A 288,358-nucleotide genomic window follows, 5' to 3' on the forward strand; every position below is an offset into this window, starting at 1 on the left:
TTCTCTCTGCTTTTCCCTCTCTCTTCTACTCTCCCTAAAAACCAATGGAAAAATATTCTCAGGTAAGGATTAATAAAAACAAAATAAAATAAAAAAGTGGTGAAAGTGGACAACCTTGTCTTATTTCTAATATTTAAAAATATGATTTCTGGTTTTCCTGTTGAGTATGATGTTAGCTTAGGGTTTATTATATACTAGAGGCCTAGTGCATGAAATCATGCATGGGTGGGGTCTGGCTGGCCCACCCTGACCTGGGCTAATTGGGATGGGCTGGCCAAGGGGAGGGGATATAGGAGGTTGGTGGGCCAGCCCCACCCCAGATCGGGCTGGGGGGGGGGGCAATTGGGGGTGGGGCCAGCCAGTGGGAAGGGCTGTGGGCAGTTGGCCAGCCAGCTCAACCACCAATCAGGGTGGGGGGCCACTTGGGGGTGGGGACAGCCAAGGGAGGGGGCAGGAGAGGGGTCATGGGTGGTTAGCCATCTCAACCACGATTGGGGGGGCAGCCAGGGGGAGAGGCTGCCAGTCCTGCCTCTGGTCAAATTCCCAGTCAAACTCCTGGTTGAGGGGACAATTTGCATATTAGCCTTTTATTACATAGGATACCCTTTATTATGTTGAGATCTGTTCCCTCCATTCCCACTTTGCTATCAATTTTTCTCATAAATGGATGCTGGATATAGTTAAATGCTTTTTCTGCCTCTATTAATATAATCATATGAATTTTGTCCTTCATTTTGTTTATATAGTATATCACTGATTGATTTGTGGATAATAAACTAACCTTGCATCCCAGGAATAAATCCTACTTGATCATGGGGTATTATCTTTTTAATGTATTGCTGAATTTGGTTAACTAACATTTTCTTGAGGATTTTTGCATCTATGTTCATCAAGGTTATTGGTTTATAATTTTCTTTTATGTAATGTCTTTGGTTTTGGAATCAGGGTAATGGTGACTTTGGAAAATGAACTTGTGAGTCTTGTCTCCTCTTAAATTTTTTGGAATAGTTTAAAAAGGATATGTGTTAGTTATTTGAATGTTTTATGAAATTTACCTGTTTATTGGGAGGTTTTTTTTATTAGTGATTTAATTTAATGGGTAGTAATAGGTCTGTTCATTTTCCATTTCTTTTCAATTCAGTCTTGGAAGATTGTATGTTTCTAGGAATTTATCTATTTCTTCCAGTTTGTCTGACTTGTGGGCATATGTTTGTTCCTAGCATTTTCTTTTTTTAAAAAATGCATTTTTATTGCTTTTAGAGAGGAAGGGAGAGGGAGAGAGAGATAGAAACATCAATGATGAAAGAGAATCATTGATCGGCTGCCTCCTGCATACTCCACACTGGGGATTGAGCCCACAACCTGGGCTTGTGCCCTGACTGGGAATCGAACCATGACCTTCTGGTTGATAGGTCTATGCTCAACCACTGAGTCAGGTAGGCCAGACTCCTAGCATTTTCTTAAAATCCTTTGCATCTCTGTGGTGTCAGGTGTTACTTCTCCTCTTTCATTTCTGATTACATATATTTGAATTCTTTTTTCCCCTTTGATAAGCCTAGTTAAACATTTATCCATCTTGTTTACCTTTTCAAAGAACCAGCTCTTGGTTGTTTCAATGATCTTTTGTATTGTTGCTTTAGACTCTATTTCCTTTATTTTCACTTTGATCTTTATTATTTCCTACTTTCTACTCACTTTGGGCCTTGTATTTTGTTCTTTTTCTAGTTCTTGTAGGTTAATGTTAGATTGTTTGATTTTTCTTGTCTCTCCGGTAGGCCTACATTGCTATAAATTTCTCTCTTAAGAAGGCTTTTACTATGTCCTATAGATTTTGGGTTGTTGTGTTTTCATTTTCATTTGTTTCAAGCTATCTTTGTATTATTCCTTGATCTCATTTTTATCCCAGTCATTGTTTAGTAAAATGCATTTAGCCTCCATTTCTTTGTGTGTTTTTCAGTTCTTTTCTTGTACTCGTTTTCTAGTTTCATACTATTATGGTCAGAAAAGATGCTTGATGTTATTTCAATCTTTTTACATTTCTTGAGACTTATTTTGTTTTCTAATGTTGTTGATCCTAGAAAATGTTCTATGTGCACTTGAAAACAATGTGTACTTTGCTGCTTTGGGGTGAAATGCTCTAAAAATACTAATTAAATCCTTCTAGTCTAATGTGCCATTTAAGGCTGCTGTTTCCTTGTTGATTTGTTATCTGGAAGATCTATCCATTGATGTCAATAGGATGATAAAGTCCCTTATTATGGCTGTATTACTGTCAATCTCTCCCTTTATGTCCATAAATATTTGCTTTATGTATTTTTGTGTCCCATGATGGGTGCATAAATATTTAAACGAGTTATATCCTCTTGTTAGACTGATCTCTTTATCATTGTCTAATGTCCTTTTTTGTTTCTTATTATAGTCTTTGTTTTAAAGTCTATTTTGTCTGACATAAGTATTGCTATCCTAGCTATTTTTCATTCCATTTGCATGATATAAGCTTTTCTATCCCTCTACTTTCAGTCTTTGTATATCTTTCAATCTGAAGTGAGTCTCTTATAGACAACATATGTATGGGTCTTTTTTTTTTCTTATCCTTTCAGTTAGTCTTTGACTGGAGCATTTAATCCACTTACATGCAAAGTGATTATTAATAAGTATGTAGTTATTGCCATTTTATTATTCATATTTATGTTTTTTTGTCCTTCTCCATAAAGTCATCTCTTTGTTATTTCTTGTAATACTGGTTTGGTGATGATGAACTTCTTTAGCTTTTGGGGAGGGGGTCCGGGAAGCTCCTTATCTCTCTTGCAATTTTATTTTATTTTTTTTTCTCTTGCAATTTTAAACGATAACTTTTCTTTGTTCAGTAGTCTTGGTTGTAGACCCTTACCTTTCATCACTTTGAATATTTTGTGCCAATCCCTCTGGCCTGGAAATTTTCTGTTGAGAAATCAGCTGGAAGTCTTATGGGAGCTCTTTTGTAGGTAACTAACTGCTTTTCTCTTGCTGCTTTTAAGATTCTCTAGATAGAGAATCTTTCCTACTCATAGATAGTGAGCAGGCAGACAGCTATGATGTGGGGGTGGTGTTGGAGGAGGTGAAGGGATTGAGCAAAAAACATATGGACAACACTGTGGTGTTTGTGGGGGAGAGAAGGGTGGGTGGAGGTGGAAGAGGATATAGAGGGAATAAATGGTGATGGAAAAATTAAAATAAAATAAAGAAAAAAGATTATATGCTGTTACAAGAAACTTACTTTAAGTATAATGATATAGGAAGGTTGAAAGTACAAGAATGAAAAAGATATACCATGTATATATAATTAAAGAAAGAAGAAATAGGTAAATCCATAAAGACAGAAAGAAGATTAATGGTGGTTGCCAGAGTCTGAATGGAACAAGAAATGACTGCTACTGGTTTTTTTTTAGGGGGTGATAAAAATGTTTTAGAAATAGTAGTGATAGCCACACAACTTTGTGATATACTAAAAAACACTGAATTGTACACTCTATAAGGGTGAATTTTATGGTATGTGAATTATATCTTAAAAAAATAAAAATACGTCAATAAATTTGTGGTTTTTTTTTTTTAAGAACCTCAACAAAAAACAAAGATTCTTTCTTTGTATTTAACATTTTCCATTGAAATTATGATGTGTTTTAGTGTAAGCCTCTTTGGGTTCATGTCATTCATGACTCTCTTCACTTCCTGTACTTGTATGTCTATTTCCTTCATCAGGTTAAAGAAGTTTTTGGTCATTATTTCTTCAAATAGGTTCTCAATCCCTTCTTCTCTTCTCCTTCTGTTACCCCTATGTTGCAAATGTTGTTATGCTTGATGTGGTCCCAGAGGCCTTTTAAACTGTGCTAATTTTTTTCTATTCTTTTTTTTTCTGTTCTGATTGTAGTGTTTTCTGCTACCTTCTCTTATAAATCCCTGATTTGATTCTCTGCTAATCTAATCTACTCTTTATTGCTTCTAATATTTTCTTCACTTATGACTATTGTTTTTTAATGGTTTCTATGTCCTTTTTTTAATGCTTACTATATCTTTATTGAAGTTCTCACTAAGTTCCTTGAGCATCTTTATAACCAATTTTTTTTTTAACTCTGTACCTGGTAAATTGCTTTTATCCATTTCATTTAGTTATTTTTCTGGGGATTTTTTCCTGTTCTTTCATTTGAGAGATCTTTCTTTGTCTCCTCATTTTGGCTTCCTCTCTTGTGTTTGTTTCTATATATTAGGTAGAACTTCTACATCTCCTAGTCTTGCCAGGAAGGTTTTATGTAGTAGGTGTCCTGTGGGACCCATTGGCACAGTCTTTCTTGTCACCTGTTTCAAGTGCTCTAGGAGTATCTCTTGTGTGGGTTGTGTTTCCCCTCCTGTTTTAGTTTACAGCCTTGATTGCTGTTAGCACTTCACTGGGTGGGACTGACCCTCAGGCTGACTGGCTGTGAGGACTTGCCAGGACCAGAGAACTATGAGCTGCTGTATGGAGGATCACCCTGAGGAGAGCGATTCACCCCATCAGAGTTGGGTGCCTGCCAAGACTACTCTTTGTGTGTGCCACTTGTGGAGCTAATCAGGTGGAACTCTATTGTGTTCTGAAGCTGGACAATGGGTGTGATGGTTGAGATGGGCTCTGGTACAGGCCAATGTCAGATGCTGTCTGTGACCAGCCCAGGGAAACCTGTTAGGAGCTATAAAGCAAACCACAGTTGGTAACTGCCTCTGCTGGGCTTGGTTCCATGTGGCAGAGGCCATGCTGTGAACTGAGGCTGACTACCACCAATAATGGGCCTGGGGCAGGTCAGCATAAGGCACAAGGCACCTTGAGATCTGCTGCCACCTACCAGCTACCTGTAAGGCTCAGCTCCTAAAAGAGCCTCATGTTGTCTTTGAGTTGAGTGAGACAGTCACTCAGGGAATCACCAGGGTGGGGCATGTAGTGTTCACCAGGTTAATTCAGATTCAGATTTGTGCTAGTGCTGATCTTGAGGCTACTCAACAGAAGTCAAGGTACACCAAAACCAGCTGCCACCCATGTGGGGCCTGTAGACCAAGCAATATCAAACTCGCTGCCCGCAGGCCATGTGGGGCCCACAACAAATATGTTTGCAGCCCAGACAATATAACGGTATGTAAGAAATGTTTTAATAAAAATTTCATAACTTAATTTTTACAATATCTTGTTATACATCATTATTAATAACGAACTACAATGTTCGCTAATGACTGATTATTATAATCGTGTTGCATTCATTTTCCTTAAGCTCCTTATGTGCAGGCGCACCATTTCTCTCCACTAATAGTAGCAGTGAATATTGTAGCAGCCAATTGCCACATCAGTAGTCTCGGACTGACTTATTTGATGCGCTCAACAGGAAATATTTCGCTTTTGGAGAACAAGAAAAATAGGTTTATTTGCATTACGCTTATTAATTTGTGCACTTATTCAGTGTCTGGTAAGTTAATGTTCAAGAAAAAACATTAATTTTTATTAAAATGTTCTATTATTTTATGTTAACGATTACCCATTTATTTCAGCCCTTTGTATTCAGCATGTCTCTATCGAAATAAACCTACATTACTATGTAAATTAAATCTTTTGTTATTTAGAGGTCCACATAAACTTAAATCTTGTTTATTTGGCCCATGTTAGCCTTTAAGTTTGACATGCTTGCTGTAGAACTTTCCAATGGGGTGGAGCCTCTGGGTGTCATCAGGGTGGAGCTAGTGGAGTTTATCAGACTAACACAGATTCAGATTTGGCCATAAAGGGAGAAGGCTCAACACAAGGACAATGGTGGCCACCCTACCAGATTTCACCTTAAAGCCACACAACTCAGTTTCCTGTATGCCTGGTACCCTCTGAGGTTTACTGGCATTCATAAAAAGTGGTGTTTTGTTTTGTTTTGTCTTGTCTTGTTTTTTAAAAAAAGACTGCAAGGCAAGCCCAAGCTGGTTACCACCAAAATAGCTCAGTATGCTCTGCTCGGTGTGGTTCAGTTGGTTTTAGCGTCATCCCATACACGGAACAGTCGTGAGTTTAATTCCCAGTCAAGCACATGCCTAGATAGGGGGTTTGGTACCCAGTTGGGGCACCTGCAGGAGGCAACCGATCAATGATTCTCTCTCACATAGATCTTCTCTTTTTCTCCCTTCTTCTCTCTAAAATCAATAGACATGTCCTGCAGTGAGGATTTAAAAAAATAGTTTAGGGTGATGGGTGAGTTGAGTGGGGCAAGGTCTCAGGGAATTATCAGTTTGGAGTGAGTGGAGTGCATTAGTCTAATGCAGATTTAGATTTAGCTGTGCTGGGGTAAGAGGGGATAGAGGAGTGATCCACACAGGTAAGATGGCTTGTGGGACATGCAGGAAGAGGGCTCAACACAAGGACAATGGTAGTCTCTTTCCAGTACTCATCCTGAAGCCACACACCTCAGTTTCCCCCTTTATGTCTCTGGAACCTCCTGAGCCAATGTCCCTCAGCCTGAGCCCAGGGTGAATACCTTTGAGCAAGAGTTTTTGCATGGGCTTTTTAAGATGATGCCTGGGTTTCCAGCAGCCTTCTGTCACACCCTTATGGTTAGAATCCCCTCTGCTTTTCATAGCCAGATGTTATGTGATATCCTCCCCTGGCATTGGTGTTCTGGGCTGGGACACCCTGCATGTGGCTGAGACCCCTAACTCCTCCAGGAGACCTCTGCAGCTGAGATATCCTGCCAGATTCTCAATTGCCACATGTAAGAGTGGTACCAGCTGTTTTCACATCTCTCCCTTCCCACCAGTCTCTATGTGGCTTCTTCTTTATGTCCTTAGTTATAGAACTTCTATTCATCTAGTCTTCAGGTGCTATTCCCATTTATTGTTCTATTATTTAGTTGTATTTTTGTTGTTGTTGTTGTTAATCCTCATCTGAGGATGTTTCTCCATTGATCTCTTAGAGAGAGTGGAGAGAGTGGAAGAAAGAGGGAAAGACAGAGAGAAACATCAATGTGAGAGAAAAACATCAATTGTTTGCCTCTTGCACATACCTTGACCAGAGCCAAGGCCAGGGAGGAGACTGCAACCAAAGTAGTGCTCTGGACCGGAATCGAACCTGGGACCCTTTGGTCCACGGGCCAATGCTCTATCTACTGAACAAAACTAGCTAGGGCTAGTTGTAATTGTGATGTGGTCATGGAAGGGGTGACTATAATGTCCACATATTCTGCGATTTGGACCAGAACCACTTTTTAAAATTTTTATTTTTTTTCAATTAGAGTTGACATGCAATGTTACTTTATGTATACAGCATAGTGGGTAGACATTGATATAATTTAAGAAGTGATCCCTCCAGTTAACTCTATTAACCACCAGGCATCATACATAGTTATCAAAATATTATTGACTATTTTTCTGTATACTTTATTCTGAAATGACAAAATTATAGGCATGGGGAACACTTTAGCAGTTGCCAAGGAGTGAGAAGAGGGAGAGAAGAAATAGGTATATAAAAAAAATAAGCACTGTAAATCCTTAAGGTGATGGCACTGTTCAATACTTTGACTGTAGTGGTCACGTAAACCTACACATGTGATAAAATTTCATAGAGTGATACACAGAAGCAAATGAGTGTATGTAAAACTGGTGACATTGGAATAAGGTGGATAGATTATATCTTTGTCAGTTTCCTGTTTGTGATGTTTTACTATAGTTATGCATGATGTTACCATTGAGGATGAAGGATATTTGGGATTCTTCTTAATTTTTCTTAATGGCATGTAAATCCACAATTATCTTGAAATAAAAGCTTTTTAAATGAGTATGAACTATATGCTCTAATGCCCATTTAATAAATAAAATAAGGCATGGAGATAATCATAAGTTTAGTTTGAATAAGACCTAGTAGGAAGTCTAGCTTAAGACTCACCCAAATTGGAGTTTCCAGTTCAGAAACTAAGACTGGAACTAATACAAGGACCACCAGCATTTACACTAATGAAAAATGTTTCAGAGAATTCCAGCAGCACCCTTACACAATTGTCAAGTATATAAGAGATCTTAAGCAAAAACTGCCTGGTTGAAAAGAACCATTATTTGATCATAATAAGTAATTTTAAACTTTTAAGCCACTAGCTTTTGGGATGGTTTGCTATGCTATAATCAGAATACATACTACATTAAGCAAGGAAAGCGAGTGGTTGTAGCCAAATAGATGAGTCTACAGATTTCAAATAATAGGATCCATGTTTGTCCCAGGCTGGCTCCTGAAACCCATTTTCCTGAATACTCTCTAAGCAGGTCAGGAGTAGATGACAAGGGTTGGGGGATGCAAACAAAAAGGACATTGAACAACCAGTCCTTGCCCTTGAAGAACTCACAGTCCAGTGAGACAAAAAATCAGTGCATTAAATGGCATCTGAACAGTTATAAGGCAACAAATCAGCAAGCTCAAACTAATATACTACAGCACAAATTGAATGCATGTGGCAATGTATGGCTACCCAAGCAGCAGAATGAAGCTAGACATTTTCCGCCCTGAAGGCAACATTTCAGAAAGGGCCCCACTTTCTTTGTTAACAGTGAAATAAACATCTCCAGCAATGCAGGGGCTAGTTGGGTGATATTAACACTTTTGTAGAAAGGAAAAAGGAGGTTACTTCCTGGGACAATTATTCTTGCTTTAATTTTCCTTTGTTCTCTTTTCTTGATATGTGTATTTTTGGCAAGCCACAATTTCACTGAGCATCAATTTCCTTATCTATAGGTTAGAGATAAAAAACCAGAGAGCAATGGGTTGAATGTCAGGAAATATGTGTTGGAATCTCAAATTTATCATTTACTAGCTATATGACTTTGGATACATCACTTCCCTGTCACCCCCGCCCCCATAAATTTCCTCTACTGTGACATGAAAAGGTTAGGCTGAATGGTCCAGATGGTCCCCACCAACTCTAATATTTGAGGCCACAGGTAATTCATAGTTTGCTGTGAGAGTTTAAAAAGTAATGTGATCTATATGAAAGTACTCTGTAAGTCATAAAATGGTACACCAATGTTAGGGATATCAATATTATCCAGTTCCATGTCATGGGAAAAAGCCCTGCAGCTCTCCCCCAAGTTTAGGGACTTAAAATATAAATGGGTACTGTGAGGGCAGCACTTTCAGGACTTAGAAGTTTCTAATTCTTTATAAATATTGCTTGCAGAATAAACACAAATTTGGAATAGTCTGTCTCAAGGCATCAGCAGTGCTATTGTAATTTCAGGGTTGAGTTCTTGTCCAACTCAAAATCATAGGGACTACTAAAACAGTGGAGGCTATGGGCCACTCTAAGTTTGCCTCAAGACCCTTAATGTTTATAGTATTCCTTTCCTTGGGGGTTTGGGAGCTCTCTTTGTGGGAGAAAACAGATTTCTAAGTCCCCTCTTCCTCCACCTGCACCCCCATCTCCACTCTGCCTTTAACTACACCAAGCTTTATCACTTCATTAACTGCAATGGGGATTTGGGAAAGGCCTCCAAACGATAAGCAGCTTGCTAGGACATAATTCAGGGGGCCAACTCATCCTGTGCCTGGTGCAATGGCTCAGGACCAGACCAGGTGCATGCATCCAGAGAGGCTCTTATGCCAGAGGAGAGGGGTGCAGGCTTCCAGTCAGGAAAGTCGGAGGGTAGCTGGGGTCTTTGAGGTTGGTGCAAGAGGTAGTGAGCGCCTAAGTGCATCCTGCTCAGAGGGGAAGAAGGGGCCTGAGGAGATGTGCGGTCCCTTTAAGACCCCAAAGCTTGCTTAGCCAGACGAGGGGGGTGCAGTGGGGGCGCTGCGTGATGGGAAAGTCGCCGGCTGAGCCTCACATTTTCTCCCGATTTCCTAACTTTCCAGTGTGGGGAGCAGGAATAAAGCCATAGTGCGGAGTGGAGAAGGGGTGCCGGCTGGCAGAGGCTGCGCGCTTGCAGATTTCCCGCCTGCGCCTAGCGGCGGCCACGCACGCCAAGTGGGGAGCGGGAAGCGGGGAGCAGGGAGCAGGGAGCGGGCGGCGGGCGGCGGGCGGCAGGCGGCGGGCGGGCAGGTGGCCCCGAGCTGCTGGCGCCCGAGCCTTGGCTCAGCCCCCAGGAGTCCAGCGAACCGCTGCTCCCTCGTGGTGTGAGGGCGGTGATGTTTTTCCTCCCACCCACTTTTGGGTCCCCCCGCCCCCCTCGCGCGCACTCTAGCTCTCTCCACAACCTGCGAGCCACAGATCTCAGAGGAGCGCCAGGGAGAGCTTGGAGCGCGTGCACCGGTGGAAGAGAGAGGAAGCCAGTGAACAGGTCAGTGAGCAGTGCCTGGCTTCTGCTTCCCCTACCTTCCTTTCCAGCCTTTGCACAGGTGGAGTATCTTCTGCTGGCCGGAGCCACTCCTGAAAGTTCCCAGAGGGTGCCCCAAACTCTCTCGATCTGTCACCTCAACTCGATTTAGGTTCCAGCTGCCAGCGGCCAGGGTGGAGGTGGGGCCCAGGGTGCGTGACCAGAGGCAGGTTGGGGATTCTGAATTCGAACTCACCACTCTCCACTCCCTACTCAGCCTGCATATTTCCATGCTCTGGTGCTTCTGGAGGCCAAATGGGAAGCTACCTAACGGGTTCTGGAATCTCCTTAGTTATCCCATTTGTCCAGAGCCTTTTTTCTCACTTGCTGAAGTGCCCTGGACCAGTGGGAGATTAATATGTGCTAAAGTTAATGAAACAGGGGAAGAGAGAGAGAGAGAGAGAGAGAGAGAGAGAGAGAGAGAGAGAGAGAGAGAGAGAGAGAGATTCCTCTAGCCCTCTAGCCTCTGGACAGTTGCCTCATTTTCCAACCTAAACAACTGGGGTCAGAGTTTGAGATGCTAGGCTCAGGAAGCAATCCAGTATTGCCAGGGCCTGGAAAGCCTGCCTTGTAGTCCCTCTGGCCCTGCCACTACCTCTATGAAAATGGGCAATTGAGTTCTGTAGGCTCAAGGGAGCTTGAGATTATTGTTGGGAATAAAATGAAATTATAACAAGATGTTTTGCAAGCCATTGTTTGTCAATAGTAAGTAGCAATGAAGGCATTGACTCTGAAAAGTGTCACCTGGGCTAGAACTGCCATTTTTCAGTGAACTGAGCTTTTCTTTTTGGGAGGTAGAGTGGGGAGAGGATGTTAGCCATCACTGTCTGAGACTGCAGTGTCTTCCTATTGTCCTATTGTCCGAAAGAGAATTGCTAACCCGGGGGCTATCCCACAGATGATAGTGAATGTGAGATTACAAGGTCTGTCAAGCCTCTCAGTAAGGATTAGAGATGCTGTGGGACTGGACCTGAAGAACTGGCTGACATGTGCTCAGCCCTTTCTTCCTCTGAGAATGTCTCTTTGGTTCTGTTCTACCCAGGAGACCTCTTCTGAAAATGGACAGGCTCCTGTCAACTTGATGGCTCAGACTGCCTTGCAGTTATAGCTGGGCAAGGAGACCTTGGGCCCTTTGCTTGATGCAAATGAACAATGCAAATGCTTGTTTCATGGCATCTTAATCTACACATTTCTTTAGGTTCTAACATGTTTCTTTTTGTCTTATAAAGCTCAGTCTCCCTCTCCCCTCCCCAGTGTCAGTTGCAGAGTTTCATTTTCTTTGTTGTTTTCTTGCTGTGGCTTGGATCTCCCCAAAACATGTCAATGGCTACATTTTTAAGTAACCTGTAAAAGAACCAGTGCAAGTTCAATGGCATAGCCTGTGTGAAGCAGAGAGTTAATGCAGAAATAACTCCAGTTAACTGGGTCAAAGTATAATTTGAAAAATTAAGGACAGTTTGGCTCTTTGCAAGTGAAAGACTCGGCATGTTTGCTGAGCAATGCTTGCTTGTGTTTATTGCTACAGTCCCAACAAATGTCTTGCACCACCCTGCTCCCACAAAAGAAAAAATAAAATGGATAAGAGAAATTGAATGGTGAGGAGACCTGGAAGGGAACTCTGCTTAGTTTATATTTCTGCACAGAATACAAAGGCAGGACTCCAGGATCTTGTAAATCAAAAGTGAAGATTTATAAAGCGATTAGTTTTCTGATGTTCTACATCACAGCCTGGGAGGCCACAAAGATGACAGGAACAGCAAAAGAGATTAATTGCTCTCTCGTCACCAACTTTTCTATTTGCTCATAACATTAGTTGGGACCCAAGAAAAGCAAAAAAAATCTAAGAGCCGTTTTCTTGCCAGCATGAGTTATGAAGCAATGCTACTGTTCACTGAATCGCCCAACCATTGTACAAGAAAAACAACCCTGTTGGTTCTTGCATGGGGAGACCTGAAAACTGTGGTTTGAGAAATACTTCCTGAGATCCATATGTGATTGTGATAAATTGGATTTAAGTGGTTTAAAAAAATATTTCTCATTTGGAGATTTGGGGGGTATGCTTATTAAAGTAGACTCAGAAAGAACGTCCCAACTGTTCATGCAAATGATTCGCTTCAGGGGAACCTGGTAGTTCTTAGAAGACAGAGACATTATGAATGATTGAAGGTGGACCACAAACTCACCGAGGGACCAAGACATCAGAACCTATACCTTTGACAGGCTAGGAATATGTCTGAGGACAATTTAGTTCTTGTTTAAGGAGCAGGGAGGAGGTAAAGAAGGCAGAATGGTATGGAAAATTCTGGCTGATGACACAAATTATTCTCTATGATTAGTTATCCTTTGGTTATTATATGCATAAATGGATTTTCAAATATCTGGACAACTTCAGAGCATTTAAAGTAGGAGCTGTGGTATCCATATCACAGCCCAAAGACAATTTACTTCTCCAGAATGATCATCTTGTATTTCTTCCAGCTCTTTATACTAGGTATTTAGGTTGGATCCTCTGAAAAGTTCAATGAGCTGAGTTACCGTCCAGGGTTAAGCCCAGATTGAAATATGATGTTTCTCAAGTATTTAAATATTTTCAAATCACCAATTGGAAGAGTTTTGCAAACTCTAAAGCCTATGGAAATGACCTGTGACTGGATATGAGCTGTAGCAAACTTTCTCTGTTTGAAGGCTCAAAAGATTTAAGATTTCTACCCCTTAGACTGGAAATGTAAGTCTCACATTTTTAAGAGTTGTAGTTGCTTTATAATGTTCTTTTGCGTGGTGGTGTAATGTAACACATTAACTATTTAATTTTGCCTACATTTTCTGAAAAGTGACCCTTTTTACATTTCCATTTCACAATATGCCCTAGCCATTCAGGTATTTAATTGCATCCATTTGCTAATTACATCTATGTTTTCCAACATAAGTAAGCCAAACTGAAGAGCCTTATAGATCCAATGGAGGACATAGGAGAAACACTGAACTTTGTGCCGCATCCCTGAAGTATTAATAAAACAGAAGTCTTGAAGATAAGATTAGTTAACTTTCAGAAATTGTTTGGGTCTCATGCCTATCATTTTTATCTAGTTTGCCAAAGTAGCTGTTTTGCAAACCCCCGTTTCCCTTTTTACCCCAAAGAAAATCTCTTGAGAAATCAACTTTAATTCCCTTAGAAATGAGATTTTAAAATTTATTTTTATTTCCCTACGACTTGACTTAGCATTGGATAGAAATGCATGTTCATCGTCTTTGCAAGACAGGAGAGGCAGGTTCTATTTCTTACACAGGAAAACAATGCTTGCACTTATGTAAATTCTCCAAAGTTCTTTTTTCCCCCCAGCACATTAGAAACACTAAGCATCAGTGATCTCCGTCACTTTCAAAGGATCTTTCTAAAGTCTTTCTGTTTTCTTCCCAACAGCTTGACTACACCAGACCCTGGAAGTTTTGAGTTGCCTTTTGCAGTGGCCAAAATGAGAAATAAGTGGAAAATGGGAGGAATAAAATACATCTTTACCTTGTTGCTGTTCTTTCTTTTCCTAGAAGGAAGCAAAACAGAGCAAGTAAAACGTAAGTGTCTCAAGTTTTAAAAACAGGATGCTTTTTTTGTAATTTTTTTGAAAATGTGGTTATAATCTGTGTTGAATGTGATGTAGCCCAATTGTGGCCATGCCATTATTCTAAGAGAAGAAAGTGATTGTTACTGGTTTATGCATGAATTGATAAGAGAATAAGAGTTTTGAATCAGGCCAACTAAATTTGGGGCTGTTTTTCTGATTATCATATAGTTTTCATCTCATAGTACACATGACACATTAGCCTATTTTCCTTTTCCTGTTTTAAACTGTACGAATCTCATTCCATTTTACGTAACTCTAGAAATATCTGACAGTTGAGCTGGATTTTTCTCAAATTTCAGACTCTTCAGCAAAGGTTTTCAGTGTATGAAAAAGAATAACGGGAAAGAAAGAAAAACTAAAGTGGGCTTTGCCTATTCCCTTATGCAGAAAATAAAGAAGGAAAAAGCCTTCACATGAGCTGGATTCAGATGAAAAATCCTTTGAGGAAATTGAGATTCCAGGGACCGTGAGCAAATTGGATGCCATTTATCGAAAGGAATAATTCCCTGCAAAGCCAGGGAATATTTCTAGAAAATCAGCGATCCGTATGATGGGCTAACATGTTGGAGAGAACAGAGTGGCAGGAAGTGGAGCTAATTAACCCTCATTGCCGCCACATTTGGGAGATTTATGAGTAACCATTGACTTCTCTGCTCTTGTTAGGAGCTTTCTGCTGCCTTCACACAGTATGAGCCTCAGCTTCTTTGGGCCAATTGCAGCCACCTCTGAGCTGGACACTTGCTCCAAATTTTCAAGAAAAGCCATAGCTGTAGTTCCCTTTTTTGGCTGCATCAAAAGAAGCACAAAGTGGAACTGGTCCAAAAAGGGCATTCTCTGCTCCAATGAACTTATTCATAAGAGGGAACTGTGAAAATATCTTGGTAGGAGCTGAATTAGTATCCAAAGTCCATCATTTAAACATTTATCTCCTCTATTAGCATAAGTTACATATATTAGGCATGAGATTTGTTGAAAGGAGGAACAAACCTATTCCATTGTTTTGTGTGTTTCTGTACTGCTATGATTTTCAGAGTAAACTTAGCCTTTTTATTGGGAAAAATAATGATTTTATTAGGTTTTTAAATATGAATGATGTATAGTGATATCTAGTATGATTGGGCCATAGGAGCAAACTTAGCAGGGCACAACCTTAGCAAGGAAGCTTGGATCAACCTCTCCCCATGTATTCCTTAAACTCCTTCCTCTTCCACTTCGATATACTCCATCAGATCCCTCCTTTTCTAGAAGTTGTCCCCTTGATTTAAGGGGACTTGATAAAAAAAGTTTTCTATTCATTCTCAGCTCAGCTCAGCCCACAATCAGCTGGGCTTAAATTCCGTTCTCTCTTAGGAAGAAACTTCCCTTATAGCCTGTTACTGATGGCATCATGGGGAAAACAAGCAACTCTTCTGGGAAGCCTTCCATATTTATGAAAGATTGAAGAATATTGCCCATGTGATGTAGAGCTTAGTTGAAAAAACAAAGAAAAATGCAACTTAAAAACTATTTACAGACCAAAAACTGTAACTTTTTAATGTTTCCTACTGCCTATGAATTTGTCCCAAGCCCTTTTGATATTCAGTTGGTGTCAAAATGATTATGTAACACATGGCCTAGGGCACCAGTTTTGGTCTGGTGTTTCAGGCTTTTAATCAGAGGATGAAGGCAAGGTCATGGTCATTCCCTGAATGAGCCATTCAGCATCATTCTTTGTGGCCACACCAAGCTAACTATCTCAAAGACATATGCAAACTTCTCTCTACTAAAGGGGAAATCTCAAAGCATTTGCCCTATGTATGTTGCCCCCACTACACACACACACTGCATGCGCAGAGCTTTATACTGCAGCTCTAACAGTGGAAGTATAAATCCATTGGTGAATGGACATGTAATGTACTATCATGCAACCATTAAAATGTGCTTATTGAAAATTTGATAGCCATGGAAAATACTTATATTAACTTATTTTAACATTTTCATATTATAAAATTAATAATACTTACTTTACAAAACACTATGAAAGTATCTAGTATCTCAGATTTGTAGAGAATATGTATCCCATAACTCCCATCCCAAACCCCCAAGCTAGCCATTACTAACAGTTTGCGTGTGATGTGTTCTTCCAAACTCTTTTCTCTGTGTTATGAAAATACATTTATGTGTTCATAGACTGTTTTCTTTTACAAAAATGGGACATGTGTCTTTTTCTGTAACTTGTTTTTATTCAGCAATGTGTCTAGGACATCCTTCCATTGTCAGAACATTGCAATATAAAAGTACCATATTCATTCTAATGCCTTCAGTTTCCAGTTGTGTAAGTGTGCCATGGTTTATTTAACCAGTCCCTATTTGTAGATATTTAGGTTGTTTTCAGGTTTTGCTATTACAAATAAGGCATTAATGAACACCTTTAGGCAGTTAGGTAAGTACTTGTGAGGAATTGTTAGGTCAACGTTTATGTTCAGTTTTAATCTTCTAAGGACTGTCAAATTTTCCTCCACAACAGTTGTATTAATTTATACTCCCACTATCTTTGTATGAGTTCTCATTTCTAATTATTTTACCAAAAGTATTATTAATCTTGGATTTTAGGACAAGTTTAATAGGAAAAACCACATTTCAGTTTTGATGTGATATTTTCCTCTTACTGGAGCATCCTTTCAGTTATTTTTTAATCCAATTGTATTTCTTCAGTGAATTGCATATTTTTCAGTTGGGTTGCTTGTCTTATTGGTTTGTAAAAGTTTACTTATTACCATTTTGTTATTTCAAATTTTCTCATTCACTTTTTGCATTTCAAATATCATTTTCCCCATCTGCCATTGGCTTTAAACTTTAAGTTGTATTTTCTCACAAAGAATTTTAATTTTTTGTGTAGCCAGAGCTGTCATTCATTTCATGTGGCTTCTGGATTTCTTTTTATTTCTACGAGTGTCTTTTAAACTCCATATTCTTATATATTGTTCTACTGCTTATATAATTTGGGGTTTTACCATTGTTCTTTATTTCATATGAAATTTATAATCATGTATGGTGTGTAATAGGGAACCAATTTTCTTTTATCTCTGGTAGTAGGTTCATGAATATTATTTTTGTGCTTCTAGTTGTTCCAAAGTTTTCACAATTGGCAAGAATTACTTTTATGTAGAAGAAAAACCCTTTAAAAGAATATCTCATTCCACATGTATTCTATAGAAGGGTAGGTATGAGAGTGTAAGAAGGCAAAAGAGGGGCTTTTGTTTCTTTGTAACTTAGAAAAACTTCAGGAAACATGTGTGAGTGTAGCTCCTTGTTGCCAGATAACCATTTTACCCAAGAAAGACAAGGGTTTTTTTGTTTGTTTTGTTTTGTTTTGTTTTTTATCATTTACAGGATGGTTAGATTATAAGCTTCTAAATCAAAGAAGGTGCTCTGTAGCTTGTTTGCCTCCTATTTTGGATATAAAAGTGGAATGAAGGGGGCGGCACCATTATGGCTAAAGATACTCATTCAGTTGGTGTAAAATCTGAAGAGGTCTGCAAAAAATGCTATATTTGAGGAAAGCTGTTTTCACAAGGAAATGTTGAGGTGGGTGCTGCCACTTGCTAGCAGCTAAGTAGACATCATTACAGTTGTGCTCCTAGGAGGGAAGACAGGCTCAGGAACCCAGGAAATATTGATGGTGCATTTCAGTCGATGAATGAGCCATTTGTGCCTTATATAAAAGTTTGTTACTGTTCAGAATCAGCAAGGTTTGAAGTCTTTAACTGGGAAAATGTCTTTCTGTAGCTCCATTATGCTGTGTTGTTAAAGTTCTAGTAAAAGAGGCCAATAACTCTTTTGAAGTTCAAAGGAGTGTAACATTTAGTGCATAATATTCATGCAAATATGGGACAAATAGAATGAAGTGTTTGCTTCTTCCAGCAGTTGTAACTTAGGTAATGAACTATTGATCAAAGTGACTTGGAAGAACTGAGTTGTTAGGAATATTCAGTTATTTTGACTTGACCATCCTGTGCCACCTCTGGCACAGGATCTAGAGGGGGAGGAATTTCTCATTTACGTCACAGAGTCCATTTTTGTATATTCTTTATTGTTGAAAGTATTATATATGTACCTTTTCCACCTATTGTCCTCTCCCAGTCTGTCCCGCCCCCAGCCCCAGCCTTCACCCTCCCGCATTGTCTGTGTCCATTGACTATGGTTATATGCATACAAGTTCTTTGGTTGAACTCTCCTCCACCTCCCACCCTCCACAGCCTTCCTGAAGTTTGACGGTCTGTTCAATGACTGTCTCTGGATCTATTTTTGTTCATCAGTTTATGTTGTTCATTATATTCCACAAGTGAGCACAATCATGTGATACTTATCTATATCTGACTGACTTATTTTGCTTAGCATAATGCTCTCCAGTTCCATCCATGCTGTTGCAAATGGTAAGAGTTCTTGCTTTTTTACAGCAGTGCAGTATTCCATTGTGTAGATGTACCAGTTTTTTAATCTGCTCATCTGCTGATGAGCACTTAGGCTGTTTCCAAATCTTAGCTATGGTAAATTGTGCTGCTATGAACATAGGGATGCATATATTCTTTCTGAATGGTATTTCTGATTTCTTGGGATATATTCCTAGAAATGGGATTACTGGCTTAAATGGGAGTTCCATTTTTGATTTTTTGAGAAAAGTCCATACTGTTTTTCACAGAGGCTGCAGCAGTCTGCATTCCCACTACCAGTGTACTAGGGTTCCCTTTTCTCCACATCCTTGCCAGCACTTGTCATTTGTTGATTTCTTGATGACAGCCATTCTGACAGGTGTGAGATGGCACCTCATTCTCGTTTTGATTTGCATATCTCTGATGGTTAGTGACTTTGAGCATGTTTTCATATGTCTCTTGGCCTTTCTTATGTCTTCTTTTGAAAAGTATCCGTTTAGGTCCATTGCTCATTTTTTGATTGGGTTGTTTATCTTCCTTTTGTTAAGTTGTATGAGTTCCCTATAAATTTCGGAGATTAAACCCTTATCATATGTCACATTGGCAAATACGTTCCTCCATGCAGTGGGTTTTCTTATTGTTTTGTTGATGGTTCCTTTTTCTGTGCAGAAGCTTTTTATTTTGTTGTAGTCCCATTTGTTTATTTTTCTCCTTCATTTTCATTGTCCCAGGAGACATATTGCTATGAGCTATATCTGATATTTTGCTGCCAATGTATTCTTCTAAGATTTTTATGGTTTCCTGTCTTACATTTAAGTCTTTTATCCATTTTGAGCGTATTTTTGTGTATGGTGTATGTTGGTGGTCAAGTTTCATTTTTATGCAAGTATCTGTCCAATTTCCCCAACACCATTTATTGAAGATATTGTCTTAACTCCATTGTATGCTCTTGCATCCTTTGTCAAATGTTAATTAAACATAATGGTTTGGGTCGGTTTCAGGGTTCTGTGTTCTGTTCCATTGGTCTATGTGTCTGTTCTTGACCAGTACCATGGTGTTTTGTGTTTTGAGAACAGTGGCTTTGTAATATAGCTTGGAATCTGGTATTGTCATCTCTCCAACATTGTTCTTCTTTCTCAAGATTGCTGCAGCTATTCTGGGTCTTTTTTTAGTCCATATACATTTTTGGAGAGTTTGTTCTAGGTCTGTGAAATATGCCATTGGTATTTTAATGGAGATTGTGTTAAATCTATAGATTGCTTTGGGTAGTATGGACATTTTAATGACGTTGATTCTACCAATTCATGAACATGGTATATTCTTACATTAGTTTATATCTTCCTCTATCTCTTTTTTCCACATCCTGTAGTTTTCTGAGTACAGGTCTTTTACATACTTAGCTAAGTTTATTCCTAGGTATCTTAACTTGTTTTTCAATGGTAAATGGGATTGTTTTTTTAGTTTCTCTTTCTGTGAGTTCATTATGGGCGTATAGAAATCCCATAGATTTATGGGTGTTCATTTTGTATCCTGCTATGTTTCCAAATGCATTTATTAAATCAAGTAGTTTTTTGATGGAATCTTTAGGGTTTTCTATGTACAGTATCATTTCATCAGTGAATAATGAAACTTTTACTTCCTTTCCAGTTCTGATGTCTTTTATTCCTTCTTGTGTGATTGCTATGGCTAGCACTTCTAGTACTGAGTAGAATAGGAGTAGTGAAACTGGGCAGCCCTGTCTTGTTCCTGTTCTTAGGGGAAATGATTTTAGGTTTTGCCCATTGAGTATGATGTTGGCTGTAGGTTTGTCATATAAGGCTTTTATTATGTTGAGGTATGATCCCTCTATTTCCACTTTACTGAGAGTTTTTATCAAGAAAGGATGTTGGAGCCCTAGCCAGTTTGGCTTAGTGGATAGAGTGTCGCCCTGTGGACTGAAGGGTCCTGGGTTCTATTCTGGTCAAGGGCACATGCCTGGGTTGCAGGTTTGATACCCAGTGGGGAGCGTGCAGTAGGCAACTGATCAATGATTCTCTCTCATCATTGATGTTTATATCTCTCTCTCCCTCTCCCTCCCTGAAAGCAATAAAATATATATTTTTTTTAAAAAAAGAAAGGGTGTTGGAATTTGTTGAATGCTTTTTCTGCATTGATTTATATGATCATGTGATTTTTGTCTCTCAGTTTGTTTATGTGATGCATCACATTTATTGATTTGTGGATATTGTACCATCCTTGCATCCCCAGAATAAATCCCATTTGGTCATGGTGTATGATCTTTCTAATGTAATGCTGGATTTTAGCATCTATGTTCATCAGGGATATTGGCTTATAATTCTCTTTCTTTGTAGTGTCTTTATCTGGTTTCAGGAGTAGGGTAATGTTGGCTTCATAAAAAGGGCTTGGAAGTGTTCCTTCCTCTTGAATTTTTTGTAATAGTCTGAGGAAGGTAGGTTTTCATTCTCTGAATGTTTGGTAAAACACCCCTGTGAAGCCATCTGACCAGGGCTTTTGTTTCCTGAAATGTTTTGATTACTGCTTCAATTGCTTCCATAGTTATGAGCCTATTCAGATTCTTTTATTCTTCCTGATTGAATTTTGGAAGATTGTATTTTTCTAGGAATATTTCCATTTCATATAGTTTGTCCAGTTTGTTGGAAAACAGTTGTTTGTAGTATTTTTTTTTTTTTACAATCCTTTGTATGTCTGTGGTGTTGGTTGTTACTTCCCCTCTTTCATTTCTGATTTTGTTTACTTGGGTCCTCTCTCTTTGCTTTTTGATGAGCCTGGCTAGAGGCTCATCAATCTTGTTTATCCTTTCACAGAACCAGTTCTTGGTTCTATTTACCTTTTGTGATTTTTTTTGTGTTTGATTTTTTGTCTCTTTGTCATTTCCACTCCGACCTTTATTACTTCCTTCTTTCTGCTTATTCTGAACTTTTCTTGTTGCTCTCTTTCTAATTTTTTAAGTTGTAGGGATAGATGATTTATTACCAATTTTTCTTGTTTTTAGACATAGGCCTGTAGTGCTATGAACTTCCCTCTCAGGACTGTTTTCACTGTTTCCCATAGATTTTGGATTGTTGTGTTTTCATTGTCATTTGTTTCCAGGATTTTTTTTATTTCTTCTTTGATATCTTTGGTAACCCAATCATTGTTTAATATCATGCTATTTAGCCTCCATGTGTTTGATTTTTTTATGGTAGTTGATTTCTAATTTTATGCCATTTCATCTGAGAAGACGCTTGTTATGATTTCAATCTTCTTGAATTTGAAGAGACTTTGCCTATGTCATAATATGTGGTCTATCTTTGAAAAAGTCCCATGTGCACTTGAGAAGAATGTATATCCCATAGCTTCGGGATTTAATGTTCTGAAAATGTCAATTAGTTCCATCTGATCTAGTGAGTCTTTTAGGATTGCTGTTTTTTGTTGTTGTTGTTGTTGTTGTTGTTTTGGTCTGGAGGATTTATCCAGCGATGTCAATGGGGTATTAAAGTACCCTACTGTGATTGTATTGCTGTTGATCTCACCCTTGATATCTTCCAGAAGTTTGTTTGTTGTTTAATTTTATTTCTTTATTTTTTAAATGTAATTGGGTGCTCCTGTATTGGGTGCATATATGTTTACCAGAGTTATATCCTCTTGTTGTATCAATCCCTTTAGAATTATGAAGTGGCCTTCCTTTTCTCTTGTTATGGCCTTCACTTTGATGTCTATTTTGTCAGATATAAGTATTGCTACTCCTGCTTTTATTTCATTTCCATTTGCCTGACAATTTGTTTCCATCCCTTCATTTTCAGTCTGTATGAGTCCCTTGTCCTGAGGTGGGTCTCTTATAGGCAGCATATATATGGTTCATGTTTTCTTATTAATTCATCCACCCTATATCTTTTGATTGGAGCATATAATCCATTTACATTTAAAATTATCATTGATAATTACTTGCTTGTAGCCATTTTTATTCTTTATGCCTGTGTTCCTTCTTCTCTTTCTTTTCCTTCTGTTTACAACAGTTCCTGTAGCATTTATTGCATTTCTGGATTGGTGGTAATAAACTCCATTAGCCTTTTTTTGTCTGTGAAGTTCCTGATTTACCCCTCAATTTTGAATGATAACCTTGCTGGATAGATTATTCTTGGATTGATTCCCTTGCTTTGCATCACTTTGTATACCTCATCCCATTCCCTTATGGCCTGATGTGTTTATGTTGAGAAATCACTTGATAGTCTAATGGGAGATCCCTTGTAGGTAACACTCTCTGTCTCTCTCTTGCAGCCCTTAAGATTATATCTTTGTTGTTAATGTTTGCCATTGTTATTACGACGTGTCTTGGTGAGGGTCTTTTTTGGATTCATCTTTTTGGGACTCTCTGTGCTTGTGTGACATTTTTTTTCAACAAGTCAAGGAAGTTTCTGGCCATTATTTTTTCAAATAGGTTTTCTAATCCTTTCTCCTCCTCTTGTCCTTCTTGCACCCTTATTTGTGCTTGTTGCTTCATTTCATGTTGTCCCAAAGCTCCCTTAAACTCTCCTCCTGCTTTCTAGTTGTTGTTTTTTTTTTATCTTGCTGATTTGGTCCTCAGCTTCTTCTAGTCTACTTTTGAAACCTTCCATAGTGTTCTTTATTGCAGCTATATCATTCTCCATTCCCTCTTGATTTTTACCTATGTTGCTGAATTTCTCATCCAGAAGTGTTAGCATCTTGATGACCATTACTCTGAATTCTTTCTCTGAGATACTGGTTGCCTTCATTTCATTTAGTTCCTTTTCTGGTGATTCATCCTTTTCTTTCCTTTGGGCATTGTTTCTTTGGCTCATCATTTTTTTTTCTGTCTCTTTCTGGCCCAGGCCACCCTACTTGGGGTCTGAGAGATTGAAGCCATGGTCCAGGACTCGCTAGCCCAAAGTCTGTGTCTCTTTTGAGTTTCACACCTTTATTGTCTCTGCTCTGAGTTGTAACCCCTTCTTCCACAGCTCTGGTCTCTCAGTTGTCCATTTCAGATACTTGGGGTCGGCAGGGGCACATGCACAGTTCCTCTGGTGTGAGACTCCCTGTGAGGGCCCAGAACATGTAATTCACTGTGAAGCCCTGACACCCAAGGCAGGTTGGCACCGTACATCCCTCTGGCAGTGCACTTGAATCATTATCCTGTGATTTGTGGCTAGGCACACCGGGTTGCACCAGCAGCTCTGTCTTTGGGCCAAGGATGAAGTGTGTGCCAGGCAACAGCTCTGTTCTGGGGCTGGAGAGTGGGGTACACCCTGTCTTGCACTCACTATGTGGGGACCTGAAGTGTGGGACCCTGGGACACTGGGTCCAGGCTCTAGTGAGGAGGCACAGCTTAGGAGGTCTCTCTGGCAAGCACTCACTGCAAAAGTCTGGGAGCCCACAAGGTCCTGCACCCCCTCACTGCCAGAGCACTGTGGTGGTCCTACGTAAGTTATGGCTGGCAAGCAAATCCCTGCAAAGGTCCGGGGGTAGTGTCCAAGGTCAGTCTGGGTATTGGTGTGGCTGCACTCCTGGCCTCTGCTTCTCCCCTCTACAAGGTGGCGTGGGCTCCACATGTTGGCCTGGGAGTGTCTGCCACAGTAGCAGGGCTCCCTGTCTAGGAGAGCCCTATCTGCCAGTCCCCAGGACTCCTGTGATATCTAACTGTCCCTCACTCACCCTTACACACACCACACATGTCCACACATAAGCCTCTTACTCATTTACTCTGTCACACTCTCTCCCTCCCTGCTGTCCTGTTGGCTGCTATGTTGGTCTTCCCAGAGTCCATTCTTGATTTATTAGGTGAGTTAGCTGGATCTTCAAGGGACTAGATTCTCACTAATCTATCTCTTTGGGAGAAAAGCCTCCAACATCCACATTTGGCTGAAAATGAAAGGAGTTTTCAGGAAGGAAAAGCCACCAAAAGATGTAAGGGAAGGAAAAAGATACTTAGAAAATTTTCAGACATGTAAAGCATGGCCTTATGGAACCTACCAAAAGTTTCTCTGTCTATTGTTAATCCAACAAAACAGATTTGAGTTTTCTGTATCCAGATCCTAACTTTGACATTTGAGGTGATTATTGGATAATAGAATATTCATGTCTCAGAAATGTAAATAGGTGGAAATAGAAGAAAGGAACAATACCTTAAATTTATAAGCTTAATGCTTTTCAAAGTACTTTCTTAATTATTTTTGTGTGTGTGTGTTGGAGAGGCAGTGGGGTTGGATGTAGAGAGAGGCTCTGGAGTCCACTTAGGTCAAAAGCCCAACTCCATGGCTTTTTTGCTTTGTGAATGTCCCTTAATGTCTCCAGCTTTAGTTTTCTTATCAGTACAGTGGGATAAATAAAAGCATAATGACACTCAACATGGGCATTTGAACAATAAATGATATTGTGGACACCAACTGCCTTGCAACAGTGACTGACACATAGTTAGTTTTTAGTAAGTGGTATCTATTAGAGTAACTCTTTTTTTAAATATATTTTATTGATTCTTTACAGAGAGGAAGGGAGAGAGATAGAGAGCTAGAAACATCGATGAGAGAGAAACATCGATCAGCTGCCTCCTGCACATCTCCCACTGGGGATGTGCCCGCAACCCAGGCACATGCCCTTGACCGGAATCGAACCCGGGACCCTTCAGTCTGCAGGCTGATGCTCTATCCACTGAGGCAAACCGGTTTCGGCTAGAGTAACTCTTTTTAAAGCCAAGTTATATAATCCCATTATTTTTAGATGAGACACTTGAAAACCAATTAAGGCAGGTGACTTTGTACAAGGAAAGAAAACAAGTTCAAGCTTGGACCAGAACTAAAACTCAGGTCTCCAAATTCAGTGTTCTGTTGACTACACCAATTTTCCTCTAGCAATTATGTGAAGAAGCTGGTTTATTTGGTGAAATAGAAGCCTAGTCTGTTGCATATGGCTTAGATATCATAGGACTCCCAGTTAACACATAAGAGATGATCCAAATTAGTGAATAAAAAGCCTTGTAACCAGAATTCCCAAAAGGGACAATATACCATATGGGAATTAAAAGACAAAGACTACAACTAAAGTTATACATAAATCTAAATAAGGTAAGTCAAAGGAAATCTGTGAGGAAGGTTTAAAATATGTGCCTTTATGTCCATGCTTCTTATATTTCTCTGACTTCTCAGTAGAATTGGAATGTCCTCAGAGTTTAATGGAAAGAAGACTGTGCTTTAAGTCAGGAGACCTGGTTTTTGGTCAGTTCTGTTGCTTGCTGTGTGGTATTGGTTGAGTCATGTATGCTATCTGAACTAAAAATTCTCTACATATAAACAAAACGGAATTCTTACTTTCGGGACAGCAAACTAAAGGATGCCAGAATAGGAGATGGAGAGGTGAAACAAGGGAAGCCAAAGGCTCTGACTTTAGGTACTTACAGAACACCTGGACTTTGTCACAAGATCATTGCAAAGAGTATTCCATTCATTTAAGATTTATAACCTAGCCCACCCAGCATGGCTTAGTGGTTGAGCGCCAACCTATGAAACAGAAGGTCATGGTTCAATTCATGGTCAGGACACATGCCTGGATTGTGGGCTCGATCCCGTGTGGGGCGTGCAAGAGGCAGTCAATTGATAATTCTCTCTCATCACTGATGTTTCTGTCCCCCCTCCCTTCCTCTCTAAAAGAAATAAAAATATTAAAAACAGATTTATAACCTGTTTGCTTATACAAAATTTTAGATACAGGTTATATGTGAAATAATAATTGTAAGATAATGTTTTTGAAGATGAAACAAAATAGAGGCCATCTGAAGAAAATAGAAAGAGTAGATATCTTTAACACCTGATTTGGTACATTATAGTATTAGCACTCTAATTTGACTTGTGCTTCCTGGAAGGATAAAAAGAGAAACTTTGTTGGCAAGAGAAAATTACAGTTTCATCCACAGGGATCTATTTCCCATTGCCTACGTACTCAATCTGTATTGATCATGGAATGTTTGAATGAAGCACATTCTTGGTGTAAAAAGGCATTATCTGAAATCTTGTTTTCATAGAAGAAAAAATAATTTTAACTCAATAAAGGTCTTTCAACAAGTGCTAAGGAAATGTGGTCCAGGTACTTTACCTTTACATGGTCTAAGTTAATAGAAGGCTAGAACATGGAAAAACAACTGAGGTTTAATATGTCTAGTAGAATGGATTTTCAATTATCAGATGCCTTAAGCAAACTTTATATTAACATTTTTTTTCTGATTTTTAAAATAGATGTCCATTGTTAAACATTCAAAAGGTACATATCAGTATAAGGAAAATAAAATTTATTGGTAACCTCAACATGCAAGGATTTTGCACAAAATCCTTTGCCGTATGACATGTAAGAGATGATTTTAGCCAGAGACATATTCAAGTCAGGTTTTACGAACCAAGCAGCTTTTCTGTAAAAGGATTTCCCCATGGACTCATACTAAAGACTAATGAGAATACCATCAGCTCCCAGTTATCCATGCTAATGGAAATAGGACAGTACAATGAATTGCAATTTCATGGAAAATCTTTTTTTAAAATTTTGTTTTATTGCTTAAAGTATTACAAAGAGTATTACGTATGTCTCCTTCCCCCTCCCCTTGACATTCCCCCGGCCTCCCCTACCCCTCAGTGTCTTGTGTCCATTGGTTATGCTTATATGCATGCATATAAGTCCTTCGGTTGATCTCTTACCCCCCCCCAACCCTCCCTGGGCTTCCCGCTGTAGTTTGACAGTCTGTTCGATGCTGCTCTGCCTCTGTACCTATTTTTGTTCATCAGTTTATAATGGTCTTTATTATCCATAAATGAGTGAGATCATGTGGTATTTTTCCTTCATTGACTGGCTTATTTCACTTAGCATAATGCTCTCCAGTTCCATCCATGCTGTTGCAAATGGTAAGAATTCCTTCTTTTTTACAGCAGCATAGTATTCCATTGTGTAGATGTACCATAGTTTTCTAATCCATTCATCTGCTGATGGGCAATTAGGCTGTTTCCAAATCTTAGCTATGGTAAATTGTGCTGCTATGAACATAGGGATGCATATATCTTTTCTGATTGGTATTTCTGGTTTCTCGGGATATATTCCTAGAAGTGGGATCACAGGGTCAAATGGGAGTTCCATTTTTAACTTTTTGAGGAAACTCCATACTGTCTTCCACAGTGGCTGCACCAGTCTGCATTCCCACCAGCAGTGCACGAGTGTTCCCTTTTCTCTGCATCCTCTTCAACACTTGTCCTTTGTTGATTTGTTGATGATAACCACTCTGACAGGTGTGAGATGATACCTCATTTTTCTGATTTGCATCTTTCCGATGATTAGTGATTTTGAGCATGTTTTCATATATCTCTTGGCTTTCTGAATGTCCTCTTTTGAAAAGTGTCTATTTAGGTCCTTTGCCCATTTTTTGATTGAATTGTTTGTCTTCCTTTTGTTAAGTTGTAAGAGTTCCCTATAAATGTTGGAGATTAAACCCTTATCAGTGATAACATTGGCAAATATATTCTCCCATGCAGTGGGCTTTCTTGTTTTGTTGATGGTTTCTTTTGCTGTGCAGAAGCTTTTTATTTTGATGTAGTCCAATTTGTTTATTTTCTCTTTAGTTTTCAATGCCCTAGGAGCTGTATCAGTGAAGAAATTGCTTTGGCATATGTCTGAGGTTTTGTTGCCTTTGGATTCCTCTAGTATTTTTATGGTTTCCCATCTTACATTTAAGTCCTTTATCCATTTTGAGGTGTTTTTTTTTTATGGTGTAAGTTGGTGATCTAGTTTCATTTTTCTGCATGTATTTGTCCAATTTTCCCAACACCATTTATTGAAGAGACTGTCTTGACTCCATTGTATGTTCTTCCCTCCTTTGTCAAATATTAATTGAACATATTGGTTTGGGTCGATTTCTGGGCTCTCTGTTCTATTCCATTGATCTATATTTCTGTTCTTGTGCCAGTACCGGGCAGTTTTGAGAACAGTGGCTTTGTAATACAGCTTGATATTTGGTATTGAGATCCCACCTACTTTGTTCTTCTTTCTCAGGATTGCTGCAGCTATTCGGGGTCTTCTTTTATTCCAGATGAATTTTTTGGAGAGTTCCTTCTAGGTCTGTGAAATATGCCGTTGGTATTTTAATGGGAAGTGCATTGAATGTATAGATTGCTTTGGGTAGTATGGACATTTTAATGATGTTGATTCTACCAATCCATGAACATGGTATGTTCTTCCATCTGTTTATGTCTTCCTCTATCTCTTTTTTCAACTTCCTGTAGTTTTATGAGTAGAGGTCTTTTACCTCTTTAGTTAAATTTATTCCTAGGTATCTTAATATTTTTGGTGCGATGGTAAATGGGATTGCTTTTTTAGTCTCTCTTTCTGTAAGTTCACTATGGGTGTATAGAAATGCCATAGATTTCTTGGGGCGGATTTTGTGTCCTGGTACATTGCTGAATTCATTTATTAAGTCTAATAGTTTTTTGATGGAGTCTTTAGGGTTTTTTATGTAAAATATCATGTCATCTGTGAATAAGGACAGTTTTACTTCTTTTCCAATTTGGATGCCTTTTATTTCTTCTTCTTGTCTAATTGCAATGGCTAATACTTCCAGTACTATGTCGAACAGGAGTGGTGAGAGTGGGAATCCCTGTCTTGTTCCTGTTCTCAAGGGAAATGGTGTTAGTTTTTGTCCATTGAGTATGATGTTGGCTGTGGGTTTGTCATATATGGCTTTTATTATGTTGAGGTATGATCCTTCTATTCCCACCTTGCTGAGAGTTTTTATCAAAAATGGGTGTTGGATTTTGTCAAATGCTTTTTCTGCATCAAGTGATATGACCATGTGTTTTTTCTCTCTCAATTTGTTTATGTGATGTACCACGCTTATTGATTTGGGGATATTGTACCATCCTTGCATCCCTGGGATAAATCCTACTTGGTCATGGTGTATGATCTTTCTGATGTACTGCTGGATCTGATTTGCTAAGATTTTGTTGAGGATTTTGGCATCTGTGTTCATGAGGGATATTGGCCTGTAATTCTCTTTCATTGTGTTGTCTTTATCTGGTTTTGGTATTAGGGTGATGCTGGCTTCACAGAATGAGCTTGGAAGTGTTCCTTCCTCTTGAATTTTTAGGTATAGTCTGAGGAAGATAGGTTTTAATTCTTCCTTGAATGTTTGGTAAAATTCCTCTGTGAAGCCGTCTGGCCCTGGGCTTTTGTTTGATGGAAGCTTTTTTGACGACTGCCTCAATTTCTTCCATAGTAATTGGCCTATTGAGATTTTTAGATTCTTCCTGTTTGAACTTTGGAAAGTTGCATTTTTCTAGGAATATGTCCATTCCCTCCAGGTTGTCTAGTTTGTTAGAGTAGAGTTGTTCATAGTATATTTTTACAATCATTTGTATTTCTGTGAGGTCTGTTGTTATTTCTTCTCTTTCATTTCTGATTTTGTTTATTTGGGTCCTCTCTCTTTGTTTCTTGGTGAGCCCGGCTAGAGGTTCATATATCTTGTTTATCCTTTCAAAGAACCAGCTCTTGGTTTCATTGATTTTATGTGTTGGTTTTTTGGTTTCTATGTCATTTATTTCTGCTCTAATCATTTTTTTATTTTTATTTTTTTAATTAAACCTTTATTGTTCAGATTATTATAGTTGTTCCTCTTTTTTCCCTCATAGCTCCCCTCTACCCTATTCCCACCCCACCCTCCGCCCTCAACCCCCCCCATAATGTCCTCATCCATAGGTGCACGATTATTGTCCAGTCTCTTCCCGCATCCTCCACACCCCTTTCTCCCACAAGAATAGTCAATCCACTCCCTTTCTATGCCCCTGATACTATTATAATCACCTGTTTCTTCTGTTCATCAGATTATTTATTCACTTGATTTTTAGATTCATTTGTTGATAGATGTGTATTTGTTGTTCATAATTTGTATCTTTACCTTCTTCTTCTTCTTCCTCTTCTTAAAGGATACCTTTCAGCATTTCATATGATACTGGTTTGGTGGTGATGAACTCCTTTAGCTTTTCCTTATCTGTGAAGCTCTTTATCCGGCCTTCACTTCTGAATGATAGCTTTGCTGGATAAAGTAGTCTTGGTTGTAGGCTCTTGGCATTCATCACTTTGAATATTTCCTGCCACTCCCTTCTGGCCTGCAAAGTTTCTGTTGAGAAATCAGCTGACAGTCGTATGGATATTTCCTTGTAGGTAACTGACTGTCTTTCTCTTGCTGCTTGTAAGATTCTCTCTTTGTCTTTTGCTCTTGGCATTTTAATTATGATGTCTCTTGGTGTGGTCCTCTTTGGATTCCTTTTGTTTGGGGTTCTCTGCGCTTCCTGGACTTGTAAGTCTATTACTTTCACCAGGTAGGGGAAGTTTTCTGTCATTATTTCTTCAAATAGTTTTTCAATATCTTGCTCTCTCTCTTCTTCTGGCACCCCTATAATTCGGATGTTGGTACGCTTGAAGCTGTCCCAGAGGCTCCTTACACTGTCTTCGTATTTTTGGATTCTTTTTTCATTTTGTTTTTCTGGTTGGGTGTTTTTTGCTTTTTCGTATTTCAGATCTTTGACTTGATTCTTGCGATCCTCTAGTCTGCTATTGGGAGTCTGTATAATATTCTTTATTTCAGTCAGTGTATGCTTAATTTCTAGTTGGTCCTTTATCACAACCTCGAGGGTTTCACTCGATTTCTTGAGGGTCTCATTAAGTTTATTGGCAGTTTCTAGAAAATTCTTGAAAAACCTTAAAAGTGTGGTTTTGAACTCTATATCCAGTAGTTTGCTTTCCTCCATTTCTGTCATTTGTGTCCTGTTTCTTTGTCTCCACATTTTTTATGCTTCCCTGTGTTGGTAGAGTGGCTTTGTGTGCTAGGTTTTCTTATATGGCCCAGTGGCTCATCCTCCCCAATTACCTGAGGTGGACACTCTTGGTACACCCCTTTGTGGGCTTTGTGCAGAGTCTTGTTGTAGTTAAGCCTTGATTGTTGTAGGTATCACTGGGAGGAATTGACCTCCAGGACAATTGGCTGTGGAAATCAGCTGTGTCTACAGTGGGAGAACTTCTGTGCTGAAGACACCCTTATGGGGCAAGACTTGCTTCAGTGGGGCTTTGGTGCTCACTGAGTCTGCCCCCTGAGTGTGTCCCTTATGTATCTGAGGAGTTGTAATCTGGATGGTCCCACTCTGACCACTGGGCACACTGGATCTTGGATCTAAGGAGGTGCTAATTTAGCCTCTGTGTGAGGCTACCCAACAGGAGCTATGAAGAAATCTGCAAATTTCCCTTCCTTGTTTGGTGTTTGGAGGTGCCCAAATGAGGCCCAGCTGTGAAGCAATGCAAGCTGCTGTGGGGCCTTGGGCCTTCTCTTGGAAGTTCTTTCTGGCCCAGCTGCAGTTTGTTAGGTAATTTTAGATTGCAAAGGGCCAGGGCATTCATATGCAAAAGCCTCTGCTGCAGCTTTGGTGGGGCGGGGTCTCAGGGAATCAACAGGGCAGAGCAAGCAGCTATGGCTGATCCTCAGCCCTGCCCTAAGGGGCCCCGCGTCTCAGTGTCCTGGTAATTGCTGCAAGCACCTCCGAGAGAAAGCCGCCCTCGAGTTCCGAGTTCTGCCCACCGCCAGACCATCCAGTCTCTCCCTGCAGGAGTCCGTGTCCCCAGAGACTCACCTGGAACTGGGGTTCAGAGTAGTCGGGGGCTTGTGACTCCCTCCTGATTCAAAAAGACAGCCGCGGGATGTGAGGGCGATCTGGCTGCGACATCTGTCACCCCATTGATCGCCAGGGTTGATTCGGCTGATCTGGCTGGCTAGGCGGGTGTCCCCCTCCTCCCTCACCGATCCATGTGCGTCCGTCCCGAAGCTGCGCGCTCGGTCGAAGAGGACGACCTTCCCCCCCGAGGAGAGGACCGGTCTTCGGTCAAGGGTATACGAGTAGCTGCGCTCCCCTGCTAGAACCTCCAAACAAGCTCTCAAAAAGACAGCCGCGTCCTCAGTCACCAGCCCTTGCTGCGTGTGCCTCCGTACCTTTGCACTCCACTTCCGCAGCTCCTCTGAGTCTCAGTGTGCTTTTCTCTTTCCTTCTAGTTGTAGAATTTCCACTCAGCCAGCCTTCCTGTAGTTCTGGGTGATGTCTGTTTTGTCTTTTAGTTGTATTTTTGAATTTGTTGTGGGAGGCAGCAATTTCTGATGTTTACCTATGCCGCCATCTTGGTTTCTCTCAGATCTCTACTCTAATCTTTATTATCTCCTTCCTTCTGCTCACTCTGGGCTTTTCTTGTTGCTTTCTTTCTAATTCTTTGAGATCTAGAGTTAGATGATTTACTACCATTTCTTCTTGGATTTTTTTTTTTTTTTTTGTGATAGGCCTGTAGAGCTATAAACTTACCTCTCAGGACTGCTTTCATTGTATTCCATAAGTTTTGGATTGTTGTGTTTTCATTGTCATTAGTTTCCAGGATGTTTTTAATTTCTTCTTTGATCTCATTGGTAACCCAATCAATATTTAATAACATGCTATTCAGCTTCCAAGTGTTTGAGTGTTTTGGGTTGTTTTTATTGTAGTTTATTTCTAATAATATGCCATTGTGGTCTGAGAAGATGCTTGGTATGATTTCAATCTTCTTGAATTTGAAGAGTTTTGCTTGTGACCCAATATGTGACCTACTTTTGAAAATGTCCCATGTGCACTTGAGAAGAACATATATTCTGCGTCTTTGGGGTGAAATGTTCTGAAGATGTCAATTAAGTCCTTCTGATCTAGTGAGTCATTTAGGATTGCTGTTTCTATGCTGATTTTTTGTCTAGAGAATTTATCCAGTGATTTCAGTGGTGTATTAAAATACCCTACTATGATTGTATTGTTGTTGATCTCACCCTTGATATCTTCCAGGAGTTTTTTTTATGCATTTTGGTGCTCTTGCATTGGGTGCATATATGTTTATCAGAGTTATATCCTCTTGTTGTATTGATCCCTTTAGTATTATGAAGTGGGCTTCCTTATCTCTTGTTATGGCCTTCACTTTGATGTCTATTTTGTCTGATATAAGTATTGCTACAGCAGCTTTTTATTTCATTTCCATTTGCCTGAAAGATATTTTTTCATCCCTTTACTTTCAGTCTGTGTGATTCCCTTGTTCTGAGGTGGGTCTCTTGTAGACAGCATATATATGGGTCATGTTTTTTTATCCATTCAGCCACAGGATGTCTTTTGATTGGAGCATTTAGTCCATTTACGTTTAAAGTTATTATTGAAAGGTACTTGTTTGTAGCCTTTTTTTATGCCTGTGTTCCTTCTTACCTTTTTATTTCTTCTCTTTACAGCATTCCCTTTAGCATTTCTTGCTTTGCTGGCTTGGTAGTGATAAACTCCCTTAGCCTGTTTTTGTCTGCGAAGCTCCTGATTTCCCCTTCAGTTTTGATTGATAGTCTTGCTGGATAGAGTATTCTTGGATTCAGTCCCTTGCTTTGCATCACTTTGTATACCTCCTTCCATTCCCTTGTAGCTTGATGTGTTTCTGTTGAAAAATCATTTGATAATCTGATGGAGGATCCTTTGTAGGTAACTCTGTCTCTCTTTTGCAGCCTTTAAGATTCTCTCTTTGTCATTAACATTTGCCATTGTAATTATGGCATGTCTTGGTGTGGGTCTTTTGGGATTCACCTTGCTTGGGACTCTCTGTACTTGTGTAACTTTTTTCTTCTCCATATCAGGGAAGTTTTCTGTCATTATTTCTTTAAATAAATTTTCTAATCCTTGTTTCTCTTGTCCTTCTGGCAGCCCTATTATACGTATGTTATTTCGTTTTGCATTGTCCCAAAGCTCCCTTAGGCTCTACTCCTGCTTTTTAATTTTTTTTCTCTAGTTGTTTTCAGATTGAGCTTGTTTCTGTACTTTATCTTCTAACTTACTAATTCAGCCCTCTGCTTCTTCTAGTCTACTGTTGAAGCCTTCCATGGTGTTTTTGATTGTAGCTATATCATTTTTCATTTCTTCCTGATTCTTGCATAGGTTGTTGATTTTCTCGTCCATCTGGTGTATGAACTGTATGACCATTACTCTGAATTGTTTTTCTGTCATTTTGCATGCTTCCATTTCACTTATTTCCTTTCTTGGCGATTCCTCCTTTTCTTTCCTCTGGGGATTGTTTCATTCTCTCCCCATTCTGACTATCACCAGAAGGTTCAAATGTCAAGTTGCAGGGGCCTGAGCCATGTGCAGTGGGAGCTTTGCACCCCCCAAGTGTCACTGAAGAGCTCTGACACCAAGATGTGCAGTTGCTGTGGGTTGGTGGGAGCCACACTTGCCCCGGGTCAGTCTCAGACGCTTAGTGTGGCTTCATGTGTGCACCTAGAATCAGGGACCCTGCCTGCACCACGTTGCAACAGAGAACCTGCTGGGGTGTACCAAAAATCAAAGTCTCCTAGTGCATGTCAGGAGTCAGAGGCTCCCTGTGTCTGTGCCGAGAATCGAGTATCAGAGTCTCTGTTGCTTGGTGCTATCTTGCACTAAGAATCAGGGTCCCTATGTGCGCATGTGCCAAGAATTGGAGTCTCTGGCTCTTAGTGTGAATGTGCTGGGAATCAGGGATCCCAGGTGCATGCATTGAGAAACAGTCTAGTCCCTGGTGCTCATTGCTGCCTCTTGCGTGGAGATTCAGGGTCCCCGATCTGCTTGGGAGATCGGGTTGCACAATCACACTGTGTTGGCAGGAGGTCCACTCCTGCCCTTTGGAAAACAGCCTTCTGTGTGTGGTTGCCCTGAATCAAAGTCAGGTGGCACTGCCGCTCAGTGTGGGTGTGGGGTCTGGTCACAAGGGTGTGCACTGCAGGAAGCAGACTCCCTGTGTCCATGCACCCAAGATCAAACTCAGTGCTGCCCCCTTGCTTGGGCACGGGGTCTGGTCGTGGGGAACAAACTCCCCGGGTTCACAGGTTCAGGTTCAAATTCAGCACAGTCTCCCTGTTTGGGTGCTGGGTCTGGTCATGGGAAGCAGACTCACCAGGTTCATGCCCCAGGCTCAAATTCAGTGCTGTCTCCCCGCGTGGGTGCAGAACCTGGTCTCGAAAAACAATCTCCCCAAGGTTGCGCACCTAGGCTCAAATACAGCACACTCTCCCTGCCTGGGCGCAGAGCCTGGGGGAGGGCAACAAACTCCCCAGGTTTGCACGTCCAGGTTCAAATTCAGCGCAGCCTCTCTGCTAGGATGCAGGGTCTGGTTGTGGGAAACAAACTCCCCGGGTCTGCACGCCTAGGCCCAAATTCAGAGCTGTCTCCCAGCATGGGTACAGGACCCGGTCGCAGAAAACAGTCTCCCCAACAATGCGCACCCAGGCCCAAACTCAGCACAGTCTCCAGAAACAAATTCCCCGAGTTTGCACATCCAGACTCAAACTCAGCGCTGTCTCCCTGCCCTGCTTGGGCGCGGGATCTGGTCCCAGGAAACAGTCTCACCAAGGATGTGCACCCAGGCTCAAATGCAGCACAGTCTCCCCGCCCGCGGAGCCTGGTCCTGGGAAACAAACTTCCCCTGTCCGACACCAAGGCTCGAAGTCAGGCAAAGCTGCTGCTGCTGAGTGTGTGCAGACAGCCCTATTGTGCAGCAGGGGTCTGACAGTTACTATGTCGCTGCCCTGAGGGTGGCTGGGGAGGAGGATTGGCTTTGTGACTCACAGAAATCTGTGGCCGGGGTGCCTGGAGTCTTGGTGTCCCTGGGTCTGCAGCTGTGGTCGCAGGTCTTCTACCAGAGCAGCTGTGGGATTCCGGTTTGCTACTGAGACCAGACTGGGTGGTGGGGAGGCTAGGATCCTAGTCTCAAGCAGTTCTTTTCTTCAAGATGGCATGGTCTCTGCGCCATTGGTGTCCTCCCTGGAGTGTTTGCGGCAACAGCGGGGTTTTGCCGTCTAAGACTGCCCGGATTGGCAGCCCCTTGAAAGACCTGCAGGGTCTAACTGTCCCTATTTCACTCACACACACACCCACACACGTCCACACACTCCTCTATAGCTCCCTCACTCTCTCACACACTCTCCCTCCCTGCCTTCCTGCAGGTCGCCATCTTTTCAATCTCATGGAAAATCTTTAATTCTTATCTTTGCCAATGACATCGCCTTGCTTGACTGTCAAAGATCTTGGAAATATGCATCTTTTTTTCTCATTGAGTTTGCCCACCTGCTAGTAGAAAAGTGAAATAGCCACAAGGCAAGTAGTGGGATGGCCATGCTGTGCACATGCAACTCAATATATATTAAGTTGAATTAATTTTGGGCAAATGATCCAACATGTAGGAGTAAGAAATTTAACTCCTGGATAATGAGGAATAAGCTGTATGGAGATTTTGGCTTCTTCTTGGCTTTCCCCTTTTACTGGCTTCCACAGCCTGGAAATGAAGTCTTAAAGCCGGAGGAAATTTGACTTAAAAAATAATTATTTATTGCTGAAAGTATTACATATGTCCCCCTTTTCCCCCATTGACCACCTTCAGCCCGCCCCCTCCCTCCACTCCCCGCCCCAGGCCTTCAGCACCCTATTATCTGTGTCCATGGGTTATGCATTTAAGGCCTTTGGTTGATTACCTCCCACCCACCCTCCTTCACCTTGCCCCTGAGATTCCGCACTCTGCTCCATGCTTCCATGTCTTTGGGTCTATAACGTTTATCATTTTATTTTGTTAGATTCCACATATGAGTGCAATCATGTGATACTTATATTTCTTTGACTGACTTATTTCACTTAGTATGATACTCTCCAAGTCCCTCCATGCTGTCTCAAAGAATAAAAGTTTCTTCTTTTTTACTGCTGCATAGTATTCCATGGTATAAATGTACCACAGCTTTTTTGTCCACTCATCTACTGATGGGCACTTGGGCTGTTTCCAGATATTAGCTATTGTAAATCATGCTGCTATGGACATAAGGGTGCATACATTCTTTCTGATTGGTGCTTCAGGTTTCTTAGGATACACTCTTAGAAATGAGATCACTGGGTCAAAAGGCAGATCCATACTTAATTTTTTGAGGAAACAACATTCTGTTCTCCATAATGGTTTCACCAGTCTGCATTCCCACTAGCAGCGTCCTAGAGTTCCCTTTTCTCCACATCCTTGCCAGCACTTGTCATTTGTTGTTTTGTTGATGGTAGCCATTCTGACAGGTGTGAGATGGTACCTCATTGTCATTTTGATTTGCATCTCTCAGATGATTAGTGATTTTGAGCATTTTTTTAATGTCTCTTGGCCATCTATATGTCCTCTTTGGAGAAGTGTCTATTTAGGTCCTTGCCCATTTTTTAATTGGGTTGTTTGTCTTCATTTTATTAAGTTGTATGACTTCCTTATATTTTTTGGATATTAACCCTTTATCAGATGTATCATTCCCAAATATGTTCTCCCATAAAGTGAGCTCCCTTTTCATTTTATTGATGGTTTCTTTTGCTATGCAGAAGATTTTTATTTTGATGTAGTCTCATTTGTTTATTTTCTCCTTAGTTTCCTTTGCCTTAGGAGATGTATCTATAAACATATTTCTATGAGAGATGTCTGAGATTTTGCTGCCTATGGTTTCTTCCAGGATTTTTACGGTTTCATAACTTATATTTAAGTCTTGTATCCATTTTGAGTTTATTCTTGTGTATTGTCTAAGTTGGTGGTCTAGTTTTATTTTTTTGCATGTATCTGTCCAATTTTCCCAACAACTTTTATTGAAGAGACTATCTTGACTCCATTGTATGTTCTTGCATCCTTTGTCAAATATTAATTGAGCATAATGGCTTGGGTCAATTTCTGGGTTCTCTATTGTGTTCCATTGATCTATATGCCTGTTCTTATGCCAGTATCAAGCTGTTTTGATTATGGTTGCTTTGTATTATAACTTGAAATCTGATATTGTGATTCCTCCAACTTTCTTTTTATTCCTCAAATTTCTGCAGCTATTCAGGATTTTTTTTTATTCCATATAAATTTTTGGAGTATTTGTTCTAGCTCTGTGAAATATGCCATTGGTATTTTAATAGGTATTGCATTGAATCTGTAGATTGGCTTGCATAGTATGGACATTTTAATGATGTTGATTCTACCAATTCATGAACATGGTATGTTCTTCCACTTGTTTATATCTTCTATCTCTTTTTTTCAATGTTTTGTAGTTTTCTGAGTACAGGTTTTTTACCTCCTTAGCTAAGTTTATTCATATGTATCTTAATTTTTTTTTGCAATGGTAAATGGGATTGTTTTTTAAATTTCTCTTTCTGTAAGTTCATTATTTGTGTATAAAAAAACTCCATAGCCCTAATCGGTTTGGCTCAGTGGATAGAGCATTGGCCTGTGGACTGAAGGGTCCCAGGTTCGATTCCTGTCAAGGGCGTGTACCTTGGTTGCTGGCACATCGCCAGTGGGGAATGTGCAGGAGGCAGCTGATCGATGTTTCTCATCGATGTTTCTCTCTATCCCTCTCCCATCCTCTCTGTAAAAAAATCAATAAAATATATTAAACCCCATAGATTTCTGGGTGTTAATTTTGTATCCTGCTACATTGCCAAATTCACTTATTATATCTAGTAGATTTTTGGTGGGGTGTTTAGGGTTTTCTAAGTACAGTATCATGTTATCTGCGAATAATGAGTGTTTTACTTGCTCCTTTCCAATTTGAATGCCTTTTATTTCTTCTTCTTGTCTGATGGCTGTGGCTAGGACTTCCAGTACTATCAACACTAATAAAAGAGAAAAATGGTAATCGGCGTAAGACGCTACCCTTTTCATTGGCTAATCAGGGCTATATGCAAATTAACTGCCAACTAAGATTGGCAGTTAACTGCCAACAGGATGGCGGTTAATTTGCATATGTAGGCACAATGCAGGGAGGCAAAAGGGAAAGCAGGAAGAAGCCCCCTGCCACTGACAGTGATCAGAAACCCAGGGGGGAGCTAAGAGCTGGGGGGCAGGGCAAAGGCGGCCCTGGGGCCGCCTTTGCCCTGCCCCCCAGCCATGATCGGAGAATCAGGTGCCTTTTCCGCCCTGGCCAGTGATAGGAGGAAGTAGGGGTGGAGCCAGTGATGGGAGCTGGGCACGGTCGAAGCTGGCAGTCCCGGGAGCTAGGGGCCCCTTGCCTGGGCCTAAAGTGAAGCCCACGATCTCAGGGCCGCTGCAGCTGTGGGTCCCCGCTGCCCCGGCCAGATGCCTCAGCCAGAGGCATCCTGCAGGGGCAGGTGCGGAGCCCGTGCAATCACGGCGCCCCCCGCTGCCACTGCAGGTCCCTGCTGCCCGGGCCGGGCGCCTAGGCCAGAGGCGTCAGGCCTGGGCAAGGGGCCGATCCTGCGATTGGAGGGTAATAGGGGTCAACGCCTGAGGGCTCCCAGTATGTGAGAGGGGGCAGGCTGGGCTGAGGGACACTCCCCCCCCCACACACACACCCAGTGCACGAATTTCGTGCACCGGGCCCCTAGTGTTGAATAAGAGTGGTGAAAGCTGACATCCCTCTCTTATTCCTGTTCTTAGGGGAAATGCTTTTAGTTTTTGCCCATTGAGTATGATCTTGGCTGTAGGTTTGTCATCTATGTCCTTTATCACGTTGGCTGTAGGTTTGTCATATATGTCCTTTATTATGCCCTCTACTACTACCTTGCTGAGAATTTTTATCAAAAATGGGTGTTGGGTTTTGTTGAATGCTTTTTCTACATCTATTGATATGATCATCTGATTTTTGTCTCTCAATTTGTTTCTATGATGTATGATGTTTATTGATTTGCAAATATTGTACCAGCCTTGCATCCCTGGAATAAATTCCACTTGGTCATGGTGTATGATCTTTTTAATATATTGCTGGATGCGATTTGCTAATATTTTGTTGAGGATTTTAGCATCTATGTTCATCAGGATTATTGGCCTGTAATTCTCCTTCTTTATAGTGTCTTTATCTGGTTTTAAAATTAGGGTAATATCGGCTTCATGAAAAAAAATTGGAAGTGTTCCTTCTTTGTGGATTTTCTGAAATATAGGTTGAGGAGTATAGGTTTTCGTTCTTTGAATATTTGGAAAAACTCCCCTTTGAAGCTGTCCGGACATGTGCTTTTGTTTCCTGTGAGTTTTTTTTTATTTTTTATTATTGCTTCTATTTCATCAGTTGTTATTGGCCTATTCAGGTTTTCTGATTACTCCTGATTCAGTTTTGGGAGATTGTATTTTTCTAGGAATTTGTCCATTTCATCCACATTGTCTAGCTTGTTGGCATACGGTTGTTCATAGTATTTTCTTACAATCCTTTGCATTTTTGTGGTGTCAGTGGTTACTTCTCCACTTTCATTTCTGATTTTATTTATTTGGGTCCTCTCTCTTTTATTCTTGATGAGTCTGGCTAAAGGCTTATCAATTTTGTTTACCTTTCAAAGAACCAGCTCTTGGTTTCGTTGATTTTTTTTTTTTTTTTTTTAGTATTTATGTTATTTATTTCTGTTCTGATCTTTATTATCTCCTTCCTTCTAATTACTCCTTGCTTTCCTTGTTTTTCTCTTTCTAGTTCTTTAAGTTTTAGGGTTAAATAACTTATTGCAGATTTTTCTTGTTTTTTTTTGTTTTGTTTTGTTTTTTGTTTTTTTAAGTAAGACTGTAGTGTTATGAACTTCTCTCTCATGACTGTTTTTGCTGTGTCCCAGAGATTTGGCGTTGTTGTGTGTTCATTTTCATTTGTTTCCAAGAAGTTTTTCATTTCTTTCTTGTTCTCATTGGTAACCCATTCATTGTTCAATAACATGCTATTTAGCCTCCATGTGTTTGAATGCTTTGGGGAGTTTTTACTGTAGTTAATTTCATTCCACTGTGATTTGAGAAGATGCTTGATATTATTTCAATCTTCTTGAACTTGTAGAGACTTGTTTTCTGTCCTAATATGGTGTCTATCTTGGTGAATGATCCATGTGCACTTGAGAAGAATGTATATTCTGCTGCTTTGGGGTGAAATGTTCTATAAATGTCAATTAAATCCATCTAATCCAGTGTGTCCTTTGGAGTCATTGCTTCCTTGTTAAGTTTTTGTCTGGAAGATAAATCCAGTGAAGTCAGTGAGATGCTAAAGTCCCCTACTATGACTGTATTGCTGTTGTTCTCTCTGTTAAAGTCCTCTGGAAGTTTTTTATATATTTTGGCATTCCTATAGTGGATGCATATATATTTACCAAGGTTATATCCCCTTGTTGGATTGATCCCTTTAGTATTATGTAATGATCTTTTTTATCTTTTGTGATGGCCTTCATTTTGAAGTCTATTTTGTTAGATATGAGTATTGGTACTCCAGTTTTTTTCTTTTCCATTTGCATGGGAAATTGTTTTCCATCTCTTCACTCTCATCCTGTGTGTGTCTTTTGTTATCAGGTGGGTCTCTTGTAGACAACATATAGTTGGGCCATGGTTTTGTATCCATTCAGCTACCTTATGCCTTTTTATTGGTGCATTTAATCCATTTACATTTAGGGTTGTTATTAACTAGAGGCCCGGTGCACGAAATTCATGCACAGTAGGATCCCTAGGCCTGGCCATCAATCAGGGCCAATCTTTGGGGCAACTGGCCTGGCCAATGGTGGGGGGGAGGGCAGGCCCTGCTGTCACCTGCCTTGGCTGGCCTGGTGCTGCCCACTCACTGGCCCCACCCCCCGCCATGGCCACCAGTCAGGGCCTGAGGGCTTGGGGCAGCTCCTGTGTTGAGCCTCTGCCCCTGGTGGTCAGTGCAAATCATAGCAACTGGTCATTCTATTGGTCATTCTGCCATTCAGTCATTTTGCATATTAGGCTTTTATTATATAGGATAGGTAGTTATTTATTGTCATTTTAATTTTGTGTGACTAGGTTTCTCACTCTGTTTCTTCTTCTCATTACAGCAGTCCCTTTAGCATTTCTTGTAATGTTAGCTTGGTGGTGATGTGTTCATTTACTCTCTGTTTTGGTTTGGGAAGCTCTTTATTTGACTGTGTATTTCGAATGATAGCCTCGCTGGATATAGTAATCTCGGTTTCAGATCCTTGTTTACCATTACCTTGAATACTTCATGCCATTCCTTTCTGGCCTGTAGAGTTTCTATAGAGAAATCAGGTGTCATCCTTTTTAGGTAACAGTTTGCTTTTCTCTTGTTGCCTTTAAGATTCCCTCTTTGTGCTTAATTTCTGGCATTGTAATTATTATTTGTCTGGGCATGGGCCTATTTGGGTTCTTCTTGCTTGGGGTTCTTTGAGCCTCCTGAACTTGTGTGACTTATTTCTTCACCAGATAAGGGAAGTTTTCTTCCATTATTTCTTCAAACATGTTCTCTATCCTTTTCTCCCTTTCTGCCTCTTCTGGAACACCTGCTATTCTAATATTGTTATGTTTCCCATTGTCCCACGGCTCCCATAAGCTGTCCTCCTATTTTTAATTGTTTTTTTTCTTTTTGGTTCTCTGATTGAGTGATATTTTCAACTCTGTCTTCTAATTTGCTGATTAGATCCTCAGGTTCGCCTAATCTGCTCTGTATTCCTTCCAATGTGTTCTTTATTGTGTTATGTCATTCTTTATTTTAGTCTGTTCTTTGTGTATTATATGTTAGTTACTATATGTTTTTTCATGCTATTGAGGATCTTTACCATCATTACTCTGAACTCTGATTCAGATAAACTTCTTATTTCTCCTTCATTTATCACCTCTTCTGGAAAATTCTCTAGTTCTTTAATTTGGGAGTTTTTTTTTTATTGCATAAAGTATTACAAAGGGTATTACATATGTATCCATTTTATCCCCCCGCCCTAGACAGTCCCCTAGCCTCCCCTATCACCCAGTGTCTTATGTCCATTGGTTATGCTCATATGCATGCATACAAGTCTTTTAGTTGATCTCTTACCCCCCTACCTCCTGCCCCCCAACCCTCCCCGGCCTTCCTGCTGCAGTTTGACAATCTGTTTGAGGCAGCTCTGCCTCTGTATCTATTATTGTTCAAAAGTTTATAATGGTCTCTATTGTCCATGAATGAGTGAGATCATGTGGTATTTTTCCTTTATTGACTGGCTTATTTCACTTAGCATAATGCTCTCCAGTTCCATCCATGACGTTGCAAATGGTAAGAGTTCCTTCCTTTTTACAGCAGCATAGTATTCCATCGTGTAGATGTACCACAGTTTTCTAATCCATTCATCTACTGATGGGCACTTAGGCTGTTTCCAGATCTTAGCTATGGTGAATTGTGCTGCTATGAACATAGGGGTGGATATATCCTTTCTGATTGGTGTTTCTGGTTTCTTGGGATATATTCCTAGAAGTGGGATCACAGGGTCAAATGTGAGTTCCATTTTCAGTTTTTTAAGGAAACTCCATACTGTCTTCCATAGTGGCTGCACCAGTCTGCATTCCCACCAGCAGTGCACAAGTGTTCCTTTCTCTCCACCTCCTCTCCAGCACTTGTCGTTTGTTGATTTGTTCATGATAGCCAGTCTGACAGGTGTGAGATGGTACCTCATTTTTTTTTTATTTGCATCTCTCGGATGATTAGTGACTTTGAGCATGTTTTCATATGTCTCTTGGCTTTCTGAATGTCCTCTTTTGAAAGGTGTCTATTTAGGTCCTTTGCCCATTTTTTGATTGGATTGTTTATCTTCCTTTTGTTAAGTTGTATGAGTTCCCTATAAATTTTGCAGATTAGGCCCTTATCAGATATGTCATTGGCAAATATGTTTTCCCACACAGTGGGTTTTCTCGTTGTTTTGTTGATGGTTTCTTTTGCTGTGCAGAAGCTTTTTATTTTGATGTAGTCCCATTTGTTCATTTTTTCTTTAGTTTCAAGTGCCCTAGGAGCTGTATCAGTGAAGAAATTGCTTCGGCTTATGTCTGAGATTTTCTTGCCTTTGGATTCTTCTAGAATTTTTATGGTATCCTGTCGTACATTTAAGTCCTTTATCCATTTTGAGTTTATTTTTGTGTATGGTGTAAGTTGGTGGTCTAGTTTCATTTTCTTGCATATATCTGTCCAATTTTCCCAACACCATTTATTGAAGAGACTATCTTGGCTCCATTGTATGTTCTTGCCTCCTTTGTCAAATATTAATTGAGCATATTGGTTCGGGCCGATTTCTGGGCTCTCTATTCTATTCCATTGATCTGTATGCCTATTCTTGTGCCAGTACCAGGCAGTTTTGAGAACAGTGGCTTTGTAATACAACTTGATATCTGGTATTGAGATCCCACCTACTTTGTTTTTTTTTCAGGATTGCTGCAGCTATTCGGGGTCTTTTTTTATTCCAGATGAATTTTTGGAAAGTTCGTTCTAGATCTCTGAAGTATGCTGTTGGTACTTTAATGGGAAGTGCGTTGAATTTATAGATTGCTTTGGGTAGTATGGACATTTTAATGATGTTGATTCTACCAATCCATGAACACGGTATGTTCTTCCATCTGTTTATGTCTTCCTCTATGTCTTTTTTCAACGTCCTGTAGTTTTCTGAGTAGAGGTCTTTTACCTCTTTAGTTAAGTTTATTCCTAGGTAGCTTAATTTTTTTGGTGCAATGGTAAACGGGATTGTTTTTATAATCTCTCTTTCTGAAAGTTCACTATTGGTGTATAGAAATGCCTCAGATTTCTTGGGGTTAATTTTGTATCCTGCTACATTGCCAAATTCATGTATTAAGTCTAGTAGCTTTTTGATGGAATCTCTAGGGTTTTGTATGTATAATATCATGTCGTCTGCAAATAAGGACAGTTTTACTTCCTCTTTTCCAATTTGGATGCCTTTTATTTCTTCTTCTTGCCGAATTGCAATGGCTAACACTTCCAGTACTATGTTGAACAGGAGTTGTGAGAGGGGGCATCCCTGTCTTGTTCCTGTTCTTAGGGGAAATGGTGTTAGTTTTTGTCCGTTGAGTATGATGTTGGCTGTGGGCCTGTCATATATGGCTTTTATTATGTTGAGGTATGATCCTTCTACTCCCACCTTGCTGAGAGTTTTTATCAAAAATGGGTGTTGAATTTTGTCAAATGCTTTTTCTGCATCAATTGATATGACCATGTGGTTTTTTTCTGTCAATTTGTTTATGTGATGTATCACGTTTATTGATTTGTGGATATTGTACCATCCTTGCATCCCTGGGATAAATCCTACTTGGTCATGGTGTATGATCTTTCTGATGTACTGCTGGATCCGATTTGCTAAGATTTTGTTGAGGATTTTGGCATCTATGTTCATGAGGGATATTGGCCTGTAATTCTCTTTCATTGTGTTGTCTTTACCTGGTTTTGGTATTAGGGTGATGCTGGCTTCATAGAATGAGCTTGGAAGTGTTCCTTCCTCTAGAATTTTTTGTAGTAGTCGGAGGAGGATAGGTTTTAGTTCTTCCTTGAATGTTTGGTAAAACTCCCCTGTGAAGCCGTCTGGTCCTGGGCTTTTGTTTGATGGAAGCTTTTTGATGACTGCTTCAATTTCTTCCATAGTTATTGGCCTGTTGAGATTTTTAGATTCTTCCTGATTGAGTTTTGGAATGCTGTATTTTTCTAGGAATTTGTCCATTTCCTCCAGGTTGTCTAGTTTGTTGGAGTAAAGCTGTCCATAGTATTTTTTAACAATCATTAATATTTTTGTGGGGTCTGTTGTTATTTCGCCTCTATCGTTTCTGATTTTATTTATTTGGGTCCTCTCTCTCTGCTTCTTGGTGAGTCTGGCTAGAGGTTTATCAATCTTGTTTATCCTTTCAAAGAACCAGCTCTTGGTTTCATTGATTTTCTGTATTGTTTTTTTGGTCTCTATGTCATTTATTTCTGCTCTAATCTTTATTATCTCCTCCTTCTGCTCACTCTGGGGTTTTCTTGTTGCTCTCTTTCTACTTCTTTGAGTTGTAGAGTTAGATGATTTACTACCATTTTTTCTTGTTTTTTGAGATAGGCCTGTAGAGCTATAAACTTCCCTCTCAGGACTGCTTTCAATGTGTCCCATAGGTTTTGAATTGTTGTGTTTTCATTGTCATTAGTTTCCAGGATGTTTTTTAATTTCTTCTTTGATCTCATTGGTAACCCAATCAATATTTAATAGCATGCTATTCAGCTTCCAGGTGTTTGAGTATTTTGGGTTGTTTTTATTGTAGTTTATTTCTAATATTATGCCATCGTGGACTGCGAAGACGCTTTTTATGATTTCAATCTTCTTGAATTTGGGGATACTTTGCTTGTGACCCAATATGTGGTCTATTTTTGAAGATGTCTCATGAGCACCTGAGAAGAACGTATATTCTCTGGCTTTGGGGTGAAGTGTTCTGAAGATGTCTATTAAGTCCATCTGATCTAGTGAGTCATTTAGGATTGCTGTATCTTTGCTGGTTGTTTGTCTATAGGACTTATCCAGTGCTGTCAATGGTGTATTAAAGTCCCCTACTATGATTGTATTGTTGTCGATCTCTCCTTTGATATTTTCCAGGAGTTTTTTTTATGAATTTGGGTGCTCCTACATTGGGTGCATATATGTTTACCAGGGTTATATCTTCTTGTTGTGTTGATCCCTTTAGTATTATGAAGTGGCCTTCCTTATCTCTTGTTAAGGCCTTCACTTTGAGGTCTATTTTGTCCGATATAAGTATTGCTACCCCAGCTTTCTTTTCCTTTCCATTTGCCTGAAAGATATTTTTCCATCCTTTCACTTTCAGTCTGTGTGAGTCCCTTCTAATGAGGTGGGTTTCTTGTAGACAGCAGATGTATGGGTCATGTTTTTTTATCCATTCAGCCACTCGATGTCTTTTGGTTGGAGCATTTAGTCCGTTTACGTTTAAAGTTATTATTGAAAGGTACTTGTTTGTAGCCATTTCTTTTTTTGTGTGGCTGTTTTCTTTCTGAGCTTTTTATTTCTTCTTTTTATACCAGCCCCTTTAGCATTCCTTGCATTGCTGGCTTGGTGGTGACAAACTCCCTTAGCCTTTTTTTGTCTGTGAAGCTTCTTATTTCCCCTTCAAGTTTGAATGATAGCCTTGCTGGATAGAGTATTCTTGGATTCAGTCCTTTGCTTTGCATCACTTTGTAAATTTCAGTCCATTCTTTTCTGGCCTGATGTGTTTCTGTTGAGAAGTCATTTGACAATATAATGGGAGATCCCTTGTATGTAACTTTCCGTCTCTCTCTTGCAGCCTGTAAGATTCTCTCTTTGTCCTGAACATTTGCCATGGTGATTATGATGTGTCTTGGAGTGGGTCTTTTCGGGTTCACCTTGTTTGGGACTCTCTGGGCTTGTGTGACTTTTTTCTTCCCCACCTCAGGAAAGTTTTCTGATATTATTTCTTCGAGTAGGTTTTCTAATCCTTGTTCATCCTTCTGTTGTTCTGGTACTCCTATTATTCGTATGTTGTTTCGTTTCATGTTGTCCTCCCTTAGGCTCTCCTCCTGTCTTTTAATTTTTTTCTCCAATTGCAGTACATTTTGGGTGTGTTTTGCTTCCTTGTCTTCTAATTCACTTATTCGGTCCTCCGCTTCTCCTAGTCTACTGTTGACACTTTCAATGGAGTTTTTCATTGCAGCTATATCACTCTTCATTTCTTCTTGGGTCTTACTTAGGTTGTTGATTTTTTCATCTGTTTCTTCTAGCTTCTTCCATATGTTATCGATTTTTTTCATCTGTTTCTTCTAGCTTCTTGCATATGTTATCGATTTTTTCATTTGTTTCTTCTTGCTTCTTGCAGAGGTTGTCGATTTTTCCCTCCATCCGGTTTATGCACTCTAGGATCCTTATTCTGAATTCTTTATCTGTCATGTTGCATGCCTCTGTATTACTTAGCTGCTTTTCTGGAGAGTCCTCCTTCTCTTTCCTTTGGGGGTTTCTTTGTCTACCCATGTTTGATCTCACTGACATATCTAGACGTTGAGTTGTTCAGTGGTTGCTCCCTTGGTGGCAGTGACTCCTTGGTCTGTGGTTGCTCTTCGGGCGGTTGCGGTAGCAGCTGCTCTTCAGTTGTCAGCAGCTCCTCTGGTGGGTGCTGTTCACAGCTGTGGTGGCTCTTCCGGCTGGTGGGGGGAGGTTTCACATACAGCTGCTGTTCCTCAGCAGAGGATGAGGTGCTCAGGAGGTTGCTGTTGCTTGGATCTGCTGCGTTGATTTAAAGGCACAAAATACAACACAACAAGGCACCACGTACCAGGCACTATACACAAATATATTCACGATATTAATAACCCCAATTAAAGGTGACCACCTGAATTAAGAGAATTAGGGGATAGGGAAGAAGGAAGAGAAAAAGATAAAAGAGAAAAAGGAAAAGAAAAGTAGGGACCAAAAAAAGGGAGTGCAAAAATGAAATTGGGAAAAAGGAAGGGGGAAAATAAAAGCGAGAAAAGAAAAGAAAAAAAAAAAGAGCGAAAAGAGAGAATGAAGTGGAAGAGGGAAGAGACTTTTTATATGAGGAGAATACTCCTATAGAACAGCCATTAATCCCAACAAATTCCAGCAACAGCTCCCTGGATATGAATGTAAACTAGAAACAACCAATAATATAACGATGAAAATAGAATGGTGAACACTAATCCCAAAATAAAATAAAGAAAAAATAAAATGGCACTTTAAAAGATGGTAAAATGGTAGCAGTAATAATACTGGTTAAAAATAAGAAGGTAGTAATTAAAAGGGTAAAATCAGGTGATGGAAAAAGAAGAAAAGAAAGAAAGAAAAAAAAAAGAACAGAAAAAAAAGAATGAAAAAAAATTGGTTTCTTAGTTAAAAAGTGAAAAAAGAAAAAAAGTTGCAGTAGTGTAGGTCCTTCGTTTTTCTATTCTTCAGTGTGGCTCTCCTTAGACCTTCCAGGTATTCAGGAGATTGTTGAGTTTCCCTGCGATATACTGTTCCTCTGTGTTGTAAACCACAGTCCTTATTTTAAAGCATGCCGCATTTATTTCCCAGACTGCCTTATTTTGTGTTTAGCAAAGAGTCAGTTTGTGGGTCAGCCTTTGGGTGGCAGTGTTCTGGGGTTGGCCTCTGAGGCTATAGGGCCTCTCTGTCCAGTGGAAGTTCACTGCCCAGAGCTGACTGCGTAATAGTTAGTTACCGGCGCTATGTTGTTGCTGGGATTCGGGAGTTGTTTTTTTTTTCTCCTCATTTTTGCTGTCTGTTTGAGTTTGTGACTATGTATTAGGCAGATCCTCTATGCTTCTCAAACTCTTCTGCAGGACAGTGTTAAACACTGTTTCTGACTAATTAGATCAAAGACTCAAAGCCTCCAGAGACTGTATCTGCCTACAGACTGATATGATTCTGACTTTAATTGCCCCAATCATCCTATGGTGTAGCAAGAGTTTTTTTCAACAGGGTGCATCCATTGCTTCTTCCTGGTGGCCAATTGTTATATGTAGTCTCTTAAGTGGCCTCAGACCAACGTGTTTTCCAATAGGGTGTGTCAACTGTCTTCACCTCACACAAGGGAAATGTTTATGTGGGAAGGATGTCCTCCACTGCATGGGGGAATGACTCAGCCCTGAAAACTGGCAGTGTCTGCCTTATGAGGTCTAACCCCCCAGTCCCCAGTCCTAGCTTCTGCTCACACAGCTCCAGTCTATTCTGCCTTCCCTCTGCTGACGCACAAAATGGGTGGCTCCACAAGGCATTTTGTGCATTTGCCCTTTAAGAAGGTGCCTGAATTTTCAGCCCTCACACCTTGGCAGACAGCAACCCCACTGCTTTTCACAGCCAGATGTTATGTGGGTACCCTTCTCAATTGTGGTTCTCTCCTATGAGTTTTCCATTGATTATTCTGGAAGTTTTTCTGTATTTTAGTTGTAATTCCAGTTTGTTCCCAGGAGCGTGTCCATGCAGCATCTACTTACTCTGCCACCATTTTTAATCTACAGGAAATTTTACTTTAATTCTAGGAACCCAATTGCCAGAATAATAGACTTTTTAAAACTACAATAACTTCCCCTACTTCTGCTATGTTCCAAGTTTAATGATAGGAAAGAGGTACTTTCAATTTTTTATTCACTATTAGAGTAGCCTTAAAAATATATAATTAAAAAAGGAATTTGTTTACTTGATTTGTACACTCATATAGTGAAAAGCAAAGATTCATTTTTCTTTTTCTACTGACTGTATGTGCTATAATAAATAAATATTATTCTAATACTGACATGAGGAATGATGGGTCTGCAATAATAGCTCTTCTCAAAAACAGTTCATGGGAATTTTATCTTGCTTTTAGACTGGTGGTGAAGTTATTGGCCTTTTGGCCTAATCCTGGGTACTAGACAGCAATGATTGGACAAAACATTGATGGCATGGTGGCACATCTCTATTATTTACTTTTTGTCATTGCTTTTGTTAACAGTGGCCCCTAAACTCAGGGGTTGCCCCTTTTAATTAAGACTAGTTGAACCATTTGAAATGATGCAGGTTGAAGGTCCATCTCAAATGTTAGTAGGAATTTTATTGGGACCATGTTCTACTCACAGATATCATTAGTTATTGGTGAGTTATGCATTCTGCAGCTGGCATGCCTCAGTCATTGGCAAATGATAACTTACTTTTGTTGCCTGTATCTTCTAGAAGTTGATGAGGCATCATTGTTTCAATGAAATCACCTCACTTGTACTTCTTGAGCAACGTCATATACTGGGACTTTTGCTGTGGTCAATTATGCTGTGTAACTCATTAAATTCTTCCTTAGGTGATGCCAAGAACTTTTTAAAAGTTCCGATTCATGCTCTGGTCAGTGTGGCTTAGTTGGTTAGAGTGTCATCCTGTGCACTGAAGGGTCGAGGGTTCTATTGCATACCCAGATTGTGGGTTCAATCCCCAGTTGAGATGCATGTATGGAGGCAACCAAGTGGTCTCTCTCTCTCTCTCTCTCTCTCTCTCTCTCTCTCTCTCTCTCCCTCCTTCCCTCCTTCCTCTCCCTCCTCCCCTCCCTCCCTTCCTTCCTCTCTCTACCTATTTCTCTAGAATCAATGAAAAACAGATCCTGGGGTGAGGATTTTTAAAAAGTTCCGACTTATAAGCATGTGCTGAAATTGATTTTATCATAGTTTCTGAAAATTGACAATTGTGCAGTATATGCATGGTGAAATTAGTCACTCAAACTTGCAAAACCATAGTAAACCATGTCTTAAAGATTATAGTGTTTACTTAAAAAACAGTCAGTAATTGAAGAAGCATTGTTAATAGCACCAATCATGTACTGATCCGCTCCTTGTCTGTCTGAATTTGCTCCTTCCAGGAGTTTGTAGATTTCTGTCTGGGGCATAATAGGCCAAATCCCATATTGCTAAAATATTAGGACCAATATACTTGATGAAAGACCATTATTTTTGTATTTAGGGTCAAGTTTCTATAAGAAGTTTGTGCCTAAGTAAGATACTGTCATCCTCAGGAAGTGGAGTTTGCAAGGCACTTGTCCTATAATATGAAGTAAATGCCATGTGAGTATTATGAAGAAAATGCTGTTAGTTTTAAAGAGAATAAAAAAGAGCATTTAGCTGGGGCAATCTATCTTCCCAACTATATTTTAAACCCTCTGACAGAATGGGTACTATTTTATACTTTATGCTTTATCACTGCCTTGATAACAAAAAAAATCATAATAAAGTCTTTCAGCTGTACCATTTTATATAGTCTATTTGAGTATGACTTGACTTCACTACATCTGCATCTTTAAATGGTGATCAAAGCTGTGTTTCAAAGTAAAGTAGAGAGGTAGCTTGACAAAAGATTAGGCAAAAATGTGTGTAAGCCCTTTATTTTCCAAGTTCTAAAAATGGGTAAACTGCACCTTACAACTATATAGCAGGAAAGGCAGAATTCTGCAATGGTAGTAGCTGTTGGTTCTGAAACTGAACTACTTAGGTTTGAATCCCAGATCTGTACTTTGACTAGTCATGTCAACTTGGGCAAGTTACCAAACCACCATGTACCTCAGATTCCTAATATATAAAATGAGGATAAGGATGAAACCTACCTTGTAGGGTTGTTGTGAAAGAATTTAGTGAATTCATTTATGTAAAACCTTTAGAACAGAGTCTGATTTATAGGAAGTGTTCAACAAATATTAGTTGTTTTATTATTGTTATCAATATTCTTATCTAGCTCTATGTTGTTCAGGACCTGGTTCCCTGGCTGCTGTCTACATTTATCATCTACCTTGTAGCCTTTGAGCTAAATTTGGAGCTGGAAAATTCAGATCATTCAGTTTTCACACTGTGTCTAACAATACTCTTAGAGGCTGAATTTAAGGGAAATGGAAATCTGTTGGCTGAAACAAGTATTCAGATTATCTGTGGATAATGATGAGTTCAGATAAATTGAAAGGATCCATTGAATATTACATATGAAATAATTTGCCTTAAGGATATTTCATGGAAAAGATAGCAAATAACTTAAAAGAGATATATAAAGAATACCTTCTTTGTGGCATCAGTATATACTATTCCTTTGGAAACAGACTTCCAAGCAAATTAGAATCTTTAACAACAATTTGTTTACTTTTATTTATTTTCATTTTTATTACAGTTTATATTCAACATTATTATGTATTAGTTTCAGGTGTACAGCAAAGTAGTTATACAGTTATGTACTTTACAAAGTGTCCCCTCAGATATTTTCAGTACCCACCTAGCACCATCCATAGTTATTACAATACTAGTGGCCTGGTGCATGGATTCATGCACATTGAAAGGAAATTAATTAGAAGAAATATTTTAATATCGCAATTCGCCCTTTATAATAGAAGTGTTAACCAAATTCACGATTGACAATGACAGATCAAAACACATGTGTGCGATTGGTGCCAGCAAGAGTTTTATATGTATCACGCATGTGCGAGTTGATGTTTATTTTTTAATTGCCAGTGCTGCCGAAACCGGTTTGGCTCAGTGGATAGAGCGTTGACCTGCAGACTGGAAGGTCCCAGGTTCGGTTCCGGTCAAGGGCATGTACCTGGGTTGCGGGCACATCCCCAGTAGGAGATGTGCAGGAGGCAGCTGATCAATGTTTCTCTCTCATCGATGTTTCTAACTCTCTATCTCTCTCCCTTTCTCTCTGTAAAAAATCAATAAAATATATTTAAAAAAAATAAAAAAATAAATTGCCATTGCATGTCATATGTACTGGCCGGTTGGTCAGTCCCTGAGCAATATATATATATATTTTTTTTTTGATAATATTCCCTATGCTGTACTTTTTATATCCCCATGACTATTTGGTATCTACCAATCTGTACTTCTCAATCCCTTCACCTTTTTATCCAGTTCCCAATACCCTCCCCTTAGGCAACCATCAGTCTATTCTCTGTATCTATGAGTCTGTTTCTGTGGGATATGAGTTTTTTAAAATGTATAAATGCACTTGAAACCCACATTTTAATAGCTTGTTTTATTTTAGTGCTTTCTTACTGTGTCAGAGGTTTTATCTTTTATTATCCCCCCTTTTTTCATCAAATATGAAAGGGGCAAATCACCCAATCAAGAAGATTACATAGCTGATAATGAAAGCTCATTCAAATTCATATTTTAAGTAGATATATCTGATGTCAACTCTGAGTGAGCTAATCTAAGCAAGCAAAAGAATCCAGAATAAAATGCATAATACACAAATTTTATCTAATTTTGCAGTGTGACTTTAATGGACAAAATAACTACTAGCTTACCTCCATTCATGTTTTAGTGGCTGTAGAACCATACAAGTAAAACTATTTATACTAACATAAAAGTGCTACTTAAATAGCCCTCTTCATGGATTTGCTTGTAAGGGTATACTTGGGTTCTTTTTGAAATGTCTAGATGAGTTGTATATGTGAATGCAAATCCTTTAAGGTGTTTGAGTGTGAGATTACAAATTGATTGTAGAGAAACTGTCACTCTTCTCTCACACATGTGGAAGGTAGCAAAAGGTGCCTCAAGTAGATGTTAATTTTCAGAAATTCATCATCATCTATCATCAGTTAAAGATGCTGAGATTATTAAAATATTTCTTACTTTATTCTGGAATATTGCAGAGCATCATAAATCTAACTTGTTTTTGTACCAAGAATATTGTATTGCTAAAACTTGATTGAAAAACAAGATGACAGTTCAGTGCAGAGTTCTCCCTGAAGGTTGAGAAAAAAGAAAAGAAAAAGAAAAACAAGACATTTCTTCCTAAGAAGTAATTTGACTTTGAGTTCTTTCAATTAATGAATGGCTTTGAGCATATGCTCTTAGCCCAGAAATGTAGATTAATATAACAATGTTAACAATAATGGTAATGCTATACAAGGAGAAATAAAACTACTTATTAAAATTAATAGGGATTCAGCCTTTCTGATAAAGAAAGAAATACCAGTTCCATTTTCTCCCCACCATATTGAGTTTTTGTCAACACAAGAAACGTTCAAACCTGTAGAGAATTATTATGAGTTTATTTGAGCCAAATTGAGGACATATGCTGGGGAGCATATGCTGGGGAGCAACATCCCAAATGCTCCAGAGAATAGCCATTTTTCAGCCTTTTTTATACATTTGAGATTAAGGAGGGAATGTAAGGAAGATTATATGGAGATGGGAAAAAGCAAGGCAGTGATTGGATTATAGGATAATTAACAAGATTATGTGCTTTCTTGAGAGTGTTTAAGGCTTATTTCAAAGTGTGTTAACATAGATGCACAAGATAAATGGAAAGGGCTGGCTTAAAACCTTTCACTAAATAAGTTATAGGTCTGAGGGATAGCTACGCACCATGACTTGTCCAGTTGGGAATTTATGATCAGATTACCCTGTGAGGTTATTTTCCATAAAACCTCATTTTTAAATCCACATATTAAATAATTAAAATATCTTGTGTTGGGCATCATCTACTGCCAATAGGAAGGTAAATTAGTGTAGCTTTTCTGAGGCACGATTTGGCAATATAGTCAAGAATTTGAAAGTATTCAAAACCTTTGACCCAGTAAATCTACTTCAAAGAATTTGTATTAAGAAAGTAATTACTATTGCATACAGAGACATATTTCAAAAATATTTAGCATGTGTTTTATTTTAAAAAGGAAAAGGAAACAACCTAATACCTCCCAAAAGGGAATTAGTTAATAAATTATGGTTCAACTGTGTTGGTATAAAGTCATGTCACTGGGTATGAAGTATGAGAGAAATATTGAATGTTCAAAAATATTCGTGATATGTTTATTTTAGAATGTAGTTTACTAAGTGTATATAATATATGCTATTAATTTTATAATAAAACTTTATACACATAATGTATAGGAAAAGATTGGAAAGAGCTTTGAGTTTCTGGTAAGACATGTAACGAGCTTAGAAATTGTCACTCCCATTGTCACAAGAAAAGAGATGAAGTAAGTGATTATTAACTCCTTTTAAATCAATCATAAAGTCAAGGTTACAGGACTAAATGCCCTGTGCTTTTTATTCTGAAAACTGAAAAGACAGGCAAATACAGTCACATCTGCTGTATCCTGATAGGAACACTTAAAAGGTAATTGACTAATTGCTGGAAAAGGAACAGGTATATTCTTAAAAATATAAATGGATTTGTAAAATAAACATCATTAAAATGTCCATACTACTCAAAGCAATTTATAGTCAATGCAATCCCAATTAAAATACCAACGGCATATTTCACAGACCTAGAACAAATGCTCCAAAAATTCATATGGAATAAAAAAGACCCTGAATAGTTGCAACAATTCTGAGGAAGAAGGACAAACCTGGAGGGATCACAATACCAGATATCAAGCTATATTACAAAGCCACTATTCTCAAAACTGACTGGTACTGGCACAAGAACAGACATATAGACCAGTGGAACAGAACAGAGAACCCAGAAATCAACCCAAACCATTATGCTCAATTAATATTTGACAAAGGAGGCAAGAGCATACAATGGAGTCAAGACAGTATCTTCAGTAAATGGTGTTGGGAAAATTGGACAGATACGTGCAAAAAAAAAAAATGAAACTAGGCCACCAACTTACACCATACAAAAAAATAAACTCAAAATGGATAAAGGACTTAAACATAATATGGGAAACCATAAAAATCTTAGAAGAATTCATAGATATGTCGTAGCAATATCTTTACTGGTACAGCTCCTAGGGTAATGGAAACTAAGGAGAAAATAAACAAATGGGACTACATCAAAATAAAAAGCTTCTGCACAGCAAAAAGAAACCATCAATAAAACAACAAGAAAGCCCACTGCATGGGAGAACATATTTGCCAATGTTATCTCCAATAAGGGTTCAATCTCCAACATTTACAGGGAACTCATACAACTTAACAAAAGAAAGATACACAATCCAATAAAAAAATGGACAAAGGACCTAAATAGACACTTTTTGAAAAAGGACATATAGAAGGCCAAGAGACACATGAAAACATGTTCAAAGTCACTAATCATCCAAGAAATGCAAATCAAAACAACAATGAAGTACCATCTCACAACTGTCAGAATGGCTATCATCAACAAATCAACAAATGACAAGTGCTGGGGAGGATGTGGAGAAAAAGGAACCCTCATGCACTGCTGTTGAGAATACCAACTGGTGCAGCCACTGTGGAAAACAGTGTAGAGTTTCCTCAAAAAGTTAAAAATGGAACTCCCATTTGACCTAGTAATCTCACTTCTAGGAATATATCCCAAGAAATAAGAAACACAAATCAGAAAGGACATATGCATCCCTATGATCATAGCAGCACAATTTACCATAGCTAAGATTTGGAAACAGCCTAAGTGCCCACCAGCAGTTGAGTGGATTAAAAAACTGTGGTATATCTACACAATGGAATATTATGCTGCTATAAAAAATAAGTAACTTTTACCATTTGCTATAGCATGCATGGAACTGGAGAGCATTATGCTAAGTAAAATAAGCCAGTCGGAGAAAGATAAACACCGTATGTTCTCATTCATATGTGGAATATAATGAACAACATAAACTGACAAAAAATAGATCCAGAGACATGAAATCATGCAACAGACCCACACCTCTCCAAACCCCAAATGCCTCTCCAGCTCATATCTTTCTAGTTGCCTGCTCTAACAATTAGAGCAATTTTTAGCTTCTGACACTACAGTTACAGGAAACAGTAAAATTAGACTAACTTCTAGCTAGACTCTAGCTGCCAGAGTAACATAAAAAAATCACACTATTTATTTTAGTTCTTTTTACCCAATACATTATGTCCAAATTTCAACAAAAAATTAAAAGGCATGATAAAAGGACCCCCCCCCACACACACACACACAAAAGCCACAGTATGAAGAAACAAATCAAGCAACAGTACCTGACTCAGATATGGCAGATATTTTTGAATTTTTATACGGGAAATTTAAAATAACTATGATTTATATGCTAATCATATTACTGGAAAAAGTAGATAATGTAAACAGGTATAAGGAAACTCTAAGAAAGAAAATGGAGAAATTAAAATGAGAAATTAAAAATGCCTTTGATGGGCTCATCAATAGACTGGGCGTGATCAAGGAAATAAAAATCTGTGAGCTGAAAGTATAATAGAAACTTCCCAAACTGAAATATAAAGGAAAAAAAGTTAAGAAGTGCAACAGAATATCAAAGAACTATGGGAAAATTACAAAAGGGTCAACATATATGTAATAGAAATACTAGAAATGGAAAAGCGGGAAGAAACAAATTAAATATTTGAATTAATAATAGGTTGAGAATTTTCCAAAATTAATGGCACACTAAAACACTGAGGAAGCTCAGAGAACACACCACAGGATAGATATGACAAATTCTTCACTCAGGCCTAGCATATTCAAACTGCAGAAAATCGAAGACATAAAGAACATCTTGAAAGGAGTCAGAGGAAAAATACATTACCTATAGAGAAACAAGGATAAAAATTACATTTGAAAAGAGAACCCTAGTACACTGCTGGTAGGAATGTAGACTGGCAAAAGGAGTATGGAAAAGAGTGTGCATTTTCCTCAAAAAATTAAAAATGAAACTTCCATTTTACCTAACGATTCTACTTCTAGGAATATATCAGAAGAAGCCCGAAACACCAATCAGAAAGAAAATATGCACCTCTATGATCATAGCAACATTAATTACAATAGACAAGATCTGGAAACAGCCCAAGTACCCATCATTATATGAGTGGATAAAAAAGCTGTGATACATTTACACAATAGAATACTATTCAGCTGTTAAAAAGAAGGATCTCTTACCCTTTGAGACAACATGGAGGGACCTGGAGAGTACTATGCTAAGCGAAATAAGCCAGAAAGACAATTACCACATGATCTCACTCATATGTGGAATCTAATGAACAAAAGAAACTGACAAAAAATAGATCCAGAGACATGAAAGCAACAGACTTAAGATTTTCAGAGGGAAGAGGGGGCAGGAAGAGAAGACCAGAGATTTTATGTGCATATATGCATAACCCATGGACACAGACAATAGTGTGGTGAAGGTCTGGGGAAGAGTGGGAGTGGGGAGCAGTGGGTCAATGGGGGAAAAAAGAGGACATCTGTAATACTTTCAACAATAAATATACTTAAAAAAAATACATCTGATTTCTCTTCAGAAACCACATAAGCAGAAAGAGAATAGAAATACTTAAATTGCTAAAAGAAAAATCCCACCAACCTAGAATTCTGTATACAGTGAAACTATCCTTCAGAGGTGAATAAAAGATAGATTTTCTCAAACATAAGAAATTTGTCACCAGCCTTGCAAGAAAAAAGTACACACACACACACACACACACACACACACACAAATAAAAATCAGTGAATAGAAAATAATTACAAATGTGGTCAATATTAATTCAGCTGCATCAATAGTTACTTTAAAAGTACATTATCTATACACACCAATTATAAGACAGTGTATAATTGTGGATTAAAAACAAGACCTGACTATATGTGGTCTACAAGAAACCCACTATGTTTTTTTTCCTCTTTTTTTTTATTGTTTTATTACTTAAAGTATTACAAAGGGTATTACATATGTGTCCTTTTTTTGCCCCGCCCTTGACAATCCCCTGGCCTCCCCTACCCCCCAGTGTCTTATGTCCACTGGTTATGCTTATATGCATGCATACAAGTCCTTTGGTTTATCTCTTACCCCCTCCCTCCTGCCCCCCGACCCTCCCCGGCCTTCCTGCTGCAGTTTGACAATCTGTTTGAGGCAGCTCTGCCTCTGTATCTATTATTGTTCAAAAGTTTATAATGGTCTTTATTATCCATGAATGAGTGAGATCATGTGGTATTTTTCCTTCACTGACTGGCTTATTTCACTTAGCATAATGCTCTCCAGTTCCATCCATGCCGTTGCAAATGGTAACAGTTCCTTCTTTTATACAGCAGCATAATATTCCATTGTGTAGATGTACCATAGTTTTCTAATCCATTCATCTACTGATGGGCACTTAGGCTGTTTCCAGATCTTAGCTATGGTGAATTGTGCTGCTATGAACATATGGGTGCATATATCCTTTATTTTTAATCCTATATAGTAAAAGCCTAATATGCAAATTGTCCCCTCGGACGGTCATTCAACCAGTTCAACTGCTCTCTATGACGTGTGCTGACCACCAGTGGGCGGCGAAGAACATGGCGGGCGTCGATGACATGGTGCTGGTAGTGGGTGGCAGGGGAGGCACTGCCGGACTGAAGGGCCCCGGCGAGAGTGGGACCACAGTGGGATGGAGGAGCAGGTGACAGGGCAGTGCCAGGCCAAGGCGGGCACAAGCAGAGGCCCAATTGCCCTGCAGACTGCAACCAGCAGTGGCAGTGGGGGGCGGGACTGCCACCCAGCTCGCAGGAACTGAGAGAGCCAGGCAGGAGGCCTGGCCCTGTGCCATTGCCCCACAGACAGGATGGTGGAGCAGGTGAGGGGGCAGCACCAGGCCAAGGCGGGGTGCCAGGAGGGGCTGCGGGGCTGCAAAGATGAAGGCGCAAGCTGAGGCTGCAGGGCTGCAGGGCTAGGGTCATGAGCTGGGGCCCAATCATGAGCTGCAGGCCAACCCCGAGGAACCCCACCTGTGCACAATTTCATGCTCCGGTCCTCTCGTTTTTAATATATTTTTATTGATTTTAGAGAGGAAGGGAGAGGGAAGGAGAGATAGAAATATCAATGATGAGAGAGTATCATAGATTGGCTGCTTCCTGCATGCCCCCTACTGAATGAAGATAGAGCCCACAACCCAGACATGTGTCCTGATTGGGAATCTAACCATGGCTTCCTAGCCCATAAGTCAACACTCAACCACTGAGCCACACCTGAGATGCCACCATATTTTATTTTATTTTTAAAATTCTTTATTGTTTGAAGTATTACATATAGTATTACATGTCTTCTTTTCCCCCATTGACGTCTCCCCAGTCACCCTCACCCCCCAGCACATGCCCTCACACCCCTAGTGTCAGTGTCTATTGGTTATGCTTATATGCAGGCATACAAGACCTTTGGCTGATCTCTAATCCCCCATCCCCCCCACACCCCATCTTCCCTCTGAGGTTTGACGATCTGTTTGATGCTTCTCTGTCTCTGGATCTATTTTTGTTCATCAGTTTATGTTGTTCATTATATTCCACAAATGACTGAGACCATGTGGTATTTATCTTTCTCTGACTGGCTTATTTCATTTAGCATAATGCTCTCCAGGTCTATCCATGCTGTTGCATATGGTAAGAGTTCTTGCTTTTTTATAGCAGCATAGTATTCCATTGTGTAGATGTAACACTGATTTTTGTTGTTGTTTTTGAAAAAAATTTTTTTTCTTTATTGATTAAGGTATCACATATGTGTCCTTATCCCCCCATTGCCCCCCACCCCATCACTCATGCCCTCACCCCTCTGGTGTCTGTGACCATTGGTTAGGCTTATAGGCATGCATACAAGTTCTTTGGTTGATCTCTTCCCCTTACCCCCATCCTCCCCTACCTTCCCTCTGAGGTTTGACGGTCTGATTGATGCTTCTCTGTCTCTGGATCTGTTTTTGTTCATCAGTTTATGTTGTTCATTATATTCCACAAATGACTGAGACCATGTGGTATTTATCTTTCTCTGACTGGCTTATTTCATTTAGCATAATGCTCTCCAGGTCTATCCATGCTGTTGCATATGGTAAGAGTTCTTGCTTTTTTATAGCAGCATAGTATTCCATTGTGTAGATGTAACACTGATTTTTGTTGTTGTTTTTGAAAAAAATTTTTTTTCTTTATTGATTAAGGTATCACATATGTGTCCTTATCCCCCCATTGCCCCCCACCCCATCACTCATGCCCTCACCCCTCTGGTGTCTGTGACCATTGGTTAGGCTTATAGGCATGCATACAAGTTCTTTGGTTGATCTCTTCCCCTTACCCCCATCCTCCCCTACCTTCCCTCTGAGGTTTGACGGTCTGATTGATGCTTCTCTGTCTCTGGATCTGTTTTTGTTCATCAGTTTATGTTGTTCATTATATTCCATAAATAAGTGAGATCATGTGATATTTATCTTTCTCTGGCTGGCTTATTTCACTTAGCATAATGCTCTCCAGTTCCATCCATGCTGTTGCAAATGGTAAGAATTCCTTCTTTTTTACCACATCATAGTATTCTATTGTATAGATGTACCACAGTTTTTTAATCCACCCATCTGCTGATGGATACTTAGGCTGTTTCATAATCTTAGCTATTGTAAATTGTGCTGCTATGAACATAGGGCTGCATAATGGTCTTTCTAATTGGTGTTTCTGATTTCTTGGGATATATTCCTAGAAGTGGGATTACTGGATCGAATGGGAGTACCATTTTTAACTTTTTGAGGAAACTTCATACTGTTTTCCGCGAGCAGTGCACGGAGGGTTCCTTTTTGTCCCCATCCTCGCCAGCACTTTTTGTTTGTTGATTTGTTGATGATAGCCATTCCAAAAGGTTTGAGATGGTATCATTGTCATTTTGATTTAAATATTTTGGATAATTAGTGACTTTGAGCATGTTTTCATATGTCTCCTGGGCTTCTGTATGTCCATTTTCAAAAAAGTGTAAGTGCTTTGCCCAGTTTTTGCTTGGATTATTTAACTTTCTTTAGTTAAGATGTATGAGTTCCCTATAATTCTTGGAGATGAGGCCCTTATCGGATATAACATTGACAAATATGTTCTCCCATGCAGTAGACTTTCTTGTTTTGTTGATGGTTTCTTTTGCTGTGCAGAAACTTTTATTTTGATGTAGCCCCATTTGTTTATTTTCTCCTTAGTTTTCTTTGCCCTAGGAGCTGTATCAGTAAAGGTATTGCTACTACATATGTCTAATATTTTGCTGCCTATGGATTCTTCTAAGATTTTTAGGGTTTCTCATCCTAAGTTTAAGTCCTTTATCCATTTTTGAATTGATTTTTATGTATGGTGTAAATTGGTGGTCTAGTTTCTTTCTTTTTTTTTTTTTTTTTGCATGTATCTGTCCAATTTTCCCAACACCATTTATTGAAGAGACTGTCTTGACTCCATTATATGTTCTTGTCTCCTTTGTCAAATATTAATTGAGCATAATGGTTTGGGTTGATTTCTGGGTTCTCTGTTCTGTTCCACTGGTCTATATGTCTGTTCTTGTGCCAGTACCAGTCAGTTTTGAGAACAGTGGCTTTGTAATATAGCTTGTTATCTGGTATTGTGATCCCTCCAGGTTTGTTCTTCTTTCTCAAGATTGCTGAGGCTATTCGGGGTCTTTTTTGATTCCATATAAATTTTTGGAGAGTTTGTTCTAGGTCTGTGCAATATGCCATTTGTATATTAATGGGGATTTCACTAAATCTATAAATTGCTTTGAGTAGTATGGACATTTTAATGAGGTTGATTCTACAAATCCATGAACATGGTATATTCTTCCATTTGTTTGTCTTCCTCTATGTCTTTTTTCAACATCTGGTAGTTTTCTGAGTACAGGTCTTCAATCTCCTTTATTAATATTATTCCTAAGTATCTTAATTTTTTTGGGCAATGAAAAGTGGGATTTTTTTGTTGTTGTTTCTCTTTCTGTGAGTTCATTATTGGTGCCTAAAAATGCCATAGATTTCTGGGTGTTAATTTTGTATCCTGCTACATTGCTGAATTCATTTGTTAAACCTAGTAGTTTTTTATGGAGTCTTTATCATGTCATCATTGACATTTTTACTTCTTCTTTTCCAATTTGGATGCCTTTTATATTTTTCTTTTTGTCTGATCACTGTGGTTGGCACTTCCTGTACTATGTAGACAGGAATGGTGAGAGGGGGCATCCCTACCTTGTTCTTGTTCTTAGGGGAAATGGTTTTAGTTTTTGCCCATTGTGTATGATGTTGGCTGTAGGTTTGTCATATAACACATTCATTATGTTGAGGTATGAACCCTCTAGTCCCACATTGCGGAGAATTTTTATCAAGAAAGGATGTTGGATTTTTGTCAAATGCTTTTTCTACATCAATTGATATAATTATGTGATTTTTATCTCTCAATTTGTTTATGTGATGTATCATGTTTATTGATTTACAGATATTATACCATCCTTGCATCCGCAGAATAAATCCCACTTAGTCATGGTGTATGATCATTCTAATGTAATGCTGGATCTGATATGCTAGGATATTGTTGAGGATTTTAGCATCTATGTTCATCAGGGATATTGGCCTGTAACCCCCTTTCTTTGTAGTGTATTTATCTGGTTTTGGTATTAGGGTAATGCTGGCTTCATGGAAAGAGCTTGGAAGTACTCCTTCCTCTGGAATTTTTTGGAATAATCTGAGGAGAATAGGTTTTAGTCTTCTTTGAATGTTTGGTAAAATTCCCCTGTAATGACATCTGGCCTGGGGCTTTTGTTTGCTGGAAGTTTTTTTTCATTAATGCTTCAATTTCCTCCATAATTATCGGCCTATTCAGATTTTTTTATTCTTCCTGATTGAGTTTTTGAAGGTTGTATTCTTCTAGGAATATGTCCATTTCTTCTAGGTTGACCAGTTTGTTGGAATAAGATTGTTCATGATATTTTCTTTTTTACAATCCTTTGTATTTCTGTGAGTTGTGCTATTATTTCTCCTCTTTCATTTCTGACTTTGTTTATTTGTGTCCTCTCTCTTTGTTTCTTGGTGAGCCTGGCTAGAGTTTCATCAATCTTGTTTATACTTTCAAAGAACCAGCTCTTGGTTTTATTAATATTTTGTATTGTGATGTTTTTGTTTTTGGTCTCTATGTCATTTATTTCGACTCTGATCTTTGTTTTTTCCTTCCTTCTGCTCATTCTGGGCTTCTCTTGTTGCTCTCTTTCTAATTCTGTAAGTTTTAGAGTTAGATAATTTATTACCTTTTTTATTTTTTTATTTTTTGAGATAGGCCTTTAATGCTATGAACTTCCCTTTCAGTACGGCTTTTACTGTGTCCCACAGATTTTGGATTGTTGTGTTTTCATTGCCATTTGTTTCCAGGATGCTTTTTATGTCTCCTTTTATTTCTTTGGTAACCCAATCATTATTTAATAACATGCTAATTAGCCTCCAAATGTTTGAATTTTTTTATTGTATTGTAATTGATTTCTAATATTATGCCATTGTGATCTGAGAAGATGCTTGATATGATTTCATTCTTCTTGAATTTTAAGAGACTTTGCCTGTGTCCCAATATGTGGTCTATCTTTGAAAATGTCCCATGTGCACTTGAGAAGAATGTATATTCTGTAGCTTTGAAGTGAAATGTTCTGAAGATGTCAATTAAGTCCATCTGATCTAGTGAGTCATTTAGGATTGCTGTTTCTTTGGTGATTTTTTTTTGTCTGGAGGACTTATCCAGTGATGTCAATGGGGTATTAAAATCCCATTGCTGTTGATCTCTCCCTTGATATCTTCCAGAAGTTTTTTTTATGGACTTGGATTCTCCTGCATTGGGTTCATATATGATTACCAGAGTTATATCCTCTTGTATCAATCCCTTTAGTATTATGAAGTTGCCTTCCTTAGCTTATGGCCTTCACCTTGAAGTCTATTTTTGTCAAATATAAGTATTGCTACCCCTGCTTTTTTTTTCATTTCTATTTTCCTGAATAATATTTTATCATCCTTCCACTTTCATTCTGTGTGAGTCCTTTCATCTGAGGTGGGTTTTTTATAGACAGCATATACATGGGTCTTGTTTTCTTATCCATTCAGGCACATCCTCTCCAACACTTGTTGTTTGTTGATTTGTTGATGATAGCCATTCTGACAGGTGTGAGATGATAACGCATTGTCGTTTTGATTTGCATCTCTCGTATAATTAGTGACTTTGAGCAGGTTTTCATATGTCTTTCGGCCTTCTGTATGTCCTCTTTCGAAAAGTGTCTATCTAGGTCCATTGCCTATTTTTTTTATTGGATTGTTTATCTTCCTTTTGTTAAGTTTCATGAGATCCCTGTGAATGTTGGAAATTAAACCCTTATCGGTGGTATAATTGGCAAATATGTTCTCCCATGTAGTGAGTCTTCTTGTTGTTTTGTTGATGGTTTCCTTTGCTGTGCAAAAGCTTTTTATTTTGATGTAGTCCCATTTGTTTATTTTCTCTTTAGTTTCCATTGCCCGAGGAGCATTATCAGAGAAGAAATTCCTTCGGCATATGTTTGCGACTTTGCTGCCTGTGGATTCCTCTAGTATTTTTATGGTTTCCCGTCTTACGTTTAAGTCTTTTATCCATTTTGAGTTTATTTTTTTGTATGGTGTGAGTTGGTGGTCTAGTTTCATTTTTTTGCAGGTATCTGTCCAATTTTCCCAACACCATTTATTGAAGAGACTGTCTTGACTCCATTGTATGCTCTTGCCTCCTTTGTTGAATATTAATTGGGCATAGTGGTTTGGGTCGATTTCTGGGGTCTCTATTCTATTCCATTGATCTATATGTCTGTTCTTGTGCCAATACCAAGCTGTTTTAAGAACAGTGGCTTTGTAATACAGTTTGATATCTGGTATTGAGATCCCACCTACTTTGTTCATTCTCAGGATCGCTGCAGCTATTCGGGGTCTTTTTTTATTCCAGATGAATTTTTGGAACGTTCGTTCTAGATTTGTGAAAAATGCCGTTGGTAATTTAATGGGGATTGCATTGAATCTATAAATTGCTTTGGGTAGTATGGACATTTTGATGATGTTGATTCTACCAATCCATGAACACGGTATATTCTTCCATCTGTTTATGTCTTCCTCTATCTCTTTTTTCAGTGTCCTGTAGTTTTCAGCATATAAGTCTTTTACCTCCTTAGTTAAGTTTATTCCTGGGTATTTTAATTTTTTTGGTGCAATGGTAAATGGGATTGCATCTGTAGTTTCACTTTCTGTAAGTTCACTATCAGTGTAAAGAAATGCCATGGATTTCTTAGCATTAATTTTGGATCCTGCTACATTGCCAAATTCATTTATTAAGTCTAATAATTTTTTGATGGACTCTTTAGGGTTCTGTATGTACAGTATCATGTCATCTGCAAATAAGGACAGTTTTACTTCTTCATTTCCAATCTGGATGCCTTTTATTTCTTCTTCTTGTCTGATCGCAACTGCTAGTACTTCCAGTACTATGTTGAACAGGAGTGGTGAGAGGGGGCATCCCTGTCTTGTTCCTGTTTTTAGGGGGAATGGTTTTAGTTTTTGCCCATTGAGTATGATGTTGGCTGTGGGTTTGTCATATATGGCTTTTATTATGTTGAGGTATGATCCCTCAATTCCTATCTTGCTGAGAGTTTTTATCAAGAAAGGGTGTTGGATTTTGTCAAATGCTTTTTCCACATCAATTGATATGACTATGTGGTTTTTTCTCTCAATTTGTTTATGTGATGTATCACGTTTATTGATTTGCGGATATTGTACCATCCTTGCATCCCTGGGATAAATCCTACTTGGTCATGGTGTATGATCTTTTTGATGTACTGCTGGATCCGATGTGCTAGGATTTTGTTGAGGATTTTGGCATCTATGTTCATGAGGGATATTGGCCTATAATTCTCTTTCATTGTATTGTCTTTATCTGGTTTTGGGATTAGGGTGATGTTGGCTTCATAGAATGAGCTGGGAAGTGTTCCTTCCTCTTGGACCTTAGACATAGTCTGAGGAGGATAGGTTTTAGTTCGTCCTTGAATGTTTGGTAAAACTCCCCTGTGAAGCCATCTGGCCCCGGGCTTTTGTTTGCTGGAAGCTTTTTGATTACTGCTTTGATTTCCTCCATAGTTATTGACCTATTGAGATTTTTAGATTGTTCCTGGTTGAGTTTTGGAAGGTTGTATTTATCTAGGATTATGTCCATTTCCTCCAGGTTGTCTAGTGTGTTGGAGTAGAGTTGTTCATAGTATTTTCTAACAATCCTTTGGATTTCTATGGGGTCTGTTGTTATTTCTCCTCTTTCATTTCTGATTTTGTTTATTTAGGTCCTCTCTCTTTGTTTCTTGGTGAGCCTGGCTAGAGGTGTATCAATCTTGTTTATCCTTTCAAAGAGCCAGCTCTTGGTTTTGTTGATCTTTTGTATTGTTTTTTTGGTCTCTATGTCATTTATCTCCTCTCTGATCTTTGTTATTTCCTTCCTTCTGCTTACAGTGGGCCTTTTTTGTTGCTCTCTTTCTAACTCTTCGAGTTGTAGAGTTAGGTCATTTATTCTCATTGTTTCTTGTTTCTTGCAGTAGGCTTGTAGAGCTATGAACTTCCCTCTCAAGACTGCTTTTGCTGTGCCCCATAGGTTTTGGATTGTTGTGTTTTCATTGTCATTTGTTGCCATGATGTTTTTTATTTCTTCTTTGATCTCATTGGTAACCCAGTCGTTGTTTAATAGCATGCTATTTAGTCTCCATGTGTTTGATTTTTTTGGATTGTTTTTGTTGTAGTTGATTTCCAGTTTTATGCCTTTGTGGTCTGAGAAGATGCTTGATATTATTTCAATTTTCTTGAATTTGAAGAGACTTTGTCTGTGACCCAATATATGGTCTATCTTTGAAGATGACAAATGTGCACCTGAGGAGAATGTATATTCTGTGGCTTTGGGGTGAAATGTTCTGAAGATGTCAATTAATTCCATCTGATCTAGTGAGTCATTTAGGATTGATGTTTCTTTGCTGAGTTTCTGTTTAGAGGATTTTTCCAGTGGAGATAATGGGGTGTTAAGGTCCCCTACTATGATTGTATTGCTGTCAATCTCTCCCTTGATCTCCTCCAGAAGATTTCTTACATATTTGGGTGCTCCTATATTGGGTGCATATATATTTACCAGAGTTATTTCTTCTTGTTGGACTGCTCCCTTTAGTATTTTGAAGTGGCCTTCTTGATCTCTTTTTATGTCCACTTTGAGATCTAATTTGTCAGATATAAGTATTGCTACCCCGGCTTTTTTTTCACTTCCATTGGCCTGAAAAACCTTTTTCCATCCCTTCACCATCAGTCTGTGTGCGTCTTTTTTTCTGAGGTGGGTTTCCTGTAGTCAGCAGATATATGGGTCATGTTTTCTTACCCACTCATTTACCCTATGCCTTTTGACTGGGGAATTTAATCCATTTACATTTAAAGTTATTATTGATAGAAACTTGTTAGTCACCATTTTTGTTCTTTACCGCTGCGTTCCTTCTTTGTTTCCTGTTTTTTCTATTTACAGCAGGCCCTTTAGCATTTCTTGCATTGCTGGTTTGGTTGTAATAAACTCCCGTAGACCGTTTTTGTCTGTGAAGCTCCTGATTTGACCCTCAATTTTGATTGATAGCCTCGCTGGGTATAGTATTCTTGGATTCAGACCCTTCCTTTGCATGACTGTGTATATTTCATTCCATTCCCTTCTTGCCTGATGTGTTTCTGTTGAGCAATCGGTCGCTAGTCTGATGGGGGATCCTTTGTAGGTCACTTTCTGTCTCTCTCTGGCTGCTTTTAAGATTCTTGCTTTGTCATTGGTGTTTGCCAATTTAATTATTATGTGCCTTTGTGTCTGTCTTTTCGGGTTCATTTTGTTTGGGACTCTGTGAGCTTCTTGGATTTGTGTGAGTTTTTTCCTCCCTATATGAGGGAAATTTTCTATTACTATTTTTTCAAACAGGTTTTCTATTCCTTGCTCAGTTTCCTCTCCTTCTGGCACCCCTATTATTCGGATGTTGTTTTGTTTAGCATTGTCCCAGAGTTCTCTTAGGCTCTCCTCCTGCTTTTTAATTTTTTTTTCTAGAAGCTGCTCTGTTTGGGTATTTTTTTCTACCTTGTCTTCTAGCTTGCTGATGCGGTCCTCTGCTCCTTCTAGTCTACTGTTGATGCTTTCTATTGAGTTCTTTATGGCAATGATGTCATTTTTCATTTCTTCTTGGTTTCTCTTCATTTCCTCTTGGTTCTTCTTCATTTCCTCTTGGTTCCTACACATATTGTTGAATTGGTCTTCCATTCTTTTCATCCACCTTATGGCCATTACTCTGAATTCTTTCTCTGACAGGTTGCTTGCCTCCATTGTCTCCATTTCGTTTACTTCCTTTTCTGATGATGCCTGTTTTTCTTTCATATTTGGGTTGGTTCTTCGTTTCACCATGATTTCTCTTCTCAAGGTGTTTGGTTATGTATTTCTCTCTCTGCTGCGCTTTCCGTGAGAAGAAGCAGTGCTAGTCTGAGTTCATGCAGTCACGCTGCTTGAGATCCCTTGTTTCCAGGTTAGTAGCTGGTCTCTGGATGCCGGCAACAACCACCCAAGATGGCGCAGTCTCCGCTGCTTAGCTGGCGCACCAGGAGAGGCTTCAGCCGCAGTCTCCAAATGTCCTTTTTTTTTTTTTCCTGGGGGTTCTCGGTCTTTCCTAGCTGCAGACAGTCTCTCAGCTGAAAATCCTCTGCCTATTCGGGCTGCATGTTACCCGTTTCAGCTGCTCACCCTTATCTGCTCCAGGACAAGGCACCGGACACGTCCGTTTATACCTCCGCTATTTTCCCTCCCCCCTGCTTGGGTTTTGAGAGATTGAAGACCCTATCAGGGCAATGGTCTGGAATTCATTAGTCCAGAGGAATTTATCTGCCTTGAGTGATGCCTTTATTGTCTTTGCTCCGAGTTGTATCCTCTTCTCCCATGGATCTGATCCCTCAGTTGTCTGCTTCAGATTCTCGGGGTGGTGGGAGCATGTGCATGGTTCTTCTGGTGTGCTACTCCTTATGAGGACCCAGAGCCTTCTGGCATGCAATTTGCTGTGCGGAACCCATGGCAGCGTGGCACCCTAGGTCCCTCTGGTAGTGAAGTTGCAGCACATTCCTGTGGCCCCTCTCTGGGCACAGTGGCTTTCTCTGGGTCTCCCCTGCAGGACTGTCCCACGGGCCAAGGAGAAGTGGGTTAAGGTTGCTCTGGGTGACACAGTCCTTGCTTTCTCATTGCCTGGAGTGAGATGTGCACTGAGTTGCTCCAGTTATACCCTCCTCAGTGTGGAGCAGGGGCAGGTTACCCTGGATCACTCACTCCGAGCTCTCCTTTCACCCACACTGAGTTGCATGTTGGGTTGCTCTGCATGGCCCTGGGCAGGACTGTCCCAGGGGCTGAGGTGGAGTGTGCATGGGTTTCTCTATGTCACACAATTAGAACTCCTTTGTGGCCCTGAGTGAGCGTGCACTCACAGGCCAGGTTGAAGCAGGCATGGATTGCTCCGGGTCTCCCCAACAGGGCTCTCCAGGAGGCCAGGGTGGAGCAGGCACCAGTTGCTCTGGGTCACACAGTCTGCACTCTCCCAGAATGGGGCATGTTCTGGGTTGTTCCAGGTCACCCTGGCAGCAGGTCCTGAGATTCAGGGTGGAGCAGGAGCTGGGTGGCTCCGGGTCAGGCTAACAGCGCAGTTCTTGGGTCTGGGGTGGGGGTAGGTCATGGGGTCCCCCTTGGCTTGCACTCACTGCGGGATCTTGGAGCTGGATCCTATGACGCTGGGTCCCAGCGAGCTAGCGAGTAGGCCTGGTGCAGGAGTTCACTCGGGCGGTTCACGCTCCCTGCAGACATCTGGGAATCTGCCGTGAGATACTGCGCCACCCACTGCCAGCAAGGTAGTGGTTCCAGGTGGGTCATGGCTGGCAAGCAGTGTTCTCTAGGCATCCTCTGCCCTTACTTATTGAAAATTGTCTCCTCAGCTGTGTCTAATTGGTTAATTCAGGGTAGATGTTCTCTGATTTAGTTGCTTTTTTGGCCTGGCCCTAGGAGGAGGTGCACGACACTGCTGCCTATTCAGCCACCATTTTTCTCCCTGAATCAGTTATTTTATTTTTTATCCATGGGTTATACATATAATAAACTCTTTTAAATATGAAGATTAACAGAAATTGAAAGCAAAGAAATGAATAAGTATAAAGCATGCTAACACTAATCAAAACAACTGTGGGAATAGTTATATTAATTTCAGTTAAAGCAGACTTCAAAAGAAAAATTGTGTGTATGTACCTAACAGCAAAACCTTTTTTTAAAAAATTATTGAATTCATTGGGATGACATTGGTTCACAAAACCATTCAGGTTTCAATTGCATAACTCAAAAAAACATCAGCAACCACATCATGCACCATTTGCACCAAGCAAAGTCTCCCCTTATTTTCTCCCCTTTGCCAACCTCCACCAACCCCCAACCCACCCTTTCCCTCTGGCTGTCACTAAACTGCTGTCTGTGTCTATGTGAGATATATATATATATATATATATATATATATATATATATATATATATATATATAATTTTTTGCTTGATCCCTACACCTTCTTTCACCCTCCCCTCTGACATCTGTCAGTCTGTTCCATGTATCCATCCCTCTGTTTCTATTTTGTTCATCAGTTTATCTTGTTCATTAGATTCCACATATAAGTGAAATCACACAGTATTTGTTTTCTCTGACTGGTTTATTTTATGCAGAATAATAACATCCAGGTCCATGCATGCTGTTGCAAAAGGTAAATTTTCCTTTTTATGGCCAAGTAGTATTCAACTGTATAAATGTACCACCACTTATTTATCCACTCATCTACTGATGGGCACTTGGGCTGTTTCCAGATCTTGTCTATTGTAAATAGCATAGCAATGAACATAGGGATGCATATATTCTTTCAAATAAGTGTTTCAGATTTCTTTTAATATATTCCCAGAAGTGGGATTGCTAGGTCAAAAAGCAGTTCCATTTTTAATTTCTTGAGAAAACTCGATACTGTTTTAGAAGTGGCTGCAACAGTCTGCATTCCTACCATCCATGCAGGAAGCTTCCCTTTTCTCCACATCATGGCCGTCCTTATTCTTTGTTGATTTATTGATGTTAGCCATTCTGACAGGTGTGAGGTGATAACTCATTGTAGTTTTAATTTTAGTGATGTTGACCATTTTTCATATGTGTATTGGCCACCTGTATGTCCTCTTTGGAGAAGTGTCACTTCAGGTTCTTTGTACATTTTTTAATTGGGTTGGTGTCTTCCTGTTGTTAAGTTGTATAAGTTCTTTATATTTTTTGGAAATTAACCCCTTTATCAGATGTATCATTGGCAAATATGTTTTCCCATTCACTGGATTCCATTTTCATTTTGTTGATGATTTCTTTTGCTGTGTAAGGGCTTTTTAGTTTGATGTAGCCCCATTTGTTTATTTTTTCTTTGTTTCCCTTGACCAAGGAGATATATCATCAAAAATATTGCTTGGAGAGTTTTCTGTGATTTTAATGCATAAGTATTCTTTCAGGATTTTTATGGTTTTGCTACTTACATTTAAGTTATTTTATCCATTTTAAGTTTGTTCTTGTGTATTGTATAAATTGGTTTTCTAGTTTCATTTTTTTGCATTTACCTGTCCAGTATTCCCAACACCATTTTACTGTATATATATTTTAATGAACTCTTTATTGTTAAAAGTATTGCATGTCTCCCATTTACCCCCATTAACCCCTTCCCTCACCCCAGGCCTTCTTCCCTCCCACCCACCCTCCCCCGCCTTCCCTCTGAGATTCCAAAATCTGTTTTATGCTTCTTTGTCTTGGGGTCTATTTTTGTTCATCATTTTAATTTGTTCATTGGATTCCCCATATGAGTGAAATCATGCAATACTTGTCTTTCTCAGACTGGATTATTTCACCTAACATAATACTCTCCAGGTCCCTCCATGGTGTCTCAAAGGGTAAGAGATCCTTCCTTTTTACTGCTGCATAGTATTCTATGGTATAAATGTCCTACAGCTTTTTATCCACTCATCTACTGATGGGCACTGGGCTGTTTGCAGATCTTAGCTATTGTAAATTGTGCTGCTATGAACATAAGGTTGCATACATTCTTTCTGACTGGTGCTTCAGGATTCTTAGGATATATTCATACAATTGTGATCACTGGGTCAAATGGCCATCCCATATTTAAATTTTTTAGGTAACTCCATACTGTTTTCCATAATGACTGCACCCATCTGCATTCCCACCAGCAGTGTACTAGGGTTCCCTTCTCCACATCTTCACCAGCACTTGTCATTTGTTGATTTGTTGATGGTAGCCATTCTCACAGGTGTGAGGTGATACCTAATTGTCATTTTAATTTGCATCTCTCTGATGATCAGGTTATTTAAACATTTTTTCATATGTCTCTTGACCATCTTTATGTCCACTTTGGAGAAGTGTCTATTTAGGTCTTTTGCCCATTTTTTAATTGGATTGCTTGTCTTCCTTTTGTTAAGGTGTATGAGTTCCTTATATACTTTGGATATTAACCCTTTATCACATGTATTATTGCCAAATATGGTCTCCCATAGAGTGGGCTCCCTTTTTATTTTGGTGATGGTTTCTTTTGATGTGCAGAATCTTTTTATTTTGATGTAGTCCCATTTGTTTATTTTCTCCTTACTTTTCTTTGACCTAGGAGATGTATCCGCAAACATGTTGCTATGAGAAATGTCTGAGATTTTGCTGCCTATGCTTTCTTCTAGGATTTTTATGATTTCATAACTTACATTTAAATATTTTATTCATTTTGAGTTTATTCTTGTGTATTGTCTAAGTTGGTGGTCTAGTTTTATTTTTTTTTCATGTATCTGTCTAATTTTCCCAACACCATTTATTGAAGTGGCTGCCTTGCCTCCTTTGCCAAATATTAATTTATTTTAAAGGTGTGGGTTTATTTCTGGGGTCTCTGTTCTGTTCCACTGATGTATATGCCTGTTCTTATGCCAGTAACAGGCTGTCTTGATTACAATGGCCTTGTAATATAGTTTTATACTGTCAGGTATTGTGATTCCTTATACTTTTTTCTTCTTTCTCAAGATGTTTGAGACGATTCATATTTTTTGTGGTTCTATATAAATTTTGCAATATTTGTTCTAGATCTGTGATATATGCCATTGGTATTTTAATTGGAACTGAGTTGAGTCTATAGATTGCTTTGAGTAGTATAGATATTTTAAAGATGTTTATTCTAATCTATGAGCATGGTATATGCTTCCACTTATTTGTACTAGTATGTTCCTTAGTTTATTTCTTCAGTATCCTATACGTTTCTGAGTACAGGTCTTTTATCCTCTTGGTTAAATTTATTCCTAGGTACCATATTTTCTTGTTGCAAGAGTAAATGAGATTATTTTCTTAATTTCTCTTTCTGATAGTTCATTATTGGTTTATAAAAATGCCACTGATTTCTGAATACTAAGTTTTTATTCTGCTCATTTGCCAAATTCATTTAGTAGATCTAGCAATTATTTTTTGGTGGAGTCTTTAGGCTTTTCTATGTACAATATCATGTCATCTGCGCATGATGACAATTTTACTTCCATCTTTTCCATTTTGTTGATGCCTTTTATTCCTTCTTTTTTGCCAGAACTTCCAGCATTATGTTGATCAAGAGTAGCAAAAGAAGATATCCCTGTCTTGTTCCTGATCTTAAGGGAAAAACTATTAATTTTTGCCCATTCAGTGTCATGTTGACTGTGGGGGTTTCATATATGGCCTTTATTATGTTGAGGTATGATCTCTCTATTTGCATTTTGCTGAGAGTTTTATTATAAATGAGTGTTGGATTTTATCAAATGTTTTTTCTGCATATATTGATATGGTCATGTGTTTTTAATCTTTCAATTTTTTTATGTGATGTCTCACATTATCAAAACATTATTGATTTGCAGACATTGTCCCAATTTTGCATCCCTGGAATAAATAAATCCCACTTGATTACGGTGTATGATCATCTACACTAATAAAAGTGTAAGATGCAAATTGACCAAACCTTCGCAACACCCACCAGCCAATCAGGAGTGAGTATGCAAATTAACCCATCAAAGATGGCAGATTGATTTGCATAAGGAGGCTCCTAGCAGCTGGGGCGATGGTGGGGTAATTTGCATACAGGCCTCTGGGCAGCATGGGAAGGCAGAAAGGTGGCTCAGGGCGGGAGTCAAAAGGTGGCTCTGGCCGGAGCGAAGGTGGTGCCGGCAGCCAGGGGAAGGAAGGCCTATTCTTCACGAATCTTCGTGCATCGGGCCTCTAGTATGTGTGTGTGTGTATATATAGGTATATATAATTGATTTCAGAGAGGAAGGGAGAAGGATAAAGAGATAGAAGCCTCAATGATGAAAGAGAATCCTTGATCAGCTGCCTCCTGCATGCACCTTACTGGGAACCAAGTCCACAAATGAAGCATGTGCCCTTGACTGGAATTGAACCAGGGAATCTTCAGTCTCAGGATGATGCTCTATCCACTGAGCAAAACCAGCTAGGGCTGATCTTTTTAAATATATTACTGGATCCCATTAGCTAATATTTTGTTGAAGATTTTAGCATCAATGTTCATTGGGGATATTGGCCTATAATGTTCTTTCTATGTAGTGTCTTCATCTGATTTTGGAATTATAATAATGAGTGCCTCATTAAAAAAGATTCAAAATATTTCCTTCTCTTTAATTTTTTTGGAATAATTTGAGAAGGATAAGTGTTAGTAAAATTCACCTGTGAAGCCATCTAGTCCAGGACTTTTGTTTGCTAGGAGTTTTTGTTGTTGTTGTTGTTGCTGTTGTTGTTACTGCTTCAATTTCATTAGTTGTTATCAGTCTATTCAGGTGTTCTGATTCTTCCTGATTCAGTTTTGAAAAAAATTGTATGTTTCTAGGAATTTATCTATTTTTCCCGGGTTGTCAAATTTTTTGGCATATAGTTGTTCATAGTGTTTTCTTACAATCTTATGTATTTCTGTGGTGTCATTTGTTAATTCTCCTCTTTCATTTCTGATTTCATTTATTTGGGTCCTCTGTCTTCTTTTCTAAATAAGTTTGATTAAAGACTCATCAATCTTATTTATCTTTTCAGAGAATCAGCTCTTGGTTTCATTGATCCTTTGTATTGACTTTTTTAGTTTCTAGGTTATCTATTTCTGCTCTGATTTTTATTATTTTTTTCCTTCTGTGAGCTTTGTTCTTTTCCTAGTTCTTTTAGGTGTAGCATTAAGTTGTTCCATAGATTTTGGGTTGTTGTGTGCTCATTTCCACTTGTTCCCAAGTAAATTTTGATTTATTTCTTGGTCTCATTGTTAACCGAGTCATTATTTAATATGCTATTTAGCCTCCATGTGATTGAATGATTTTCAGTTTTTTTATTGTAGATGATTTTTAGTTTCATATCACTGTGGACAGAGATGGTGCTTGATGTGATTTTAATCTTCCTGAATTTATTTAGTCCTATTTTGTGTACTCCCATGTGATCTACCTTAGAGAATGTTTCATGTGTAATTGAGAAGAATGTATATTCTGTTGCTGTGGGATAAAATGTAATGTAAATATCCATTGAATCCATCCAACTCAGTGTGTCATTTAAGGTCATTGCAGCTTTGATAATTTTTTTATTGAGATCTATCCATTGATGTCAGTGGAGTGTTACAATTCCCCTTTATGACTGTATTGCCACCTATCTCTCTCTTAAAATACATCAAGACCTTTTTTTATTTTTTTTTTAAATTTTATTTTATTGCTTACAGTCTTACAAAGGGTATTACATATGTGTCCCTTTTTTCCTCCCGCCCTTGACAATCCCCTGGCCACCCCTACCCCCCAGTGTCTTATGTCCATTGGTTATGCTTATATGCATGCATACAAGTCCTTTGGTTGATCTCTTACACCTCTCCATCCTGCCCCCCACCCCTCCCCGGTCTTCCCGCTACAGTCTGACAATCTGCTTGAGGCTGCACTGCCTCTGTATCTATTATTGTTCAAAAGTTTATAATGGTCTATATTATCCATGAATGAGTGAGATCATCTGGTATTTTTCCTTCATTGACTGGCTTATTTCACTTAGCATAATGCTCTCCAGTTCCATCCATGCCGTTGCAAATGGTAAGAGTTCCTTCTTTTTTACAGCAGCAAAGTATTCCATCGTGTAGATGTACCACAGTTTTCTAATCCATTCATCTACTGATGGGCACTTAGGCTGTTTCCAGATCTTAGCTATGGTGAATTGTGCTGCTATGAACATAGGGGTGCATATATCCTTTCTGATTGGTGTTTCTGGTTTCTTGGGATATATTCCTAGAAGTGGGATCACAGGGTCAAATGTGAGTTCCATTTTCAGTTTTTTGAGGAAACTCCATACTGTCTTCCATAGTGGCTGCACCAGTCTGCATTCCCACCAGCAGTGCACCAGTGTTCCTTTTTCTCCACAGCCTCTCCAGCACTTGTTGTTTGTTAATTTGTTGATGATAGCCAGTCTGACAGGTGTGAGATGGTACCTCATTGTTGTTTTGATTTGCATCTCTCGGATGATTAGTGACTTTGAGCATGTTTTCATATGTCTCTTGGCTTTCTGAATGTCCTCTTTTGAAAGGTGTCTATTGAGGTCCTTTGCCCATTTTTTGATTGGATTGTTTATCTTCCTTTCGTTAAGTTGTCTGAGTTCCCTATATATTTTGGAGATTAGGCCCTTATCAGATATGACATTGGCAAATATGTTTTCCCACGCAGTGGGTTTTCTCGTTGTTTTGTTGATGGTTTCTTTTGCTGTGCAGAAGCTTTTTATTTTGATATAGTCCCATTTGTTCATTTTCTCTTTAGTTTCAAGTGCCCTAGGAGCTGTATCAGTGAAGAAATTGCTTCAGCATATGTCTGAGATTTTGTTACCTTTGGATTCTTCTAGAATTTTTATGGTTTCCTGTCGTACATTTAAGTCCTTTATCCATTTTGAGTTTATTTTTGTGTATGGTGTAAGTTGGTGATCAAGTTTCATTTTCTTACATATATCTGTCCAATTTTCCCAACACCATTTATTGAAGAGACTATCTTGGCTCCATTGTATGTTCTTGTCTACTTTGTCAAATAGTAATTGAGCATATTGATTCGGGCCGATTTCTAGGCTCTCTATTCTATTCCATTGATCTATATGCCTGTTCTGGTGCCAGTACCAGGCAGTTTTGAGAAAAGTGGCTTTGTAGTGCATCTTGATATCTGGTATTGAGATCCCACCTACTTTGTTCATTTTCAGGATCGCTGCAGCTATTCGGGGTCTTTTTTTATTCCAGATGAATTTTTGGAGAGTTCGTTCTAGATCTGTGAAGTATGCCGTTGGTATTTTAATGGGAAGTGCATTGAATTTATAGATTGATTTGGGTAGTACAGACATTTTGATGATGTTGATTCTACCAATCCATGAGCACGGTATGTTCTTCCATCTGTTTATGTCTTCCTCTATGTCTTTTTTCAACATCCTGCAGTTTTCTGAGTAGAGGTCTTTTACCTCTTTTTTTTTATTTATTTATTTATTTTTTATTGCTTAAAGTATTACAAAGGGTATTACATATGTGTCCATTTTTCCCCCCGCCCTAGTCCCCTAGCTTCCCCTATCCCCCGGTGTCTTATGTCCATTGGTTATGCTTATATGCATGCATACAAGTCCTTTGGTTGATCTCTTACCCCCTACCTCCTGCACCCCCACCCTCCCTGGCCTTCCCACTGCAGTTTGACAATCTGTTTGAGGCAGCTCTGCCTCTGTATCTATTATTGTTCAAAAGTTTATAATGGTCTTTATTTTCCATGAATGAGTGAGAGCATGTGGTATTTTTCCTTCATTGACTGGCTTATTTCACTTAGCATAATGCTCTCCAGTTCCATCCATGCCGTTGCAAATGGTAAGAGTTCCTTCCTTTTTTGAGCAGCATAGTATTCCATCGTGTAGATGTACCACAGTTTTCTAATCCATTCATCTACTGATGGGCACTTAGGCTGTTTCCAGATCTTAGCTATGGTGAATTGTGCTGCTATGAACATAGGGGTGCATATATCCTTTCTGATTGGTGTTTCTGGTTTCTTGGGATATATTCCTAGAAGTGGGATCACAGGGTCAAATGTGAGTTCCATTTTCAGTTTTTTGAGGAAACTCCATACTGTCTTCCATAGTGGCTGCACCAGTCTGCATTCCCACCAGCAGTGCCCAAGTGTTCCTTTTTCTCCACATCCTCTCCAGCACTTGTCGTTTGTTGATTTGTTGATGATAGCCAGTCTGACAAGTGTGAGATGGTACCTCATTGTTGTTTTGATTTGCATCTCTCGGATGATTAGTGACTTTGAGCATGTTTTCATATGTCTCTTGGCTTTCTGAATGTCCTCTTTTGAAAGGTGTCTATTGAGGTCCTTTGCCCATTTTTTGATTGGATTGTTTAACTTCCTTTTGTTAAGTTGTATGAGTTCCCTATAAATTTTGGAGATTAGGCCCTTATCAGATATGTCATTGGCAAATATGTTTTCCCACACAGTGGGTTTTCTCGTTGTTTTGTTGATGGTTTCTTTTGCTGTGCAGAAGCTTTTTATTTTGATGTAGTCCCATTTGTTCATTTTCTCTTTCGTTTCAAGTGCCCTAGGAGTTGTATCAGTGAAGAAATTGCTTCAGCATATGTCTGAGATTTTGTTGCCTTTGGATTCTTCTAGAATTTTTATGGTTTCCTGTCGTACATTTAAGTCCTTTATCCATTTTGAGTTCATTTTTGTGTATGGTGTAAGTTGGTGGTCTAGTTATATTTTCTTTCATATATCTATCCAATTTTCCCAACACCATTTATTGAAGAGACTATCTTGGCTCCATTGTATGTTCTTGCCTCCTTTGTCAATTATTACGTGAGCATATTGGTTCGGGCCGATTTCTGGGCTCTCTATTCTATTCCATTGATCTATATGCCTATTCTTGTGCCAGTACCAGGCAGTTTTGAGAACAGTTGCTTTGTAATACATCTTCATATCTGGTATTGAGATCCCACCTACTTTGTTCTTTTTCAAGATCGCTGCAGCTATTCGGGGTCTTTTTTTATTCCAGATGAATTTGTGGAGAGTTCGTTCTAGATCTCTGAAGTATGCTGTTGGTATTTTAATGGGAAGTGGGTTGAATTTATAGATTGCTTTGGGTAGTATGGACATTTTAATGATGTTGATTCTACCAATCCATGAACATGGTATATTCTTCCATCTGTTTATGTCTTCCTCTATATCTTTTTTCAACGTCCTGTAGTTTTCTGAGTAGAGATCTTTTACCTCTTTAGTTAAGTTTATTCCTAGGTAGCTTAATTTTTTTGGTGCGATGGTGAATGGAATTGTTTTTATAATCTCTCTTTCTGAAAGTTCACTATTGGTGTATAGAAATGCCTCAGATTTCTTGGGGTTAATTTTGTATCCTGCTACATTGCCAAATCCATGTATTAAGTCTAGTAGCTGTTTGATGGAGTCTCTAGGGTTTTGTATGTATAATATCATGTCATCTGCAAATAAGGACAGTTTTACTTCCTCTTTTCCAATTTGGATGCCTTTTATTTCTTCTTCTTGCCTAATTGCAATGGCTAACACTTCCAGTACTATGTTGAACAGGAGTGGTGAGAGTGGGCATCCCTGTCTTGTTCCTGTTCTTAGGGGAAATGGTGTTAGTTTTTGTCCATTGAGTATGATGTTGGCTGTGGGCCTGTCATATATGGCTTTTATTATGTTGAGGTATGATCCTTCTACTCCCGCCTTGCTGAGAGTTTTTATCAAAAATGGGTGTTGGATTTTGTCAAATGCTTTTTCTGCATCAATTGATATGACCATGTGGTTTTTTTCTTTCAATTTGTTTATGTGATGAATCACGTTTATTGATTTGCGGATATTGTACCATCCTTTCATCCCTGGGATAAATCCTACTTGGTCATGGTGTATGATCTTTCTGATGTACTGCTGGATCCGGTTTGCTAAGATGTTGTTGAGGATTTTGGCATCTATGTTCATGAGGGATATTGGCCTGTAATTCTCTTTCATTGTGTTGTCTTTACCTGGTTTTGGTATTAGGGTGATGCTGGCTTCATGGAATGAGCTTGGAAGTGTTCCTTCCTCTTGAATTTTTTGTAGTAGTCTGAGGAGGATAGGTTTTAGTTCTTCCTTGAATGTTTGGTAAAACTCCCCTGTGAAGCCGTCTGGTCCGGGGCTTTTGTTTGATGGAAGCTTTTTGATGACTGCTTCAATTTCTTCCATAGGTTTTGGCCTGTTGAGATTTTTAGATTCTTCCTGATTGAGTTTTGGAATGTTGTATTTTTCTAGGAACTTGTCCATTTTCTCCAGGTTGTCTAGTTTGTTGGAGTAGAGCTGTCCATAGTATTTTTTAACAATCATTTGTATTTCTGTGGGGTCTGTTGTTATTTCGCCTCTATCGTTTCTGATTTTGTTTATTTGGGTCCTCTCTCTTTGCTTCTTGGTGAGTCTGGCTAGAGGTTTGTCAATCTTGTTTATCCTTTCAAAGAACCAGCTCTTGGTTTCATTGATTTTCTGTATTGTTTTTTTTGGTCTCTATGTCATTTATTTCTGCTCTAATCTTTATTATCTCCTTCCTTCTGCTCACTCTGGGGTTTTCTTGTTGCTCTCTTTCTAATTCTTTGAGTTGTAGAGTTAGGTGATTTACTACCATTTTTTCCTGTTTTTTGAGATAGGCCTGTAGCGCTACAAAGTTCCCTCTCAGGACTGCTTTCATTGTGTCCCATAGGTTTTGGATTGTTGTGTTTTCATGGTCATTAGTTTCCAGGATGTTTTTAATTTCTTCTTTGATCTCATTGGTAACCCAGTCAATATTTAATAGCATGCTATTCAGCTTCCAGGTGTTTGAGTATTTTGGGTTGTTTTTATTGTAGTTTATTTCTAGTATTATGCCATCGTGGTCTGAGAAGATGCTTTTTGTGATTTCAATCTTCTTGAATTTGGGGATAGTTTGCTTGTGACCCAATATGTGGTCTATTTTTGAAGATGTCCCATGAGCACCTGAGAAGAACGTATATTCGCTGGCTTTGGGGTGAAGTGTTCTGAAGATGTCTATTAAGTCCATCTGATCTAGTGAGTCATTTAGGATTGCTGTATCTTTGCTGATTGTTTGTCTATAGGACTTATCCAGTGCTGTCAATGGTGTATTAAAGTCCCCTACTATGATTGTATTGTTGTCGATCTCTCCTTTGATATCTTCCAGGAGTTTTTTTATGAATTTGGGTGCTCCTACATTGGGTGCATATATGTTTTCCAGGGTTATATCTTCTTGTTGTATTGATTCCTTTAGTATTATGAAGTGGCCTTCCTTATCTCTTGTTAAGGCCTTCACTTTGAGGTCTATTTTGTCCGATATAATTATTGCTACCCCAGCTTTCTTTTCCTTTCCATTTGCGTGAAAGATATTTTTCCATCCTTTCACTTTCAGTCTGTGTGAGTCCCTTCCAATGAGGTGGGTTTCTTGTAGACAGCAGATATATGGGTCATGTTTTTTTATCCATTCAGCCACTCGATGTCTTTTGGTTGGAGCATTTAGTCCATTTACGTTTAAAGTTATTTTTGAAAGGTACTTGTTTGTAGCCATTTCTTTTTTGTGTGTGTGTGTGGCTGTTTTCTTTCTGACCTTTTTATTTCTTCTTTTTATACCAGTCCCTTTAGCATTCCTTGCATTGCTGGCTTGGTGGTGATAAACTCCCTTAGCCTTTTTTTGTCTGTGAAGCTTCTTATTTCCCCTTCAAGTTTGAATGATAGCCTTGTTGGATAGAGTATTCTTGGATTCAGTCCTTTGCTTTGCATCACTTTGTAAATTTCCATCCATTCTTTTCTGGCCTGATGTGTTTCTGTTGAGAAATCATTTTATAATCTAATGGGAGATCCCTTGTATGCAACTTTCCGTCTCTCTCTTGCAGCCTGTAAGATTCTCTCCTTGTCATGAACATTTGCCATGGTAATTATGATGTGTCTTGGTGTGGGTCTTTTTGGGTTCACCTTGTATGGGACTCTCTGGGCTTGTGAGACTTTTTTCTTCGCCACCTCAGGGAAGTTTTCTGATATTATTTCTTTGAGTAGGTTTTCTAATCCGTGTTCATCTTTCTGTTGTTCTGGCACCCTTATTATTCGTATGTTGTTTCGTTTCATGTTGTCCCAAAGCTCCCTTTGGCTCTCTTCCTGTCTTTTAATTTTTTTTCTTCAATTGCAGTACAGCTTGGGTGTGTTTTGCTTACTTGTCTTCTAATTCACTAATTCGGTCCTCCGCTTCTCCTAGTCTACTATTGATACTTTCAATGGTGTTTTTTATTGCAGCTATATCACTCTTCATTTCTTCTTGGGTCTTACTTAAGTTGTTGATTTTTTCATCTGTTTCTTCTAGCTTCTTCCATATGTTCTTGATTTTTTCATCTGTTTCTTCTTGCTTCTTGCATAGATAGTTGACTTTTTCTTCTTTTTCTTCTAGCTTCTTGCATAAGTTGTTTACTTTTTCCTTTGTCCAGTTTATGCACTCTAGGACCCTTATTCTGAATTCTTTTTTTGTAATGTTGCATGCCTCTGTATCATTTAGCTGCTTTTCTGGTGAGTCCTCTTTTTCATTTCTTTGGGGGTTTCTTTGTCTACCTATGTTTGATCTCACTGACATATCTAGATGTTGATTCATTCAGTGGCTGCTCCCTGGGTGGCAGTGACACCTTGGGCTGTGGTTGCTCTTCTGGCGGTTGCGGTTGCAGCTGCTCCTCAGTTGGCAGCAGCTCCTCTGGTGGGTGCTGTTCACAGCTTTGGTGGCTCTTCTGGCTGGTGGGGGGAAGTTTCACGTAAAGCTGCTGTTCCTCAGACAGAGGGTGTGGTGCTCAGGAGGCTGCTGTTGCTTGGATCTGCTGTGTTAATTTAAAGGCACAAAATACAACACAACAAGGCACCACGTACCAGGCACTAAACACAAATATATTCACGATATTAATAACCCCAAATAAAGGTGACCACCCGAATTAAGAGAATTAGGGGATAAGGAAAAAGACGAGAAAACGGTAAAAGAGAAAAAAGAAAAGAAAAGGAGGGACCAAAAAAAAGGAGTGCAAAAATGAAATTGGGAAAAAGGAGGGGGGAAAATAAATTAGAGAAATAAAAGAAAAAAAGAAAAAAGAGCGAAAAGAGAGAATGAAGTGGAAGAGGGGAAGAGACTATTAATATGAGGAGAAAACTCCTATAGAACCGCTACTAATCCCAACAAATTCCAGAAACAACTCCCTGGAGATGAATGCAAACTAGAAACAACCAATAATATCAAGAGAGGCAAGGGAAAACAGAAGCACAAAAATAACCGGGGGGGATGGGTGGAGGGAGGGGAATAACCAGCAGAAAAAAATTAAAAGAAAAGGCAAAACAGCCTCACAAGTCCTAAAACACACACACACACACACACACACACACACACACACACACACAAAACAAAAACAAGCAACAACAACAACAAAACAATATACTCAACAATTAAACAAACAGCAACAAAACAATAGAAAGATAAAAGAAGAAAAATAGAAAAAAAATTTTGGATAGTGAAGAAAGTTAAGGGGTATGTGTATAAAGATTTAGAGCAGTGGATTGGAAATAGGATATATAAGTAGGGTGAAATTTTGACAGGAGGTAAACAGAAGGAATAGGGAAAATCTAGAGCAGGAATAGGATAAGAGAAACAGGACAACAAAAGGGGATAAGTGAGGGAGAGGGTTTTAGCATAGAGGTAAAATTGAGTTAGGGAAAATTGCTGCTAAAGGAACGATGAAAATAGAATGGAGAACACTAATCCCAAAATAAAATAAAGAGAAAATAAAATGGCACTTTAAAAAATGGTAAAATGGTAGCAGTAATAATACTGGTTAAAAATAAGAATGTAGTAATTAAAAGGGTAAAATCAGGTGATGGAAAAAGAAGAAAAAAAAATGGTTTCTTAGTTAAAAGGCGAAAAAAGAAAAAAAAATTGCAGTAGTGAAGGTCCTTCAGTTCTTCTACTCGTCAGTCTGGCTCACCTTAGTCCTGCCAGGTATTCAGGAGAGTGTTGAATTTCCCTGCGATACCCTGTTCCTCTGTGTTGTAAACCACAGTCCTTATTTTAAAGCAGGCCGTATTTGTTTCTCAGACTGCCTTATTTTGTGTTTAGCAAAGAATCAGTTTGTGGCTCAGCCTCTGGGTGGCCAAGACCTTTTTTATATACAGGATGTGTGGGCTGATGCTCTATCCACTGAGCCACACCCTGCCAGAGCCTTCTTTGTCTTTTTTATGGCCTTTGTTTTGAAATTTATTTTGTCTGATATAAGGATTGCTACCTCATATTTTTTTGTTCCCATTTGCTTAGAATAGTTTTGTGTGTTTCTTTCAATCCCTTTACTTTCTGTGTGTATCTTTTGTTCTGATGAGGGTTTCTTGTAGATATCATATATATGGGTCATGCTTTCTTATCCATTCAACTACCCTATGTTTTTTAATTGGAACATTTAATCCATTTACATTTAACGTTAGTATTGATAGGAACATATTTATTGCTATTTTATTCTCTATACCTATGTCCCTTTCTCTCTGTTTCTTTTTTTCTCTCTCTCTCTTCTTACTGCTCTGATGATAATGAACTCCTTTAGCTTATTTTTTTTTTTTGTCTGGGAAGCTTTTTATTTCACCTTTAATTTTAAGTGATAGCCTTGCTGGATAAAATAGTATTGATTGTAGGACCTTGCTTTTCATCACTTTGAATATAACATGCCAATCCCTTCTGTTCTGAAGTGTTCCTGTTAAAAAGTCAGGTGACAGCCATATGTGAGCACCCTTGCAGGTAACTAACTGTTTTTCTCTTGCTGCCTTTACAATTCTCTATCTTTAACCTTTGCCTTTTTTATTATGATATGTCTTAGTCTGGGCCTCTTAGAGTTCATCTTGATTAGTACTTTCTGTGCTTTCTGAAGTTTTGTGACTTTTTTCCTTCACCAGGCTAGGAAAGTTTTCAGCCATTATTTCTTCAATTGGTTTTTTTGTCCTCAGGATCTTTTCTTGAACTTTCCACATTTAAAAAAAAATCTATCTTCCTTTTGATGCTCTACTTGCATGCTTATTGTTATCTTGTTCTCTCAATTACTGATTTATTCCTCTGCCTTATATAACCTGCTGTTGATTCATTTCAGATATTGTATTCTTCCTTTCTGACTGGTTATTTTTTATAGTTTCTACTAGAGGCCCGGTGCATGAAATTAGTGCATGGGGCTGGGGCAGTTCCCTCAGCCTAGCCTGCACCCTCTCCAATCTAGGACCCCTCAAGGGATGTCCGACTGCCAGGATCAGACCTAAACTGGCAGTCAGACATCCCTCTCACAATCTGGGACTGCTGGCTCCAAACCGCTCACCTGACTGCCTGCTTGATTGACTCTAAAGGCCTCTGCCTGCCAGCCTGATCACTCCTAACCACCTATCCCGGCTGGCCTGATTGCCCTTAACTCCCCCGCCTGCCGACCTGGTCACCCCTAACTGCCCCCCCCCGCCAGCCTGGTTGCACCTCACTGCCCTTCTGCTGGCCTGGTCACCCCCAATTTCCCCCTCTGCTGGCCTGGTTGCCCCTAACTGCCCCACTGGTCAGCCTGGTCACACCTCCCTGCCCCCTCACCAGCCTGGTTGCCCCCAACATTCCCCCCTGCCTGCCTGGTCACCAACAACTGCCCCTCCTGCTGCCCTGGTTGCCCCTCACTTCCCCCCTCTACCAGCCTAGTCACCCTTAACTGCCCCCCCTGCCAGCCTGGTTGCCCCACACAGCCTGCTGTTTGGTTGTTTGGTTGCCCCTCACTGCCCCCCCCTTCAGGCCAGGTTGCCCCACATAGCCTGCTGTTCGGTTGTTTGGTCACCCCTCACTGCCCCCCACTTCAGGCCTGGTTGTCCCTAACTTCCCCCCTGCCAGCCTGATTGCCCCTAACTGCCCCTACTGTTGGCCTGATCACCCCTCCCTTCTCCCCTCTGCTGGCCTGGTTGCCCTTCACTGCCCCTCCCCCCACTGGCCTGGTCACCCAATGCAGCCTGCCCTTTGGTCGTTGAATGAGGGCATCCTGACCAATTTGCGTATTGGTCTTTTATTAGTATAGATGTGCTACTTAATGCTTACCACATTTTCAGTTAAGTTCTCATTGAGGTCATCCATTCTTCTTCCAAGGTCCTTGAGCATTGTTGTAACCATTGTTTTAAACTCAGCATTTGGTATCGTGGTTGCTTTCATTTCATTTAATTCTTTTTCTGGGTATTTCTCTTGTTCTTTCATTTGGGGCATATTTCCTTGACTCCACATTTTATCTCTGTAAATTAGGTAGATCTTCTATGACTCTCACACCTGTCATGATGGCTTTATGATGTTGGTGTCTTGTTGGGCTCAGTGGCACAATCTTCTAGGTCACCTGAGCTCTGTGCTCCAGGAATGTTTTTGTGAGTTATGTGCACCCTCCTGTTGTAGTTGAGATTTGAATGCTGTTGTCCCTTTATTGAGTTGATTTAACTCTTCATGCTGGCTGACTGTAAGGATAAACCTCAATCACCATATATGAATTACTGTGCTGAGGCTGCCCCCTAAATTGGAGTTGTTCCTAGCAGGGTCTGGTGCCTGCCAGAATTCCAATTTCGGTGTGGCCTTTGCGTGGCTACTTCAGTCAATCTCTGGTGTGGTCTGAAGCCCACCACTGGTTGAGTTGGTTCGGGGTCCGCTTGGGCAGGGTTCAGGTACAATTCGATGTTAGACATTGTGTATAATCAGCCTGGGCTATCTGTCTGGAGCTACCATGTTATTCACTGTTTTTGGCTGAGTCTGCTGGGTTTTGGTGTGTGGGGGAGGGGTCAATCTGTGTATAAAGGTCTGTTTCTTCCAGCTAGAGCTGGAGGCAGATCTATAAAAGGACCTTTAGCAACTTGAGGTCCACCTTCTCCTGTCAGCTATTCTGTCTCCCCTTGAGGTTGCCTTTTATTTCTCCATAGCCTTTTGAAGAAAGACTGTAGAATGGGCCCAGTTTGACAATGAGCCACAGACCCTTCCACAGGTTTCAAGCTTGGTGGTGCAGAGCTACTGGGGTAGGGAGGATGGGGCTAGTGCAGGGGTGGGCAAACTTTTTGACTCGAGGGCCACAATGGGTTCTTCAACTGGACGGGAGGGCCGGAACAAAAGCATGGATGGAGTGTTTGTGTGAACTAATATAAATTCAAAGTAAACATCATTACATAAAAGGGTATGGTCTTTTTTTTTCAATAGTTTTATTCATTTCAAACGGGCTGGATCCGGCCCGCGGGCTGTAGTTTGCCCATGGCTGGGCTAGTGGGTCTTCTACTTAGGAGCCACATGGTCAGGCACTCAATAAGGGGAAAGTGGCCCCCTATTCCAGAGTCAAACCCCTCAGTCACTGCCCATGTCTCCAAATCCAGCTCCCTTAGGAGGAGCATGCTGCAGGTTCAGTTTGGGTGCAGCCAGCTGTCCTCTCTGCAGGAGCAAGCTCCATAGGGCAGAGCTTCTGGGGTAGGGGGAGGGACAGATCAAGAGTTGAGGGTAGTGCCTGCCAAGCCTGCAGGAGGGGGCCAAGAACTTCATCCCAGTCCCAGACAATAGTCTCCAAGGGATACACTTCAAATGTCCTGGCTATGAGCATCCCTCTCTCCCCCCATGAAACTCAACTCAGCAGGACTGCTGGGGGGCAGATCCAAAGAGTCTTTCATTGGTGGTGGTGCCAACAGGCTTGTAGGAGTTGGGTGGGAACTTATTCCTTTTCCTGGGATAGCAAGGACTGAGCTCACAGGGGAAATAGTAGCACCCCCCTATGATGTAGCCACACAACCCAGAACCTGTCCAACTGATTCTTGGACAAAAGCCTCTCCAAGAGACAGTGTTCTGAAAATCTCAGGTCTGCATGGCACTCTGAAACCCTCTGTGTGACTGAACTCAACAGGGCAGGGCCACAGAATGGTGGGGCAGTCCAAATGATTCAACAGGTCGGGGGGCACTGACTATGTTCTCAAGGTGGGGAATAATGTTTCCCTTTCCAAAGCTACAGAGTTTAGTCACTGTCTGTATCTCTACGAAGGACCTGTTTGAAGGACCTGAGCATGGCAGAATGGTGTCACAGGTAATTGGAAAACTCCCCAGGCTGGTGCTGTAACAATAGGAGTGCTCAACCTTGGGAAGGTGGTATCTGGGTCTCTAGGCAGACTGAATCCCCACTGATTTTCACCACTAGATACTGTGCAGGCTCCTATTTCTTACTCTGTTGCTCTGCAACCAACTTGGGATCCTGTGGATAAAATAGTTTTAACTGGGAGGAGAAACAGATAAATACACTATTGTAGTTGGAGACTTTTATAGTCCTTTTAGTAATAAAGAGATTTAGAACACATATCAGTAAAGAGATAATTAAACTGAAAAGCACCATCAATCAATCATATCTAATTGGTATCTATAAATTATTTCATCCAACAACAGAATAAACATTATTCTAAAGCTCTCAAGGAACATGACCAAGATTGACCACATTCATGCATCATAAAACACATCTTAAAAAATTTAAGGTAATAGAAATTATACAAAGTATGCACACTGGAATTAAACTAAAAACTAATAACAGATAAATACCTATAAACCCCCCAAATATTTAGAGAGTAAATAATACACTTCCAAATATCACATAGGTCAAATCTCAAGATAAATTTTAAAATATTTTGAATTTGAAAATATAACATCAAAATTCATGGGATACAGTGAAAACAGTATGTAGGAGAAATTTATTACATAGATTATTATATAGAATAAAGTAATATTAGATGTCAATAATCTAAGCTGCGCCTTAGGAAACTAAAAAAAAAAAATCAAATCCAATGTAAGCAGAATAAAAGACATTTTTAAAAATTAAAGCAGATGTGTTGTAGGGTGCAGTGGCACAGCCTCCTTGATCATCCATGCTTGGCACTCAAGGTATACCCCTTGTGAGGGCTATGTGCACCCTCATTTTATAGTTGAGCCTTGATTGCTATTGGCGCATCAACAGGAGGAACTTACCGCAGATGGTTCAGCTGCAAGGACTTGCTGAAAGCACCAACCACAGATCTCTGATCAAGGTGGAGGATCAGCTTTGCAGAGGCCCAACCCACAGTGCAGGACATAAAGCCAGTCCCCTGAGCCTGTGAGACATAGCAGCTTTTCCTAATACATAGAAACAAACACAAGGAGTCTTCCAAAATGAGGAGACAAAGTAACATGAAAGAACAAATGAAAGAACAGAACAAAACTTCAGAAAAAGAACTAATCAAGATGGAGACAAGCAATCTACTAAATGTAGAGTTCAAAACACTGGTTATAAGGATGCTCAAGGAACTTAGGGGAAGAGTAGATGAACTTAGTGAGAACTTCAACAAAAAGATAGGAAACATAAAAGCGGAACTAGAAAACATAAAAAGGAAACAGCCAGGAATGAAGAGGAGTATAAAAGTCTCCAACTACAATAGTGGATTTATCTGTTTCTCCTCCCAGTTAAAACTGTTTTAGCCTCAGGATCCCAAGATGGCTGCAGAGTATGTGGAAGCTATACTCACCTGCTCTTGGCATCAAACCAGATTTACAACTAATATATTAACTGAAATAAAGAATGCATTACAGGGATAAGACAGTGGAGTAGATGAAGCAGAGGATTATATCAGAGATTTGAAATATAAGGAAGCAGAAAATACCCAATCAGAACAGCAAAAAGAAAAAAAAAATGAAAAAATGAGGACAGTGTAAGGAGCCTCTGGGACAATTTCAAGCATACCAACATTCACATGACGGGGGTGCCAGAAGAAGAAAAAGAAGAGAGAGCAAGAAATGGAAAACCTATTTTAAAAAATAATGCCAGAAAACATCCCTAAGTTGATGAAGGAAGTAGACATACAAATCCAGGAAGCACAGAGAGTCCCAAACAATATGAAGACAAAGAGGCCCACACCAAGACATATCATAATTAAAATGCAAAAGGTTAAAGACAAAGAGAGAATCTTAAAGACAGCAAGAGAAAAGCAGTTACCTACAAGGGAGTTCCCATAAGATGATCAGTTGATTTCTCAAAAGAAACTTTGCAGGCCAGAAGGGATTTCCAATAAATATTTAAAGTGATGAAAAGCAAGGCCCTACAACCAAGACTAATCTACATGGAAAATCTATCATTTAGAATACAAAGATAGATAAAGAACTTCCAAGACAAGAGAAAGCTAAAGGATTTCATTCCCACAAAACCAGTATTATGGGAAATGTAAAAGGGTCTTCTTCATGAAGAAGAAAAAATGAAGATAAAAAATATGAACAACAAGAGTGCAATAAATACATATCTATCAACAATTGAATCTAAAAATCAAAATGAACAAGCAGAAAGGAAACAGACCCATAGATACAGAGAATATTTTGACAGTTGCCAGATGGGATGGGGGTTGAGAGGACGGGTGAAAAAGGTGAAGGGATTAAGAAGTAAAAATTGGTTTTTACAGACTAGTCATGGGGATGTAAAGTACAGCATAGGGAATATAGTCAAGAATATTCTATGACAAGGGTGGGCAACCCCTGGCATGCGTGCCAAACATGGCACGCCAGTAACTGTTGCTGGCATGTGAAACCCTCTCTTATAATCTTCCATTTACAATTTTTTTCTTAATTTCAACTTTTTTATTTTTCAGATAAATTCAGTGTAGGTGCATCTTAGATAAATAATTTTACATAACAAGTTATCTTAAAGACCATAGACATGGATTGCCGAGAGAGGGGAAGAGCAATTTCTATGCCTCTGCCTTAACTCTCCCTGCCTTCCTAGATCCGACCAGTGTTTTGGTTTCATCCACATACGCTTGTGAATCTTTGTTCTCATGATGAATTTTGTTAAGTCTCATAATAGGAGTAGCCTGATGGATGAAAGTAGTAGCTCGTGTATATCTCTGAAGGTCACGAAATATAAACCTGATGTAAAATCTCTGTCATCAGTGATGCAGCAGCAAAAGTCCCACTGATAATATCAAATGGAGTCATGAAATTTTCTGTCGGACTATCAGTGTACATGTATACATTAAAAAATAAATGTAGATCTCACTACATTTATTGGCGGTCTCACCAGTCTTTTCGAGGGCCTTATTAAATTTATTGGCGGCTTCTAGACAGTTCTTTAAAGACCTTAAAAGTGTGGTTTTGAACTCTATATCCAACAGTTTGCTGTCCTCCAATTCAGTCGTTTGTGTCCTGTTTCTTTGTCTCGGTATTTTTTATGCTTCCCTGTGTTGATAGAGTGCCTTTCAGTGCTAAGTGTCCCAATTACCTGAGGTAGACACTCTTGATGCACCCCCTTCACCACTGATAAATGTAGTGAGATCCTCAAGAAGACTGGTGAAACCCTCGATGTTGTGATAAAGAACCAACTAGAAATTAAGCATACACTGACTGAAATAAAGAATGTTATACAGACTCCCAACAGCAGACCAGAGGATCGCAAGAATCAAGTCAAAGATTTGAAATACGAAGAAACAAAAAACACCCAACCGGAAAAGCAAAATGAAAAAAGAATCCAAAAATACGAAGATAGTGTAAGGATCCTCTGGGACAGCTTCAAGCGTACCAACATCAGAATTATAGGGGTGCCAGAAGAAGAGAGAGAGCAAGATATTGAAAACCTATTGGAGGAAATAATGACAGAAAACTTCCCCTACCTGGTGAAAGAAATAGGCTTCCAAGTCCAGGAAGCACAGAGAACCCCAAACAAAAGGAATCCAAAGAGGACCACACCAAGACACATCATAATTAAAATGCCAAGAGCAAAAGACAAAGAGAGAACCCTAAAAGCAGCAAGAGAAAGAAAATCAGTTACCTACAAGGGAGTACCCATACAACTGTCAGCTGATTTCTCAACAGAAACTTTGCAGGCCAGAAGGGAGTGGCAGGAAATATTCAAAGTGATGAATGCCAAGAACCTACAACCAAGACTACTTTATCCAGCAAAGCTATCATTCAGAAGTGAAGGCCGGATAAAGAGCTTCACAGATAAGAAAAAGCTAAAGGAGTTCATCACCACCAAACCAGTATTATATGAAATGCTGAAAGGTATCCTTTAAGAAGAGGAAGAAGAAAAAGGTAAAGATACAAATTATGAACAACAAATACACATCTATCAACAAGTGAATCTAAAAATCAAGTGAATAAATAATCTGATGAACAGTATGAACTGGTGATTGTAATAGAATCAGGGACATAGAAAGGGAATGGACTGACTATTCTTGGGGGGGGGGAAGGGTTGTGGGCGTGAGGGAAGAGATTGGACAATAATCATGCACCTATGGATGAGGACAGTGGGTGGGGAGTGAGGGCGGAGGGTGGGGTGGGAACTGGGTGGAGGGGAGTTATGGTGGGAAAAAAGAGTAACTAATGTAATAATCTGAACAATAAATATTTAATTAAAAAAATAAATGTGTTTTTCATCATCATATACTGTGTTTTTGTTGCTCGAATGAATTTTACAATTTCTTCAAGGTTCTTCACATACATATACCTTAAGAGATATCAAGTAGGCGTAACATGTTCTCAAAAAATTAGGGTTGGCATGGAGAAGAATTTTGAGTCAGAGATTTTGCTGGTTTTGGCACGTACTCACAAAAAGGTTTCCCACCCCTGTCCTATGAGAAATTTCAGAGGGAAGGGGGGAGGTGGGAGACGAGATTAACCAAAGAACAGATGTGCATATATACATAACACATGGACAGACAACAGTGTGGTGAAGTTCTGTAGAGGGGTCAAAGGTGGGGTAGATGGAAGCAATGCTGGGGGGAAGGAAATCTGTAATACTTTTAACAATAAAGATAAATTTAAAATAATAATGTTCTAATAATTGTGTATGGTGTCAGATGAGTGTGAGATCTATCAGGATGATCACTTAGTAAGTTATATAATGTCTAATCACTGGAATGTACACCTGAAATTAATATAATAATGTTTGTGAAGTGTAATTTAAAAAAACATTTTAAAATTTAAAAAAGAAAATAAAATTTAAAGGAGAAAAAAGTGAAAGTAAATGTTGGAAATCAATAGATAAAAAAACCAATGAAACAAAAAAAAAAAATCCTTGTTCTTTGAAGAGATTAATAAAACAGATAAACTTCTAATCTATTTTAACTAAGAAAAAAGATCTAAGATACAAATTACTAATATCAGAAATGGAAGAAAAGCCATCATTACTGATCTTGTGGACATCAAAAAGATAATAAAGGCAATTATGAACAATTCTATGTCCACAAATTTGATAACTTAGAAAAGAAATTGACCAAAGCTTTAGAAGATGAACTTACCAAAATTCACACAATAAAAAATAGACAATCTTAACCAGCTTATATCTATTAAGTAAATTGAATCAATAATTAATAACTGTCCAAAACAGAAAGCACTAGGCCCAGATAGTGAACTGGTGAATTTAAGGAAGAAATAATACCAATACTCTACAATCTGTTTCAGAAGATAGAAGCAGAAAGAAGAATCTCAAATTCATTCCATGAGACTAACCTTATTTGGTATTACCTTAATACCAAAACCAGGCAAAGACATTATAAGAAAAATCTTTAGAGAACAATATCTCTCATGCAAAAATCCTCAAACAATATTAGGAAATGTAAAAAAATCCAAAACCAAGGAGGATTAATTCCAGGTATACAAGGCTGGTTAAACATTAAAAAATTAATGTAATTCATCACGTCAACATGCTAAGGAAGAAAAATCACATGATTGTAGCACTAGATGCAGAAAAAGCATGTGCAGACTCCAACACTATCCAGAAAAGTAGTAATAGAAAATTTATTTAACTTCATAAAGAATATCTACCACAATATACAGCTAACATCATACTTAATGGATAGAAACTAGATTATTAGCCCCTGAAATCAGGAACAAGGCAATGATGTCCCACTAATTGAACATCATACTTGAAGTCCTAGCTAATATAATAAAATGGGAAGTGGAAATAAAATATACATATTTTGAAGGATTAAATAAAACTACCTTTGTTTACAGATAAGATGCTTGCATATGTAAAATATCCAAAAAAGGCAATTAAAAAACCTTCCTGAAATTATAAGTGATTATAGCAAGATTGAAGGATAAAGGTGATACATAAAAGTCAATTGCCTTCCTATATACCAGTAATGAACAATAGGAATTTGTAATTAAAAGCATGATGCCATTTACATTAGCACCTAAAACCCTTAAAATATTTAGGTATAAATCTAGCAAAATGTGTACAAGGTCTGTTTGAGGAAAACTACAAAATTCTCAGGAACGAGATTAAATAAATGGAAAGATATTCCATGTAATGAATAGGAAGACCCAATATTGTTAAGATGCCAGCTCATCCCAGCTTTATCTTTAGATTCAATACAATACTAAACAAAACTCTGGCAATTTATTTTGTGTAAATCAACAAAGTGATTCTAAAATTATATGGAAAGTCAAAAGACAAAGAATTGCCAACACAGTATTGAAGATTAATAAAATCATAGGACTGGCACTACCCAACTTTAAGACTTGCTAAAAAAGCTACAATAATCAAGACAGTGTGGTGGTATTGAAGGAATAGATAAATGGATCAGTGAAACATAATGCAGAGCCCACAAATAAACCCACACATATAAACTCAATTTATCGTCGACAATATCAGCAAAGACAATTAATTAGAAAAAGGGTAATCTTTTCAACAAATGATGCTGGAATAACTAGACATCCGCATGCAAACAAAAAAAGAAAAAGAAAAAGAGAATGTGGACACTGACCATAAAGCGTTAAAAAAAAAAATAACTCAATGGACCAAAGACTTAAATGTAAACTGCAGAAGTATAAAAATTCTAGAATATAATAGGAAAAAATCTAGGTTATCTTGGATTTGGTAATGAGTTTTTAGATTTAACACAAAAAGCATGATCCATGAAAAAAAAATGATAAATTTGACTTCATTTAAAGTAAAAAGTTATGCTCCTCAAAAGACACTATTAAGAAATTAAAAAGACAAGCCACAAACTGAGGGAAAATATTTGCAAAAACATATGTCTAATAAAGGGCTTGTATCCAAAAAAATCCCCTCTTAATCTCTTAAATCTCCACAATAAGAAAATGTACAACCCAATCAATAAATGGGCAGAAGAGCTAAAAAAGATATAAAAATATCAAATAAGTAAATGAAATGATGCTCAACATCATGTGTAATTAGGGAATTGCAAATTAAATCAACAAATGAAACACCAGTACACACCTATTAGAATGGCTAGTACTGAAAATATGCCACCAAACACCAAATACTGGTGAGGATGTGGAGCAGCAGAAGCCTTCATTCATTACTGGTCAGAATGCAAAATGGTACAGTTGCTTTGGAAGATAGTTTGGCGATTTATTTCAAAGCTAAACATAGCCTTATTATTCAATCCATCAGCCATACTCCTAGGTATTATCCAAATAAATTGAAAATTTCTGTCCACACTAAAACCTTCACACAAATGTTTATAGTAACTTTATTCACATTTTCCAATAATTTGAAGCAACCAAGATATCCTTCAATAGGTGAACTGATAAATAAGCTGTACACCCATTCAATGGAATATTTCTCAATGATATAATAAATTAGATGTCAAGACATGAAAAGACATGGAGAAACCTTAAATATCGTATTGCTAAGTGAACGAAGCCAGTCTAAAAAGATTGCATGTCCTATATGGCATCTTGGGCTCTATATGAAATCTCAAAAAGACAAAACTATAGACAAAATAAAAATATCAGTGGTTTTGGGGAGTTTGGGGGACAGAGGGGGAAAGAGATGAATAAGCAGATTTTAGGTATACTTAGGGCAGTGGCAATTTTTTTATACTATACTAGGGGCCCGGTGCATGAAATTCGTGCACAGGGGTGTGTGTGTGTGTGTGTGTGTGTGTGTGTTCCTCAGCCCAGCCTGTACCTTCTCCAATCTGGGAACCCTCGAGGGATGTCCGACTGCCTCTCACAATGTCAGACATCCCTCTTATAATCCAGGACTGCCAGCTCCCAACTGCTCACCTGCCTGCCTGCCTCCTTGCCCCTAACCACTTCTGCCTGCCAGCCTGATAACACCTAACCACTCCCTAGCCAGCCTGATCAATGCCTAACTACTCCCCTGCCAGCCCGATTGCCCCTAACTGCCCTCCCCTGCTGGCCTGGTCACCCCTAACTGCCTGCCCCTGCCGGCCTGGTCACCCCAAACTGTCCTCTGCTGTTGGACTGGTCGCCCCAACTATCCTCCACTGCTGGCACGGTCACCCACACTGCCCTTCCTTGCCAGCCTGGTCACCCACAACAACCCTTCCCTGCCAGCCCGATTGCCCCTAACGTTCATTCCTTGCCAGCCTGGTAGCCACTAATTGCCCTCCCCTACAGGCCTGGTTGCCCCCAACTGTCCTCCCCTGCACGTCTGGCCGCCCCCAACTGCCCTCCCCTGTAGACCTGATCCCCCTCAAGTGCCCTCCTCTGCAGGCCTGGTCACCCCCAACTGCTCTCCTCTGCTGGCTTGGTCACCCCTAATAGCTCTCCCCTGCAGGTCTGGTCCCCCCAAACTGCACTTCTCGGCAGGCCTGATCACCCCCAACTGCTCTTTCCTGCTGGCCTGGTGGCCCCCAACTGCCCTCCCATGGAGGCCTGGTTCCCCCCAACTGCCCTCCCTTACAGGCCTGGTCCCCCAGAACTGTCCTCCCCTGCAGGCCTGGTCACCCCCAACTAACCTCCCCTGCTGGCCTGGTCCCCCACAACTGTGCTCCCCTGTTGGCCTGGTCTCCCTCAACTGCCCTCCTCTGCAGGCCTGGTCACCCCCAACTAACCTCCCCTGCTGGCCTGGTCCCCCACAACTGCACTCCCCTACTAGCACAGTCACCCCTAACTGCCCTCCCTTGACAGCCTGGCCACCCCCAACTGCCCTCCCCTGTAAGCCCGATTGCCCCTAAAAGCCCTCTCCTGCAGGCCTGGTCATCCCCAACTGCCCTCCCCTGCAGGTTTGGTTGCCCCCAACTGCCATCCCCTGCAGTCCTGGTCAAACCCAACTGCCCTCCCCTGCTGACCTGATTGCCCCTAACAGCCTTCTCCTGCAGGACTGGTTGTCCACAACTGCCCTTCCCTGCAGGTCTGATCTTTCACAACTGCCCTCCTTTCAGGCCTGGTCCCTCCCAACTGCCCTCCCCTGCAGGCCTGATCACCCCCAACTGCCCTCCCCTGCAGTTACTTAACATCCTATCTGATAAAGAGGCAATATGCAAATTGACCATCACTCCAACACAGGAGATGGCCGCCCCCATGTGGTCAAAGATGGCTGCCACAAGATGGTCAGTAGGGGAGGGCAGTTGTGGGTAATCAGGCCAGCAGGGGAGGGTAGTTGGGGGGACCAAGCCTGCAGAGGAGGGCCATTGGGAGGGACAAGGCCTGCAGGGGAGGGCAGTTGGGGGGTAACACGCCTGCAGGGGAGGATAGTTGTGGGGGACCAGGCCTGTAGGGGAGGGCAGTTGGGGGGGGACCAGGCCTGCAGGGGAGGGCTGTTGGGTGGGACAAGGCCTGCAGGGGAGGGAAGTTGGGGAGACCAGGCCTGCAGGGGAGGGCAATTGGGGGTGACCAGGCCTGCAGGGGAGAGGTGTTGGAGGGGCCAGGTCTGCAGGGATGGCAGTTGGGGAGGACCAGGCCAGCAGGAGAGGACAGTTGGGACAACTAGGCCTGCAGGGGAGGAAAGTTAGGGGCAACCAGGCCAGCATGGGAGGGCAGTTAGGGGTGATCAGGCTGGCAAGGGAGTGCAGTTAGGGGTGACCAGGCTAGCAGGGGAGGGCATTTGTAGTGACTAGGCCTGCAGGGGAGGACAGTTAGGGGCAACCAGGCCAGCAGGGGGGCGTAGTTAGGGGGTACCAGGCCAGCAGGGCAGGGCAGTTAGGGGCAATCGGGCCAGCAGGGGAGCAGGTGGGCGTCGATCAAGGTGGCAGGGGATTGGTTAGGAGATGATCAGGCTGGCAGCCAGAAGCGGTTAGGGGCAATCAGGCAGGCTGGCAGGTGAGCCAGAATCGGGCCTAAATATGTAGTCAGACATCCCTAGAGGGTCCCAGATTGGAGAGGGTGCAGGCTGGGCTGAGAGACACACACACACTCTCGTGCATGAATTTTGTGCACTGGGCCTCTAGTGTGTCATAAAACATAGGACTATAGAAAACAAAAAGTGGATTTATGTAAACTTTGTGCTTTAGTTAATATTAATACAGTATATAAATATTGGCTCATTAATTGTAACAATTGTACCATACTAATGCTAAGATGTTAATAATGGGAAAGTGTTGGTGGGGGGAAGAGGGAGATATCTGGGAACTCTTTTTACTCTCTGCTCATTTTTTTTGTAATCCTAAAACAGCCTTAAGAAAGAAAAAATAGACTAGAGGGGCATTACTAAAATATTAAAAGTGGTTATCTTCTGGTAGTGGAATTATATGTAATTTTTCTTTTCTGTATATATTTCTTTTATAATATAATTTAGGTATGATTTCTATGCAAGAAAATTTATCCTTTTTCTCGGGTACATTTTTGTGAGTTTTGGAAAATAATTCTGTAATGTAGGCACCACCACATTCAAGATGTAAAATAGCTCCATCATCCAAAAATTTTACTCTGTGTCCCTTTGTAGTAAAATACTTCCCCTACCCAATCTTTTGCAAGTATGCATCTATTTTCTATCCCTATAGTTTTGTTTTTTCCAGAAGGAAAATAATTGGAATCATATAGTTTGTTGACTCTGAGTTTGTTTTTATTTAGCATAATGCCTTTACAATTCATGTTTGTGCATATCAGTCTTTCACTTCTTTTTATGACTGACTGATATTCCATTGTTTGGATGTTTATAAATTTATCAGTTAAAGAACATTTCAGTTGCTTCCAAGTTTTGCTGACAATTAATAGAGCCACTTTATACATATACTAGAGGCCAGGTGCATGAAATTCGTGCACAGGGGTGGGGGTTTACCTCAGCCAGGCCTCCACTCTCTCGCAATCTGGCACCACTGGCTCCTAACTGCTCACCTGCCTGCCTGCCTAATCGCCCCTAACTGCTCTCCTGCCTGCCTTCCTGATAATCCCTAACCCCTCTGCCTGCCTGCCTCATCATTCCTAACTGCTCACCTGCTTGCCTGATCACCCCTAACCACTGCCTGCCTGCCTGATAGCCCCTAACCGCCTCTGCCTCAGCCCCTGCCACTGCAACTTCATCCAGAAAGACATCCGGAATGATGTCCAGAGGGTCGTTCAGCTGTCTGGTCTAATTAGCATATTACACTTTTATTATTATAAATGTACAAGTTTTTGTTTGAATGTACATTTTTATTTCACTAAGGAATATATTTAGGAGTGGGAATTCTGGGTTGTATAGTAAGTGTGTTTTTTAACTTTAAAAGTGGAAAGTTGTTTTCCAGAGTATATTTAATTTTGCATTTTCAACAACAAAGTATGAGGAGAGTTCCAGTTGCTCATCAGCACTTACTACTTTCATTTTTTGAGTTTAGCAATTCTAATAGGTGAGATGAGTAGTGATATCTCATCATGGTTTCAATATATATTTTTCCCTGATTACTAATGATATGTTTGATATCTGTGTATCTTCTTATTTGAAGTGTCCATTCAAATTACATTTCAATTTTAAAAATCGGGATGTTTGTTTTCTTATTTTTAAAATTTGAGGTTTATTTATATATTCTAGATAAAAGTTATCGGAAATGTGATTCATAAAATATTTCTCCCAATCTGTAGCTTTCCTTTTTTTTCAATAACAGTCTTTCAAAAGTAGAAGTTCTTAATTTTGATAAAATTCTATTTTTTTACTATATTTTATTGATTTTTTACAGAGAGGAAGGAAGAGAGATAGAGAGTTAGAAACATCGATGAGAGAGAAACATCGATCAGCTGCCTCCTGCACATCTCCTACTGGGGATGTGCCCGCAACCCAGGTACATGCCCTTGGCCGGAATCAAACCTGGGACCCTTCAGTCCGCAGACCGACGCTCTATACAAACCGGTTTCGGCGATAAAATTCTATTTTATAATATTTTTATGGATTATACTTTTGGTGTCATATCTAAGAAATCTTTGACTAACCAAAAAGCACAAAGATAGCCTCCAGTGTTTTCTTCTAGATGTTTTAAAGCATTAGGGTTTATATTAAAGTCTATCTATGAGTCATCTTGAGTGAATTTTTGTATATGGTATGAGATATGGATTAAAGTTCATTTTTTTATTTTATTTTATGTTTTGCATAAGACTACTCAAATACTCCAGCAGCATTTGCTGAAAAGGTTTTTGTTTATCCATTGAATGGTCTTTGTACCTTTGTTGAAGGTTAATTGGCCACGTAAGTATGGGTTTATTTTTTTTACTTTTCATTCTATTTTGTTGATATTTTTTTCTAACCTTTTTTTTTAAAAGAGTATATTTTTATTGATTTCAGAGAGAAAGGGAGAAGGAGAGAGAGATAGAAACATCAATGATGAGTGAGAATCATTGATTGGGTGCAACTAGAGCATGTGCCCTGAGCAGGAATTGAACCGTGACCTCCTGGTTCATACGTGGACACTCAACCACTGAGCAACACCAGCCTGGCTTGTCTAACCTTTTGCCAAAACCACATTGTCTTCAAAACTATAGTTTTAGAATATCTGTTGAAATCACATAGCGTGTGTCTTCTAACATCTTTCTTTTTCAAAAGTATTTTGGCTATTCTACTTTCTTTGCCTTTCCATATATTGTTTTTAATTAGATTACTAATTTTTACAAAATAGTCTTCTCTTATTTGGATTTTTATTGCATTTAATCTATACATCACTTTGGGGAGAATTGACACCTTAACGATATTTTGTCTTCCAGTCCATGAACAATGTACAACTATTCATTTTTTTAGGCCTTTTTTGATTTCTTTTATAGTGTTTTGTAGTTTTCTGAGTGCAGATCTTACACATATTTTAGTAGATTTAAACTTCAATATTCCATGTTTTGGGGGAGCTATTACAAATAGTAATTTTTCAGAGCGTCAGCCTGCAGACTGAAAGGTCCCAGGTTCGATTCCGGTCAAGGTCATGTACCTTGGTTGTGGGCACATCCCCAGTGGGGGGTGTGCAGGAGGCAGCTGATCGATGTTTCTCTCTCATCGATGTTTCTAACTCTCTATCCCTCTCCCTTCCTCTCTGTGAAAAATCAATAAAATATATATTTTTTAAAAATGGTAGTTTTTCAAATGTCAATTTCTAATTACTCATTTGAGATTATATAAATGTGATTGGCTTTTTTATATTGGCCTTGTATTCTGCAGTCTTGCTAAATTCTCTTACAATCTATAATAACTTTCAAATAGATTCTTTGTACACAATTTGTATCATCTATAAATAGAAATAATTTTCTTTTCCAATGTAAGCGCCTTTTCCTTCTTTTTCTTTTTCTTTTTTTTTTTTAATTAAATCTTTATTGTTCAGATTATTACATTTGTTCCTTTTTTTTTCCCCCCCATAACTCCCCTCCTCCCAGTTCCCGCCCCACCCTCCGCCCTTACTCCCCACCCACTGTCCTCATCCATAGGTGCACGATTTTTGTCCAGTCTCTTTCCGCATCTCCCACACCCCTTTCCCCCCCAAGAATAGTCAGTCCATTCCCTTTCTATGTCCCTGATTCTATTATAATCAACAGTTCATTCTGTTCATCAGATTATTTATTCACTTGATTCTTAGATTCACTTGTTGATAGATGCATATTTGTTGTTCATAATTTGTATCTTTACCTTTTTCTTCCTCTTCCTCTTCTTAAAGGATACCTTTCAGCATTTCATATAATCCTGGTTTGGTGGTGATGAACTCCTTTAGCTTTTCCTTATCTGTGAAGCTCTTTATCTGACCTTCAATTCTGAATGATAGCTTTGCTGGATAAAGTAATCTTGGTTGTAGGTTCTTGGTATTCATCACTTTGAATATTTCTTGCCACTCCCTTCTGGCCTGCAAAGTTTCTGTTGAGAAATCAGCTGACAGTCGTATGGGTATTCCCTTGTAGGTAACGGAGTTTCTTTCTCTTGCTGTTTTTAAGATTCTCTCTTTATCTTTTGCTCTTGGCATTTTAATTATGATGTGTCTTGGTGTGGTCCTCTTTGGATTCCTTTTGTTTGGGGTTCTCCGCGCTTCTTGGACCTGTAAGTCCATTTCTTTCACCAGGTGGGGGAAGTTTTCTGTCATTATTTCTTCAAATAGGTTTTCAATATCTTGCTCTCTCTCATCTTCTGGCACCCCTATAATTCTGATGTTGGTACGCTTGAAGCTGTCCCAGAGGCTCCTTACACTATCCTCGCATTTTTGGATTCTTTTTTCATTTTGCTTTTCCGGTTGGATGTTTTTTGCTTCCTCGCATTTCAAATCATTGACTTGATTCTTGCGCTCCTCTGGTCTGCTGTCGGGCGTCTGTATAATATTCGTTATTTCAGTCTGTGTGTGCTTAATTTCTAGTTGGTTCCCCAATATAAGATCGAGGGTCTTATTAGTTTTCGTGTAGATCTCATTAAGTTTATCAGCAGCTTCTAAACAGTTCTTGAGAGACCTTAAAAGTGTGGTTCTGAACTCTATTTCTTCCATTGACAATTTTGTCCTGTTTCTTTGTCTCCGCATTTTGTTATGCTTCCTTGGTGCACCCCCTAGTGGTCTTTGTTCGCAGTCTTATAGATAAATCTTGATTGTTGTAGCTAATTCCAGGGAGGGTTTGACCTCCAGGCCAAGTGGCTATGAGAATCAGCTGTGTCAGCAGTGAGAGAACTTCTGTCCTCAAGGGAGGTGCTAATCTAGCCTTTGCCTGAGGCTAACCGGCAAATGCCTGTGTGCAGGGCTTGGGCGGGGCAGGTCGCACAGGATCAATAGGGTGGGCCGGAGAGAGCAGTTATGGCGGCTCTCAGTCCTGTCCCAAGGGGCTCTGCCTCTCTGAGTCCCAGCACCCGCTGCAAAGCTCTGAGAGAAAGCTGCACTCGCTCTGACCGAAGCCAGACAGTCCCGCTTCTCCCGTTTGAGTCTGGGTCCCTAAAGACTCGCCTGTATCTGGTGCTCAGAGTCTGCGACTCCCTCCTGATTGAAAACAACAACCGCGCCCTCCGCCGCCAGCCCGCTCCGCGCACTCCGCACCTCAGAATTTGACTTCAGCACTGCGCCTCCTCTGAGTGTCCGTATGCGTTTCTCTTTCCTCCTAGTTGTAGGACTTCCACTGAGCCAGCGTTCCTGTGGTTCTGGGTGATATCCCTTCCGTTTTTTGGTTTCACTTTTGAAGTAGTTGTTCAAAGCAGCAAACTCCGGCGTTAACCTATGCCGCCATCTTGGTTCTCCCTCTGATTATTTCCTTCTTTTTCTTACCAAATTTCACTGGCTAGTATGTCCAAGAGTGGGGAAACAGACATCCTTGCATAATTTCCAGTCTTAGGAAGAAAGCACTGTCTTTTGCCATTAAGTATGTTAGCTTTAGGGGGTTTTGTGTGTGTGTGTGTGTGTGTGTGTGTGTGTGTGTGTGTGTGTGTGTTTCTTTTTATTAATCCTCACTCAAGGATATTTTTTCATTGTCTTTTAATTTTTTTTAATTCTTTATTATTGAAAGTATTACAAATCTCTTTTTTCCCCATTAGTCTTTCCCAGCCCACTCCCGCCCCCCAGTACAGGCCCTCACACCCCTATTGTCTGTGTCCATTGGTTATGCTTATATGCATGCATACAAGTCCTTTGGTTGATCTCTTACCCCCACCCCCTCCTACCCTCCCTTGCCTTCCCTCTGACATTTGATGATCTCTTCCCTGCTTTTATGTCTCTGGATCTACTTTTGTTCATCAATTTATGTTGTTCATTATATTCCACTAATGAATGAGAGATCATGTAATACTTAACTTTCTCTGATGGACTTATTTTGCTTAGCATAATGCTCTCCAGGTCCATCCATGCTGTTGCAAATGGTAAAAGTTCCTTCTTTCTTACACCAGCGTAGTATTCCATTGTGCCAATGTACCACAGTTTTTAATCAACTCATCTGCTGATGGGCACTTAGGCTGTTTCCAAATCTTAGCTATTGTAAATTATGCTGCTATGAACATAGAGGTGCATATAATCTTTCTGATTGGTGTTTCTGATTTCTTGGGATATATTCCTAGAAGTGGGATTGCTGGGTCAAATGGGAGTTCCATTTTTAGTTTTTTTGAGGAAACTCCATACTGTTCTCTACAGTGGCTGCACCAGTCTGCATTCCCACCAGCAGTGTATGAGGGGTCATTTTTCTCCACATCCTCGCCAGCACTTAATCATTTGTTGATTTGTTGATGATAGCCATTCTGACAGGTGTGAGATGGTACCTCATTGCCGTTTTGATTTGCATCCATTATCTTTTTTTTTTTTTTTTTTAGAGAGAGAGAGAGACAGTGGAAGGAAAGGAAGAGACAGAGAGAGAGAGAACATCAATGTGACAGAGACAGATCACTTAGTTGCCTCTCGCATGTGCCCTAACTAGGGCTGGGGATCAACCCTGCAACTGAGGTACATGCCCTTGAGCAGAATTGAACCCAGGACCCTTCAGTTCTTTGGCCGATGCTCTATCCACTGAGCCAAACTGGCTAGGACTATAAATTTTTTATAGATGGCCTTTTTCAGTTTGAGAAAGGCCTTTTCTTAGTTTGTTGAGAGTTTTGTCATGAATGGATGGGTGTATGATATTGTCAAATATTTTTTCTGTATCTTTTGCAATGATTGCATGTTTTTTTCTTTTTCAGTTTGTTGATGATAAATTATATTGATTGAGTTGTGAATGTTGAATTAGCCTTTAGTTACCAGAATAAATCCCATTTGCTCATAAAGTATTATCCTTTTTTCCATATTGTTGAATTTAATTTGCTAAAATTTTGAATATTTTTGTATCTATGTTCATGAGGGATAATTGTTTATCGTTCACAAGGATACATCCATTTAAGTTGTTGAATAACTTGCTGTAATTCATAATATTCCTCAGTTATTGATAATATTCCCTTTTTATCTTTTTAGTATTTGTTGGATTTATAATGCAGTCCTCTCTTTTACCCTAATATTGGTAATTTGCATCTTCTCTCTTTTTAACTTTGTTAATCTTGCTAAAAGTTTTATCACTTTTATTGGTCTTCTTAAAGAACCAGATTTTAGTTTCATTAATTTTTTTTCTATTGATATCCTGTCTGTAATTTTATTAATTTCTGTTTCTCTCTCTCTCTCTCTCTCCCTTTCTTTTATTTCCTTTTGGTTTATTTTGTTCTGTTTTGTCTAGTTTCTCAAGGTATTGATCTGAGAAACTTTTCTCCTTTTCTAATATAGGTATTTAGTGATATAAATTTCCCTTTAAGTACATCTTTGGCTGAATTTTGATACGTTGTGTTTTCATTTTCACTTAGTACAAAATGCTTTTCTAATTTACCTTTTCATTTATTTCTTCATCCCAGGGGCTATTTGTAAGTTACTAGCGTATTAAAAGTGTCTTCTCAGACTGGATTTGGGTGTAATATTTCTTTATATAGTTTTATGTTTTTATTTTATTCTTTTTGTGTATTGGTATATGTCTTTTAATTTTCTATATTGAACATGCATTTTTTCTAATTAGAAAATAATCAGTTAATATAAAATACTCTACATTTTATAGCACTTTATAATTTACAAACAGTTTCATTAAATCCTCCAACATCTACATGAGAAACACATAATTCATTTTTCACAGATGTTGAAACCTGAGATTAAGAGAGTTTAAATGACTTTCTCAATGCCATATAGCTAGAGTGCGTGAGGATTTAAACCCAGATTTTTTAATCCTAGTTTATCATTTCAAAGAAGCTGGAAATAAAGATTTGAAAAATAAATTGCAATTTATTGTGTGGATAGTTAGGATTATAGAGGGTCTTTGAAATAGTACGGGACTTGGGACAATGATCTCTGTGTAGTTCTAATTTGAATCTCTAATTACTAGTGCTGTGAACATGTTTTCATGTTTATTTTTTGTTCCCATTTCTTCTCTAAATTGCTATTCCTGTCCTCTATTAAGTTGAATGAGAGCAAGGACTGTGTTTGTTTGTTTGTTTATTTTGTTAATCCTCACTTGAGGATATTTTTTGCATTAATTTTTAGAGAGATTGGAAGGGAGGGAGAGAGGGAGAGAGAGAGAAAAAAAAACATCAATGTAAGAGAGACACATTGATTGGTTACCTCCTTCGCACACCCTACCCCAACCAGGCCAAAGATGAGCTGCAACCCAGCTATCCATGCCCTTGACCGGGAATCAAACCCACAACCTTTGGTGCATGGGCCGATGCTCTAACAACTGAACACACAGGCCAGGGTAAACTGTGTATTTTGCTGACCATTTTATGTCTAACACTTAGCATCGTGCCTGACAAAACTAAATGCTCAAATATTTGTTTAATGATTTAAGAATGTTAGAATTTGTAGGGAAAGCCATTTATAGGGACCTAACACAATTTATTTCGTCCTACATCACCATGAGGCAACTCTGAGAATGTTCTGATAGATCAGGTTTTTAGATACTAACTTGCTTTTATAAAGCAAGTGGAGCACAACCTTTTTCAAAAGACACATGGCATGCTTCTTTATATTGTCATAACAGAGCAGGAGTTAAGATGTTGGCTTCACTGTCAGGCAAACGTGGGTTTGAGTCTCATGTCAGATACTCACTGGTTATATGACCCTGGATTTCCCTCATATATAAAATGAGACTAATAGTAGTGCTTACCTTACTGGGTCATTGTTGGATCAAATAAACAAAGCATGTGAAACCCTGAGCCATAGTAGATGTTTTGTAAATATTCCCTATGCCTCTTTCCTTGATGTACACTAAAACAGATGTAACCTGTGATTGCCTTTGGATTTGTGAATTGGTTGTGCTTTCTAACAGGCATGTTCTTCATCTCCTTCCTCACAGATTCAGAGACATATTGTATGTTTCAAGACAAGAAGTACAGAGTGGGAGAGAGATGGCATCCCTACCTGGAACCATATGGCATGGTTTACTGTGTGAACTGCATCTGCTCAGAGGTACAAACCTTCATGGCATGTGATTTCCAAGTTTGTTCCTCAACATGCAGAGGTGTTTCAGTGCCCAGATGGCCAGGGAGCATGGGTGTTACAATCCTAAAACAAGATAAGAAACAGATAACAAGGAAAATTACACATCTCCTGTCTATTTCCTTTATTGCCCTTTGGGTTGATTTTCATGGGAGCTCTGAGTATTTGCTATGGACATATACTTATGGTCTTTTAGCCAAATGATATAGGACATGAAAGGAGAAGGAAGAATAGCTTGATAGTGGGAGTCAAGGAAAAAGCTCCATGTAGTGCCTGAATTGTAAGATAACATTGTTGGGGTTTTTTTTGGAAACCATTTTTAGGGCTGGCCTTTAGAGAATAGGGCAGATTATAAGTCGGTTCATTGGGAGACTGTATTTTATGTTGTCTTAGTCAATAACTGTAATTAGGATTGAGGTTGTGAAACTTTGGCCTGTACCTGGTGAGGATTAGAATGATTGGCTTGGCCTTGGCTCCGCACAAATCACTGAGAGGCTTTTTGATACCTTAAATGGTATCTTTGCAATAGACAAAGTAGGAAGTCCCATTTTTTTTCCATGGCCTTAATCCCAGATCATAGCTATAATCTATTTTTCTGAACATCTACCAGGATATCCTAGGCCAGGATTTCTCAATCTTGACACTAGTGATAATTCCTAGCTGCAGTGGTTTTTCTGTGCATTATAAGATGTCTAGCAGCATCCCTGTCCTCTACCCACTAGACAACAGTAGCGCTAAACGTAGAAGGAGTGGTTTCTGATGTGCTTTGATCTCACTTCATGATGACACCACCTGGCTCTGAGGAGCGTGACACATAAGAGGGGCTCTGTGGTATTTCCAAATCAACACTAAAAAAATTTCACCTAGAAAGTACATGAAAAAGAAGGAAGTTTATGGTAAAGTGACTCAGATTTGGATATAGAAAGCCTGCCTCTTTAAAAGATTAGGGGAGCTACTGAATGGAGCATCTAGGGACTGTTTACCTGATATGGCATGATTGTATAAGATTCTTGACTAACACATTGGAAATGGACAGCTAACCCTTGAGGGCTGAGGCTTTGCTGTCTGAAGGATAGTGAAAATGTTAATATGATCCCAATGACAACAGCTCAAGTGCTAGACATCTTTTCTTTCTCCATTCTCTTCATCACTTTCTCCCCCGACAATAGCCTGACAGATACAAGTAACCTTCTCTTCTACTGGATTATGGATGGAAAATGTTAATGAAAATTGATTTCCAAAGTCTTCCTTTGTTCTATCAATGGTTGAGAGTGGTCAGAGCTAAGGGTCATGTAATTGTAAATCAGGCAAGGACTCAGTTGCCCCACCCATGCATACTAGCTATTCAGCTCAATTCCAAACTCTAGTCTTGTTCTCAGAAAAAAAAAAAGACTGAATAGGGAAATGAAGAGAGAAGGCACTCAACCTACTGGACCAAGGCAGGGTTATATAGAATCTAGGATCCGTGTGCTAGGGGTATCTCCTTGCCCAGGGGTAGGTAGCCAGCCCCTCACGGGACTCATGGCTCATTATCCCTTCCCTTCCATGGCATTGAGCAGGTAAGTGTGAAATCAGAACAGGCTTTCGGAAAATATGTATACTTAGAGCTGGGGAATGGTAAAAACACCACAGAGCCAAGTCAGAAAAAGAAGGCTTTGAAAACTGGAGCATTAGTGATCCCATCTTAGAAAAATATGCCAATAAGCTAACAACCAACCCAGCAGAGGTGCTAGTGATGAGAAAAGGAAAGAAAAATGCTGATTTCATTCTGCTTCTCAGGAATGCATTATTCACTGTCTGGGTGAGTCCCTGCATGATTTTTTCCAAAACTGTCATGATCCCACTGACCTTTGAAAGACATTTGATTTTTTGTTGTTGTTGCCTCCTCTCTTTCAGAATGGGAATGTGATTTGCAGCCGAGTCAGATGTCCAAGCCTTCATTGCCTCTCTCCCGTGCATATTCCTCATCTGTGCTGCCCTCGCTGCCCAGGTAAACCTGTTAGCCTCTTTCTTTCCCTGCTGTGGTTCTCCTTCCTCCCTCTTCTACCCAACTCACTCCATCTCCCTAATTCCCCAGAAGGGAAACTTCCAGACAGAAATAACAATAGGACACTTTTAGGCAGCCCACACTTGCCCCTAAATACTGTTTATAGCCCAAGTGGGGCACATTCTAGGCTCTAATAAGTTATTGGGTACCCAGTAACAGATTTTCATTGGGCTTTTAATCATTTGAAGGTGGATGTCAGTTGGGGGAAGGGAATTGTGGCCCAGAGATTTTTTTGCCATAAACAGCCTCTTCCTGCCATGGGAAGTGGGCACCAGGGGAGTTGTAGCATGGTGGCACGTGTCCTATGCAATTAGTGCTGGAATTGCATCTGAGCATAGCTTCTAAATGGTGAGGGGCTCGTCATAAATCAAAGGAGCTAAAATAGCGAGGTTTATGACAGTATAAAGCTGCCTGCCTGCTGAATAGTCACCTCTTCCAGACTGCAGTTATTATGTACACATTGTTAAGAGCAAATCTAAAGGGAAGGCGGGGAGAGACTGTTTCACAAGGCTGTTAGGATGTCTACTTTCACGGTTTGTGGCTAGGGTATTTGTCTGAGGCAAGGGCTCCCTCAATGACACTTTGTTCACATCTGGCTGGGGCCTGGCTCCCAAACCAGAGGCGTGCAAATGTGGAATGATTCAGAGAATGTTTGTGGGTCCAACAGCAGTCCTAGGAAAAGCTAAGTGACAATTTTGGGATCTCGGTAGTAGAAACCTTATAGTCCTCTAAGTCTTTTTTGTCTTCCTCTAGGAAGGAGGTGCTGCAATTGGGGTCAGTGGGTGAGCGTTATGGAGTCAAGGAACCCTTTTAAATTGTTTGCAGTGTTTTGTGTAGCCACAAATATGTGTAAATTCCCTTAGGGAGGATCCATAGTTTTATTGGTATTCCTAAAGGTGCTGGACATGACACTAAACACATGAAGAACCACTAGTGTAGGGCATCAATGGCAATATTTTAAATAGTAAAGAAAGAACTTACAAGAGAGAAACCAAACGTGTTAGGACAAAAATGATAGGAATGGGACTAGGAATGTGGTTCAGTGAAAACTCTGTTAACTGAAATGTTGCTAGAATGAGTTTTTGTTTAATGGAAAATAAATGCCCAGCCCTTTTTGTCACCACCTTTATAGAGTGAACTCTCCTGCATCCGTAAATGCACTTTGATGAACAAAAGCGATTCTTTACCAGGTGATAAAATCTCATATCATGTTACAGGCTTATTGTTCTGAGCATTGGTGATGATAATATATGCTCCAAGATGTAAGAGACTGGCCCAGCATATGATCAACCTAAAAGTTGTTTTTTGGAATCAATCCATAAATGAATTAGGCTTACTCTTTTTGTATATGTTTATTTGCTTTTTCTACTTTAACGGTATTATAAGAGTGTGGTATAGGAGGGATTTGGGTAGATTTGAGCAACATTTTTGATAAAGAGGCTAATGTGCGGAGCTTTTTCTTTTATCTATCAAGTTGCTCTCATATAACATTATAACAGTTGTTTTGTTTTTCCCCAGAAGACTCGAAAAGTGGTCTAAAGTCATGGGAATTGAAACTGCTATGTAGAGATTGTTCTTCCTTGAAAAGGAGGTTAAGGCATGAGGCAAACACAGGGTAGAAGAGCATAGAATGGAGTATGGCTGTCATTTACCCCAGCTGAATAGCAGGAAGCAAGTATTGAGAAAAAGGATAAGCCAGAAGTATTTTGAAAGAAAAATAAAGTATTAAAAAATTGAGATCATAAATCCCAGAAAAGAGAAAATTGAAAGAAATAAACACATTGTCTTGAAGACTTAAAAAGCCCATTTTATGGAGCATACGTAGAAACCAGCTGTTCCCTTTTTTTTTTCTTTCTTGTTCTTACAAGTCACTTCCTTGTGAGTTTATTTTTCTTCTTGTCAACAATAACCTTTTAGCAGTTCTTCCTGTGGGTAGTGGTATTAAAGTTCCCTAATCCTTTTTTTAAAAATTTTGTTTTATTCCTTAAAATATCCCTCTCTGTAAAAAATCAATAAAATATATATTTTTCTAAAAAAGAATAGCTGGTTTTCATTCTAGTTCAATAGGGCAGAGAGAGCACATGAGAAAAGTCCTTGTTCTTTTCCAAAGAAGAGTGAGAGATAAAATGTAAAGTTAAAAATATCAATGAACTTTAAAACTTCAAAATTATAGTCAGAAATTAAAGAAGACTCTTATGGAATAAAACATAGAAGGAAAGAAAGTACAGCAATAATTGGGGCCAAAGCCATATCGTGCATTGGCAGTTGGGACTGGATAGAAACAGTTGGGGCCAAGTAGCTGAGCAGGAACTATGGCATACAATTTGCAGGGGAGTAAGGTTATACTCTTCACATGTAAACAAGGACTGATGTAGCTCTGCCCTCCCCATGTTTTCCCCTAAAATGATCTGACTGACTAAGGTAGGTCCCGGTCGAAGATCATTATCAGGGACTAGCATTGCATAAGAAAACAGAGGTAAAGACAGACCATCCAGTCATGAAGAAGTCCAAGATGAAACACTAATATATGACCTTGTTTAGAGCTCAGTAAACTACAAGTCCTGAAACAACAATTCCACCAGGAAAGAAGGGAAGAGAAAAAACCCCAGGGATTGTGAGTTTTTTTAAAAAAACTTTTAGAAAACAAAGGGAAATTCAGAACTAAGAAAAGCTCTCAAGAAACCTAACAAAAGTGAGAATTCAAACTTGAAAAAATATAAATATTTGAACAATATGAAATGGAGTTTAAATAGTTAAATGCCTTAAACAAATAAAGAAGAGAATAAGATCCCAAGAAATAATGGCCAGGGTTTATAAAACAGCAACATGTAGATATTTTTAAATATAATTTAAAAGTTTGGGGGAAACTAAGCTATTGAAAATTAAAACAACAAATAAAACAATAGATGGCATAAATAATAGGCATAGAAAGATTGGAGAAAGAATTCATGAGTTGGAGGACAGAATTCAAGTAATATATTATTACAAGGAATGTAACAAAGTGGAAAAAATAAAGAAACAGACTATGGGGTGGCAAAGGCCTGGTGCTAGAGAAGGTCAAGGGGGGAAGGAAAAGGAGATATATGTAATACTTTTGAAAATAAAGGTGTTTTTTAAAAAAAATTAAAAAAAAAATGATAGAAGGGGAAGAGGTAACTTTCACAAAGCTAATGACTAAAAAATAAATAAAAAGAAATTTGAGCCTTTAGACTGAAAGAGTCATGTGCTGATCAAGCTAAATAAAAATAAATCACACATCTACAAACGTCATTGTGAACATCAAAGAAAAAGAGAAAATATCAAAAGCTAGAAGGAGAAAACAGGTTACCTACAAAAGAACTACAAACAGCAAACTTATTACAAATAAAGGAAGTCAACAAGTCATTTATTAATATCTTCAAAGTGCTGAGGGAAAATAAATATTCACCTATAATTTTACCCCCAGCCAAATTATTATTCAAGAATGAGGGCAAAATAAAGACATTTGTGCATATAACTATTAAGGAGTAGTGCATAGGAGAGGGATAGAGAGTTAAAAACATCGATGAGAGAGAGAGAGAGAAAGAGAAACATCAATCAGATGCCTCCTGCACACCCCCTATTGGGGATGTGCCCGCAACAAGGTACATGCCCTTGACTGGAATTAAACCTGGGACTCTTCAGTTTGCAGGCCGACGCTCTATCCACTGAGCCAAACCGGTTAGGGAAAAACCAGCTATTCTTTATATTGAAGATAAAACAAGAGCAAATGGGTTTAAACTATAGCAGGGAAGAATGGAGTTTGATAAAAGGAAGAACTTTAGGACATAATTGTCATTAAAACTTATAATAAGTGACTAAGGAGAATTTTAGTCTCTTTGCTTTATATTTCTGGAAATCAAAAGGTACCCACCCATCTGAGATAGAGTTGGCACAGTTCTGCTTTGAGACAGGGCAATGGATGTGATGACTCTTCTATATTCCTTTCCCCCAGTGATTATTCAGCATGAGGAGGTTCATGACTTCAGGACCACAGGAATGTTTGGTTAAAGGAAGAGGATCTAGTTTTCTGTCTTAACCCAATGCAAGGCACTGTGATGAAAATATCCTGACTTAAAAATAGAATATTTAAAGCTAAGATAATGAAAAAGTTCTATATAAAAGAGAAAACAAACAAGAAAACCATATACCCATGGCTTTAGTTTTACACATTATGCTATAGCAGCAGTATCAACTTCACAGAGCGTTCACCTGGGTAGTGATGGACTTGATTGGTTAAGTCCTACTAGGCATGCCTATAGCTCATCTCCCATTAGAGGGGATAGAGAAACCACCATCCCCGTTTGTTTGAGTTTCCCATGGCTCTTGCTTTGTACAGTCCCCACTCCTGAAATTTCCAACACTCCTGCAATTTCCAAGGTTCTGACCTGCATTTGAGGTTACCTCCTGGATCACCTGCTGAACCATGGAAATCAGAGTATGCAGACTGCTTTTTCAAAATTACAAGAGAGAAATCTGTACTTATTCCTGTGAAGAGCAAATGATTTTTTTTTTTCATAAACACTTCCCTAAGTTTCCATGACAGAGGTCAAGTCTTGGTCACATACCACAGGGCTCTACTAGGCCCAAATAAACTGGTGCTACATTGAGGCTAGAAGATACTTAATGGAAAAAGTCCAAACTTCACAGAAGTCAGAAAGGTCATAAAAACTATCATAGTCTCTAAGAAGGACTCTCTGTAGTCTGCAGTAATAAGCAATTTGTGGGCTTCCAGGAAACCAGCTACTGGGATTGGCTGTCCCACCCCAGGTGGCATGGGCTGGGAAGAACAGCATGGTGGGGCAGACACTTCCCAGCTCAGCACACACACACCAGCTCCTCTTTGAAGTGACTTTCCTGATCTGAATGGCAATTTTTTTTCTGTTTTTGGTGTTGGTTAAAAGGGAACACAAAACATTTAAATAAAAATTTCCAAATTTTAAAAAAAGAAATTTGTAGGAATGAAATTCCATATCTTCTCTTTGGGGGGAGTGAAATGGTAAAGTGAGAGGGGAAGAGAAAGACTATGACTTCTCTCCATTTGTTCTTTATGCCTGGTGCATGAAAATGCATGCACTGGAGGAGGGGTCCCTCAGCCTGGCCTGCCCCCTCTCACAGTCTAGGAGCCCTCAGGGGTGAGAGGTGATCCAGCGATCACGCCCCCATCACACCTCTGCTGCTGCCACTGCTGGCAGCACAAGCCTTGACCAGCCCTGGTTACCTGAGCCTTGGGCGGCCCTGGGTGGCTGGGCATCTGCCTTCCAAGGCTTATCTGCACCTCGGGCTGGGTCTGGGCGGCTAGGCAGCTGCCATCTGAGGCTTACCTGTGCCTCGGGCCAGCCCTGGGCGGCTGGGGGGCTGAAGGGACTGGGGGACTCTGGAAGCAGGTGCGCGACAAGGCCGGGCCCACCTGAGGGCAGGCCCAACCTTGCCGCATGCCTGTCACCCCAGCGGGGCTGAGGGGGCTGGGCACTGCCATCTTGTGGCTGTGGGTGCCACCATATTTGAGGGTGGGGCATTCAATTAGCATTTCCCCTCCTTATTGGGTGTGGGTGCCGCCATCTTTGAGGGCAGGGCAGTCAATTAGCAAATTCCCTCCTTATTGGCTGTGGGCACCACATCTTTGCAATGGCATGAGGGTCAATTAGCATATTCCTTCTTTATTAGATAGGTTTTTATCACCAAAAAAGACTTTTATAACAACCAGTATCCTAAATCATGATGTTAACTAAGTGGTTTTTTTAAATGGTCATTCCATTAAGAATGTATTATCAGAATTAATGCATTTGAGTTCCCGTAGAGCAGTGGTCCTCAATCTTCCTAATGCCGTGACCCTTTAATACAGTTCCTCATGTTGTGGTGACCCGCAATTTCATTGTTACAAATTGAACATAATTTAAGCATAGTGATTAATCACAAAAACAATATGTAATTATATATGTGTTTTCTGATGGTCTTAGGTGAACCCTGTGAAAGGGTTGTTCGACCCCCAAAAGAGTCGTGACCCACAGGTTGAGTACCGCTGCCTTAGAGGAATTCCAATATTTTCAGGTCATTAAAGAGCTGTTATGCCCTAGCTGGTTTGGTTCAGTGGATAGAGTATCAGCTTGCAGACTGAAGGGTCCTGGGTTCGATTCCAGTCAAGGGCACATGCCCAGGTTGCAGGCTTGATCCCCAGTAGGGGGCATGCAGCAGGTAGCCAGTCAATGATTATCTCTCATCATTGATGTTTCTATCTCTCCCTCTCCCTTCCTCTCTGAAACCAATAAAAATTTAAAAAGTAAATATTATTTTTAAAAAAAGCTGTTATAAAATTGCCAAAATATCTTCTTTGATCTGTTACCAGAGACCTAATCCATAGTGTTCCCTTTTGGCTAGGTGTGAAAATGTTTAGTTCTGTGATATCATTTTAATATTGGCAGTAAAAGCGTGGTTTTGCTAAGACAGATACCCCTTACCCCAGCCTTTTAAATTCAAGGTAGGTTAAGGAAATAACTTTTCCAGTGATTCACTGGAGTCTGTGTATTCCTGTAAGGAGAAGCTGGAAGCCCAATGTCATTTCTCACTCAACAGGAGTTGGGTTGTGAGCTAGCTAGCGAATACAGGCATTTCTACTGTAATGTAATATGTGCATTTATTAAAATTCTCACTTTCTGCCAAACTATACACTGAAAAATAACAAGGCTTAAGGAAAAAACTAGATTGGAGAAAACAATTAGAAACTTATGCAATTTTGTAACCAGAGTACTAACAAAAGAACTATACTAATAAAATACTAGCACAATTTAAAAAGGCATCTTATATTTTCTAATAAATAAAAGAATATTACTCTAGCTTGGCTGACATGGCTCAGTGGTTGAGCGTTGACCTATGAACCAAGAGGTCATTGGTTCAATTCCCAGTCAGGGCACATCACCAGTGGGGGTTATGCAGGAGGCAGCCAATCAATGATTTTCTCTTATCATTGATGTTTCTATATCTCTTTCCCTCTCCCTTCCTCTCTGAAATCAATAAAAATATATTTAAAAAAGAATAGTACTCTAAGTATAGACTTCATTTCTCAAAATGGTGACATTAGCTTGAAGGAAGCGAGTATAAGGAATGATTGAGGCTTCTGAGTTATAGAGACAGAAGAAAAATGCACAAAGATCAGAGAGACTCATGTAATACATACTCATAAGTCAGAATGTATGGTCAAACTGAGCCAGGAGGAAAAAAGTGGGGTGAATAGGAATACGATAGAGTACTGTATTCCTTCATGATTGGCTGATTTCAGTTGTGTTGGTGTACTTGGCATTCAGCTGCTGTCACTTACTGGTGCAAAATATTAATTTGCTAGGAAAAATCATATATGAACAAATGCAATTTCTATATTATAACAGCATCATTCTCTTATTGACCACTCACATATGAACGAGTTTGGATTACACAAATCTATAATGTAAGAGAAAAAAATCTATAGAAGATGAGGTAGGTTTATAGTATTTTGCCTTTAACAGTTTAGAGTGAGGGTTGCAAGTCCACTCTAAATCCATTGTTGGTTTTCTGGGGGGGCGGGTCTTGGTCTGTAATTACTGACCTATCTACATATTATGTTCCTCTTTCTTCCCATCTCCTTTTTTATGTAAAAAGAGGGTTTAGTTCTATGACTATGTCTATGTCCATATGTGTGATTTTCAATTTTACAATAACCAAGTACATAGGACTTTATATTGCTCCTCCTAATTTTATTTTAAGGGCAAAATCTCAAGGGGGTTATTTTTTTTATTGTGGTAAAGTACACGTAACATAAAATGTATGATTTTAAAGTGTATAATTTGGTGGCATTAAGAACATTCACAATGTTGTATAATCATCACCACTAATCTAGTTCCCTCAATTTTTCACCACCCCAAAGGGAAACCCTATGTCAATTTAATAGTCACTCCCCATTACCTCCCAGTTCCTGGCAACCATTAATCTGCTTTCTGTTTCTATGGATTTTCATATTCTACATATTTCATATAAATGGAATTATACATAGCCTTTTGTGTCTGGATTCTTTCACTTAGCATAATGTTTTCAAGATTAATTCACAATGTAGCATGTCATTCCTTTTTGTGACTGAATAATATTCCATTGTATTGATGCACCACATTTTGTTTATCCATTCATCAGTTGATGGGCATTTGTGTTGTTTCCACCTTTTGGCTTTTGTGAATAATGCTACTAAGAACAAGTACAAGTTTCCATGTACAAGTTTTTGTGTGGCTTATGTTTTAAATTATTTGGGGTATAATACCTAAGAGTGGAATTTCTGAGTCATATGGTGATCCTATGTGTAATGTATTGAGGAATATCTCCCCAATTTTAAAGCCACCCCATCTTCTTTCTGTTTATTTCTTTGAGTGTTGGCTGTCTGCCATCCTCACAATTGCTGCTGTCACCATCATCCATGTCTGATCTCCATACCTCTCTCCTAACTTATTTTGTTCTTCTCTAAATTGTCTATTCATTTTTCTCTTGGATTTTATTGAAAAAGGTCAATTTCTTTTAAGCAATAACAGCCAATTAGCATACTGTTTTCCTCCAATAAGGCAATCACAGTAGTTATAGTATGCAAAATGATCAATTGGGGACCATGTTTTTTTTGCCTGCAAAAGACTAATGTATTAAAACACACACACAACTCTTTCATGATTAGCAGCTATCCAAAATCCTGAACATTATGGAATGTTGGTCTCTGGATTGCAGAGGTTTTACTTTATTGTTATTATTATCATTGTTAGTATTTTTAGACTGATTGTTGAGATGTTGCAACAAAGATGTTCACTATCGATTATTAGATCACCCATAACCACACTGACTACTTTCTTACCTCTTGAAGCCCTTTCACTATCTTCCATGTTTTATTTCCATTATTTCTTCATATACTTGGCCCTTGAACACCATGCAGAATATGAAGGGTTAAATTCTTCTTCAGGAAAGTGGCACCAACCTGTCTTCTGCTAGGTGAAATGATCCTTATCTCTGTAAATCCTGGGGATTTCATTGCGTTTTAAAAAGAATATGATTTTCAGTTATTATGCTGGAAGCCCTTATGTCATATAAGAATAGGACTTAGGAAACCCATGGTGTTCTGTTATGGTAGAGCAGAACTCTTCTACTTCTTTCAATGGACATTACCCATAGCTGCCCCCCACACAAAGGTGAGGAAGGTGGTACTTCCTTTGAGGATAACAAATAAACCTTCCATTGACTTTCTACAGTTAGGAAACCTCCACCATTACAATCACTATTCTGGGTGAAGGCAGTGTTTCCCAAAGTTTGTTGCAAGGCACACAATTTTATGGGATTATAATAGGTTTACTAGGGAAAACATTTATATGGTCAAATAAACTCCAGAGAGTTTCTGTACTAGAGAAAGATAAACAGGTTTCTTTTAATGCAGGACTTCTCAGAGCCTTTAATATATTAATACACATTATGAATCTACAAGAGAGATCTAAGAGATGCAGTATTTTCCAAACTTATTTAGCCATAGGTCCAACTTTTTTATAGAACACTTTGCAGGATTAGTCTTGTATTATGCCACTGAATTTTCAGAAGTTATTTATATTATAGCAATAACCTATTGGTATATATAGTAGTTTGGAGAAATTTATTAGGGTAGTGGGCCACTTTAGAACAATATCCCAAACTAGTGTTCCTCAAACTTTAGTATGCTTAAAGATAATCTTGTGATTGTTGAAAAGTGCAGACTCCCAGGCCCTACACTGAAAATTCAGATTCACATGGGTTCAGTGGGTATTTTGCCCTTTAAACAGACACCTCAATTCTCATGAAGTTGGACTGGGGCCTGCAATATGGTATTAGGGCCCAGGGGAGATCTTAATAAAGGGGATCAAAAACACTGCCTAAAGAGAACAGTCCCAGGTAACATCTGAAGTTAGAGGGCCCTACGTATCTGCAGAGGGCAGGGAGCAACATGACAACATTGTTTCTCTGGTGGAAACATACTTTAACTGTGTGACACTGCCCCAGGACCAACCCTGCAGCAACATGTGCACAGTTTCATCTTGCCGACCGCCCTGCTTTCCAGGAGCTCCTATCCAAAGACTTCCTTTCTGCCATCTTCCACATTCAGAGCCCCTGGTTTTCATGTCCAGAAAGAAGGACTCTCCATGGGGAGCATCCCCTCAACCCCACCCATTGTTCATGACTTGTTCTTGGCGAGAAATGAATGGCATTGCTCGGAATTAGCCCAGGAATTTCTGCTGATAAACAAATGAAACTCTCAAAGGGAAAGGCAATCAACATAGTTTGAAATAAAATTAGTGTTTTCAACTTAATCTGTTTTCAACTTATTTTGAAACTAGAATCACATCCTGGGGTATGTTAAAGTGAGGTTTAGTAAAAGGCCCTGTAGTAAGCTTTCTTCCTGGTTGCATGGCTGACCCTTAAACCAGAGCCTGCTTTCTGAATAAGTGGAGCAGGTGAGTATTACCTGGATTTCCTGTGACCTTTCCTGCCAAGTTGCCTGAAACCTGAAATGCTGTCGTTATTACAGCTTCATCTTTTGAATTGAGACTTTGATGCCCTATAAACCCATTTATCTTTCAAAGTGGTCACTTAACTCTTAAGTTAATCATTTTAATTTACTCTGCACAGAGGATCTAGAAAGTAGAATTTGATGGTAGAAGTGGAGGTGGGGTGGGAAATCCCAAAGCCACAGTCTGGATACCTGGAAGAGTTATTGGATTGGGGGGAGAGGGTAGCACTGAAAGAAGAGACTAGGGAATCAGGTTTAAAACCTTCCCCATAATCCCACAGAGCACCAAACCTCTCCATAATACCAATGCTAAGTTCTTTGTTCGTAGCAGAGGACACAGTGGTTTCTGGGATGAGTTGCCAGCTCTCAAGTTTTTCACTTTGGGTTTGTTAATTTAATTCAGTATGTTCCCGAAGTAACCAGATATCTTCGCTATCTGTTGCCTAGAGCCAAAAAGTTTCACTTCAGGGTTTTGGATGCAAAATAACTATAACCCAAAAGGTTTACCAGATTATTTACAGCCACTAAAATAAATAACAGTCTTTATTAGAATGATTTTTATCTGATTTTTGTATTTGGATTTTTACACTGTCAGCTGTTCCCTAAAAGTGATCTTAAAACTGGCAGACTTAGGGTGTCAGTTATTAAAATCTCCAAAATGCACCTCGTCACAGGACTCCATTTTGGCTATCACAGTAGTTTATTTTATAAAGGTCTTGATGTGTCATCCCTTTTCTTTGCTACATATAGGCTAAAACCAGAGAGTGGGAACTGGTTTAGCAATAGATTGGTGGCTGCGGAAGCAGGGGTTGTTTTTTTTTCTACTCCCTGAGTTGGAGAGACACTATGAAGTATATATACTGTATCTTTAAAGAATAAGATAAATCATCCTGACCTATGTTGCTCAGTGGTTGCAGTGTCATCCCATATACCAAAAGATGGCAGGTTTGATTCCTTCCTGGTCAGGGCACATATTCAGGTTGTGGGCTCGATCCCTGGTTAAGGCATGTTGATGTTTCTCTCTCAAATCAATTTTTAAAAAAGGAGGGGGGAGCATGGGATAAATTAAAGTTGTTTGCAGCAGGGGAAGAAGGTTGGTTGATTTTTTTTTTTTTTTAATTTGGGAAGGAAGGGGAAGACATCAAACTTGGTAGCAGAGGTTACTTTTAAAACATAAAAATAAGGCAAGTGGCCTAGCTATTGTGGCTTAGCGGCTGAGCTTCCACCCAGGAACCAAGAGGTCTTGGGGATTCAATTCCTGGTCAGGGCACATGCCCTAGTTGCAGGCTCCATCTCCAGTGTAGGAAGCAGCGGATAGATAATGTTTCTCTCTTATCATTGACTAGAGGCCCAATGAATGAAGTTTGTGCAAGAGTAGGCCTTCCTTCCCCCAACTGCTTGGCACCAGCTTCCCTCTGGCACCCGGGATCCGGGCTTTCCTCACAGCCCCAGCTTCATCTGGAAGGTTGTCCAGAAGGACATCTGGTCTAATTAGCACATTACGCTTTTATTATTATAGATGTTTCTGTCTCTCAATCCCTCTCCCTTCCTGTTTCTCTAAAAATTAGTAAGAACATATTTTTAAAACATAAGGCAAGGGTCTCTGCAAGCTCTATGTTTTTTCTTTAGCAAATTCATACAACTCTGATTTCTCTACCTTCACAAGATCATGCTCTTAGGGATCTAAGGCCAAATTAGAGTCCATACTCACCATCATACCTTTTATATGCTGTGTTCCTTTATTATTTTAATAGAGAAATGGGACTGAGAAGGAGGAGTAAGGAAATTTGCCTTTCTTTCTTCCTTGTTTTGTTTCGCTGCTTCCCTTCCTCCCTCTTTGACTTTACTCCCTTCTTCCCTCCTTTCTTTCTTAAAAAAATATTTTTATTTGCTTTAAAAATTATTGTAGTAAAATATACATAACATAAAATTCACCATTATAACTACTTCTAAGGATATAGCTCTGTGGCATTAAGTGCATTTCCATTGTTGGACAACCATCACCACCATCCATCTCCAGAATTTTTTCATCTTCCCAAATTTAAACTCTGTATCCATTAAACAACTCTGCATTTTCCCCTCTCCCAGCTCCTGGCAACCCTCATTCTGCTTTCTGTCTCCTATGAATTTGACTAGATATATAAGTGGAATCATACAGTATACAGGGTTGGGCAAAAGTAGGTTTATAGTTGTTCATATGGAAAATAATGACACAAGAATAAACTATTTTGCATATTCACAACTGTAAACCTACTCTTGCCACACTCTGAATTTCCTCCTGTGACTGGCTTATTTCACTTAGCACAATGTTTTCAAGGTTCACGCATGTTGTAGTGTTTCTCTCTTTTTTTAAAAAAAAAAAGTGTGAGGAGCATGGAAATAAATTTAAGAAGAGGCCGGTAGTAGAGATCCTCGAAGAAATCAGGAGACAACCAAAGTGTCTTAAAAGAACCTGACAAATGTTTGTTTTCTGAGCACATATTTCATAGGATGAGGAGGACCCCAGAGACACACTATTTTGAAGAATGACAGCCATGACAAGCAGTAACTGTCAAATGCTGGGTTTTGAAAGACAGACGCATTCCTTATTAACATTTCCCGGGAAACCTCAGAGAACATCATCTATTAGGAACCTGTTACCTGCAGGTTTTTCATCACTTAGAGAAATCCATAGGGGTAGAACTGTGTCCATATTTCCCTTTATCTGGAGAAGTACATTTCCATAAAGGCCTCCTCTGAGATTGCTTTTTGAGGGAAATCATGTCTGGTGCCATTCAGTATGGTTTTACTAGAAAAATTATTAAAGGATCAGAGTATCAAACTTACAATGCAATGTTGAAGGAAAAGTATAATTACTGAGCCTGATGAAAGAAAGACTGAAGGGATTTCAACAATCTTCAGAAAGAAAATATGGTCTTAGAGATAGCTGACCAGCTTTCTCCTTCCATTTCCAAAGCAGGCAGAAAAAAATAAGTTTAGCTTTAAAAAAGTTAAGTACAAGGAAGTACTTCCAGACATGGAAATGGGGAGCAGAAGTTCAGGTCTGGGGTGGTGCGAGTGGGGTGGAGAGGGTAAATGGTGGAAATCTGTAATATTTTCAACAATAAAATGTCAATATATTGCAGCTTAAGCTTAATGCTGAGTAAAAACAGACACACACACACAAATACATACAATGTGCGTCTATTAATATGAAGTTCAAAACAGGTAAAACAAAGTAATATTGTATAGGGAGGTGCATAAGTGCGATAAAACTATAATAAAAAACAAGGCAATAATTATCCCCAAATTCAGGATTGTGGTGATTTCCAGTCTGGAGGATGGGGTCCTTTGGGCTTTTGGCAATGTTTTCTTGACCTACATGGTAGTTACAGAAGTGTTTGTTTTACAATCATCAGTTCATTTATGTTTTAGTTATATTTATGTTTTAGTTATATTTCCTAGAATAATATATTTTTAAATGACACTACATTTTCATTTGTTTTAGATGGTTATGATTGGAAGCAAAAATGACCAGAAGGCTTTTAAATGTTACAGTCAAGCTTAAGATTGTATATGTGCATATGACTGTTGAGGGGGAAGGAGGAAGGTGCTGTCACTTTTGTTTGTTTACATTATTTTGGTCAGGGTTTTGTTAGTTTGCTTTTTTGTTTTCTCCACAAAGCAGATCAGTCCCAAAGCCTGGGAAAAGGGTGTGTTCTCTGTCCTTCAGGTATCCCTTGGAATTAGTAAGAAGGCATTTGGAGCATTTGGGGTTTTGACCTCCAAGGTGCATTGTTTACAAATACTTTGGCATCTGAATGAAGCTGTCTGACTTCAGGGCCAAAGGGCCCCATTTGACTTCCTGAATCAGGACCATATTTGGGAAGGCTAGAGAGCTTTGTTCCTATGGGGTATGCATTCCTCCCCCCAGGTGAGGCTATATTGTGCTGACATGTGGGGAGGAAGGCATGGGGCTAGTAAGGAGATGGACTCTAAACTTTCTCTCCCCCCAATTCACTGTGGGACTTTCATCGAGCTGGCTAGCCTCTTTAGGTCTGCTTTCTTAGCTTGAAAAATGTGAGTTATAATTTCTACCTTCTCCTAAGATTTTCATTGACAGTGAAAACTAAGTTGATATGAGAAATTGCTTTGAAAAGTATAAAAAGGTATATATAAACAAGGCCATGTGCAGAAAGGGAAAAAGGACTTAAATCCTGAGCCCCTAGATTGCATCATTAAGACAGAATGTTGGCAAAGCCTGAATGAAACTGGCATTTTGGTACTTGTTCCCATAGATCCCAATAACAACAGCCCCATAACCAGGCACTGAACATTATTGTCTCTAGCCTCAGGGATTATTTGTGGAGGGTCTAAAGAAAACAGGTGACAGGTTAATGAGTGACAGACAGAAGGCATAAAATAAATGGCATCACCTCTGCCTTATTTCTCTTTCCTTCTGATTAGATTTCGAGGTGCCCTGTGTGAGTGTGCTACCCGATAATGCCAATGCTCTCAAAGCAGAATGAGCCCTTAGCAGAAACATGGGGTAATGCTGAGAATGCACTCAGAGACAAGGTAACAATCTCTGGGCTGCCTTGAAAGCTTGATGGGGATTCTTTTTGGTTTCTTGGCTGTTCCTGAACCCTTCTCCCACCCACAATCATAAAATTGTTGAGCAAGATTCCTTGCTCTGTACTGCTGTGTGCTGATTAGACTGCCATAATTCCCCTTAGCAGGCCAGGACCGCTTTAATAACTACTTTCTTATTAATTCACATTTTGACTAGAGCCTGTCATCCAGCACCTTGAGTGCATCCCAGCATGACCCTACTGCAGGGGTCCTCTCAGACCACCAGATGAGGGGGAAAGCCATTGCTGTAGTTCTGCTTCCCAACCAGGGAGGATAAGTCCTCCCCCTTCTCCCAGGGCTCTGGAAATGTTGGAGAACTGTTTTGGTCATCACAGTGATTTGGGGAATGTCCTTGGCATTTAGTGGCCAGGAATTGGGATGTTAAATGTTCCACAATGAGTAGGAACACAATGCAGTGAAGGAAGTGTGCCCCTCTAAATTCCAGTTGTGATCCTATTGAAAAACCCTGGACAGTAGCTTTACCCAAAGAAGCCCAGGGAAGGGAGTGTCCTCTGAACCAGAAGTTGGTGGTATACATCAATTCACTCATTCACTCACTCACTCACTCACTCACTCACTCACTCACTCACTCATTAATGCCTTTCATGAACATTTACTGAATGCAAACTTCAAATATGGTGTTGAGGTTTCAGAGTCCCTGCCTCAAGGAGCTCACAGTCTAGTGAGGGATATAGGCTTAACAAGATCATTAAGACGCCATGAGATGTATACTCTGGTAGAGGTGCGGACAAGGCCTAGAGTAGACAGTCATAAAGGGATGGGGGAGAGAGACGTTCTACAAAGATCCAAGAACTAGGCTCCTCAGAGAAGAGTGGACATTCAAACTGGGTTCTGAGAGATGAGTGGGACTTTGCCAGATGGATAAGGGAGAGGGGGAGAGCAGGTGCAAAGGCATGTGTGGGAACAAGACTGGGGTGAGTGTGATCTTTGTGGGAGGGAGGAAGCTTAAAAGGTCAGGTTGATGGGACCCAGACACAAAGGACCTCCTATGTCTTACGGTTAGACATTATTTTGTAGAGCAAGCCCACAGCAAACATCAAGAATAAGTAAAGTGTGTCTTTGATGTTCCCATGCATCTTTTGCACCCAGTTCCTCTCTCAGTCACCACTTCCTCATCTTTCTCCCAGCCACTCAGTTCCCAGATAGTCACTATCTGATGAGAATTAGGCTGGCTGGGTTGTCTCTTTAGGGAGATTCATTCTTTAGCAGCAAAAAGGTCAATGCTTAACTAAAAGAATTCACTATGGATAGAATTCTAGATGTTAGTGGAAAAACTATGTGGAGGGAACCTTGAAGAACTGAGTACTGAGGAGACAGTGCAGAGGGCCTTCATTCACTTTACACACACTCAATATGAGTGCGTGTGTACTTGAGGTGCATTTATGAGTGGGTGAGAGTGTGTGTGTGAGGGGATAATAATTCCTGCCTCAGGACCATTGTGAGGCTGAGATGAATTAGTACATGTCAGGGGCTTAGCATTGAGCCTGGCCCATAGTCTTTCATTGATCAATGCAAGCTCTTTCTTAATTTTTAAATCTTTATTATTGAAAATATTAGATATGTCCCACTTTCCCTTCATTGACCCCTTCTAGCCTGCCCCAACCTTCACCCCAGACCTACAGCACGCTATTGTCTGTGTCCATGGGTTATTGCATATATGCATAGAAGTTGTTTGGCTGATCTCTTCCACCCATCCACCCACCCCAGCCTTCCTCTTTTTATTATTTTAGAATACAGGGCCAGAGTTTGGTCTGGGAAAATGGGAACAAGCTGACCAGGAGGGAGATGAGTATTTTATGCTATGATTTAGGTAGCTGTATCTGGCTGGTTTCAAATATGTACCTAGGCCACATCCTAACACTGGGACAATACAATTTTTCAGCATGTAGCTTAGAAAAAATGTCAGTTTTTCAAGTGGAGTCATAACATTAGTTGTATACATTTGGGTTGACTTTCTCATCTCCATTGAAACACATGGCAGATGGGAAGGTGTTGTTTAACAGGCAATGCAAACTGCCTTGAAGCCCAGGTCAGCAGGTCTGTCCTCATGTGTGGAAACATAAAATAGAACACACTTAGGGCCAGAGCCAGGGAGATGCACTAGAAATAAATTAACTTGGGAGGGACTGGATGAGTGAACAAAAGTCTTAGCTGAGAGAAGGAAGAAACAAAAAGAGAGGAAATGCTGGGAAGGATAGGATACAGAATATCATCCAGCTGCCCCCAAACTGAACTTACAATGTTTTCTGTGTTCTCTTTGGAAGAGCGGTTGGCCTGTCCAGCATTCAATGGAAACTTGTTGATTGACACGGAATTGGTCAAAGTTCAGTGTGAGTGCGCCTTTAGCTATTTATTTGATTTTTTTTTTAAATTGCACCCTTTGCAATGAGACTGTTTAGTTTCTCCTGGCGCCCTGAGGCAGTGAGTTTAGATTGTTAAAATAGCAGCCATTAACACTATCCGTGTTATGACACTGTTCTCCCTGCCCCCCTTCAAAGGAATTAAGCATGCAGTTGTTTGACAAAAGTTAAATTCTCTTCTCCCCAGCAAGAGAAATGAAGAATCCTCCTGAGTCAGAGCACATTTGCCTAGCCCTCACACCAAAGCTTCCAAGTCTATCTTCTTTCCCTAAAGTCCCCACTGAAGCACACATGACCTTCACAGACACACTCTCCACCATACTCACTCTCACATACATTTTCACACACTCACATGTCCACCCATTTCCTGAGCTAGAGGAACCCTGGGGAGGTCTTGCACCTGTCTTGATGTTCTTTTATTGCTTTCTTTTATTTGTTTTGATTTTCTTTCTTTTATTTGTTTTGATTTGAAATCAGTCTTTGGGATTAAATTATATAACTTTATTCATGTTATTAATAGTGCTGTGGAGGGAGCATGTAAGGACTCTCTCCTCAGTTCTGGCCATGCTTGCTTCTCTCAACTAATAAATGCAATGCTGACTTTCACTGATAAATCAAACTGGTCTTTTAGACTTTGTATACTATACCTCTTGGGAAAATAGCCCAGGGAGCTCTAAAAGATGCATGAATTGCTGGAGTATCTAGGTTATTTATAGTTTGTCTAAAAGGGAATTTTTCATTAGAGGACTGGAATACTGTGGCTTTCCCAAAAGCCCTGAGGAAAGATCAAAGAAGAGTTAGTGGAAGAAGTGTGGAGTAGCTGAGCTCCCTGAGCAGGGCAATAATGGTGTTGGGAATAGAGCCACTCTGTCTGGGAAGGTCAGCATTGGTTACAGTTCAACAGCCACAATCAGCTCAGGCCTAGAAGATACGGAGAAGTTCTGTATTCACTGGACATCTTTGATACATTTTATATATATATATATATATATATATATATATATATATATATATATATATTTTAGAGGCCCGGTGCATGAAAATTCATGCACTGGAGTGGGGGGTCCCTCAGCCCAGCCTGCCCCCTTTCACAGTCTGGGAGCCCTCAGGGGTGGGAGGCGACACAGCGATCAGGGGAAGGTGATGCCCCCGTCACACCTCTGCTGCTGCCACTGCCGACAGCGCAAGCCTTGGCCGGCCCTGGTTACCTGAGCCTCGGGTGGCCCTGGTGGCTGGGTAGCCTCCATCCAAGGCTTGCCTGCACCTCGGGCCAGCCCTGGGTGGCTGGGGCGCTGAGGGGACTGGGGGACTCTGGAGAAAGGCCTTGGGGCTGAGGGGACTGGGAACCGCCATCTTTTGAGGGCATGTCAGTCAATTAGCATATTCTCTCCTTATTGGCTGTGGGCGCCACCATCTTTGAGGGCGTGATGGTCAATTAGCATATTCCTTCCTTATTGGCTGTTGGTGCTGCCATGTTTGCAATGGTGTGAGGGTCAATTAGCATATTCCCTCTTTATTAGATAGGAGATATATATATTCAACAGAATTTTTCCAATGATGGAAATATTCTGTACTTTTCAATATGACAACAACTAGCACATGTGGCTGTTGGGTAATTGAAATGTGACTGAGGAACTAACTAACTAATGAATTACATTTAATGTTAATTAGTTTAAATGTAGATAGACATAGGTGACTAGTGGCTGCTATAGTGGATGGCAGGGCTCTATACTATTCACTGGATACTTTTTGCTAGGTTGAATTTAATTGTACTTTCCATTCATTTGTTCAGTGCCTTGCAAATAGATCATAAACTTCTTGAGGGCAGGAATAATAACTTCTGTAACCACAGAAATTATACCTAGAAGAAATTATTTGCCCAGCCCTCTCTCCTCTAATGGGGAGACTGAGAAAGACTCTATAACTCCCTTGAAGCCACAATGCTCATTATAACTAGCTGAATCTGGAAACCATGTCTCCGCACCTCCTGGAATATGTTTCTGTCACATATCCTTTGCAGATAAGTTTCAAAGGAGTAAATATCCTCTTCCTTTCCACTCTCTTCACTGCTTATAACTGAGATTAATCTCCTGATATGAAAATAATTTGTAACCCAAGTATCTTTATCTCCTCATGTGCCAAGGCACAATGTAGGCTCTGGACAAATGTTTGTGGAATGAATTAACTCCCTAAGGCTTTTATTTTGTCTATTATATTTTATGTTATATGTTTCAAGAAAATCTGTTTTTGTCTCACTCAGTGTGTTTGAGTCAGCCTCTGCTCTGTGGATGTGGCCACAGCCTGTGTAGGTGTTCAGGTATAGACTAGAGAGTCTTGGGAAACTGCCGAGCAGGCTGGTGAAAATACTCTAGCACTTTGCGTTTCAGGCCCCACCTGCATTTCTGAATTCTCTAGACTTGATGGTAACCAGAAACATCAGGCATAACTCCCTCTCTTCTTCACTTTTTCTCTGGCAAAGCACATTCACCTAGAACTAAAATTATCACAAGCAAGACTTGGGGCCATACTTTACTAGTCACCTTAGAAATTGTGAGAAAACACCCAGTCCAGACTAATTTCAGTATCAACTGCTAAAAGGGAAAAAAATTCAACTCAAAGGTCCAAGTAAAGTATCATTTTACCTTCTTTCTCCTTTCTCTATTTTCCTCCCCAGACCTTTAACCCCTCACCCAGAGTTAACCAATGGTAACTCAGCAATAGCTGAATTGAAGCAAAACTTATTATAGCCACCAAAGGCTGAGTTTCAGCCAAGCAGCTGGCTTCTCCAGGCAGCCCTGCCAAGAGCCAGACCAAAGCAAGGGAGCAAATGGCCTGCATCCCATCTGCAGTGGAATGGCTGGCTCATTTGTTGGTACCACCTAATGAAAGAGTGATCCAGTACTTAGATAGAAGGCTTCCAGGGACCCACCCAGCCCTAAAAATCTTAAGCCCAAGTATAGTCATTGGATGCCAGAGACACTGGAGAAAGTCTTTGGAGCATGTAGAACACCATGCCAATTGGAGTGCCTGCTAAGCCAGCTCAGGATTCCTAACATTCCAGCCACACCATATACACCCCACCCCCAGAGGACAGCCAGTGGCCACAGCAGAGGCGATGTCCAGTGGGCTGAGACCCTCATCAGATCCTCCAAGAGCCTGTTCCCTCACATAGGGCTTGCCTGCTTGCCCTGTGCTCAGTTCAGGGAGGTGGACAAAGCGTACCGCCCAGTTTAGCCTGAGAATATCACTTGCCATGGAATCTCCAGGCAGTGAATCATTTTGAGCAAGCACTTAAGCAACTTTCCACTGAGTCATCCTGCGGACTGTCAGGTTCACTAATCCTGACATATACTGTGTATATCCTTTGTTCAGATCCTGTCCCCATCCTAATACCAGGGAAGCAGGGAGGTGGTAATCAACAGAACTTTAAAGATGTGCTTATTTGAAATAATTTGTATGAGGGCTCCCTTCACCTCTCTATCTCCAAAAAGGCCTGAAGTACTAATTAAAATCCTGCCAGTATCAATGTTTGATCTCTGTGTGCTGTTGATTATACAGTTACCAAGAATGTGTACTCTCTACTCTGAGTGGTGGTGCATGTTGGATTTCTTTTCCAGACACTCCATGGATCTGTTTTTATTTGGCTTCTTCTAGACCAGGGGTGGGAATTTATTTTAAGGGCCAGATAATATTTTAGGCTTTGCAGGCCATACAGTCTCTGTTGGAGCAAAATTCTTCTATTGTAGTATGAAATCAGCTATAGACAGTATGGAAATAAATTGTCATGGTTGTGTTACAATGAAACTTTATTTACAAAAACAAATCTCAGGTCAGATTTGGCCCACGACCCCTGTTCTAGATACAATGGTCTCAGTCAAATTAGTAGGTGAGACCTGGTTTCTCCTGCTAGAGTGCCTATGAGTATTTCTTTGTGGAAGGGATCACTCATATCCTCAATTTTTTGAAAAAGATATAAAAATCATGGGAATATTTTTCATCTTTTCTATTCTGAATATGAAAGTCCATTTTCATCAAGTATCCGATGCCCTATAACACAGAATAAACTAAATTATGGTGTGGTCACAACTTATAAAACTTTGTGGCTCTAAACAGCAAAGGTTCATTTCTTACACTGCATGTCTATTTCAGGTTGGCACATGTCATTCTCACTTGGGAACGCTGGCTGACAGATCCTTGCCATTTGGAATTCAGTTCCAGTGGCATGGGACAGGAATATAACAAATTATTCCCTGGCTCTTTTAAAAAGACTTCTGTCAGAAATGACACAGATTACCTCTGTTCATATGTCATTGGCCAGAGCAAGTCATATGGCCATGCTTTGACTTCACTGGGAAGTACAGTGCTTCCATGTGTCTAGAAGGAGGAAAACTGAAATATTGATGAAAAGCCCTAAAGACTACCACACAATCTAGGAACTTCTTTCCAAGTTTCCTCCTCACGTCCTTCCTTGCCTAGCCCTTATGTTATCTAGCTTAATTGTCCTTTTTTTTGCCTGAACCTACCTGGTTTTCTTCAGTTCTATTGGTCATTGACATTGAAAGATGAAGGAATAGCTTAGGAACTAAAGCACTGGGACAGTAAGCATTCCCTAAAATGTTGTGTAGACCAGCCATGAGCATAAAGTCAAGCCTCTGAGCCAGGTCCCACATACCATTGGATCCAAGGGTTGATTGCCATTAGGCAGCAGGCCTGAGAACAATTGGACTTCACATGCCTCTGGGTTTAATTTCACTTTGGTTTGCTTTCAATGGGAATTTGAATCAGAGTGGAAATTCTAAGCATATTGAATCTAAGCAGTTACTATCCTTAGTGCTATGGAGAGCAGTTGTCAAGATGGAAGAGGGAAGTAGAATTGAATGGTGTAAAGTGTAGGTGATATTAATGCAGCATTATGTGCTGAACTGAAACTTAATAGCCCATGATTTTAGAAGAGGGAATATATTTGTAAAGACAGAGGAATGAGTCAGGAATAGCCAAATGCTCTAATCCAAATTTCAGTGGCTAAACATATTGAGGGTGGGGCTAGAGGGATGGAGAGCTCTGCTCCATACAATAATTCAGGGTCCCAGGCCCCTTTCATTTTAGTGGCCTCTCTGTCCTCTAGGACTTCAGAGTCCTCCACTGGATCCTCTGTAGGTGGCCCTTGGTCAAGGGGGGAGGGCGGGGGGAATAAGGAGAGTTTTATAGAAGGTTTTGCAGGTCAAGTTTCAAAGATATGTGAATGATTTATCACCATATTCCATTGACTGGAACTGATTCAAACATCCCCACCTAACTGCAGGTGAGGCTATGAAGTCTCATGTGTCTGGTGCTCAGGGCAGAGTGGAGGAGAGATAAAAAATGGTTTGATGAGCACACAGCACCACTATATACTTGTCTTAAACAAGGGTGATTTTTTGTAGGACGGGCCGGGTTTTAGCCTGAAGTCTTCACCAGCATCCTGTCAATATTTAAATGTTTGCTACTCATGGAGCATTGTAACCCTATGTAGAATAAGAGACTAGTCCTGCCCTAACCGGTTTGGCTCAATGGATAGAGTGTTGGGCTGCGGACTGAATGGTCCCGGGTTCGATTCCGGCCAAGGGCACGTACCTTGGTTGCAGGCACATCCCTTGTAGGAGGTGTGCAAGAGGCAGCTGACCGATGTTTCTCTCTCATTGATGTTTCTAACTCTCTATCCCTCTCCCTTCCTCTCTGTGAAAAATCAATAAAATATATTTTTTAAAAAAGAGACTAGTCCTGCCCTTAGAGAACTTGTGTTATAAATAAAGATAAAAGCAATTCCCTCAAACCTCACATTTTATTTTGTACTTCACTTGGCCTTTAGGCCCATAGGTAAGGGCAATTACATTCTTGTTGGTACAGAGGCTTGGGATGTGTGTCCTAGGTACAGAAAAGTGAAAGAAAGAGTTGGCATTCAGTGTAATGATAATCAGTGACCCTGGACAAATCATTCTGAATCTTAAACTGTTCATAAGTTTCTCTTAGAAACTAAAAGGCAGCCACTAGAAGGGAAAATATATAACTAATCTTCTTCCCCTTTTTGCCCTGGCCATCAGGGCATTCAGAATTCTTTAATGCTCACATATAATAATATGTTAACTCTATTGGATGGCATTTCATATAGCTACTCCTTGGTTCAGGTTTTTAATATTTTAATTTTTAATTACTTCATGGTATATGCCTTTTCTTGCAGAAAGGGAAAACTTAAGGTATGGTTTCTTTGTTTTATTTAATGCTAACTTTGAAAATTGGTATTTGTGAAAATATTTTCTGTGTGTATTGTGAATTTCTGAGCAGTTGGTTTTACATGGTACAGTTTTAAAAAATAACTTTAGGTTAAAGAAAGCTCAACTCTCTAGCCAAACGAGTATACCACCCTTTCAAGGGAAGCTAAAGTTTTCATGTCCAACATAGAGCTGTTGAACAGAATATAGTATGCCCTTTCAGGTTCCCCTTCTTCTAGCTGTATTTTGAATATTTAGGGATAAGATCATATATATATATATATATATAATTTCCTCTAATTCAGAGTTTCTCTGGCTTTGGAACCAGGTAATTCTTTATTGTGGGGGACTGTCCTGTGCATGGGGATATTTAGCAGCATCCCTGACCTTTAACCACTAGATCAGAATGATTTGTCCAGGGTCACTGACCAGTAGCACACCTCTCCATTCATGACAACCAAAAATGTCTTCAGACATTCTAGCGGGGGAAATTGCTTTCACTGGGAACCACTGCAATAGTCTTAAAGTATGTGATTTTGCATAGATACCCTAATTTCACCTTGATCCTGTTATTTGACTAAATATATTTTGCCATTTCTCAAAGATAGGGGTTGGAGACAAAATTATGGGTGACAGGGAGCACAGTTCTAAGATTGCCTGCATTCATTCCCTTGTGGGGCATAGACGGAGGCAGTGCGGAACAAATGCCACATGGGTTTGCCCAGAACTGGGAGTAAAAAGCTTTCCCAATGTTCATTAAACTTTGAATAGCTAATTCGTTTCTAAGGCATTATTGGAGGTTCTTGGTAAGATAAGGTTTAGAACCAGAAGCCCTAAAATAGTACCTCTTAAACTTTAATATGCCCACAAGTCACTGTGAATCTCGTTGAAACACAGATGCTGATTCATAGGTTGGGGTGGGTGGGTCTGAGATTCTATATTTCTAACTAGCTCTCGGGTGACACTAATACTGCAGGCTCCCTTACCACACTTTGAGTATAAGGTTGGTGGTCTCTGATAAGAGGAGCTGGCCATCTGGTGCTGTTTTCAGGTTCTGTAGAGGGACTTGTTCTGTTCTAAGATTATTTCATTGCCTCAGCAACTAATAAGGTAATCTGTATTTCAAACGTTTCTTCCTTCTACCACTCTCAGTAGGGAACAACCCAAAAAGAGCCTGCCTCCCTTCCCCTTTCTCTCACTCTCCTTAGCCATTTGAGGCTAAAAGTAGGTGAGATAGTCAAGTACTTATTTTTGATCAGCTACCTTATTTTTTTAGATCTTCTATAGCAGGTCCTCTAATGATGCTATTTTCTTCAATATTCTTTTGTTATAACGTTAATGAAATGCCATAGGAACTTAACTCTTATATATATCAGTTAGCCTCTGGTAAAATTGGTTTTATTACATGTCATTCCCTTTCTTTTCTTTTCTTTTCTTTTTTTAGTAACAAAAAAGCTTTTATTGTTTTGTGTGTGTGTGTGTGTGTGTGTGTGTGTGTGTGTGTGTGTGTGTGTGTGTGTTTGGTTTATATGTAAGGTTTTACTTAAAAAGTACCAGTTAAATGCAGTTTATATTTTGGATGTAAATTATATATAGTATTGCATATATATAATGTGTAATTTTGTCTGACATTGAAAAGGTAGAGAAAATGTCTTGAGAATGTGTTAAACCATTTTTTAAGGAAAGAAAAATGAATGCTCTCATAAATTAAGTAACAAAATTAGCATTTGTCATAACTTTTTGAACTTGAAATAAAGCATCTTAAAACTGGATACATTCAAAGGATTTTATTTTATTAATTTATCTTTATTGTTGAAAGTATTACAGATGTCCCCTTTGTTTATGTTTTCCCCCCATTAATCTTCTCCACCCCATATCTACCCCTCCCAGGCCTTCACCACTCTATTTTGTGAGACCAAGGGTTATGCATATATACATATAAGTTCCCCAATTAATCACTCACCCTAACCCTCACCTCCACCTTTCCTCTGAAATTCGTCAGTCTGTCCCATGCTTCTAAGTCTCTGGATCTATTTTATTCATCAGTTTATTTTGTTCATTAGATTCCACATATGAGTGAGATCCTGTGATACTTGTCTTTCTCTGACTGGCTTATTTCACTTAGCATAATACTCTCCAGGTCCTTCCATGCTGCTGCAAATGGTAAAAGTTCCTTCTTCTTCGTTGTCTTTTTTTTTTTTTACCACCACATAGTATTCCATTATTAGGTCTTATATTAATTAATCATTGCCATTTGAACACTTAGTATTCTTGCATCTACAAGTAATAGAGAATTTGAGTAGCTTAAATTTTAACTCTCTGGCATAACAAACAATCTGGCTATAGGCAGGTTGTGGGTGGTTAAGTCATCAGCTTGGCAATACCAGAACTGGGAGCTTTTTTTTTTTTTTTTTTTTTAATTGCTGCTACAATTATAGGTAGTTATCAGCCTATTCAGGTTTTCTGATTCTTCCTGGTTGAGTTTTGGAAGATTGTATTTTTCTAGGAATATGTCCATTTCATCCTGGTTGTCTAGTTTGTCGGAATATAGTAATTGATAGTCTTTGTATTTCTGTGGGGTCAGTTGTTACTTCACCTCTTCCATTTCTGATTTTGTTTATTTGGGTTCTCTCTCTTTGTTTCTTTTTTTTTAAATTAAATCTTTATTGTTCAGATTATTACAGTTGTTCCTCTTTTTTCTCCCTATACTCGGTTCCCACCCCACCCTCTGCCCTTACCCCCACCCACTGTCCTCATCCATAGGTGTATAATTTTTTTCCAGTCTCTTCCCGCACCCCCACACCCCTTTCCCCCCGAGAATTGTCAGTCCACTCCCTTTCTATGTCCCTGATTCTATTCTATTCACCAGTTTATTCTGTTCGTCAGATTTTTTATTCACTTGATTTTTAGATTCACTTGTTGATAGATATGTATTTGTTGTTCATAATTTTTATCTTTACCTTTTTCTTCTTCTTCCTCTTCTTAAAGAATACCCTGCACCATTTCATATAATACTGGTTTGGAGGTGATGAACTCCTTTAGCTTTTTCTTATCTGTGAAGCTCTTTATCTGACCTTCAATTCTGAATGATAGCTTTGCTGGGTAAAGTAATCTTGGTTGTAGGTTCTTGCTATTCATCACTTTGAATATTTCTTGCCACTCCCTTCTGGTCAGCATAGTTTCTATTGAGAAATCATCTGACAGTCTTATGGGTACTCCCTTGTAGATAAATAACTGTTTTTCTCTTGCTGCTTTTAAGATTCTCTCTTTGTCTTTTGCTCTTGGCATTTTAATTGTGATGTGTCTTGGTGTGATCCTCTTTGGATTCCTTTTGTTTGGGGTTGTCTGTGCTTCCTGGATTTGTAAGTCTATTTCTTTTACTAGGTAGGGTAAGTTTTCTGTCATTGTTTCTTCAAATAGGTTTTCAATATCTTGCTCTCTCTCTTCTTCTGGCAGCCCTATAATTCGGATGTTGGTACGCTTGATGTTGTCCCAGAGGCTCCTTACACTATCTTCATAAGTGTAAGGATTCATTTTTCTTTTTGGATTCATTTTTTTTTGTTTTTCCAGTTGGGTATTTTTTGCTTCTTCATATTTCAAAACGTTGACTTTGTTTCTTAATGAGCCTGGCTACAGGTTCATCAATCTTGTTTATCTGTTCAAAGAACCAGATCTTGCTTTTATCATTTGTATTTTTTTTCTAGTCCCTATGTCATTTATTTCCACTCTGATCTTTATTATTTTCTTTCTTCTACTTACTCTGGGCTTTTCTTGTTGTTTTCTTTCCATTTCGTTAAGTTGTAGTGTTAGGCAGTTTATTAGAAGGGTTTCTTGTTTTTTGAGGTAGGCCTGTCATGCTATGAACCCTCTCATGACTGCTTTCACTGTGGCCCATAGATTTTGGGTTGTTGTATGTTCATTTTTATTTATTTCATAATGTTTTTTATTTATCCTTTGATCTCTTTGGTAACCCATTTATTGTTTAATAACATGTTATTTAGCCTCTGTGTTTGGATGTTTTTCAGTGCTTTTATTGAAGTTGATTTCTAATTTCATGCCATTGTGATCTGAGAAGATGCTTGATATGATTTCAATCTTCTTGAACATGTAGAGACGTTGTTTGTGTCCTAACATGTAGTCTATCTTTGAAAACGTCCCATGTGCAATTGAGAAGAATGTATATTCTGTAGCTTTGGGGTGAAATGTTCTGAAAATGTCAATTAATACCACCTGATCTAGTGTGTCGTTTAGGATAACTGTTTCCTTGTTGATTTTTTGTCTAGAACAGTGGTTCTCAATCTTCCTAATGCCTCGACCCTTTAATACAGTTCCTCATGTTTTGGTGACCCCCAACCATAAAATTATTTTCGTTGCTACTTCATAACTGTAATTTTGCTACTGTTATGAATCTTATGCAGGATGTATTTTCATTGTTACAAATTGAACATAATTAAAGCATAATGATTAATCACAAAAACAATATGTAACTATATATGCATTTTCTGATGATCTTAGGCGACCCCTGTGAAAGGGTCGTTCGACCCCCAAAGGGGTCGCGACCCACAGGTTGAGAACCACTGGTCTAGAAGATCTATCCAGTGATGTCAGTGGAGTGTTAAAGTCCCCTACAATGATTATATTGCTGTCAATCTCTCTCTTAAAATCCTCCAGAAGTGTGTGTGTGTGTGTGTGTGTGTGTGTGTGTGTGTGAGTGTGTGTATTTGGTTCTCCTATATTGGGTACATACAAGTTTACCAGAGTTATAACCCCTTGTATTGATCCTTTTAGTATTATAAATTGGCCTTCATTTTCTCTTTCTGTGGCCTTCGCTTTGAAGTCTATTTTGTCAGATATTAGTATTGCTACTCCAGCTTTATTTTTTCCATTTCCATTTGCCTGGAAAAATTTTTTCCATCCCTTCACTTTCATTCTGTGTGAGCCCTTTGTTCTGAGGTGGGTCTCTTGTAGACAACATATATATGGGTCATGTTTTCTTATTCATTCAGCTACCCTATGTCTTTGATTGATGCATTTAAGCCATTTACATTTAAGGTTATTATTGAGAGGTACATATTTATTGCCATTCTTATTCTTTATGCTTCTGTTCTTCTCTTTCTATTTTTTCTTCTTACAACATTCCCTTTAACATTTCTTTACAGTGCTGGTTTGGTGATAATAGACTCTTTTACCCCCCCCCCCTTTTTTTTTTGTCTGCAAAGCTCTTTATTTCATCTTTGATTATGAATGATAGCCATTTGGTATTGAGTAGCCTTGGGTTCAGTCTCTTGTTTTTTATTACTTTATATACTTCATGCCATTCCCTTCTGACCTGAAGTGTTTCTATTGAGAAGTTATCTGACAGTCTAATGGGAGATCCTTTGTAGGTAACTTTCTGTCTCTCTCTCTTGCAGCCTTTAAGATTCTTTCTTTGTCTTTAGCCGAAACCGGTTTGGCTCAGTGGATAGAGCGTCGGCCTGCGGACTGAGGGGTCCCAGGTTTGATTCCGGTCAAGGGCATGTATCTGGGTTGCGGGCATATCCCCAGTGGGAGATGTGCAGGAGGCAGCTGATCGATGTTTCTCTCTCATCGATGTTTCTAGCTCTCTATCTCTCTCCCTTCCTCTCTGTAAAAAATCAATAAAATATATTTTTAAAAAAAGATTCTTTCTTTGTCTTTAATGTTTGCTATTTTAATTCATATGTGCCTAGGTGTGGGTATTTTGGGGTTCATCTTGATTGGGACTCTGTGTTTCCTTAGCTTGAGTGACTCTTTCCTTCACCAGGTTAGGGAAATTTTCTGCCATTATTTCTTTAAACAGTTTCTCTATTCCTTTCTCAGCTTCTACTCCTTTTGATACCTCTATAATGTGAATATTGTTACATTTCATGTGTCCCAAAGCTCCCTTAGACTCTCCTCCTGGTTTTTAATTTTGTTTTACATTTGATGCTCTGAATGTGTTTTTTTTCCTACCTTGTATTCTAATTCATTAATTTGCTTCTAAGTTTCTTCTAGTCTACTGTTGAATCCTTCCAGGGTGTTCTTTATTTCAGCTATGTCATTCCTCATTTTCAATGGATTCTTATTTATTGTTTCAAATTGTCTTTTCATGTTGGTTTAGTGCTCATTATGACCCTTATAATTCTCATTAAGTTGCTTGTAGTTCTCACTGAATTGTTTGAGTATGCTTATTAACATTATTCAGAATTCTTTATCTGACAAATTATTTAGCTTCATTTTATTTAGTTCTTTTTCTGGTGATCCCTGCTTTTCTTTCATTTGGGGGGTTGTTTCTTTGTCTCCCCATTTTTGTTGCCCCTTGTTTTTGTTTCCCTGTAATAGATCAAACTGCGATGCCTCCCAGATTTTGTGTAATGGTCTTATACAATAGGTGTTTTGTGGGACCCAGTGGTGAATTCTCTTAGATCTCCTCGGCTGGGTGCTCTAGGAAAGCCCCTTACTTGAGCTATTTGGGTTCTCCTGTTGTAGTTGTGTCTTGAATGGTATTACCCCTTTTGTGGATGAAGTCACCTCTCCGGCTGGCTGACCATGTGGCTCACTCCCAACCACGTGGTGCAAGCTGTTGTGGAGGTACTGTCAAACAGAACAAAGTACAACACAACAAAACACAAAACAAAAACATACACAAGACTCCTACAACACCAACAAAAGCAACCACCAGAGAGAAGAGAATTAGGAAAGAGAAAAGAGAGAAAGGATGATATAAAAAATGAAAGATAAAATACAAGGAGAAAAAAAACCAAAACAACAAAAAGAGGGGTAGTGAGGAATATGTACATGCACAGCTGAAATAAAGAAAATAAGAATAAAGAGTTAGGGTAATAAGGAAAGGAAACCAGTTTAAAATGAATGAGAGAGAAAAGAAAATGTTTGAAAAGGAAAATAAAGGAGAAAGTAGATAGACCTAAAATAAGAAAAAGTACAAAGGTGAAAAAGCAGGGGGGAAAAAAGAAAGAAAAGAGAAAAAAATTGAGTAGGACAAGGGAAGAGGAAAACTAGACATATGAACAAATAACAGAGACTAGAATAGTAACCAATCAATAAAGCAGATAAAGAAAATAAATTGTAAAAGGGAAAAAAGTAAGGAAAGAGAGATAATTTTTTAAAAGAAAAGAAAAAAGTACAGAAAAAAAGTAAAGTGGCATTTGTTTCAACAGAGTTTAGTGCCCCATGTGGGGTCCCTTTGGATCCTACTCTCTGTTCTGTCTGCCAATTCTGAGCTTCCTGTGAGGTACTTAGATGCTAATAATTGTCACGAACTGTCCTCCTTTGGCTTTTAGCAACCTGCTTGAAGTTCCAAGTGATCCACCATTTGTGTCTGTCTCCACAGGACTTGGTTGCAAGCAGGAGGGGCCAATTTGCCCTCTAAAGTAGGTTTGTTAGCATCATGGGGCCTGGGCTTGGTCAGGAAACTTTTCATTCCCTGGGCTTCTCTTCTGCTTGCCTTTGCTTGCTGGCCAGCTATCAATCTTAATCACCCAAAGTCTATTTCTGAAAGGGTGTTAAGTGGGGGAGGTGCTATTTAGATTTCAGGGAATGTGGTGGGTGTGTTTCCTGTCCCAAAGCTACTCCTCTGCTAGTGGCCCAAAATATTACTCCACCCTTGGTTGGACAGAGATCCTTGTTTGGAAACCAGTGGAGTTGGCTGGAAACCTGGAGTTTTTATCAGCTCTCCCGTGCAGGGAAATTACTGGTCTGGTTCCCAGGATAGTAGGGCAGAAGGTCCCTCCCCCAGTCCAGTCACTGAGTGCTCCAGACACTGTTCAAACCACTAGGTTTGGCCTCTGCTTTTGTTTCCTCAGAAAGGCTCAAAATGCAGAGTGTGGCATGCAGGGCTTCTGAGGGTAGGACAGGCTGTATCACCTAGGGCAGTGGTCAGCAAACTCATTAGTCAAGAGAGCCAAATATCAACAGTACAACGATTGAAATTTCTTTTGAGAGCCAAATTTTTTAAACTTAAACTATATAGGTAGGTACATTGTTATTAACTTAATTAGGGTACTCCTAAGCTGGCCTTTGCTAAAAACGTCCTCAATCTGTTTGAGGTACGTTTGCTGAGGTCGACCCCTTCCAACTCTCCCATCCACACTCGTCTTGTATACTTGTTTCATCTATCTCCTTTCCGAAAACCAACTTCTGCGCATGGGCCACAAAGTTTCAATCGCACTGTACGTGCGCGCCCGCACGTGGTATTTTGTGGAAGAGCCACATTCAAGGGGCCAAAGAGCCGCATGTGGCTCGCAAGCCTCGGTTTGCCAACCACTGACCTAGGGTGAGAAGTTTTTCTTTTCCTGCCCTGCGGCTACTGGGAGTGGCTAGCTCCTCTCAGGAAAAATGACTATTTCAGTTTGGGGACCTACAACCAAATACTCATGGCTGCTGCTTTTCCACGTGTCCCTGCAATGCTTCCCATCCCAACCTCTCCTTAGACACCTTGAGTGATGTCTTCCTTCCTGCACCAAAGCCTTGGTTTAGTAGCTGCAAATGAAAACTCCTGTGCTCTAGGTTAAAAGAAAAACAAACACGAAATGAAACTGTGACTTTCTCTCTGACCAGCTCCACCAGCTCCAAACTCCACTGCCTTTCATGGCTGGATGTTACGTGGGCCATGGGAATTGGCTCTGGTGCTCCAGGCTGTGAAACCCAGTCTGGGTTCCGGGCCTCTAACTTCTGAGGGTACAGACCCTCCTGTAGTCTAGCACTACCTCCTCTCCCTCGGCCTTCTGGCCTGCCACTCCTGGAAGCTGGGTCAGCTTTTCTCACAACCTTACCCTTCCTACGGTCTCCAGGTGCTTTCTGTCCTTCCTTGATATTAGTCTCCTCCTCAGCTGGACCTCAGTTGGTAATTCCAGGTGAATGTTCTCCAATTTAGTTGTATTTTCAGTATGGCCCTGGGATGAGATGCACAACAGTCTGCCTATTTGGCCACCTTTTATTCTCCTCCTCATGACCACTGTATTACATGTCATTTCACTTAAAGTTGCAGAACCTATCAATGACATTAAATGAGGACTTAGTGTATATGCCTATGTGTGAAAGAGAGAGTGTGTTTTCCCTTTTAGAGGAAACAGTGAGGAGAACAAAGAAAGCAATTAGAGTGACAGAAAGGATTTTGTGTGTGTGTGGCTATTTTATCCCAGCTACAGTTTCATAATGCAACCTAGATTTCATGATCAACATATTATAGCTCCACTTCTGGGCTCAGAGAGAGTTCTGGTTCTGGTTTGATTACTTCCTAACATTGGTTCATTGGTTTCCCCATGTGTGAAGGGAGATGATAACAATATGTACCTCATAGCATGACCTTAGGGAGAGCAGAGTTAATAGAGATAAACATACAGTACTTAGCACACAGCCTGTAAGCACGAGTCAGTAAATATCAGTTGCTAATGTTACTGATGCTGTCTCAGTAAGTATTGGAACTGTGCCTCTAAATGTCTGTCTATGCCAGGGGTGGGCAAACTTTTTGACTCGAGGGCCACAATGGGTTCTTAAACTGGACTCAGAAGAAGGAGCTGCGGCCTTTTTTCCCGACGTTGCCATGTTAACACTGCTGCTGGTGAAGGAGCGGAGGGGAAAGCAAGAGAACCCTCCGCTCTTTCGGCTCCGCGGGCCGGATAGAACAGCCGAACGGGCCGGTCTGGCCCGCGGGCCGTAGTTTGCCCACGGCTGGTCTATGCCATACTTCCAGCAGAGACATTCACATTATTATGCTCAGTGATTCCCAATCGGGGATGGACTGATGTATGAAGCTTGAACTGCTCCCACCAGAGACCTTGGTCTGCAAAAGAATGAAGAAGTCCCCCTTTGAGAATAACTGGTCCAAAGCAACAATTGAGCTTCGTACTGCTTTTCCAGTCTTGCTAAATCTAAAGATTTAACCTTATTTACTTGCTTAATCTGATCCTTAAAATCACCGTTCACCCTAACAACTTTACAATGAGGAGAGGTGAGCTATTACATGAGCATCTGGCTGCTGAAAGAATTCTCAATTTCAGACTGGAAATTTTCATTTATCTTTAATATTTCTTTATTATTCATGTCTTCATTTCCTGAGCATTACTTGCTATCCTATGGCAATCAGTGGTATATTTCTTTTTAATTCTAGATTACCTAACACTTCTTTTCCATCCTCTGTATTGTTTAGTCTTACCTATGTTACTCTTCCCAGCAGGGACTTTGGCTCTTCAGTTCTTAAAGGATTTCCTAGGAGGAGAAACATACTTCCTCTTTTCTCCTAGCAGTTTCGTGACATGGCAGATGAGCTGCCTCCTCTGGTCTCCAGAAGGAGGTGGACTGCCTTTTCTTAACAGCTTTCTGACTGCTTTCTGACTGCTCCAACAGTCTGAAGCTTTTGTCTGCCACCCCCTTTGCTGCAGTCTCTGCCAATGGCCTCCAAGGACCAATTTCTGAATCCTGCTGCTAACACTTTTCCAAACACCACAAAACTCGTGTTTGGGGATAAGTTTTCTCAATTAATCCTCAAGTACTGAATGCTTCTTTTCTTCCTTTATTATGTAATGTGATAGCAATGGGCTCTTTCACTAGCCTCCTGACAGGTCTTGCCTCCAACCTCATGGTCTCTCCTCTAGTCACCCCAGAACAGCCTCTCATAAATGTAAATCACGTCAAATAACTTCACTGATGAAATCACTTCACTTACTTCTCATCATATACAGGAAATATCAAAACTCCTGGGTTTGATTTCTTTATATTGCCAGTGCCTAATATCATTGGGCTGTTGTTGAAAGTGCCAAACTGTATGGTTCAGTTTAATGGCACTGTACTGTATTTCACAGAGGGTGTTTTCTCTTGGTTCACAGGGCTTCCTAATAAAAGAAAAGATGCTATGCAGCTACCTAGGAGAAACATGTTAGGTCTTAGACGAAGGATGAGTAACTGGGAGTGGCAGTAGGGTCCTGAATCCAATAGTTCATAGTGTTCATGATGTGACAAACATCCAGAGCCTCAAAATATCTCATTATTACATGTGGTGCCAGGCAATGCTTCCCAATACTGTAGTCCTATCTGACTGGGATGCTCATAACTGTTACATAAATGGGGAAAAAAGAGTCTGGTGATTCGGTAAAGCTAGAAATAGAAAATTCTAGGTTGTTCTAAAACAGGTTTCTTTACTATGGGACCTCTGAGATCCTTTAACATGCTCAAAAGGACATTGTAAGCATAGAATATGGAGCTTTATCCAACTTTATTTGAAGCACAGAATTTTGTTTTCACAGAGCATCTTGTGGACTAGGAATGCTCTGCAGAGTGGACTTGGGAAATGCTAGTGCAGGCAATACGAAGGAATGCTTGACTGCACTCCCCACTGTCAGGGCCAGATGCCTTGCATTGCTTCTGTAAATGGTGATTTAGGGTAGTGACTAATTTATCCATTTCAAAAGGTCATTGACCTTTAAAAAACCACCTGGTTTCCAAAGTGAGAACTAACCAAGTAATAGTAGAACTCATTCTTAATTTATTTACGGAGAAGAGGAAGGCTGTAAGTGACACAGGCTACTACAAAACCTATCATTAACAATTGGGTGTCATGCAGAATACTTGAGTAAACATTTCGTTACAACTATTAGTACATTTATTACACCATTGAGTAATTTGAAATTTTTAAAACCCATAGTATAGTAGTAAAGGAGTAAGACAAATCTATCAGATCTATTGCAGAAGGAGTTCTTTTGTTGGGCCACATAATCTAAATTCAGATGAAGATTCAGATTCTGGCATTGGTTCCTGAAAACAGAGGTATTTGTGTTTTGTCTTCTTCCTCAGGTGTTGGATTGAATTTTAGTGGGCTTCTCTAGCCCTCATGTTTTGTGGTTCTAGGTAAAATAGAGACCTGAATTTGAATCCTTGTTTTGGAACTAAATAATGGTGTCCCCTTGGCAGCTCTGGGCCTCATTTCTATCTGTCAGGAGAGAAAGACATTCCCAATTCCCTCTTGGAGATACCTATGGGAAACCCTATAAGACTTATGTAATGATATTGGAATGGTCTATGAGCTGAATAATAGACTTGATGATAAACCTGTTCAGTAAAGTGGAAGAAGACATTTTGACAGGACAGAACCTTGAGGTTCCCTCTGAAGATTGGATTATAGGATGCATTCACCAGTAAGTGCTTTTTTAAAAAAATATATTTTATTGATTTTTTACAGAGAGGAAGGGAGAGGGATAGAGAGTTAGAAACACCGATGAGAGAGAAACATCGATCAGCTGCCTCCTGCACACCCACTACTGGGGATGTGCCCTCAACCAAGGTACATGCCCTTGACCAGAATCGAACCTGGGACCCTTCAGTCCGAAGGCCGACGCTCTATCCACTGAGCCAAACCGGTTAGGGCAGTAAGTGCTTTCAATACATAGAAATCTGAAACTGAGCAGAGATAACCTTAGAACCCTAGATTCTAGACTGACTTGCCTGCAGAGCTCTTTGCCTGCTGAGGTGAAACTCACAGGCTGCTCATTTTGTATTGACATAGTGGGGACACTTCTTTTAGGTCATGAAACATTTTGAGAATATGATAGAACCCATAGACTCTATACCCAGAAAAATGCATGTGCCCTCATTCACTCAAAAATTTTTAACTCTCTTAGGATCTCTTTTGAAGGTCATACTTATTTATCTCCAGGTCTCTGAGACTTTAATAAACAATCACTTGCCTCTGGTTGACCACATTTACATCTTAACAGAATTCATAATAGACTTACAACATTTGAGCATTTATCCCTATTTGAATATCTGTTCTTCCTTTCCAGTGAAAGAGCTAGGAGGGGATAGAGAAGTCAAGACACGCCATAACTCCCTTGCACTTATTGATCCCTTATCAAGCAGTATACCTATCATCACGTGCTGGACTGTAGTGTAGAGACAGACAGACCATTAGAGTATGTTTGACAGAGGGTGGAGTCTGGGAAGGATATGAGTAAGGCCAGGGTAGTCTGTGGGGGTTGGTTGGTTCTAGCATGAATCAGGTCAGAATTGGAAAAAATCACAGTGAGGGCAAGGACTGGCTGGTCTGAAGCAGAATATTCGTTAGCCAGAAGCATGGCTCTGAGATAAACTTCATTACCATGACCAGGCCATGCTGTGCCATGCCATGATGCTGCTCCATACCTAGAGCTTTAGCCCTTGGATGCTTTCCCACAGACAGGTGTTTGACACTGCAAGGCTAGAATTGCTACCTGAAAAGCAGCAAATTACAAGCTGAGGGCCCTTTTCAGAGTTGGTAGAACCTTTATAGGATGTAGTAAACTACTGTGAACAATGGACTGCTGGTAGACCCAATTATAAATCTTTTTGTCTTCAGATGGAATGCATTTATAAGCTGGAAATAACCATAATCAATGATTAGCTATGTTGCATATAGCTTCTTTTCTTCTTGAGCCTTTTCAAAAAAGTATAATCTTCTTTGTTCTTATTATGTCTCTGGGAAGTAGAAGCAGGTGAACTACTTATCCCCAACAAACACACACATACAAATGTGGAAAGTTCTTCAGAAACTGAGGCCCAGAGATGCAAAATGACAGTAGTCCCATCACACAGCAAGTCAATGGCACAACCCAGCCAAAAACACATGTGCTCCCCTTTCCCCCAAATTGAGTACCCAGTCTGTCAGCACCCCTTGCTTCATAGAGATATGGTCTTCCCTTGCACAAACCCTCTTCTCAAGCCACCCTTCCCAGCATTTGTCTGACAACACAGTATATTCAGGCAGGGTCAGCTACTGACTGACAGCAGCTGAAACATTAACGGAAGTGGGATGAAAAATAGCCCACAGATGAGTTCCGGATGAGGAGGGGAAGAAATGGGATTACACCATGGTGTGAACTTTCAGCGCCCTCTTCCACTCTCTTCTGGCCAGCTGGACCAGCACATGACTGTTTCCTCTCACTCGGCACCTTCTCGGTTGGGACAGAGTGTTGTGTCTGTCTGTTGAGCTGCAGAGTGATCGGCTAAATCTGCTGCAAGAATTTCCTGGCCTGGGACCCCACTGGGGGTTGGGCTGGAGATGGGAGTAAGGAGATCACTAGTCTTGCTAAAGGTGTGGGCCCACACATAGTCTCCATGAAGATTCCATGCAGGAAAATTCTCAGCCTTGTTGGTCTCCTCCTTTAACTCAGCTATCTGGCTGACTTACCCCATCTCCCAAGGCGGGTACCCCATAGCATGGCCTGGGGGCTCAGACAAAATTATTACTTGAGATTGACCCCTTTGACCTGTTTGTGGTTCTTCCTTTCTTTTTCATTTACTTTCCCTTCTTTACATGCCTCCCTGTCATCAGGGTACACAACACCTTAATTTCATCCAGGCCTGCCCCACTCTAAGTATCAGCCTTTCTATCTGCATTGTAGGATGCTTAGCAGTTTACTTTTTTTGATAAGAGCTTTATTGAGATATAATTTGCATATGGTTTACTATTTTAAAGTTTGTGTATATACAAGATATTGCAACTATCACCACTATCCAATTTGAGAAAATTTCATCATCCCAAAAAGAATCCCCATACCCACTAGCAATAATTCTCCATTCTCCCCTCACCACAGCTCCTGACAACCATTGATCTACTTTCTGTCTATGAATTAGGGTATTTTGGACATTTCATATGGAATCATATAATACGTGGCTTTTTTATGTCTGACTTCTTTCACTTTGCATAATGTTTTCAAGGGTTATCCATTATACCTAAATATTACTTTTTATGGATGTATGTTTTATTTTTTTATTTATCTATTGATGGGCACTTGGATTGTTTCCACCTTTCAATTATTGTGAACAATGCTGTTATGAATATTGATGTACAGTTCTGTTTGAGTTATTGCTTTTATTCTCTTGTGTGCATACCTAGCAGTGGAATTACTGGTTCATATGGTAACTGTCTAACTTTTTAAGCAACATCCAAATTGTTTTCCAAAACAGTTGTACCATTTTACATTTTTATATTCCCACCAGCATTTGAAGGTTCCAATTTCTCTACATCCTTGTCAACACTTGTTATTATTGTCTTTTTTATTACAGCCATCCTAGTGGGTATGAAGTGGTATCTCACTGTAATCTTTTGTCTCCCACCCACAAGGCTTTGCTCTTTCTTTTTAAAATATAGTTTATTGATTTTTTACAGAGAGAAAGGGAGAGGGATAGAGAGTTAGTAACACCCATGAGAGAGAAACATTGATCAGCTGCCTCCTGCACGCCCCCTACTGGGGATGTGCCCACAACCAAGGTACATGCCCTTGACCAGAATCGAACCCGGCACCCTTCAGTCTGCAGGCCGATGCTCTATCCACTGAGCCAAACCGGTTAGGACAAGGCTTTGCTCTTTATTGAGGCACACTGTTCTAGTCTTTCGTACTCATTACTGAGAAGTTATTAAACCTCTGGGAAAAGCAAAGCCCTTTTCTAACTAATGCTTGAACCTGGACCCATGTCAGGTACTTTGGCAGTGCAGAGAGGAAGATAATTTAGGGACAGGATGAACTTGCCACCTTTGGAAACTCTGATGCAGAAGGAGCAGTCAGCTCTACCAATCAACTGAGAGCAGATGCATAAAAGGGTTTCTTAGTGAACATGATGGCTCAAAAGTGACTCTCTCCTCACCACTCAGAAACTGGCAATATTTGAGAAGTTCTACAGGGCAGTGAAAAGCAGTCAGTTTGGGCTACTGTAACAAAAATACCATAGACAAAGTGGCTTAAACAAAAAACATTGATTTCTCACAGTTCTCAAGGCTGGGAAGTCCAAAGCCAAAATCAAAGTCAAAGCCAGCAGATTTGGTGTCTGGTAAGAGCCCATTTACTGGTTTATAAACAGCCACCTTTATGCTGTGCTCTTACATGTCTAGAGCATAAATCTCCCTCTTGCCTCTTCTTCAAAGGGACTAATCCCATTCATGAGTGCTCTGCCATCATGACCTAATCACATCTCAAAAACTCTACCTCAAAGTACCATCACATTGGAGATTAGATTTTCAACATGAATTGGGGAAGGACACAAACATTCGGTCTATTGCAGGTACTCTCTTTCCTTACCAGCCGGCTTTCTGCCTTCCATAAATACTATAATTTATAGAAAATCATAATATTCTAATAACAGCATTTATTAAGAACTAATGTGCATCCAGTTGATCCTCACAACTACTTATGAGATCGGTACTATTATCAGCCCACTTTTATAGGTGGGGACACTGAGGTTAAGAAATGTGAAGTGATCTGCTCAGCTAGTAAGTGGTAACTAATTAATATTGGAGTTGGAATTTGAACCCCAGTGGGGCACTCTGAAGTAAGACCTTCTTTCCCACTAGGTCAGATCTTGGAGGCTTTATTTTCAGTAAATTCCCATACGTATGCTCTAAATTCTAGACAGTTTCACATTCCGTGCCCTGTTGCTCTATAGCTTCATTCTGAATAAAGCGGCAAAGTTCCATGTTACAATTTAATTAGCTAAAAAATTAATCTGCTTTCAAGCATTGTCTTCTATTGGTACCTTAGTATAAATTAGTTAATAAGATTATTCCTAAGCTTCCTAGCAGGACATCAATGTGATGGGCCACAGGAGAGTTACTTTTTATGGCAGAGGAGAATTTGGAGGAGATCTGGAAGCCATAGTCTCTGCCCAAGTAAAACAGATCTAGTTAAGTCAGGACTTTGAGAGGTTCAGGGCAAAAGCAATGATAGTGGCTGGAGTGCTGGAAGGAAGAAATCTAAATGATAGGTATCATTGGGTTAGCTGGTGTACTTATTTAAAGCAGTACCTTTGCTTTTAGTGACCATCCCAAAGAAAAACTCATCTGAACCCACATGGCCTCAGAGGCTGAGCACTGTTCCATTTTGGAAGGGGACTAAAGATGCCCATTGTTTGGGATGCAGTCATTCTGCAAGATGTGTCATATCCTTGCTGTATGCTCTGACCTAGCTTGACCAAGGTGCAGTCCTTAGCTGTCCCTCCTTCACTATAGTGGCTCTCCTCAGAGGAGCACAACTGGTTTCCCACTAGCTTCCTTATTTGTCTGCTTTCTTTCCAGCTGGGCAAGGCCTAATAGCGAGCCCAAATTTACACATTTTGAAACAATGTGTTTTAGAAAGCAATGTAATAGTCCCCACTTTCCCCTAAGGTGCTGAATAGCACCAGTAGGAGAGAACCATCTCACTGCAGTCAGACTGGGACCACAGAGTCTATCCCAGGTAAGATAGAACTGGGATACTCTGATCAGTTTTATAGGATTGATTTTCCTATGGTTGGGAGGGACCCAAAATGGTCACCTAGTCCAACCCCTGGCCTTTAAGTAGAATATTTTTTTAAACATAAACTCTTCAAATTTAATTTTTGAATGAAAAATGCAGCTGGAAATGCTTTCTAACTGAATCCTAATGATGTATTTGACACTTCTTCCCACTTGACATCATTTAGCAATTTGTGATAATTCGACCTCTCTTCCATTCTTAACCCCATACGTGTTACTTAAATATGTTATTATCTAACACCTTTTTGTGCTCGCCCCTCCAATGAAAGCAGGATTCTCCATGAAGTCAAGGACATATCGTATTTACCTTTGTAGCTCTAACCTAACATGTTACTAGCTATTGTCAATGAATAGTCAAGGAGTTATTAGTGCCAGGTATAGTAAAATACCCCCATAAATATTTGTTGAATGAACAGGAATAAAAAGGAAAACAGTGTCTTAACTATCTTTATCCCCACAGGACCGACCATACATGTAAGCACAAAACAAACACCTTTTAACTAATTGTCCAGTCATCGGTGAAAACAAGGAAAAGGCTTTCATGGTTTTCAAGTTGATAGTTTCCTTCTATGTGCCTTCTTTTAGACCAGCACCATTTACCACTTACTGTTAATTTTGTTATGTATCACATACTTTTGAGCTGTTAATAAGATAATAAATTATCTCACAGCCATCTAAGGTAGGTGACACACTCATTTTATTTATTGATTTTTAGAGAGACCGAAACATCAATTTGTTGTTCCACTTATTTATGCATTCATTGGTTGCTTCTTGTATGTGCCCGCAACCTTGGTGTGATAGCACACTCATTTTAAAGATAAGGAAACTGAGGTGCAAAGAGATTAAGTAGCTTTCCCAAGGTCACAGAGTAAAGATATGCCAAAGCCAGGACTTGTACCTAATGTTTGTGGACCCCAGAGACCAGGCTCAATTCTTTTTACTTGCATCATTATGAGATACAAAGCTGAAAAATACTGCATACCACCAGCACCCTACCCCATGACTTTGTTTCCTAGCCCTTTTGCATTCTCTTCCTATGTTTCTGATATCTGGGATTAAGTCCTTTGGGCTATACAGTTCTGTTTTGTTATGTGTGGGTGTTTGTCTCATGGTAATTTAAGGGAACATATAACCTCTTCTTCAAGCCTTTAACCTCATCTCCACATCCCCCCTCCACCACCATCTCCCAAATGACCTGCACATGTACTGGGACTACACCAGTAGAATGACAGAGAACCAGAGCAGAAACATCAGCATCAGGCTGTCAAAACAAGAATGTCCTAACCTGTAGCCACAGGTTAGGAAATGTCCTTTGTAGCTCTAACCTAACATGTTACAGGTTAGGAAATGTCCTAACCTGTAGAGAATATTTAAATTTTTTTAAAATGTATTGATTTGAAAGAGACAGGGAGAAATTTGTTGTTCCACTTATTTATGCATACATTGGTTGATTCTTGTGTGTGCCCTGATCCAGGATCAAACCCACAACCTTGGCATATCAGGGTGACACTCTAATCAATTGAGCTACTCAGCCAGGGCAAGAGTTTCTTAGTTTATTTGAGCCAAACTGATGACATTGATGGGAAGCAAGATCTCAAATGCTCCCAAGAATGACGATTTTGCAGTTTCTTTATACATTTGGAATTAAGGAGGGAATGTGAGGGAGATTACCTGAAGGTGGGAGAAAGCAATGCTGGGATCTGATTACAGGATCATTAACAGGATTATGTGCTTGCTTGAGGGTGGTTATGCCTCCCAGGGGAATGAGAAAGAGGCATTTCAAAGGTGTACTAATGTAGATGCACAAGAATATTGGTCAGGGATCGCTTAAGGGAAAGATTAACCTTTTAGTAAGGAAGTTATAAGCTTGAGGCAGGATGATGCACCATGAGCTGCTCAGTTAGGAATTTATGATGGGATCACCTAGTGAGGTCACTGAATTTATACATACCTTTTTTTCATCCATAAGGCTCATCCATCAAAAGCAAAGTAGAAACCCAAGTAGTATTAACAAGGGTAAAAGAAGGGAGGGCTTGCAAGTCAAGGAGATTAACAACTGACCCCTGGGAGCTCTGGACAGATTTGTATTTATCATATTAATAGTGGGAGCTTGGCCCTGGCCGGTTTGGCTCAGTGGATAGAGCGTCAGCCTGGAGACTGAGGGGTCCCAGGTTAGATTCCAGCCAAGGGCACATGCCTGGGTTGCGGGCTAGATCCCCAGTAGGGGGCGTGCAGGAGGCAGCCGATCAATGATTCTCTCTCATCATTGATGTTTCTATCTCTCCCTTTCAATCTCTAAAGTCAATAAAAATATTTAAAAAAAATAGTGGGAGCTTGTTTGTCTCCTGATATACAAGAAGTCTTTCTGACTAGCCAAGAACTGCTCCACTTAGAAAATAGATATTTGAGGGTAGAGAGAGTGAAGACATTAACCAGCATGAGGATTTAAGGTTCCAGAAGGTGGGAAGAAAAGTAGTGCCAGTAGGGGAGAGAATGGTGTACCAACAGAAGTAAAATGGTAGCACAGACTTATTAGTGAAATTTTCCAGTTTCTCTGAAGGGGAAAATAGCCTGCGGAAAAGTTATTCACGCTGAGATGTTAGTCACAATGTATAGACTCTCACAGAAGTTTTGGGATTATAAAATCTGATTGCAAAAAGACAACCATATATCCCAAAGTAATGGACTTCTAATGATGGCATTTTAGGCACCCATGAGAGAAAGGAGGTAAGCGATATTTAGGAAAAGAGAATTTTATGAGCACCCCAGAAATCATACTCCTGCTTACATATGTGTAAGACCATGCCTCCCTGTGGGAGAAGAAAGTTTCTTTTTCCAACACAACTGTACTCAGATGTATTATTGCTTTTTGCCCGATTACCCCATGATACCCTTCCTACACTCAGACTGCTGTGTGGAATTTGACTGGAAATACAGGAGATGGCTGAAGCTAGATGCCATGCAGCCTGGTCATTTGTGTTGTAGCATTTTCTTGAGGAGCCCTAAAGCCAGCTTTGACTGATTCTCTGTCAGTTTTCAGCCAGGAACACAATGTGCTTTAAGGACAGTTGGTTAGAAGTCCAGCCACCTTGGAAAATCTGGGATAGGAGAGGGTAGAGTACAAGGTGGCTTTTCTTTCTTCTGTGATTCCTTGCATTCTGTGTTGGCCCTCTAAAAATGCAAGGGGAGATTTGGGTCCCACATCTCATTAGTAGAAAAATTGAGGCCCGAAGAGGCAAAGTGGCTTGTACAAGGATATATCAGAGCTTGGGTTATGACTCAGTGATCCTGCCCCCAAGTTTTTTAAATTCTTTAGTAAAAATTGTATATGTTTAAGGTGTACGACATGATGATTTGATATGCATATACATATTGAAAAGATTACTACACTCGCCCTGGCTGGTGTGACTCAGTGTGATGGTCGTCATCCCATGCACCAAAAGGTTGCCGGTTCATTTCCCATAGAGGGCACATGCCCAGAGGCAGGCTCAATCCCCAGCAGTGGGTTATGCGGGAGGCAGCCTATCAATGTTTCTCTCCCACATCAATGTTTCTCTCCCTCTCTCTCCCTTTACCTTCCTGTCTCTAAAAGTCAATTTAAAAATCTTAAAAGAAAGGATTGCTACACTCAAGCTAATTAACATCATCTACTCACATTTTCACTATTTTGTGGTGAGAGCACCTGAAATCTATCTTAGCTGCAACTTTGTACCCCTTGACAAACATCTCCCAATTTCCCCCACCTCCTGCCCATGGTAACCACTGTTCTATTATGTGCTTCTATATATTCAACTTTCAAAAAAAATTACATATAAGTGAGATCACACAGGTATTTTTTCTTTCCATATTTGGTTTATTTCAATTAGCATAACATCCTTCGGGTTCATCCATATTGTTGCGAATGATAGGGCCTCTACCCATACCCCTCCCCCTTGTCATCACCACACTGTTATCCATGTCCATGAGTTCTCTCTCTCTCTTTTTGCTTTTTTGCTCAACCCCTCCAACATCCCGCTACCAGAGCTGTCTGCCTGCTCTCTATCCTTAAGTCTGCAGGACCTCTTTTTTTTTTTTTAACCTCACCTGAGGATATTTTTCCACTGATTTTTAGAGAGAGTGGAAGGGAGGGAGGGAAGGGAAGAGAGAGGGAGAGGGAGAGAGAGAGAGAGGTGAGAGATACACAACACATCGATTGGTTGCCTCCCACATGTGCACCCACAGGGGCTAGCACCAAACCTGCAAACCCAAGTATGTGCCCTTGACCAGGAATTGAATCTGTGACCAGGCCGATGCTCTAACCACTTAGAAACACAGACTGTGGGGCCTCTTTTTTTAAACCTTTATTGTTGAAAATATTACATATGTCCCCCTTCCCGCCACCCCCACCAGTGACCTCTTCCAGCCTACCTCCACCCCCTGCCCTGGGTCTTCACCACACTGTTGCCTGTGTCCATGGGTTATGCATATATGCATACAAGTTCTTTGATTGATCTCTTCCCACCCACCCACCCTCTCTCATCTTCCCTCTGAGATTCTGCAGTCTCTTCTATGCATCTATCTCTCTGGGTCTATTTTGTTCATCGGTCTATTTTGATCATTAGATTCCACATATCAGTGAGATTAAGTGCTATTTACCTTTTTATGGCTTTTTTTCACTTAGCATAATACTCTCCACGTCCCTCCATGCTGTCTCAAAGGGTAAGAGATTCTTTTTTTTACTGCTGCATAGTATTCCATGCAGTAGACGTATGACAGCTTTTTTATCTACTCATCTCCTGCTGGGAACTTGGACTGTTTCCAGATCTTCGCTATTGTAAATTGTGCTGCTATGAACATAGGGGTGTATACATTCTTTCTGATTAGTGTTTTAGGTTTCTTAGGATATATTCCTAGAAATTGGGTCACTGGGTCAAATGGCAGTTCCATTTTTAATTTTTTGAGGAAACTCCATACTGTTTTCCATAATGACTGTACCAGTCTGCATTCCCCCCAGCAGAGTACTGGGGTTCTCATTTCCCCATGTCCTTGCTAGCACTTGTCATTTGTTGATTTGTTGATGATAACCATTCCGACAGGTGTGAGATGATACCTCATTGTCGTTTTAATTTGCGTCTCAGATGATTAATAACTTTGAGCATTTTTTATATGTCTTTTGGCCATCTGTATGTCTACTTTGGAGAAGTATTTGTTTAGGTCCTTTGCCCATTTTTAACTAGATTGTTTGTCTTCCTTTTGTTAAGGTGTATGGTTTCCTTATATATTTTGGATATTAAACCTTTATCAGGTGTATCATCACCAAATATTTTCTCCCATTCAGTGGGTTCCCTTTTCATTTTGTTAATGATTTCTTTTGCTGTGCAGAAGCATTCTATTTTAATGTAGTCCCATTTGTTTATTTTCTCCTTAGTTTCCTTTGCCCACAGGGCCTCTTTTTAAAGGTTGAATGATATTCATTATATATATATATATATATATATATATATATATATATATATATATATATATCTGGCTCATGATTTCTTTATCCATTTATCCATCAATGGACACTTGGAATATATATCTATATATCTATCTATATCTATCTATCTATCTATCTATCTATCTATCTATCTATCTATATATCCTATCTAATAATAGACAAACATGGTAATTGACCATACCTTCACTACACCCCCCCATTGGCTAATCAGTACGATATGCCAACAAAGATGGCGGTTAATTTGCATACATAGGCTCCAAGCTGTAGAGTGAAGCCTGACCACCCCAGGCCGGTGGAGCAGCAAGGCCTGATGTTTTCGGGGCTGGTGGAGCAGCGAGGCCTCACGGCCCCGGGGCCAGCGCAGCAGCAAGGGATGACGTTTCCTGGGCTGGCAGAGCAGCGAAGCCTGACATTTCCGGGGCTGGCTCTGGCCAGAACTTGGCCAGAGCGAAGGCCTGGGCCCCTGGTGCCAGAGGCAAACTGGTGCCAGCAGCCAGGGGAAAGGAAGGCCTATTGCACAAATCTCTTTGTGCAACAGGCCTCATATATATATATATATATATAATCAGTTATTGTGGAAAAAGCTGCAGTAAACATGAGAGCACAGTTATCTTTCCAGGTACCAATTTTATTTCTTTTCTGCCCCTAGTTATAACATAAATAGCACACATTTTGAAGTACAAAAGCTATTTTTCTGAGTTGCCTCTCCTAATAAAAAGCTATGTAACATGGGCCTAAACTTTTGGGACATTAGTAGCTTCATTTTCATTATTTCCACCCCCCCCCCATCCTATTAGGGACAGTAGAAAATGCAATAAGAATAAATGGGAAGATGTTAGATTTATTGTATAAGACAAGTATTAAACATGAAATAAGTGGTTTCTTTTTTTATTGTTCTATCTTCCTCTCTTTTACTTTCCCCCCATCTCCTATTGAGTAATCGACTCCAATGCCAGATTACTCCAAAGACTATTGTAAGAAAGACTCTCAAGGTCATGCTTCCACTAGAAAACCTCCCCCTGAGGTTGCCTTGCCTTTGATCCCTTTAGGGGGATCAAATTCAAAACTCATTTCACATTCTTTTGAGACAAAGTAATTGAAAACTGTTTTTCCCTTTGGTATTGCAAAGATTCACCAGCTCCTGTAAGATTCATGGCAAATATTATTTTGTAAATCATCTAGTTTTCTATCATCAAAAAATACTGAGATTTTATATAATTATATACCAAGGGTCAAGTGACCCTGCTCCTGTCCTTTCCCCAGTGGGTTTCATTCACTCCTCTCTACTAGTTGTAGCTGTCTGCTTGTGTGTATTTGGGGCAAGAGCAGGACTCATAGACCAGATCAGAGGGTCAATTAGTATGAGTTGAACTCTTTCTAGGAGTTAAAGCTGCTTCTTTTTAAGGCAAAATTAAGGAATTTCCTTTGTAGTCTGTAAGGGGTCATTAACAAATAGTTAATATCCAAGGGGTGAGTTACTCAGAAATTGAAGCTAGATAAATTTATATAGCAAAGTATATAATTGAGTTAGTCACCAGAGTCACTGAAGCCAAAGAAAGTGTGATACCAGTTTTCTGGGTATTTTAGGCAAAAACATTCTAGAAAGCAAGACAACCTTAATGTTCTATTGGGTTTTTTATTTATTTATTATTATTATTAGTTAAGGTATTACAAATGTGTCCTCATCCCCCCCATTAACCCCCAACCTCCCCCCACACACACAAACTCATGCTCCCATCCCCCCGTTGTCCATGTCCATTGGTTTGGCTTATATACATGTATACAAGTCCTTCTGTTCATCTCTTCCCCTTACCCCCACCCTCCCCTACTTTCCTTCTGGGGATTGATAGCCTGATCGCTGTTTCTCAGTCTTTGGGTGTGTCCCTTTTCATCAGTCTATGTTGTTCTCTATAATCCACAAATGAGTGAGATCATGTGGTATTTATCTTTCTCTGACTGGCTTATTTCACTTAGCATAATGCTCTCCAGTTCCATCCATGCTGTTGCAAAAGGCAAGAGTTCCTTTTTTTTTTTTACCGCAGCATAGTATTCCATTGTGTATATGTACAACAGTTTTCTAATCCACTCATCTGCTGATGGGCACCTAGGCTGTTTCCAAATCTTAGCTATGGTGAATGGTGCTGCTATGAACATAGGGGTGCATATATCCTTTCTAATTGGCGTTTCTGGTTTCTTGGGATATATTCCTAGTAGTGGGATCACTGGGTCAAATGGGAGTTCCATTTTTAGTCTTCTGAGGTAGCTGCATACTGTTCTCCACAGTGGCTGCACCAGTCTGCATTCCCACCAGCAGTGCAAGAGGGTTCCTTTTTCTCCACATCCTCTCCAACACTTGTTGTTTGTTGATTTGTTGATGATAGCCATTCTGACAGGTGTGAGATGATAACGCATTGTCGTTTTGATTTGCATCTCTCGTATAATTAGTGACATTGAGCAGGTTTTCATATGTCTTTCGGCCTTCTGTATGTCCTCTTTTGAAAAGTGTCTATCTAGGTCCGTTGCCCATTTTTTTATTGGATTGTTTATCTTCCTTTTGTTAAGTTTCATGAGATCCCTGTAAATGTTGGAAATTAAACCCTTATCGGTGGTATCATTGGTAAATATGTTCTCCCATGTAGTGGGTCTTCTTGTTGTTTTTTTGATGGTTTCCTTTGCTGTGCAAAAGCTTTTTATTTTGATATAGTCCCATTTGTTTATTTTCTCTTTAGTTTCCATTGCCCTAGGAGCATTATCAGAGAAGAAATTTCTTCGGAATATGTTTGCGATTTCGCTGCCTGTGGATTCCTCTAGTATTTTTATGGTTTCCCGTCTTACGTTTAAGTCTTTTATCCATTTTGAGTTTACTTTTGTGTATGGTGTGAGTTGGTGATCTAGTTTCATCCTTTTGCATGTATCTGTCCAATTTTCCCAACACCATTTATTGAGAAGACTGTCTTGACTCCATTGTATGCTCTTGCCTCCTTTGTCGAATATTAATTGGGCATAGTGGTTTGGGTCGATTTCTGGGGTCTCTATTCTATTCCATTGATCTATATGTCTGTTCTTGTGCCAGTACCAAGCTGTTTTAAGAACAGTGGCTTTGTAGTACAGTTTGATATCTGGTATTGAGATCCCACCTACTTTGTTCTTTCTCAGGATTGCTGCAGCTATTCGGGGCCTTTTTTTATTCCAGATGAATTTTTGGAACGTTCGTTCTAGATTTGTGAAATATGCCGTTGGTAATTTAATGGGGATTGCATTGAATCTATAAATTGCTTTGGGTAGTATGGACATTTTGATGATGTTGATTTTACCAATCCATGAACACGGTATATTCTTCCATCTGTTTATGTCTTCCTCTATCTCTTTTTTCAGTGTCCTGTAGTTTTCAGCGTATAAGTCTTTTACCTCCTTAGTTAAGTTTATTCCTAGGTATTTTAATTTTTTTGGTGCAATGGTAAATGGGATTGCTTCTGTAGTTTCACTTTTTGTAAGTTCACTATTGGTGTAAAGAAATGCCATGGATTTCTTAGCATTAATTTTGTATCCTGCTACATTGCCAAATTCATTTATTAAGTCTAATAATTTTTTGATGGAGTCTTTAGGGTTCTGTATGTACAGTATCATGTCATCTGCAAATAAGGACAGTTTTACTTCTTCTTTTCCAATCTGGATGCCTTTTATTTCTTCTTCGTGTCTGATCGCAATGGCTAGTACTTCCAGTACTATGTTGAACAGGAGTGGTGAGAGGGGGCATCCCTGTCTTGTTCCTGTTTTTAGGGGGAATGGTTTTAGTTTTTGCCCATTGATTATGATGTTGGCTGTGGGTTTGTCATATATGGCTTTTATTATGTTGAGGTATGATCCCTCAATTCCTATCTTGCTGAGAGTTTTTATCAAGTAAGGGTGTTGGATTTTGTCAAATGCTTTTTCCGCATCAATTGATATGACTATGTGTTTTTTTTCTCTCAATTTGTTTATGTGATGTATCACGTTTACTGATTTGCGGATATTGTACCATCCTTGCATCCCTGGGATAAATCCTACTTGGTCATGGTGTATGATCTTTTTGATGTGCTGCTGTATCCGATTTGCTAGCATTTTGTTGAGGATTTTGGCATCTATGTTCATGAGGGATATTGGCCTATAATTCTCTTTCATTGTATTGTCTTTTTTTTTTTTTTTTTTTTAAATATATTTTATTGAGTTTTTACAAAGAGGAAAGGAGAGAGACAGAGAGTTAGAAACATCGATGAGAGAGAAACACCGACCAGCTGCTTCCTGCACACCCCCCACTGGGGATGTGCCCGCAACCAAGGTACATGCCCTTGACCGGAATCGAACCTGGGACCCTTCAGTCCGCAGGCCGACGCTCTATCCACTGAGCCAAACCGGTTTCGGCATCATTGTATTGTCTTTATCTGGTTTTGGGATTAGGGTGATGATGGCTTCATAGAATGAGCTGGGAAGTGCTCCTTCCTCTTGGATCTTTTGACATAGTCTGAGGAGGATAGGTCTTAGGTCTTCCTTGAATGTTTGGTAAAACTCCCCTGTGAAGCCATCTGGCCCCGGGCTTTTGTTTGCTGGAAGCTTTTTGATTACTGCTTCGATTTCCTCCATAGTTATTGGCCTATTGAGATTTTTAGATTCTTCCTGGTTAAGTTTTGGAAGGTTGTATTTTTCTAGGAATATGTCCATTTCCTCCAGGTTGTCTAGTGTGTTGGAGTAGAGTTGTTCATAGTATTTTCTAACAATCCTTTGGATTTCTATGGGGTCTGTTGTTATTTCTCCTCTTTCATTTCTGATTTTGTTTATTTGGGTCCTCTCTCTTTGTTTCTTGGTGAGCCTGGCTAGAGGTGTATCAATCTTCTTTATCCTTTCAAAGAACCAGCTCTTGGTTTTGTTGATCTTTTGTATTGTTTTTTTGGTCTCTATGTCGTTTATCTCCGCTCTGATCTTTGTTATTTCCTTCCTTCTGCTTACAGTGGGCTTTTTTTGTTGCTCTCTTTCTAATTCTTCGAGTTGTAGAGTTAGGTCATTTATTCTCATTGTTTCTTGTTTCTTGCAGTAGGCTTGTAGAGTTATGAACTTCCCTCTCAAGACTGCTTTTGCTGTGTCCCATAGGTTTTGGATTGTTGTGTTTTCATTGTCATTTGTTGCCATGATGTTTTTTATTTCTTCTTTGATCTCACTGGTGACCCAGTCGTTGTTTAATAGCATGCTATTTCGTCTCCATGTGTTTGATTTTTTTGGATTGTTTTTGTTGTAGTTGATTTCCAGTTTTGTGCCTTTGTGGTCTGAGAAGATACTTGATATGATTTCAATTTTCTTGAATTTGAAGAGACTTTGTCTGTGACCCAATATATGGTCTATCTTTGAAGATGACAAATGTGCACCTGAGGAGAATGTATATTCTGTGGCTTTGGGGTGAAATGTTCTGAAGATGTCAATTAATTCCATCTGATCTAGTGAGTCATTTAGGATTGATGTTTCTTTGCTGAGTTTCTGTTTAGAGGATTTGTCCAGTGGAGATAATGGGGTGTTAAGGTCCCCTACTATGATTGTATTGCTGTCAATCTCTCCCTTGATCTCCTCCAGAAGATTTCTTACGTATTTGGGTGCTCCTATATTGGGTGCATATATATTTACCAGAGTTATTTCTTCTTGTTGGACTGCTCCCTTTAGTACTATGAAGTGGCCTTCTTGATCTCTTTTTATGTCCTTCACTTTGAGATCTAATTTGTCAGATATAAGTATTGCTACCCCGGTTTTTTTTTTCACTTCCATTGGCCTGAAAAACCTTTTTCCATCCCTTCACCATCAGTCTGTGTGCGTCTTTTTTTCTGAGGTGGGTTTCCTGTAGACAGCAGATATATGGGTCATGTTTTCTTATCCACTCATTTACCCTATGCCTTTTGACTGGGGAATTTAATCCATTTACATTTAAAGTTATTATTGATAGAAACTTGTTAGTCGCCATTTTTGTTCTTTACCGCTGCGTTCCTTTTTTGTTTCCTGTTTTTTTCTATTTACAGCAGACCCTTTAGCATTTCTTGCATTGCTGGTTTGGTTGTAGTAAACTCCCGTAGACCGTTTTTGTCTGAGAAGCTCCTGATTTGACCCTCAATTTTGATTGATAGCCTCGCTGGGTATAGTATTCTTGGATTCAGACCCTTCGTTTGCATGACTTTGTATATTTCATTCCATTCCCTTCTTGCCTGATGTGTTTCTGTTGAGAAATCGGTCGCTAGTCTGATGGGGGATCCTTTGTAGGTAACTTTCTGTCTCTCTCTGGCTGCTTTTAAGATTCTTGCTTTGTCGTTGGTGTTTGCCAATTTAATTATTATGTGCCTTGGTGTCGGTCTTTTCGGGTTCATTTTGTTTGGGACTCTCTGAGCTTCTTGGATTTGTGTGAGTTTTTTCCTCCCTATATCAGGGAAATTTTCTGTTACTATTTTTTCAAACAGGTTTTCTAGTCCTTGCTCAGTTTCCTCTCCTTCTGGCACCCCTATTATTCGGATGTTGTTTTGTTTAGCATTGTCCCAGAGTTCTCTTAGGCTCTCCTCCTGCTTTTCAATTTTTTTTTTTCTAGAAGCTGTTCTGTTTCGGTATTTTTTTCTACCTTGTCTTCTAGCTCGCTGATGCGGTCCTCTGCTTCTTCTAGTCTACTGTTGATGCTTTCTATTGAGTTCTTTATGGCAGTGATGTCGTTTTTCATTTCTTCTTGGTTTCTCTTCATTTCCTCTGGTTCTTCTTCATTTCCTCTTGGTTCCTACACATACTGTTGAATTGGTCTTCCATTCTTTTCATCCACCTTATGGCCATTACTCTGAATTCTTTCTCTGACAGGTTGCTTGCCTCCATTGCCTCAATTTCGTTTACTTCCTTTTCTGATGATGCCTGTTTTTCTTTCATATTTGGCTTGGTTCTTTGTTTCACCATGATTTCTCTTCTCAAGGTGTTTGGTTATGTAGTTCTCTCTCTGCTGCGCTGATTCAAAGGCACAAAATACAACACAACAAGGCACAACGTACAAGGCACCGAAGTAAATGCATTAACGATATTAATAACCCCAAATAAAGGTGACTCCCCAAGCGAAGAGAATTAGGGGATAAAGAAGAAAAAAGAGAAAAAGATTAAAGAGAAAAATAAAAAACAAAAAGAAGTGCCAAAATGAGATTGGGAAAAGGGAGAGAGAAAGAAAAAAAAAAAGACAAAAAAAAACCCAAAAAACAAAAAACAACAACAACAACAAAATTAAGAGAATGAAATAGAGGTGCGGAAGAGGCTATTTCTATGGGGAGAGCGAGGGATTGGAAATTAGATATATAAGTAGGGTGAAATTTAGACAGTGGGTAGAAAGAAGGAATAGGTAAAATCCAAAGCAGGAATAGGGTAAGAGAAACAGGACAACAAAAGGGGAAAAGTGAGGAAGAGAGTTTTGGCTTAAGGGTAAATGTGAGATAGAGAGAAATGATGCTAAAGGAACGATGAAAATAGAGTGTAGAACACTATTCCCAAAATAAAATAAAGAAAAATAATTAAAAAAAAATAAAAAATAAAATGATACTTGAAAAAATGGTAAAAGGATAGCAATAATAGTGGTTTAAAAAAATGTAGTAATTAAAAAGGTAAAATCAGGTGATGAAAAAAATAAAAATAAAATAAAATAGGTTCTTAATGAAATGGTGAAAAAAGAATTTAAAAAAAATATATAAAAATATTCGGAAGTGAAGGTGCTTCAGATCTTCCACTTTTCTTTTTGGCACGCCTCAGTCCTGCCAGGCATTCAGGGGAGTGTTGAACTTCCCTGCGATACACTGTCCCTCCGTGCAGTAAACCACAGACCTGATTTTAAGGCAGGTTGTATTTGTTTACCAGACTGCCTTTATTTGTGATTGCAAAAGAGACAGTTCGTGGCTCTACCTCTGGGTGGCAGTGTGTCTGGATTGACCTCCGAGGCTATTAGTCCTCTCTATCAGTAGGGTTTTGTTTTTTTTTTTTTCCTCTATAGTATTCGGAACTGATTCAGGAAAGACCACTGCCCAGAGCTGGTTCCTTGCCACTGCCCGATGTTTCCCAGGCTCCCCAAAAAGAACTTTCCCCTACAGGCTCTGCGAATGACCCCAACTGGGGAATCCCATGCACTGGGTTTAATAATCAAATGCACGGATCAAAGGGGAACTGTAACAAGAGCCTGATAGTTGTGTGAATTCGCAAGCCTCTACCTTCCAGGTCTGCGCACAGTCTCTGCGCGCAGTTTCCGCGCGCCCCTGGCACCCAGCAGCCAGCAGATTGGCAAAGTCCAAGGCTGCTCCTTTACATCCAGTCCAGCTATGGGCTCATTTTTCGGGTTCCCTTCTGCCAGCAGCCCTGTGGGGCCCCTTCCCCACTCGCGGGTCACGCTGGTCCCAACGGCTGCGGACTCTGTGGGGCGCAGATTCTGCCCTGCGCGCGCGCTCGGTCCTCCCTCCAACCCGAACTGCAAACTGCACCTTTAGGGGATGTCCAACCTTTCCGTGAGAAGAAGCAGTGCTCGTCTGAGTTCACTCAGTCACGCTGCTTGAGATCCCTTGTTTCCAGGTTAGTAGCTGGTCTCTGGATGCCGGCAACAACCACCCAAGATGGCGCAGTCTCCGCCGCTCAGCTGGCGCACCACGAGAGGCTTCAGCCGCAGTCTCCAAATGTCCTTTTTTTTTTTCCTGGGGGTTCTCGGTCTTTCCTAGCTGCAGACAGTCTCTCAGCTGAAAATTCTCTGCCTATTTGGGCTGAATGTTACCCGTTTCAGCTGCTCACCCTTATCTGCTCCAGGACAAGGCACAGGACACTTCTGCTTATACCTCCGCCATTTTGGATGATCTCCAGTTTTGTTTTTTTTGTTTGTTTGTTTGTTTGTTTTTTGGTTTTGGTTTTTTAATTAAATGGTCCCTTCCTTGTTATAGGTTTGATATGATTGACATCCACCTTGATAGTGGCTAAGAGGGAAGATTCTAGAATCAGTCAAACAACAGTTCAGATCATGGTTCTACCATTTACAAGTTATGTGACCTGGGGCAAGTCAATTAATTTCTTAATCCTTAGTTTCCTCATCACAAAATGGTAAAATTATAGTGTCTTTATGACAACATTATTAGTAAGAGCCAATAAAATAATGCATAGAAAACCACTCACCATGGTCCCTGGCATATTAATTAAAACTCTATAAGTGCTAGCTATTGAATTATCATTTTATTATTCTTTATCATTTTTACCTACATGCATTAGCATAATGCCATTTTGTGTAGCTCAAACAGTTGTATAATTTACCTATAAGATGGACTCATTTTCATTATAATTTTGACTAATGGGAAAGGAAGGAGGTTCTAACTCTCAAAACCTTCTGCTAATGAAACACAACTTCCCTGATTTATATTCTTCCATATCCCGAAGCAGGCATTTTTCCAAGCTCTGCTTTGCATCTATTATTAATTTGTACATCAATGGTTAGTTTAATATGGGAACTTGTTCACTGTTGTTTGGTGTGTGTGTATTTGCATGCACATGCACCATGCACTTTGGGGAAGTCCAGTGAAAAGAATTTTGAGATCATTCACTTAGAATCAACTCAACAAGTACATTGACTTTTTGCTAGAATCCTACACTAGACTCCATGGAGAAAATATTTATATAAGGAAGAGTTCCAGTCCACAAGAAACAATACATACACATGTGTATACATGTGCTGTTAGAAAGAAAGATGGAATTTAGGATGAGGAGATTAAGATTTCCATTCCTTTTTTCATCACTCACTAGCTTGGTGACTTCAGAAAAGTCTTTCAACCTCGGAAACTTGTTCCCCTCAAATGAATAATGAAGATAAAAATCTGCCTTATTTGATTGACAAGGTCGTTATGAGGCTCCATTCTAATAATGTATGTGAAATCTCTTTGTAAATTGTTAGCTAGGTGACTATAATTCACAAATATGAGTTACAGTTATGTTCAAGTGCCAGATTGTGTACTTCAGACATCAGACACCTTAAAAGATCCAGATTTGGGGCTGGAGCTATTAGGGAATGCTTCCTGTATGAAAAGGAACTTTTACTGAGCCGTCAAAATTAGATTGGACTTCAATGGGTGGAAAAGAGTGGAAGGGAGTGTGTAATCTTGGTGGAGGGATTAAAAATAACCAAGATTCCAGAGGCTAGAATAAGCATTCAAACACATACCAAGTGATATAAAACATGGTAGGGAATACAGTTACCAGGGTAACTATAATAGACTAGAGGCCTGGTTCAAGAATTTGTGCACATTGAAATAAAATTAATTAGAAGAAATATTTTAATATCATTATCTGCCCTTTCTTTATAATAGAAGGGTCAACCAAATTCACAATCAACAATGACAGATGGAAACACATGTGTGTGATTGGCACCAGCGAGAGCTTTGTATATATACTAGAGGCCTGGTGCACAAAATTTGTGCACTGGAGGCGGTGTCCCCCAGCCCAGCCAGCACCTCTCCAATCTGGGAGCCCAAGGGGGATGTCAGACATCCCTCTCCTATCTGGGACTGCTGGCTCCCAACCACTCACCTGCCTGCCTACCTGCTTGCCCCTAACCGCTTCTGCCTGCCAGCCTGATCACCCTCTAACCACTCCCTTGCGGGCCTGATTAACACCTAACTGCTCCCCTGCTGGCCCGATCTCCCCCAACTGCCCTCACCTGCAGGACCAGTCACCCCCAACTGCCCTCCCCTGCCAGCCTGGTCACCTCCAACTGCCCTCCCCTGCAGGCCTGGCCCCCCACCAACTGCCCTCCCCTGCTGGCCTGGTGAACCCCAACAGCCCTCCCCTGCAGCCTGGTCCCCCCCAAACTTCCCTCCCCTCCAGGCCTGGCCCCCCCTCTGCCCTCCCCTGCAGGCCTGGTTGCCCTCACTTCCCTCCCCTGCTGGCCTGGTTGCCCCTAACTTGCTCCCCTGCTGGCCTGATTGCCCACAACTGAGCTCCCCTGCAGGCCATCTTGTGTCCACAAGGGGGAAGCCATCTTTGACCACATGAGGGCGGCCATCTTGTGTGTTGGAGCGATGGTCAATTTGCATATTACCTCTTTATTATATAGGATATAGATAAATTTGCTTAATTAGACCTGTTTTCTGATTTAGCTAAACTTTCTCCAGCCTGGTGAAGCACCCCAATTTCTCTTTCAGGTAATTGTCAGCAACACAGCAGTAAATATCAACACAAAGCAGATTATGATTGTAGATCATGTAGGGAGAACAAAGGGTAAAATATTTAACTGTAGCAGTGTTTTTCTATATTCTGTGCAGTGAGAAAACCTGAAGCCATTTTCAAGGTCCACCATTTCTTATTTCTTTTCAGTCAGGTCAAGTTTCTAAGCTTTCTAAATCTCTGTTTTCCAGCTAATGTAAAGAAAATAGGATTCCACCAAGTCTCCTATCTACCTACTCCAGGACTTCTATGAGGATCAAATGAGATGAAGCGTGGGAAAATGCTTCATAGACATTTGGTTAAAGTGTAAATGTTTCCACCTGGCTATAAAGCAAGCTGTGTTCCTGGGCTGTAGAAACGGCAAGGAGGCTAGTCGTAGTTAGGGAAAGGAAGCTGGGCATTTCTACGTGACAACATTTCCTGGCTCCCACAGTGACCATTTCCAGGCTGGGCTGGGCTGTGGGTTGCATTTTACGCCATGGGGTCTCAGCAGCTTCAGCTATGATTTGGTGGGATGTTGCTCCAGGGTGGTGGCAGGGCCTGTGTCCCACTTGGGGGAAGCCAAGTGTTGCTTTGTGGGTGCTAGGTCTGAAATGCCATTTCTCGTAAATGGCCAGTGCACATCACAACAGCTCCTGTGTTGATCATCTTCCCACTGGTGGCCAATGTGCATCATAGCAAAACTGGTCAGATGGTCAGACACTTAGCATATTAGCCATATATATATATATATATATATATATATATATATATATATATATATATATATATATATATGGTTTTTCTTCTGACAGGACTCCCTCCTTCTAGGCAAGTTAATACCTTATTCCTATAGATCTGTTAGCTCCATCAATGCAAGGTCCTTATCCTCCTTATCTGGTCTCTCTCTAATGCCTATCACAGAGAGTAGTTGTTCAATAAATGCTCAACAAATGAAACAAGTGGATGATGGTCATGTCAGTTACTATTCTTGTCTGGCTGCTTTAATATATGCATATCTCTGAGATACCGTGGGATTGGTTCCAGACCACTTTAATAAAGCGAGTGTCACAATAAAGCAAGTTGTAATCTTTTTGCGGGTGGAGGCTCATGCCTTCAATTTAGCAGTGTTTTACTATATTCTGTGCAGTGAGACACACTTATGGAGTGCAATAAAGTGAAGTATAATAAAGCGAGGCATGTCTGTATTTTTTCATCACCAGCCACTGAATTAGGGACTATCTTTTAATGCCCTCAGTGTGGTACAGCCCCATCTACTGTTGGGATTTATGAAATTCTTTGCAATGATGCCAATACTTAGTATGTTTTTTTCTCCACCCTGTCCCAGAAGACTCCTTACTCCCAGTGAACAATAAGGTAACCAGCAAGTCGTGTGAGTACAACGGGACCACTTACCAACATGGTGAGCTGTTCATGGCTGAAGGACTCTTTCAGAACCGGCAACCCAATCAGTGCACCCAGTGCAGCTGTTCGGTAAGACCCTGCATCTTAATGTCCCTGATAGCCCCTACCCAAATAAGAAAGCTTCCTCTGTACTAATACATTTAGTTTGAGCTTGCATTGTAGGGTGTTTGAATGGAATATGAATTGAATTTAAATCATAGCATTCCTGTCAATCCAGACACCCTGATTTCATCCATCCTGAATACCTCTGTTGAAGAGGTCAGACCCAGTCATATTCTGGTCTTAAAGCTTTGGGACTGCTTAAAGGACAGTGATGAATTGGTGGTCTTGATATGCACTTTTTAAAAAAAAACAGTAGTTATAGCATTAAAGCTTTCATTTGAAGCTTTAGGGATAGATACTATGGGTGAAAAAGTCACTGGCACCATCTAGGGCCATTCAGTGAAATTCACAAGAAAATAGGCAGTTTCTAAGTTTCATCTCTGAAGTATTCCATTGACCAGTTCATCCCTGGTGCCCTTCAATGAGAACTCTCTTGACAAAACATGACTGATCTTGTGACATTACTTGTCAAAAGAGTGTATATACTTAAGCAATGAAGTATACTGATTATATCTTCATCTAATTGTGCAGTCCAGAGAATGAAATAGATAGAACCAGAAAATGGAGTTAAATGAGTATTTAAACTGAAGTGTTAGGGAATGAAGTTAAATGTAGAAACAACTGTTTTTCCTCCAAGGGGCATTTAATGCTGGATTTCCAAGGGTGACTATAATTCACAAATATGAGTTACAGGGATTTTCAAGTTCCAGATTGTGTGCTTCAGACATCAGACACCTTGAAAGATCCAGATCCATAGGGGTTTTTAGTAAAAATATAGTATCTCAGTAGTTTGGGATAATTTGGTTGTGATCTTGCCTTCCTGAACTTCTAGAAACCCTTCTAGCCCCAGAATTATATGCTTCTAAGAACTAAGAACAAGGCTTAAGAAATAATGTTTGGAACATAGAACTTTAGGGAATGTAGATTATGCAAAAACAGGCATAACAACAAGTAAATTTTATCCTTTCTTTTGCCTCGTGCTGGACTTAGCTGTCAATTCAGATCATTTGTATAGTTTTGTATTACCCCAGAGAGCTTGTATCCTGGGTTTGGATGAGAGACTAGTGAGAGTTACGAAAGGTGGCTATCATGCAAATCCACATTCCCCGAAATCCCCAACATCCAGCTGAAGTATGATGAGGACCAAGGGATACAATGATCAGAGGACAGAGGAACAAGACTGCATTTGGTGGTTTGGAGGCCTATGGCAGTCCTCACACTGACCACTTCGTGATATCTTAGACCAGAATGCACAAAGAGGATTGACAATTCTTCTGTTTCTTAATCTTTGGTGTGGTAAAATAGAAAATAGAACAAAATAATACCTAGTCAAATTTAGAAAATACCTAGAACCAACTGTGGGAGACCAGTGGGGAAGGGCATGCCATGTTTTGAGCCTCTTCTCATTCCAGGTACCTCTCTAAGCAGCCTTCTGACCTTAATTCTGTTTCTTCTTGGCAGGAGGGAAATGTGTACTGTGGTCTCAAGACTTGCCCCAAATTAAGCTGTGCATTCCCTGTCTCTGTTCCAGATTCCTGCTGCCGGGTATGCAGAGGTAGGTATCCCATCCAAATCTCAAGACCCAAGGTGCTGCCAATCTGAGTAGCAAGACTTAGAAGAGAGGAAAATATCTGCCCAGTGTTCTAGGAAGAGTGAACTTTCTGCCGTAGCTTTAGTTTGTAGAGATGCTTTCATGCAGAAAAAAAATAAAAGCACTGATTTTAAGGGCCACCACCTTACAGAAACCACAGGACTGTGGCAGGAGAGGTGGGGTGGGAATCATCTACTGTGAAAATGCATGTCTTATTCTCTCTTTCCTTAATCCCTTCTAGTTTGGTCCCCATATTATTGTATTGTAAAATGCAGGCCATTTCCATGCCTTAAAAGACAGAATGGGCCTTGCAAAGCATTGACATAACTATTTTGAAGATTGTGAAAGGCAAATTTATATCCTATATAATAAAAGGGTAATATTCAAATCAACCGAACGGTGGAATGACCAGTTGCTATAACACACACTGAGCAGCCAGGCAGGCAAGCGGTTAGGGGCTATCAGGCAGGCAGGCAGAGCAGTTAGGGACCATAAGGCAGGCAGAGTGGTTAGGGGTGATCAGGCAGGAAGAGTGGTTAGGGGCGATCAAGCAGGCAGGCAGGCAGAGGGGTTAGGGGCAATCAGGCAGGCAGTCAGGTAGAGTGGTTACAGCCAATCAGGCAGCCAGGCCAAGGGGTTAGGGGCAACCAGGCAGGCAGGCAGAGCAGTTAGGGGTGATCAGTCAGGAAAGTGAGCAATTAGGAGCAAGTAGGCAGGTGAGCGGTTAGGAGCCAGTGGTCCCGGATTGCGAGAGGGATGTCCAATTGCTGGTTTAGGCCCGATCCCTGGGTGATCACGGCCTAAACCGGCAGTCGGATATCCCTCGAGGGCTCCCGGATTGCAAGAGTGCACAAACCGGGCTGAGGGACCCCCCACCTGCACAAATTTCATGCACTGGGCCTCTAGTATATCCATAAAATCCCATGGCAGTATTGTGATAAACTCAATAAAAGTAATATGTAAAGCATTATTTTCTCAAATTATATCTAAAATGGAATAGTAATTTTCTCAAGACAATTTTTTCTTCTTTGACTTCCATTTATTTAATATTGAATGACACCACTTTTTTTTCTAGGCTTCTAAGATCAAACATAACCACCATTAATTTCCCCTTTATTGTATATTCTCAAATTACTAAATCTATTAGCAGTTCTGTATCCCTCCCTTTTCCCATTTTCCCTGTGGCAGTATCTGCTTTTGTCTTCTTTCCTTTCATTCAATCAACATATTTATTGAGCATCTACTGTATGCTCAGCACTGTGCTAGAAGCTGAATAGATATTATTGAATATAGTGCACACACAGGGCACCTCCAAGACTCTATAGCATCTTTATGCAAATTACAAAAGGGATTCTCTTACTTGAGATACTTTGCTTCCATTTGCCAGAAAATCCTTGTGAATACACCACCTTAGTTGTGGCACCCTTGTGGAGTCACAACCTGTAAAACCATATCTGGCATATAGAACAGCAAAGATATGTTCTTTGCTCTTATGGAACTTACATCTTAACAGAGAAGACAAATAATGTACAAAAAGTAAACAAATATCTAAATATGAACAGTTTAATTTCACTTAGTCCTCCATATCCATACGGTAAGCATCTGCAGGTTCAATTAACTAAAGATTGAAGTGCTATATAGGCATACCCCGTTGTAACCTATATGTATATATGGGTTATATGCAAATACACATTTTATATGAGGGACTTGAACATTCTTAAATATTGGTAGCCGCTGAGGGGATCCTGAACCAATCCTCCAGGGATTCTGAGGGACAACTGTTCTATGAAGGAAATCAACAAAGGACTGATATAGAAAATAAGAGGTGAGGGCATTTAGGTTGAATGATTGGGAAGGCCTTTCTGAGATAACATTCAAGCTCAGACTTGAAAAATGAAAAGGAGCCATCCATGCAAACATCCTGTGGGTAGATCATTCTAAGCAGAAAGAAAAGCAAGTTTAAAGGCCTTGGGCAGAGAAGAGCTGAGAGTGTTCAAGGAATATAAGGATCAGTGTAGCTGGAATATAGTGTTTATGGTCAAAATTGGCAGGAGATGAGGCTTGAGAGGTGAACATACCATGCAGGCTATTCAAGGCCATAAGAAGGAGTCTGGATTTCAGTTTTTAAGTGCATTGGGAAGCCATTGGAAAGTTGTACAAAGGGACATGACATGATGCTGTTATGACTTTAAAGATCTCACCAGCTGTTGTGTCCAAATTAGATTGGAGGGAGGCAATAAAGCAAGTGGAGAGTCCAGGAAAAAGGTGAGTCTAGTAGTCTCACTGGTGTGGGAGTGTGCACTGGTCTAAGGGCACAGGGCAAAGTAGTGGTTCAAATGGAGCCTCTAGAGCCAGGCTACCTTGGTTCTCATCCCAGCCCTGCTACTTTCTACCTGGGTGATTATGAGCAATGTATTCCAGCTCTATAACAATATTTAAAGCGAGGATAAATTTAACACCTACCTCCAAATAGTTGTGAGGTTCAAATGAGATCATGCAGGAAGAGGACCTAGCATAGGGTCTTGCATATAGTGAGGATTTAGTAACAAAAAATGGACAAATTTGAAATATATTTAAAGCATTGGTTCTCAACCATGTCTACATATTGGAATTACCTTGATATATATTTTTAAATATATATTTTTATTGATTTTAGAGAGGAAGGAAGAGGGAGGGAGAGATGGGAACATCAATGATGAGAATCATTGATCGGCTGCCTCCTGCGCGCCCCCACTGGGGATCAAGCCTGCAACCTGGACATGTGCAGCTAAGGCTTTCTTGATATATTTATGTTCAGACCTGGGGGGGGGGGTGACAGAGGTAATTCCAGTGTGCAGCTAACGTTGATAACCACTTAGAAGAAAAATTATAGGATTTTCTAGTAGGAAATGAATATGCATTACTGCCAGCTTAATTTTCCCAAAAGATAGCCTTATCCATGATACACCCCTATTCTAAAGTCTTTATGCTGACACATATACTTAACTATATTCCAGTCACAGTTCTAAGCATTTTACAAATATGAGCTAATTTAATCCCATGATCCCTATTTTATAGATGATGAAACTGAAGCAGGAAGAGATTAAAACCTTGTCCAAGGTCCCGTACATAGTTATTACAATATTATTGACTATACTCCCTATGCTGTACTTTACATCCCCATGACTATTTTGTAACTACCAATTTGTACTTATTAATCCTTCACTTTTTTCACTATGTATGGTGCCAGGAGGATACTGAAAATATCAGGGGGGAACATTTTGTAAAGTATGTGATTGTCTAACCACTATACTCTATACCTGAAACAAATATAAAATAATCTTGAATGTAAACTATAATGGAAAAACAAATTAAAAAAAACAACACACCTTATTCAAGGTCTTCTAGCTAGTGAATCAAGAAGCTAAGAATTAAACCCTGGCAGTCTGGCTCTAGATTTCAGGCTCTTAACCAAGCTACTGTGCCACTGAAATGAATAGTCAACTCCCTGTTGCCAGTAAAATGCAAGTCAATCCCCTGACTCTGACAGTGAAGGTCTTCCAAGCTCTGCTCTCAAGTTACTTTTATAGACACACATTCTTTCATTCATGCACCTCAGGTTCCACTCACATTGTTTCTGTACATGTGTACGTTTGCTTTTGCCTGAACCCCTCAATATGTCTCAAACTTCAGTGTGATTCAGAATCACCTGAAGAACTTGTTGAAATTCAGATCCTTGGACCATAATTATAGAGATTCCAATTCGGTGGCCTTGGAGTAAGGCCCTATGGCAGCGATGGCGAACCTTTTGAGCTTGACGTGTCAGCATTTTGAAAAACCCTAACTTAACTCTGGTGCCCTGTCACATATAGAAATTTTTTGATATTTTCAACCATAGTAAAACAAAGACTTATATTTTTGATATTTATTTTACATATTTAAATGTCATTTAGCAAAGAAAAATCAACCAAAAAAATGAGTTCGCGTGTCACTTCTAAAACGCATGTCATAGGTTCACCATCACTGCTCTAGGGTGTGCATTTTAATATATTTTTATTGATTTCAGAGAGGAAATGGGAGGGAGAGAGAGCTAGAAACATCAGTGATGTGAGAGAATCATGGATCCACTGCCTCCTGCATGCCCCTGACCGGGAATTGAACCCTGACCTCCTGGTTTATAGGTTGACACTAAACCACTGAGCCACTCTGGCCAGGCTAGGATGTGCATTTTAAGAGGCTCCATTGTCCATTCTGATGCAGGTAGTCTACAGACCACTGCTTTGAGAAACCAGTCCTAAGACCTTGTAGATGACTTGGGGTGGCCTGAAATGATGGTTTGCATTTTGGGTTAGTGCATTTAAATTGAGACTATTAGAAGTCTGAAACCTGAGTAAGCCAATACAAAAGTGACCAATGGCAGTCTCTGACTGGCTAGAGCATCCAGTTCCAAACATATGTCAAGCAACTTGGGAGTGAATGAGTGGAGGCTATTTTATGATGTGGAACTGGGAGGGAAAGAAGACAAAATGGCTACCTAGGTAACAACAGTAAGGGTTGAGAGAAGGGAGTGTTTTATCTTTCTGGAAAACCTTCTTTCCACCTCTGCTTGTGAAAATCCTGTCAGTTACTCAAGACCTAGTTCAAATGCAGCCTCCTCAGATTCTAACACAAGGAGTCCTCAGGTTACATTTTGATAAATACCAGCTGGAAGGCCTTTCTCTTTTCTCTGCCTTCCCAGCTCCATCCCTAATTTCTCTATCCCTAAGTCCTGCTTATCCTTAAAAGGCCAGCCTAAATACCACCTCCTCCATGAACCTTTTAAATTTTTTATTAAAGTACTAGGGGCCCGGTGCATGAAATTCATGCACTGGGTGTGTGTGGGGGGGGAGTGTCCCTCAGCCCAGCCTGCCCCCTCTCACATACTGGGAGCCCTCAGGCGTTGACCCCTATCACCCTCCAATCGCGGGATCGGCCCCTTGCCCAGGCCTGACGCCTCTGGCCTAGGCATCCGGCCCGGGCAGCGGGGACCTGCAGTGGCAGCGGGGGGTGCCGCGATTGCGCGGGCTCTGCCCCTGCCCCTGCAGGACGCCTCTGGCTGAGGCGTCCTTCCTGGGCAGCGGGGACCCGCAGCTGCAGCGGCCCCACGATCGTGGGCTTCGCTTTAGGCCCAGGCAAGGGACCCCTAGCTCCTGGGACTGCCAGCTTCGACCATGCCCAGCTCCCATCGCTGGCTCCACCCCTACTTCCTGCTATCACTGGCCAGGGCAGAAAAGGCACCTGATTCTCCGATCATGGCTGGGGGGCAGGGCAAAGGCGGCCCCAGGGCCGCCTTTGCCCTGCCCCCCAGCTCTTAGCTCCCCCCTGGGTTTCCGATCACTTGTCAGTGGCAGGGGGCTTCTTCCTGCTTTCCCTTTTGCCTCCCTCCATTGTGCCTACATATGCAAATTAACCGCCATCTTGTTGGCAGTTAACTGCCAATCTTAGTTGGCAGTTAATTTGCATATAGCCCTGATTAGCCAATGAAAAGGGTAGCTCGTATGCCAATTACCATTTTTCTCTTTTATTAGTGTTGATAGTTAGTTTCAAGTGTACAACATTAGTGATTCAACATTTATCTACTTATGATGTGATCACCATGATAAGTCTCATAGCTATCAGTCACTGTGCAAAGTTATTACAATATTATTGACTATATTCTCTCTGCTATATTCCATATACCAATGGTTTATTTATTTTGTAACTGGAAATTACTAATCTAGTAATTTAAGAGTAAAACTCCCTTCTCTCTTGGACACCTCAGTACTTTACCTGTGCTTCTCCAGTAGCATTTATTACCTTGTCATATTTTGTCTTTTATTATTTGTGCCCCTGTCTTATCATCCCTACCAATGTGTAAGCTTATTAATTGAGAAACTATTTCTAGTTCATCTATTTTTTTCTCCCACTGTGCTAGGCATGGAGTAGGTGCTCTTTGAAAGAATGCACAGTAGCTGGAAAATATTGCCAGAAAGTTAGTCACAATTTGAATTAGATGCTATTAAATAAGATTGTATTGTTGTGTTTTCTTCCTCTGAATTGACTGTGGTAGCTTGTACTGATTATACATTGGTTCATGTTCAATAAGACATTACCTGGTATTATTTCTGGTCCCCATCTTTTTTTTTCTCCCCATCTCACTTAAGGATTCTATAGTTAATATTTCTTTTCAAAAGAAATTACCTTATTCTGAGTATCAGTATATGTTCATCCATTTTAATATGTTCTTTGTACCAGCACTCAAAAGTCAATATGGATTTGCTTGTAGCCTAATTTGGTTTATGCTTTAATAAAGCCCTGGATATTTTATAACCTGTTTCTAAAGTGAGTGTGTGTGTGTGTGTGTGTGTGTGTGTGTGTGTGTGTGTGTGCATTGTACTTTAGTACAAGTATTACATTTCAGCAAGGAAAGATGGATATTTTGCTCCTGACCTCTCTTTCCCATCCTTGCCTCAACTTAATTTGAGTCTGCTCCAAAGAGAAGAGAGTCCATGCTGAACAGAGGTGTATACATGGTTGCTAATGTAACCAGCTAGTTACTATAATAATCCAGTTAGGCTGAGGTATTTTTGAGAAAAGGATGCAAAATTTAAACTGAAGAACAATTAATAAAAGAATGGAAACTGCAAAAATACATATTATTGTATCTGAGAGGCAATGTAATGAAAACCACATAGCTCAGAAGCCAGACAGACATAGATTTGACATAGCAGAGCTACCATCTACTAGAGATGTTACCTTGGGCAAGCTACTTTACCACTCAGAACCTCAGTGTCCTCAGCTAAGAAAATGGAGATTATAATATCTATGATCCATGGAAAGGTTGTAAAAATTAACTGAGGTGTAATAGACTGTTAATAGAAAGTCTAGCACAGAGTTATTGCTTAATAAGTGATAATTATTCTATGAAAATAATATGTACTTATTATATTTAACATACATTCATATATTTAAACATATTTACCATATTTATTACCCTGAGGTTAAATAGAATTGCACCTTCTTTATCTCCAATAGTCTTGCCTTTTCATTTACTTGATTTCCATATACAGAACTTTATTTCTAGTTCTTTTTGTGTAACAGATCTTGGAACTAACCATTTTCTCAACAGTTCTCTTGTCACAATTTAAATTTCTTTTACCATGCCCTCAGAAGAAACAGATAAAAGCTAGTTCTTAATGATCATGCATTGCCCCTTCACGTGGTTGACAGTTCATTAAGTCTTTTCTTTGTCATCTCTTCTCCAGCCTAAATAAAGCATTATCTTGCATCTTTCCCTATAAAGACTAAGTCCTACATTTCACAAAATTGATGCTTTTTCTCTGTCTTTAATTTCTTTGCACCTTTCAGTTGTAGATAATGTGATTGAATCTCCCTGGAAGTTTTAATTTTTGAAGCACCTGGTTATTTTTTCTTTTATAAGCATATTCCTCATATGGCAGTGAATCTAGCCAAACTTTTCCTCTATGCTGGTCACCCTAATTTCAGGTAAAATACAGCAGAAGAAACAATTTTTTGAGTGCTAAAATTGCAAACCTTTAATATAAAGGGCCCCATTGAAACCAACTCTCTGCACTATCACCAAACACTAATGTATGCCTTTCTTCCTGGGTCAGACAGCAATATTAGCCACAGATTGAATCTCAGCTCCAGTTGTTTAAACATGTCTCTGAGGCTAGGACAGTCAGTAGAATGTTGGCAGGGTGCATGTCATTGCTGGCACTTCAGCAAACCTCATCTGGACTAGAAATGTAGTACAAACAGCCACTGGAACCTTAAGAAAAACTTTATCAGAAGAAAACATCTCTTCAGAGATTGTATTGCTGCCACATTCTGGGCAGGCAGGTCTCAAACCCAAACCCACACCCAGCTTCCCTTTACCATTTATCATTTCTGCTTCCTGTCTCCTGCCTATCTTGCCAAAGCAAAGTGAAAGGCTATGTACTTGGACTCTAGACAAGAGCGAGGTATTTGGGGTAGGCTATCGACTATATTAGAGAGGCAAGCTTGCATTTGCTGAATGGTGTACATATCTAGCATTTCCTATGTGACATGGAGCAGTTGGAGGACTTAGATGTGTAATAGCTCATTGGATCCTTACAATAAAGTAGGGACAATTATTATCCACATTTTATAGATGAGGAAACTGAGACAGAGAAGTTAAGTGATTTGCCCAAGGATACATGGTAGTAAGTGGCAGAGCCAGACTTTAAAACTTTTCAGCCTGGTTCTAGAGTCCCAAATTCTTACACTACCTGGTGTAAGCCATTCATAGGAGTGACAAGGGCCTCTGCTAGTGAAGAGAAGTGAAGGGAGAGAGAGGACATGTGTGGCACACTGGCATAGGCAAATAATTATAAGACCACTGTATTCATCTTTCCCATCAAAGCCTTAACCTGCCCATTCCCAAATATAGTAGAACACCTTTGTTCCACATTTCTCTTTTTCTAGGCTGAAAGATGCCTGAATGTAAATATCTACCTTCCTTCATTCAGCGAACATTTGTCAAGCAACCACTAAGCACCTAGTACTGTGCTGGTGATGGATATACAATGGTGAATAAACGGATGTGAAACCTGACTTGGCAGAGTTTAATGGGGAAGACAGGTATTCATCAAATAATAGCACATGTAAATATAAAATTGTAACTTTGCCACATGATAAAAAGGAAAGATATTATACAAGCCAGTCATTGAGAGTGGTCTACCCAGTCAAGGAGATGAATGAAGGAAGACTCCTAGGACTCTCTTTTCAGCCTCAATTCATACCACATACATCTTTGTTCTCTGTACCCCAGGGTAAGGGAAGATTGACTCAAAAGTTAAGGAAATAACTGGAGGCTGTCTTATCCTCCCAGGATCCCTGAATTCTATTACACCATGAAACCAGCCACCTCACCCTGTAAGAATGTCCATACTGTTCTTCCTTCGTTGTACATGCTGTACAATACTCTAGGTTTTTTCTTAAGGAATACTTGATCATGTTGGCCAGCACCTACCATTTCTTATCATATTATCCAATCTCAGTTCTTCAGTTTGTTTATTTTTTTATTTTTAAATTGCAGTTTACATACAGTATTATATTAGTTCCAGGTGTGCAATACAGTAATTAGACATTCATATAACTTACAAAGTGATCATCCCAATAAGTCTAGTAATCATCTGACACCATTCATAGTTATTACAATATTATTGATTAGATTCCCTGTGTTGTACTTTATGTCCCCATCGCTGTTTTTAAAACTGGCAACATGGATGGACCGAGAGCAAGCATGTCAAACTCAAAGGCTAATGGGCCAAATAAGGTTTAAGTTTATGTGGGCTGCAAAATAACAAAAGCTTCAATTTTCATAGAAACATAGGTTTATTCCAATAGAGACAGGCTGAACACAAAGGGCTGAAATAAATGGGTAATCATTAACATAAAATAATAGAACATTTTAATAAAAATTAATATTTTTTCTTGAACATTAACTTACCAGACACTGAATAACTGCACAAATTAATAAATGTAATGCAAATAAACCTATTTTTCTTGTTCTGTGAAAGTGAAATATTTCCTGTTGTGCACACCAAGCAAGTCAGTGCAAGACTAATGATGTGGCAATTGGCTGCTAAAATATTTGCTGCTAGTATTAGTGGAGAGAAATGGTGCACCTGTGCGTAAGGCACGTAAGGGAAATGAATGCAACATGATTATAGTAATCAGTCATTAGCAAACATTGTAGTTCATTATTAATAATTACGTATAACAGGATATTGTAAAAATTAAGTTACAAAATTTATTTTTTTATTATTTTTATTTTTTTTATTGATTAAGTTATTACATATGTATCCTTATCCCCATCTTACCCCCTATCCCCTCACTCATGCCCTCATCCCCCTGTTGTCTGTGTCCATTGGTTAGGCCTATATGCTTGCATATAAGTCCTTTGGTTGATCTCTCCCCCTTACCCCTACCCTCCCCTACCTTCCCTCTGAGGTTTGACGGTCTGATCTATGCGTCTCTGTCTCTGGATCTGTTTTTGTTCATCAGTTTATGTTGTTCATTATATTCCATAAATGAGTGAGATCATGTGATATTTATCTTTCTCTGACTGGCTTATTTCACTTAGCATAATGCTCTCCAGTTCCATCCATGCTGTTGTAAATGGTAAGAACTCCTTCTTTTTTTACTGCAGCATAGTATTCCATTGTGTAGATGTACCACAGTTTTTTAATGCACTCATCTGCTGATGGGCACTTAGGCTGTTTCCAAATCTTTGCTATGGTGAATTGTGCTACTATGAACATAGGGGTGCATATGTTCTTTCTGATTGGTGTTTTTAGCTTCTTGTGATATATTCCTAGAAGTGGGAACACGGGGTCAAATGGGAGTTCCATTTTTAGTTTTTTGAGGAAACTCCATACTGTTTTCCACAGTGGCTGCACCAGTCTGCATTCCCACCAGCTGTGCACAAGGTTTTCTTTTTCTCCACATCCTCACCAGCACTTGTCGTTTGTTGATTTGTTGATGATAGCCATTCTGACAGGTGTGAGATGGTATCTCATTGTCGTTTTGATTTGCATCTCTCGGATGATTAGTGACTTTGAGCATGTTTTCATATGTCTTTTGGCCTTTCTTCTGTCTTTCGAAATGTATCTATTTAGGTCCGTTGCCCATTTTTTTATTGGGTTTTTTATCTTCCTTTTTTTAAGTTGTATGAGTTCCCTGTAAATGTTGGAGATTAAACCCTTATCAGCGATAACTTTTGCAAATATGTTCTCCCATGCAGTGGGCTTTCTTGTTGTTTTGTTGATGGTTTCCTTTGCTGTGCAAAAGCTTTTTATTTTGATATAGTCCCATTTGTTTATTTTCTTTTTAGTTTCCAATGCCATTGGAGTATTGGTGCAGAAATTGCTTTGGCATATTTCTGAGATTTTGCTGTCTGTGGATTCCTCTAGTATGTTTATTAAAACATTTCTTACATACCGTTATATTGGCTGGGCTGCAAAAATATTCATTGTGGGCCACATGCAACCTGTGGGCAGCAAGTTTGACATGCTTGACCTAGAGCAGTGGTTCTCAACTTTCCTAATGCCTCGACCCTTTAATACAGTTCCTCATGTTGTGGTGACCCCCAACCATAAAATTATTTTCATTGCTACTTCATAAGTGTAATTTTGCTACTCTTATGAATCTTAATGTAAATATCTGATATGCAGGATGTATTTTCATTGTTACAAATTGAACATAATTAAAGTATAGTGATTAATCACAAAAACAATATGTAATTATATATGTGTTTTCTGATGGTTTTAGGCGACCCCTGTGAAAGGGTCTTTTGACCCCCAAAGGGGTTGCGACCCACAGGTTGAGAACCGCTGATTATTCTAAGTGAAATAAGTCTCCAGCTTGTTTCTAAAGGCCCTCTGTAAAACAATCTGACACTTCCTTCATCTACTACTCATCCTCAGGTCTCTGACACAACACACACATCTTTTCCTCTAGGATGGTGATTCTCTTTGTACTATAATATTGCAAGTTCCTTCCACCTTCACTCCTGTTATGTGCCTGTCTTAACTCTTACTCCCACAAGCTTGAACAAGCTTCTCTCCTCTCTTTTCCAATTAGGATCCTACCCACTTTCAAAGGGCATAGGTGAAGTCACACCTCTTCTAAACAGTCTTGCCTGATTAATCTAGTCCTCATTGGTCTCCTTCTTTGTCTACTTTTGGTGTTTAGTCTGGTTAGTAGCATTTTAAAATATCTTTCGTATTGTTCATTGTTTTATGGGACTTGGCTTCTCAACTGGGAACCTTTATAAGGAAAGGAGTGTCTTCGTTTTCCTCTGTTTCCCCTTATGGTATTAAGCATATCTTTTGTAGTGCATTTATCAAAAAAGAGCCACAGTTATAAAACCTCTTGACAGTGCTACAAGTACAGTCCTGGTTTGGGAAGAAGGAGAAATGGCTGAACTTACAACTTACTCAATGCAAGCTAATTTATCCAACACATGTTTAATGAACACATTGAATCTATTTTATGAAATTGAGATATTATGCTAACTTCTTCAAGGTAACCTAAACTAGAATCAATTATTTAAAATCAATTTGTCAGTGTTCACAACAATTGCCATTTTACCTAAGATCCATGATTAATCGTTTAAAAAGCAGAAAAGTGCCCTAGCAGGTTTGGATCAGTGGATAGAGTGTTGGCCTGTGGACTGAAGGGTCCTGGGTTCAATTTTGGTCAAGAACACATTCTCAGGTTGCAGGCTAGATCCCCAGTAGGGGGTGTGTAGGAAGCAGCTGATCAAGGATTCTCTCTCATCATTGATGTTTCTACCTCTCTCTCCCTCTTCCTTCCTCTCTGAAATCAATCAATATATATATATATATATGTATATATATATATATATATATATTTTTTTTAAAGCAGCAAAGTTACACATCAGATGCCATCTTGACTGGGACCCAGAGATCTTGATGGAAATGGTCTATGAGATATTTCCTCTTTTTACATCATAAAAATTTACCAAGTTTTTCAAATATTTTCAAAATCAAAGAAAACTGGAGAAAATAACAGCAACTGCAAATATATATCCTCACATATCAATCTAGAGTTGTTTTTGTTCTTGTTCACATTTTCTGCAGAAACACTATTATTGCCTGGTTATAATGATAGGAAGAAAACACTTAAAAAGTTACTTTAAAAATTGACTTAATTTTTGAGGTAGTATGCTTTCAGCTAAACTTCAAAATGTATTGAAACACTGTGATCTTTTCATAGCTACTAAAGAGTCTGACAACCAATGGTAACCCCTTTTCAAAAGTGAATCATTCATGTTAATGAAAATGGGAGCATCTGAGAGATTCCATCCTTACCTACTTCTCCTAATCAGATTGTTTTTGTTCTCTCTCCATCCCTTGCATTCAGAATTCAGCTTCACATGCTTGATAACTTTCCCAGGACTCCCACCCCTCTAAAGTCATCATGTTCCTTCTTGGCATGTCTCTTATGTCTAGAATGTTTCTTCTTCGACAGAGATCCCTTCAGACAGTACATGAGACAGCACTGACTTTTATGCTGAGCTTAACAAATTAATAGCAATGGCTCCTAATTAGCCATCTGGGATATCCTGTCAAGGTCAATAATGCCCCATCTTATTATGGGGTTGGAGGGTTTTTTATGTGTATCTGAGTCTGGTTCTACATTAAAAATAAGGAATTATCAGTGGAGCATTTCAGAGCAATTATTTCTTCACGGGTGGTTAAAGCCACTCTTCCTTTAGCTTTGTCCTTCTAACTACTTCAAGGGATGCCATGATTGTGCAGAAACACACCACTGGATATGCACATTATTCTCATTATAGTAGTCTTCATGAGCATAGACCCCCAACATTTATAAAAATTAATCTGATTTGTTGACTGATAGTATAAACAGAGGAAAAAGAAACATGAGAAAGAGGACCTATGTCAGGCAGAAGAATCACATTTGAATTTTACCAACACTACAACTGTAAGAACTTACCCATTCCTGGTGTCCATAGTGCAGGCAAAGTGGGAAGTTGGTACAATTATTCAGTCAATTTAATCAAGTTGCTGGAATGACTATATCTATTTTTTCTTTAGCTATTAAAACCAGACCTATGTCCCCTACTCTCACCAAATAGTCCAGTCTTCTTTGTACAGGGCCAATAAGCCAAAGTGGTGTTTATGGAAACAAGAAGGACCTTTAACTGACTGAATTTCATTCCCAAGTTGACCAGACAGTAAACACCAGTAGATTATTGAGTTTCCCTTCTCTATCCTGCTTGTTCTTTCCCGTTAATGGATGTGATAGCACAGGACTCTACCTTATTTGGGTACTTGGATTTTTACCACTCCATTTTATGACTATGTAAATTGTACTGCCTCCCAATGAAACAGATATCTGTCCTCTTAAGGCTCAGTTTAAGCCAAGAGAGAAAAGGATTTTAATTAAAATGTAAACTTCTTTTCTAAAAGGATGAAAATAAGAAGAGTACTAGCATAATTATGAGAGAATCTAAGGCAGTTTTGAAGTATGAGCTGAAGGAATCTCTGCAAACATTTTTTGTATCTTCAGGGCCCTGGCTTCTGATGATTTAGAAATGAAATGACTCCCTTTCTGTATGGAGGCATACATTTTCTCTTTTGACTAGGCTTTGTTTGTTTGTTTGATTGTTTAATCTAGACCCTTTCCTTTGTTATATACCTAGCCCTCTTGAGGGAGTCCTTTAAGTTGGGTTTTCCCCATATGCAAGCTACTCTTGTAGAGGAGGAAGAAGTTGAGAGAAAAGATTGAAAGAAGAGGGAGACGTAATAATGGCTAACACTTACATGACACTCACCATGTGCCAGGCACTCTTGTAATCTTTTTGCTTATACTAATTAATTTCATAACCCTATGGGGTTGGTATTATTGTCTCCATTTTAGAAATAAGGAAACTGAGGCACAATGAAGTTAATTCACTTTTCCAAAGTGACAGAGGGAAGAAGGGGAAAGAGTCACAATTTGGTCACAGTCAGTCTGGCTCTGGGCTATTCTCTTAGCCATTACACTATACTGCCTCTCAACTTGAGGATGTAAAAGAACTTTGGGAATTCTGTTAACTGAGAGGCTACTGGGAGGAACAGTTTGTGATGACTCTGCTCCCAGGGGTCAGATATGGTACACTTCCAGCTCTTCTCTTTGGGACTACCATGGGATGCAAATACCCCATTTCTAACTATAAACTTGGATCTATTTAGTCACATATCCATTGAAAGAGCAGCATGGGTCATGAGCACAATCTAGTTAATAGTTTCTTTATCCCCTCTCCCCTGCTCTTTTCCTGCAAACACATATACTCTCACAATGCATTTTTAAGTACATATTTCTAAATTTTTTGGATACATGCTTTTGTACTCTTTTTTAAATTTGGCTTGCTACTGTTGGCAGGAACTTCTCCCCTGTCTGTGTTTTAGTATTTCTCAAGCAGATATTATGTTAAAAATACTAAGACAGCCCAAACAAAAACTAAATGTCCACTGGAGGACTTCTTGCAATACCTCATTATTGTAGCTCAAATGTCTACCAATGGAGAATCCTTATACCAGTGTTTTTTAGAGCTTTCTTTGGATTTCACCACTTGTCTCCCTTTCAACAGAATTTGTAGAATTAGATGTTTCACAGAGCTCCCCTCCAGAGAGCTTTTAATTTCCTCTTTAATCTCCAGCTTGGGTACTGAGTCCTAGCTATAACATGGCCCACCACAGAACCTGGTGGAGATTTTGTGATCAGTTTCTTCTTCTGTGCTCTATCTCTCAATTTCCCTCAAAAGCCCTTTAACCATTTGCCCTGATTCTGCTGATTTCAAAGTGTTTCTCTAAAAATACAGAGATCATTTTACGTTGTCACAGAGATCACCTCCCCATCTCTGGGATTCATTTAATTTCTATTTGCTTTATGATTAGTGTGACCATATAATTTATCATCCAAACCAAGACACTTCTGAAAGTGGGAGAGTCAATCCTAATAATTATGCCTGCCAAAAAAACAGGCATAAGACTAAGTTCTCCCAAATACATTGGGATCTATGGGTGGCACCCTGTTAACGATGTTGTGTGTGGTTCAGAAGAGGCCACATGCCAGCATAGTTTAGCTGTCTGAAGATTATCTTCATAAGTATCTCATAATCTCATTGTCTTTTTTTAAAATTTTGTTTTATTGCTTAAAGTATTACAAAGAGTATTACATATGTCTCCTTTTTTTTTTCTCCCCTTGACCTTCCTTCGGCCTCCCCTATCCCCCAGTGTCTTGTGTCCATTGGTTATGCTTATATGCATGCATACAAGTCCTTCGGTTGATCTCTTACCCCCCCGCAACCCTTCCCGGCCTTCCCGCTGTGGTTTGACAGTCTGTTCGATGTTGCCCTGCCTCTGTATCTATTTTTGTTCATCAGTTTATAATGGTCTTAATTATCCAAAAGTGAGTGATATCATGTGGTATTTTTCTTTCATTGACTGGCTTATTTCACTTAGCATAATGTTCATTGTCTTTTTGAGAGGACAGGGTTTACTTCTGTGACCTGCTCAAGCCACCCAAAGATTAATGGAAGCAATGGGAATTAATAATCTTAATTTTAGTCTAGCTCCTGACCATTTTCAAATACTTGTTCTCCCATTACCAGAAAGCCAAGCCATTCCAGCTCCATAGGGTACCACCCAGAGTATAATTGAGGTTTAAATAAACAACATATGTGGCTTTTAAGGTTAAATGAATATTGTTTGACATACAGTACAGGAAAGTTGTTTTTCATTTTGGTTTATAAAAATTGGTTAAAATTACATCGTGTTGCTTCTTGGAATTAACTAAAATTCATCTGTCTACATTAGAATCATTGTGTGTGTTTTTAAACTTTGGCTGAAAAAAAGAGAATCTCTCTCACTCTAGATAATTTATCCAGTGAATCAGGAAAAATAATGCAATGGAACAGGTTTTTTAGGCAATCATTGACTACTTTTTTTCTTTTATATATTTGTCTCTTAAATATATAATAGGTATAAACATTGAAGATTCTAAATGGACAAATTTATTTTCAGCTGTCCAACAGAACCTGCCCAGATCTAGAGTACCACTTATAGTTGTACAAAATGTGGACATCTACGAAGATAATTTCATTTTAACTATGGTTCATATTAAATAGAACAACTAAACTGTTGAAACCTTTAGCAGCTACTTATAGAACATTCTAGCTTAAAGAATGAAATTTTGATGACTTTAAAAGCTCAAAGGCAACAAACGTACTAGAAGTTCCTACTTGAAAATATATATATATACACGGAAGTAATGGCTCCAGTCATTTTTAACAAAGTGAAATTTTCCAATTTAGGTGCACATACCGGTCTGCAAAAACTTAAGTTATTGTCACGCATTCATCTGAACTTGTGTTACAGGGTACTAATAGTTGATTCCTATGCCTGATACCTACTTGCCTCATTGTTTTGCCATGTTACCTCATTTAACAGAGACTGTATGCTTCTATATTGCTTTGAGATTCTGACTGATTATAAGTATGTTGGACCTGGACAGTATTATGCTAAGTGAAATAAGCCATTTAGAGAAAGACAAATATCACATGATCTCACTTATATATGGAATCTAATGAACAAAATAAACTCATGAACAAAATAGATCCAGAAGTATAGATTCATGGAATAGAATAGCAGATCTCATTTGGGGATGGGAGAGGGGCAGGAAGAGATTAACCAAAGAAGATATATGCATATATGCATAACCCTGGACACAGTCAATAGTATGGGGAAAGCTTGGGGTGGGGCAAGTGTTGGGTGCAGGGGGGCAAAAAGGGAGAAAATGGGAGGCATCTGTAATACTGTCAATAATAAAAAAATAAGTAAAAAATGTGTAAAAGACTATTTAAAAACCCCTTAAGAATGTAGGGTCTAAATGGAGTAAACCGAACTTCTTAGAAGGCCATGTTGAGTAAATATTTCATGTCAATATCAATAATTAAATCTACATTTTTAAAAGGGCATTTGATGAGGAGAGCTTTTGATCATTTTTCTTTTGTAATTTGTTCTCCTTTGGATATTTAGATTAGTCTTTAAATCATATCCTATGGCTTTTACATATTGCTTTGACATTTGCCATTGAACTTTGTATGGTTTTAAGTCTTCTCTCTAGACCCATATTTTTGTTTTGCCCAGAACATAGCTTAGACTCACAGCGGTTCTCAACCTGTGGGTCGCGACCATCGGAAAACACATATAGCATATCAGATATTTACATTACAATTTATAACAGTAGCAAAATTACAGTTATGAAGTAGCAACAAAAATAATTTTATGGTTGGGGGGTCACCACAACATGAGGAACTGTATTAAAGGGTCGTGGCATTAGGAAGGTTGAGAACCTCTTACTAAACCTTAGAGCCACCACTGCCAGCTACAACAGAACAAGTATATCCATAATCACCCCGCCTCAGTCACTGACAAAGGCAGTGCCATTTCCCAGCTCTCCAGATTTGCAACCCTAGAATTATTTTATACTCTTTTCTCCTTCATTAACAAATCTTCCCCTGGGTATTTTAATTTTCTTTTAAACTGTAGCAGTGTGTGGTGGGAATGCAGACTGGTGCAGCCACTATGAAAGACAGTATGGAGTTTCCTCAAAAAACTAAAAATGGAACTCCCATTTGACCCCGTGATCCCACTTCTAGGAATATATCCCAAGAAAACAGAAACACCAATCAGAAAGGATATATGCACCCCTATGTTCATAGCAGCACAATTCACCATAGCTAAGATCTGGAAACAGCCTAAGTGCCCATCAGTAAATGAATGGATTAGAAAACAATGGTACATCTACAGGATGGAATACTATGCTGCTGTAAAAAAAAAAAGGAATTCTTACCATTTGCAACAGCATGGATGGAACTTGAGAGCATTTTGCTAAGTGAAATAAGCCAGTCAATGAAGGAAAAATACCACATGATCTCACTCATTTATGGATAATAAAGACCATTATAAATTTATGAACAAAAATAGATACAGAGGCAGAGCAGCCTCGAACAGACTGCCAAACTACAGCGGGAAGGCTGGGGAGGGTTGGGGGGCAGGAGGGGAGGGTAAGAGATCAACCGAAGGACTTGTATGCATGCATATAAGCATAACCAATGGACATAAGACACTGGGGGGTAAGGGAGGCCAGGGGATTGTCAAGGGAGGGGAAAAAAGGAGACATATGTAATACTCTTTGTAATACTTTAAGCAATAAAACAATAAAAAAGTAAAAAATAAACTGTAGCAGTGTGATTTACCCCTTCTTTTCCATTATTTTATAGATTCTCATGACTTATCACATATTTTTAAAACAACCTCTTGGTTGGCCTCCCGATTCCAGTAGCTTCTTAACTAGTCAGTGCTCAGTGCCAGGATACACTTCCACCAATACCTTTTTTTAACCATAAGAACCTTTGCATAAAAATTGGTGACAGGACCAAATGTTAGGGGCAATCAGGTCGGCATGCAGCCTCTTTTTTGAAGTTCATGCAGCAATGATTGACCACCGATATTTATCTTAACAACCTCTCCTTCTCCCTTCCTCCCTCCTCCTCTCCTTTTTCTTTCATCCTCTTTCTCCCCTTTTCTCTTTCCACCAGCCCCATTTTTCTGGTTTCACATTACAAGTTTCTATTCAAGCCACACTTTGCTTGCCATCACCAGTGTCTGACTTGCTATTTCAAAGCTCTGGTCCTTTACAAATGCCATTTCTTTAGGTTAAGATAACCTCAGTCCACATCATTGACTTAAAAATTCTTTAGGGAAGCTTTTTTTAAAATTTTATTTTATTGTTTAAAGTATTACACATAGTAATACATATATCTCCTTTGCTTTCTTTGATTGCATCTGACTGCTCACTTCACCCATTCAATATTTCTTAAGCACATACACTCCATTTGTATATACAGTTGTTACTCTGTGTGTATGTTTTAGGTTATTTCCTCTATTGATTTCCTGTCACTTCCAAACAGATTTCAAATATATTGAGGGCGAAGGCCCAGCCTTATTTCTCTCCTCCTTCTGCCTTATTATGAGGCTCTCCACCCAGGAAGCTTTCAATGCATATGAACTGACTTTTGGGCATTATTTTCTAGACATAAACAAAGGTGAAATCATCATCACTGTTACAGGGTCAGTCAAGGTTTCCACATAGTTTGCATGTAGACTTTGTCTACCATCTTTACTCAGATATGGAATAGCAAGAATGAGGTGAGTATACTATTGGTGAAGCACTTAATTCTGTATTTGTAACTGCAGTTCAAGTCAGTACATAAATAGTACGTGATGGGTATCCAGGAAAATGTTAAGTGTCCAGCCCAGTTATTCTCAAATTCTTGAATGCATCATAATCCTCAGATGGGCTTGTCAAAACCCAGATCACTGACCCCCCGTACTGCAGAGTTTCTAACTTTGTAGTTCTGGGATGGGTTCCACAATTTTGCATCTCTAACAAATACCCAGGTAATGCTGCTGGTGCTGCTGGTTCAGATACCACACTTGGAGAACTAGTGATGTAGGCAGTACAGAGTGGGGTCTAAGACATGGTCTCTGGTTTCAAGGGATTTACAGTCTTTTCAGGGTGGTAAGCCAGGTATAGGAAACATTTTACAGCAGAAAATATTATAAAACTAGAGGCCCGGTGCACGAAATTTGTGCATGGGGTGGAGGGTCCCCTCAGCCCAGCCTGCACCCTCCCCAATCCTGGACCCCATGGGGATCAGGCCTAAACTGGCAGTTGGACATCCCTCTTACAATCCTGGACCACTGGTTTCTAATTGCTCACCTGCCTGCCTGCCTGGTCTCCCCTAACTGCCTCCCCCCCACACTGGCCTGGTCACCCTCAATTGCCCCCGTCTGCTGGCCTGGTCACCCCTAATGGCCCCCCCTGCTGGCCTGGTTGCCCCACTCAGCCTGCTGTTCAGTCATTTGGTAGTCCCTCACTAACCCCACTGCTGGCCTAGTCATAAGCAGCCACCTTATGAGGGCATGAGGGTTAATTTGCATATTACCTCTTTATTATATAGGATATTTTAGTATTATTCATTCATTAAATATTGAATGAGTACTAACTATGTGCCCAGCACTGTTCTAGGTACTGGGGTTACATCAGTGAACATAATAAATAAAAATCCTTGTTCTCATTTGAAGCCTAAGCTCATAGGATAATCCTAATGGGAGAAAGGCAGACAATAAATGAAATACATAAAATGTAAGATAATTTAAGTGCTAAGAACAAAAAACTAGGGAATAAGAAATATCAGAAGGGTTTGAAATTTTAGGTGTACAGAGAAGGCCTTCCAATTCCATTATTTGACAGGTATTTATTGAGTGAACACTATGTGTCAGGCATTGCTATAGATGGTGTTGATATAGCCATAAATAACACAATTAATAAGCCCTGCCCATATGTAAGGAACAGACTTGAGAGCCAGAAAATTTTGGGTTTTAGTGTTAACTATCATGAACTCATTATGTGACTGTGAATGGCTGATACTCCTCCTCTCTGAGCATTGGTTTCTTCATCTGTTAAATGGAGCAGTTGGACAAAGTTATGCTTGAACTCCTAATCATCTCTCAGGCTATAAGATACTAAGTACTTTAGGCAATTGGAAATATGTAAGAGTGCTTGAAGAAGACTTTGTAGAGGAAGAAAAACTTAATGGTTTCCATAGGCATAGGGGAGCAATAGGGTTTGTGAGGTGGGAAGAAAATTTCAGAAGAAGAATAACATGAGCAAAAGCATAGAAGTAAGAATGGGAGCTACATGTTTAACAAAAAGCAAAGAGGTCGAAGGGTAGCTGAGATAGTTGGGTGGGAGGTGAGTGCTCAATAAAGATGAGGTCCTGGCTAATTATAGAGCATCTTGAATGGAAACCCACTGAGAGTTTTGATCTGGAAATGTTACAATTATATAGTCAAAGTGGGTGTTTCAAGAAGATTAGAATAGCCACCAGTTAAATGTTCAAAATTCATAATTGTTTTTCCATAAGATGATCTCTGAATCATGAAGAATTAAAGTCATAATTTGTTATGTCACTGACTGATTATACTATTGCTATCAAATTAATTTTAAGGTCTTTTTCAAGCCCTAAAAGCCAATAATATTATATAATTTTCCCTCAAGAGTGCTACCATATGCTTAAACCAGACACATATTACTATTTAGGCTTCGGACTTGAAAGTTTAAGAGATGAATTGAAATAGAAAATTCTTAATGTTTATATTCTTTTGCATTTTTTGTTATCCCATGAAATGTATGGTTATTTGTTATTGGGTTTGTCCTCAAACAGATATATAGATAGATAAATATGTATGTATTAATCTACACACACACACACACACACATATTACTCACTGAGTGGTGCAAACATCTCTAAGACCAAGCTTCTTCCATCTGCTTTCTTGGTCAATATTACACAGGTAATATTCTTGGGAATTGTCTTCTAGTTTTTGATCTTTAATCAGCTGAGGAATATCCATATCTGTCGTATGTTTGTTGCTTTCCAGGTTGAAAGTAAAATCTTATTCCTAGAGGCAGTTACTCTGGAAGACAGCAGTGATGGGGTTAGCTGTACAAAGAGTTGATATAGAGACGTAGAGAAAGGTGTATCAGGCAAAAACAAAAAAGTAGAAAAGGATATCTTGGATATTGGTTATGTAAACATTTCAACCTTACCTTAACTTTCAGATCATATCATAACTTCTCAGAGATACAATGGTGAATTTAACAAATCATGACAGACCAAATACTCAAAGCTCTCATTTTTTAAGGGTAGTTTAAACACAAGTTAAATGTGACCTGCAAAATACTTAACTGTCACTGGAATAAGGTAAGCAAAAGTGACAATGATGATTATATTAAAATGGAAAGGGATTATTTTCCCTTTTACCTTGAAAATTCTGAGTAATAATGCTTCATGGTCTGTTTTGCAAAGTGGTAACTTTCTTCAGAGTTATTTTGACAAATAAGACACACCCAAAAATTTTTTAATGTTGCTTTTTGAAGAATAGCTAAAAAGTCTAGAGAATTTTGGGATTGTAGAACCAAAAATGTTACTGGGTCACAAGGGTGATATTTTTCCCTCCTATGTATGCATGATTATTTTTTATTTCTTTTTAATAAACAGGGGAAGGAGAATTGTCGTGGGAACATTCTGATGGTGATATCTTCAGGCAACCTGCCAACAGAGAAGCAGTAAGTGTGAATAGCTCAAATAATTCAACACTTCACAGCATCAGGTCAAACTTTCCTCTCCCCATGGCTACTCTCCCAGCAACTCCATAAAAGGGCCTATGTCTAAAACCATTTTTCTTCCCTTGCCTGAAAAATTTAAATGGCATCATCACCAACCTAAAACCATTTAAGTACCCTGTGTAATTGGTAACCAGGGCCAGGACATGAATGCAAAGAAATCGTAGCCCCAGACATTGGAAAGCCTTCATCTAGAGTAGAATTTGGTTCCCTTTCAGGATGACTTGCCAAATATTTGTCTTCTGTAAGGAGGGCAGGTCACTGCTCCTATCCTCAACAGTGAGGACATTCTGTGGATTGTAAAATAGGCCAGCCCATCCTATTGGCTGAGGTACTTTGGAAATGTCCAAACAAACCCTCCCCTAAGCCTTAAATTCGCACTCATACCCATGGAAGAGAGGAATGGTAACAGGCTAGATTTTCCCTTCTCATTCTGAAACATCTTCTCATTTCCATTCTTGGTATTAATCTCAGAATAAGCTTTATGAGTAGGCATCTCTCTACATGTAGTAATAGCATCTCTTGTTGCTTTGTACTGTTAGGTAATTAACAAAATAGAATCTCTATCTAAAAATATATATGTTTAAGTATAGCAACACTTCAAACTTTTTAAAATCATAAAAGAATTTGTTCCAGTTCAAAGACTTTATTTTGAAGGTCTCATAAATGTCTACAAAATGTGCAAAGGCGTTCAATGCACATACATGGGTGTTTATCACACCCTGGTACAAACAAAAGTGTACAGGGGTATTCAATGCAGCATTATTTTCATAAGAGCAAAACAGAGACAACCTAAGTGTCTATTAGTGAAGGCATGGTCAAACGACTTATCTATGGGATCCTGTGCAGGTGTTAATAATAATGTAGTACATAGAAATGTAGTAAAGTGGAAGAATGTTAAAAATATATTATGGAAACAAAACTAGGTGCAGGATACAATTTACACTATCATATGTTTATATAAAAATTATGTGTGTTCATGTATGTAAAAGAATATGAAAATATTTGGAAGGTCACAAACCCACAGGTTAGAGTGGTAATCTCAGAGGGGTTGGAATTGGGTAGGAGGATAGGTCAACTTTGACTTTTCACTTTATATCTTTTGTATTATTTGATGTTTTGCAATGAGTATGAATTAGCTTTTTAATAAGTAACATTTAAAGGATTTTCTAAAACCCTAGGAATTAGTTCTCAACATGCATTGGATACAAGGCAAGAGTCTAGGGAATGATAGGGCAGACCGATAGTGAAGCTGTGAGATGTTAGTAGGAGACATAATAAAATGACCAATACAAACATAACAGTGCAGCTTAGGCCATGCTTCCCAGTTGTCACATGTGCCCTTTCTGACTTACATGCCCCCAGCTTGCCAACACCCTCAGGTTCCATTTTCTGTGTTGTGAATTTTCTCTTTTTCTCAGCCCTAAGTTTTGGTTGTTGTAGGAAGTTGAGAGTGGCTAAATTAGTGGCTGTCAACCAGATGCCATTCTAAACCAAATTTAGGTTTCCGTCACCTTGAGCTGTGTGCCTTAATCTGGGTGTCTTAGCTCAGAGCCATTACTAATAAGGCCATTAATTAGCCTTTCTTCTTGACTTCTTATGCTGTCCTCAACTCAATCCTTTGCCTTTCAGCCTTGGTGTTCTTCCTAGACTACTGGTGATAGGCCTAGACTTAATCCAGTACTTTCTGTAGCAAAAGAGGTCAGGTATAGTATGCAGCACCTTGAAATAGTTATTCACTTTCAAAGGAGTTCAAGACTTAACTCTAGAAACAAACATTTGGGCCTGGTAGACCAAAATGTCCAGATACTTCCATTTTATTATAAATAAACTAGAGTCCCGGTGCATGGATTTGTACACCAGTGGGGTCCCTCAGCCTGGCCTATGCCCTCTCGCAATCTGGGACCCCTCGGGGGATTTCGGACTGCCAGTTTCGGCCTGCAGGCTGCAGGGGTCAGGCTGAAACTGGCAGTCCGACATCCCCCGAGGGATGTAGTAGTGCATGAAGTGGCAGGCAGCCTGGGAGGAGCCTGAGCCCAGGTCGAGCGCCGTGCCACTCCCGCTCATCCCAGCCCTGTAGTGGCTGCCTCTGCCACAGCTTCATAGTGTTGCTGCAGAGGTAGGAGAGGCTCCTGCTGCTATAGTGTCGCCACAGTTGCACGCTCACCAGCCATGAGCCCAGCATCTGGCACCTGGCATCTGGAGCCTGTTGGTCAGCTGAGCAGTACTACAGCTGTGGGAACACACTGACCACCAGGGGGCAACTCCTGCATTGAGTGTTTGCCCCCTGGAGGTCAGTGCACATCATAGTGACTGGTCAGAAGGTCAACCGGTCGCTTAGGGTTTAATATATATAGATATTTTCCTTTGTTCTAAAAGATATAGATATTTGTGATATGATTTGAATAATAAATAGCATCTGTAGTAATGGAAAATTATGTATGTAGCACATAGTAGTCACCCAATAAATACCTATTAAATCAATGGGAGTGAAAGATGGAGTGAAATGAGAGTGTGTTGGGGCAGAGGAAAACTTTTTTTAAAATCTTCACCTGAGGATATGTTTATTGATTTAGAGAGAGAGGGAAGAGGAGGGAGAGACACAGAGAAACATCGATGTGAGAGAAAAACATTTGGTTGCCTCCTGTACATGCCCCAATGGAGATGGAACCCACAACCTAGGTATGTGCCCCGACTGGAAATTGAACCCACAACCTTTTGGTGTTTGGGACACTCCAACCAATTGAGCCACCCAGAAAGGGCCAGAGGGGAACTCTTTATTAATATTAATGCACAGAAATTTGTCCCAAATCAGAGAGAAATTCTTCAAAGTTGTTTGTTCTTTACTAGTAAAAAAATGGAAGGTGGGAGAATCCCTTCTGAATAACCTTTGCAATTTCTACATGAAGGGGCTGGGGGAGGCAGCCTTAACAACAGTTCTAATTTGTTAGATTTTTAGTAGACTGTCCCATTTAGAGGGACCCTCAAAACCTCAGTTCAACAGAAACAGAGATGAATAGTTTATTTTGTTGAGTTGGGTAAAAAACATCAGTTTACCAAGTTTTACAAAGTGCACAGGAAAGAGAACCAGTGTTTTAATTAAGACACCTTTGTAAAAACCTGAAACAGTTTGTGTCTTATTTCTGGATCATAATTTCATTTTAACTGGTCCTAGTACCATGGGGGAAATGTATGTGTGGTGCGGGGTGGAGGTAGGTGCAGGGTGGAAAGCCAAAACATGAAAGCATGCATTACTTTTGTTTTGGACAACAGCCAAACTCCAATTTTCCCCCAATATATTACTCATAGATTTACCATTAGAAAAGTGAAAGAGTTTGGGATAGAAACAATATGAAATGTAAAAATCCATGTCTCATTCACATTGTCAGAACAACGGTTTAGGAAGGAAATTGGCCTAAGTGTCTCTCAAACAGGACTAGTCCTACTTACTAGTGAGGAGAAATATAATGTGTGGATTATAATACTTTTTGAAGGCATTTTAAAAGTAAACGTGTTATTTTGACATAACTCTAGATTCACCTGCAATTGTAAGAGCTAATACAGAGAGATTATGTGTGCTTTACCCAGTTTCCCCCAATAGTAACATCTTGCAAAAATCTAGTATAGGATCATAAATAACTATAAAGGCATTTCCCCTTTCTGAACTCTTAGAACTTTTGTGTCTTCACCAGTAAAACCTTATAGAAAATTTGTGACCTATATAATTTATGTATAACCTTCATTATTGTAAATTTAGGGGGAAATGTATCATACCATTATTACAATTATTTTGGACCAGGGAAAATAAAGTTGCTATTAACAAAAAAAAAATCGCCCCTATCTATAGATCTTAGAACAAATAAGGTAGAAATTCCTGGGGAACTGCTACATTGATGGGAATTTTCCAACACCAGAAAAGAACTGTGGTCCTGGCCAGGTGGCTCAGTTGGTTGGAGCATCATTCCGTACACCAAAAGGTTGTGCCTTCGATTCCCAGTCAGGGCACATACCTTGTGCAGGTTCGATCCCCAGTTGGAACATTTACAGGAGGCAACCAACGGATTTTTCACTCTCACATTGATGTTTCTCTCTCTCCCTTCCTCTCTCTAAACATACCCTCAGGTGAGGATTAGAATAAAAGAAAATAACCGTGTAAGAGCCATGTTAAAAGCCTAATATATCAGTCCTTCAAGTCAGTAAATCAAATATTGAGCAGAATACAACAAAACATAGCAAACCTGAAACCAATACAAACTAATTTGAAAGTAAACAGTAGTTGAATGTTTTTAAATTAAAAGTGATTTTGAAAAAAGCATACCTATATGGTCATTTCTACCTAACTAGATTTTTTTTTAAATTTCTTTATTGATTAAGGTATTACATATGTGTCCTCATCCCCCCATTACCCCCCAACCACCCCACTCATGCCCTCACCCCCCTGTTGTCTGTGTCCATTAGTTAGGCTTATATGCATGCATACAAGTCCTTTGGTTGATGTCTCCCCCTTACCCCCACCCTCCCCTACTTTCCCTCTGAGGTTTGACAGTCTGATCGATGTTTCTCTGTCTCTGGATCTGTTTTTGTTCATCAGTTTATGTTGTTCATTATATTCCATAAATGAGTGAGATCATGTGATATTTATCTTTCCCTGACTGGCTTATTTCACTTAGCATAATGCTCTCCAGTTCCACCCATGCTGTTGCAAATGGTAAAAATTCCTTCTTTTATACTGCAGCATAATATTCTATTGTGTAGATGTACCACAGTTTTTTTTAATCAACTCATCTGGCTGATGGGCACTTAGGCTGTTTCCAAATCTTAGCTATGGTGAATTGTGCTGCTATGAACATAGGGGTGCATATATCCTTTCTGATTGGTGTTTTTAGCTTCTTGGGATATATTCCTAGAAGTGGGATCACTGGGTCAAATGAGAGTTCCGTTTTTAATTTTTTGAGGAAACTCCATACTGTTCTTCACAGTGGCTGCACCAGTTTGCATTCCCACCAGCGGTGCATGAGGGTTCCTTTTTCTCCGTATCCTTGCCAGCACTTGTCGTTTGTTCATTTGTTGATGATAGCCATTCTGACAGGTGTGAGATGGTACCTCATTGTCGTTTTGATTTGCTTCTCTCAGATAATTAGTGACTTTGAGCATGTTTTTATATATCCCTTGGCCTTCCTTCTGTCTTCTTTTGAAAAGTATCTATTTAGGTCCGTTGCCCATTTTTTGATCAGGTTTTCTATCTTCCTTTTGTTAGGTTGTATGCGTTCCCTGTAAATGTTGGAGATTAAACCCTTATCGATGATAACATTTGCAAATATGTTCTCCCGTGCAGTGGGCTTTCTTATTGTTTTGTAGATGGTTTCCTTTGCTATGCAAAAGCTTTTATTTTGATGTAGTTCCATTTGTTTATTTTCTCTTTAGTTTCCATTGCCCTAGGAGCAGTATGGGTGAAGAAATTGCTTCGGCATATGTCTGAGATTTTGCTGCCTATGGATTCCTCTAGTATTTTTATGGTTTCTTGTCTTATGTTTAAGTCCTTTATCCATTTTGAGTTTATTTTTGTGTATGGTGTAAGTTGGTGGTCTATTTTCATTTTTTTGCATGTATCTTTCCAATTTTCCCAACACCATTTATTGAGGAGGCTGTCTTAACTTCATTGTATGTTCATGCCTCCTTTGTCAAATATTAATTGGGCATAGTGGTTTGGGTCGATTTCTGGGTTCTCTATTCTAGTCCATTGATCTATATGTCTGTTCTTGTGCCAGTACCAGGCTGTTTTGAGAACAGTGGCTTTGTAATAAACTTAATATCTGGTATTGAGATCCCACTTACTTTGTTCTTCTTTCCTAACTAGTTTTTTAATTTATGTTTTATTGAGGTAACATTGCTAAATAGCATTGTATAAATTTCAGTTGTACAACATTATAATTTGATACTTGTATGCATTATAATATGCTCACCTCTAAAAGCCTAGTTTCCATCCATTACCATATATTTGACCCCATTTCACCTCCCCCCACTCCCCTTCTCCTATAGTAACCACCATTCTGTTGTCTGTATGACTTTGTTTTTCTTTTCTTTTGTTTTGTTTGTTACTATTTTGTTTTATATTCCACATATAAATGAAATCATTTGGTTTTTGTCCATTTTGGCCTGCTCTTTCAAGCAGCCTAGTCATAGTTGGTTTTCAAGATGTTTCAATTTGGCCCTAACCAGTTTGGCTCAGTGGATAGAGCGTTGGCCTGCAGACTGAAAGGTCCCAGGTTCCATTCCAATCAAGGGCATGTAGCTTGGTTGCGGGCACATCCCCAGTAGGGGGTGTGCAGGAGGCAGCTGATCAATGTTTCTCTCTCATCGATGTTTCTAACTCTCTATCCCTCTCCCTTCCTCACTGTAAAAAATCAATAAAATATATTTTTAAAAAAAGATGTTTCAATTTCACTTACAACTCCAAGGCATTAATACTTTTTTCTTCCTTGCTATAAGTTACAAGATTAGGGCAACAACTCTAAAAGAGCCATTACTCTTAAATCAAAATCACACATCACCACCCTCATTCCCAGACTAAAACAAAAGATCTTTTCTGTCAGTGATTCTCAAACATGGCTTCAAATTAAAGTCCAAGGGGTTGAGAAGTACATAAAAATCCTGATGCCTAGGTCTTACCCCCAGACCAATTCCATGGACTCCCTGAGGTGGGACTCAGGCATCAGTAATTTTACAGCTCCCCAGGTGATTCTGTGTGCAGCTGAAGTGGAAACCAGTGGTATATGTAGTTGTGAACATTTCTATATTGGAAAGAACTTCTCTTCAGACCAGTTTTTATCAAAATATTTGTGGCACAATGAGCTTGACCAGACATTATCTCTCCCACCTTCTATTCCTCTTCTTCCTCTTCCTCCTCCTGTACTTCTTCCTTTCTCCTTCCCCTCACTCCCACTCACTCCCACTCTCCCGCAAGCTATACTAGTAAAACCTCAACCTTCATGGTCACCTTGAACAAAATCCCTCTACTCCCTGGCCTCAGTTTCTCTGTCTGTAAAACACAAGACTTACATAAGATGAGGTGGTTGGGGTAGGGGGGTTGACTGGTTTCTGAACTTTTGTTTTGTCTTGAATCATTTTTCTACCATTATCATATGTCTAGGGTCTAAGTCCCTGGTACTAAAGAACAGCTTTTCATTTTGTGCTCACCCCCATGAATCAGAGAACTTCTTGTGCTTACAGCTTATCCTGGGTCAGCGACCTTCCCTCTCAAATTCTAGTCCTGTCAACCTCCCTCCTTTTAGCATCAGTAGGACACCCATAATCAAAAGTCCTCTCTGTGTTCCTTTGGCAAAACGTTGCCAAACTCCAAAAAGGACAGAACAATCTGTAATGGCCTTTCTGAAATGTGATTATGGTAGAAAAAGACGTATGAGCCATTGTGGAGTTGAAAAATATTTACACTGAGTATCCTATCTGTGTGAATGATAATAAATGGATACACATTCTTATTTGTGTGCATTTTTACAGGAATGCACCAGGTTGGGCTCTTCTTAGAGGGAATAATATTCTCTTTCTCTAGCTCCAGCCCCTGTTCACTTGCCCCTTCTCCCACGAAAGCCCCCTTTCCAAAAGAGTGATAATAATTCCAAAAGCTAAATTTGCAACATGTGTGCTTATAGGACATAACTGTATTAAATGTTTTATGGGAGGGCAGGATCACAGGACCCATAACTATCTTCTCAAAGTTCCCTGCTATCTCTATCACTACATATAAGGATCTTCCTTTTCAATTGCCTGCAAAAACTTTTAATGGGTCTCTCCTCCTTTATCCATAATAATTATCTCTAAAACACTGTTATTTGGCTTTAAGCCTTAGGTTCTATTCTTCATTCATGTCATCCTCTTCCGTCCTCTACCTCAGCTTCTTGGACAGAGGTGGATAACATGATAGAGCAATGGTTGCATTATTTGCGCTACAAGACTCTAAGCTTTCATTCATTCATTCAAGTTTTTTTATGAGCACCTTCTAGATGCTAGACACTATTTTAGGTATGGAAAATATAGCAGTTAACTAAACAAAGTCATTGCCTCTGCAAAGCTGAACCCTATTACTGGTATGCAGTGTTAATTCGTTATCTATAAAATATATACACTATCTGTGCACTGATCGATGATCTCATGCCATTACCTACGTTTAGTCTCGAGTCTGTACACTTATCTGGACTGTACTTGACTCCCATCTCTTCCTTCTATCCAGTTCACCTTATGCATTTTCAGGATTCAATGATTGGAAACACAGTTTTAATTATTACTCTGCTTTTAAAAACATCCCTCAAAGGGCTCCCATACCATCACCTCTGTTGCCTACCAAACAGAGCCCTCACTCCTTAGCCTGGCATTTAAAGTTCTCCATGATCTAGCGCCAGCCCGCTTCTGGGATGTTATCCTTCAACTGTTCCCTTGTATGGACTCTGTGTTCTGTGCTGCACCTTGTCAACTTGGAAACCTCTGCCTGCAATACTCCTCACCAACTCTGCCCAAAAGAAGTATATCCATTCTTCATGACCCAGATCACAAAGCCTCCCCAAAGAAAAGCTCTCTCTTTTATCATAATCTGCACAGTATTTTATACTTGTCCTGTGGCCTCTGCCACATCCTGCCTTGTGTTTCAGGCTTAACTCTTAACCCTAAATGTGAAAGTTTTATGAGCAAGAAGAATACTTTACCCTTTTGGGCTGTTTGCTCCCTCAGGAGTTTGTAGGTGAATCTAGTCCAATCTTCCATAAGAAGAGAGAAAAGCCCTGGCTGGTATGGCTCAGTTGGTTGAAGCATTGTCTCGTACACCAAAAGGTTGCGGGTTCAATTCCTGGTCAAGGCACATACTAAAGTTGGATTTATGGGAGGCAACAGATCAATGTTTCCTTCTGTCTCTCTGTCCCTCTCTCTCTCTCTTTTTCTCTAATATCAATAAGCATGTCTTTGGGTGAGGATGAGAGAGAGAGAGAGAGAGCGAGAGAGAGAAACAGAGAGAGAGAGATCTCAGCATGCTGCCAGTGCTGATTTACTTTATGTCCTTATTTTTTTCTTGGTGTGGGTAGATGTGCAGTTTATTTTTATTAAGGATTTAACTTTTTAAAAAATATCTGTATATATAAAAGCCTAATATGCTAAGTGTCTGACCGTTTGACCTTTTGACCAGTCGCTATGATGCACACTGACCACCAGGGGGCAGATGCCCCAACCGGTAGGATAGCTGGGGTCCAGCCAATCAGGACTGGGAAAGATGAGCCAGACATGCCCTAGAGCCCTCCTGCAGTCCCTCCCTGGCCCTGATAGTGCACCAGTGGAGTCCCTTGGCCTGGCCTGTGCCCTCTCGCAATCCAAGACTCCTTGGGGGATGTTGGAGAGCTAGGTTCAGCTCAATGCCTGCAGACCAGGCTGAGGGACCCCACTGGTACATGAATCTGTGCACCAGGCCTCTATATTTTATTGATTTCAGAGAGGATGGGAGAGGGAGTGAGAGATAGAAACATCAAGGATGAGAGAGAATCATTCATCAGCTGCCTCCTGCACACCCCCAGACCCCCACTGGGGATCAATTCCACAACCCGTGTGACCTGCTGGTTCATAGGTCAACACTCAACTTCTGAGCCACACTGGCCAGGCAGATGTGCAGTTTAGATCAGAGCTCATCACTACACAATGATTAAATTCCCTCTAATGGATGTAAGGCTATTTCTGCCTTTTCATTGGTGGATTTGAGGAACTGAATTTGTCCTTGTCATTTTACAGAGACATTCTTACCACCGCTCTCACTATGACCCTCCACCAAGCCGACAGGCTGGAGGCCTACCCCGCTTTACTGGGGCCAGAAGTCACCGGGGAGCTCTTATGGATTCCCAGCAAGCCTCTGGTACCATTGTGCAGATTGTCATCAATAACAAACACAAGCATGGACAAGGTAAGGGGCATGTTTGTTTTGTACTACCTCCACATTAGGGCTTCAGCAGCCCTGGTCTTTGGAGGGCTCAAGCTGGGAAAGGGCCTTTGCTCCCATGCATATCATACATTCACATGTGGATCATTCACTATCAAGTCTACAAATTGAGTATGGACAAGTAACTCCAGAGGACACAAGATTTCCCTAAGTATAGCCCTAAGAGTATAGCTAATATTTTAGGTGTATCTGTCATTATTTAGAACAAAAGGCGAGAAAACAATGAACCTAATGCAGCCTACAGCATTTCTCAGTTGCCCCTAGGGGTTAAATTACATTTGGGAAAGTTCATTGGATCTTTAGCAGAATGAGAGTCTGTTCATTTGTAAGTAGGAGACCCATTATTCAAAGGTAGTAAGTGCCAAATGCTTTTGAAGCTCTTCTCCATACCTTAGAAATAGCAAATCTCTCACCTCAATGCACCTGAGTCTCCTGAGGCTCTTGTGAAAGATACATTTCCCAGGACCCATGCTCAGAAATTCTACCTTATATGAAGAGATTTTCCTTAAAAATGAGTAATCCAGTGAGAAAAATCCAGAAACCTCCTGGCTTAGGACCAGGAGGACTGATCAGATTAACACCGACCTGCAGCCCACTCAGCCAGCCAGCCAGCTGGCTACAGCAGGCACCCATACACATCCAAGGCCCATTCCTTCCTGCACAGAGTTCTCTGGCCTCCACACCCACAGTAGTGGGGGTGGGGAGAGGAGAAATTCAAACAATTGACTGCTCCTTACTTTTTTAGGCATTGTGTCAACCAGTTCTTCTGAGCAAGAGCTCAGCTGGTTCCTTTTTATGAAACCATAAACATGTTTTGTTTCCTTTAAAGGAAAAAACAAATCAAAGGCAGTTCTCTGAATGGGTTAAAAGTAATAAATTATTAAAACAAATGATTGAATAACATGTATGAAAAACAATCTGTTACAAAGAACTCCTACTATAAATCTCAAAAAAACTAGTCAAGCCAGGGCTAGTTGATCACATCTGTTACTAGTTAGATAAAAATTTCAGATTTCAGATAAAAAAATTAAATTCCTTTTGAAACTAAGAAGCTTAAAAGAAAAACCTGCAAAATAAAACTCTTAATTAAAAATGGTGATATATTAGAAGAATTGGAAATATTTATTATTGATCAGGGTTTGGTTTGAAATTTATTATTTTTAAATCCTAAGGAATTTTGATATGAATTTCTGAAATGAGGAGTTAGGTAAAGATGCAGTTTGATTCTTAACACTGAATTGCCTCCGGTAGATTCCATTTGCTCTGAAAGTATTTCAAAATCTTAAAAAACCTGTGGGGAAATGGACTTTGAAAATCCTAAATCCCATAATTTCTATAGGCCTCTTCATTTTCAGGGAAGAGGCTCACCCCTTGATTTTCTCCATGTCCTACAAAAGCCCCAGCTGGTTCATATTTATTCATTCCCCCCTCCAATTGATTTGGTTGCAGCAGTTCTTTTCTGACCTTTCTATTACAGTTCACTGTAGAATCACTTGCCCCCCACCCCCAACTACCAAGGCCCCAGATGGATATATTCAAAATTATCTTGAGAATTTTTTGGCGAGGAGAAGGCTGTGTTTCCTTCTGGAGAATTAACCCCACCCTATTTCACTTCAGAGTATAGGCCCTCATCCAGTCTAGATTGTTTCCTTAGTCCAAAAGTTTAAGGCAGAGGGAACAACACTGGAAGTCCTGCCTGCACTTTTCTTAGCTCTCCTGCTAACTATGTGCTCCTCTGAGATACATATACTTGATCCCTTCGTAAAGTGAAAGAAAAGAAGTGACAGGAAAGACTCCACCATCTTGAATGTGAGTCCATCCTAAATTTTCTTAAAGCAAACAGTGTACCCACTTGATTGAATTGTCTAGAATGGAGTATCACTGTCTGGGGAGGAAAGAGAATAACACATCTTTCCTGTCTTGTCATGTGATTCTACCTACAGCCCAGAGCCTGAGGGTTCAGATATCAGGTCCTTATTTTATCTTACTGTAAGGTTGGGAATTTCTCTGATTTAGGTTCTTAGAGGTTCTTGGAAATATTTACATAGATTGCCCTGTTGGAGTGGCTAGTACTCTAACAGCTCTTGCAAAGGACAGGAAAAGATAACCAGCATCATTCATATTTCCTAATGTGACCCAGTGGACTTGATGAGAAAGAAATAGCCCAATGATTCATTCTTCTGAGGCCATTGTCTTGCAGCCAAATCAGTCAATTCCTAGAAACGCCCCAAATGGGGTTATTTCTCCCACCCTAGCCCTGCCTTAAGTGATACAACCCATCCTGTTGATTGGGATGCCGACAGGTCTCCCTGAGTATGATGAGGTGATGGTAAGAATGAGAAACACACCCAATCCCAGCCATGGCTTGAAATCTCCAAAATGTCTCAGTATTCTCAAAAAGGGAGACAACTCATTCTCAGACCTTTCTATTAACAGCCCTGTACAGTCCTCATCCTGGATCCTAGCTCCATGCCTCACATTAGGAGCTGGATAAGTTTTGGTTGTATTGCATTGAAGGATGCTCCTGTGACCCCTCCCCTTTATAGGCTCCTCAGCCTACAGCCCAGATGCTGGCTCTTGCAAGGCCCCTCAGAAAACATGGAACCAGTGACTTCACTTCCCACTCAACAAATGTGAGACCACCAAGGATATACCTAGGGCAGGCAGTGATTCACTCCCGCCTAATATCTACAACCACTATGAGGCAAGGGTCAGAGGCCACTGCCTGAAGTTTACAGGCAAAAAAGGCTACCTTTCACCACTTACCTGGTTGGTGTGGGTCCTTTTTCTCCCAATCTTGTCTTAGCACCTTCCTTCCAAGCCCAGTACCATTAGGCTCCGTAGACATTAGTGTTGGTGGATCGGACTCATAGCATTTGTTATTGTGAATGGATTTGCTTCAGGATTCGAGGGTGGGGGGCATGGCCTATTGGGAAGAGCAGTAGTTTTTGCATCTAGCTTCCCTGGGTGGTAAATCTCTGGGGGAAATTTTCATGCCAAGAAGCACATGCACTTGGGCCATATTATCTATGAAACTGCAGCCATTAAAACTACATTCTACTAGGTTCCTTATCAGATACCCAGAACAGATAGAACTTTGCTTTCATTCATTCCCACATTTTAAAAAACATTTACTTATTGACAGCCAGGCACTTGTGAGCATCCAAAGGCTACTGCTGAAGAACCTGAATAGTTGCTGATGGTAGAACAAGGCCCAAGGTGTGTTTATTTGGAAGAGGCTGCCCTGTAAATGTATCTCTATGGCCATGTAAAGAACTAAAGATGCTTGATGTCTTAAGGGGTTCAGGGCTTGGGTTTTGAGCACAGGGGCCCATTTTAACTCCCTAACCTTTAATTTCCAGTATTGTGTTCTCTTCCAGTGTGTGTTTCCAACGGAAAGACCTATTCTCATGGTGAATCCTGGCACCCTAACCTCCGGGCATTTGGCATTGTGGAGTGTGTGTTGTGTACTTGTAATGTCACCAAACAAGAGTGTAAGAAAATTCACTGCCCCAACCGATACCCCTGCAAGTACCCTCAAAAAATAGATGGAAAGTGCTGCAAGGTGTGTCCAGGTAAAAAGGCAAAAGGTGCGTTGGCTGGAAGCCCTGCCTCATAGCCTCATAGTCATTCTCAATGTTCTGTGAACATCAGAAACATAATCAACCTGTCATATCATTGCAATGATAACAGTTCTACTAATAATGAACTGCATTCTCTTCTTTCTTAAAGGGCTAGTAAGACTGTTGCTTGGAAGAAATGCACTACTAAGAATTAGACAATGGATGTGTTTGTGTCAACCATACCTTTGACTCCATGGAGCCCTAAGTGCCAAACTTTAGCCTTGGTTTTATAAGTAGTAGAGAAATTAGCTTATGATGATAATTAGGAAGAACAATAGCAGCTTTAATTTTTATATTACTATTTAACTCATCAAAGCATGATCACATCCAGCCCTAACCAGTTTGGCTCAGTGGATAGAGCGTTGGCCTGCGGACTGAAGGGTCCCAGGTTCTATTCTGGTCAAGGGCATGTACCTTGGTTGAGGGTACATCCCCGGTGGGGGGTGTGCACGAGGCAGCTGATCGATGTTTCTCTCTCATCGATGTTTCTGGCTCTCTATCCCTCTCCCTTCCTCTCTGTAAAAAAATCAATAAAATATATTTTTAAAAAAAGCATGATCACATCCAATATCCTTTTGAGATAGGATAAGAGACAGGTGAGGTATAGTGGAAAGAGAGTGGGTTTTGGTTCTAATCAAAGTTGCTGTGCGACCTTGGAAATGTGCCCTGTCTGCTCTGGGCCTCATCAGCCTCATCTGTATAATGAAAAGCTTAAAACAGTTGACCTACAAGCCCTGTACCAAGACTAAAATCCTATCATGATGTTATTATTTCTTTGTTAATGATAAGAAAACTGAGGTGTATAATTAGTGACTTGTCCAGAGCCACACAAATAGATAATAAAACCAAGGCCTGGAAGCCATGTCACTTATAGCCCATTGTCTTTTCCAGGCCAGTAGAAAATGTAAACTGATTTAAAAATGCCAGATTAATTATTTAAATAGTGCTTTTAACACATGAGCTAGATAAAAATATAGTTTGTAGTATTGGGTTTCACAGAGTATGGAATTGGTAAGCAAGTATTCTAGCCCTGGCTCTGCCACTGGTTTACTGTGTGTCCTAGAACAAGTCACTTCACCTCTCTGAGCTTCAGTTTTCTTCTCTTCAAAATGAAGGGTTAGAATAGATTATTTCTTAGGGTCCTTCTAGCTTCAACATTCTAAGAGTGAATTAATTAATTACTTTCAAGGACATGAATTTATCATTTCTTACGCCTACATGCAAAGCATTTTTGTAAACACAGTTGAAAAAACAAACATTTTTAAATGTAGGCAGAGAGCTAAATTATTTATTTCTTCAATTTAGGCGGTTTCTCATGAGTAGCAGGTGACCATGATTTTGTTCAGTGTATATTTTTTGAGCGCCATCATGTAGGTCAATGGTTCCCAAGTTTGTCTACACATTGGAATCCCCCAGAGAGCTTCTAAAATTACCTGTGTCCCATCCTTAGAGATCATGATTTAATTGCTATGAGGTGTGGCCTGCACTTTGGATTTTTAAAGATTCCCAGATGATATTAATTTGCAGACAATTTTGGGAACCCTGGATGTAGGCCCAGGGTGGTTTATGGTCTTGCTACTCAAAGTGTGTTTTGTGGACCAGAAATACCTGAAAGCTATTTAGAAATGCAGGTTTTCCCCAGGCCAACTGCATCAGAATCTGCATTTCAACAAGACTCATGTGTTGATTCCAATGCACATTAAAGTTTGAAAAGCTTTTACTAATGGCACAAACAAAATCTTTCTTAAGGTAACAACCCTCATCTTCCAAAGTAAACAGGGGCAGGGTGTGAAGAAAAAAAAAAGACCGGAGCTATCTGATCTGGAGTAGATAATTGGGCCATTGAAATTGGTGAGGAAATGTACTCACTAGGGGTAGGGAGAGAGCACATTCTGATGTTGAAATGGACAGGGGGGCCACCCAGCCACGATGGCCTATTATGACTTTCAAGTATGTGATCTCACTGGATCCTCAAACATTTTAGTGTCACTTAAGGTTAATTCTGCCAATACAATTTTCTCTTTGGTCAAGGGTCTATCACCTATAGTCATATAAGTAATACAACATGATAATTTCAGATTAAATTAATAGCCACCAAAATACCCCATGTAAGATAAATCCTCCTACTGTGTAATATTACAATTTGAATCTCAGGCCTTTCAAAATAGAAGTTGAATAAAAATGTGTTGAGAACAGGACACGGAACAGGCATAACCTTAAAATAATTGGCCTCTCAGAATGGTAATATTTATTTAAAAACATTACTTTCCATACTCTTTGGCTAAGCCATTTCACTCCTAGAAATGCTCTGTATGTTGTAAGATACATACACATATATACAAACAAGGATTTTTGCTGCAGTGCTGTTAACAATAGTGAAAAACTGTAAACAATTTGAAAGTCTACCAATATGGGGATAGTTAAATAAATTATGGTACATCTATACTATGGCATAGCACATAGCCATTAACAAAATGAACTGACAAACAAAATAGAACCAGAGACATGAATACATGGAACAGACTGACAGAGGGGAGGAGGGACGGAGGGACTGGGTAAAAGAAAGTGAAGGTATTAGCCAAAGAACATATATGCATAGCCTATGAACACAGACAATAGTGTGGTGAAGGCCAGATGAGGGCAGGGATGGAAATGGAGGGCACTTATAACAGTGTCAACAATAAAAAAAGAAGTGGCCCACAGCAAAATAATAACCCCCTTTCCCCCAAAAAATCATTGTAGACCAAGATTTAATGGCACAGAAAGATGTTTGCAATACATTTAAGTACAAAGAGAAAGCTACAAAACAATATGTATAATATGATCCCATTTATGTGTTAAAAAGCAAGTGTCTATAATAGACAAAAAAAGACTGTAAGGGTATATATAGCAGAATGTTAACAGTGATTATTTTTAGGTGACTGAATTATAGGTAATTTTTATTTTCTTCTTTTTGTTTATCTCTATTTTTCAAAGTATATTTTGTTTGTAATTAGAAATATATATATATAGAAATATATATATATATAGAAATATATATATAGAAATATAGAAATATATATATATATATTATTTTTAAAACTGCCCTCCAAAATTCCAATTGGTAATATAGTGAGAAGTCTAATTGACTCAACCTGTTTCTCTAAAAAAGCTGTTTTCCCACTGCACTGAGATGTGTGGAAATAGAGGACTTATTATTTTGTTTATTTGTTCACTTTATTTTATCTCTGTTTTTTAATGTTTTATTGAATTTATTGGGGTGACACTGGTTAACAAATTATACAGGTTCTAGGTGCATGATTCCATGAGAAATAGAAGACTTACTGAGCAACATGGAAGTGAGAGTGTCTGTATCTTTCTGTGTACCTGTTTCTCAGTGAGCCAAACAGTAGTGTGTGCATATTGAATGATTCCTGATAGTCATATTGCCCAACAACAGTATCTATCTAGAGGCCTGGGCACCAGCTGCAGGTATTCAGCAACTTCAGAGCATCAAAGGGTATGCACTTGCTTATGCATTCAATCTTCAAATACATATTATGTGCCTACAGTTTGCAAGATACTGCTATAGGCAGTGAAAATTGAGAGATGAACAAGAAAGACAAAGGCTCCTTGCTGGCATGCTCCTTATATTCTAGTGGGAGAAAAAAAGAACAACAATGAACACAAACCAGTAAGGTAATTTTAGGTTGTGATGAGTACTGTGAAGAAAATATAAATAGGATCAGATGATACTGAATGTGTTGTGGCACTTTCAAAAGAGTGGTCAGGGAAGGCTTCTCTGAAGAGATATTTGAGTAGAGTTCTGAATGATGTGAAGGAGTGAGAAATGGGAAGATCATGACATCACTGGCTTCTTAGAAAATAACATATGACAGAGCAAAAGGAACAAAGGATTGAGGAGGGAAAAGGTTGATGGGAAAAAAGGAAGAGTACATTCAGTTATTCATGTTGAAAAGGGAAAAGAGACAAAATTTGCTGATGATCCAGCGAAAAGTTTTGTTATAACAAATTATTGCAGGCTACTTTAGTAACAAACGAGGGCCAAAATAAAGGATGTGAGTTTTGCCTCTCTCTCTTGCTTGTTCTCTGGTACAGGCTGCCTTGCCTGGCATATCAGTATTGTGTAGGACTTCCACTTTCTGAAGGTTCCCCAACTCCCCCTCTCACTCCACTATACCACCCTGATACCAGGAATTCCCATAATTACACTTTCTTTGGGATTACAACATAAAACGTTCCTATTACGACTTGAAACTTTCCTGGGCTGGGCTAAAACATCTTCATCAGTCATCACCACTTCCGAAAGGAAATGGTTTCTTAATTTCTTAGTTCTGGAAGGCTCAGAGCAGGAGCATTCCCCTGAGAAGTGGGAGTGGCCAAAATGACTTCAAGCATGGCATTCTTCCCTGGAAGGAAATGAAAGTAAGTGAACATGAGTGATCAGAAAGCACCTTGAGGTGGAGGGTGTAGAATGAGGAGAATGTTCCTGAGTAAGTAGTTCGAAATACACACTTTGTTTTACACTTAACATTTTCAAGTGCCAATCAACAAATGGATTATGTTGCTTGTAGATCCCTTCTGATGAGTGACTTAAGCTCTTGAAGGGGAAGGGGTGTTGGTGAAGGATGACTCTTCAGGACACTGGGCGAATATTTAGCATATTGTAGGTACTTCCAGTGTCATCATGGATTTCATATGGCAGTTATAACCATAGCCAGTATTAGGCTAGTGAGCAAATTTTAACAAATGAACTCAGCTCGCACATTAAAGGTGATAATTATGTACATAAGAGTTCCTGTACATTTAGTGATCTCCCCACCTTCACCCATTTGAAAAGTGCTAGAACACCCCTTAAATACCTAACATATCACCTTTTTTAGACTGGTCCACTTGGGAATTAAATAACTAAAAAGAAGGGGATTTTGATTTTAGGATAATCTAAAAATTGAGTAATCCAACCTGGAATCATCAAGAGAAGATTTGGTTTTGTCCTCACTGTGTCAATAAGATGGTGGGGGTGGGAAAGCTAATCAGGTCAGCAAGAGACATCAATAGCAATTTGATTACAACCTCTTGTCCAAATGTGTCTCATTGGTTAACAGTGATCTTCCTAATTAGAGTCACAAATCCAAAACACTTAAATATATATATATATATATATATATATATATATATATATATATATATATATATCTTGATTTCAGAGAGGAAGGGAGAGGTAGAGGTAGAAACATCAACAATGAAGGAATCATTGATCGACTGCCTCCTGCGCGCCCCACACTGGGGTTGGAGCCTGCAACTTGGGCATGTGCCCTGACTGGAGCCACGCTGGCCATGCTATATATATATATATATATCTATATATATATCTATATAGATATATCTATCGATAGATAGATAGATCTATATCTATATATCTATATCTATATCTATATATATATAGAGAGAGAGGGGGGGGGGAGGGAGAGAGAGAAGGTGAAGGAGGAGGAGGAGGAGGAGGAGAGAGAAGAGGATCAACTGTGCAATCTAGATATGTGCCCTGATCAGGAATCAAACCCATAATCTTTCAGTGTAAGGGACAATGCTCCAACCAACTGAGCCACACCAATGTTCAATGCTCTTATCAAATACTTTCATAGATGGTTTCTGCCCTTATTCAAAGTTTTCAGAGTGTCCGTGGCATCTCTTTGTTGTTCCTGACTTGAGTGTACACTTTAGTACACAGCTGAAGAGGGTGCCCAGAGGCCAGCAGAAAAAAACTTAACTCACAGATAGTCAGCCAAGAGAAACCTTTTTTAATAGGGGACTGAGGAATGAGGAGGGTGGAGTGGAATGGGGAATATCAGGAGGTGGTACCTTTATTCCTGGAAGCTGAAACCCAAGTTTAGATTAAACTTTAAATGATCCATAGTTGAGGGAGTTGACCAGTTCTTGTGTGTCTCCCAACCATTTGGCATACCATGCATATGACTAAGCTGACATCTAGCTTTTGGCACTGATGTTGATTTGGTATTATCATTCCCCTTAAAAACAAATCAAAGAGCATTCAGAAATGTCAAGCTAATTTGGATAGATCATTTGAGCAAATATATGCACACAAAGGAGTATCATAGATGTTTTCTAAGTATAAGTGATGTCAGGGACGTTAACCAAAGCCCTCTTTCAGCCCATTCCCTAGGCCTCTGTTGGTAATACTGAGCTAGATAGACCATGATCCTGACCCAAAACGGAAAAATCTATGTTCTCTTAATTGCCTAAGAGATTCATATCTGTCCAAGTTCTTCCTCCTCATGAAGGTCCACTTCTCATGTGGTGCTTGGTGGATCCACTTTAGTTTGTGGGCCAATGTTCTACAGAACTATGGATTCTGTCATCTTGTGTACTTAAATTAAAGGCCATGTGCTCCTTTGTGATTTGGTGGCTGTTATAGAAGCAGCCTAAACTGACACAGTGAAATATGGGTGTAACTTCTATCTCTATAACAATATTCTTGTTGATTTTCCAATTTTGATGAGTATATGTGTTACAAACAGATAGATAAATGCAAAAGTTCACTTCTAGATATTCAAGCCAGTGACAGAATTCTTCTTGCTTCCTGATTCTAGAAGAACTTCCAGGCCAAAGCTTTGATAGCAAAGGCTACTTTTGTGGAGAAGAAACAATGCCCGTGTATGAGTCTGTGTTCATGGAGGATGGGGAGACAACCAGAAAAATAGCATTGGAGACAGAGAGACCACCGCAGGTAGAGGTCCATGTTTGGACAATTCAAAAGGGTAAGCAAAACAACATTAATTTTTCTTTGGTGGTTTGCTTTTGTTTTTGTTTTGTTGTGTTGTGGTTTTATTTTTGGGTGTGTGTGTGTGTTTTATAAAGGGGCTACAGGGAAGGAGGGGAAGCCTCACCATAATTTTGCTTCAACCTGTTTCTCCTTTTGGGACAGAAGAATTCCTGATTGCTTAGAAACTAACATATGACTAATACAGTTATTATGGCCTTTAACTTTAACGTTGGCCTGGGCTAAAAAATAAAAAGTAAGTATTTACCCTTGGGATTTGTTGTCTTTCTCATACAACAAGGCTAGAGGATTGTTTCTCAACCCTGGCTGCACATCAGAATAATCTGGGAGAAAAAATTTTAAATACCAAATGCCTGGGCCTAACCTGAGAGATTCTGACTAAGTGGTTGGGAGTGGGGCCTGAGCTTAAGTGTTTTATAAAGCTCCACAGGTGATTCTAGTATATAGTTAAGCTTACAAACTATCAAACTATAGTCTATGGTTCTTTCCAACATGAAACTCCACAAACATGAAAATATATTCATTTGGTAAGAAGCAAAGTCTCTTGAATCATGCTTCGTACTCTGGAGTAAGACAAATTGAAAACATGATCCCTGCCCTCAAGTTTATAGTTTCACTGGAGGAACAATCCCAGTCCAATTTCTTTTTTGATTATTCACATTACCATAGCAAGCCACATTGTGCTCACTGTAATTCAGATTATCTCATAGATAAAAGATAAGTGCTGATCTAGTCTGGTCAAGTTTTCTAGGAATCCAAGGTAGAGGTGAGATTTCAATTGAAAAATTATAAACATCTTTTTTCTACTGGCACCTGCATAAGTCTCAAGAGTACTCAAACTTTAGTATGTTTCAGTGTCATGCAAGGAGATGGTTTATAATGCAGCTGCTTGGCCCCATCCATGAAATGCTACTTCAGTAGTCTTGGGTAGCTTCTAAAGTTTTGAATTTTTAAGCAATAGGCAGGTGATTCTAATACAGATGGCACTTGGACCATACTTGGAGAAATAACTGCTCTATATTTGTGGGGCTTTTTCTCTCCCTTTTCACAACCACCTTTCTTTCTTGAAAGAAAGAGTTCCTCCCTACCCCTTAAATATATTCTAGAACACACATATGTTTCTTGTCAGTGTTTATTTTTGCTCTATACCTAGAAATGTTGATTTTCAGTCTTTAACTCCATAACTCTTCTGTAGCTGGCCACCTAGGACTACACACTGTTCTGTTGGCTTCCCTAGCAGTGGGCCCACTATTCATCATGTAAAATCTCACACCCCACGGAGCTGTATGGGTGTTTTTCAACTTGCTAGTGTAGCATCTAAATAACCTTGTTCATAGTACAGGTGATCACGGTGTGTTCATGATGGGCAGAGAAATACCCAGGCTTCATTTCCATTGCTCCCTGTAGACCTCTTGAGGATTAGTCAAGTGAGCCGGTAACATGTTGCTCCTTAACTGCAAGGTAATTTTCAGTAGTGTACATGTTATTTTGATAAAAGCAATTCAGTCATTGTTGAGACAATGGAACCCCTTATTTTAACTCTCCCCACTTTTATAAGAGAAAGCTAAAGGAGCTGTGAATATTCCCCAAAGGAAAATACACTTTTTGGTATGTTGAAGATCAGGAATGGCTTCTCTATTTACACAAACAACATGTTTGCAGTCCCACTGCTGGTTGTCACTGCTTAGCCAAGAGGGCAGCCCAGTGGTTTTAGCAGGGACATCGTCTACCCAGACTTGGGGCAAGGACAGAATTTCTAATACTGCCCATGTCTGATTCCATGTGGCTTTCCCTAGGACGGTGTCCCATGATCAGCAGCACCATTTCCCTTATCTCCATCCTCTAGAGAACCAGGAGGAAGCCAGTGAAACAAGGAAACAAATGGAGTTAATTATAACCCTAGAGCCATCCAAGTTCTGGTTAAGCACATTACACAGCCGAGCTCAATACTCCTAAGCCCCAGTAATGAGATGATATGCTTAGCCCAAGCAGAAAAAGGGGCTGGTGGTTCCAGATAGAGAGAGCCTGATCACCTGCCCAACATTTTTGCTTGGCTCCAGGCATACTCCAGCATTTCCATATTGAGAAAATCTCCAAGAGGATGTTTGAGGAGCTCCATCACTTCAAGCTTGTGACCAGGACAACCCTGAGTAAGTGGTACCTCTCTTTCTTTACTCCTCCCTGGAAAACACATCCAGTTTTCAATGGAGCACAGCTCCAAATAAAGTCTTTCTGTATTCTTAATGAGCATTAGTTATGCTCAATATCAACATCAGATGATGTTTTATCTCTCCTCTGGGTAACTTAGCAGGGAAAGGGGTGTCTGGATGTGAGTGAACTGAAGATCTTGGACCTTGTGTATACAAATCCAGATGTATTAAGCATAAGCTACCTCAGATCAAGGTTTCCTGAACATCTTTAATGAAACTGATAAACCCAGAGTTTCAAGATGGTTAGAGAACTCTCACAGGATTCCAGATCTGATGTATTTGTGGAGACTTCACATCTGGAAGGGTATGTCCTCTAGTGTTGGGGATGAGAGACAGAGAAAATTATTCCTGTATTGTATCAAAGATGTGTTTGGCTCTTTGGAACTGCCCCTGGGTGTTAATGTTTCTTTAAAAGCATTCAGGCACTGAGGCATACTTGTAGCTCTCCCAGTTTCTACACTAGATGGAGCCTAGGGACAAGATACTGCTAGGCACTGGGGGCGGAGGGTGGGGGTGGGAAGCACTTCTGAAGGAATAAAAGACAAAATTTCTATCCACAGGGAATTCTAATGGGCGAGACAGAACATGAAAATGCTTTCACTATGAATTAGTATACTTCTGAGGAATTAAATACCTAAGTGCTCAGGGGAATCTGCAAGGAACAATGATATGAGAGCCAGGTGGGCTTATTTGAGGAAGGCTTCAGGAGGAGGTGTGTTTTGAAAGAGAAGGGTGTGGCTGGGCAACAGGTCAGGGAATCAGTCCAGGAATAGCGTGAAGCCGGAGAGAAGACTCAGACAGGAGCAAACAAGAAGCGTAGGTGTGGGTGGGTGGGTGTGGGTGAGGAACAATTACAAAGACCACATAGGGTGCACAGAAACATGAGAGGAGTTGGAGGCAGGAAGTAGTTAGAGGACTTCAAGGAAACAAGTGAGAAGTTCAGATATAAGGCAAGTAGCATTGGTAGTTGCTCTATACTTACAAACAGCATAGTGATATCAAAAAGGTGTTTTGGAAGGATATTTCTTAGCTTTCATATGGATTTATTAAGCACCTACTTTAATTAGTCCAGATTCTGTAGAGTCCAATATGCCATGCTAAGAAGTTGGACTTGATCTCCAGACCGGAGTACCCCAGTGATGGTTTTTAAGCAAGTAAAGGATATATTCAAATCTGTTTTATAGAGAGAAGCAGTTGTTGTGTGGAGTGAAAGTTGGACTGTTAGTGAAAGAGCTGGTGATAGTCTTAATTAGAAAGTGATTATACAGTATTAAGTATGTTAGACAGAGAGCAGAAGTCACTGTGAGAGACAGCTCTGAGATTAAATAATCAAGAACAGTATCAAAGAGAGAAATGAGTGTGGAAAGACTCCAATATTAACAACTTTATAGACTGGGTGAATTAGTAATACCATTCACCAATGGGAACCTCTGACAATATGTGTTTGGTGGAAAGAAATGAGTTTCACTTAAAACATCTTTGCCTTAAGAGCCATCTGATTAGCGTTATTCAATAAGCCGCTGGAAATAGGGTTGATGAGATCAGTTGTTTGTTCTTCAGGAGACTGATAGACAATGAACTGGGCAGCAGGAGAATTAAAATGGAAGAGTTGGGATTTATTACTTATGAGTAAGGAATAAAGGACCCATAGCCTAGGATCCCATGATCAGTTATGTGACTTTTGAAATTACCAATTAATTTAAAAGAACATGTTTCTGTTTATACTGTGAACAAGACACTGTGCTATGCACTGGAGGTCTTGAAAGGTTATTTAAACTTTCTACTAATAACAGTTAGGATTTGAGGTGTGTAATAGATGTGGACGGTGTATGCTTCAGACTCTGTGCAGCTGAGGAAAGTGAGGAATGAGAGGATCCTGCATAGTAATCTGGGGACAAAGAACAATCCTGACCCCTTTATATAATGTGTCTCTCAGATCCTGGCACACGGTAAGGCTTTAGTGAAAGCTGGTTACTTGCCCAAACTTTCTCCCATTTTTCCTTCTACCTTGCCATAGAGTCAGATAAAATAGGAACATAGTAACAGAGAAATTGAGTCTGCAAAGAAGGGGGTCGTGTGTGTGTGTGTGTGTGTGTGTGTGTGTGTGTGTGTTGGTGGTGGTGGTGGTGGTGGATTTTTTTGTGGCTAGTGAAAAAAAAAGAGGTTCAACACAGCTTCGGAATTAAAAGGAGCTTGCTAACTTTGGACTAAGAGTTCTCCAGGTGTGACACCATGAGTGCAGGAATAAAAAGAAAACCGAAGAGGCTATCCCAGATGGGCAGTTGGTATGTATGCTATTGGACAGGACAATATGATAGCAGGAAAAGGAAGATCTTGTCACTCTCAAGGACCAGGAAAGTTAGAAAAGGAATGAGTCAGAGATCTGCGGTAGTTTCCAGTTTTGAGTACAGAGTGTGCACTCCAAAATGTTTGTTCAGCATGACAGAATATGGGATAGAGAAATTGGCAAGGATACTTTAGAAGTGTGGACAGTTCCATGGAGAGGTGAAAACAGGGAATACAGCCATGTTTACCTGGAGCAGAATGGGATCACATGTGGGATGTGAAAATGGAACTCTATAAGGAACCATAGGAAGGGATTGAGGGGGTGAGGACAGGCTGCAAGCATAGCAGAAAGCTTTTATAGAGAGAATCAGTTGTTGTGTGGAGTTAAAAAAAATACACACATAGACGTGCACACACACACACACACACACACAGAGTTTTAACAAAGGATAGCAGGAATAGAGAAAAGGGCAGTAAATAACCAAGTAACCCAAACCAATATTTGGGCCCCCCAAAGTAATCAAAACAAAGCCCCAATAATGTAACAGATAGTATGTTCCAAACTTTGACCTGGTGCCAAGTGAACCACCTATATAGTAACAACCTGATAGTGGGGCATTTTGTGAATCCTAAATACACTGTAAAAATTCCAAGAATAATACTTAAATTTTACTCTTGAGGAGTCAGTTATGTGTTATTCTTGGGATTCTTACAAATGCTGTGTGTCAAAATGAAAACTCCATGGTCAACTTTCCATATCTGCCCCCAGAAAAGTGTTTTGGGGGCTAATTTGCTGAAACCACAAGACTGTATCCCCTGGTAGGTTAATGTATGAGTGGGGAAGTATGGGGGATATTGATTATACTCCTAATTAGCTCTGCTCACTTATTACATATCCAAGCCACTTTATGTTTATCTTTTAGGCCAGTGGAAGATATTCACCGAAGGAGAAGCTCAGATCAGCCAGATGTGTTCAAGTCGTGTGTGCAGAACAGAGCTTGAAGATTTGGTCAAGGTTTTGTACCTGGAAAGGTCTGAAAAGGGCCACTGTTAGACGAGACAGTATTGGATAGGGTAAAGCAAGAAAATTCAAGCTGCAGCTGGACTGCAGGCTTATTTTGCGTAAGTCAACAGTGCTCTAAAATACAAACTCAAATGCAGTTAATTATTCACGCTATGCACAGCATAACTTGCTCCTTTATGTGGAGTGGTGTGTCACCCCTTAACCATCTTCTCCAAAGAGATTGGAAGAGTCTTGAATTATTTGTAGGAAGAAGAGAGATGGAACACCATAACTCTGTTCTAGTTTCTTGGAGAATCACATTTCTTTACAGGTTAAAGAGTAAACAAAACCCCAGGGTTTCTAGCTAGAAAGTTATTCAATGAAAGAAAGAGAAAGGAATCACTTCTTAGTAGGGGTTCTGTAATACAGATAAACATATTTGTATGAAATTATACTCTTTGAATTTTAGAATGTCATGTGTGTTTTTAAAAAATTAACACCCCCCCCACACACACACACACTCTAAACTACAGCCTTCATTATGAGGCAACACCAGCATAGACTCTCTCCTCCTTTTCTTGAACTGGCTTCCAAGTAGCTTGGCAGTTGTTAGAACCCAGAAGGATAAATAAGGAACTGTAAGCAGAAGGCTATCCCGTTGGGCCTATGGTAAGTTTTTTGAAGTCATCAACTATGGTAGCAGTTTGCAAAATAAGAATACCATGTCATGGCTGCATGCACTTCAAAGTGGTAAATAACTTTTCCCTAATGATACCACTTCCCTTTTCTCCCTGAATGTACTGGGCCTTCATGAAGAAGTTGGAATTGGGTACCCTTTTCAGAAACTGAATCCATATAAGATAAGTAATTGTTGAATAAAGGAGTTGATGCCTCTTTGTGTTTTCAAGTCAGTAAAACTCACCATATAATAGTGCAATACTCTTAATTTTCTTGAGACCATAGTTCTCTAATTCAAAAATGTAGGTGAAATTATTAAATTGTAGAAGCTCCTTGAAAAGGCAGTTTCTATTATCCAATTACAGTTGATTTTTACTTTACTAAAGGTCTCAGTCTTCATGAGCTCCTGAATGTCAGCTCTTTAGTTAGGAGGATTATTGCTTATTTGGGGAGATGGTAATTCTAAACAGATCTTTTCCTAAACCTTCCTGCCATTCTAATCTCAGCCATCAAGCATGGATTTGAATCATGAATCCTAGAGAAGGCTGGTCCAAAAATGTCTATTTGTAGCCCAATACAAGAGCATAAGTTATCCATTCTGAGGCCTGGCTTTAGAAATTATTTTTGTGGGAAAACTATAAATTCTCCATAGCAAGGATGTCAAGCCTGCCTTTTAGATTTATCTCCTCTGAAAAGCATGAATGAATTCTAGTGAGTATTTAAAAATATTAAGGACTCAGAAATCAAATATTTCTTATTATATAATCATAGGTGAAAGCAACATTTTTTCTTACAATGTTTGACACCAATAGGGACAAATGAAAAAAAGTTTAGTCTGTATGAGAACTTGCACTAGGAGTCTGTTTTCATAAAAGAGCATAAAAGAGCACGAGGCAGGTGTTTCATGGCCAGACCTTCATGGGACAACTTCTCACAACCCCTTTATACATTCTCCTCAGGAAAGGGAGGTAAGACATCAGGGCTGAAAGGCATGGAGCCTTATTGGAGAGAGGGTGTTAAATTGCTGCTGTCTCCCTCCCAGAGGTGGCAGTATTTCCATAGTGTGGAAAGAAGTAACTGATCCTGAAGCAAAGTGGTGATTTCCCCTTCTTGATGACTCACCCCAAAGCCTTCCCACCCAGGTGTTCTCTGAAACCTTCAGAGAACACCCAGAGAGTTTCCCTAGATAGATTCCTACCCCCAGGTGATAGGACACACCTTTACAAAATGCTGTGTGAAGTAGGAACTAGGGAACTGTGCTGGGCCAACATAGAAACCCTCCAGTGTTTGATGTTGTGTAGGGAGTAGGACATAGGAAGAAGAGGCCAAATGCCTGTAGTTAGTAGATAGGAATGGATGTGGTTCTTCTTGTGTATTTATTTGTATTATAAACACTTGGAACAACAAAGACCATAAGTACTATTTAGCAGTTGTAGTCATTTTATAGTTAACTCATGTAAACAATTAAGAGTAACATAACAGTATTATCCTTTGACTCTTCCCACAGGACATGTACCTAAATATGGTACTTATTTATGTAGTCACTGTATTTCTGGATTTTTAAATTAATAAAATGTTAATTTTGAAAAATCATGTGTGATAATGCTGTATAAGTGATTGACTCTCTGGACAATGCTGATTTTAGACTGGGTAACAGGTGATGGGTAGGTAAGCCAGGCTGTTTCTCATTCAGGTTCACACACACACACACACACACACACACACACACACACACACACACACTGTCATAATGGCTAAGAGAAGGAACTTTGTAATCAGACTACCTGAATTTTTAATCCCAGCTCTGCACTTACCAGCTGAGTTTGTCAATTTCCCCAACTATAAAATTGGGGATAATAGTGGTACCATTCCCTTTTGCCTGCAATCTTACAGTGAGGGTTAATTTAGTTAATGCATGTAAAGTTAATAGAATGGTGTCTGGTGCACAGTGAGCATTCATTTTTTACCATGGACGTTCAAAATGGCATGGAACTGAAAATGGCCATTGATTTCTGGCTTCCCTTTAGGCCAAGACATTTAAGAGACTGGGGACAGAAGGCCATTGACTTGGATTTCAAAAGGGCCTCAATTTTAGGCTGCTCCTCAGTGGTAGATTTGTATAGGGAGCAGGGTAAGAGTTTTGTCACATATGTTGATCCAAACTCTATTCCCTCAAACCCCTAATACCAACCAGAAGCCAAGATATAAAAAAGGTGAAATGTCAGATAGCATAAGTACAGTAAAATATGCATTGGTGTTAGCAACAGAGAAGTCATTAGTGGTGGAACATTGGGGAAGTTTTAGAAGCAGAGGCCAGAAGTGAGTGGGAGAGATGAGAAATTGGAGAGAGCAGTTAGAGACAATTCTTTGGAGAAACTTAATTACAGAGACTGGAGAAATGACACTGGGGAAGGATATGAGGCCAAAGGACAGTTTTTTCTCCTCAAAATGAGGGGTATTTGGCCATGTCTTATACTGAAAGGAAGGATCCTATAGAAAGAAAAATATTAAAACTAAGAGAAAAGAGGGTTAACCTGTTGTGTGCAGTGCATGAGAAGCCATTCCCCATGCTAAGCCCTTGAAACTTACAATTGTTGACCCACAACCTGGATAGAATTTTGGCCTTTGATTGACAACCCCTTATTGTGAATTAGCTAAATCTAGTTCCCCTCAACTCTGTTAGCTTGGTTCCCCTTTACATCCAACATACTGTCTTCTGGAATGGTAGACTATAATTCCAATATTACTCCACCTTCACTAGGGAGCCACATATAACTCAAACTAGACACCTTGACTCCATTGGCACTCTTCCCTTTTACTGATCATTCTTATCCAAATTGCACCAAGCCCTGTAGATTTGCCCTCCTACTGATCAGCACTGGAGTTTGGATCTGCTCCAATTTCCAAACCAGACTGGTTCACCACTCCTTATTTACAAAATAATCAAGAGGATGCAAAGTACAGCGTGAAGAATATAGTCAATAATATTGAAACAACTATGAATGGTGTCATTTGGATACTTGAAATATCGGGGGGATCACTATATAAAGTATGATTGTCTACCACTCTTCTGTGCACCTGAAACTAATACAAAATAATACTGAATATAAACTGTAACTGAAATTTTAAATGGGTTCAAGAGTAAGTCTTGCTGCTACCACATGTCACCCATCCTTTTATCCCTTTCTTGGTTTGGCCCTCATCTGTGATAGGCACTGCTAGAAAAAATGACCACCCACTGTCTCCATCACCATACATCTCCTGACATTCACCACCACTGCTTCTAGGAAATAATGACCAAAGAACTTATTCTGTGCCAGTCACTGTAGTAAGCTTTAGACATGTATGTTTTCTCAGTTAATGCTCACCACAGCCCTGTATGGTAGGTCCCATTATTGAACCTATTTTAGAGATGAGAATCTTGAAAGCATTCTCTTTTACTTGTCATTATACGTAAAAATATGAAGTATTTGCTCAGCCACAGTCTTCCCAATTAGACTGGAGAGCTCCAAGAGGGCTGGGACCCAGTACACAGCACTTCCAGATATTCAATAAATATTTTCCAAGTGAATAGTCAACCTGATAAGATTTTCTCTAGTTGGGGAAGAAAGCAGTCCGGAGATTACTTAAATACCCAGGGTCAGTAAGTCCTTCAGGATATTTTCTCTGTGCCCCACTCTAAGGAAAACTAATAAAATCTGGATTAACAAATCTAAATGAAAAAGTGCTTGTTCGCATTGCAAAACACTTTGCCATAAGGTGTCTTTTAAAATAAATATTGGATTTACACATAGTTTTTGTGGGAGCATTTTTAGTGATTAAATCAAAATGTCCCTGCATTTGTGGCAAGGCCTCACAACTGTGAAGGAGTCTTGCTAAGACCTCAATATTGTGCATGATAAGTAGTATCTATATTTCTACATATGCTATCTATATTATAATGTAATATAGGCTGCTCCTCAGTGGTAGATTTGTATAGGGAGCAGGGTAAGAGTTTTGTCACATATGTTGATCCAAACTCTATTCCCTCAAACCCCTAATACCAACCGGAAGCCAAGATATAAAAAAGGTGAAATGTCAGATAACATAAGGACAGTAAAATATTCATTGGTGTTAGCAACACAGAAGTCATTAGTGGTGGAACATTGGGGCAGCATAGAATAGCTATGGTACATCTTACAATACTTTTTATCTGAGAGAGAGAGAGAGAGAGAGAGAATATAATTAGACTCCAACATGGTGTATATGGTGCCTTCACAAAATGGACAATACACGAGAATTGGGGCCTGGATTCAAGGCAATGTAGATAAGAGGAGCTCTGAGTTGCTTCTAAGTATAAGCAGTCCCTGATCTAGGAATGAAATATTGGCCAAATATTTAGAATGGAGCATGTATTTTCTTATAGAAACATCATTCTATCTGATGCTCAGATTCCCAGGCTGTTATATATAGTGTTAATCAGTACCTTCTTAAACTCGGATCTGGGGGGCAAGAGCAGGGTGTGAGGAGAGAGGAGTGAGCAGTGAGTTTCCTTTCACTTTTCTGTGTGGGGTGGGTGGGAGGGGATCAGGAGCAGGCTCTTGGCAAAACGTCAAAGAAGACAAAGTTTGAACTTGACAGCTTCCTCTCTCCATTTCATCATGCACTCTTCTGGTCCCTAGTACTGTCATTCCACCCTTTACATCCAGCTATTCCAGACCCAGGCCTGCCTTGCTCCACAAAGAACCTCAGACTCTGCCATTAATGACCTCACTCAACAATCAGAAACTGAATCCCTTCAGGGCAGCTGTCTGGGGCTTAGAAGGAAGCAAGTTTAGTGAAGTAAATGAGAGTTGCTTAACCCTCAGATACCTTTTCACATTTAAACACTTTATTACTCTTTATTACCCTCAAAATGAATTCCCCAGTTACAAAATTACAGGCAGAGGGCTGGAGTGAGTGAAAACCTTCTGACAAGGAAGGCAATAGGAGGGAATTGTGCATATGTTGGGGTGGGGGTGGAGTTTGATATTTGTGAGGATGGGAAAAGTAGGCTTCACAAACTAAGCAAGCCATACCCACCTTTCCTGCCTAAGTATCTGCAGTCCCTACATCCACAACTCATAAATAGCGCTAATGTCCTGCTTTGCCATTCCTGCTTTTCCAGGTTCCTCCTTCTTTTATGTCTGAACCTGGTACTTACCTAAAATGTCCAGGTTTGGGTTTGTTTATAGTAGGGACTAGCACCTCTCATGACAGCAGAGGCCTTGTGAAGGGGGTGAGGCTACTTGTCTAATAGTGTTGTGGAGAAGTACCTGTGCAGCTGTCCATTGGCACTCACTTGGCCTTGGCCCTGTGCCAGCCTAGGAGGGAGCATCAGAAATAAATTCAGAAACTCAAGAATGTATTCATATAAGTAGATGGTTCCAGCAGGAGGTAATGACAGAGAAAAGAAACACTGAAGAAGGGCTTTAGCTATTTTCAGTCCTGCAATCATCACCAAATTGATAATAAAATAAGAAGTTTGCAGGCAAACCTAGTGATGAGTCCACTCCCATCAGGAAACCAGAAGACAAGGAGTTAATACTTATAAACAATTCACATTTATTTCCCTTTCTTCCTGTTTGCTTCATCTCTTAGTTTCCTTATCTGAAGAGTGGGAATAAGAATAGTCCCTACCTCACAGGGTCCCTGTAAGACTTAAATGAGATAATATAAAGTGATAATGATGGTGGCCCATAACAAGTACAAAGTAAATTCTATTTTTTAAATTAGGTGAGCCATTTGTTCTTGAACTTTAGTAATTCAAAGTAAGGGGAGGGAATGCTTGGGTTATTTCAGTCACAAAATGGAACCTGAGCCTGGTTTTGAAGGAAGTGCCAACCTGAGATAGCTAAAAAGGAGAAAACTTGTGGGATCCTGATATTGAAAAGAACAAGGGATGTCCCACAGAACTTCAGCCAGGATTAGCAAGAAGAAAATTTACATGTCAAGGAAATTAGGAATGAAACTACCCTCTAGAAGCAAGGAGTTGTGGCCGATGCATTTAATTTTAAAATGTAATCACATGGCTGGCCACATTTTTTGTTCTGAAAAACAGAGTATTGTTGTTTACCGTGATTTCAATAAAAGTCCACAGTGTGAAATGTTTCAGGGCTATTCCCAATGCTCATTTACTTATAGGCTGTAGTAACCAGAAGGCTTCCATTCATTCATTCATTTATGGAACACTTACACAGGGCCAAGTACCATGTGTGCTTGGTTTTTGAATTCCAGTGATAGACAAGATAGGCCTGGTATCTGCCTACACAGAGGTTATAATCTCCCAGGGAATACAGACACTGAACAAAATAATTTCAAGTGTGATAGGTGGTATTAAAGGGCAAGTCCAAAGTGCTAGGAGAGTGTAGATCATAAGAATGTGTCCTCATCATAAAAGGACAAGGAAGATTACCCTGAGGAAATGACATTAAATATGAGGCTTAAAGTAGACTTAGAATAAGGGGGAGAGATCAACCAAAGGACTTGTATGCATGCATATAAGCCTAACCAATGGACACAGACACCAGGGGAGTGAGGGCATGAGTGGGAGGGTGGGAGGCAATGGGGGCGGGGGAAGGACATATATGTAATACCTTAATCAATATGGAAAAAAATAAAGTAGACTCAGAGGTTAAGGTTCCACAAATATTTTGTTTGAAAACAGTTTTACTGCTTTAAAAGAGTTTGAACAAATGTTGGCCTAAAGAACTGATTCTTTTGGTAACTTCTGTTACAATTATAGTTGCTCCTGGTAGGGACAGCTGGGTACCCACTATAACTCTTCCTTTATAACAAAATTTCACCAAGGAAAATACAGAGGAGAGCCCTATAGCTATGGAATACACTACTGAGAAATTTTTATGAAGGAAATTTTTGATGAAGTATTTCCTAAAGTATGACTCTCCAAAGGGGATGAAGGAACCACTTAGGTGCTGGAGTGGGGGCAGTGGCATATCAAAATGTATTTTATCACTGACATTGTTTAGAAATGCCAGAATGTAATGGTGATAAATATTTGATCAAATTTTATTTGGTTCTATTATAGTTTTTAAATCCTCTGTAGACAATGCACCTATTTATTGATTACACCCTGTATACCTATCCCACCTTCTATCCATTCCCCATATGGATCGCATTATTTGCCCAGTGAATGAGTCACTCGGTCACTATGTGACTCACAGGAAACTCTCCAAGGGGGCATTATTTTCCCCCCAATAAAATTTTACCTTCCATTAAGGCTGTTGTTCTCCTGCAAGGAAATACCTCCATCCAATGAGAGAACACACAAGTCATAACTAACACACTCGTATTCTTGAGACAGTGGCATTCGGATACAATCCAATTGCCATACCTCAAAGGGGCCTAACGGGAGTGAGAAATGTCCCTGGGATCTATGGAGTGTGTTCCAGGGCTATATTTTACAGAACATCTGCTATATACTTATTATTTATAGTGAGAGAAGGTTTCCGGTAATGTGTACGCCATGAAATCACTCTTTTAGAACCCCAATGTGTTTGTTCATGTTGAAGTATAGGCAATTGAGCCCCTATAGGTAATATAGATCTCCCACTGGGTCCAAGCCATATTTGTTTGTCTGTGTCAAAGGTTTCCCCTTTTTGTTGCCATATATTTTATTCTGTAACTGCTGTGGAACTATCAAGTCTTTTATTGATTTAGCAGAAGAAAAATTCTCAGGTATGGATAATTTGATTGCCCAGCGCTGCTTATTTATCTATAGCATCACCTAAATGATTTCTTTTTGCTTCAAGGGTGGTAGCTTTAGAGTGTCCTGGAATCTTGATAATTGCCAATTGTCTTGGTTGCTGTACAGCATCTAATTCTGCAACCTGTTTTTCATTCTTTATAGACCACCCTGAGGAAGTTAAGAAGTGAAGCCTCGTTGCTTCCATAACATTCCAAAGTCATAAGCTACTCCAGTGGTATAGGACTATCAGTATAATGTTGGCTATTTGATCTTTGGCCACTTGACAAGCTCGAATTAGAGAAATTAAAATCTGCCCAACAAGACAGATTATTTCAGGTAAATAAGAACTTTCTGTTAAACTGACCATGAAGTCATTGCATGCCCAGCTAAGTAATCTCTCTCTCTCTCATCTCATTTTTGAGATAAGATCTATTTGCCAACCAAATTAAGTTGTCCTTGGTTAATAGGAATTTCCTGTATAATTATTCCAGGAGCAAGAAGTTATCAAGTAAAACGCAACCCTGTGTGCCTTCGTCTTGTAGAAGGTAACAGGGTTTCTGGATTAAGGCTGTTACATTGGACTCACCCAATATTGGGCAAAGAGAGCAAGAGTACTTGGTAAGAAACCAGGTGGCTGCCTGAGAAATGCTGAGTGTACAGTAAGAGCTCAGTAAAGATTCCACAAAATGAACGCAAATAGTTGAAGGAGAGCCCATAACTATTCTCCTTGCAAACCATGGCCGAAGCAGGGAGGGAACACTTTCGCTACTGAATCTAATTGTTGGCTATGGTATCCTATAGTTCTATGATGAGCTCCATGTTTGAGTTAAAACACTTAAAGCATTCCCTTTATTTTCATGTATAAAAAGACGTTTATAATTAGGATATCCCCAAGGGGAGCTTTTAGATCATTCTTTTAGAGCTTCTCTGGCTTGTTTCCCTTTGAGATTCCATTGCATTGGATCAGCTATGACTTTAGTAAGGAATATAGAGGTTGAGCCATTAAGGAAAAGTTTGGAACTCGGTTGCAACGGTATTCAGTCAGCCCTTGAAATCTTTTATTTTTTTTTTAATGTGGAATGCGTCATGAATTTGCGTGACATCCTTACGCAGGGCACATGCAAATCGTTCTTCCCTGTATCGTTCCAATTTAGTATATGTGCTGCCGAAGCGAGCACTAGCCCTTGAAATCTTAAGCCATTTTTTAGTTCATGGAAAAGGAAAGGATCGTATGCTTAGGCTCTCAGGGTAAATTCGTAGCCCATCTTTAGGTATTTTACTTGGGGCAAACAGAATTGCCTTGTGAGAACTTCTGTCCGTTCATAGCTAGAGTTATGCTCAGATTGTGGGATGGAATAGAGAAGCAGTGGGTATTGTACTCCAGCTGTGTTCATTTCATCTAGAAAAATGAACATAAGGGTGCTTATAAAGCCTTATGCCCAAAGTAAATAGGAAACGTTCCAGCAGACATATCTGGGAACTAGTTTCGTGTGGCCTCCACCTTAATGAATTCCTACCACCCTGAGAACTGGTCTCATTATAGGGGTGAGGTGAACTCAACAAAGCAGAGTTCTCCTTCCAAGATCACTTGGAGGTGGTCTAGGTGATTATCCCACAATTCTTCCCATGAATTAAGGTCTTACCACCTTCTACACTCCACTGTTTGTAGAACATCATGACCCTATCCTTATGGAGGAAGGAGAATCTGAGTTTTGGAGCCTGTAACTGTTATGGGAAGCTAGCAGTAGTGAGCTAGGATAGCATTCAGCCCACTGCTTCTAAAACAGATTACTTGGGGGGTGAGGTAATGACGTGTGTGAAGCTATAAGACTCACTCATCTAGTGTTGGAAGCCCCTATTGCCTCCACGGCTAAGCACCCTATTTTTAGGAAGTCAGATGATGTCAAAGTGAATTAAAACTTAAAAGGCCCCGAAGCTTTCTCAGGCTGTAACAGCAATGTTGGGAAGCAGAGACATAATCATCAAAGCTGGGCAGATGCTTGGGCCCATGGACGAGGCAGTGGGTAGAGTAAGGCAGTCCAAAGCAAGGCTGGCATCTAAGGGCAAAACCAATGTTGGCTCTGAGGTTTAAAATGAAGGGTTTCAGGCCTTGTATGGGCAGAAGCAAAGATGAAAATCCTGAAGAAGAGGATAAAGACAATGCCACTTGACTTAATTCCAGGGGCCTCCCTTCTGGCAAAGGGGTACTCTGAGGCTCACATTCAAGGGCTGTGTCAACATTATGTGACATAAGAATGTCTTTTTTAAAAATTGTTTAAAGTATTACAGGGCACATGCAAGAGGCAACCAATCTATGTGTTTCTCTCACATGGATCTTCCTCTGCCTTTCCCTCTCTCTTCCACTCTCCAAAAACCAATGGGAAAATCTGCTCGGGTGAGGATTAAAAACAAACAAACAAATAACAAGGTGGGTCACCTGGTCAGAAGGTCCAATCTTTAAAATGCATGCAAGCTGCTCTTCCCCTGAAGCCTCTTCTCCCCGCTGTTGCCCCTGGGCAAGGGAGGGGCCATCAGGGGGTGGGGACTGAATGTTCTTGAGAATCTCCTGGAAAGCCTGTGGGGATGGTACCTCCGCATTCCGAAAGGTGACCTGGACTCTGCTGTACAGGCTGAGGCAATTCGGTTCCAGCCAGAGGAACCCGAAGTGGTCTGCATCAAACAGGATGAAGACTCCAGGGATGTGCTCGGGGTAGGCGGAGCCAGAGCAGGCAACCATGCCCACACCAGAGAAACACATCCTGCAGGCTCACGGGTAGTTCTGGTTACTTGAGCTTATGCCCGCAGGCAGGACAAACTGGACAGGCTGCTTCTCCAAAGCTGCAGCCCCGGACTCCCCGACACTGGGCTGCGCAGGGCTCAGCCAGCCATGGCCCTCGCCATCCTCAGTGCTGTCTTCTTGCTGCTGCTGCTGCTGCTCCTGGATCACCTGCTCTCGAACCTCCTGGACCAGGCGGGAGTACTTGTTGAAGTTGCTGAAGATCTCATCGGCCAGCTGGATGCGGCGGCTGAGGTGGATCTCTATCATCTGCTGCCCAGCAGGGATGTGGTGGTCACCCGTGATCTTCGTGGCCCTGGCATGCTTCCATGGAAGCTGAGCATGACAACCTCTAGGCTGTTGTAGGCATGGTGGGTGCCTTTGAAGAGGCCTGGCCTGATGAGGTCCTCGGGGTGGCTCCGGGAGAGGTAGATGCGGCAGTTGTCATTCTGATGGTAGATGAGCTTCATCAGGATGAACAGCAGCCTGTCCTCCTGGAAAATGTGTTCCAGCATCTGCCCCCATTCTTCCCGCAGCCACGTGCGTAAATCCTCTTGGCTCCAACCAGGCATCCTGTGGTGGTGCGTCAGGTTGCACCTGGTGGAGAACCCGACCTTCCGAATCTGCATGTGGCAGCTGTGGGGCCCTTGGCGGCCATACGTGCACTCCACTGTGGCCGGTTTCCTCTATGTCAGGCGAATTCTAAACATGGGCTTGTACTGCATTGAGTTATCCACCTGGGGGTCATGGAGAGGCAGGTACATCTGAACAATAATGAATAAGCCGTCCACCACTATAGATAGCAGTCCTCCATAGGGCCAGAGGTTTGTGTGCTGTTTCCCTTTGAGATTCCATTGCATTGGATCAGCTATGACTTTAATAAGGAATATAGAGGTTGAGCCATTAAGGAAAAGTTTGGAACTCAGTTGCAACGGTATTCAGTCAGCCCTTGAAATCTTTTTTTTCCCTAATTCATAGCCCATCTTTAGGTATTTTACTTGGGGCGAACAGAATTGCCTCGTGAGAACTTCTGTACTTTCATAGCCAGAGTTACGCTCAGATTGTGGGATGGAATAGAGAAGCAGTGGGTATTGTATTCAAGCTGTGTTCATTTCATCTAGAAAAATGAACCTAAGGGTGCTTATAAAGCCTTATGCCCAAAGTCTTGGTTGCTGTACAGCATTATGCCCAATTGTCTTGGTCGCTGTACAATATCTAATTCTGCTGTAAAGGTGGATCAACAATTGCCTTGGTCAAGGGCTGTGTCAACATTATCCTATATAATAAAAGAGAAACATGCAAATTAACCATCCCACCGCTATACTCAAGCCAAGCCCACAAGCCATGCCCACCAGCCAATCAGGAGCGAGTATGCAAATTAACCCAACTAAGATGGTGGCAGCCACAGAGCTGGAGTGAGCAGGAGGCTTGGGTTGCCCCTGGCGATGGAGGAAGCCATGCTTCCCACCTGCCCTGGCTGGCCCTGGCCTCTGCTCAAGGCTACAAAGTTTCAATTATAGAAGATAAATCCCAGAAAAAAGAAAAAAAGGAGAGGCTGGGAGCTTGGGTCACCGGGGGGCATGGCCAGCCTGAAAATGGCCATCAGCCCCTCACCCAGGCTGGCCACACCCCCAGGGGTGAGGGTCCCCACTGGGGGATTTGACCAGCCTTCAAACAGCCATCAGCCCCTCACCCAAGCTGGCCAGGCACCCCAGTAGAGACCCCCACTCTGAAGGGGGTGTGGCCAGCCTGAAAACGGCTCTCAACCCCTCACCCAGGCTCGCCAGCACCCCAGTGGGACCTCCACCCTGATCTGGGACACCCTTCAGGGAAAACCAGCTGGCCCCCACCCATGCACCAGGCCTCTATCCTATATAATAAAAGGGTAATATGAAAATTGACCCTAACAGCAGAAAGACTGGGAATGACTGGTCACTATGACACACACTGACTACCAGGGGGCAGACGTTCAATGCAGGAGCTGCCCCTGGTGGTCAGTGCACTCCCACAGGGGGAGCTCTGCTTAGCTACAAGCCAGGCTGCCAGCTGCCAGCACAGCGATGGTGGCAGGATCCTCTCCCGCCCCCTCAGCAGTGCTAAAATGTCCAACTGCAGCTTAGGCCTGCTCCCTGCTGGCAAGTGGACATCCCCCGAGGGCTCCCGGGCTGCCAGAGGTATGTCTGATTGCCAGCTTAGGCCCAATGCCCTGGAGAGCGGGCCTACGCCAGCAGGTGGACATCCCCCGAGGGGTCCCAGACTGAGAGAAGGCACAGGCCGGGCTGAGGGACCCCTCTGAGTGCACAAATTTTTGTGCACCAGGCCTCTAGTGTGATATAAGAATGCCTTTTTAAAAAATTGTTTAAAGTATTACATGTCTCCAGTCATTACCGACACTGGATGAGTGAGTCTTATAGCTTCACACACGAGTCATTACCTCACACTGCCCAATACTCTAAGCCCATACTCAGAGTCCTTCTACCCCTTTGTATAAATTGTTATCTGGCTGCCACAATCCCAAAATGTGTATGCATGGGTGGAGCAACTTCGCATGGGTCTCCTGATCCCTCCACTCCCTGCAGAGGACCCAGCCGCCCTGTCCACCTCCACATGCGGCTCTGCAGTGGCCAGGTCTGGCTTGCTGTCGGCCACCACCATCTCAGCTGGTCCCAGGCGCTGCTGGTGACACCAGCATCCTCTTGAAGGGCCTTGGCTGCAAATGCAAGTGCACTCCTTCTCCATGCCTGGACGACTAAGTCTCCTTTGTATTTTTTAAATTTCCAATTACAGTTTATATTCAGTATTTTGTATTAGTTTCAGGTGTATAGCATAGTGGTGAGCCAGTCATATACCTTACGTACAAAGCGTTCCCCCTGATATTTCCAGGAAAATGTGAAGGGATTGAGAAATACAACTTGGTAGTTAAAAAATAGTCATAGGGCCCTGGCCAGTGTGGCTCAGTTGGTTGGAGCATTATCCCATGCAGTGAAAGGTTGCTTCTTTGATTCCAGATCAGGGCACATGCCCAGATTGTGGGCTTGATCCCTTCTAGGGGGCATGTAGGAGGCAGCCAATTGATGTTACACTCTCAAATTCCCCTTCCTCTCTCTCTCAAAATCAAACTATTCTTGAAAAGAGTAATAGTCATGGGGATATAAATACAGCAGAGGAAATATCAATAAGGTTGTAATCTCTTCCTTAATGCTGGCTGGTGGAATGACTCCTCCTGTGTGCTGGGTCAGGTCCCCTCTGCCTCATCTCTTTATTCCAAATGTGGCTGCTGGTGTAACCTGACAACTCCTCAACTCGGTCTCATACCAACTACCTCCCAATTTTCTCCTCAGGGCTTCTCTCTAAGTTGGGGGTACGGGATGCTCTTGGGAACTCACTAGGCATTTATTCCAAACAACCTGTTAATATGAGGTACTTAGCATATGGGGCAAACTTGACAGACTGGGAGCTGTGAGCCAACAGATAAAGGCATCCCTTTATCTTCCCTGGGTCCTGAGATGGATTTCATAAGGCTTCTTGTGTACCTCTTCTAGAGGAGCAACCAGTGGCTGTAAACAGTGCAGCCTTCTACGTACCTCCCTCTGTCCCTGTCCTTGAGTCTTGCCTGGGCTCATGTCCCCACCTAAACAGCTGGCACATAAGCTTTTCCTAATTTCCCTGAAGAGCAGAATTGAGACAGTGGCTCGATCAAGTTTCTCTCTATTCCGCTTCTGCTTGTCAACTTGAATCATTTACTTTATTCAAGGATTACTTTTCCATCCCTTCATGGTCATATCTAATGCTGTACTTATCTTAATAGCCGATAGGTAGATCTTCAGGTTTCAACTACAAGATGTGGTTAGGAAGGTGGAGGGAATGTGAAGCATGTTCATGGGACAATCCTGAGACTGGGATGGGGGTGGGTGGGCGGATCTCAATCACAAGACTAGGTGTTGCTTAACAGTATCAGGCTCAAGGGCCATTATGGAGCTAGCATGCCCTATCAGGCTTCTCAGTAAGTTCAAAATACAACTCTACCAAACTAGGAGGAAAGAAAAAGGGAAAAGGAAGATAAGACATACCTTCCAGGAATTCCCCTAAATTGTATAAACCACCTCAATCTTATTAACTAGTGACCAGTCATGTATCCATAGCTAGCTGCAAGGAAGGCTGGGCAAAGTGGCTCTAGCTGTGTCCCTGTGCCTGGAGCAAACCTATTATTATAAAATGGAAGGATATTGAAATAATAAGCAGTTTCTGTCATAGTGTGAACCGACTTCAAAAGGGTCTTGTCTTTCCAGAGAGGATGGAGTCCTAATCTCAAATTCATTTAATGAATGTATGATTTGGCCTGAGATGCAATGGGTAGAAACGGGGGGGGGGGGGGGTGGTCAAGACCAGTATAACATTCACGAAGGTGTCAGTAACCTAGTCACGGCATAAAAGGGAGGTGCCTTTCCTGGAACAGTAGGGTAGGGAGATTCTAGAAAAGGCTGTGTTCAGGAGAGAAGGAGAAAGGCCAAAGAACCAGCAAACAAGTAGTCAGATTAAAAAAAAATAAAATAAAGAAAAAGGAAAGATGTGGGGCAAAGCTGAGCCTCAGTTGTTAATGTCTTCCGCTGACCCCATGTTGGCACCTGGTCCCTTGCATAGCCTTTCTTCTTTTTTCTGCCTTTCTGTCATCGGGGCAACTCTAAGTCTTTGGAACGATGGGACAAGAAGCTTCCCTGGGTCTTTTTACATCAGCACACTGTTTTATTTTTATTTTTTTGTCTAAATGTTTTTATTTGAAACAAATAGGTGCACCAAGCAAGCGCTTACTTTTCCCCCACTCCCAAATTAAAACAGAGCACATTAGGGGCATACATCATTTGGCAGAACAGTTCCAATAGGTGAACATCCTTCGACTCACTGTGGTTGGGTTAACTTGACTCATCAGCAAGCAGTCATTCTTACACAAAATATTAAAACCCCAAAGTACTAACGTCACATAAAAGGAAGTGGTCTTAATTTTATTGATGAGGCAGTGTGTTCTACAAATGCCAAAAGGTGGGAGGAGCACAAACGCAACCCACTCTTTAAAAAAAAAAACTAAATAGTTCAAAGTAGAATTTTCCATTCTCCCCAGATTTGGTTTTTATCCATTCACCGTGAAGAGGTGTGTCTATTCCTTCCTCCTCTTTTTGCCTTCATGCTCATGTTCCTTAGGGCAGCTGCTATCTGAGGGTCTTTTGGAGCCACAGTGCTGTTTGGCTTCTTTGAGGAACTTGTCCAAACCAAAAGGATCTTCCTCAAACTGAACTGGTCCTTCTCTACCTCTTTGCCTACGGTCTGAACCAGAAAACTCCTTATCGGGAATGAATCTGTTGGTCTTCATGCTGGCTTCTAGATCATCACCGTACATGTCCTTATCCAGATTTTTACTGGGCCTGTAAATATTCTGGGCCATATCTTTACCACCTCTCCAGGCTCGATCATACACATTGTAAATTTCATCTTCTCCACCTGCAAAACCACTGTCCATGCCCTTGGATTGGTTGAACAGCCTTTGGTCATATTGGACTTCGTTGGAAGTCCGGGGATTGGGCACACCAAGAGCGATGACCTCGCTGATATCTCGATTTTCATTTCTCTGCCGTTTCGACCTCTTATCGGGCACTGCCCTGGAAAGATTCCGGTCATGCTGTCTCTCTTTCCGCCTGTCGTGCCGAATTTCATCCCTCTCACGTGCCTCCCCATCCTCTTTTTCCACATGGGTTTTGATCCCAGCTCTTCTCTCCCTAGCTTTCTGGGCCATTCCTCTCAGTTTCTCTTCATGTTTCTCTTTTTCTTTCTGCGCCATCTTTCTCTCTACTTGGGCACGCGTTTCCACGGCTTCACGAGCCTTCCGATCAGCAATGTAGAGGGCTTCGGCCAACTTAGCAAAATTTTCATTGATGTGAACTGTCTGCAGTCCTCTTCCATCAGCAGCCAGACGTTTGTCTAGTGGAACTGTATAGCCCTTTGCATTTTTCCAGTTCGAAATACACGGAGGAATCTTCCACTCCTGTTGCTCCTTCACAGTCAACTTTCGGCTAGGAGAATGCATGACAGGTGCGGGAGGAGAAGGTGGTCCTCGGGGAATTCTCGCATTAATCTTGAACCTTGGAGGCTCCATTGGATCTCTCTGCATTTCCACCATACGAATAACCCTCTGTTTTGCCCCAGAGTTGAAAGCCAGTCCTTGCTGAGATGGCATGTATCGGATATACTGAGCGGGAGCCAGTTTATCAGCCGCTCGAGCTGTCATGGCCGCAGCAATCTTCTGTGATACAGATTTTTCTAAGGCCACCCTTGTCTTTTCTGTTATCTCTTTAATAGCTTCTTCATCCGGTCTTTGCAGGTCTGGGTCGTCTGCATTCATGACCTCCTTGGGAACCAGGTCAGTGTACTTGCTATAAATGACCTTGTCTTTTGACTGTCCTTGCCGAGCAATGGCATCATATTTAATTTTTCCTTCAGCATCCACCTGAATGGCCAGGGCATTTGACATTTTTTTCTTTCGCCCCATATCCAGTGGATACTGGGCCACGTGGATCTCTGGGAAAGCACCTCCATCTCCAAAATCCTCTAATAACCGAGGTATCCAGCCTTGCCGGTACCCGTATGGGGGAGGTTCTCTTCGGGAGCAGACCAGGGAGGTCTGCCGTGATCTCTGGGATCTTGCCTTTTCTTCAGCCTCAAGCTGGTCCTGAGAGAGCTGAGTAGCTGCAGGTAAAAAGCTGGTGAGCGCCATGTTCTTTCAATTGCTTTCAGCGCCTGTGACGGGACCGAGGGCAGCACACTGTTTTATAAAAGCATTCATAGTTCCCGTCCTGCGAATCGGCCTTAATAAAGCCTGATAGGTATTATTAGCATTTTCAAAAGCCAGTTGTTTGATTAGGATATCGGCTGCCTCTTCATTAGTGAGTACTCCCTTGCCTGCCGAAGGGTCCCTGATCGGGCACCAATTCTTGGGGTCCAACCCCAGCAGGTCCAGGGGTCCCCAAAGGAGTGGACGGAGTCGGCGAAGAAGGAATGACACGGAAACAGTGTTTGGTTGATCAGCAGCCTAGCCAGGATCTCCAGCCAAGTTCTGTCTGTCTTTTATGGTCTTGTTACATCTCTATTTATACCAGTTGATTTTAATCCTGTCAATTTCTATTCCAAAGGTTAGGGCGTTTCTTATCTCCATTCCAGGGAGTAAAGAAGATTATGTAGCTTAAGGGTGATTGTTCGTAGTTAAGGTGATTAACGACCCGCCTGGCACTTAGTTAAGGGGTTTTATCCCCTCCCTAACTTCAGGGAAAAATCCCTACCTGGGGAAACAACCTTTCTCGCAGAGGTGACCTTGGTTAAAACACATAGTGCTAAGGGGAGCAAACATATTAAGAACAGTATGCTATATACGCCAGGTCCCTTGAAACATATGCTGTGCAGATGTTTCTTTCCTGCAGCAAGGATGGACCGGCTTCCGGCAAATTCCCCCTTTTTTATTTTTTAAATGATAGCGCATGCAAATCAGTGGCCACCTCTCAGATTGGGCCGTTTAGGACTCGGAAGAAGACTGGCAAGCAATGACAATGAGCATAGCTATAAACATAGTGGATGGAGCTCACGAGGAGCCCCGATCCTGTAGAAGGCTGCTGGCCTCTTCAGTCAAGGGATTTCAGCTGTCCTCAAGTTGTTGGTTTGATTGTCTTTGTTGGAAAAGGCACAAAAGTTTTCAGCCCAGTTTTTGGGAGCCTTTACTCTGCAATTCTAAGAAAAACAGCTCTCTGGAGTACCTCTTGAGATATGGCCTCTTCTCAAACAACTGAAGTCACTGTACGTTTTCCTTGTTAGTGCCAAGGAAAGTAGCCACGTATGGCCCTGAGGTTATGTCAGGCAGAGAGGAAAATTGAGGCAATCAGCTGGTTGTCAGGCAACTTCTGCTGGGACTGGCCAATTTTTTCCTCAAATGTCTATTTTGCTTTGGCTAGTGCAGACCCAATCTGAGTATAACTATTCTCCTGGATCTGGAACAAATACACAGTCACATGGGGTGTTATTGGAAAGGACCAGATATTAACCCCAAGCCACAGTCAAGGGGTTGCCTGAAGCAAGACACAGGCTTGAGAAGGTTCTGATGCAATGCAACAGGAAGGAGGAGGGTATTTGGTTGAAAGAAAAAGGTCATTGTGTATTTGAAGTCAGAGCTGTGGCCTATGGGATACCCTGAAGTTTTGGAAACTGAAGACAAGCTCCAAGAATATTGAGACATTCTGGCAACTTTGGATAAAGAACCCCTTCAGAAAAACACAAGAAAATTCAAACTGATTTAATGGCTTTGGATAGAAAGTGGGACTCTGGGTTGGATAGAATTGTGAAGATTTGCAAGTAAATATAGGAGAAGGACGTTCTGAGAAAGAACAAAACCAATGGAGAAGTTCAAAAGGAAAGGAAGTCTAATGTAGTCTCCTAAAGGTTTGGGGTAGACATTACTATATCCTGCCCTCCCAACAAAGAATTAGGCAGATTTGGTCTTGGTCACATATTTGGAAGTCCTCCTTCCCTTTTAGTCTCCACCCCTGGTGCTCAGCTCCCTCTTGTTTTCCCTTGAGTGTCTTCCAACACTGGAAGAAGCTGGAGAACATTGAGGGTTTGGCTCTTTAGAGTAGTACCAGCCAAACCGTAATCCATCAAAGTTTGACCACAGTCATAAATACGTAAAGAATCCATTTCCCCAAGCACAAATGACACCCCAAAATTTGACTTCTCTAGTCCACTAAACTTGCTTGGGGCCATATCTGATCCCCTCTCTGCTTTTAGGATGGAATTGTGCAATAGCCTACCTTAAATCAATACAATTAATTTGGACTATTGTGTTAATGACTGCTGATAAGCTGATGCCCTAGCAAGTGACTTCTTTTGTCAATCAAAACTTTCTCTGGTTATCCTATGATAGTAGTTGTAATAGTAGTTGTATTTTTCATATCTGCTGATTGAGAAAATATAGAATGAAAAAAGTTTTTATGAATCCAGTACAAGTTTAGAACATTTTGTGCTTTATTAATCATAACAACAGCCATCAATATTTTAGAAATATTAATAAATATATGTGTAGGATATATTTATTCAAAATAAAGACAATACCTCATTCACAGGTAGATTTGCAGGTCCCTCACAACAACTTCCTAGTTAACCTGAGGGTTGTGGACTCAGAGTAAGAAACACTATCTTAACCTCAAGAAAAGACTGAAATTGAAAGGTTAATGTATTTTAAAGTTTCATACTAAAGATATTTTTGTGCCAGCAGGGTGGGGTGGAGCCTTTTCCATGTACCTCACAGATGTAAATTTCATAGGAGGTCGGGACAGGGCTAGTTAATAGCTGACAAAAGAAAAATGAAAAAAATGCTCATGTTTCAGGGAACCACCCTAAATGCTCATTTGCATGACTCCCACAAAGAGCAAGGCTGGAAGAAGATGGTGGAACATTCAGGGTTTGACATTTGGGAGCAGAGATGGTCAAACAATGTGCCATTTATCATAGTTTGACTACTGTTACAAATACAAAAGAATTCATTTCCCCAAACAGGGATAATATTGCATAATTCTGAATAGACTACAAAGGGTGAATGCTATGGTATGTGAATTATATCTCAATAAAGTTAATATTAAAAATACTTCACAAATGTCATCAAAAGTATTGAAGTCAACACAGTTGCCATATTAAGATCACTATAACTGAGGCCCTTATACCTTTAATATGAATTTAGGCTGTCCTCAGCTCCATTGAAGGCTGACCTTTATTGATGTCATCTATCTGACTTTGTATATTCTAAGAAGACGATGAGGGAAAACATCAAGTAGAGAAGTGTAGTGCAGTGATTAAAACACTGATAATGAAATCAGACTGCTTGAGCCCCTGGCATGGCAGTATGAACTTGGGTAAGTCATATCACTTCCCTGAGCCTCTTCTTATTGTTTTTTTTTTTTATTGCTTGCGCCTATCTCTTGAAATTGCTTTGAGAAATAAATAAGTTAATGAACACATAATGCTTAGCATAATACCTAACTGATACAAACTGACCTAAGTCACTTGGTAATGCACAACTATTATTTGGTAATGATAGCTGGCAAAAAAATTTTGAAGTGGTGAGGTCCAGCTACTCCTCTATGCTCTCACTACCAGATTATAATAAAAACAAAGGCTTAAATAAAATTCTGCTTCATATAGACATTATTCATTAGCAGAGTAGGCACAACATTATCATAAAACCTGCTCTGTAAGCTTGATAAAGTTTTATAGTATTGGTTCCCACACATGGTCCTCAGATTTGTTTATATAAATTAGAAAACGTAAATATTTCTTTTGGAGTATAATGCATCTCTTCATGGGTCAACACGCTATATGTCACATTTAGGGTACTGCTAGCACTTGAACTTTATCTCTGTTCTTTTAAGAGCTGTGAGCACATACTTATGAAAGACAAAGCACAAATCCTCTAGTTAGCATCATGCAGTCAAAAATTCTCCTAAATTAATGGCTGAGCACAGGATTCATTCAGGATCAAGTCACTTGTGTCATCCTTTGAGTATTGGGTAAAAGCCTTGGTGGTAAAAGCCTTGCAAAGTTAGGTAGTGTTGTTGGGTGAAGTGTTTTATAAATGAAAATTAGCTCAGTTGTTGATATTATTATTCTGGTCTTTTGTGTCCTTATCAATTTTCTATGGGCTTGTTCTATCAATTGCTGAGAGAGGAGGGTTGAAGTCTCCAACAATAATTGTGGATTTGTCTATTTCTCTTTATTTGTATCACTTTTTCCTCAAATATTTGAAGCCTTATTGCTACATATATACATATTTTAAAGTGTTATATGTTCAGGGAGAACTGACTCCTATATAATAACAAAAATGTCTATTAGTATTTCTGATAATAAGCCTTGCCCTTGGTAGTCAGGGTCAGTCACCTAAGTCAACACCATAACTCTCTTCTTTCCCTGTTGATTCAGAGGCATGAAGAGCCCAAAGTGGCAGGGCATGAGTTTTAACTTTCAATTTAATGGAATCATTGTTGTGTCTTCTAGTGAAAGTATTCCTCCCTCTGGAATTAAGTCCTCTAATCCAGCAGAACATAAAATTGTGGAACAGGAAGCAAAATTTTTACTATTGGGTCACTACAGGTAATAGAAAGCAGGGTCACTCCCATTTCTATTTATTGATTATTGTACCTGTGAATTCTGGTTGTTGGAGAAACTGCAGCATATGTTGGACATGGATTCAGAGCATGTAAAGCCTCTGGAAAATATTGACACAGCCCTGAAAGATATTTCCACTTAGTGGGTGCTGTAACGCAGCCTACAAAAGGCTGTTCAGGATGGGATGGAACATGATAAGACCAATAAATTTCATGAGCATAGACCCATTGCTTCATTTGTTTTGTTGTGAAGAGATTTTCTTGATCAGAAGCAATGCTGTGTGGAATACTATGATGGCACATAAGACATTCTGTAAGTCCATGGATGGTAGTTTTGGTGGAAACATTGCGTGCAAGGAAGACAAATTTGTATTATAGTAAATGTCTATTTCAATAAGAGCAAAACTCTGTTCTTTCCATGATGGAAGTGGTCCATTGTAATCAACCTGCCACCAGTTAGCTGACTCATATCAGACATTTAGTGTTGATCTTTGCTGCTGGGAGTCAGTGGTAGTTATAACCAGATTTGCCTTGTTGAGCAGAAGTTCATATTGCTGAGCCCATGCATAATCTCTGTTCCCACCACTTTTTTTCATGAGCCCCACAGGCAATGACAGAAGTGGCTGGGGAAAGAGGCTGACTGGTATCCATAGAATGGGTCATCCTGTTCACTTGATTATTAAAATTCTCCTTTACTGTGGTCACCCATTGGTGAGCATTTACATGGGACATAAATATCTTCACATTTTTCCCATTTAGAGTTATCTATTCATATACCTCTTCCCCAAATTTCGTTGTCATTAATTATCTGATCATGGTCCTTCTAAGTCTCTGACTATCCAGCCAAACGATTGGCTACAGCCCACGAATCAGGATATAATCACACATTTGGCCATTTATCCTTCAAAAAAGAAGTGAACAGCCAGGTGCACTGCTAGAAGTTCTGATCACTGAGAGGATTTCCTTTCACCAATGTTCTTCAGGGATATCCCAGAGAAAATCTGTAGTGCTATAGCTGTTCACTTTCAGGTAGTACCTACATATCATACAGAAACATCTGTAAACCAAACCTGTCTTCCTTCTTCTATCTCCTAATCATAGAAAACTTCCCATGAGACCATAGGTGCAGACTGGGAGAGAAAAGGCAGAGTAGCAGCATTTAGACCACTTCTTCATGTAACTTACTTATACCTTCAGGGCCTGTTTGAACTCCATCATATATATATATAATATCCACTTGAAGTGCTGCTGTGTACACCCAACTTTATGGCTTGGTGGGTTCGACAGCATTGTGGCCCATGGTTAAGCATTCAATCTCTACTAATGCCCAGTATCAAGCCAAGAGCTATTTCTCAAAAGAGGAATAGTTATCTGCAAGATGGTAGGGCTTTGCTTTCAAATGTTAAGGACCTGCACTGTGATTCACATTAGGCAAAGATAGAGCTAATGTTTCTAATACACTCACTGTGGGCCACATTTTAGCCCCTGTTTGAGCCAAAATGGTAGATTCCTTTCTAACTTTCTGCTCTGCAACATTAAATGCAGAATCTCTCTGTTTATTGAGACCATATCAATAAATGCAACCTTATGTGTTTTCCATCATCACCCCACATTATAGTATTGGTTCCCACACATGGTCCTCAGATTTGTTTATATAAATTAGAAAACATAAATATTTCTTTTGGAGTATAATGCCGGAAGCCGGTCCATCCTTGCTGCTTGACACAGTCGCTGCAGGATAGAAACATCTGCACAGCATATGTTTCAAGGGACCTGGCGTATATAGCATACTGTTCTTAATATGTTTGCTCCCCTTAGGCTGTGTGTTTTAACCAAGGTCACCTCTCCGAGAAAGGTTGTTTCCCCAGGTAGGAATTTTTCCCTGAAGTCAGGGAGGGGATGCCTCTCCTAGAAAGGTTGTTTCCCCAGGTAGGAATTTTTCCCTGAAGTCAGGGAGGGGATGAAACTCCTTAACTAAGTGCCAGGCGGGTAGTTAATCACCTTAACTACGAACAATCACCCTTAAGCTACATAATCTTCTTTACTCCCTGGAATGGAGATAAGAAACGCCCTAACCTTTGGAATAGAAATTGACAGGATTAAAATCAACTGGGATAAATACGGATGTAACAAGACAATAAACGGCAGAACCTCTCTGGAGATCCAGATCAGAACTTGGCTGGAGATCTGGGCTAGAGATCCTGGCTAGGCTGCTGATCAACTGAACGCTGTCTCCGTGTCATTCCTTCTTTGCCGACTCCATCTACGCCTTTGGGAACCCTGGACCTGCTGGGGTTGGACCCCGGCATCTGGCGCCCGAACAGGGACCCCTAGGTAAGCGCCCCGCACTCGGGACGGATCGGACTCCACCGTAGGAAGAGGGTGGATAGTCTTCGCCGACTCCGTCCACACCTTTGGGAATCCCTGGAACAGGATTCCCTTAGGTAAGCCCCCCCCCCTTGAAAACCCCCACACTCGGGACGGATAGGACTCCACCAGGGTGCTACAGACCCCCCTATAGAGGATAAATAGGGTAAGAAGGTGGATAGTACAGAACTTTGCCGACTCCGTCCACACCTTTGGGGACCCCTGGACCTGCTGGGGTTGGGCCCCGGCATATACCCCCGGCAGTATAATGCATCTCTTCATGGGTCAACACACTGTATGTCACATTTAGGGTACTGCTAGCACTTGAATCTAGTTATAGGTCTAGAAGCAAAGAAGGGTGGTTGGAGTTGGTCTTAAGTAGAATCAGCATTTTCTTGCATGGCAACTGCCTCAGGCCATTAAAATTTCCTCAGGCAATGCAAGAGTAATCTCAGATGGAAATGAAAAGGCCAATTTGACCTTTGTGGGCAGAGTGGCCACTTCCAAAGGGGGGAGTTGAGAGACATTTTACATAAATAAAGAAGAAGAATTAGAGTTTAGGGGCTCAATATCCCCAGCTTCATCAGGATCTTTTCATATGTCCCCATTCCAATTTACAGGATATAAGTTTCTCTTAATCAATGCCCTCACTTTTAACAGTAGACACCCTGTGAGGCTGGGAGTCCAACTTGCATTATAATTCAGTCAGCTGCAGGATGAAATTCTGTGGTTGATTTTCAGAAATTTTAGCCTTATGTCTATAGGAGATATATCCTTCAAGCACACATAGAAGCTCTTAGATCATGATAGAACTGGGGATCCTAGTCTCTGGAGTCATCTTTTTTTAATTTTTGCACTACTTTGTCCATAAATATTAAGAACAACAAAACAATATCATTATATCATTAGTTTTCCAAAAATATTTGAAAAGATCATAGAGTCACTTAGCTCTTTGCTTTTTATAAGTGGTTGATTTGTAGTATCCCAGGCAGATATTTTGTGTATCTTATAAACAGTGCATACCATGGACCATCAGTGCTCTTTTTACTACTGGGGTGTCTTTAAATCTAATCACTAAAAATACAATTTCAGGGACCTCAGAAACAATTCAGAAAATTCAAACTTACCTTTAAGCAATGAGATAAAAGACCTGTACACTGTACACTATAAGACATTGATGAAAGAAATTAAAAGAAACACATAAATAAATGGAAAGACATTCCATGCTCATGGATTGGAAGAATTAATATTGTTAAAATGTCTGTACTATCCTCAAAATCTACAGAGTCAAAGAAATATTTATCAAAAAATTCCAATGGCATTGTTTGCAGAAATAGAATAAACAATTCTAAAATTTGTATGGAACTACAAAAGGCTATGAATAGCCAACACAATCTTGAGAAAGAAGAACAAAGATGGAAGCATCACATACCTGGATTTTAAACTATGTTACAAAGCTGTAGTAATCTAAACAGGATGGTATTAGCATAAAAACAGATACATAAATCAATGGGACAGAATAGAGAGCCAAGAAATAAACCCACACATATATGGTCAATTAATTTAGGACAATGGAGCCAAGAATAAATAATGGAGAAAGGAGAATCTATTCAACAAATCCTATTGGGAAAGCTGAACAGATACATGCAAAAAAATATGAAACTATACTGCTATCTTATACCATACCAAAAATTAACTCAAAATGGATTAAAGACTTGCCTATAAAGACCTGAAACCATAAAACTCCTAGAAGAAAACATAAGCTTTTTGACATTGGTTATGGGGGGGGGGTGAGTTTTTGGATCTGGATCCAAAAGAAAAGACAACAGCAAAAATAAGTAAGTAGGACTACACCAAACTAAATAGTGTCTACCCAGCAAAAGAGATCATCAACAAAATGAAAAGGCAACCTATTCAATGGTATTTGGAAATCATAGGTTTAATAAGGGGCTTATACCTAAAATATATATTTAAAAACTCATAAAACTCAAACACCAAAACCCCCAAACATCCCATTAAAAATGGGCAGAGGCTCTGAATAGACATTTTTCCAAAGAAGACAAGCAGATGGCCAATAGTTACATGAAAAGATGCTCAACATCACTAATCCTCAGAGAGATGCAAATCAAAACCACATCACATCTGTTAGAATGAATCTTATAAAGAAGATAAGAAATAACAAGTGTTGGTGAGGATATGGAGAATAGGGGAACCCATGTGCACTCTTGGTGAGAATGTAAATTGGTTTAACCAGTAGGGAAAACAGTATGGAGGTTCTTAAAAAATTATACTAGTAAATAAAACTACCATATGATTAAGTAATTCCAGTTTTGGGATTTATCAACAAGAAGACTAATTTGAAAAGATATATGCACCCCTATGTTCATTGCAGCACTATTTCAATAGCCAAAATATGGAAACAACCCTAAGTGTCCATTAATCAATGACATTTGCACTGGCTATTGTGGCTTAGGTGGTTGGGTGTCATCCCATGCACAGAAAGGTTGCAGTTTCAATTCCCTGTCAGGGCACATACCTGGGTTACGGGATTATGCAGGGAGTGCAGAAGACAGCTAATTGATGATCCACTCTCAATTTAATTTGTCTCTCTCTTTCCCACACTCCCTTCCTCTCTCTCTAAAAATCAATAAAATATTTTAAAATGAATATAACAATAATAATAAATAAATGAAATTTGACCATAAAAATCTATATACAGAGGGGGGCAAAGTAGGTTTACAGTTGTTCGTATGGGAAATAATACAATAATTAATAAATAATAATACAATAATTAACTCCAGACCTGGCCAGTGTGGCTCAGTTGGTTGAGCATCATCACATGCACCAAAAGGTTGCCGGTTCAATTCCTGGTAAGGGCACATGCCTGGGTTTCAGGTTTGATCCCCAGTAGGGGGCATGCAGGAGGCAGCCGATCAATGTTTCTCTCTCACATTGATGTTTTCTCTATCTCACCCCACTTTCTCTTTCTCTAAAAAAAATAATCAATAAAGCCACATGATCTCACCCATTTGTGGAATATAATGAACAACATAAACTGATGAACAGAAACAGATCCAGAGACAGAGAAGCATCGATCAGACCATCAAACCTGGGAGGGAAGGTAGGGGAGGGTGGGATAGGGGAGAGATCAACCAAAGAACTTATATGCAAGCATGTGGGCCTAACCAATGGACACAGACAACAGGGGGGTGAGAGCATGAGTGTGTGGGATGGGGATAAGGACACATATGTAATAACTTAATCTATAAAAAAAATAAAAATAAATAAATAAACTGTGTTTTACATACTCACAACTGTAACCCTATTTTTGCCATACCCTATATATTAGGTCATAAAAAAAGGATGGTGAAATCTTGCCATTTATGACAACATGGATGAACCTTGAGGGCATTATGCTAAGTAAAATAAATCAGAGAAAGACAAATACCATATGATTTCACTTGCATGTAAAATTTAAAAACAACAAAAATCAAGCACATAGATACAGAGAACAGATTGATGGTTGTCAGAGGCAGATTGGTGGGTGGGTGAAATGAGTAAAGTAGGTCCAAATGTACTAACTTCCACTTATAAAAAATAAAATAATTAACCATGAGGATGTAATATGTAGCATAGTGACTATCCTATATAATAAAGAGGTGATATTCAAATTAACCCTCATGCCCTCACAAGATGGCTGCCTACGACCAGGCCAGCAGCAGGTTAGTGAGGGACAACCAAACAACTGGACAACCAGGCTGCGTGGGGTGACCAGGCTGGCAGGGGGGTTAGTGAGGGATGACAAAATGACTGAACAGCAGGCTACATGGGGTGACCAGGCCATGGGGGGGGAGTTGAAGGCAACCAGGCCAGCAGGGGGGTCATTTGGGGGCAACCAGGCCAGCAGGGGGGGCAGTAAGGAGTGACCAAGCCGGCAGGGAGGGGGCAGGTGGGGGAGACCTGGCTGGCAGTGTGGGGCAGTTAGGGGCAATCAGGCCAGCAGGGGGGGACAGTTAGGGGTGACCAGGCAGGCAGGCAGGTGAGCGATTAGGAGCCAGAGGTCCAAGATTGTGAGAGGGATGTCCGACTGCCGGTTTAGGCCCAATCCCCAGATTGGAGAGTGTGCAGGCTGGGCTGAGGTGACCCCCCCCATTGCACAAATTTTGTGCACCGGGACTCTAGTAGTTAATAATACTCTATTGCATATTTGAATGTTGCTATGAGAATTGCAACTTAAAAGTCCTCATCACACACAAAAAATTTTGTACCTATGTATAGTGATGGATACTAACTAGACTTATTTTGGTGATAATTTCACAATGTTTACATATATCTAATCATTATGTTACACACCTGAAACTAATATATGTTACTAGAGGCCCAGTGCAGGGATCAGGCCTAAACCGGCAGTCAGACATCCCTCTCACAATCCGGGACTGCTGGCTCCCAACCGCTCGCCTGCCTGCCTGCCTGATTGCCCCTAACGGCTTCTGCCTGCCAGCCTGATCACCCCCTAACCTCTCCCCTGGCGGCCTGATTGACACCTAACTGCTCCCCTGATGGCCCGATCACCCCCAACTGCCCTCCCCTGCCAGCCATCTTGGGACAATGTGAGGGTAGCCATCTTGTGATGATGTGGGGGTGGCCATCTTGTGCAGACATGGGGGCAGCCACCTTGTGATGACACAAGGGTGTGAGGGTCAGTTTGCATATTACCTCTATTATATAGGATATGTCAATTATATCTTAGTAAAATAAAATTTAAATTTAAAAACTCATCCTTAAGATTCTGTTCTTCTAGAATAAGTCTCAATACTAAAATCTGTATTAGTCAGGATTATTCAGAAAAACAGAACAAATGTGATATAGATAGATAGATATAGATAGATAAAGCTATAAATATAGATATAGATATAGATATAGGTATAGATATAGATATAGATAGATATAGATATAGATAGATATATTCTAGGCCCTAGAAAATATTTATTTATTTGTTTGTTTATTTATTTATTTATGATGAGGAATTGGCTTATGCAATTATGGAGACTAAACATCCCACAATATGCCATTTTGAAACTGAAGACCCAGGAAAGCTGATGGTGTAATTCAGTCTGAGTTCAAAGGCCTGAGAACAATAGCAGCCAATGTTGTGTGTTCCAGTCTGAGGGCCAGAAGAAAATAGGATAAGTCTGAGGGCCTCATACAGTGAAGCAGGCAAAAAGGGATAAATTTTTCCTTTGTCCACCTTTTATCCTCACTGGATTAGATGATGCCCACCCACTTTGTGGAGGATAATTTGCAGTCAAATGCTCTACCACTGAGCTATACCCCCACGTGGAGGATAATTTACTTCACAGAGTACACCAACTCAAGCACTAATTTCATTAAAGCTCTAATCTCACAAACACACCTAGAAAGAATGTATAAACTGTGTACTCTGTGGCCAGTCAGAGTACACATAAAATTAATCACCACAGTTGAATCTTGTGTTTTTGTGAAATCTGAAAATTGTCTTTTGATTAATGTGTTTCATACAAGATCTATTAATTTATTCAACAAAATTTATTGAGCACTTAATATGTGTCAGGCATTGTACTAAGTTCTAGGAATATAATTGCACAATGGTTTAGAGCATACTCTGGAACCAGCTTCCTGGGTTTGACTCCTGGCTCTGTCATTTATTAATTTTGTGAGCTTGGGCATGCTGCTCTGTATTTCTGGGTCTGTTTCCTCCATATATATATGGGAATAATAATACCTCATGGAGTTGCTATGAGAATTAAATGAGTTAATATTTATAAACTGATGAGAAAATTGTCTGACATGTAGTAAAAGTTATATATGTGCTTGATAAACAACAAAGACTTAGACCATCTCTTCCCCCAAGGTACTTAGAGTCTATAGGGAGACAGACTTTAATCTAAAAAGCACACAAGTAAATGTAAAATGCAAGTATGGTCAGTGCTACAAAGAAGATTTACATGGAGCTATGAGAATTTGTATTATAGGGATTTGACCAAAGACAGTATCTCTGAGGAAGTGGTATTTGAGCTGAAGATAAGTAGGAGTAAATTAGGCAAAAACCATGTCTTTGGAAGGAATATGATGAATGACTCTGTATTTCCTGTTTTCTTAATTAAGCACTCTGTTGAATGAGGGCATGATCTAGGTCTCAAACTTCTGTATTCTTCATCATGCCCCATAAGTATGATAGGCGTCCTGCACAAGTCTAATGATACTTGTGACAAGAAAGAGTTGTCATACTGGAAGCTTATTCTTTTATCCTCTTGTCTGGCTACCCCACATCTAGGAAAGCATCTACACAAAGAATGCTTGGGGGTGTTGAAGCACTCTGTCTAGAAGGCAAGGCCACTAAAGGTAAGCAGCAATTGGATGATGAATGTAGCTCTCTTTGTTAGCATTTTGACTGCTATATCATTTCAAAAACATTTGCTCCATAGATTCATTCTTGGGAATCTAAGAAGCTGTGCTGAGCAGAGGACACTGTTGGCTGAAGTTCCTCATGCTTCCTTGTGGTGTTCAATTCTGAAGCCCACAATTCTCTGGAGGGGCGTTCTTTACAAACCAAAGTCTCTATTTCACCACATGTGACTAAAGGATTGGAATTATTAGGCACCTGCAACAATTTTATTTCCAGGATTCTTTCCTTTGTCAACTACAGATCAGGAAACAAATGTATGAAAGAAGATATCTTTTTCCCTCATTCAATGTAGGAGCAGCTGACATCATTTGCAGTATGGAATTGCTGAAAACCTTGAACAATCCATTTCAGGGCACTTTCTAGAGAACATTTCCACCTGGTGTAGATATGTGTATCAATCCATCTTCAGGACCCACCCATTTTGCTTACAGCTTTGCTGTATTTTAAGAGGTTTCACATCCATTTGTGAGAAACCAGATAAAGGTAAACAACAATACATCAATTTGGATAGCATTCTTTGTTTTCAAGACACTGAAAACCCAATTTAAATAATCTTGACCCTTTGAAAAGTAACTTATTGGCCAATGTAACTGTATGGTTCAATGGCAGACCCAGCTTCTGGTGAGTTTATTCTGCTCAGCTAGTCTCTTGCTCTTTCTCTCTCATTTTTGAGCTCTACTTCCTTGGTGAGGGCTCCATTTTCAGATAGAATCTTCCTTCTTGGTCTAAAGAGGGACAAGGCCACATTCTACCCCATTTATGTCAAATGAAAAGAAACCCTTTCTCTCCTGCATCCCCCATCCCCTGCAACAGTATTCCCAGCTAAGGTCTAAATATTTGATCTGATTTGAACAGCTTGAAATATGTGTCCACCCCAAACCAATCACTGTGGCAAGGGGATGAAATGAGAGACTGGCTTATCCCAGGCTATGTGTTTTGACCCGAGATAGAGTCAAAAGTCTCAAAAACATATGTATTCTCAAATGAGAATCAGGATTGTTGGGAAGGGATAAAGTGGAAAGCGAACAAAAACCCACTCTATGCAATAATAATTGTTGCTTATATTAGACTAGAGGCCCTGTATTCTCAAAACACCAAATTCATATATTGGGTTGTGCTCAATTGTATCTTACTTTTAACCCCATAACCCATTCCCATTCCTCTCTTTATCCCCATGCCCATAGCCATTCTAATATGTTTCACAGGTAGCTTTTGTGTTTCAATGTAGTAATACTATGTTATATATCCCATTCTGTTTCTTACTTTTTATTTAGCATTATGTTTTAGGTCAGTCCATAATGCTGTATGTATGTTTAATCTGGTACTTCCAACTGTTGCATAATACTCCACAGCATGCATCCACCATATTTTACCTATCCACTCTCTCAGTCAAGTGTTCTCACTGGCATTCTGCTAACCTTCCACCACCACAAATAACACTTCCACAAAATATCTTCATACTTGCCCTCCAAGGGTTTGTGTGTATTTTCCTAGACATATCTACTCGGCAGCAGAATTGCTGGGTCATAGGATATGTGTATATTTAATATAACTAAGTTAGCACTATGACCCTTAAGCCAGTGAGGCCTTCTTGGTCACTATTTCTTCAACTTTAACCCCATGTTATATTTTATATCACTCTTTCCTGCTTTAACTTTTTGCTTAGCACTTATACCTATCTAATAAATTAAGTAATTGATTTTCTTCATTATCTTATAAGTAGTTTTTATAATAACAATTTAACAGATTTTTGTTTGCTTTGTTCACTGCTTATATCCCATGCATTTAAAATAGCACTTACCACATGGATGGTGCTCAATACATATTCTTTGAGTGAATAGAGTAGTGCCAAATTGTTCTCCAGAATAGCTAAACCAGTCTACATTATGCATAACATAAGGGTTTTTATATCCTCATACCCTTATCAGCATACTATCAGCATTTTAATTTTTACAATCTAAGAGCTGCTTAGTTAAATTGATGTTTTTCTAATTACTAATTGAACCGTATCCAGCACGGCCAGTGGTGAACCTGAGGTGGGATGGTGAAGGATTAAAGAAAACAGACAAGAGAATATATCTGGGGGCCAAGTGGATCACTGGGCCTGGATGAGGAAACAGTGACACAGCTTGTAAGCCGAGTCTTTATTTTATAGTCAGCAAAACAAGGGAGTGGTCAAGATGTTTATAATGTTCTCGCTAATTTCAAATCTACTTAATTACATACACCTGAGAACTCTATCAAGCATTACTTGCTGCACCTGCCGCAGCCCACATCCCTTAGTTACCTAGGACAGTGGTCGGCAAACTGCGGCCCCGTGAGTGTGGCTCTTCCACAAAATACCATGTGCGGGCGCGCACATACAGTGCAATTGAAACTTCGTGGCCACATTCCAGGGGCCAAAGAGCCACATGTGGCTCGTGAGCCGCAGTTTGCCGACCACTGTCTTAGGCCATGCTAAGAAGCTTTACCCGGTAGGTTTCGTGGTTTGTTTTAAATATTTCTTTTTTAAAAAAAGCTTCACTGGCAACAACAAAAATAAACAAAAACCCCAGATGAACCATGATCAGACTTAATTTTAGAAAAATTTCTCCGGATGCTCTTTGGGGAGTGAATTGTAATACCTTACTCAATAAAGAAAAAAATAATAATAAAAAAGAACACACAAATTTATAACTAGGTGACTATCATTTAACGTTTTCAACTTCAGCCTTAAAACAGAATTAATCTTAGTAACATATTATAAGCACTTCACATACCACATTGAATTTGCTGTCTTAATTGTTGTTTTACTAAATGCTAATGCACTTTTTATAGACAAGAACGTACAAATAAAATCAAAATTTTGTGAAGTAAAAAAAAAAAAGAAGAAGCAAGACTGAAGGCAAAGAGATCCCTTAGGAAGCTATTGCAGTGAGAAAAGATAATGAATCAGACAGACAAAGGAGGTCATGGTCGGGGTGGAGAGAGTGACTAGAGTCAATTGACTTTTTATTTTTATTTTTTTCCTTTTTTTTCCTTTTTATCAAATTTATTGGGGTGACACCTGTTAACAAAATTATACAGGTTTCAGGTGCAAAGTTCCACAACACATCATCTGTACACTGTATTGTGTGTTCACTACCCTAAGTCAAATCTCCTTCCATCACCATTTATCCTTCCTATACCCTCCTCCAGCTCCCCTAACACCCCCCCCTTTTTTTTGGTTAATCCTCATCCGAGGACATTTTTCCATTGATTTTTTGGGAGAGTGGAAGAGAGAGGGAAAGACAGAGAGAAACATCAATGTGAGAGAAACACATCAATTGGCCGCCTCCTGCACGCATCCCACCAGGGCAGGGCCAGGGAGGAGCCTGCAACCAAGGTACGTGCCTTTGACCAGAATCAAACCTGCGACCTTTTAGTCTGCAGGACAACGCTCTATCCACTGAGCTAAACTGGCTACCTCCCCCCCCCCCCCCGCTTAAAAGATTATTTAGGAGATAGAATTTAAAGATTTGGTGACAGATTGGCTCTGGGGAATGAAACAGAGGAAGGTGTCAATGATGACTCCAAAGTAGTTCTGCTCAGCCAAAATGTCAGTGCCATTCACTAAAATCAGGGGCACAGGAGGAGAAGCAGATTTGGGCAGGAGCTGGTGAGCTTAGTTTTGAACATGTTGATAGCCATGTTCCTGTGAGACAGTAAAGTAGGGAGGAATCTCAGAAGAGAGGTCCGGATTTAAGAAGTCCCAGTTCTTCCATTTAATAACTATGGGAACTTGGGCAAGTCAACCACTCTGTGCCTTAGTTTCCTCATCTGTAAACTGAGGTAACAAAATATTCACCTTCATTAGTGTTTTTGGTTTTTATCAAATGTAAGATTTTATGTGAGAAAGTGCTATGTAAATTCTAAAATGTTATATAAATGGTAATCATGAACATTTTAATGGGGAACAAAATAGATGAAGAGAGGAGATTCGTCGAGGGACATTCAGGAATCCCTTGGCCTGCAAAGAAACTACAGAGCTCTGTCTCATTTATGGTGGCATCACCAGGGACATTCCAGTCTCTGGGAAAATTATATCTACAAAGAAATTATTTTCCAGTAGCTTGGTGTCATGGCGATTTAACTGATTTGGGCCAGGGTTGGAGGATTTGGAGAAATGCAGCCTAATCCTGGCTAGTGGGAAATTGGGATAGGGCCAATGTAAATGTGGCAGGCTGGGAAACATTATTGCACAGAGGAAATAATTTTGAATTTTTTTATTGTGGTAAAATATACATAACTTAAAATTTACCATTTTTAAGTGTACAAATCAATGGCATTAAGTGCATTTCCTTTGCTGTGCAACGAATATCCATTTCCAATATTCGTCACCTAAATATCCATCTACAGAACTTTTTCATCATCCTAAACTATTGTGTATCCATTAAATAATAACTCCCCACTGTCCCTCCCCCTAGCCCCTGGCAGCCACTATTCTACTTTCTGTCTCTATGGATTTGACCATTCTATGTATTTCATGTAAGTGGAATCATATAATATTTATCCTTTGTGTCTGGCTTATTTCACTTAGCATACGGTCTTCAAGGTTATTCCATGTTGTAGCATTATCACACCTTCATTCTTTTTAAAGGCTGAATAATATTCCATTGTATGAATGTACCACATTTCGTTTATCTTTTCATCCATTGATGGATACTTGGGTGGCATCCACTTTTTGGCTATTGTAGATAATGCTGCTATGAATATTGATGTAAAATATTCATTTGAGTCCTTCCTTTTAATTATTTTAAGTATATACGTACAAGTGGAATTGCTGAATCAGATGGTAATTCTATGTGTAATGTTTTTGAGAAACTACTGTATTATTTTCCACAATGGCTGCACCATTTTACATTTTCACCTGCAATGCACAATGGTTCCAATTTCTCCACATCATTTACAAACATTTGTCATTTTCTGTTTTTTTTTTTAAAATAGCTGTCTTAATGGGTATGAAGTGGAATCTCATTGTGATTTGGATTTCATTACTGTAATGATTAGCGACGTTGATCATTTTCCATGTGCTCATTGATGATTTGTATAACTTTTGTAGAGAAATACATTTGCCCATTTTTGAATTGGGTTGTTTGCTTTTTGTTGTCAAGTTGTAGAATATTTTTTATATATATTCTGGATATTGACCCCTTATAAGAGATATGATTTGCAAATATTTTTCTCTTATTTCATAGTTTGTATTTTTACTCTACTGCTGATGCTTTTTGTAGCATAACATTTTTAATTTTCATGAAGTCCAACTTACCTATTTTTTTTCTTTTGTTGCCTGTGCTTTTGCAGTTATACCCCCCAAGTCATTGCCAAATCCAATAACATGAAGCTTTTCCCTTGTTTTCTTCTGAGAGTTTTATAGTTCTAGCTCTTAAGTTCAGGTCTTCAAACCATTTTAAGTTAATTTTTGTACATGGTGTAAGGTAAGTCTCTATCTTCATTCTTTTGCATGTGGGTATCCAGTTTTCCCAGCACTATCGATTGAAGAGACTGTCCTGTTTCCATTAAATGGTCTCGTCACCCTTGTCAAAAATCACTTGACCATATATACTATGGTTTATTTCTGGGCTATCTATTATATACCATTGCTCTATAGGTCTGTCCTGTGCCAGTGACATATTGTTCTGATTACCATAGCTTTGTAGTCATTTTAAAATCAGGTAGTACTAGACAGCCAAATTTGTTTTTCTTTTTCAAGATTACTTAGGCTATTTGGGGTCTCATGAAATTTTATATAAATTTTAGGATGGGTTTTTCTGTCTGCAAAAGCACACATGTTGAAATTGCATTGAATCTGTAGATTGCTTTAGATGGAAGAATTTTTAAAAAATAAATTACACCTTTAGCCATGTTGAGTTTGTTTTTGTGTATGTTGTAAGTTGGTGATCTAGTTTCATTGTTTTTTTTAATGTAAGACGGGAAACAATAAAAATCCTACAAGACTCCATAGGCAGCAAAATAGCAGATATATGCCGTAGCAATATCTTTACAGACACAGCTTCTAGGGCAATGGAGACTAAGGAGAAAATAAACAAATGGGGATACATCAAAATAAAAAGCTTATGCACAGCAAAATAAACCATCAACAAAACAACAAGAAAGCCCACTGCATGGGAAAACATATTTGCCAATGCTATTTCAGATAAGCATTTAATCTGTAAAATTTATAGAGAACTCATATACAACTTAACAAAATGAAGATAAATGATCCAATCAAAAAATGGACAAAGGACCTAAATAGATACTTTTCGAAAGAGGACATACAGAAGGCCCGAGAGACATATGAAAACATGCTCAAAGTCACTAATCATCCAAGAGATGCAAATCAAAACAACAATGAGATACCACCTCACACCTGTCAGAATGGCTATCATCAACAAATCAACAAATGACAAGTGCTGGCAAGGATATGCAGAAAAAGGAACACTCATGCACTGCTGGTGGGGATGTAGACTGGTGCGGCCACTGTGTAAGACAGTATGGAGTTTCCTCAAAAAGTTAAAAATGGAACTGCCATTTGACCCAGTAATCCCACTTCTAGGAATATATCCCAAGAAACCAGAAACACCAATCAGAAAGGATATATGCACCCCTATGTTAATAGCAGCACAATTTACAATAGCTAAGATTTGGAAACAACCTAAGTGCCCATCACCAGATGAGTGGATTAAAAACTATGGTACATCTACACAATGGAATACTACACCACTATAAAAAAGAAGGAACTTTTACCATTTGCAATAGCATGGATGGACCTGGAGAGCATTATGCTAAGCGAAATTAGCCAGTCAGAGAAAGATAGATACCACATCATCTCACTCATATGTGGGATATAATGATAAACATAATTCTATGAACAATAATAAATCCAGGGACAAATGGCATGGGATTGGGTTGGTTTAGAGAGCAACCAAAGGATGTGTATGCATGCATATTATCATAACCAATGGACACAGACACTAGGTGGTTTGCCCAGGATGGGAATGGCTGGGGGGGAGGGGTGGTCAATGGGAAAAAAGGAGACATATGTAAAACTTTAGACAATTAAATAAATAAATAAATAAATAAATAAATAAATAAATAAATAAATTTCACAGGTGATTTTGTTTTTTTGTTTTTTTTTTAATTAAATCTTTATTGTTCAGATTATTACATTTGTTCCTTTTTTTCCCCCCCCCATAACTCCCCTCCTCCCAGTTCCCGCCCCACCCTCCGCGCTCACTCCCCACCCACTGTCCTCATCCATAGGTGCACGATTTTTGTCCAGTCTCTTCCCACATCTTCCACACCCCTTTCCCCCCCAAGAATAGTCAGTCCATTCCCTTTCTATGTCCCTGATTCTATTATAATCAACAGTTCATTCTGTTCATCATATTATTTATTCACTTGATTCTTAGATTCACTTGTTGATAGATGCATATTTGTTGTTCATAGTTTGTATCTTTACCTTTTTCTTCCTCTTCCTCTTCTTAAAGGATACCTTTCAGCATTTCATATAATCCTGGTTTGGTGGTGATGAACTCCTTTAGCTTTTCCTTATCTGTGAAGCTCTTTATCTGACCTTCAATTCTGAATGATAGCTTTGCTGGATAAAGTAATCTTGGTTGTAGTTTCTTGGTATTCATCACTTTGAATATTTCTTGCCACTCCCTTCTGGCCTGCAAAGTTTCTGTTGAGAAATCAGCTGACAGTCGTATGGGTATTCCCTTGTAGGTAACTGAGTTACTTTCTCTTGCTGTTTTTAAGATTCTCTCTTTATCTTTTGCTCTTGGCATTTTAATTATGATGTGTCTTGGTGTGGTCCTCTCTGGATTCCTTTTGTTTGGGGTTCTCCGCGCTTCTTGGACCTGTAAGTCCATTTCTTTCACCAGGTGGGGGAAGTTTTCTGTCATTATTTCTTCAAATAGGTTTTCAATATCTTGCTCTCTCTCATCTTCTGGCACCCCTATAATTCTGATGTTGGTACGCTTGAAGCTGTCCCAGAGGCTCCTTACACTATCCTCGCATTTTTGGATTCTTTTTTCATTTTGCTTTTCCCGTTGGATGTTTTTTGCTTCCTCGCAATTCAAATCATTGACTTGATTCTTGCGCTCCTCTGGTCTGCTGTCGGGCGTCTGTTTAATATTCGTTATTTCAGACCGTGTGTGCTTAATTTCTAGTTGGTTCCCCAATATAAGATCGAGGGTCTTATTAGTTTTTGTGTAGATCTCATTAAGTCTATCGGCAGCTTCTAAACAGTTCTTGAGAGACCTTAAAAGTGTGGTTCTGAACTCTATTTCTTCCATTGACAATTTTGTCCTGTTTCTTTGTCTCCGCATTTTGTTATGCTTCTTTGGTGCACCCCCTAGTGGTCTTTGTTCGCAGTCTTATAGATAAATCTTGATTGTTGTAGCTAATTCCAGGGAGGGTTTGACCTCCAGGCCAAGTGGCTATGAGAATCAGCTGTGTCAGCAGTGAGAGAACTTCTGTCCTCTAGGGAGGTGCTAATCTAGCCTTTGCCTGAGGCTATCCGGTAAATGCCTCTGTGCAGGGCTTGGGCAGGGTGGGTCGCACAGGATCAACAGGGTGGGCCGGAGAGAGCAGTTATGGCGGCTCTCAGTCCTGTCCCCAGGGGCTCTGCCTCTCTGAGTCCCAGCACCCGCTGCAAGGCTCGGAGAGAAAGCTGCACTCGCTCTGACCGAAGCCAGATAGTCCGCTTCTCCCGTTTGAGCCTGGGTCCCTAAAGACTCGCCTGTATCTGGAGCTCAGAGTCTGCGACTCCCTCCCGATTGAAAACAACAACCGCGCCCTCCGCCGCCAGCCCGCTCCGCGCACTCCGCACCTCAGAATTTGACTTCAGCACTGGGCCTCCTCTGAGTGTCCGTATGCGTTTCTCTTTCCTCCTAGTTGTAGGACTTCCACTCAGCCAGCGTTCCTGTGGTTCTGGGCGATGTCCGTTCTGTGTTTTAGTTTCACTTTTGAAGTAGTTGTTCAAAGCAGCAAACTCCGGCGTTAACCTATGCCGCCATCTTGGTTCTGTAAGGGAGTCTCACAGGTGATTTTGTACTGTTAAATCAACCCTTTTATTTTATGTGCTTATACAAAATATACTCTCAAGTAAAGAATTTATTTTTTAAAAATATATTTTATTGTTTTTTTACAGAGAGGAAGGGAGAGAGATAGAGAGTTAGAAACATCGATGAGAGAGAAACATCGATCAGCTGCCTCCTGCACATCCCCTACTGGGGATGTGCCAGCAGCCCAGGTACATGCCCTTGGCCGGAATCGAACCTGGGACCTTTCAGTCCGCAAGCCGATGCTCTAACCACTGAGCAAAACCGGTTTTGGCCTCAAGTAAAGAATTTAGAATAGGCAAAGATAATGATAATGATAAAAATCTGAATAACAATGTTCTGGATGGGAAGTCAGATGGACTCCACAATATGTTTATAGAGTTCCTTTTCAAGTCATTTGCATGTACTATGACTTGGTTTGCATCTGCTCTGTGACCCCAAAGACTTTTGATTAGCCTCAAAATGGCCTAAAAACCATCAGGAATTTTGATATTAGATGTAAATCTATAGTGCTATACAAAGAGACTTCATAGGAAAGCCTCTTAATGGCTCATAATCTTGGAAATCAATCACTATTTAATAGAAGCCAAAAGAAATAAAATGACCACATGTTTATTGACATGATGATATGTCTGCCTTATCTGATGAAACCATCTGCAAAGTCTTGAGGACTATCTGGTAGGAATAGTTTAGAAGGCTGAGAAGAACTTTGGAACAATGTACTGCCCCCAAAACCTAACTCATCCATTTCAAATTTCCCATGCTTGGATAAGCTATCTCCTCTTGACCATATTACTTCCTAATGACACTATGAACATTTATGACCCAACCTAAAGTTAAGTGGAACCAGAAGGCAGATGAGACCCCCATCCTACTATCAGACAGTACTACAACCTTAACTCTACAGGATTTCTTTTTATTACCTACTAGAGGCCTGATGCATGAAATTGGGGCAAGAATAAGCCTTCCTTGTCCTGGCTGCTGGCACTGGCTTCCCTCCGGCCACAGGCACCCAGGTCCCGGGCTTCCCTCCAGCCACTGGCAGGCAGCCGGGACCTGGGCTTCCCTTGCAGCCCAGGCTTTGTCCAGAAGGTCGTCTGGAAGGATGTCTGGAAAGACGTCCAGTCTAATTAGCATATTATGCTTTTATTATTATAGATAAGTCCTTGCCTGTGCAACTGCTGTATCAGTTATCCATTGTTACTTAACAAGTGGCTACAAACAGTAAACATTAATTGCCTTACAATTTCTGGAGGTCAGGAATCTAGGAGAAGCTTAACTGGGTGGTTCTGATTCATTATCTCTCATGAGGTGCTAGCAAGGATTGTTGTCACCCCCAAGCTCAACTGGGGGAAGTGTGCTTTCAAATTTACTTTGTTATAGGATTGCTATCCAGCAGGCCTTTGGTTAAGATGTTCACACATCGACCAATGGAATGGAATCAAGAGCCCAGAAATAAACTCATGCATATACAGTCAACTAATACTTGAAAAAGAAGCTGAGAATATTCAACAGAAAAAAAGACAATCTCTTCTTAATAAATGGTGTTGAGAAAATCGGATATACACAGTCAAAAGAATGAAACTAGACCCCTATCTTACATTACTCACAAAATTAACCTGAAATGGATTAGACTTAAATGTAAGCTGAAACCATAACACTTGTAGAAGAAAACTGGTGAAAGCTCCTTGACACTGTTCTTGGCAATTATTTTTTGGATATGACACATAAAGCACAAATAAGATAAGCAAAAAGAAACAAGTGGGACTATATCACACTAAATGTTTCTGCACAGCAAGGGAAACCTACAGAATGGGAGAAAATATTTGTAAATCACATATCTGCTAAAGGGTTAACACCCAAAATATATAAGGACCATATACCCCTGAGTAGCAAAAACAAAAACAAATAATCCAATTTATTTTATTTTTTTTAAATATATTTTATTGATTTTTTACAGAGAGGAAGGGAGAGAGATAGAGAGCCAGAAACATCGATGAGAGAGAAACATTGATCAGCCGCCTCCTGCACATCCCCCACTGGGGATGTGCCCGCAACCCAGGTACATGCCCTTGACCGGAATCGAACCTGGGACCCCTCAGTCCGCAGGCCGACGCTCTATCCACTGAGCCAAACCGGTTTCGGCTCCAATTTAAAAATGGAAAAATAACCTGCATAGACATTTTTCCAAAGAAGATATTCAAAGGGCCAACAGGTATATAAAAGGGTGCTCAACATCACTATATATCATCAGGAAAATGCAAATGAAAACCGCAATGAGATATCACCTCACACCTGTTAGTATAACTACTATTAAAATGATAAGAGAACCTGGTCTGTGTGGCTCAGTGGTTGAGCATAGACCAATGTACCAAGAGGTCACCAGTTTGATTCCCAGTCAGGGCACATGCCCAGGTTGTGAGCTTGATCCCCAGTAGGGGGCATGCAGAAGGCAGCCAAACAATGTTTTTGTCTCTCTATATATTCCCTTCCTCTCTCTGAAATCTATAAAAACATATTTTTAAAAAAGAAGAAAAAATCTTTTTTTAAAAAAAAGACAAGAGATAACAAGTGCTAGTGAGGATATGGAGAAAAGGAAACCCTTGTATATTTTTGGTGGGAATGTAAATTGGTACAGCCATTATGCAAAACAGTATGAACTTTACTCAAAAAATTAAAAATAAAACTACTATATGAACTAGTAATTCTACTTCTGGGTTTATAGCCAAAGAAAATGGAATCACTATCTTGTCCTGTCTTCAGCAGCACATATACTAAAATTGGAATGATACAGAGAAGATTAGCATGGCCCCTGTGCAAGGACGACATGCAAATTCATGAAGCATTCCATATTTTTTAAAAAATGAAATCGCTATCTTGAACTGATATCTTCACTTTCATGTTCATTGCAGCAGTATTTACAATAGGCAAGACATGGAAATAATCTAAGTGCCCACTGATGGATGAATGAATTTACAAAATCCTGAGGTATATATTATAGAATACTATTAAACCACAAAAAAATGAAATGTTGCAATTTGTAACAGCATGGATGAATCCTGAGAGCATTATGTTAAGTGAAATAAGTCTAAAAGAGGAAAACAAGTACTGTATGATCTCACTTATATGGAGAATCTAAGAAAGCTTAAATAATAGAGCAGAAAACAGATTGATGGTTTCCAGAGGCAGCAGGTGGAGGGTAAGGATAATAGGTGAAGATGGTCAATGGGTACAAACTTTCAGTAATAAGTTGTAGAAATGTAATGTATGGCATGATGACTATAGTTAACACTGTACTGCATATTTGAAAATTGCTAAGAGTGTAGATTTCTAAAGTTCTCATTGCAAGGAAAATCCTATATAATAAAAGCCTAGGTGGTGTCGCCCAATGCCCTCACGCGACGTCATCACAAGATGGCCGCCACAAGATGGCCATCACAAGATGGCCACCAGAAGATGATCACCACAAGATGGCTGTCAGGGGTGGGCAGTTGGGGATGACCAGGCCAGCAGGGGAGGGAAGTTGGGGGTGACTAGGCCTGGAGGGCAGGGCAGTTGGGGGCAATCAGGCAGGCAGGGGAGCACTTAGGGGGTTATCAGGCTGGCAGGCAGAAGCGGTTAGGGGCAATCAGGCAGGCAGGCAGGCGAGCGGTTAAGAGCCACCAGTCCCGGATTGTGAGAGGGATGTCTAACTGCCAGTTTAGGCCTGATCCCAAGTACATCCCCTGAGGGGTAACAGATTGGAGAGGGTGCAGGCTGGGCTGAGGGACACCACCCATGCACGAATTTTGTGTACCAGGCCTCTAGTGTTATCATAATAATAAAGGCCAAGAGGCATCACAATCGAAATGATCAAACGACCAGTCACCATGAGGTGCATAGAGAACCTCTCAGGTCCTCCCCCACAGTAGGGTGGGCAGGGTGTCTGGTGGGTGGGTGCAGCGAGGCGGGCATGACGAGGAGGGCATGGCGAGGTGAGGTGGGTGCAGTAAGGTGGGTGGGGCTCTGAGCGCAGCAGGCAAGTGGGCGGGTGGGTGGGGCTGTGAGTGCAGCAAGGCGCCTGTGGGTGGGCGGGGCTGCACGATTTTGCTTGCTGGGCCTCTAATATATATATATATATATATATATATATATATATATATATATATATATATATAGCTAATATGCCAAATCTTTGTTCTTGGAGGGAAGCACCATTTTTATTCTCAACACAGGGGTAAGAGCAGGCTATAAATCACTATTGCAGAAAAGTTGTTTTAAATTATTTTACTAAATAAAAGATATTCTTGCCCATCTGGCTTGCCTTAGTTTAGAAGCAGGAAAATGGTCACAATGGAATCTTGATGTCTTATCTGGTTCCCAGGGCTCTAAGATACCAGCCTCCTTAACCAATCTCTTAGGCAAGTGGTAGGATGAGCTTGGGGCTAGAAAACCTCAGCTACAGAGAGACCCAGTGTCTCTGGAGCATCTCATGAGCAGAACCTGTAACATTTTAAATCAATTATTCATGAAGGGCAAAGCCAGCTCTGAGGTAGAAAAGAACGAGTGGACTCTTTGTGCCCATCTGGCTTACTCATTCTCCCGAGGAGCCTTTTAAAGGAAGGAAATAGTGAAAGCGTCCATTTGCCACAGCATAATTATTCAGGCTGATAAGAAGAACAAAGAGACCACTGTTGGTGGGGTTGGCAACCAACAAGTGGGGGCTTAGAGTTGGATTTCTTCCAGTGTCTCAGGGCTGCTGAAAGATTGAATCATTAAGAGTTTATGGCCTCATGCAGCTATTTTAAGCCTGTTCCATCACTTGATACTGACTTCAACTTCAAGCTACCATAGATTCTTTTATCCCCCAGGAACTGTGGCTTGGGCAGAACAAAAGGAAGTCAGCTCCTTTGGAGGGAGGAGGGCCTGAGGCTGAAAGATGGGGTTGCAGGAGAAAGGGTTTGTTGGACCTAATGAGCTGCCTGTGGCGCTACTGTCATTGTCATTACCACCACAGCTGCTCATATGTTGTTTCTGTTCTCAGTCAACTGACTGCATGAGAGATGCTCACATGAAATAAAAAAAAGAAAGTAACTGCCCTGCTTTCTCTGAGTAAGGCAGAGTGGTAACAAGTAAGATAAATGAGTCCTAATCTCCTGGCTTGGATGGAAGGAGACTGAAGAGTGAAGAAAATAGGGCTCCTGAAGGGGCTAATTGGTCATTCAGAAGCAAATCAAAGCAAAGCAAAAGGTCACCTTTGACCTGAGGAGTCTAAAATCAGAAGACCACCATGCTTGAGACCCAGAAACCTAAAGTCTTGGGCCTTTATTTTAAAGGTATGTGGGACAAGCATCTACCTTGGAAAAAATATATAGTAATTAAGTAACTGAATCCCAGAATTTTTTAAAGCCCATGTGTCCCCACTAGAAATTGGTTTCCAATAACTCACTCAACAATTTTTTTGAATGATTACTATATGCCATAACTGTCTTAAGCCAATTGAATATAACAGTGAACAAGGCAGACAAATATCTCTACCCTCATAGAGCTTATACCCTAATGGGGGATGACAAACCACAAATAAGATAATTTATTAAATAAACACTGTGCCAAATGATAATAAATGCTATAAAGAACAGAAAGCAGAGTTGGGAAGGACCAATATTGGCAATAGAGGTACATGATTTCATATAGGCCCAGGAAGATCTCATGGAGAAGGTAATTTTGAGCAGGGACTTGAGGGAAGTGAGGGGGAGAGTCATGTGAATATCTGTGCAAAGAATGTTCAATGCAGAGGGAAGATCATGTGCTAATACCTGGCATAGTTGAAGAACATCAATTAGGCTAGTGCAATTGACATGATGTAAAGGAGGAGTAGAGTGGTAGGAGTTGAGGTTGAAGAGGTAACAGGGGCCAAATGGTAAAGTGCATTATAAACTAAGGATTTTAATTTTATCATGAGTGAGGTGGGAAGATATTGGAAGGTTTTCAATAAAACAGTAACATAAACTTAATTAGGTTTTAAAAGAGTTATTCTAGGCAAGAGAGTATGGTGATTTGAGTCAGTGATGTAGTGGTGAAAAGATGAGAGGTTGTCAGATTCTGATATATTTGGAAAGTAAGCTGACTGAATTTGCTGATGGATTGGATGTGGATGATGTAAAGAAGGAAAGTTAGAGGACAAGAATGACTGAAAGGATTTTGGCCTAAGCAATTGGAATGATCAAATTGCCAGCAACTAAAATGGGGAAGACAAGTAGAGGAGCAGATTTGAGAGGTGAGAGGACATCAGAGATCGACAGTTAATGGATTTGGATTTGCCCAGGTCGAGAGACACTAGAAAAAAAGGTAGCAGCTGGTGGCTGCACTGGATGGGTCATGGAGAAAAATGGATTAGAACAACTTCAGTATAGCTGTAGATAGATCCAGTTGGTGGTGGTTTGAGGAAATGGGCCCAGTTAGACCTGACTCTGGATCCCTCTTCTGCCTTGAACTCAGTGGCTGCATTGTGCAATTCTGTTCCACCCTGCTTGGTCAGTCCCTAATGTCTAGTCTAGGAGTTGATAAATTTTCTGTAAAGATCTAGGTAATAAATATTTTAGGTCTCTACTACAGTTACTTAACTCTGCCACTGTAATAATTTTTAAAAAACAGTCCAAAGGACTTGTATGCAAGCATATAAGCATAACCAATGGACATAAGACACTGTGGGGTAGGGGAGGCCAGGGGATTGTCAAGGGCGGGGGAAAAAGGACACATATGTAATACCCTTTGTAATACTTTAAGCAATAAAAAAATAAAATAAAATAAATAAAAATAAAATAAAAAAACAGTCATAGACAATATATAAACTAATGAACATGTATGTTCCAATAAAGCACTATTTTCAAAATAGAACATGGCCTGATCTGGCTCATGAGCTGTAGTTTACATCCCCTGCACTAGACCTGTGATGAGCTACCTACAGAAACACGGGCCTCACAGCCAACCAACTTTGTAAAACACTTACAACTAAATTTCAAGATGATATATTAGAAAGGCATATCTGGGTAACTTTGCCTCAGATATGGCTACATATTAATGTTTTAGTGCAGAACCAATAGTTTCATTAGTCCACTTAGTTTGTGAAGTTAATAATCAAAGTTGAAACTAAATAAAAAAATTTCATTTAAAATAAAGGGAAACAAAGGTGGCTCATGAACATTTTAATTTTTTCTGAATTGGCCCTCTTTTCATACTTTACTTTTTTATTTAAAAAAATTTTAAATATTGTATATAGAAAACCCTAAAGACTCCACCAAAAAACTACTAAATCTAATAAATGAATTCAGCAAAGTTGTGGGATACAGAATCAATACCCAGAAATCCATGGCATTTTTATAGACCAATAATGAACTCTCCAAAAGAGATTCTAAGAAAACAACCACATTTACTATTGCAGCAAAAAATAAGGTACCTAGGAATAAATTTAACTAAGGAGGTAAATACCTGTACTCAGAGAACTATATGACATTGAAGAAGGAAATTAGAGAAGATACAAACAAGTAGAAGCATGTACGATGTTCATGGATTGGAAGAATTAACATAATTAAAATGTCCATACTACCCAAAGGAATCTATAAAGTCAACACAATTCCTATTAAAATACCAATGGCATAGTTCATAGAATTAGAAAAAAATATTCCAAAAAGTTATATGGAACCAAAAACGACCCCAAATAACCACAGGCAATCTTGAGAGAGAACAAATCTGGAGGTATCACAATATTGTATGTTGAATTATACTACATGACCATTGTTATCAAAACAACCTGGTACTTGCATAAGAACAAGCATTTAGACCAATGGAATGCAACAAATCAGCCCCAGAAATCAACCCACACCTTTATGATCAATTAATATTTGACAAAGGAGGTAAGAGCATATAATGGAGTAAAGACAGTCTCTTCAATAAATGGTGTTGGGAAAATTGAACAGGTACATGCAAACAAAAATGTCATTAGACCACCAATTTATACCATACACAAGAATGAACTCAAAATGGGTAAAATATTTAAATGCAAGTCACAAAACCATAAAAGTCCTAGAATAAAAATAGGCAGCAAAATATAAGACATTTCTCACAGCAATATTTTTGCCAATATGTCTCCAAGAGCAAGGGAAACTCAGGGAAAAATAAACAAATGGGACGACATCAAAATGCAAAGCTTCTGCACAGCAAAAGAAACCATCAACAAAGTGAAAAGAGAACCCACTGTATGGGAGAACATATTCACCAATGATACATCTGATAAGGGGTTAATATCAAAAATATATAAAGGACATATACAATTCAGCACCAGAAAGATAAATACTCCAATAAAAAGTTGACAAAGGACCTAAATAGACACTTCTGCAAAGATGGCCAATAGATATATGAAAAATGCTCAAGGTCACAAATTACCACAGAGATTCAAATAAAAGCTACAATGAGTATCACCTTGCATCTGCCAGAACGGCTACTATCAGTAAATCAACAAACAACAAGTTCTGGTAAGGATGTGGAGAAAAAGAAACCCTAGAGCAGTGGTTCTCAACCTTCTGGCCCTTTAAATACAGTTCCTCATGTTGTGACCCAACCATAAAATTATTTCAGTTGCTACTTCATAACTGTAATGTTGCTACTGTTATGAATTGTAATGTAAATATCTGATATGCAGGATGGTCTTAGGCGACCCTTGTGAAAGGATCGTTCGACCGCCAAAGGGGCCGCGACCCACACGTTGAGAACCGCTGCCCTAGAGCAATGTTGGTGGGAATGCAGACTGGTGCAGCTATTATGGAAAACAGTATGAAGTTTCCTCAAAAAATTAAAAATGGAACTGCCTTTTGACCCAGTGATCCCACATCTGAGAATATATTCTAAGAAGCCTGAAACACCAATCAGAAAGACTATATGCATCCTTATGTTCATAGCAGCACAATTTACAATAGCTAAGATCTGGAAACAGCCCAAGTGCCCATCAGTAATGAGTGGATAAAAAAGCTGTGGTACATTTACACAATAGAATACTATGCAGCTGTAAAAAAGAAGGCTTTCTTGTCCTTTGGGACAGCATGGGTGGACCTGGATATTATTATGCTAAGTGAAATAAGCCATTCAGAGAAAGACAAACATCATATGATCTCACTAATATGTGGAATCTAATGAATAAAATAAACTAATAAACAAATAGGTGCAGAGATATAGAAGCATGCAACAGTTTGACAGATCTCAGAGGGAAGGGGAGTGGACAGGAAGAGATTAATCAAAGAACTTATAGGCATATATGCATAGCCATGGATATTGACAATAGTGTGGTGAAAGCCACGGTGCAGTGGGACCTGGGTGGAGCGATTCTAAGGAGAGAAAAATGGGGAACATCTGTAATATCTTTAACAATAAAAATAAATTTTAACAAATCCTATATAATAAATAGCCAATATGCAATTGGTCATCACGCCCTCATGCCATCACACCATAACAGCTCAGACACTCAACACTGGGGAGAGAGGAATGGGGACCAGCCAGGCTGCGGCCTGGGAGAGGGACAAGCCACCTGCCCATGGTCCCCTGAGGCTGTAGCCAGCCTGGGTCCTGGGTGCTTGCAGCCCACCAGAGGGAAGGAATCCTGGGTCCTCGGTGCCTGTGACTGGCCGGAGGAGGGAATCCTGGGTCCTGGGTGCGGGGTGAGGCAGGGGCTGTTAGGGGTGATCAGGTCAGCAGGGGAGCAGTTAGGGGCAATCAGACTGGTAGGGGAGCAATTAGGGGTGATCAGGCAGGCAGGCAGAGGTGGTTAGGGGTGATCAGACAGACAGGCAGAGGGGCTAGGGGCAATCAGGCAGGCAGACAGGCGAGTGGTTAAGAGCCAGTGGTCCCGGATTGCAAGATACAGTCGGACATCCCCTGAGGGGTCCTGGATTGGAGAGGGTGCAGGCCTGGCTGAGCCCCCCATGCATGAATTTTGTGCACCAGGCCTCTAGTTTTTAATAAAAATAAATAAATATCATTTTTAATTTTCAGTTACAGTTGACATACAATATTATATTAGTTTCAGGTATACACACCAGTGATTAGACATTATATAACTTAATAAGTGATCAATAAATCTAGTACGCATCTGACACTATACATAGTTATGAAATTATTATTGACTATGTTCCCTATGCTGTACTTTACATCTCCATGACTATTCTATAATTACCAATTTGTACTTCTTAATCCTTTTACCTTTTCCAGCCATCCCCTTAATCCTCCTCCCATCTGGTAATTGTCAAAATGTTCTCTGTATCTGTGGATCTGTTTCTGTTCTGCTTCTTCATTTGTTTTTGTTTTCTAAGATTCATTTGTTGATAGATATTTATTTATTGTCATTTATTGTTCATAATTTTTAATCTTTTGAAAAATTCTTCTTCTTAAATAAGACCCTTTAACATTTCATGGTGGTGATGGTTTGGTGGTGATGAACTCCTTTAGCTTTTCCTTGTCTGGGAAGCTCTTTATATGTCCTTCAATTCTAAATGATAGCTTTGCAGAGTAGAGTAATCTTGGTTGTAGGTCCTTGTTTTCATCACTTTCAATATTTCTTGCCACTCTTTTGGCCTGAAAAGTTTCTGTTGAGAAATCAGATGACTGTTTTATGGGAGCTCCCTTGTAGGTAAGTGACTGCTTTTCTCTTGCTGCTTTTAAGATTCTCTCTTTGTCTTTAACCATTTGCATTTTAATTATGAGGTGTCTTGGTGTGGGTCTCTTTGGGTTCATCTCGTTTGGGACTCTCTGAACTTCCTGGACTTGCATATCTCTTTCACCAAATTAGGTAAGTTTTCTGTCATTATTTTTTGAAATATGTTTTTAATTTCTTGCTCTTTGTTTCTCCTTCTGGCACCCCCATGATGCAAATGTTGGTATGCTTGAAATTGTCCCAGAGGCTCCTTACACTATCCTCATTTTTTAAATTCTTTTTTTCCTTTTGCTATTCTGATTGGGTGTTTATTGCTTGCTTACATTCCAAATGACTGATTTGATTCTTGGCTTAATCTACTCTACTGTTGATTCCCTATAAATTATTCTTTATTTCAATTAGTGTATCCTTAATTTCTGACTGTTTTTTATGCACTTGAGGGTCTCACTATGCTCCTTGAGCATCCTTATAACCAGAGTTTGGAACTCTGCCTCTAGTAGATTGCTTGTCTTCATTTTGTTTAGTTCTTTTTCTGGATTTTGTTCTTTTCTTTCATTTGGAACATGTTTCTTTGTCTCTTCATATTGGCAGCCTCTCTGTGTCTATTTCTCTGTATTAAGTAGAGCTACTATGTCTTCTGCAATTGGTAGAGTGGTCTATTGCAATGAGTGTCCTATAGGGTCTAGTGCAGGGGTGGGCAAACTTTTTGACTCGAGGGCCACAATGGGTTCTTAAACTGGACCAGTGGGCCGGAACAAAAGCATGGATGGAGTGTTTGTGTGAACTAATATAAATTCAAAGTAAACATCATTACATAAAAGGGTATGGTCTTTTTTTTATTATTTTATTCATTTCAAACGGGCCGGATCCGGCCCGCGGGCCGTAGTTTGCCCACGGCTGGTCTAGTGGTACAGCCTCCCTGACCACCAAAGCTGGGTACTACAGTTGTGTTCCCCACTCATATAGATTGTGTACACCCTCCTGTTGTAGTTGAGCCTTTATTGCTGTTGGCATATCAATGGGAGGGATTTACCCCCAGGTCAATCTGTTGCAAGGACTGGCTGCCACCACTGAAAAACATGGAGGATTAGCTGTGCAGAATCCCATGTCATGGAGAAGAACTTACTTCAGCAGAGCTCTGGTGCCCACTGAGTTTGCCCCTTGAGTGTGTAGCTGTGGGGGTGGTTGGGTGGTGTTTTGGTGTCATCTGAAGCTGTTTACCAGTAGGTGTAGGCTGACCGACCTCACAGGACAAAGAAATTTGCCCTAAATTTTTTTAATTACTAGCCATTGCTCAAGAACTGCCTCTTCTCTCCCCAGGCTAACCAACATATCCCAAGTACTATCCTCTGCAGGGTCCTATGAGGTGACTGTCCAATCCAGACATAAATTGGTAATGGCTTTCTCTTCCCAGAAAATTTACAATTGAAAGACTACTTTTGAGGATTTTGTACCAAATGTCCTATATTTTATGCATCAGCAAAAGTTTGCTGGCATAATTTTCCAGCTACAACTGTATAGAACATTTCAGCTCACAATTGAGACTTGTTGAATCTCTGTCAGATGGGCTATTGTAGTGAGCATATTTGAATAATGCATTATGAAAAATCTTAGATATATTAAAAGATATAAATAAAAGTGTAATGAATATCTATATACTCACTACCCATCTTAACAAATAAAATATTATATAGTCAAAGTCCTTTGTGTACTCCTCCCTGATCATATTTTCCTCCCTTTTATCCCAGAAGTAACCTCTGTCTTGAAGATGATTGTATCCTCTTTACTTTTACTACATATAAATGTATACATATGAATGTATCCCTAAGCAATATTTAGTATTACTTTGCATGTTGATAACCTTTGTATCAATGGTATAATAATATACATGTGATTTCAAGTAGGATCTATAATAGATACATGTACTTATTCATTTGCACTATTTTATATTCTTCCATTATAGGAATATACCACACTGTATTTATTCATTCATCCATCAATGATTTCTTAGGTTGATTCCAATTTTACACTATCCTATATAATAAGAGAGGAATATGCTAATTAGGCATTACACCCTGAGGTGTAAAGACCAAGCATGTCATGACCACATCACAGATCAGCAGGAGGGTGGGCCAGAGAGGTACAAGAAAGCTGTGGAGAGTTACAGGAGGGGGCAGGGCAGCAAGCTATGAGGCAGGAGGGGGGAGGAGAGTGGGGGGCGATACAGGAGGGCAGGGCAGCAGGTGGAGAGCTACAGGAGGGCGGCAGCAACCTACTGGCTACAAGTTGGTGGCAGAGAGCTACAGGACAGGGCAGGGTAGCAAGCAAGCAAGAGCTACAGGAGAGGGCAGGGCAACAAGCTATGAGTGGGTGAGTGGGGAGCTACAGGAGGGCAACAGCGACCTACTGGCACATGTGAAAAGAAAAAGCCCCATCCTGCAGGACCTAGTAACCAAAACACTCAAAGGTCTTCAGAATTATTTTTTCTCATTGTGGTTGGGCAAATAGTTTTGACATAAACTAAAATGATCAAGCCAGGAGAATATGAAATGACAAGTAGTAAGGAGGTCACCGCATTTTCAGAGTCAAAAGAAAATATGTTTGTTTGGTCACAAACTCTTTTTGCTTGGTCCAATGGATTCACATGCATTGGTAATGGAAGGAAACTTAAATAGTCAATATTAATTGGGTTGCAATGCCACTTTTTAAGTACCATATGTAACAAGAAGATTTTCAGATGTTTGAGTAAACCCAGGATATCTTGTAGTGCAAAGATAGAAGGTAAAATAGTTAGCCAGCCCCTGGATTTCCAAGTAGTTCTCCAGGAGTTTCCTGCTGTTTCTCTGTGTAGAGCTGGCAAAAGAGCATCTGATGTTCATGAAATTCTACTGAGGAGGACTCATGCTATAAGTCAGTGAGAAACTCAGCCATTCGGACATTAATGTGGACTGTTTTTTTTTCCTTAGGACCCTTCCTCTAGATTTTCTGTTCCTCCATGTGTTCATATTTTCCCATTTATAGAGCTGCCCCTGGAGACTGTCAGTTGTCAGGGTCTGCCAGAAACAAGGAAAAAATTTTGAGGCATCAGTGGATATTATCATTTCAATTGTTATAATAGAGATACTTTCTACCTTTTCACCTCTACTTATTACATTTTTTTATTTCAAAAATGCCTGATGCCACTGTCCTTGAAATACCCAAGGAACTAATGCAACTCTTTTATTTGTAGACTAGGGGCCCGGTGCACGAAATTTGTGCACTGGGTGTGGGGCGGGGGGCAGTGTCCCTCAGCCCAGCCTGCCCCCTCTCACATACTGGGAACCCTCAGGCGTTGACCCCCATTGCCAGAAGCCGGTCCATCCTTGCTGCTTGACACAGTCGCTGCAGGAAAGAAACATCTGCACAGCATATGTTTCAAGGGACCTGGTGTATATAGCATACTGTTCTTAATATGTTTGCTCCCCTTAGCGCTGTGTGTTTTAACCAAGGTCACCTCTCCAAGAAAGGTTGTTTCCCCAGGTAGGAATTTTTCCCTGAAGTCAGGGAGGGGATCAAACTCCTTAACTAAGTGCCAGGCGGGCAGTTAATCACTACAAACAATCATGCTTAAGCTACATAATCTTTACTCCCTGGAATGGAGATAAGAAACGCCCTAACCTTTGTAATAGAAATTGACTGGATTAAAATCAACTGGGATAAATACAGATGTAACAAGACAGAAAGAGACAGAGCTTAGAAGAGAATTCAGAAGACAGAACCTACACAGAGCCTGGAGACAGAAGAACTTCACTGGAGAGAATATGGCAAAAGATCCTGGACTGAACCTGACTATAGAACATGGCAAGAGAACCTGACTAGAACCTGGTGACTGAGCCTGGCTGGAGAACCTGGACAGAACCTGGCTGGAGAACCTAGCAAGGGATCATGGCCACAGAACTTCCCTGGAGATCCAAAGCAGAACCTCTCTGGAGATCGAGACCAGAACTTGGCTGGAGATCCTGGCTAGGCTGCTGATCAACTGAACGCTGTCTCCGTGTCATTCCTTCTTCACCGACTCCGTCCACACCTTTGGGGACCCCTGGACCTGCTGGGGTTGGACCCCGGCACCCCATCACCCTCCAATCGCAGGATCGGCCCCTTGCCCAGGCCTGATGCCTCTGACAGAGGCGTCAGGCCTGGGCAGGGGACCCTCATTTCCCCCCATCACTGGTTCTGCCCCCAGCCCAGGCCTGATGCCTCTGGCCTAGGCGTCTGGCCCGGGCAGCGGGGACCTGCAGTGGCAGCAGGGGGCGCCGCAATCACACGGGCTTCGCCCCTGCCCCTGCAGGATGCCTCTGGCTGAGGCGTTCGGCCCGGGCAGCGGGGACCCACAGCTGCAGCGGCCCCGTGATCGTGGGCTCCGCTTTAGGCCCAGGCAAGGGGCCCCTAGCTCCTGGGACTGCCAGCTTCTACCGTGCCCAGCTCCCATCGCTGGCTCCACCCCTACTTCCTGCTATCACTGGCCAGGGTGGAAAAGGCGCCTGATTCTCCAATCATGGCTGGGGGGCAGGGCAAAGGCGGCCCCAGGGCCACCTTTGCCCTGCCCCCCAGTTCTTAGCTCCCCCCTGGGTTTCCGATCACTGTCAGTGGCAGGGGGCTTCTTCCTGCTTTCCCTTTCGCCTCCCTGCATTGTGCTTACATATGCAAATTAACCGCCATCTTGTTGGCAGTTAACTGCCAATCTTAGTTGGCAGTTAATTTGCATATAGCCCTGATTAGACAATGAAAAGGGTATCGTCGTACGCCAATTACCATTTTTCTCTTTTATTAGTGTAGATGGCATCCCTGCATTGTATCTGATCTGAAAAAACTACAGTTTAAATTCTTACAGATATTTTCACTTTCTTAGATTAAGTTCTTTACTGCTACCACATACCTTCTCTGTGAATTCCTATGTAGCCTGAAGCCTAGTAGGCATCCTCAATTTCCCTAACAACTCTCATTCCCCATTCCACATACAAAATCTGTTTCTCACTCCATAATCTTGTTCTTTTTTAAGGAAAATTTTGAAATAAATATATCAAAATAAGGCTGTTTCTGTGTGATACTAAGTAAAGATGTAGAGTAATTTTATATTGTTTTTATAAATTACCACACAATAATATGAAAAATATATGGTTTGGCATCCATTATTCTATTAATTTCAGGTATACAACATAGTGAGTAACCATTTATACACCTTATGATGTGATCACCACACTATGTCTAATAATCATTTGTAACTGTAAAAACTTATCACAATATTATTGACTATATTCCTTTCACTTTTTTCACCCATTCTCCCATGCTTGTGCCCTCTGGTAACCATCAGTTTGATCTCTGTTTCAATGAGTCTGCAAATTACTTTTTTCAAATGTGTGTTTTCTAGCATCACCTAATAAATTCAATAAAAAGGAAAAACTTCTGTATTTAACTTATTTTATAAAAATAAAACTATTATATTGGAGCAATTATTTTCAGAAATATTATTGCTTAGGATGAGGCCATATTTTTTAAAAAAGTGAGTCAACTTGATAAAATTTTTAAATGATAGGACAGATAGTTAATGGATATGGCAAAGATAGTGAAGATGGTATGTAAATGAGTGATGCTTGGAAAATACTTATGATATAAATGTTTGTTTTCCTTCCAAGTATTTTGAAGAAATGTCCCAGGAGTTCTGAAATCAATTGGAATATCATCTATAATAATAAAAGCATAATATGCTGATTAGACCAGACAGCTGAATGACCTTCCAGATGACCTTCCGGACAAACCCGGGGCTGCAAGGGCCAAGGCAAGCTGCTGCGGCTGTGAGGGCCAAGCCCCTTGCACGCATTTCGTGCATTGGGCCTCTAGTTTAAAGATATTTGTAAACAGCTCACACTCTGTAACTAAAATATGTATACAACTAAAACCAATGCATACATAAAAAAGATATATGCCAATTTTTAACAGATTGAAGACCAATAGTGCATTAACTTGAGCTACTGAGTAAGTTCAATTTTTTGTGCAGAACTCAAAATAAACTTCATTTGCCATTAAGTTTAATCAAAGAATATACTGTAATTCACAGCGTGCTGCTATTGAATGAGGGAATGAAAACTATTACCCTTGCAAATATTTATCTTGTGGGTCAAAATATTGTCATTAATATGTAACCAAAAGCAAATTACAGACTGGTAAGTGAGGCTCAATTTGTTTGGGTGTCATCCCCTAGACACCTAATGGTTGGCATTTTGATTCAAGGTCAGGGCATATGCCTAGGTTGCAGGCTCTATCTGAGATACAGGGTGTGTAGGAGGCAGATGATTGATGTTTCACTCTCACATTCTCTCTCTCTCTCTCTCTCTCTCTCTCTCTCTCTCTCAACAAACAAAAAACAAAACAAAAACCTAATTACAGAAATGGACTGATATAACTGCATCATAACTCCTTACTTTCAAATGTTTGTGTTTATCAAAATCAATTGTATATGTATTAATTTTCTGCATAATAAGTAAATGTGTCTTTGGGTTAACAAATTATATTATTAAATTAGTACTTATATGTTTATATATAGAACTTTATTTGAAAAATGGGCTTCATTCATAACTAGGCATGAAATCTAATGGTGGAGATGAAGCAGACAATTGAATTACTAAATTTTTCACTATCACAATGTATTGGGATTTCATGTAAAATGAGAGAGAGAGGGAGATCATTCATAATAATGAGTTAACACTTCCTTTATCAATCAAAATAGGTGAGGTTATGTTGCAATAACAAATAATCCCAAAATCTCAGTTGTGAACCACTAAGGATTATTTCTCGCTCACTCACTCACTCAGGCTACATGTCCATCCTAACATGGTTGAACTTCTGTTCCATGTTATTTTCACTCCAGGACCCAGGCTTAAAGATCAGCTTCCATCTGGAGCACTGCAGCTGACATAGCAGAGGGAAAAGGGAACATGGCAAAGCATACACTCTGTTAAAGCTTCTGCCTGTATGTGACACATGGTATTTTGCTCATATTTCATTGGTCAAACCACATTGCATGACCATGTTTGAGTGCAAAAGTGCAGATATTTGTAATCACTCCACAGTGAGGAACACTGCAAAGGGCACAGAATATAGGTAAGCAGTGCTACAGTCTAGTACACTTATTATGTGCCAAACCCTTTTCACTTATGCTTTATAACAATCCTATCAGGAGGCACTATACTGATAATTACCCCATTCTAGGCATGAAGTAATAGAGGCTCAGAGAGTTTCATGACTTGCTGAAAGTTGCACAGTAGTACCAAAATTGGTAATTAGAACCTAACCAGTCTGACTCCAGAGCCTGTGTTCCTAACCACCATTCTATAGTGCTTAGGTTGAGTTTCCCACCAAATTCACGAGTACTGTTCTTCAGCCTTAGCCTACAGTTGGTATTTTAAATATGTTGTGAGATTATACAAAAGGCTGTGAATCCAGAGAAGCCATCAGTATAATTCCATAGCCTATTTAATATGATAATGTATGAATTCCACAAAAACAACAGTTCTAGTCACCTTAAAACATAAAAGTCAAATGCATTCAAAAATAGTGATAGTTTATTTCAACTTCGTTTTTGGAACTAAAAAGATACCTCTGCATATTTATGAAGACCCCTGTCAATCTAATGAATCAAATAAACTGATGATCAAAAATAGTCCCAGAGCCGAAACCGGTTTGGCTCAGTGGATAGAGCATCGGCCTGCGGACTGAAAGGTCCCAGGTTCGATTCCGGTCAAGGGCATGTACCTGGGTTGCGGGCACATCCCCAGTGGGGGATGTGCAGGAGGCGGCTGATCGATGTTTCTCTCTCATCGATGTTTCTGACTCTCTATCTCTCTCCCTTCCTCTCTGTAAAAAAATCAATAAAATATATTTAAAAAAAATAGTCCCAGAAACATAGAAGCATGAACAGACTGTTTAACCTCAGAGGAAGACAGGGGAGGGTGGGTGGGAAGAGATCAACCAATGAACTTGTATGAATATACGCATAACTGGTGGACACAGACAATGGGGTGGTGAGGACTTGAGAGAGTGGAAGAGGGCTGGAAGAAGTTAATGGGGGGGCAGGAAGGAGGACCTATGTAATACTTTCAACAATAATTTTTTTAAAAAAAGATCTTTGATATTAAGCATAGCATGTAATCTAATTTTCACCTTTTCTAGGATAGAAATAGCCACCAACGGTTTAGACTCACCTAAACCTGCCTTCAGGGTTTGTCCTAATTTATATTGAAGAAAAAAAGTGACTCCAAAGCAAGGATACTCATTGGGAAGACTGACCAAAGGAGGATCTACAGGCCTTAGGGCCACGGGATCCCTATTCTAGGGAAAAATACCACTAATGTTGCAGCTTCTGAGTGTAGCCAAGACCTGAGATTTTGTATAGACATGAGGCCTCTAGAACCAATGTAAATCAGGAAACAAACAGCTAACTGGATGGAATGTTGTCAGTGCAGAAGGCAGCTGATGTTGTGAAAATCAGGACCCCTAACAAATTCCTGGCCACAGACTGACCAGAATCACAAGTTGAAGTCTACAGGCAAATTCCTATGAATAGATTTCATAGCCATAGTAACAATCTCTGCACCTTATTTCCTAATATTCATGTCTTTTCCTAGAACATTTATAAACTTTTAAGAAGGTAAGTAGAAAAAAAATCTGTTTTTAATATAAAGTCTGAAAAATATTTCAGTTGAGCATACCTTGGCTTTAACTCATTTTGTTTTAGTAACAACCCCATGAGGGAGCTCCTCTGATTAAACTGACTTTGTAAATGAATAAAATAAAACTTACAAAGTTATGATAATTGTCCATGCTCTGAGAAGGCAGACTGTGTCTGTGTCTCTGTATTTCCAGCACCTCACACAGTACCTGACACATAGTTGATGCTCAGGAAATAGTTGAATAAATTAATAAATAAGCAAGCAATTGATTTTTTAGACTATGTGCAAGTCATTGTGCTGCACCCTTACTATGTTCTCACCCGTCTCATCCCTCACCACTCAGACTGGGCCACCTTCATTGTTTGACCTTTTCTAAGGCTTACAGTGGGACAGCAGTGGAAGAAGACAGTTGTTTAGCCAATCAAATTCAAATTCTTTGTTCCCACATTTGCCTTTAGGAAGCAAACAAAGTAACGTAATCCTGGAGAAGGCAGCTCTTGGAGAAAATGTTTTCCCACCACGTGCCTCAAATGTTTCCAAACAGTCTCCACAGGCCCCATATTTTTTTCTAATGCAATTTGCACTCCCCATCTAAACAAGGCAGTCTAAAAAGGGCACCATTCTGTATAAAAATTTTTGGTCTTGATTTCCAGCCATCAATGGAATAAACCACATTTTGGCCTTAGAGAATTTGCATTCCTGATTCTCTCTGCCATCTCACTTATAAAGGCAGAAAGGGAAGTGGGGTGCCAGGGAGAAGGCATCAGCTTGGCGTCTGTGGCATGACCACTTGGGAAATTCCATTCTCTGCAAAATCCACATCTCCTTCATGTAGGTCCTGTGGCTGGGGCCCACATCTAGGGACAGAGGCCGCACAGCTGCTCTCCCTTTAGACCCATTCCCTACCCTTATGAAAGACAGAAATGTTCTAATGCCCAGATATCCAAAGGGACAATAACTTTTTCTTCTAGTATTTCCTTCCATGAAGACTCAATGTCTTGAGGATGAAAAATACTTTCCTTTGTTTGGACTAAATTCTGAACACACGATCTCTTCCTCTTCCATTTAAAAGAGATGGTTTTTGAGAAGTTGAACCTAGAACCAGTGTTATTTGACATGGTCTTCAACTAGGGGAGTTGTTTCCAAATATTTCTTAGCTATGAAACTCTAAAAATGAAACTCAATATATAAAATAGACAAAAATATAGCTTTTCTGGGTAGAATAAAGAAAAGGACCTAGACCTCTGACAGTTTTGTTTCCTTATATCAGCTCTGAAGACTCTCCAAGTCCCAAGGGGGTGCAGAACACAATTCAAAGGTCACTGCCATTGACAGTAAGCTCCAAGATGGAGGATTGTGGACCATGTCTGGCTTATTTGCCTTTCAGCCCCCCAGCTCTGTGTTCTAAGCCCGGCACATAGCGGGACCATCAAAATCATGTATTGAATAAATAACAAGGACCAGTGTTTTATGGCAGCTGTTGTTATCAACTTTTATATTTTGATAACTATATTTCAATGTAATTGGTTTTCTTTGTAATACCTCACAGTAAAGTGTGTGTGTGTGTGTGTGTGTGTGTGTGTGTGTGTGTGTGTGTGTTTTGAAGGGAAAGGAACTAAAACTGAGGGTTGGTTGAGTGCATTGGAATTTAGTGATCAAGTCTTTGATGGTGAATTTGCAACAGTTAGAATATAAAGAGGAGCTGAATGGTGAATGACTCCGCAGGCTGCTAGGTCCTGCAAATTTGCCAGCAAAGCTGGTTGGTTTGTTCCTTCCTTTGTTAGGTAATTACTGATTTTATGCCATGTGTCAGGTTAGCTCCTAAGAGACAACGATGACTAAAACACAGTCCCTGCTCTCAGGTAGCTTATTATCTAGTGGAGGAGACTCATATGAAAACAAATCATTGCCAATAAAATAGTGTAACAGCTATAATCATGTTAAAACTCTTACACTGACATATCTTCATTCTATGTAAGTGTTGATGCCCTAGGGTTCACCAAATATGTGGCTTACCTTTCTTCAAGGGAGAATGGATACAAGCTAGAACAAGTCACTGTTTAGCTCTGTCAGGATAGATTTATATTTTTTAGTCTATAGATGAGTTTTACTTTTTAACATGAGATCCACAGTTAAAGAAAATACACAAAGAACAAAATGCGTCTTAATTTTCCCTAATCTCTCACCCAAAATTAGCATTTACTTTCATTATAAATATAGATAACACACCACAGTAATAGCCATACCTGTGACTTTGTCATCAATAGAAATCACATTTTCATATCACATTAAAAATGCTGCAGCTATCTCAAAATATTATTTACCCTCATTATTACTTCAGAATTATGGTGATTACTAAGCCTGCCACTAGATCTTATCATTTAATGCATTAATAAAAGAGCACAGATATTATTATATCATAATTTTTATATTTTTATAACAATATTTCAATATAATTGGTTTCCTTTTTAATTCTATGTACTTTATTTTCTCTGTGTAAACATATTACTCTGAGAAGAGATTCATAGGCATCATCAGACTGCTAAAAGGAGGCCACCAAATCACAAAATGGTTAGAATCTCTGTTAAGTAATAGTCTTAAGAGTGAGGTTTTATCAAGGAAAATAACACTTTTCAAATACCAGAGGCTCCCTTTATGTGTTCAAAGAAAAACCTGAGTTTTATTACAAGTCATGAGTAAAGAGAAAAGAAGCTAAGATGTAAAGGAAATTACCACTTGCCTGAGGAGTAAATAGCACTTCTGAGATATGTGGAACTGTGCAAGAAAAAAGAGGAAAGGAAGTAGTTGACAGACATCAGAGGGCTTAGTAGAAACCACCAAAGCAGTGAGGGGTGTTCGTTACCTGGAACAGACTGTGAATCCCCTTTAGAGAAAAACCGGATTCACCTTGGTGCTGGAGCAATCTGGTCTCCAAGTGGTAGGACAGCAATAGGGGAGGGAGAACTCAAAGCACATGGGCTTGATGTGGCACTTCTGTTTCTTCATAGCCTGTGTCTGGCATGCAGAAAATCCAAAATTTGAAGTAAAGAGGACCAGTGGGCCAACAGAGGCCTGTGTTTAGAATAAAATAGTTAGAAAATTGGGGGGCTTTGTAACCACGAAGAAATAGCCATGCCCATTAATTTCAACAACAGTTACAACCAATGAAGTCCTTAAAATACCAAAGGGAACCGCTGCCATTCCATAACAGATAGAATGAGCATGGATCCAAGGCTCTATTCTCCTTAATCCCACTGCCACAAGACACTATGTTTTGTAAGAGAAAGAAAACAAAATTAAAGTGTGCAAGACCCAGCACTTATCCAAAGTGTCTGATTCTTTTAATTGACAAAATGAATTGTGTGTCTCCACTTCCTCCCCAATAGCCAACAGGATGTATAGTTCCTGGAGTAATTCAATTCTAGAGAATATTTTTCACATCTGAGTTGCTGCATGTACATTCCAACCTTCTTGTATGTGTTTTGGCATGCTATAGAAGTCAGTTCAGAGTCAAGAAGAAGACAAAGGGAGAAATGCTCAGTTCCATGAGGATATGGATGGTAAGATAGGTGGGTCAGGAATGGCTGTGCTGAAGAGGGAGTACTTGAGTTGTGTCTTGAAAGATGAGTAAGTTTTCCAGAAGCACGTCACTTGAAAAAATCAACCTTCTTGGTCAAAAAAGTAAACTACACAGTTTGATTTGAAGAGTATCAGAGAGGACCTCTAAAGCCCCCCTCTCAAACAGCTCCCAGAATACAACCATTAATTATCTAATTTTTCTCTTAAATGTCTTCGACACCACTGCTTCTCAAACTGTAATGTGTATATGATCACCTGTTAATCTTATTAAGCTACAGATTCTGATGCGGCAGGTCTATATCTGGGCCTGAGATATTGCATTTCTAACATGTGCCCAGGGATGCTGATGTTTCTGGTCCATGGACCACACTTTTGATAGCAAGGCTCAAGAATGTCTTAATAAATGTAGCTAATAATAGCTAGCATTTACCGTGTCATTATTACATGGTAGGCATTGTACAAAGTCCTTTATACATGATCATGCTGCATTTGCTCCTTATGATAACCTTATGAGTTAACTAAGAATTTCCAGTAATTTGAGAATTACTGAAATCTCAAATTCAGAAAATTTTCAGTAATTTTCCCAAGGCTGCTGCTGTGATGAAACTGGGATTGAATGCAGGTTGCCTCATCCTGGAACTTGACACTTAGCTATTAGACTCTATTGTCTCTTGAAAGGAGTAACACCTTAAGGTGAAAGTTTTAGTTTTGCTTTTGTATGTGTGTGTTTTCTAAGACACTAGACTCTTTTTTATAGCAGCTATGTATAGTAAATACAAGATATTTATCTGTTTAATGGGGTTGGAGACCTCAAAGCTCACTTGCTCATCCAATTCCACTGATTTTCCTCCAAAGTGCCCTCCAAAGCAGGACCCTGGGGCTCCAGGATATTTAGTTAACAACCCAGTGGTTAGAGATGTTTAGAGTTATCCTTTTGGGGTACATTAGTGGACAGTTAATTAACAAACTCATCATCTGGAATGAAGCTAAATCAGGGGTGCTGGAAACAGACAGGGGGCACCAGAAGGAAAAGATGGGAGGTTACAAACTCAATCACTGCTGACATCCTTGTTTGCTCAGAGTTAATTCTATCTTGTTACTGTCCTCTCTAAAGACTGTCTGGGTTTGTCTGGTTTCTCTTTCTTTCTACCCACCATTAGCTTGCATCCCTGCATCAAAGAGCAGAAATGGCCTCCTGGCTGGCTCCTTCCAGCCTCTGAGCCAAATGCTACCTCAATGCCCTGAAAACCAGGGAGGTGTCTTCCTGGGACAGGCCTTTAAAGCATCTTGTCCCATGGTTTTCAAACTTTGCTCTGAGGACTCTGGAGCTCCTCCAGACACTTCAGTCACCCTACTGGGTTGGTGGAGTGAAAGTAAGGAGGAATTATAGAGTAGGTTAATAGGGCAAATGACTTATCCATCATAGAAGAAGAGAGACTCAGTGCCTAAGGAGTTGAGAGTTCCAACTGCTGATTTCTGTTTGATACAGAACATCTTGATATGGGCATTTTGAGTCTCCCTCTGTTAACCTTGTTCTGACTAGTGCTATGATTCTGATTCTAATATAGGCTTACCACTGCTTTCCTAAACCTGGTCATTTTTCCTTCTGGAGTCAGGGTAAACTTTCTGCCCTGAGTCTCAAAAAATTCTGGAAATAGACACTAGATAACTGCTTAAAACACATTTCAACTCTAGCATTATCTCTGATCATGCTCTAGTCTTTTCCATTTAACTATCTGCCCAAATCTCATCTCTTCAGAGAAGACTTCTCTGACCATCCCATCTAAAGAAGCACTCCCATATCTTGTCTTGTTTTGTGTTTTTTTTTCCAATGGGGAGGGGGAGGTGAGACAAGGCACACACACACACACACACACACACACACACACACACACACACACTTCTGTTTTCTTCATAGAACTTATAATTTACCTGACTTTATATTATTTGTCTATTGTCTCTCTTTCCACTAGAATGTAAGCTCCAGCTTATTATCATTATACTAGGGGCCCAGCGCATGTATTTGTGCATCTTGAAAGGAACTGTGGGCCATGAGGTGGCAGTAGGCACAGGGGCCAGGCCGGGTCCATCCTCTGCATCCCCGCCTGGCCCCTCCTGCCATGGCCCCGGGTCCCCTGTCTGCCTACAGCTCCACTCCTGCTGCTGTTGCTACCATGTGCTGATGGCGCCGGGCCTCACTCATACCCGCTGACAGTGCGGAGTAATTGGGGCTGGTGCCAGCAGCGGGTGCAAGTGGGGCCGGTGCCATCAGTGGGTGGGAGTGGACTAGTGCCATCAGTGGGTGGGAGCAGCGGCTGCTGCTCTGATCTCCCCTCAGGAGCAGTAGGAGGTGGAGAAGCTCGCAGGGGCGATCAGGGTCAACAGCCTCCGCTGGCACCACTGATGGCGCTGAGTGATGGGGACTGGTGCCTGGCACCAGCAGCGGGTGCGAGAGGGGCCAGCACTGGCAGCAGGTGTGAGTGCTGGGCGGGATCGCAGTGCATGGGAGCAAAGAATTTTCAGTAATCACCTGAGGCTCTCCCTGATGACAGCAACTGGAGCCCCACCTTGGTCTGGTGCCCCCCACTCAGCTGCTCCACCATCCTGCCGAAGCCAACACCTGTCATGTTCTGCACACACCCCGTGGTCAGCGCACATAATAGCAATTGGTTGTTCGGTCTATTTGCATATTAGCCTTTTATTATATTGGATCATTACCTGCAGAACCTAGAGCATCATCTGGGATGTAATGGGTGCTCAATACATACAGAGTAGGACAAAAGTATGTTTACAGTTGTGAGTATGCAAAATACATAGTTTATTCTTATATTATTAATTATTGTATTATTTTTCTTATGAACAACTTTCATAAATCTAATTTTGCCCCACCCTATATTTGTTCAATGTATAGAAGGATGAATAGATCAAATTCACATGGAGCCACAGACTACTTCATTAGATCTATGGAGATTCTCTTTTCACAAGAGAATATATACCATGGTTTTGCTCATTCCCTGTAACATGGTAGTGACTCAGTAATGAACTGAATGAAAGAGACAGATGACTACTGGGAGGGAGGATTAGCTTAGGCTAATGCTTCTTATAATGTAGAGCACTGTGGACAATTCTCCCACCACCACCCCAGGGTATAATATCAAAATCAGAATCTTTTTTAAAATACATTTTATTGATTCTCTACAGAGAGGAAGGGAGAGAGATAGAGAGTTAGAAACATCAATGAGAGAGAAACATCTATCAGCTGCCTCCTGCACACCTCTTTACTGAGCATGTGCCCACAACCATGGTACATGCCCTTGAATGGAATCGAACCTGGGATCCTTGAGTCCGCAGGCCGACGCTCTATCCACTGAGCCAAACCAGTTAGGGCCAGAATCTTTTTTAAAAAGCTATTTTAACATAACAAATACAGGGTTCAAGTTTAAATTTTTATTTACAAATTTTTTAAATTACAAAGAGAAAATATAAAAAATTGTATTCATGGTACGAAATATAGAAAGGACATGAACTTTTTCTTCCTTAAAAGGTCAGCCTAGACTTTAATGGTTGCAGGGAACACTGGAGTGGCAGTCCCCAGGGCACTTCTCTCTTGAAAATTCTGTGATTCCAAGCCTGCACACATCCCATGGCATGTGATCCACTGTACAACATCTCTTTCCTAAGGAGCGCCTCTCACGAAAGAAAATTCTGTTCAAATTGTTTTCCCTATTGTAAAAAAGAAATCCATGGAAATTACCAAACCACAACTGAGCTGAGGTCAAAATAGTCTTGAATGAGCATTAACAAGAAGAGGGTGCTATGAAACAAAGGCGAATTTTTTCTCCCTTCCCTCCCCCATGCTGATCACATTACATTTTCCAAGGCAATGGCAGCTATCCAGCAGGCATTTGATTTATGTAAATCTGCAGCAGCTCATAGGTGGAACTGACACAGCAAGGGGCTGCGGAAGACAGACCTTGATGTTCTAATTGAGATTCTGTTCCCAGATGGCTATGGAGAATGTAAAGTATCTCATCTCAATCTGGGTTCCATCCGTTAATGTCCAAACCAGCTGCTAGGTGAGGTGTATCAGACAGTGGCAGGTTTCAACCTTTTAAAATTACATTTTAAAATTAAACAAATAATATCTGCCCATTGAGAAAAAAATGAGTGGAATATAAATGGCCAGGAGGGCATGAAAAAAGACCAACAACCCAGGGATAGCTAATAGTAATATATTGATATTCCAGACAGTTATGGAGTATCATGTATAATGAGCATGTACGTACACATTTTCAAAACAAGGTATTATAATGTACTATTTTATGGCCTAATATTTTTTCACATAGAAATGCATTGTAGGGCCAAAGCCGGTTTGGCTCAGTGGATAGAGCGTCGGCCTGTGGACTGAAGGGTCCCAGGTTCGATTCTGGTCGGGGGCATGTGCCTGGGTTGCGGGCACATCCCCAGTAGGGGATGTGCAGGAGGCAGCTGATCGATGTTTCTCTCTCATCGATGTTTCTAACTCTCTCTCTCCCTTCCTCTCTGTAGAAAATCAATGAAATATATTGAAAAAGAAAAAAAAAAGAAATGCATTGTAGGGATTATTCCTTGTTAAGACATGAAAGCCTACTTTATTAATGGATGGTTTCCAATTTTTACTATGTAAATATGGTTACAGTGAACATACTTATAACCCAAAATAGAATTTTTTCTTTAAGATAATTATCTAAAAGTGGCATTTTAGGGTATACATTTAAGATTTATTATATTATGGCTTCCCTGACAACATCTGGTATTACCATACACTAGTAATAGTTATTACTACTATTATACAAGCAGCAAACATTTATTGAGATCTTACAATATTCCAGAAACTGTTCTAAGCATTTTATAATTATTAACCCATTT

General features: G+C 40.0%; 2 protein-coding genes, 2 non-coding genes and 1 pseudogene across 8 annotated transcripts; 2 read left to right on the top strand and 3 right to left on the bottom strand.

Annotated features, from left to right (window-relative positions):
* The first annotated feature begins 10,065 nt into the window (after positions 1 to 10,065).
* On the top strand, positions 10,066 to 222,484 carry CHRDL1 (chordin like 1). 5 transcript variants are annotated; one of them, XM_059678468.1, is made up of 12 exons: positions 10,066 to 10,293; positions 13,751 to 13,899; positions 108,448 to 108,560; positions 110,487 to 110,580; positions 169,713 to 169,858; positions 171,353 to 171,446; positions 194,191 to 194,258; positions 204,099 to 204,267; positions 207,684 to 207,878; positions 214,535 to 214,702; positions 216,786 to 216,875; positions 220,145 to 222,484. In XM_059678468.1, exons 1-12 carry the CDS (start codon positions 10,142 to 10,144, stop codon positions 220,273 to 220,275), a joined length of 1,569 nt encoding a protein of 522 aa, XP_059534451.1. In that variant the 5' UTR covers positions 10,066 to 10,141; the 3' UTR covers positions 220,276 to 222,484. The 5 variants fall into 5 exon arrangements, with proteins under 5 accessions (XP_059534451.1, XP_059534452.1, XP_059534449.1 ...); XM_059678469.1 differs by having other exon boundaries at positions 169,716 to 169,858; XM_059678466.1 differs by having other exon boundaries at positions 10,068 to 10,293; positions 207,684 to 207,893.
* A 7,212-nt stretch (positions 222,485 to 229,696) lies between these two features.
* Positions 229,697 to 229,806, bottom strand: LOC132225365 (U6 spliceosomal RNA). The gene has a single exon (XR_009450883.1). It is a non-coding gene; the product is annotated as a U6 spliceosomal RNA (small nuclear RNA).
* A 57-nt stretch (positions 229,807 to 229,863) lies between these two features.
* On the bottom strand, positions 229,864 to 233,922 carry LOC132223483 (F-box only protein 31-like; annotated as a pseudogene).
* A 2,634-nt stretch (positions 233,923 to 236,556) lies between these two features.
* Positions 236,557 to 238,167, bottom strand: LOC132223993 (SNW domain-containing protein 1-like). Its single transcript, XM_059679039.1, has one exon. The coding sequence runs from the start codon at positions 238,165 to 238,167 to the stop codon at positions 236,557 to 236,559; it is 1,611 nt and encodes a 536-aa protein (XP_059535022.1).
* A 25,071-nt stretch (positions 238,168 to 263,238) lies between these two features.
* On the top strand, positions 263,239 to 263,345 carry LOC132225324 (U6 spliceosomal RNA). The gene has a single exon (XR_009450849.1). It is a non-coding gene; the product is annotated as a U6 spliceosomal RNA (small nuclear RNA).
* Positions 263,346 to 288,358: the final 25,013 nt, after the last annotated feature.

This window comes from Myotis daubentonii, chromosome X (genome assembly GCF_963259705.1).
Source record: "Myotis daubentonii chromosome X, mMyoDau2.1, whole genome shotgun sequence".
NCBI lineage: Eukaryota > Metazoa > Chordata > Mammalia > Chiroptera > Vespertilionidae > Myotis > Myotis daubentonii.

Coding starts and splice junctions, on each gene's coding strand:
- CHRDL1 (XM_059678466.1), top strand. CDS start 10,142: ATGTTTTTCCTCCCACCCACTTTTGGGTCCCCCCGCCCCCCTCGCGCG. Junction 204,268..207,683: donor CAAACACAAGCATGGACAAG/GTAAGGGGCATG, acceptor GTTCTCTTCCAG/TGTGTGTTTCCAACGGAAAG. Junction 216,876..220,144: donor TGTGACCAGGACAACCCTGA/GTAAGTGGTACC, acceptor TTTATCTTTTAG/GCCAGTGGAAGATATTCACC.
- LOC132223993 (XM_059679039.1), bottom strand. CDS start 238,167: ATGGCGCTCACCAGCTTTTTACCTGCAGCTACTCAGCTCTCTCAGGAC.